Source organism: Argiope bruennichi, chromosome 9 (assembly GCF_947563725.1).
Source record: "Argiope bruennichi chromosome 9, qqArgBrue1.1, whole genome shotgun sequence".
Taxonomy (NCBI): domain Eukaryota; kingdom Metazoa; phylum Arthropoda; class Arachnida; order Araneae; family Araneidae; genus Argiope; species Argiope bruennichi.
Window position 1 is genome coordinate 58,778,544 of NC_079159.1, and position 288,358 is coordinate 59,066,901.

Here is a 288,358-nt window from a genome sequence, read left to right on the forward strand (position 1 = left end):
TTCTTTGAAAGTGCATTGAAGCAAAACTATGTTTGAGGGAAAAGAGGGGAAAAAAGAAGAAGAAGAAGAAGAAACAGATGCAAAGAAACTCCCTTTTGTAGTCACGACAAAGAGCATTTCGCAGCTTTTTCGCTCACACCATTGATCTTGAAATTGAAAAAGTCAATGAAGCATCACAGAATAAATGGTATTTGACTTATTCTAAAATGTGAAATCATTGAAATGGATAGAAGGAATAAATGATTTTCCTTTAATGTTTGTTAGCTCCTTTTCTTTGTAATTTATTCTTTTTATATTTCATATTGCATTTTAGATTTATTTTAAAAGTAATGAAGAAGAAAAATGTCCAAGAAAATGAAGTCACTAGTATTTCAAATAAAGTCGCGTTGATTGGGAAATGTTTCAAACAAGCTATTTAGATTTAATTTGGGATTCCAATAAAAATCTTTTAGGAAAAAAAAGTTTACGGCATCGCATCGCAAAAATAAGATTACTTGAATATTAGATGAAATGCGGAGTAGCACTTTGTCATGCCATGTGATATCACAGACTGAAAAAAAACAAGAAATTTATAACAATTTAATTTTTTGGATAATCGTTGTGAATACTCAGACATTTGATGGACCAAGTTTTCTATTTCTTTTTATCGTAGAACTTTGCCGCCAATGTTGTTAAATGGCCTTTAAAGTATCTTAGAAAATCGTCATTTGTCTAGAGACTTTTGAGTTTTCTCTTAAGAGAGAATTATGGACCAGAAATGTTTAAACATTTACCTTTCAAAGTTATAATTGTGGCACGATGGCCGACCAACGTTTTCTTTTCGAACCACCTGTTCAATTCGTTGAATGAGATCTTTTGTTGCCATTGACTTATATCCGTGTAATTCTCCATCGAAAATACCTCTTAGAAAAGAGTGACTTTCATTTATTTTCAGAATTAAAGAGTTGATCAGAAGGCGGAAGTTTTGAGGCTCATAAGAAGGCCTATTTTAAATCACAGCACCACAATATTCTCGGGAAAATGTGTCAGAAACTTCGTTCCATTGATATTACGAATACTTGCAGTTTCATGACTAAATAACTATATTTATACATAAATTTTGGTATTAAATTTAATTTCTTCGCTATTGTTTGTTTTTTATGGCCCATTGGAGGTTTGAAGAAATATCCAACCCTCGTACATTCAATATTTACCATTCTGAAAACAGTGTTGACTTTTTTGAAAAACAAAACGAGTATTTCCTGGGCACTAAATATGAAGAGATTCAAATCAAGACAGATACTGAAGTTTAGAATAACGAAGAATATATATATGTATATATATATTTTTCGTGAAATGGAATTACAATAAAATGTATTGATTTTTTAAAACCATTCTAAAAAAATTTCAGTTTATATTTTTTAATACAATTGTATTACTGACTTATAAGTAAACATTTTCAGGTTTTCAAAAATTAATATATGAGATTTTCGAGACATTAAAAAAATTAGTAAACCGTATTATACAATTGGCGTTTGGCAGTATTCCTATTTTCATACGTACTATTTGTTGCATTTAAATAATTTCAGAAATTTATAAATGAAATATATGTTTAATTAACTATATTTTTACATTAAAAATTTCCATTGCCTTTTCAATACGGAAGAAATACTCAGAAACAGATGTAATGAAAAATAAATTTTATTAAACTATTTATTTAATACACAAAATGTTTTGTCTTTTTTTCAATTCAATGTTGAATCATACATCTCAGTAGAAGTATTTGTAAACAGACAACTGCAATTATCATAGATATCATTTTATAGGTACAGAATATATCAACAATTATTCTTTTAAAATGGTCATAAAAATAAAAACAAATTATATTTTATTTTTGACGATACAAAGCATATTAACAGCATGTTTTTAAATCTAAAATCAAACAAAAAAATTAAAATGCGATATAGCTATATTTTTATTTACGTTTTTCAAACTGTTTTATTTTCTTGTCTTTCTTCATGATTGTATAGATGGATTTTTACACATGATTTTTCACCCTTTTCCTGATATCTTTAATACATTTGTACACTTGAATATTAATGATGACAATAATCATATCGTGTTATGCAATATTTACATTAATATTTTAATACCTTAATAATATTATCTATCAATATCTCAACATTTTCATCATTTAATATCAATTAAACGATTAATTTAATTATAATAATTGGTTTTCTTGATCGTCGAGCCCGCTAAATGTGAATTTGCAGGATAACATAATTTTTATAAAAATTCACATAGTTTAAAAACTAAATTGTTGAAAAATCAGAATAAAAACGATATTTGTTTTTAGTGCAATTATAAAATAGTGTTTCTGTAGGTATTTGTAGGTACTCATATTACATTTATTATGAAAATAACATTTTCATTCAAGAATGTTAACAATTACTTTTACAAATAATAATTTTACATGATAGTTGATGTAAAAATGTTAATTTTCAAGAGATTCAGTTTCCATTATAAGGGAGAAAATTTGACATTTTTTTAAAACGCAACCGAAAATATTATAACATGACATCATGAAGTTTATAATTATATGTTGCTAAATAGAATACTTTAATGAATAAAAATATAGTATACTCAGTCTTTTAATAAAAAAAATTGCATTATTTTGTACTATTTGTAGTTGAAATTGCAATAACAATGGACTGAATTTATAAATATCCTAAAGTGTGATTTTTTTATCCTTTCTGATTTTGGTAGAAGAACTGAATCTATGACAAAACATTTGAATAACTTATATCAAATATGCCAAACTGAACAAATCAATTTAATTCTGAATCGGAAATACTGATAAACAACAAAAATATAAATAACATCAAATTGTATTACTACAAAATTTTCTATTGCATTTTAAATGCAAATTTCAAATATTTTTATTCGTTTTGATACAAATATTTATATATATGTATTAAAAGATTAACAACACACTGTAATTACTGCTGAGTATCGGTATAAATCTCCGTAGGTAGATAACCGTAATTCTTCAGATGTGCTATTTTTCCTTCTTAAAAACTAAAAAATTTGTTAACTGTATGGTTTGATATAAATAACAAGTTAGCTAGATACATTAAACATATTCGTGGTTTTCAAGCAGTAAATTATTTTTATTCTTGATTTACAAATACAAAAATTTCTAAACATTTAACGCACTGGCATTGAGATATAAAAAGCAAATTTCTAAACACATACCTCGTAAACTAGACCATTCATTTAAGTAAAAATGAAATGAAATCAATATTATTATAAGTTTACAGTTATAATAGAAATAATGTAATTTTTTTAAGCAAATAGGTTATAGTTACAATTTTGTATTTACTTTTAATCAAAGGTGAATCGTTAACTCGGGTGTAAGCAATACTGCAAAAAATATCTGTATAGAGATTTCAATTTTTAAAAAAAGCTATTTTACTTATAAGTAAGGTAAAAGTTTTTATTTCAACACCAGGCATAAAGTTTTTGGCAGTCCAAAAATATTAAATAAAAGTCTCTGACAACTTATGTGAATAACAATGTATAACATTTATCCGCAATCCTTTTCGATTACAAAAAAGAAAATGACTATCTTATATTGCCAAAGCATGCAAATTACGGAAAAGTAACTAAAAGCTTAAAGCAACTTAAAAAATACTTTTCGGGAACACTGCAGCTCTCATAGACGATTATCTATTGCTTCTAATATAATTAATGTGAGGTAAGGAATCAAAACTCTTTACAGTGCAGTAATGAGTTTTAAATTACAGTTAGCGACGATTCGAAGTGACGGTAGGGAAAAAACGAAGAATAGTACTATTCTGCTCAATAAGATAGTCATAAAAAATTTAATTCATTCAAAAATAACAAATGTTTTCGAATGAGATCTAGTAGTAAGCATCAATAATAATTATTCCATTTAATCAAACTCTTCCATTTAAAATAAAATTTGTTTTATTTTTATCTAAAACTACTAGATGTATATTTAATCCAATTATTATGCGATTGGATGTAATTTTTCAAACACAGCCAAATGAAATTCTCACCGGAAATTAAGTATAGTATATTATAAGGGGTGTTCAAACGAAAATGTAAAAACATCGTAACAACGTTCCCTTAACATAATTGCCTATGCCGCTATGGGAGAACGTAGCGCTACATCTAGGGATGCGATTGGAGTCTCCAGCGCAGATCGGAGTATGCTCGGGCGCCCAAGGACCGTTACTTGTTGAATTCCTCGAGCACAGAAGAACCATTAACTCCGATGTATACTGTGCAACACTCCGAAGATTGCGCAGGTCCATCAAGAACAAAAGACCGGGGCTACTCACGGAAAGTGGGGTTTTGCTCCCTGATAACGCGCGTCCACCACACATCTCAAGGGTCACACACGAGGAACTGGACAAGTTTAAGTGGGAGTAGTTGTACCATCCGACCTACAGCTCGGACACGCCACCCTGCGATTTTCATGCGTTTGGTCCCCTGAAAAAACATCTGAAAGGGAAGCGTTTTATCTCGGACGCGAACTCAACGACGCTGTGAAGGACTGGGCCTCGTCACGGCCACAGGAATTCTGGGAACAAAGAATCCTTCGGCTCTTTAATCAATGAGATCGTTGTGGTCAGGCCTATGGTGTATACTTTGAATAAAGCTTTATTTATACCCACAGTATCGTTTCGTACCTTTTCATTTGAACACCCCTTGTATTTCATTGCAGTCCATGATTCATAATAACCATTAAGCAAAAGTTTCATGATGTCTATGCACTTATCAATTTTTGTGATGTAAAAAATACATTAACAATACATGAATATCTTATTCTGCAGAACTGGAATAAATTCTATAAGCTAAAATCGAATAGTTAACAGCAGCAGTAATTACTACTAGACTATTCTTATACAATTTTTGTACATTTTCTTTGTTTATTGAAGAAATTTATCTAAATGTTCAGAGGTTTAACTGTAATATCACATTTAAAAATACAAAATTATTTTTATTGATGAAAGCATCTTTACTAAAATATTCTTTTTCTAAAAAGCTATCTAGAATCAAAATAAAAATTCAACATCTTCTAAGGGATCTTTTGATGGTATTTGAATGACATTGTGTGAAATGCTGTAAAACTTTTTGCTTCTAATTTGAAAAATTCGTAAAAAAAAGCATTCAAAATATCTTATTAAATAAACTTATTGTGATCATAAAATCATGCATTTATATATGCCAAATAATCTACAGGAAAAAATGGTTTCTAATTCCGTAAAGGAAAACTACGGCAGTTTGTGATAAGCTTCAGGTACTAACCAGTCATTAACGTTGAAATAGATAACTGTTTATTCATCAAACGACGAATTTTCTCTAAACACTTATATTATTTTGGAAAAAAAATTGTTGCTTTGTTTTAATTTCTCAGTCCTGTTCTTTTTCAATTTTTTTTAAGTCTTTGTTTTCCTTTTACTGAGAATTGGCATTTAAAGTTTATTGAATACTAATAAATATATACAAAATATTTGGAATTCTATTAAATAGCTAAACAGAAATCATCTTTAGAATAAGAGTATGATACTAAGTTACACATTTACAATACTTGTAAGGAATAATTAAAAATTAGTCTTGTACATTCGTGTTTAGTTTTATCTAAATATATGATCAAGAAATTGTTTCACTTTGAATGATAACAGCCATTAAAGAAAAACCTTCTTAGGAAATATTGTCGCAGCGTAAAGAATTTGACTTTTCATTTCTTTCTCAGTTCTTCATAAATACAAGTTTGAAAAAAGTAAAAAAATATTAATTTTCTTCTTTTGTTCTTTCAACAATTCTTGGAAAAGCCTTCGAACATCTTTTCCATAGAATGGCGATGCTAAGAATACCTCGTGAAATTCTATAGCATATGCTTTCGAATTCATATGATTTTGATTTTTTTTTCAACGCATTACTCTTTTCTCTATCCTGTAAAAAAAAGAAAAGCAATAATTTATCAAGATGCCAATCTTTCCAAATGATTCTTTTCAAAATTGAAATAGGCTATAATATACTCAAAAATAGAAGTCAGATATTATTTTAAATAACAAGTAATTAAGGAAGATTCACGGGGGGAGGGCAAAAAAACCCACTTTTTCTGTTTAGAGAAACTTAACCTAAAACCATTTAAAGGAGTGAGACTAAATTTTATATAAAGCCTATGGAATATATGGAAAAATGAATTACGAGGCAAAAGTACAAGAACTTGTAGACACATTATCTTATAAAAAGGTTAGCACAATGAAAATTTTGTTAATCCAAAAGTTATAAAAAAAATAGTTTTATATAGCCTGTCATGCATTTCTGAATGTTTTACTTATCATCTGAACAGTAATGATATTTTGCTTGATAAGTGTTCTGCGTGTTCTTTGTAATTATTAATACGTTTTTGCTTCTACAGCACTAAAATCTCTTCTATTATTATTATTGTTCTATTATAATTTTTTGCGGTAATCATCTCTTTATGTTTTCTATAATCTCTATATGAAATTTTTTCGTTTCGGTCATTAGTAAAGTTGCAATTGCTTCCAAAAGGAAAAAATGCATTTTATAACCATCTTGCATGTCCCTACTAACAATCGAAAGGATTAGGTATGCATGTGTAGGTTGCCCTCTACAGGTCGTACCGTTCGACCTGGGGATTTCCAATTTCACTCTCTATATATAATTACAGGGTTAAAACGTGTACCTTGAAATTATTTAAAACTTTTTTTTATTGGAGCTTTAGATAATTAAAAAATAAATAAAAATTTTAAATTTTTTTTGTAAAATTTTTCGAAATATAACAGCAGAAAAATGACTTTTTTATCATCTGATAATTATCTTTTCAATAAATTGATTTTTCTGTATAATGTTTTATTTTTGATTCATTTATAAAAAATACTTTAAAAATAACAGCAACGTAAGCTTTTTCATTGCTGTTACTGTTTTTCTTGGATTTTCCGGTTGTTCTTGATCAAAATATGCAGATTCAACTAATATTACCATGATGAGTAGGTTTCCAGATATTTCCTGCTCTTAATAAAAGTTTTGAAATTTTGTCGGAAATTGTACTTACAATTAATTTAAACTTTCGAACAAAAAAAAGTTAAAATTTTAAAAGAATTTCCCTTTTTAAATATTGCTTCTCTTTCCTTTAATATTATTGAATATGTAAAGATACAGACGGAAAATTAGGGACAGCCTATAAAATGTCTCCTTAATATATCTAGTTATATATGAAAATTTGAAGTTTAAAACTAATTTACTGCGGAATTCAATTAGACAAAATTTCACAGAATACGTAATAGTAATCTTTAACAATCAAAAGAACTAATTAATCGTAATTTAACAGAGATAATTATAAATTATTTACTGATTTGACTGATTTTATTTCTATATTATAGGTTTCTTTCTCACCAAAATATGTAATTTTCCGTCTAATCTACCATTATCTTTGATAATTCCAATTCTTTTACATTTATTTGCCCAATATTCTCTCTCTCTGATGAACGCTGTTAATCATGTGACTTTCATTATCTATAAGGTCTTGTGTATTCCTGTCTTCCATTCGAACACAACCTACTTTGAAAATATTTAGTTTTCGTCTACTGAAATGATGGTAGTAAAATGAATTTTTATTCTAAAAATGATTGACTGTCATCTAAGTATTCCGATGATCGTGTAATTGAAATATAGATTTGAATTTTTACTCGTTTCTCTCTTTACTATATTGTAAATATTTGTTGAAACATAAGTATAAGTTAAAATTTTATGCTTATCAATGTTTTCATTTCATTGTTTAAATAATTTTTATCAGAAAAAAAGAATTTTCTATATTTAAAACATTGAAATGGAAATTTATTTTGAATTTGACATGCTTTTAAAATAAAAGATCAAAAAATTGTAAGAAATTCCTCTCCAAATTCAAAAGGAAATTTCACAAGCATTACATTTTAAAGATATTTCAGGATTTTACAGTTTCCAGAAAAGCAAGATTTATAATAAGGATTTCTAAATATTCTTACGTTATAATGATGCCAGTCTTTACAAACTAAACTTCTCAAAATTTCTGTAATTAATTTGTATATTGACATTTTCATTGTTCGAGCAACTCATTATGAAACAAGTTTGAACTAAACTGAATAGCTGAAAGCTTGTAAAAAATTATGTTTGAACACAATTCAAATGATGCTTCCTATCGATAATGCAACATCATTAACGCTTTGATACTTCACAGATTGCAGTCACTTTTCAAAAATATCCATTATTAAGTGGTTTATTTTTGGATCAGTTCACTACAGTATTATACAATTTTTCTGTGAATAATTCACTGAAATTGAAATCTCTCCAATAACATATTCCAATAATATATATCCAATTCTAAAGTATTTGACATCATATAGTGGACAATCGGTAAAATTATTAAGATTTATTAACAGGCAGATGTTAATGAAGAATCATTGGACCGTGAAAATAAAAAAGACTTAAAACATGTTGATTTAGGATAACGACAAATACAAAGGAATATATATGGCATATTAGCCTAGAATTGCATCAGCATGTTACCAGTTATCAAGGGGTGAGCATCTTAAAGAAGGTGATGAGATGCATCTAACATGGTGGTTGATTCTCGCTACTCTGGCGGATATAGAAATAGTGTGGATGGACTACTCACTACCGATGAAGGAAAGTGACTCCGAAGGGAGGGCTTTACCGTGTTGGTGATGGCCATTAAGATTCGATTATATTTCCCTCCAATGCTTTCCCGGCTTTCCGGTATTTCAGGTCTTCTCGTGTACCTCAGAGCTGGTAGTAACTGTCCTTTCTGATCAATGCTTTAGCAGAATTCTCTCTTCCCACCGTAGGGAATATAAAGTGGTGGTGGGATATATTTTATGTATCATAAATGATAATTTAGATGAAAATATTTTTGTTTCATGTTATTCCTTCATCAATGATTTAATTTTATAAAAAAAAGCCAATATCTAAATTTTGGAAGTGTTTTCTCTATTTTTTTTTGGTGGGGTCGGTCCTATTTTTTTCCTCTTTATGAGCGAAGTTTCGTTTAATTCGATTTATAAACAATGTCTTCTAAAACTTAAAGTGAATATTTGGTAAATTTTTGCCTTTAATTTTATCGAGTTGCCTTTTATTTTATCGAATAAATGCTTCCTAGATGAATGGAGGAAGAATTTTAATTTTGATGTCTAAAATGCGCTGTTCCTCCAAACTCTAACGTCGTTTGACAAAATTAGACTACATATAAAATCAAGTTACAGAATATTATTTATTGATTGAAAGTGTTTCAAAGCGGCTTAGTGGAACAATTTGGCTCTTGTTAAACGAGACTGTAATATTATGCACTCAAAAGGATATGAAATAGTATTACAGGATTATCTACGGAATCCTATTTCCACAACCTTTTAATTCGAAACATCTAAGCTGCCTGAGAAATCAAAGCACATCCTATTCCATATTTAACGGTGGAGGGAAAATTTAACAGTGGCCTTTAATGACTAAATTGATTATTGGTATAGAATTCCAAACAGAAAGTTTTCCTGATTCAATTTCGTATAATAAAATAGGGGGGATTACAAATTACAGATGAAACGATTCAAATTGAAAAGAGATCCAGGAGGAGAAGATAGATGATATCATTGATGTGATTCTATTTATCAAATCTTATAAGGAAAAAGGGTTTTATATTTGTCACTGTCTGTCACTTATGAAATTCATAGAATTTAGAACTTACCAAATATAAAGGATTGAACGAAATATAACTTCCCAACTTAAAGGTATTATATAAGGTCACAATAACATGTTACTTGAACACTTCATATCATATGATAGAGTTTTATTCGAAAATTTATAGGTAGATTATAAGGTTACAATGACATGAGATTTAAACACTTCATATGCTCGAGATTTATTCAGAAATTTATTCGAAATGTGAACATTTACAAACTGATTCTAATGAGATGTGATTTTGTCAAAATATATTAGAAATTTGTGTAGGCCTATCATAGTTTTATACCTCATTTTAAATTTAAGAATAGTGATTATTTTCTTTCTCAATATTGTAAATTTGCATTAATTGTATGAATATACCAAAGGTCATCTATAACAAAAAGGTTTATATATTGTCCTTGGCAACTCTAATCTTTTTATAATTTGCATAGCTTTAATAATAATTACTGAATCTTTCACAGAATATAAGAAAGTCCACGATTTTACATAAAACAATAATAACACAAAACACATGTGTCATTTAGAGACGTTGCAGCAACTCTAAGGGAATAACGTCACGAAAGATAGGACAATCAATCTGTTTTCCTGATATCTATTAACGTTGATGTTAATAGTTTTAGATATCAAGAGCAAAATTTCTAACCTATTGTACTTCAAATATTAAAGAAATTTTAAAAAATAATAAGGTCAAATCTTAAGCTACACAACAACTTAAATCGCTATCTATGCCATCAAAACAAAGACATTTAGTGAATTGTGCCGAGGTTTCCTAAGATCCAAATGGGACGAATAAACATATTTCTTTTTCAGATCCATCAAATATTTCATGAACCAAGAAAATCAGTTATCAGTGGCTTAAGACTATAATGAAAATGCTTGCCTAACTTTTATTTTATCACTCGGTAATTGATGAAGACTGTAGATTCTGTATAGATAAAAAAGAATTCAACGCATTACTTACTAAACACTGGAATACGGTATTTGATCCATACAAGTAATAGCTGACTTTAGCATTAATGTGAGAGTGTGTTGCGTGTTTCTTCCATGATTGCTGTAACTGCAGCTTCCACGCATGTACAGGTCACATATTTTTGCTCTTTCCCCATTGAAATTTTCAGTTGTTTCTTTCTTTCAAATCTTACAAGTATCTGATGCTGTTTCATTGTAATCGATATGGATAATTTTAAATAAAAAAAAATATTGTTTCTATTGGGTATAGAGAGCTATATAAAAGTTCTGACCATATAGAACACTGAAACCGCTAGAACTCGAAAGTAAGCGAATATCCTGAACTCACCTGGCCATGGGCTTCGTGTGCAGGAGCTCATAACTGGCGGCATGGACGCTGCAGTTGGGATCACTGGGATAGTAGAAGTGAGAGCTGGGGGGTCTACCTGAGTAGGAGGGACTGTGTTCCAGTTGACGCAGTTGCATGTTGAGGGACTGGGAGTGGGAGTTACGGATACTCCCGTGCCTCCTATAAAGGCAGAACCCGATCAGGAAACTCAATAGAAGAACTCCTCCTGCTGCACCGCAACCGGCTAGCAATGGGATATTGCCTATAATCGATAATAGATATCAGTACAAATTCCCATAGGATTCAATACGCTTTCCGAAAAAAATCATCAATATGCTTGTGATTTTTTCCATATTGTATACCTAATTACACAAAATCATTGGCAGTCATATTTTATGGTTAGACAAATTAATATTTGTTCACATCGTAATGTGAGCACATACAATAATCGTGTTCACTTATGAATAACAATGTTTTCAGTAAAATTAATAAAGTTTTATAAAACCTATTTAATTCGCCCTTTAAAGTACCAGGCCTTGCGAATAGTTAATATTGTGGAGATAGTGATTCAAAACTGACATTTCTTATATATTTATTGGAAATAGTTTATACCCTGAATCATTTGAGATAAATTACTTGCTTAAGTTCCCTAATTATTTGTACGAAAAGTTTGTAATATAGCAAAAAATATTTTCATTGGTACATTATATAATAAATATATTGCACAGCTTTAACTCCTAAATCCAGCTATTGAGTTCGCTAAATTTATTTATTTATTAAATTAATTGATTAAAAATTATTTTCAAAGCGAATCATTGCACAATCTTTATTAGAACTCATACTTTTAAGCAACATGTCTATCAATATTCAGTACAAATAATTTTTTTAGCATTCAAAAATTCTTCAGTGCAGCAAAACTGTTTTGCCAATAGATTGGCTTCCTAATTCAGAGATTGCCTCACAGAAGTAAGGAACTGGATCTTCAGATTTTTGTTTTTTTGTTTTTATTTGAATTTTTCCAACACAAAAAAATATAGCATTATATTTATTAATCGTTGCTAAAATCAGATTGCTTATATTTTCCATTTTAGGCTAATATCCCTTGAACCTATCTATCGTCTCATATGTGTAGAATTTTGAAATATCTTTATTTTAATTGTCCCAATATTTCTTCCAAGACATATCTCTATGTATTTCTTTTTTTAAGCATTTTTAAGCAATATTTCTTTTTTTAAGCATTAAATAGACTTCTACATACATATCTTTCATTGTCACTCAATTTTCAATGGAAATTTTTACCAATATGTGAGTATTGCAGCAGTAAGCGTTCTTTAATCTATTAACTTTGAAATAAACTCCTTCATTATTTATTGTTAATTTTTTAGATACTATTAGAAAGATAGCAGATAACTGCTTAAAACTAAATTAGATAGTATAAAATATTAAATATAGTAAAGCGAACATAATTTTATTTTAAAACATGATACCCATAGTTGTTGTTTAGGCAAGCTGGAATAAGATTACAATAAACCCATATGTCTCATGTCTTTTACTCTGTGTTCGCCCTCTTCTTTTTAGTATTTAACTTTAATTTGCGATAGAGATATTTTCTAATCCACAATTTAAGTTAATATATAAGTTTCACTTCATTGTAAAGTTTTTTTTCATCTTTCACGAAAACAAGCATGTAACGTCTGAAGAAATACTCACATTTATCTTCATCCGTATAATCCTCATTCCCGCAATTCGGGTGTCCGTTGCAGACGAGCGATTTGTCAATGCAGTAGTTCTTCATTTCAGCACAAGAATTCTCGAGGGAGCTGAAGCAGTACCGGCTCTCTTTGCAAATAAACTCTTGACATTGACCTATTGATAAAGATTCAATGCATGTTCAAAAATGGGGGAAGTGCATCGTTAAAATAACTGGCAATTTAGAGTTTAGATTCATTTCATACACATAAAATTCATACACATTCAATACATATGAATATACACATTCACTTATTTGATAAAAAAACTATTTTCCATAAAAAAGTTAAATATCGTTCTAAAAAATGAAAATAAATGTTATAAAAATTTCATAAAAGTAAGCGATAGAGGAAAATAAATGAACAGATTCAGTGTAAATATTCTCAAATATTGCCACATAAATATTCAAAAACAAGTGTGATGTGCCTTAATATAAATTGTAACTGATATTAACTGTAATATATTTAACAGTTGTCCTATATAAATATTAATAACCTTATATGACTTTATTAGTAATAACAACACTCAAATACAAATCTAATTATGGCACGAAATTTGAAAAAATTGGCAATTTTTATCAATCTGGTTTCTATCTTTTTTACGTTATTAGCTTTTTAAAATTATGTAATGCATAATATCTAGGAATATTGAAAATCATATGGCCATTTTTCTTATTCTTATGCAATATTTTATTATTAATCATTTTTTATTAGATCGATATATGTTTTTTTTTCTTTTTTTTTTTTTTTTTTTTCCTTTTCACTTTTTTCGATGATCTATAGATTTGAATCTTTGAACATAGTTCAGAACAAGATGAAAATGCAGCATTATCTCGCTTTCTTGTCTTTTTATTTGTTTGCATATTCGGAACAAATTTTGCAATCATTCAAAAAAAAAAAATATCGTTATTGACAGTCGGCAGTCTGCCAAATCATTAGCTCATTGGGAAGTTAGTTTAAAATCAATAGAAATTTCACACACACAAGACTAAAAAGCAGAAAATAATAAGAAACATTTTTACTATACAGCGTTTTTAAAAGGGACAAGGAGCAAAAAAAGAATAAAATAATTTCTCCTCGTCTTTTACAGATTTGTAATTCCATATAGACTTCTAACCCTAAACAAATTTTCCTAAGAATTTGTGATTTTGAATTTTAAAAATTCACATTCACAAAAATCATCACAAGTGGGGAAAAACGATGATGATTTACAAAGTTATATATTTCATTTTATTTGTTAAAAATTGTTCAATGATACCTAAAAATTAAATTGCTTAACATAGTGTAAAGTTCGTAAGTTTTATCCAATTTACAAAAGATTTTGTAATGAAGATGTTTAATTATTGAACTTAACTACTAAACTTAATGACATTATAATCCGAGTATCACAAAAAACAATTCAATCTTCATCTATATTCTAATTAGTGTTATATTTTTATAGATTTAATCGTATGTTGCTATTTTTGGATTTTTTTTTAATTCATTGGTTTACATTTTATTGCAAATATATTTCACTTCAATTATTTAATCTTTTTAAGTTATTTGAAAAATATTAATATGATTGAATTAATTTATTCCGAAATATTTACTTTGTAAGGTTTTTTCAGTAGCTATGAGTAACTGTAAGATTAATTAATAGAAAAAAAATTATTTATACCTCTTATAAAATACTATTTTAAATCTTTTTTTTCACTGGGCATAAATTATGTACCATCAGCACTTCCCACTCCAAATATGTAGCTTTAAAGAAATATTAGACTGGTTTTCCCTGATTATCTATTTTTTATCATTCATTTAGCACATCATACACCAGATTTGAACTAATTCCACAGAATATAACTAATTGCACAAGCGATTAATTGGGACCGCAGACCTTCGAATGACCTAGCAAAGGGTCAATACTTTCCGTTTCTTCGTCAAAAACTCTGTCCAAGGATATTTTTTTTTTAGATTTTATCTAGATCATAATTATAAGATTTGTTTAGCTATAACCAAATGCTTTATATTATTGAAAAGAAGAAATAAAATTCAGTGCTATTTAACGTTGTAAATTTCCGAAATTGTATATAAATATTTTTTTTAAAGAAAGGTTATTAAACCGAAAAAAGTTTTTAAAAAATCAAATGTTCGATTTCGGGTCAAGCACTCCGAAAGAATATTTTTCTCTAAAGTACCATAAATGCAGTTCTTTCTTCATGATAAAACTGAACAAAAATGGAATACAGAAAGGAAGTAATATTAGCCTGAAGGTATTTCGAAGTTTTAACGATGATTTATTTTTCTTTGCTAGTTTAAACTGCAGTCGAAGAGAAGAAAAAGAGGACAAACAAAATGAAACACGTAGTGCTATAGCATGTGTTCTTGGAGTGGCAATGGCTTGTTACAGCCACTGTAGAAATTTCGCTCGGCAGTAAAACCAGCAGTCTGCGTTTTTATGGATTGTAAAAGGCGATGTTCTGAACCGCATGTGAGTAGTTTCTGAAAGAAAAAATGACGGGGAAAGAGAAAGATTGCTAAAGGCTTGCAAAACTATCCGCAAATTTTTATGTTCCTGACATCTTTTCAGTCGCCTGTCGTAAATGCCGCTGTTAAAGTTTTTATAGAAGACAAGTTGCAAATCATTTGAAGTCAATCAAAATTTAACGAGCAGGGTTTATTTTTGCATGATTTTGTGATGAAAATAATGCAGCAATTTTTTTTTCTATCGACAAAAATGCTCATGCCAAACTTTTAACCTGACAAATGAGGATAAACACACTCCTTATGCTTAATGTTTAGAGGATTTAATTGTTTTTATATTTACAAGAAATTCACAATAATTTAACATAACATCTGTTCCAAGAATTAGATTTGAGAGACTATGTGGATGTTGTTAATTCAATCACAGCGTAAAAAAAATATCTTTATTTAAAAGAAACATTAAGAATAAGTTTTTGCTAGTTAATGGAATACATATAAATCTCGGAAGAAGAAAAGAAAATACAGTTACAGTTACTCGTGCATCGCATGATTAATACGCATGCGCAGCTTAAACTGCTAGTTATCCAGATGAAAGCAGGATCATCAAACGTATTTAGAAAAATAATTAAAATACAAATCTGATAGTGTGTGATATTTCAACATAGATTTAAATCTAATTCAAAATATCATTAAAAACGAATAAGAAAAATTAATATCATAAATTACTTACTGCTCTTTTTAACCAGATGGTTCACCATGATTAAAGACTGCTAAAAATTTCAATAAAATATTTCATGTGTCTTGTTCTTAATTGATTACTCTGCCAAGTATTTTCTGATTTCAAATTTTTGCATTCAATTATTCCTTAATAATATAGAAGTCTTATCTTTTTCTATTCAACGAACTATTATTCTCTAATTGTCTTGTCAACTCAATTAAAATTTTAATTTGAAACTTTAAGTTTTAAGTAATTAAAGTCAACTAACACATTAGTACTTTTGGGAGGACTAAATATATTTATTAAAATTTTTTGCTTCATTTAAATATTTTTTATATTTTGCTTTATTTAAAATTGAAATTTTTGCATTCTATTATTTGCTAACGAATTCTAAAACTTTTCACGCTTTTGCGCATGCGTTCGGTGGAGTTTAATTTCTCAAAATAGAGTGAGAGGAAAGATAAGATGAAATGAAAAGTTTACATTTAACAATAAACTCGGATTATTCGCTGACTTATGAGGCATAAACATTTCAGATAATTCGCAATATTGTCGGAAAAAGATAACGATTAACAATAAAATATTTCAGAGCAATTTTTATTTACTGTAAGAGGCATAGGCATTAAATTATAAAGAATAAAAGAAATATTTCTGTTTTTAAAATTTTAATTTTAAAATTAATAATTTTAAAAATTAATACTGATTTTGTTATGTTAAAAGACTTCTTTTTTCTGTATGTTATTGAATTTTGTGACAATATTTTGAGATTAACAACGGTGGATACTAAAAATTTTACTATATTTAAAATCTTTTTTTTTTATTTAAGAAGTTGCAGTAAATATGGAAAGTCTCAAAAATATTGTAAATATTATTTTTAAAATATACGGTATTTTTAAATATGTAATTTATATTTAAAAATATTAATAATAATGATTGTTTTCTTAAAAATACTATTTTAAATATAATGCTTGAAATAATTAGCAAAATTTGAACCAGCATTTGAATTTGTCATATACGAAAACAATACGCAATTTTGAATTAAAATAAAACTATGCAGTCAGTAACGACACTCATATACAAGTGGAAAAAAAATTGAATGAAAAAGTATTTAATAGGGCGGAAATCAAAGTAAAAAAAAGACGAAGAATTCAGGAAATGTGCTTATTCTTTCCGCGTCTCACCCCTTAATGAAATAGAATCGTCGGAAAGTGGTAGTCTCCGAATACTTAATCGAACAGTAAGAATAGGTTTACGTAAAATTTCAGAGCATTATTCAATAAATCTTTTTCTAACTGAACAAAAGTTAGCATATTGCAATAAAAAAGCAAATTCTAAGTCATAAGAGCTGTAAAATATTTTTATATATTCATTTAAAATGCAGCAAAGAGCAGATGTATTTAAAAATAAGAATACTTTAAAATCTTTTCATAATTGCTTACTTGCAATGAAAAAAAAACTTAATTGTAAACACAATAAAAACATCGTCAATTTATTAAAAACAAAGTTTAGAACATATTTTTATTAAAATAATATTTAAACATTTTGTAACATCTAACATCCAATATTTCTTACATCATATGACATAGCTAGATTGCCTACACACCAAACATATTCAACATTAACTTATTATAATTATAATTTTTGTTCAAATTAATTTATATTTTACCCGAGTTTTTGCACATTCTTCATGAAAGTTTTTAGGATAAAAATGGAATATTTCTTCAAAAACATTTCTAACAGATTATAGAAAATTGTGCTTTGATATTAAAATGTGCTCTCAATGTTTTTATGAATTTGTTTCATTACTATATTCTGTTTGTTAAAATACCTATTTTTTAAAGGAATAATTTTATATCATGTAGATTCCTCTCAAAATATCAAATAATTACTTTTTATCATTTATATTTTTAAAGCATATTTTAAATTTGAATAAAAATCCTTCCCTTCTAAAAATTTTTAAAAAATGAATAATTCGATTAACATGTCCTTCATATCTTAAAAGAACATGCATTTTATTTTATGAGTTCAAAGATTGTTTCCCTTTGTATAAATACTAGCCGCAATTTGCATATTACCCAATACCTTCCGCTGCTGCATTGACTGTCAAAAATGTCTCAACAATTCAGCATAAAATGCTATGTTTAAAATTTAATTTATTATTTGGCAGGTTCTGGTTTCTTCGTCCTCTTTCACCATTAATGCGAAAGAAGTTAGAATTAATGATGCGTGTTGAATGTTCTGGAAACTTTTAAAGAAATTTTGTCAAAGCCAAAGATGATCGATAAATAGTTCCGAAATATTTTTACAATGGTTGAGACTTGAATATATTTCTGAATTTCTAAAGTAAAAAGGTGGGAAATATTTCCTTCATTGTTGGTTGTGTTTCCAGGTACTAAACGAAACAAAAATGGAGAATTATGTTTTGAAAGATTAGTCCTTTGATTTCTATCTGATATTGCTAAACCGAATTATTTATCGTTTGCATTTCTTTTATCATAGATAATTTAAATGATCTTTTTAGTCATGTCTGAAAAAAAATGAAGAAGGAGAATCCACACATTGGATTCGAGAATCTTTATTTTATTCTCGAATCCAATGTGTTATTATTATTCTCGAATCCACACATTGGATTCGAGAATCTTTATTTTATGAACCAGGTAATCATATTTGCTTGAAATTCGTAAGAATAAATATCATGATCAATATTTTAATTTATTTTAAACCTTTAACTATGCGCACGTACTATTTTCATAGATTTCTGTAATTAACGACTTCATAATGTTTACATTTAGTCATATCAATGATATATTTGCTATAAATTAATATTTAGAGCTTAAAACGAATAACCTTTCAGATGAAAATGTTATCAATTTCTTAAATATATCTTATTATGAGTGCATAACACTTAATTTTATTCAAAATAATTTCAATAAAATATTGAGAATCTCGTATAATATCATACAGACTCAAGTCAATGATGTCGTACATGTATTGTTATTTTCAGTTCCAGTTCAGAATTATATTAAATACAAGATGAAATAAAATCTTGACCAAAGATTCCTTTATACAGAAACATAATTATAAACGACATAAATTTTGGAAGGTAAATAATTTTTTTTAATCAATAAAGCTCCAATCTACACCTCTTACATTGACGCATAAAGAAAAAATTGTGACATGAAGATACGCTAAAATATTCATCTCTTTTGAAATGATATTCTTTCATAAATTATCCACTTTAGTTTAGCACTTCTGTATTTTAGTTTACATTTGCGAATAAAAAGATAAAGACTAACGTACCTTCTTTTTTAAAATCCACAGCTGTCCACACTATTTTAAAGCCGACGGCATTTTTGTCTAAGTCTTCTCCTTTCATAACCTGAGCTGCAGAAGTTTTAAACCTGTGTGGAAAATATAAGATGAAAATTTCAACCTTTATTTCAGAAATATTTGTACATCTAAAATTCATGATTCATTTATAAAGGAAAGAGAAAGATGGGTATCAAAGTCTTTGCCAAATTAATAAAAAAACAATTTGGTTTAATTGATTTTATACGAGAAAATTTTTATTTTTTTATTTCTGCTAGTCCCACACATGCTCTTTAGAGGACAAGTTCGGGGAGTGAACCGGACAATTTTATTATTTATTAAATCTAAAATGACTTTTTTTTAAATTTTCTTATCCTCAACAATAATAAAAAAATAGAGATTAATTACTGTATTTTATTGAAAATGTTTATACCGCTGACTAAATTTTAATAGAAAAAGTAGTTAAATTTCCCGCTCATAATCATCTAAATTTTGGAAGCTTGATTTAATATGTGGACTTTAACAACTCTATTCTTGTTCAACGCCATTTTAGAGGTTTGAAATATTGAAGGAGTTGAAAGATTGAAACTAAAGAAACAAATATCTAAAACGTTTTAGTATCATTACAAGCATAATGCAATGGTGAGTTCCTTTACAGTCTACAAATGAAGAAATTTTATAATAAAACGTGAGAATTTTGTGAATTTATCATAGAGCCACCTTATGTTAGTTATGCTTACTTGTATTACTAACCATACATTGGTGAAATTCCCCAGATCCACATTTTGTGCACTGGCAGAAGAAAGATTGCCCTTTGAAAGTGTTTTTTTTGTCATAAAATGACTAGTACATACAAATTCAAATAGTAGGATTAAAAAAAGCTTACATTCAACATTAGCCATTCTTTGGAGAAATTCCCCATTTCACAAGATTGCACTTTCAAAAGTGCATTTTTATTTGTAAAACTGGGAACTACTACAAACACATTTGGATCCTAAGATTCGAAAATGCTTACTTCCAGCATTAACGAAAAATTCCCCATATTCACATTTATGGTACTGGTAGAAGAAAGATTGCCCTTTTAAAAGTGTATATTTATTCGTAAGATGCCTTATACATACACATTCGAATAGTAAGAGTCAAAAAGCTTACTTTCAACATTAACCATTTATTGGAAAAAATTCCTCATATTCACATTTAGAGCATTGGTAGAAGAAAAATTGCATTTTCAAAAGTTTATTTTTGTACATAAAATGCCTAGTACATATACAGTCAAATAGTAGGAGAATAAAAAAAAAATATTTACCTGAGTAAAAGCCTATTTCTGGAGGACAGCTGTGTCTGCTCTTCGACGTTCTTGTAGTACCGGAGGTCTCCGCAGTATTTCTGCAGTACTTTCGGGTTGAAGGATATGCTGGAGTAGCCGTCGTACAACGTCAGCTCCGCTTCCGCACAGTTGGCTTGAAATCAAAGGGCGCTTCAAAAGAACAGTTCTCTCACACACTCCCTAACATTGGCCAAACAAACACTCGCCAAATATGTCTATCTATATGGGCATGCTATTCAGTCAAAAGTATCATCAGATTTTTAAAAAACATGATTGAGCTATTTTTTTAGATGAAATGTCGGTTTCATATCAATTTTATGTTGTTGGCATAATATGGAAATTTCTGAGAAATGTCAAAAGCGAGAAACTTTTCGTATGATATGACATTTAATACAAGAAATCGATATGCAAATATTCAATTTGACAAACCCAAAGCGAAGGACTCGCCACAATAATTTTTTATTGTCTCTAGATAATGATTTCATTGATTTTTTTTTATTGCGTTTTTATTTTTGAAGACCTTTTATTTCCATTTATGGAGATGGTTTATACATTTTGAGATTGTATGTAAAATTGTCTTCCATAGATCAATAAATTTTAAGTATTTAACTTTTTGTAGAATTTTAGCTAGATTTTTGAATTGAAAAAACTTTCAATAAAACAGAGATAAGTTTTGAATTGTTTTAGCAACTTTAAAATGACCTTTTTCAGTAGTTTCTTCATATTTTGCAAAGCAAAATAATAATAATAATAATAATAAATAAATAAAAGAAGAAGTTTTTTTTAATGTTTATTTTTGGAATATTAAATTTTTTGGATATTTTTGTGCTTGGAATTCTTTAAATCAAATCCTAATGTTATATGTAAATTAAAATTCAACAATCGAAACATGTGTTCGAGTTCTGTGTGTTCCTCAACTAACACAAAAAGTTAATTCCCTCTGGAATAAATGAAAAAGGAATATAATTTAAACAATATTATGGTTTGCGGTAAACAATAAAAAAATCTGATGATACTCCTGAGTTTAGTTGCTAGTTCACGAAATGTACTTAAATGCAACTGACTACATTGAAGGCCATGATTGTAAAAATATAAAAAAACAAAAAATTAAGGAATTTATATAAGCATTTAATTAGATTTACATTTTCAGATTTTTTTTTTTCTTTTTCACTAAATGGAACATATTTTTCAGAATCTGAATCAATGAAATTCGCTTTTAACTTTTTCCCATTTTAATGTTTTAAGGTATGAGTAGTAATTGCTGCTCCTTACTTTGATATATATATATATAGCAATTTGTGCGTTTGCAACTTTAATAAGGATCTAACGATTAAAAGTTTAATTTAAAATTGCAATACATATTTTATTATTTAGAAAAAGATATGTGTTATTACTATAATTTAAAACTATTTTCACAATATGGAACCATATAAAATTTTAAAAGTAATTGTACAAGTATTAATGTTGTCTGTCATTAAAATTATTTTTTTATTAAAAACACTTTTTTGTTATTGAAGAAGTATGAAACAGCAGAATTTTTTATAAAAGCTATGATTTGCTACTTTTTAACCTTGATATTTATTATTTCTCATATTCACTACCAGATCAACTGTGAATTGAAATCAAATTTAATTAAATTAATATTGTATCGAGAATTAAATTCCGAATATATAAAATACCGATTTATCCTTGAGAATACACAAGAAACAAAATTTCTAATTTTTATCACGTCAGGAGTAACTGAAAAGTTGATTATAAAATCCATACTTATAAACATAAAACAAATTAAATAACGATGTTAAAAATAAGTTATTACTAAATTTTAAGCATGATATACCTCCCTCATAAGATGTCTGCAAATTACTTCCTATATAAGACTTTTCAATTTGCTCAAATTACTTTTCACATAAAACGCAGGTTGTGTTCAAATTGCAACTGGCCTGAATGTACAACAGATCTTCATTTTAATTTCTATATTTTGCTTATGGATTATAATTAGAATTTTGGCCCTTATTCGATGATTAAGGATATTGAATTTTAATTAATTATTTTTATTCTATGAAGTGATAATTTATAAATAAAATAAAAAATAAATTATAATAAATTCTGTTGGTTTATTGTGATGGTAAGCTAATTTCTGTTAAGTAAGATGATCATTTTTATGGCAAGCAATTTACACTTTCAGTTATTTGATTTCTGATTTTTATTTGTTTCAAAAATACATAAATATACTTTTATTATCGACATAAATAAGTAAAATGAGATACCTTGTCTTTTCTTTTAACTAAAGGATTATATTTAAATGACGTAAATTAACGTAAATATATCAAAATGTGCTGAATGAAGTATTTAGGGTCAGACAATATTTCATTCGTCTGAAAATATATTTTATCTCAGAGTATCTTTAAGTGAAAATTATCATATTTAAAACAGAATATTTTTAATGAATATACAGAACAGATACAGAATATTTTTTAATGAAAAAAAATATTCTGTAATTTTAGAGACGCAAAATTCTTTATTTGCATTTCTGTCGATTAAACAGTTTTCCAATAACAAAAATATTTTTACTCTAATATCCACAACCCAAACTGTTTTTAGCAGATAAAAAATGCACTTGTTTCTTTATGTAAAATCCATATCATAGCTTGAAGCTATTCATAAAATAATCTGAAAGTAGCATTTACATCTTCCCATTTAACATGTTTCTGCTCCAAAAAAAAAAAAAATGCTATTTTTAAACATTCCATTGCATTTACTTTTTATTCAAGTCAAGTTTCTTGCTTTTATCTTATTGTCGCTGGAATCCATTTGTCGTGATTTCTATTTTAAGCTAAAGTCAAGCAAAAAACTCCTTTTTTTATCCTTGATAATTAAGTAGAAAAAATAATAATTCGTTTAGTTATATTTTGGTTTGGGTGCTAATTGCCTTTTTAATACGTCTCTTGCTTTTCAAAAAAAAAATTATGTATGAAATTACAAATTCATATTCGGCTGTATTCTGTTTTTCTGTTAATGTAACATCAAATGCATAAAATATATGATTCAGGTTTTTATATTTTATTTAAAACTTTTTATCAGATTTTCATTCTTATTCAGTATGAAAATAATTTTATTCGATATTAAAATATCATTATCAAAACTGAAAAATACAGCATAATTATTAAAACATTTCATTAAAAAATGAAAGTCAAATTTAAAAGAAAATTTTAATGATGTTTATTTTTAGTATTTTTAATCTTTTCTTTTATGAAGATGTTTTTAATTTTTATATTATATATTTTATTTATTTTAAATTTTTATTTAAACTTTTTATACTCCCTCTTATAATATTTGTTTTTATTATTTGTTTAATTGTATGTTTTTATAATTTGTTTTAGTTAATAATGAATTCGTTTTTCCGGTACTTTTTAACTTTTTTTTTGAGTGGGGAGGATTTATTTCCTTTAATAAGTTTTATATTATGTATTTATTTATACAGATTATGGTAACTTCCTTAATATTTATCATTTATACTTTATTTAACGGCATGTCTATATAATTTCATTTTTTTCTTTAATGCTGCTTATGCTCTAAAAATAAAAATATTTTTCTCTTTTATCATTTAATTATGAATAATGCTTAAAAACTATGCATTATGGAAACGACAAATTTACATTAACTATCGTTGCGTCAGACGATATACAAAAAGATAAATCAAATTATTTTACTCTTTCAATCAATGCTAATTGGAAACTTTAATGTTTTTTAGGTACCGAAATTTTAAATATTTGTTTTTCGTATAATACCTTTTATAATTTATACAGTTTTAACATTACTGTTTAGGAATTTAAGATATATTGAATTTACAAGCTATGTTAAAATTTGCAATTCCATTAAATGACAAAATTCTGTGTAATATTATCACATAGGATATTATGTTCTTGGGTTTAATATATTAGATGACAGATTTTTTTAAGTTGATTGACTCTTTCTATCAATATTTTGTTTCCAAACAGATTTAATAATACATTTTGACTTAGAATTACGAATATCAATAATAAGTTGATTTTAAGTACATCAATCAATATTACTGAAGGCCTAATTATTGATTTCCTTTTCTTTAATATTATATTACTCTTTTTTAGAAAATTCGATAAGAGCGCTTAGAGGATGAAGATAATACAATACGAAAAGAAATAGATGAGGGAAATGAGATGCAAAAGACGAAAACCTAAACAAGAGAGGAAAAATTAGTGGAAGAATGTAGAGTCATGCTAATATACCCTCCTCAAGATCTATTGGTTCTTCGATATTCTTCAAGTTTTCTGATATATTCTGGTAAGTCACCTTAAATGTTATTTTAATTCGTCTTTATAATAGGTTTGCATTCTTTGTGTGTGTTTTTTAGTGCTTATCCTCTGTAGCACTTGAAAATCAATGTAGGAGACTCGACTTGACATAGAAATTTTAAGTTCTTGATGTTTCTACTAATTCGTGTTTTATTTTCTGGTATGTTTTGGATTTTCGACAGCCTTCACCAGTGTCATAGATATGTGTTCTCATATCTCTCATACCTGTGGAGGGGGTTAGTTAATTTTTTTTTGTTAATATTTTTGCAAAGTTCCTCTATTTTGTTGGTGGTGCCACTGTTTTGCTTCATATAATATGGTTGTAACTAGTTATCTTAAATATTTCTAACTAAGATCATCAGAAAACTCAAAATCCAGATGAATCAAGTAATCATGAGGATAATTTCTGTTACTTTAGAAATTATCCTTTTGATTGATGAATAGTGTTGTGAGGAAATAATGCTACCGTTTTGGAACTTTTCTTTATGCCAACGTCCAAACGTCTATTTTCAGAGTTCGACCATGTTTAATTTATTACGTCACATTCATTTTATTTTATATATACATTCTTGAGTGCCTGCGGCCATGCATAAGGGTACAGCGTGTCTTCCCCGTGATCTGGGCATCTCGGGTTCGAATCCCGGTCCGGGCATGGTAGTTCTTCTTCTGTATTCTATCTGTTCTACCCCCTTCACCCTGTAAAAAGCGGTTGTGCATGCGAATGTGACGCATGAAGTAGCTAAGTCACATTCTTGGCCCTAGTCGGTGCTACTGAAAACATAAGAGACGCTGACGCTCATTCGGCCTAAATCGCTAACAGATAACTGTCAGCAGGCTTGTAAAGTGTCATAAGTCACAACACACGCAACAAAATTCTTGAGTGTTATTAATATTACTCAGTTTAACCAACCACTCTCAAAATGTCATATTTCAAAATGATCTTAGAAAAACAAAACTATTCTCACCTATGCTCCCGTAGAGTTGCATCTTGAGTATGCGGACATAGATCTTCATGTGGTAATCAACTCTGATCAGCCAGATGCAGTCGACGTCTTTCGGGAAGTAGTAGGGGAAGCCAGGGGATGCGATGATTCCGCCCACCCCAGTCACAGTACCTCCGCAACTGCTCACGTTTCCCGTCGAGCGTGGAGGAGGGATTGTCTCTGCAAGAGACAGAACACTTTTCAAAACTCGGAAATTGATAGAAATTTTTTTTAAATGTATTAATTTTTCAAAGAATTTTTCACAACATACAGTTTATAAAATGCTAGAATAGCTGGGAAAAATTTCAAATTGGTATTCGCATTATTTTTCCGAAGAAATTTGAATGTGATGGAGAATACACAGAAGATTATAATAAACTAGTGAATCAATTCGTCAGTTCTAATTTTTTTTCCATGTAGTTAATGTAGTTAGAAATTACCATTGCTGATGGTGAAATTACGGTGAATTTATATAAAAAAATCAGGTAAGAAAAATAATTTAAAACGTAGCTCAGAAGTTATTTCTGAAATTCAATAATGTTATTTAGGTTTAGTAACATTATGAAATTCAGTAACATTATTATGAGTACTATTTTAAAAATGCAGACAAAACTTCATACTACTATTGAATGTTAGCGCTGCCGTCTGTTGTGTGTAAGGCATGATAGCAGATGTAGGAAGTTCTATCACACTCAATTTTTAATACATACAGGTAGATTGAAAATAGCAGACCAAGAAGACAGTATCGGATTGAAATGAAATTTAATACATACAAAGTAGAATTTTGTATCCAAAATCGGAGCAATTAAATAAAGTACTTTCGACAGTAAAAGTGGCAATAAACTTAGATATATACATTACTATTTGACAATGGCAAAAAATATGTGATATACACATATTCAGAACAGACAAAAAGGCAAAAAGGATTAAATAATCATCTTTTGGGAAATGTTTAGTAAATGATACATTTATAAAAATTATTTATATATTCAATTATTGCAAAACATGTAAAAACAAATTGTAAAAGCCGAACACAAAGGAATATTAATGGATGCAAATTAGAATTTCCTTACACTACTGAAGCTTATCTAAAAAGAAAATAAAGCAGTTATGATTTATTTTCTAATAACATGAAAAGTAAAATGAAACAGAGTATTTTATAATTTAAATAAAATTATTTGTTAATCTGTTATGCCATTGATTTTATGAAGTCTATAGGCACATGAGATTAATATATAGGCATGTATAATTTTGAAAAAAATGACATGAATTTTTGATATAAATAAATACGAAAATAAATAAAATACAAAATAAATAAATATTGTAAATACAAAAGCATTGTTTTAAGATTAAGGGATATTTTTTTGTTAATGAATTAATTATGATCATTTTATAATGTTTACAGTTCCGGTGGGTTATAATACAGCGCCTTTACTAAGAAAGTACGAAGCCAAATGTAACATCATTTTGTATAAATGCTATGTAAATCAGATTTATAAGAAAAAAAATGCCATACTTTCCTCATCCAAACCGAATTGAAACTACAGACTAAATTTGAGAATTAAAATATTGTCACATCGGGATCGGTTATAAAATATTGGTCATTTTAACAAATTAATAAAATTTGAGATATTATGTTTTATTTTTATAGTTTAACTGTAAAAAAAAATGCATAATTCACAATCATAGACTTTTTGCTACAAAGGAAAAACTGTAAATATTTAATTTAAAACAATAACAGATGTAACTGTTAAAATATTATGCTTTTAACTCTCCATCAACTAATAATCAATCATGTAAAGAGTGCCTTTTTCTTCCATTTTAACTACCTATTTTACAGACTAAATAATTTTACGAATCCACACTCGCATTTTGTGCATTTGCATAAACAAAAATGTGAGTTATATATTGTTTAGCTTATTAATATTTATCCATGGCTAAAGAATATGAATTAGACATTATTTGTCCCGCAGAGGAGGTACCCTGTATTTGAGGATGAGAAGATTCCGGTATGGTAGTTGGTTCTCGCTATCTTTGTGGGTACACTAAAAAGTGGAGGCTTGGCTCTTCCCATCGATGACGGGACATATTTCCTTAGGGAAGTGTTGTACCGTGGCCGGTGAAGGCCCTTAGGACTCAACCACAGTTCCAGCTAGTGTTGCTGTCACGGAGATCCGGTCATTCAAGTGTTTGCGTGTGTCTTCCGGCGGTTGGAGTAGTTAGTTTGTGATTTTAAATTTTTTATATCTAACTTATTACTTTTTTTTGTAACTGAGCACTTTTAATTATGGTCTTTTATCTAAACTCATGAAATATGGTTCAGGTATACTTAGAGTATGAGAAGAGTATGTAATTTAGAGCGCATTATATAAAATTTTATTTAGAACTTTAATTTATCTAAAATTACATGAGAGTTTGCAGTTTCTCCGTGGTAACTTCCAAACTATTATAGTACAGAAACAATTTTTGTACCATTTTTTTTTTAATTTTAAAATTATTACTTTGATGCTGTCATTTTATTTTTGATCTAATTTCTTCTTAAATTTTATATTATTTAATTGTTATTATAATATGCATCATAGTTTCGATAAAATTTGAATCGTTTTCAGTATTCCGTCACATAATTAATAGTGTTGCTTTTGTCTATTGTTGAAAGCTAATGAAAGATTTTGTTTGTAACATGTGCAATTTAAATTAAAAATAAGTAAGCAAAATTCAAGAATCGCGAAAAATACTTGCAATTTGACACGAATAAGTTATGTTTCTGTTGGCTCTTCATTCCGTTAGAAGAATTCATGTACACAGTAAACAGAACAGGTGTAAGATTTTAAAAAAATAATGCATTTTTAAGGTCTTTCACAATTTGAAGCTTAAAAATTACTTCCGTGAGAGAAGAATGAATACCGATTCATGCATAAAAGATTCAACTGAAATTGAACCTAATCAATATTCCTAGCAAACCTGGTATTGCTAAGGACGACCAGTTTAAAATAAGAAAGTGAAATTTCCTATCCCAAACATTTCTTAAATCCTTCAGTATCAAATATCTACCTTTATAAACAAGAAATTAGAATCTATCTTTCTCGTTATGATAACTAAAGGAGGACAAGAAGTCTACTTTAATAACACTGAAATGGTCTGCCACAACGTACTCGTAATGAACGTTCATTTGATGTGAAACGTAATTACTCCCTCCTAACTCAAGAAAACGTTTCTGCTATTGCAATGAGTCGGAAATATAAAAGAAGCGCCCGAAAAGAGAGACACTTAATGGCTTCCGACGGTCGTTGCAGAATGTCTTATTGTCTCTCCTTTGGATCTCTAAGATCGTTATTCTTGGGATATAAATATTCCTCATTCGAGAATTACTGCATTCCATAAAAGAGAGGTAGAAATATCTGAGGCATCACGATTGTGTCATTTGGTATTAATGGGATTCTGGAAATTAGAATTTAGGTAAAAATCCGAATTTCTGATGCTCTTTGATTTCGAATAAAAGAATTGGTTGGAACAATTGCTGGCTCAGTGAAATGTAGGACGACATTACCGAACATATTTTAGCTGATTTCTTTTTCTGTACCAAAAATTCTAGCAAACATTTACCACTTTCAAATATATTTCGGTGAGAAAAGGAAGATTATTTCAAGAACTCTTTTAACACTTATGTATCTGTGATTGTCATGAATATACTTGCAAAAGATGTCTTTTTTATTCGAAGAATTTGCTTTTTTGTCACTAAAATTGGGACCTATGAGTTATCACAAAAGCCAGAAATAACATGGGTTAAGGTCTAGTAATCGAGGTGACCGTGAAAAGGAAAAATGGGGAAAAACAACACTGCCGTCTGAGACATACTGTATAAGTAATTGCTAATTCATATACTCCAGATGAGATGACTTACAGTCTTTCATGAAACTTTTTCTACCTACCATCTTGTTGGAGACTAGAAATCACGAAACTTATCCAAAATAGTTCATAACGTAGTATATTATAGGACATTGTATCTTTCATCAGATTGTGAATGATAGAAGAGATGCCCAAAAATATAAGGGCCTTGAAATTGTCATGAAACTGTAAATTTAAATTGCCGTGGATATTAATAAAGTGATTTCGTGAACTTTATTTCTAAAGTTAAGCGTTGGTGGTTAAAAATCAAAAAGTTCGGTTTATTAACTTTAAAAGATAATTTTCAGACCTTAATTCAATAAAAATAAATAAATAAATAAATAACATAAAATAAAAGGGCGGAAAAACTGAACATGTAGAGAAAAGAATTTTACAATTGATAAAATATGAAATATACTTATTTTTTTAAAAATTTATTATTTTATTCTCATAATCTTGAAAAAGCACTCCTAGATTTTTCACTCAATATTACCCTCTTAAATATTCAATTTTTTTAGGTACATTTGCAGTACTGGAGTGTGTATTGTTTTTATTGTGCTGATATTAAGCAATAAATCATATTTTCGAGAAAAATTATGTTAGACAAATACAATAACAAATGATTTGCTAACATAAGAAATTTTCGATTTTGGTCCTCGCGATTTGAGGAATTGGATCTGTGCTTTTCTGACGATGAATCAGCAGTGTAAGAAGAATAACGCAAATAGTCTAAAAGATTATTTGATATCTTACTCTATAAAAATATGTAAAAAGATGCAAGCCTTCTATCAACTGAAGTGTTGTCAAGAAGAGATGATTGGTAGAAAGATTTACTGAGTTTGACAAATTAAGATAGGGAATTAGTTTAGTTTAGTTATACTAACGTCTTGCTTTAAAGCAACACTAGGGGTGTTTTGGAAAGTATCTGATAATTTTGAAAAGGGTTTAAATGACGGGGACGATATCTGAGCCAGCAACTCCCTCGTAAAAACTTCCTCACTTTATCAGCGGAAGGATGCTTGCCCCTGACTGATTAACGTGCATCAAACTCGTTACACAATGGTTTTTAGGTGGAATCGGGTATCGAACATGGGACCCACTGGACCCGAAGCTTTACCACCAAGCCATTGCGGCCTCAGTAAGACAGAGAATAAAACTGTTTTACAAAGTAAGAAGAAGACAGGCCGCTTTTCTCTCGGCACTGGTGAACGGGGATCCTAACGACTTATTCGTGCAGTATGTATATCAGTTTGTAATTAGAAGAAAAATTATATTAGTAAAGTACCTTCATTGCTCATAGTAAAAAAAAATGTTCTGAAAAAAATTCCCGAACTAAAATAAAACAATTGAAGTTATAACAAAGCAAGTCTAATACCCTGAATTTGATATAGAGATTGTCAGTTTCTGCAACACCTGTTTCGCACTTTCATGATATGAATAATATTTTGTGCTTATGCTAATTATATAAACATTTTCCTTTAATTAAAAGTAATAGCTTATTTTTCATCTGCTTTCAATTAATTCATGCAAACAATTTTCAGCTGGGAGATCTTGCAAGATGATGTTCAGTATTCTGTGAATAAAAAAGTTTTTATCAAGAAGTAGAATGAATGACTTTTTTAATTTTAATTTTGATAAGCAATTATTATGCATATTAGTTTCATTCTGACTTTCGTAATTAAAATTTTCCCTCGAGCATTAAAAGTTAGGATAATAAAAGGCTAAAAAATTACAACCACATCGAAAGTTATTTTTAAATGAACAACCAAATTCGTGGTCATAATTAAAAAAAAAAAAACAATGTTCCTTCTTCGAAAGTTAATTATAATTATCAGTAGATATCTATAAATATTTTCTTCGTTAATTTTTAAATGCTTTTCAGGAGAAAAATTAACGAATAGAAATATTTTCCTAGTATTTGTAGTTAAGTTTTAAAAACAATGCTTGCAATATTTTCATGGATATAAAAATCAAAGGCATTAAAGGAAAAATACAGTAAATTCATTTGAATAAATTGAGAAATATGCTTTTATAAAGATATACACAACCCCAAAAGAACACCATAATAATGCTTTCTAGGGTGGAGCTTTTATAGTTCACACTTTTAAGAGGGCATAGAGTAACTTTTCGAGTTCAAATCCCCATGAAGCGTCGTCTGGGAAGGTCCGTTTGGTTGATGTTTTATGCACATCATTTTACATAAAAGCAGTTTTCCTACTTCCAGTTTTTGTGATGGTTCATTTAAAAGTGCAGAATGCTCTGTGAATCTTTGTTCCATGCTCAGGAAAAATGCTAAAGAAACTGTCATGCTGTTGAACACGGCTTACAAGATCTTCCTATTGAAAAAAAAATCTCAAGTTTGCAAGTAGTTCTCTGATTTCAAAGGGAATTTTCATTTCTCAAGTTGATGACAAACCTCGTTCTAGTCGAAATTTAACTTCCGGAATGGACGAAAATATCAAAACAATTTATGCACTTGTTCTCGGAGACCAACGACGAATTATTAAGAAGACCGATGGAAGTTACCTGAAGCACCATGAATCTTGGTTTGATGAACTTTGATAAAATATTATTTGGGAAGGAGAAAAATGCCTGCGAACTTTATGCTTCAGGTTTATTTTGAGCAGCAAAAAGAACGTCGAAGAAAGCATGCGGTTCTTTGAGATACCAGTTTCGAAATGATACATGCTTTTTTTTCAAAGTCATTGACAAACAGAAAATAAAATTTTAATCGTGAATGATGTTTTTTTAAATGGAGCATTATAAAAGACGAGGAGTGAGCGAAATTTTTTAAAAGATAAATTCTCTAAAACCATACAGAACCATGAAGGAGTACTCCTGTTGGTCCGAGAGAGAATTGTTCTAGACTCTCTTATTAGAAAAAAGCGCATGCTATAATCCTTTGTTGCAGTATAAAGTTTTAAGGCCTTTATTTAATGTAGAAACTTCAATATAATTATTTTAAATCAAAGAGTGTCCTAAAACAGCCAATATACTTTTATCTTAGCCGTTTCTTGAATAATGTATAACATGCATCAAATTTCATTTCTTGAATTAAAGCTGATTTACGTATAATTTTCATTTAGATGATATATACTTTTATTATAGATACATAGTTATCCGCACACACCTTTGAAATAATCAGAAAGGGCAGAAATCTTTTATTGAAAAAGATAGCTTCAGATAAAAAGAGGTAAATAATAAAAAAAAGATATCGCGTATGGACGTCAGTAGGATTTCAAATGTTTTTATGGGGGGGGGACACAAGTGAGAACTTAAAAAAGGAATTTTTTTATCCCCCCTTCAAAAAAAAAAAAAAGAAAACTTCTTCGAAATTTCAAGGTGTTCCCAAAAGTTTTTAACTTCTAGAATTCCTGTTTTGTTTTTACTCATTAGTTTGTAACTTCAGAACACTTTTCGATGTCTAACCAATTTTTATTTTATCTGTGTGTTCCCTTGTTACAAGGAAAAATATTTCGGATAAGAAGGCAGAAAAAAAAATGCTTTTCAATTTTTTTATCTTTATTTCTGCACTAAGATATATATTTTTCTTAATCTCTTTTTAGAAATAAATGATCTTACACATATCATCTAAAAAAACCATAGCAAAAATTTCTCAATTTTAAAGAAATTATTATGAAAAGTGCAAGAAAAAGATTTACAAAATTTTAATTTATCTTTCACAACAATAATCCTTGTTGACAAAAACAGACACAGCTCGCAGAAATAGCTCACGCAAATTAAAATATTTATTCGAAATTCTTCATAATTTTATACATTTTCATTTAATTACATTAAGTTTCTGCTGATACGGCGGATTTCTGGTTACCAATACCTTTGAGGAGAAGGTGTATGTACACACTTGAAACTTCGAAAATCGTTCAAAATATCGAATATTTTTTATTGCTTAATAATGTTGTCTGATCCTTTAGCTTTCAAACGATACCAAGAAGTTGTCAATATTCGAAATGTTTCTCGAGTTATAATTATTTTTCTTGGGGAGCTTTCATTAAAAACTCTAGTTACGGTGTTTTTAAAACTCATTTTATGAAGAATGTTATTTTTCCTCTGTGTTGCTTCATTCAAACAATCATAACTCAACAAGAAGTGAACCAAATACAGTTATTTATATATCAAAATAATCTGTATGAAATAACGGATGTTTTGTGCCTCAATAAAAGTTATATTTATAGAAATAAATTTTTTATAGCGATTTGAGAGTTAAAATGACAGAAAAAATCTCGTTTTTTCTATTCATTGTTGATGAAAAAATTGTTTAAAAAAAACTACAAGTATATCAAGTTATAAAAAAAAACATTTTTATAACTTGATTGAGGCAGACAACATGAAGACTAATATTAGGAATAATTTACAACTAGAATTATGTGTCTGTGCAAATTAGAATTTAAGATATCATGTTTCAAAAAATAGGCTAATTAGCTCATTAAATATTAATTAATTAATTAATAATTTGTGTAATATGGATTTTTCTCACTGAAATGAGATTAAACATATATTAATGAACTAAAATGAAAAAACTGGACTTTTAAAGTTAAAATTTTTTTAAAAAATCTTCAAGTGTGTACGTACACCTTAACAATCGTGCCTTTATCATTTTAAAGAAAATCAGTGTCAAATAATTTTATGATATTAATACTTTTTAAATAGTATCAAACTTCATGTAGCATCTCATGAACATGTATTATCTCATCATTTCCTCATGTAACATCTTAATTCAAATTATTAATAAGAGCATTCTGTTGTTAATAATACTTTATATGTTAATTAATATTAATCTGTTGCTGTATACTCTCCAACTTTTAAAATAATACATTCCATCCCATTTAATTGTGGCACTACGAGATCAAAATCTTTGCACAACGAACCAGCTGCCTTAATGTCCATAGAAAATTAAGGCAATAAATATTTTTCTATTTTGCGTACGAAATATACGTATCATAATTTTCTTTTTAAAAAAATCTGATTTCAGTGCGAATTTCAATGTTTCAAACTTCCATGAATCCGGGAAACAAATTTTGGGCTTTATACTGTATGACTGTCAACATAATAACTGAAAAACGCTTTGAGAAGATTGGGGAAATTTTATACGTTGTTTTTGCAGAAAATTTGTATATATATACTAAGGAGATCTGTACTTCCGGCTGTAAGAATACAGGTGAACATGATAATTAGAAACATAAAATAAAAAATCTAAATGAAATTAGTGCACAGATTCAACTTTTAAAATGCATATCTGTATCGAAATTCCGTCAAAGGATTAGCTATTAGTTAGTCGTTACATTCTCGTACATGTGAAATAGACTACTTAAACAGGAAACAATTTAGATAAATGAAATTTGGTATGTGATTTTGTTACCAAAATTGAAAGTTCTAGGTCAAACTTTCACATCGCTCATTTATTTAAAAGGTCTTTATATTCCGTGCACAGTTTTTTTTTTATTAACTTACAAAGCACAAAGAGCTTTCGAATAGTTATCTGAAAATGGAAACTTGAGGTATTGTTGTTCAAATTTTGTCCAAGGTACAAAATTTTATGTGGAATTAAAGAATTATGTCTTTATTAAGAAGTATGCAAGAAAGCTTCTGTGGAACTGCTTTCTGTAGATACCATTATTTAAAAAAATTTTGAGCATTCATTTTTTGCCCACTGACTGTAAAAAAAGTCATTGGTATATAGTCTATTTGACTTCAAAATCCTTCCCATCACGTTACCTTTTCTCGTTCCGTCGCTCTTGATCGACTTTATTTAAAAATTTCCATTTCTCAAGTATCTGATTTTTTTTTATTAGATATACAGGGTGTTTATAAAGTCCTGGACCCATTTTGATGTTTAATAACTCATAAAATAATAAAGATAGATTTAAATTAATAACATAAATGGTTAAATAGACTCAAAAAGTTTCATGACCCTTGTCAATGAACTTCCACGTGTGCCCACTTCGTCGCACGGAGAATATCAAGTCGATAGTCAATTTCACGCCAGGTAGCGACAAGCATGTCGGCATCCACAGAGCCATTTGCGCACATTATGGCGATTAACAATGCCAGAAACATGAAAGGATGCTTCATCGGAGAACATTATGCTCTTCAGAAAATCAGCAGCATCTTCTATCCTTCTTAGCATATCTGTTGCAAAGTCCATCCTCCTAGGCCTATCGTTCGGTTCCAAAACTTGAACAATTTGAACTTTGTATGCATGCAGTCAATTTTTTCTTAATAACCTTGTACACCGTCGAAATTGGCATATCCAATTCTGTTGCCGCTGATCTCACAGATATTCTAGGATTGTGTAAAAATGTCTCTCTGACACGCTCAACATCAAAATCACTTGTGCAAGGACGTCTGGAACGTTTCTTATCTTCGATACTTCCAATTTCTAGAAAATTCTTTTTCCACCGCAAGATGCTGTTTTTGGATGGAGGATCTTTTTTTTAAATTCTTCTGAAATTTCTCTGTGCTTGCACTATCGATTTCGTTTCTATGAACCACCATAAAATCTGTGCTTTCTCTTGTGGTGTACGCATTCTCCTTAATATCCACTCGAATAAAACATCACATACAAAAATACTACATAGAACAAACACATCAAAAGTAAACATAACATTGCAATAGTTGCCAAAAACAAAAGAGAGAAAAATGCCATTAATAAGCAGACAATATTTAGAAAAGTACAGATATTTAGACTGGAAAATGAAATTATCTGAAATTAACCACACGCGCAGACGATATTTACAAAAGTAAAAATATTCAAACCTGAAAAGGAAAATATATGAGTTATTCCATCAATAAATGCCATAAGTTTGTTTATATCTTTATTATTTTATGAGTTATTAAACATCAAAATGGGTCCGGGACTTTATAAACACCCTGTATATTACAATACATTTTCACATACCATCTGTCTTATGAAACGACGATGGCTTGTGTGAAATTTTCGGTTTTAAAATTTGTCTAGAAATTGAAATTGAATCAAATGTTACGTTATAAAAAAACAAGTTTCGTCATATGTTCGATATGCAAAGCGATGTATGGTATCAGTAGACTAGGCTTATATTTAGTAGGACTTTAGGACTGAACTGACATTATTGTGCGTGATATTGTTCTCACTAAGCAAACCATTCATTCGTTTATTATTCTTGCTTTCGTTTAACTCTATTATCTCTTATATGTATCTAACATAATTATTTCTGAAAGTTCTCAAAATTACGAAATAAAATAACAAGGATAATAAATTTTCACTCGATTTTTTTATTTTAAATGAATGTAGAGAATTTTATTTATATTATTTTTATTATTATCTATCATTGAGAAAATTTTGTTCCATAGGAGATTGGAACCATCATTTTTGAACATTACTTTTATTTAACATTTTATATAACATCAGAATGACTTATCAATAACCCTATTTTAGGATCGTTACTACTAAAAATAATTTCCACAACAGGTTCAATGGATAAAATAATGGGTAAGGGTACGTTTATGAAAAAAATTGAATCTCTAGATAATTACAACTCATTTCCAAAATAAAAGAGAAAAAGATATTCTCTTATTCAATTTACATTATGTGGAGGATTGTAAAACAAATTCTCATAATAGAATTTTGTTACGTTTTCAAAAGTTTTTCCATTATTTCATGATGCAAAATCAAATTCATCTCACGTACTCGGAGATAGAATTTTTCTCATTTGAAGAAGAAGGAAGCGTCATTAAAATAAAACCTTTTTTTAGCTTCCTACTTTCAGGTCACGAATTTCCTCTCAAATTTAGTAGTGAAAGTTATTCCCCATTTTCAATGACTTGTTTTCGCCTTTCTGTAAACAAGTCTGTTTCAGATCACGTTAGAGTTCGTCTGGTGAAATCTCCAAAATTCATTTAAAACCGAATCCTTTGCTAGATGAAATTTAATTTTTAAAGCGTTTCAAAAATAATTGAGAGAGTTATTAGAATGTAATGTATAAAGATTCCTTTGTTGTGCTTAGTTATGTGGAATCGAGTTTAAATTGCAAAGAAAAAATAATTTTGGTTTATGCAAAATATTTTTAATATTAAGTTTAATAATTATATTGCTACATTATATTTTTTGGGATATTTATTTTTAAATTGAACATATAAAAGATAAAAGATATAAAATAATTTTTTTATTGCATAAAAGAAAAGTCAAATAAATGCAGCATAAGCGATTACAATTTAACATTATGATTAACTCTTAACTGGGGAGATGAAATTTTAGGACTTAACTGGGGAGGTGCGGTCTAAGAGACTGCATTTCATTTACACTCAAATTAAATTTTCTAATGAATATATAAGTATGAAAAACTGCTAATATATTTTGCAGATAGTTTTCTTGATCTATAGATATATTTAAAAAAAATTTCAAAATCTATTATCATTGAAAAAAGTAAATGCGTTGGAACATACATTTTCTTCTCAAATTACATGTTGCAATGAATTATATTCTTGAAAAAACATATTACTTTTTACTTTTTAAATAATATTTATTTTTTATGTATATGAAGGTATATAGAAGACAATATAATGTAAAATTTAACAATTATATGAAAAATAAAAAAAATGACAATGGTTAAAATTGGCCCTTTTTTTATCGACTTGTGTGACTTTCATAGCACGATTTTCTGAGGCATTTTGAATATACAGGTTAAGAACTAGTATAATACTCAACCTATAAATTCTGTATATATATCTTGGTATATTAATATATTTTATAAATTTTTTCAAAACACATTATCACTAGAAAAATTAATTATGTTTGAATATCCACATCAGAATCAGTTAAAAGAGAACTTTCATCGAAAAACTCTTCTGTAGAAGTATCCCTATCACTAAAATCACTTTCTGCTTCATTTAAAAGTGCCTGGAGCACTGCTTCACAATAGGATCAGTAAATTGGATGATACTTCGGGGCCAAGTTTTAGCGTTATCTCCTAAGCCTTGTTTATTACTGGGACACTAACAGGGAGGTGCGGTTTTAGAGACCGCGCTAAAAGAAATAACTGAATTATTTTAAAAAGCATCCTCTGAAATCGATTGAAAAAGTGCACGTGTATTGAAGGTCACAAAACCGGAAGCTATAGGGTCAGTCCATTCAATTGAGCTGAAAATAAAAAAGAGGTAACTGAAAATCCATCGCTAGCGGTCTCACAGACCGCACACCCCCAGTTAAAGGTTAAGGTTTGAGAAATATGGATTTCAGGAATTTCAGAAACAAAATAATCAGAAAAAATTAAAAGACTGTGATAGCTATCAGGTATTCTATGACGAAGTTTCTTTTGAATTACAAGTTTTATTTTGGTTCAGAAATGTAAAATATTCGAAAATGCACAGATGGAAAATCATGCTTAATAACAAACACAAATAACTGGACATGATACGGAAGTTTACTGTTATATAAACCCTGAATATTACAATTATGATATATTTGGTGAGTATGAATATAAATGAAATGAATTTATGAAATTATAAACTTTCGTTTGTTCTTCAGATGCCTTTAAGTGGTTTCTAGATACACTTTTATTTGATTTAAAGGTTTTATGTTGATAGAGGTAGAATTCCTTAATAGAATTTTTATTTATTCCCTCATGCGCTGATGTTTCATTGATATGTTATCGATGAAAATATATTATTTTAATATTTTCAGATCTAGTTTTTAAACTATATATCTTTAATTATTTGCCCAAAAAATCCAGTTCAGGGAAAAATTTGTTCTATGAAAATGATGCCACCTGGCAGAAAATTTGAGAAAACTTAAAATAAAATTTATAATAATCAATCGAATGATGTAAAAAATAAAATAAAATAAAGATAAATTTTACTTTTTTTGTATTTATAAAAATGCGTTGTTTAAAAGTTGTATTTAATTAAACATCAACATTGCGAAATACATTGATAAATCAGAGTAAGAGTCCTCGGAATTCTCTTGTACATTCTCTAATAAACCTTCCATGCCAGAGAACACCTTACAGGACAATGGCGTACAATAGTTGCGAAATATTAATCTTTGACTTGAATGCAGAATTTTGGACTTGCTGAATTTGCCTTCATATCATTGCGAATTAGTTGGCTATTAATCCCTGGATTGCGGTTAATTGAATTCAAAAAGCAAATTCTGGTTTTAAAAGTATTTTTCCCAATCTATTGAAACAAAAATTTGATACAAAACTACACTTGTCATCACAAAATCCCATATTTAATATTATTGCTTATTTTAATTAATACTTTATATTATTATAATTAATCTCATACATATTTTTAAGTAACTGTGTTTTTGAATTATTGAGTTAACACAGTTCTGAAAGTATAGACCGACAGACAGTTAATCCGTTGTTGGTTTTATCTCAAACTTTGATGTGTGTTTACATCACAGATATTGAATCTTTGTACTGAATCTTACCTATCTAGCTCCCTCTCCCTTCGTTTTGTAATTATTGCGTTAACTTATATTCACACAGCTGGACAGATGGACTTCCTCTGAACAGATTTTACTCCCAATTTTATAGAAATCTGCAAATTTGGTGTAATGGTGTTTGGTGTTTGGTTTGGCCAAATTTCTTTCGTCAAGCTCAAAGCATGTTTGAGTTATCTTTGTCTCAGACAGACAGACAAAAATTTTCCAAAAATGTATTTTTCGAACTCAGGTAGGTCTAAAAGATGGAGATTCGTCAAAATCTCGAGTTCGAATTTTTCGTCGATTACTATACTTTCTCTATACTAGGTATATCAGAATGAAAAAGAATATTTACTCTCATCCTGAAAGTGGTAGCTTCCGTGGAATCCCTTTCTGTGGATGACGAGATTCGTCTTGAAGATGATCTCCGCATGAGGGTTCATAAAGAGCATGGAGGCAGGTATATCATCGCCACAATATCGACCCACGAGGAACTTGCTCCCGATGATGGTGATAGTCGAAACATCGATATAGTCAGTCAAGCACCTGAAAAGCAATAATCTCATCATGATTTTCAAGTTTATTCCAGCCTTTTTTATTAGCAGAATGGGATGAAATAAATAAAGTCTTTTTCAGTTTTGTTAAAACTATTGACACCATGAGAATTAACATAATCATACATAACGCCATCCTGCTCCTCATGTTGTCTATAACACTGAGTTATCTAACCGGTTCAGTGAGAACAAGATGGAAGGAAAATGGGGGTGGGGGGTGGCATCTGATAAACTATCCATGGGATCCACACAGAGAATTTCATCGGAGTCACATTCTGGACAGCTACTTTAATGTTTCATCAAAGTAATAAATAAATGGAGGGAACAAAATATACCTGAAAACAAATGGTGGCAATACCTTGAACTTGCAGAGAAATATTGATATTTACACATGCAACCTTCCTATATTTTTGACACCATTAGCTATGGGTAAATTATATAGAGATTACTAACTGAAGAGAAAAAAATTGAAAGATGATAAGAATTGATAAATAAAATTATAAACATTTATATGATATATATAAACATAGTATATCGAATCAGAAAACTGTATCTATTGTCTAGGTCCTGTGGTTTTGATCTCTGTTTTCTTTTGTGAGAGCGTGGTTGGTTGGTTCTGTGGGGTATTGCAGTTACGAGGGAGTGATTTGACCAATTAACTGTTTCTGACCTGCATATTCGTTACGGAGAAGTACATCCTTTCACATTATGACGAGTTTATTCGTCAGTAGTAATAAGTAGTGACAATTTGAAGTTTGAATTACAATTTTAGTAAAACCTCAAGCATATTCATAAATTTCAAAATGTTTAGAATATTTTGAGACCATGCCGAAATCAAAGGAACAAATAAAAGATTATTGTGCTTTATACCATGCTTCTCTCAATACCATTATCTAACAACGAATTATTATAATAATAATTTTTTTATGTTTCTTTTCATTCATATGCAAAAAGTGTATGTTAGTTTAAGTAAATCAATAAATGTGGCTATTGAAATAAAAAAAGGTAATTTCATTGCAACATAATTTCATATTACATATACTCTGTGTTTGGCGAGAATACTCGCCATTAATAAATTTTTGCGACATAATTTAGATGCGCATTTTCCGAAGAGGTCGAAACAGTTAACTGTTAAGCTGATTTTGACGAATGGCATTTTGGTCTTATCAATCGAGTGGTCTTGATGAAGTCTTGGGATTTGGGAATATGACTTGTTACAGTGGGGAAATTGCAGCGAGAAAAGGTGTTACATCATACAAATTTTCAAGATACTACAGAATGCAGAAAATAGTTATTTCGTTACAGTATGAAAATCGGAAAAAATATCTGCAATGTATATGCTGTACCGTTTGCAATTTGTTCTGATATTCTCGGAAAGAGATCTTTGCTACAAATTCTTTAAGGTGCTTCTAAGTCAATGCATTGTTCTAATTAATATTTAATTAAAAATATGCATTTCGAATACTTGCATTGTAGTCATATGTTTCCTTAATTGAGGATCTTATATGAAATTGAGACATATATCAGGTGTTTAAATGTTTTATAAGTATGCTTAAAAAAGTGCCTGGTTAGCAATTTTGGCTGTATACATTTATGATGGCAGGCTACATTAAGTAACAATATATCATATTATTTTAATTTAGATTTGTCAAAAATGCTCTTACCCTTTTTTGAAGGGCGGTTCCAAGTCGAACTCGTGAAAAGTGAGCTTAAGTGTTTCATGTTCCTTACCCTGGAAGTTGTAGATGCATTCCAAAGATTCAGAGTAGTTTCCTGGAAATTGGGGGGAGGAAAAATTTCCCTGGGCAGTCTGCTGACTATGGAACTGGAAGATGCACTTCCCTGGAACATACAAATGCATAACAGAACAATTACTTCAAATTCAGCCAGAAATATACCAAATAACAATTGCACATTTTCACATTGTTCTTCACTTTGGAAATGATCTACATTGAAATTAGATGATAGAAATCTAAATAATGAATTATTTGATTTTTTTCCTTATTTCAAATATAAACTACTATATCTTGGGTTGGAATTTCTTGGAATGAAGCATCTTTATATTCTGATATAAAATAATGTTTTCTAAACTAAGCCCGTTTAAATAGATTTAATCATATTAAAGTGCATTTCTTTCATCTCGATTCCTGATTAACTTCAATTGATTAAAGATATTATTTTTCTTTTTTGAGAATTTTCACCTTTCAGAAATCTTCTCTTCATAAATCTTTTAAAAAGTTCTTAATTGTTTTAAAGATTCCAATTAACTTCATAATCGATGTCGCTGTACTGATAAATTAGAAACTAGTAACTAGAAGGATTTTTTTCTTTTGGAAGAAGGTGACACTTTTTACTAATGACTTAAAAGAAAAAGTTACCAACTCGTGCCAACAACTGATATTCATATTAAAACTGCACTTTTTAATAAAATTTACTATATAAAAATGAAACCATATATTAGACAAGGTGACTTATTTTTCACAACATTTACTACCTATCCGCTTTTAATTTGTCAAAAGTTGAGAGTAAATCCAAGCATTGAGTTCCCGACTTTCCAACAAAATAATTTCCATGTAATCTACATAGCATAATTAAAATATAAAAATTCCAACAGAAAAATGTTTAATTTATTTATTATACTCACGACTGTATGACAGTTGAAGATTTAAAGAAAAATATATTTCTTTATTTTTGCTAGAAATCACATTAAATTCAAAATATAATTTTTTTATCGGGAATATACAGAAAGGGGGAAGGATTTTCCATCATTTTCACGTTGTTGGAAGAAAGTATATGTTTCTACTTTTGTCTGTCTGTAAGTATATGTTTCAACTTATGCCTATATGTGTGTCTTCCGTATATGTCTGTTCACGGCTGTTAAACATAATCACAAATCTTCTGTGAAGAAATAAGTAACAAAAAGGAGATGTAGATCCTCGCTGCTTCATATTCCAATAATTTTCATGGATACTTTCTTATTTACTATCGATCATGAGAAATATGATTTCATATTTTGGAAACAAAAGACGATTTCTAAATTGAAATTTCACTTGCAAGATCTTACTCAATAGCCATATAATGTATTCCGAAATAAGCATAAATGCAGCTATTGAGAGATTCACAAAATTGCTTTATTTGAATAATATAAATACCCTTTCGTTTAACAAATCATATATCTTTCTAAATGCATCAGGAAACACATTTCTGCATACAACCCTTGTAGAAAACGCTTTTAACGTTCTATTATGGAAAGTGTTTGTTTTCAAAGTGGTGAAATTAAATCGATCTGTCTTTATTTAATTATCATGGAGTATTTGTGAATATATAACAAAAATTTCTTAGATATTTTCTTTTACTTATTTTTTTAATAAAAAAATATATATATTAAAACTTTATTTAGCTTTTATTTAAAGACAATTTTGTGAAAAATTTGTCATTTGTCATACGCAACTGATGGCAAATGATAAAATCATTCTTTTAATCATAGTTATCACTTATTATAAATTGTTTTGGTGTTTATTACCAAATGTTGCTCTTCAGGGACAACATTTCAATATTAACTCTTCCACCTCTATTTTTTAAATTTTTTTATTAATGAGAACACACCATTCTTCACGCATGAAGTGATGCAATAAGAAAGGGAAATATCAATAAATAGACCTCAGGATAATGGACAAATTTACGAAATCATTTGAATTTTCCTCGCATGAAATTTCATCGGAGAAATGAGATTTTAATGCATTATCACTATAATACCAAACGTACAATAAGCAAAGAATATTCTAAAGCAGGTTAAAAAAATATGCTGTAGGATCATAAATTTGCTATATTATGAACTTTTCCCTGTACGAATCACTTATCATAGCTTTTCTCAACACTTTCATCAAACATTATACATGACAAATAATCTGTAATTTGTTTCATGAAAAATTATACATGCGAAGCAAATTGCTAATTGATGAAAAACTTTATGTATTAAGGAATTTACAATTTGTTTCATTAAAAATGATACGTGCTAAGCCATTTGCAAATATATTTCCTCTGTAATGTTTCTAAACGAAAATAATCAAGCTTCTAGTTTAATTTTAGAACCTCAATATTTATTAATAATTTATTATTAATAGAGAATGTAGTTCAAAATTTTCGAAATAGAATTTCATTCAATTTTCATATAAGCTACTGTCAATTAATTACTTTTCTCATTATTCGCTTTCTGCATATTGGATTCCATTAAAAATTATTCTGTTCTAATTTTTAAAAAAGTAGACTTAGGATTAACATTTAAATGTATATTAATCTTTAATACTCCAGACGTAATTTTACTGATATAAATATTGGGTTCCAAGGTCATTTCAGGCTTAAAATACATATAACTCATTTTTTATTCAGACAATATATACAGAACAATTCTGTCCCCGCAGCTAATTTTATTTAATAATAACTGCGTTTTATTTTGAGGAATTTAACCATGGGTTCGACAGCAAATTATTATAAGTGTTATTATATCAGCAAAAGAAATTTAAAGATTTACCAACTGACTGTTTCGACTTCTTCGGAAAATGCGTACCTAAATTTTATCTCAAAATTTTAGCGATGACGAATATACTCTTCAAACACATAGTATGCATAATATGAAATTATGTTGTAATGAAATGACTTTTTTTATTTCAATAGCCCCCTTAATTTAGTTACTTAAACAAACAAATATTTTTTTGTATATTCAGTATTAGAAAAGAAATAAAAACAATAATTTATTATTTAATTTTGCTTTTAGAGAATGGTATTTTGCAAAGCATAGTACAACGCATAGTGGAACAATTCGTATTATATGTGGGAGTTTTGATAATAAATATTAATAATCATTTATTTGTTCCTTTGATTTCGACTTGACCTCAAAATATTTTAAACATCTTGAAATTTAAGAATATGTTTCATTTTTTACTAAAGTTGTAATTCAAATGGATTCCTGACGGATAAACTCATCATAACGGCAAAATGTTGTATTTTTTCCATGTCGAGTATACTCTTCAAAAACAGTAATTGGTTAACTCATCAATGAAATAAGACAATTAAACGAACATGACATTATTTCTCTTTATCTTATTAAAATTGCATTACCTATAATTTTTGCATTTCTTCTATGAAAATAACTATTACTTCTTTAACCCTTTCTAGGGCCTTGGGAAGTATGCTTTCCACCAAATTTATCAATCTTTGTATGAAATTATGTAGGTTCTCTTAAGTTCTGACAAATTTTTTTAGTAAGTCAGAAACTTAGATGCTTCAGTTCTTTATCTCAGACAAAATGATGCGTCTTGATTTGTTACTTAATTATTAATTAACCAAATTAATTAATTTATCAAATTAAATTTATCTAATAAGCTAAATGAATCCCTTTTCTTATTCTAATTTCAAGCCTAAAAATATTTTAACATAATATGACTAGAAAAAAATGGCCCTTTAAAGGGTGAATATAACTATATAAATATTCATAGGAATGATTTATTCTGCCATATGATTTTTTCTTGAATTGTTGCTTCTTATGATCGAGACCGCACGAAACAAAATAATTTAAGATCATATGTTAAGAAAAATTAATTAAGTTAATAGAAGAACTGAGTAAAAAAATTCAACTGAGTAGAACGAAGGATCGGTATTAGAACTTCCCAGCGCATTTGAAGCTCAAATACTTACTCACATCACTCGGATCCAATCAGAAGGGAGATTTGTTACTTTCTCTGATCCCTCTCGTCGTGAAAGAAAGCGAGGCACGTGCAGAAGAAGAGATAAAAAGGAATGATGATTGTGACCTGCTTCTTTTTTTGTTCTTACTGGGCATAAATGGTTTTCGTTTTCTTTCCTGAAATGTGCGCTTTCCTAATGAGAGAATAGATGAGCCCAAGACATGGTCTTGGCAAACAGTAGAAGAATAGGTTTCATTTTATGATATCGAAAGTTTCTATTGGAATTGCATAGTGCATCATTTGGTAGGCGAACATTCTTGCAGAGTACTTCCAAGTTAATCCCGAGACATCATCTGATTAAAAGTTTGCAAGACTTATCTTCCTTATTAACTAACATTTTATCAATCTTTTTTTACTTCAGAATAACATTTGGCGACGTTCCGCCAAATTATTCTTTATGTAGATATGCGCGTGTGCGCGCATGCGTTTATTGAAATAGAAGATTCATACATTAATATTAAAATCGAACTTTAAATATAAGTAAAATTAGAAATTTAAGTCAAATATGAATCTAAATTTGAAAATTAATAAAATTGCTAAAGTTAAGATATTTTGAAATTTTGTATAGTAAAATGATCACATAAAAATTGAATTGAATATTTGCAAGAAACAGCAATAATACAATTTGCTTGTAGCTTTCTCTTAATATGTATTATACGCGTATCATTCATTTTCAGGTTCTTCACCCAATGCCTGAATTATAAAACTGAGCTAACTTCCAGAAACCTATTCTTATATGCCTTCTGAGTCAAGTAGTTCAAGACATGTTCTCAGCAGCAGTCAAATAGTTCAAGACATGTTCTCAGTTGCAGTCAATTAGTTCATGACATGTTTAGGCATAAAGACGTCATTGATAATTTCCATCTTAGATCAGATATCTGAAAACTTTTGTGGATTATTGAGATGCTACCATATATTTCTAAACTAATCACAGATGAAGCCAGTCATTTGAAAATTTTTGTCTTTTTCTTAAATATTGGGAATCATAATTTTGAAAGGTTTACTTTACAAAAGAATTTTTTCTCCTATTTCTAAAAACTATCATTAACCCAGAATATTAAATTCATAATTTTAGGAAAATGTACATACAGTGTAAAAGTAGAATCATTGATTGTATTCCAAATATTTGATTAATTTGAAATTATTTCCGAAATATTTGATCACAATACATCAGTAATCATTCTTGATTTTTATGAAAGAAGCATTTTTTTCCTACGTATTTCAAATAAAGAAGCGTTTTCGTTACTGCTTCTAAAGATTTCAAATAATGAAGAGAAACAAGTTGCTTTCTATGGAATATTCTCGAAAGCATGGTAATTGTTCATTCAGTACCAGAATACCAGTTAATTCAGTACCAGAAGAAAATATACCAGAGAAAAATCTGTCTTGAAATTTTAAATAATAGAATAAGAAACATCGAATGCATTTAATAAAAAAATTAAATTTTAAATAATAGAATAAGAAACGTTGAATATATTTAATAGGAAACATTTTTTTTAATTTTAAATTTTAAATAATAGAATAAAAATTGTATATATTTAATAACATATATATTTTTTAAATTTTAAATAATAGAATAAAAATTGTATATATTTAATAACATATATATTTTTTAAATTTTAAATAACAGGATAAGAAACTTTGAATATATTTAATAAGAAGCATTGAATATATTCCAATCATTTGATTAGTTTGAAATTATTTCTAAAGCACCTGCTCATAAAATGTCAATAGTCATTTTTAACTATTGAAGTTTATCAAAGAAGCCCCTTTTTCAAGTATTTAAAATAATGAAGCGTTTTCGTTACGTTGTTCTAGGATTTCAATTAGCAAAAGGGAACAGGTTGCTTTATATGAGATAGATTCTCGACTGCCTAGTATAACTGTTTCCTTTAATACCGAAAGTATACCAGGGAAACAGTATGCTGAGATTTTAAACAAAAGTTGCAGATGTGGTTAAATCAAATATAAAAGAGAATATATGGGGCTGTACGTATAATGATTCTCTACAGGACAAACCATTTGACCTAGAACTACCTATCTTAGCTAAAATACACTTTCGTAGGTAGGAATTTGAATCTTGGAATGGACTTTTCATAATTTATTTAAAATTTAATGTAATTAAAAATTACTCTAGACTTTGAGGAGTTTCAACGATACCTTTAAAAATATTGTTTCACGAAATGTTCTTATAAAATTTCAATATTTAGTATATTATATTGTTTACGACGCCAATTCAGTTATCAATATTTTGTTCTAAATTTAAACATTTCTTTAAATATTTTCTTTTATTATCTCATTAAATATATGTAGTTGTTTGATTTTATCCGTTAAAATCTAAAGAAAAAAGGCTATACGTTGCTGAACAATCAAAAAGTGAACCAACGCAAAAGATAACGTGGGTTTTGCATTTGGTTAATAAAACAGTTATTAGCAGCATTGTGATGCCATGGGATTTGATTACTTTAAGATAATTCCTGAACAAAATTTTATAAAAATGCAATGTATTAAAATAAAGTTTCAACACCTGTCACAATTTGATATTTAAAAAATAATTTGTTGAGGGAACCATAAGTATCAAATTATGCAGAAGAGATTGAACTGAAACTCTACACCACCCATATTCTAGACTGGACAGTTGATCACAAAAGACGGCCAATATATCTAATCTTTTGAAAGCTTTTCTCAAAATCTCCTTCAAAATACTAAACATATGAATGATCATATATATTTAATTCTAGCTGGAAGATTAGTTTATTTTTAGAGTATTGGAGTGGTTTTGGAATACAGAAAAAAAAAATTCTTAATTTCCTAAAATATTCTTTCCATAAATTTCATAGAATATTTATTGCTATAAATATTATGTCTATACTCCACAGAAGGCTCCATACTATACTCCACAATAAGTTTCAATTTGAAAGGAACATTCATAAACTGCTTTTGAAAAAGTACAATCTTACTAACAAAAACTAACAAAAAAAAAACTCTGTTGCCTACTTTATCGTGCTTTTTTCTGTTTTTCAATTTGAGTGTTAAGATTTAAAACTTTACTTGTTAATATGGAGACAGCGAACTTTAGCCTGAGTTTCAACTTGAACAATATAGACAGCTTAGTTGGAAGGAAGTTTTATCACATTCTTGCAGCTGTAGGAGCTTAGAGAGAGGGTTCATCTCCCCAAAACGTTATTCTTGTATTAAAGAGTTAAATTTTATGACAGCACTTAAGTCCTGTTTCGATAAGACGTTACATCTAACAATGCTATAATATATTTAATAATTAATAAGCCTTATTGGTGAAAAATACTTGTCAATATTTTATTTATGACATTTGATATCTTAATAGGACAATACCTAAAATGTTTCCATCGATAGATAAGTAACATATGCTCCTTAAGAGAAATGTAAGACTGGGATCATATTCGCAGGATTGGTAGAAAATTCTTCAGCAAAAACTGCTCATTTCAACAAAAATTTGACCAGACACTCTGATTTCATTTTCAAATGCGTCCTTTTACTTATCATTTGCATTGTTTGCCAATTCTTAAATATAGATAATTTATATTATAGAGCAGAATTTTTGTATCTATTATTAAACTTTTATACTCAATATTATTTCTACTTACAGTTTTATTTTGTTTATATCTATGTCTTTTTTTACATTTGTCCCTCCTTTATTATTTTTTCACTCTGAATTTTGCTGTGCGTATTTTTTTTTTTTAATTTGTGTATATGTTTTCTTTTTTAAAATGTTACTTCCAAAATTTCAGTTTTGACTTTTTAATTCTTTGTGGAATACAGTTTGCAATGGTGTATGGCTTGTTGCATACTGGTATTTTTGTTTTGTTTTATGTTTCTTTTATATGTATCTTGCATTTATATTTTGCTATATTTTAGTTACTTTCATTAATCTTTTTTTTAAATCTTTCATTGCCTTTAAACTTGCGTTTAGGAACTGATTTGGAAAAGTTTTTTTTTTTTTTACTTCTGTAAGTTGCTTTTTGTATATTTGTGGCCCACGAAGAGTATTTGAGATTCACCTACAAATAAATAAATTAATCAAATTATTAAAAAGAAAAGAAAAAGACATGAAGCAATATGTTACGAAATTTCAGAAATTAAAGTCAAAAGTTTAATTTAAAACTAAGTCAATTATGAATTATAGTACCAAACATTTAACGCTAGCTATTTGAAATATTTCAACATATTTTACAGATAAATGAAAACCTAGATATATTTTCAATTAAATAGAAACGTAAAAGTTCCGTAGTAATTAAATTGTCTTAATATATACTTTTATATTTCCTATTTATAAAGGCGCGTTACGCGCGTTGTGCTTACGTGTCTTTATTTATTGCCCCCATTATTTACTTTGTCAATTTAATAAATTTTCTTTCATCAAAATTTCTTAAATAACTAATTTCCTTATAAGAAAATAATTTTTGACCTTGTTTATACAAATATATATGTCTTAAGGATATATGTATTTAAATAGAGACACATATAATACCGACACAAATACAAGGACATTTAATACACATTATCCAGCTTCTATAATATAAATGGAGAGCTATGATAATTTTTTGAGTTATTAATATTAAATGTTAAGTTACTACATATAGCATGAGCTAACTTTCGGCAACTTTATATTTGAATTTTGTTTTATTTTCAACAACAGTGATACAGTTAACTTATTTGACTTATTTGTAAATTCAGTATAAATAATAAATCCAGAAAGAATATTCAAGGCTTAAATTGTATTATATTCTAATAACACAATACAGGATTTCAGGATTCATTAATTTTTTTTATTTCGCTTTCTCTGAATAAATAGAAGTAATTATTTATTCCATTAATAGAAACCTTTAGAGCTTTATGTGAAAACTGTCATCTATAAACTTTCATCTTATCATCCTTAACATGCTTTTCTTTCTAGAAAAAGTATATGTATAAACTATGCATGATTATTTGATCTTTTCAATTAGATTCTGATTCACATCAAGAAATATTATAAATTCAATCTTGAATTTCATTATGAAATTAGTATGCAGAAATGAATGCAATTGGTTTTTTGAGAATTATTTTTAATTATTTTGAAATCTTGAGTGATGATGCATTACTTAATGCAAACAACATGGTTTTAGTCCTACATGCAAATGCATACACAATATTCTCGTTTTCTTTAATTGCTATATTACTTTGGTAATTGAATAATTTATTATGTTTCTCTAGCTATTTCAATTTCAATGGAATCGAAATTAAAAACTTTTGAAAACTATTCTCGATAAAAGTAAATCTCTTGATTCTTAAATCCGTAATTTCTTTATCACAAGCGAACAGGAACTTTCTTTCGCTAATTTTATTTTACTTAAATTCTCATAGAATAGTACGTGTTTCGAATGTATCTTAAGCCTGAATCTTCACATTTGATTTTGCAAAATCAAATTTGAATCTTCACATTTGATTTCTAAAGTATTTCAGAAAGTTTACCTAGCTTTTTGAAAAAGGAACCACTCTCGAAAGATCCTTCCTCGAGTATCGGTATTTACATTTCAAAACATGTCTTATCCTATGATAGATGACATGAGGAATTCAAAATTTATTCCGTTTTCGTTCAGTGAGATTTATTTGTTTGTATAAGAAATTGTTTTATTTTTGTTTAATACAAAAATATCCGTCATTTAATGTGCGAAATTATCGATAATAATTTTTATAGAGTTTATTTTACACAAAAATTAAAATTGCGTAATGGTTTTCAAGTAGTATCTAAGTGTTTATTTAAATTTTTCATTCTACAGTTGAGGTGGAAGAATTTCTACTTAAAATTAATTAGTATTTATTTTTAATACAAAGAACTACGTATTACTATTATAATTAAAAAAGAACTTTCGATTTTTGAATAGGAGAAGTATATTTAGCTAGATTTCGCAACTTTGTGAACAAATTCTGATCTCTGCATAAAGTAACTCCATGAAGAGCCCTCATAACCTCGGTATAAGGTAAATGCGTCTTTCTGATTGACCTTAAAGTCATTACTCATCATAAAATATGTTTTTTAATCTAAAGATAACTAATTTTATTATTTAAATTTCAATTTTTCAAATTCGGAGATAAAAATCTACAAATGATTTCGAATGATTTAAAAATTATCGAGGAAATCTAAAGGGATAATACTGTTATGCTAATAAATAAGGAACGTTAGTAAAAGAAGTAATAGCTACCTGTTATTGGTCAATGCGCACCTGGAATTGTAAAAATTAATTCTTATTTACAATTATGCTCTGGAAAACAAATTTATCCAATTATAATTTAAAGAATATTCTTAGATTTAATAATTGGGTATATGAATAAGAAAATGAAATAAAAAACGAATCACAATTTAATCTCTATTACTATTCGCAATGAAAATATTGAAGCCATAAAACAACTTTTCTTCCGACTATTCAGTTGTCAAAATTCATATTTAGATTTGAATGTGTAATTGGGAAACACGTAAAATTAAACTAATATTACGTATTAAAATGAACTAACTGTGATTGCACAACTCTGTTTATTTAAATACTTTTAATATGGTGTAAAAACAAGAATTAATAAATATATTGTATGGACTCCGTTTTTAAAGGCTTATATACAGTATAGCATATTTACAAAAAAGTTATCATTAATTAGATTTTCTTTTGTACTTTTTATTATTTATTTCAGCGTTCAGAATATCAAAACATTTTAGTCATTACGAATATAAAATTTCATCTTTTTGAATCTTTCTGCTAGTTTAATGAACCAATAAGAAATTTTAAATTTAATTCAAATGCATTCATTAATCATTATTTAACAAATAAAATTAATTACCATGAAAATTAAATACCTCTAGCTCATTTCATAATTTCATAAAAATATTTTTTCATTCATCTAAAATCCAGGAAATAATATCACAAAGGTAACAATCCCATCTCGCACTTGCTTCAGTTACTTACTACTTTAATTAATTGCGGAAGGAAGCTCTGGTGCAGGATATCATTAATTACAAAGATCTTGGAAACTGATAATTTCCAGAGCTGTAAAGAATGATTTATGCGCTTGCAATAACAAAAGAAGGGACGATTTAATTCCACCATTCCTTTAGCATAAAATTCACCAGAGGAAATCTATATAATTATATCTGCGTCAAAGCCTCTTGACCTTTTAATATGGGTATTTTAATAATTAATTTTATTGAATACGTTCTGTGTTAATATTATAAACAATCTATGTAGGAGGAAAATTTCTTTTTAATTCAATTATACTGAATCAATTTTAAGAGGATAGGTCATAAATTAATATAAAACTGTATTTATTCAAGCCCTTATGAATACATGCAACGTTACAAAAATATATATTTCTCTTGAAAAATAGATAATTGCGATTTCCTTAAGCATATAAATTAAATTTTGCAAGATATTATTACAAATTTAAATTCTGATTAAGGTGTACGTACACACTTGAAGATTTTTTTTTAAAATTTTAACTTTAAAAGTCCAGTTTTTTCATAGTAGGTCATTAATATATGTTTAAACTCATTTCAGTGAGAAAAAACCATACTACACTAATTATTAATTAATTAATTAATATTTAATGAGCTAATTAGTCTATTTTTTGAAACATAATATCTTAAATGCTAATTTGCACAGACACATAATTCTAATTGGAAATTATGCCTAATATTAATCTTCATGTTGTCTGCCTCAATCAAGTTATAAAAATGTATAGTTTTTTTTAAACAATTTTTTCATCAACGATGAATAGAAAAAACGAGATTTTTTCTGTAATTTTAACTTTCAAATAGCTATAAAAAATTTATTTCTATAAATATAACTTTGATTGAGGCACAAAACATCCACTATTTCATACAGATTATTTTGATATATAAATAGATGTATTTGGTTAATTTCTTGTTGAGTTATGATTGTTTGAATGAAGCAACATAGTGGGAAAATATCATTCTTCATAAAATGAGTTTTATAAACACCGTAACTAGGGTTTTTAATGAAAGCACCTCAAGAAAAATAATTATAACTCGAGAAATATTCCGAATATGGACAACATTTTAGTATCGTTTGAAAGCTAAAGGATCAGAAAACATTATTAAGGAATAAAAAAATATTCGATATTTTGAAGGATTTTCGAAGTTTCAAGTGTGTACATACACCTTAATGCCGTTTGTAAAGTTACTTACAGTTGCAATTTAAAATTTATCTTATTTTGCTTTCAAGAATTAAAGATATTTTTTTTTTAATTCGACGATGTGTAAAGTCCTTGTGTGCCAAAAAATATACTACAAGGCTTACAGATGTCAGTCAGTATACAATTGATAGCGGAAGAAATTTCAAATATAAGGGACGCAGGCAAAGAAAAATTGGGAGAACAAGAAAATGAACAAGTGCAAACCAAAAATAAAATTAAATTGCACACATACTAACAGAAGCAAATAGTAAATGTTTTTAATACAATTGGAGATTAATGATCAAATAAAAATAAAATATTTAAAATACAAAGCATAAGAGTGTAAATGCAAATATATGTAAGCAAACACACAGAAATAAAGTCTAAATAATACGAAGAAAATGCTATTAATATATGCACGAAAGGAAATGAAACATGATTTACTCCGTACAAAGGCAGATAAAGGAGGAAGATAAATTATATTGTTCTTTAAAAGGCAATTCCTAAGTTTACGTCTTTATGGAATAAAACTGATGCACTTTGGAACATTTTCTAATTCGTTAATTTCAATTTAAGGAAATGTCCCTTCTGTTTGAAGTTAAGGTGTTTCTAAAACCATTTTAGAAATAAAAATTTAAAAAAGGCATATTTTATCAAGAATTTGGAGATATTTAAATAAGTAAAAACATAATTTCATGTACAATGTTATTTGAAAAACTGGATAAAAGACAAATTCTACTTAATACGAACTGAAATTATCCAAAACTCTTTTATTTATTTAATATGATTTAGAAGAATCTTTACATAATTTGGTTTCAATTAGTTTGTTATAATTAAAACCAAATTATGGTGAAAAGTTTAAAAAGACTTTAAAAAAATCTCAAATAAAATTTTCAAATTATGTACCATAAATTTGATTTGTCTTTCCAGAAATAATATTAATTATGTAAAATTAGCTGCTAGCTTATTTATTACATCAAATTGAATGTGATACACTATATCCATATACATATTTATTAATTGTTTCAAGTTTGAGAACAGTATCCTAATATTGTAACTAAACTTAAATTTTGAATAAAAAAAACCTAGTATACTTTTATAGAAATTCGATATAGATATTTCGAATGAAAAATCTACGAAAGCTGAAAACCATGATTTCATTTTATGATGTTATATAAGCAGCTCAGTTAATACTTTGTTTAAACAATAAAATTTAGTTCATTTGGCTCAAAAAGAGAATCTTAAGAAACACTTTAAAATTATTTGATATTATAAGTGCATTTCTTTTTGTACAAACATAATAAAATGATAAATAAATAATTTATGTATTAATATTAATTTCGTAAGTTAAATATTCATTGAATTATAAGGGAAACAATCTTGTAAATAATCATTTCTTATGTGAAAAAATTTAGATTTTAGTATGTTTTTTAAAGCACATCTAAGCTTAAAATTTGATAGAATGTATCCCAATTTTGAATACTACTCAGGAATTTCTAATATGAAGAATATTAATAGATACAATGTCTTTATAGCTTATTACTTAAAATATAGAAAAACAAAATTAAGATTATTTAATGGTAAAAATTTTTTTTAATGTCCTTGAGAATCGCATAAATGTTGATTTCGATTTTACTTATTTATTCCGGACATCTAAGAATCAAATGTGTATTCTAATTCACATAACTACAACAAAAATAGTCAACAACAAAAACATCATCCGCTTTGGTGCTGACATAGCGAATTCACTATAAATCTTTATGCCACGATGTCGCCAATAAATAAAGTTTGTAATGTCAAGAATCAAAAAGTGCCTGTCCTAAAATGCTCTGTCAAAGTTTTCTTCATTTTTCTCGAATTTTTTTTTATTCCTCCTGTCAAAAGTTAGATAAGAAGATCGAGGTAAAATAAAGTTGGGTTAGGTTTGTTTTCTGGCCTTTTCTAGAAACATTTCAATGCCAAATCTTTACCATGACATGCTGGTATTTTTTGAGAGCAAGAAAAGAAACAGACAAGATCGGAAAGAGTGGTCTTGACAGCATTTCCTGATCAACGTTTGATTGGTCAGAGAAACAGACAAAACGAAAGATGTGAGTTAAGGAATTCTTCCAAAGACAGGTCATTGTTCTAATATATTAGAAAAGAGCAAAATTAAGCGCACTTTGTTTGTGGAACAAACAAACCTTGGTTTGTATTTTAGTTATATAGCTGACTGAAAGGTTTTGAGGTAGTACAACTGAAAAATTAATTTTTATGGAAAATTAATTAACTTTCAAAAAAAATAATTTAACCCTTTGCATTCGGATGGTGACTCGGATTTACCATTCAAGATGATGCATCATTTTGACGTTTTATTTATTTATTTAATTTTGATAGTTAAAGATACCTGCAGAGTAGTAATAAGATACAAATTAACTAAACGGGGGAATTCAATTTAAAACAATTATATATATTTTTCGGATCAATAAAGAAGCCTTTGTAATAGGTGAAATTATTATGCATCGAATTACTTCTCTAAGCTCAAAGGGTTAAATGTATTTTCAATTAGAAATCAGCTAGTATACAAACTGAAGAAGCCTAGTAATTTTAGAGTATAATATTTTCTATTTAAAATATGGTTTATAAAATAAGCCTTTTTGATTAAAGCCAAAATTGATTCACCGTTATAGAGAGAATAATAATAAGGAATCTGTTTTACTAAAAGCAATGATAGGAAAAAAAAAAATCATTTTATTACATTTAAATCTATCAAAATAGAGATGGGGTTACTATGCAAAAGCACGCCAAACAATTTTATTTTCAGTATTTGAAATACCCAGTTAAGTGTTTCAAAAGAAATTAATTTCCATGTTTTATTATATAAATCAATTTAGAAATAATTGAAAAAAAATATAAACATTAAATAAGCCTTATTTTCTCTAATGAAATTCATAATGAAGCATTTTACTCTTCATTATATATTAATTAATCATCGGAAATCTTAGAATTGTGTATATTTACTTTAAATACATAAATGGCTTGTTAAAATTTAGTAACAAAATATGGGATGAAAAAAAATAATTTTCTATCCTATAAAAACAAATGTTCATAATTTTAATAAAAAAGAAAATACAAATAAATTGTTTCTCAAGACTGATATTATTCGTTGAAAGAATTGAAAATATTAATTCTTTGAGATTGCAATTTCAAAAAAGAAAAAAAAAATATCCGCTTTCACTTTAATTTATTTTGATTATCACCAAACAAAATAAGAAATTCTTTCCTCCAGCAACTTTTAAATATTGCGGCGAAAATGCTTATCCTCTTTTCAATCTTAAGCTACAACAATTGTATCTGCATATGTTGCTGATGCATAAAGTTTTCAATGCATTTTGTTCAACGAATTTTTCTTTCGTATTTTCCCGCCAAATGTCTGCTAACAGAACAGAAAGAAAATAAACTTTGAGCTTTCTTTTCAATTTAACTTTCTAGAATCGTTTCGATGACAGAAATGTACAGTGATGGATAAATGTATAATAGAAATTTTCGAATAGATAAGGAATAAGAAGAGCAAAAGGGATTTTTCGCCAAGTAATTTCCCACCTTTTTCCTGATTGGTAAGCGCAATGAATAAAGAGATGGATTTAGATTAAGATATTCCTTTTAATGTAACTGATGTATAAAGTTTTCAATGCATTTTGTTCAAAGAATTTTTCTTTCGGATTTTCCCGCCAAATGTCTGCTAACAGAACAGAAAGAAAATAAACTTTGAGCTTTCTTTTCAATTTAACTTTCTAGAATCGTTTCGATGACAGAAATGTACAGTGATGGATAAATGTATAATAGAAATTTTCGAATAGATAAGGAATAAGAAGAGCAAAAGGGATTTTTCGCCAAGTAATTTCCCACCTTTTTCCTGATTGGTAAGCGCAATGAATAAAGAGATGGATTTAGATTAAGATATTCCTTTTAATGTAACTGATGTATAAAGTTTTCAATGCATTTTGTTCAAAGAATTTTTCTTTCGGATTTTCCCGCCAAATGTCTGCTAACAGAACAGAAAGAAAATAAACTTTGAGCTTTCTTTTCAATTTAACTTTCTAGAATCGTTTCGATGACAGAAATGTACAGTGATGGATAAATGTATAATAGAAATTTTCGAATAGATAAGGAATAAGAAGAGCAAAAGGGATTTTTCGCCAAGTAATTTCCCACCTTTTTCCTGATTGGTAAGCGCAATGAATAAAGAGATGGATTTAGATTAAGATATTCCTTTTAATGTAACTGATGTATAAAGTTTTCAATGCATTTTGTTCAAAGAATTTTTCTTTCGGATTTTCCCGCCAAATGTCTGCTAACAGAACAGAAAGAAAATAAACTTTGGGCTTTCTTTTCAATTTAACTTTCTAGAATCTTTTCGATGACAGAAATGTACAGTGATGGATGAATGTATAATAGAAATTTTCGAATAGATAAAGAAGAAGAAGAGTAAAAGGGATTTTTCGCCAAGTAATTTCCCAAATTGTATTATACTAAATTCGCAGTAATTTTTAATTGTATTATTCTAAAAGGAAAGAAGCACTAAATTAAATTAAATCATATTTCTAGAATACAAAAGAATAGATTATCTTTCATTTATATCATTGAGTGACATGCATAGCTAATATCTATTTGGGATGAGTTACTAAGGAAAAATTTCTATTCTTTCTTTTAAATTCGTTTCCTTTGGCTGGCCCAATAGTTCTTCATTAACATTGATTGTTTAAAATTTTTATTAAATCTCTTATGCATGTCTTGACATTTCTGTTCTTCTAGATAAAATATTTTTAAGCATCAAATTGTGATGTTTATAAAATCATGTAGCGGAATGGCTTATGTTTTGTTTATTGAGTACATGAAACTTTTTAATGGCATTGAGCTCCATAACAACATAGTGACATTAAAAATATTATTGCCCTGATAGCTAGCATTAAATTCAATCTTGTCTTTCGTGGTAAATGTTATTCTTCTTTCTTATTAATTACACAAATAGTGTGCTTAACCTTCTATTTTTAGCTTCTAACACTGAAAGAAACTAATGAGATTAAGTATATTAAGGAGCAATGAAAACAGTTTGGATTTCATTGTAACAACCGGAATTATCATTAACAACTAAGCACAAAAATACTCTTAAAATGATCAAAAGTTAGGAAAAAGATTGCACAATAATTAAACTGATATAATTTAAGAACCACTTTCTCTATTTCAAATTCTTCAAGATGCATTTTTGTGAATTAACATTCTTCCGCGCAAAAATGTCAAAATTGTGCAAAGTTTTAATTAATTAAAATTTTGAAAGCAATTTTCCCCAACGTACTTATTTGATTTCTCCGAAGTATGCATGTTCCAAACTTTGTAGATCTATAGTCTGTCTTGCAGAGTGTCATCAGACACACAAACATATTTATGTTCGAAAGCATACACGTACATCAACACTTATTGAAGGCACATTTCTGATGATTTCAGTATTTTTTTCTATTAAATATTCATTAGTCACAAACATATATTTGTCTTAATTACGTTATTGACGCCAAGCATTAAAATACCCTCCAAACATATACCATTCCGGACATCGATAAAAAAATTATCAAGTTAAGCTTGAGCAACGTTACATTTTTCTTTTGTCTTCTTTCCATAATTTTAATTTTGTGATCTATCAAATTTGGTGAGATATAACTCGAATAAATATAATTTGTTGATCGCGTCTTAGCACTGAATTGTTACGTAAAGCTGTTAAATAAGAATTAATATTTTACACATAAAGAAAGAAAACATCGTGAAAGTCGGAATGATTTTATTACATCTGACTTTTAATTACCTTTAAAATATCCGATAAAATTACCTTTTTTAAAATCATGAAATTATTTAAGTATATATTATAAGGGCTACGAAAACCAATAATATCAGCTGAAGGAAAATATTTCTTTTTTTTTTTCCTTCAAAATATTCATTTAAACATTTCAAAGGCGAAATTTTCATTTTGCTTAATTTGAGCTTTAATGGAACAAACAAGCAATATTCTTGAAATATTCACTATTTTTCGCTCGTAACGACAGTATGTTTTATACACTAACAAAAACATAAAGGTGTCCCGTTTCGTATGAAATTTATTAAGTGGCTTTTTTATAAAACTTATTTTTCGTATCGTAGGATCAAATGTTTACACTGTGTGTTTCATTTTAAAATGCGCATTTAAAACATTTTCATTTTCCTCACAAACATTTTCTCTGGAATCTTCCTGTCAAATATCAAGAAAGAAAAATGAAGTGCAGTTAGGATTTCTCTTTCGGGATTCCCTTTCTTCAATTATTTTCATGACATATTACTCCTCTGACTGATGGATTTTTTTTAAAGAAATCAACAAACGGACAAGGATAAAAAATGACATTCTTTATATTTATTTCTCACTTTTCGTCTGTTTGAACAGCATTATATATAAGAAATTTTTTTTCAGAAGGTTAAGTTCTGTGTGAAACTGAATCGGTGTATCTGCAATCATATTAGTATTGTTTTTGGGACAGACACAAATGTAATCTTATTCCTATTTTCATCAAAAATGGGAAAAAAAATGTCAAGTTCATTTGAGCATGATATCTATTTAGTAGTAGTATTGATGGTAAATTAATATATATTTTTATGGTGAATATGCTTCAATACTAGCGATATAGGAAATTCTCGAAAATTTTCGATTTCGGTAATTAATCAAAATATTAAAAAATGCTACTTACCAAATCTGAGTATAGGCTCAAAAATATACTCATTATTTAAGATAATTGTTTTATCACGTTTAAACGGAATTTTTGCCAATGCAATTGAGTTGAAAATAATGCCTAGTTATCGTTAAGATGATGAAGACATATTCTGATTTTCAAAATTGTCTACGTAGTAAAATTGTAAATGCAATCATTTATATAAAGCTAAGGAACACTAACAGATATTTCAATAATAACACAAACTAATCTTAAGGGTGAAATTGGGCTTTAGAGCACAAATGATATTTAACATTTTATTCTTTTTTTAACTTTTCATTAACTGGTCTTTTACACTGAAGTTGATTTATAATAGAAAGTTCACGAAAGTAACGATTTCTTAAGAAAGTGGCAAGAAATAAGAATATGAAATCAAGGATTCAAAATCAATATTTCACCAAACCAATTTGGGAGTTGTTAATATAAATATTAAACGATCTGAAACTTGAGGGTTATCTCTGCTTCAATAACTCCTTCAAAAAGCATGGAAGTTGACCATAATCGAAATTTAGAGATTCATCTCCTGTAGAATTTGCATGTCTCTGAAGTGGAATATCCATGTATCAAATCAATCAAATCTGGGTTAATATTATAAAATTCAATTTTCCACAATCAAAAGAGAATAACATTAAATATTTGAGATTCACAATTCATAGTAGAAGTCAATTAGAATTAACCCTTAACTGGGGACGTGCGGTCTGTGAGACCGCTAGCGATGGATTTTCTGTCACCCCTATTCTATTTTTAGCTCAATTGAATGGATTGACCCTGTAGCTTCCTATTTTGTGACCTTCAATACACGTGCACTTTTTCAATCGATTTCAGTAGATGCTTTTTAAAATAATTCAGTTATTTCTTCGAGCGCGGTCTCTAAGACCGCATCTCCCTGTTAGTGTCCCAGTGATAAACAAGGCTTAGCAGATGGCGCTAAAACTTGGACCGCGAAATATCATCCAATTTACTGATTCTATTATGAAGCAGTGCTCCAGACATTATTAAATGAAGTAGAAAGTGATTTCAGTGATAAGGATAATTGTACAGAAAAGTTTTTCGATGAAAGCTCGCTTTCAACCGATTTTTATATGTATGTTCCCACATAATTAATTTTTCTAGTGATAATCCATTTTGAAAAATTTATAAAATATATTAATATATCAAGAGAGATATATACAGAATTTATAGGTTGATTTTTATATTAGTTTTTAACTTGTATGTTTAAAATGCTCTAGAAAACCGTGCTATGAACGTCACACAAACCGATAAAAAAAAGGGCCAATTTTACCCATTGTCCTTTTTATTTTTATTTTTCATATAATTGTTGAATTTTGCATTATATTCTCTTCTATATACCTTCATATACTGTAAAAATAAATATGATTTAAAAAGTAAAAAGTAATATGCTTTTTCAAGAATATTATTTATTGTAACATGTAATTTGAGAAGAAAATGTATGTTCCAACGCATTTATTTTTTTCAATGATAATATATTTTGAAAAATTTCTAAAACATATCTATATATCAAGAAAAATCTCTGAAAAATATGCTGGCAGTTTTTCATACTAATACATTCATTAGAAAATTTAATTTGAGTGTAAATGAAATGCGGTCACGTAAACCGCACCTCCCCAGTTAAGTCCTAAAATTTCACCTCCCCAGTTAAGGGTTAAGATTCACAGAACAAGAAAAAACAAAAACAAAAAGAGTTTTTATAAAATTATGGGGAAGTATTTTAAATATTGAATTCAGAAAACTGTCTCAGCTAGTTTTATCAAAAGCAGCATAGGCTGACCTGCAGACATTCCAAAAGAGACCATAAAGTTCTAAGGTTTCTGAAGGCATGCGGAGACAGAATAAATAGTGGACTTTCAGGTCAATAGAGGAATTTATATGGGACCCTCTGGAGACCACTTATCGGACTTCACACTGAGAGAGGGAGATAGAGGCTTACCGACCAGGGAAAAGCTGTTTCCTCTACTTGTGAAACGTTTCCGATAAATTTTTCTTTCTCCTTTATCAGCACTGTGACAGAGACTCTTATCACGATGGTAGTGGGCTAGTTTTATTTGCTGAGAAAACTTCGTCTTTAGTATCATTGGGGGAAGCTCTTGTAGTTTTTTTGTTATTCTCTAACTTTATCGGTACCTGTAATGTCAGCTTCTGTTCTAATGTAGTGGACGGTTTTAATGTCAAATATGGAAATGCATAACTAGTTATGTACGAATAAAATTTAAATTGGTTTTTGATGCGTTATTTAATACCTGTAATATCAGCTTTTGTTCTAATGTAGTTGATGATTTCAATGACAAATATGGAAATGCATAAGTAGTTATGTTCAAATAAAATTGAAATTTGTTTCTGATGAATTATTTAATACCCGTAATATCAGCTTCTGCTCTAATGTAGTTGACGGTTTTAATGTCAAATATGGAAATGCATAACTAGTTATGTTAGAATAAAATTTAGATTTGTTTTTGAAGCGTTATTTAATACCTGTCATATCAGTTTTTGTTCTTATGTAGTTGATGATTTCGATGACAAATATGGAAATGTATAAATAGTTATGTTCAAATAAAATTGAAATTTGTTTCTGATGAATTATTTAATACCCGTAATATCAGCTTCTGTTCTAATGTAGTTGATGGTTTGAATATAAAATATGAGAAAATGCATAAGTAATGGTGTTCAGATAAAATTGAAATTGGTTTTTGATGCGTTATTTTTATAGTTCGAATTGTTTTGGAGAAATGAGTTTAAAAATTGAGCATATTTCATATCTCTAATTAAAATATTTTACGTTTTATGTTAATAGAAGATATAATTTATATCCTCCAATGATTCAATAGATCCACGCATGACATAAATTTTTAATTATATTTATTTAAAAAAATGGTAAATGTGAATGGTTTATTTAACTTGTATTCATCTGTTATGGTTGGGAGAGATGCCACAAGTTCTCTCCCAATCGAAATTAGAATTGTGTTTGCTTAAATCTGTGAATAAAATAACTCAAAATTTTCTTTGATCTAGACGAAAGAAAATAAAATGGCGATAGATATTTACTCCAACTTTGTATACTTCTATGAAACTTCGAACGAAATCATTGCAGTGAATTCTATCAATCTAAGCAAATGTGAAAGGGAAAAACTAAAAAAACCCCACTGTATAAATTAAATTCGATAAGCAGATTTATCCTCAAAATTGTAGAAGTGTAATATCCATCAAAGAGTTTACCATATGTCGGTTAGCTTATTCGTATACATTAAACACTATTATTTAAAAACTTACATAAATGAAATACAGTACAGTTACAGTTAATGCTAGTACAGTTCTGGGCTATGGCAAATTTTTGTTTCAATCTGTCGAAAAATATAAGTTTAAATTGCATATTAGATTTTCTTCACTATGCCATGAATCACAAAATCCTAATTTGTGGGGAATATTAATCTGAACATTCACGCGACTCACGGTCTTCTTAGAAAGTATGCGAGAAACGTTTGAAGAGACAAATTCCGTTTGTTTCATTTTGAGTTATGTCTTCTGACTCATACAGACAAATGTATCAAACTTCATCGGAAATTCGAATCATTTGTTAAGGTCATTAAGAACTATAATTAGTTATTAGTGAAACTCAATCACAAGACGATGTTTCCTTAATCTCTGTCAGCCAAAACATAATTAGAATTTTCATTTATTGGCTGCCAAATTTAAATAAATTGTAATAAATATTCTTTCATAACTCCTATCCGTTCAATGTTCTCAAATGATGTTTCTAGAATGACAATTCAAGGGACACTCTTGTAAGGAAAGACATTCAAACAAGCTTTGAATGAAATAAACCACGAAGGGGAGTGAACTTCTAATCATCATTTTGAGAGCGAACAAAGTGAGGCAGGAGTCGCACAACCTGTTTATTTGTTTCCTGTCGTTGGCAACCACTCCTGTCCCTGAAAGCTCATTATCGCCTACTGACAAGGCAGCTTCGCTGGAACAAACGATTTTCACTGAGTTAATTAGGGTCCCTGCCAAAATCGTCTGTCGATATTCATTTTCGCAGTAGGGAGCTCAAGAGGGAAAAAGTTTTGAAGAACGGAAATGGGATTTTAAAGAAAGGAAGTTCGTCTATCACAAACTTATTTCGCTTTGACGAAAAAGATTTTATTGAGTTAGCAAAAAGAAAAAAAAAAAACAACATTCAATAAAAACACATACATAAAATGGAATTTCCGTAGTTTTTATGAAGTTTGAAATCTCATTGCATGATTTTCACAAAATGGAGGTCGTTTCAATAAAATGCCGGTGAACTTGACTGTCAATAAAGGTGAAAAAAGAATTTCAGATATTTTATTAGATTAGAAATTAAAATCACAAAAATCAGCTAGAAGAATGTTTTATGTAAATGTTAAAAGAATTATTTTCGTCCAATTTTTTCCATCTAAAATTATACGTTGCTTGTTAAAAAATTCCTATTAAGTTTGATAGAAAATCTTATAATTTATGAAATATATCGATTTTTATGAATTTAAGATTATATTTTATTACGTTTTATTTCTCTGATTCTATCTAGATTGAAATGAATAAATGGACTTTATATTTTAGCTTCAAGACAGCAGCATTTTTAGCTCTACAATGCATCAAAGATTTGATATGTGAATGGACGTGGATTCTTGTACCTATCATTCATTTTATGGAATGGCATAGAAATTTGATTTGAGGGAGAGGGTACAGCCTCAATTGTTCAGCCAAAATTGTGATAGCGATTCCAAATTGTCCTTTATAAATAAAATAATTCTCCTTTATAAAGTAAAATAATTTCGACTGTTTCTATTTCAACAGTTAAAAAATGTATCTAAAGAATTTCATAAGCTGATAATTCAAAATAATTGTTGTTTGAAATCTAGTTCTAATAAATATTCCATGTATTTCTTTAGATCTACAGAGGCTAAATATTTTGGACAAAATTCCAATTGAAATTTAACTGACTTATAATTATAGAGATCTTATTACTATTACTGTAAGATTCATACTACCTACCCGTATTTAGAGCACCCATAATACGAATAACAACTCCACTCAACTGGAATGCGAGAAGACTTGAAAATAAAATGCTGTCGAAGTTTCTAGGCAAACGTATCTCAATAGCCATTTTTGTAGGGGAAAATACAGATTCTGAAAACCATACAAAGATTGAAATATCATTGGTTTCTAGTTTTTGTTTTGAATTTAATATTTTTTTAATATTCTTAGAAATGTTGTTGGCATTTTTATTCAAATTTGATACTATATGGTTCAATCATTTGCATATAATTCAATATCTCCAAAATCCATCAAGGAATATGATTTTCAGAGGATAGTAGAAAAGCATATTTGAATCAAAATCTACATCTTTCACAGTACGGCTTTTCTCATTACAATCTAGTTACATTGATTTTAAACTGATAGTAATGATCCATAATTGCCTTTGTTAATATGATCCATCATTCAATAATGATAATATATATCATTATAATTATAATGATATGATAATGATTTCGGAATTGGAATTGAGATTAGATTCCCTTAAATGAAATTCTGGCATGTGTATGGCCCGGATGTATTTTAATCAGCTACTGAAGATTATTTGTCTTCTGGATGTTGTGATACAGATGTTAAAAGATTGACTTTTTGCGTTGTCATATGTAGTATTTGACATTTTTCAACGGTTTAAAATGACCAATTCTTTCCTAAATAAATTTGTACGACATCAAAATGAGACATTTATCTAAGTTGAGTAGATTCAACTTTGTTCCATTTCAGGCTTCAGTCTCTTTTGTATAATATATATCATAATAGTCTTGAATAATGAATTCAATGTTCTATTTTCTAAATATTTTTTAAGTTAAGTTTTGATGTGTTTTTAGTCCTCAAATGCCATAAATCTTTATAATAACCGATGGAATGGTATAATAAAGCGTCTGCTACGGCCAAGAGACAAAAAATGGGGAAACTAAGCAATAAAATAAAATTAATATTTTCAAGCTTTTATTTTGAAAATATATTAATGTCATTCTATGTTTTTTTTCTATTGGGGTCCGTCAGTTTGATGATTGTGTACTCGGAAACAAATAAAAATGGGGAATGATTTATAGTTCAATTCGGTAATGCATTTGTTTTTGTGAAGGCTCCCACCCCCGCAACAAAAAAAGATACTAGATAAACATTAATTTAACGATTGAAGGATATTTCCATTCCTGTTTGTTATTAAAAAGCTTCCATCAAAGAAAAAAAAATCGTAAAAGCAATTTTTGAAATCAATATTCAAAAGTTCTGTTTCTAGAATCAGGATGAGTCCACTCCCTCCCAAAAAAATCCCCCAAAGTATTTATCATTTTGAGGAAGAGTAACATTTATAATTTATTTTATATTTGCGTTAAATAAATAAATGAGTTTAAATGAATTTTGGATTTTAAATTTTGAATGCTTACAAGGGCTTCAACATAGACGATGTAAAAAACGTTTGTAAATAGAAGTAAATAACATCAAACATATTACAATAAGCGACACTTGCTGATATAGTATTTTCAAATAAAAGTTTTACAAGCTATTGTTTTAATGACCTATTAAAGAAATTTTCAAGCTTATGAAAGCAATATAACTAACATGAGTATGCCAAATGTAGAAAAGAATTATATTAAATACAGATCAAGTCTATGATGTATCCACTAACATACAATAAGCCAAATAAGCAATTATTTTCGTTCTGTTTCTACAAGGAGTCAAAGAATGTAGTTAAAAGAGTATGAATTGCACTTCTACGAAAATTTTCTGCATTGATAGGATTATTTCGGATGTCTTGTAACTAATTATATATTTTTATTCTTTTATTTAATTTTTGTATTTATTCACTTATTTTGAGCGAAACATCGAACATGAGATTTGAATACATTTTCTAGCAAATATTTATATCTCTATCTGTAGGTACTCATAATAAAGAAAAATACGTAAACGCAGTATTGAAAATTTTTAAATTTTAATGAGGCAATACTCAGATAGGTCTCAGGTCCATTTAATTAGCAGCAAGAAATCTGGCTTCGTGTTCGAATGTTTTCATCCATGCACAATTTAAATAAAAATAATTTATTATTGTATCGTAATTAACTTAAACTTTGTCACAGGTTGAACAAAAATATGAACCAGGACAAAGGGTATTTAATTCAATCCAAAACTTTTCAATTGACAAAATGTCTTGCATAAAATCTCCTTTTCGTAAAATAGGAGGCTTCGTTATACGAATTAAATCATTTAGGCTTTTTATTTTCTTTCCTAATATTTAATTTAATGACTTTAAAATATTTTTTGTAAGCTAAAGTCTTCATTTTTGTGAAAACATTAAAGATCTTGAAATGAATTTAAAATTTTCTAAATTTATTAATGATTAATGGTAATGAATTGTTATGTAAGCTAATCTCCTCATTTCTGTGGAAACAAATTGCAGAAAACCTTAAAATGGAGTTCTAATTCTCTAAATTTACTAACGTTTAATGGTAATGTTAATAATTATAACAATGTTTGTAAGCTAAGCTAATAATTTGTAATTGTTAAGTAAGCTAATCTCTTTATTTTTGTGGAAGCAAATTGCAGAAAACATTAAAATGAATTTATAATTTTCTAAATGTATTAATGTTTTGTAGAAATTAATTATTATAAATCAAAATACTTTTCTTACCTTCGGTTACTGTATGAAGAATGGCAAAAAGAGAACACTGAATAAGCATTTTTGTTCGAAATGGCATCTGGAATAAAATAAAATAAGAAGAATTATTACTTCATTCAGAAAATTCCCCATTTAATCATGTTAAGTTACATAAACTACTTGAAACTTTAAGCTAGGAATATTTTGCATCTTAAGTTCTGTATATATGGATTCAAGTACCAGAAATATTGGGATAATGCATTATAATTAAATACCAAACAATGTCAATTACGAGACGACTTAGTATTTTGTGATGGCAATGTGTATATCAAATGTCAGACTCTCTTGCCGCTTATCAGAACTGTTTAAAACGTAATATCAAGTAAAGAAGATTTTAGATATTTTTCAAAACCTTTCATTTAGTAAATATTCGTGAGCCTTTCGGTGAGAAAAATAGTTTGAATTTGCATATTTATTATAAGAATGAATTTGAATGCAAGTATTCTGGGAACTTATCAACCTTTCAAAAGTGCGATAGCCAAAAGAGAGCTGAACATCACTATAGTCAGATGTCAAGTATTGTTACACCAAACACACATTCTAATAACTGCATATTCTAAAAACAAATTTCAAAGATGTAATTTAAGAGGTCTTCGTGTTCGACTAATGCAATGTAATCTAAGTGATGCGGCCTTTTATATTCGATGGAAAAGAAGTTCCCTTGTTGACAGCAGAATAAAGAACTGCACATCTGTCCAGAACAAAATAAGATCGGCAGTAGAAACTTGATGATGTATATAATTCGAGCTTCCTGCAATTGAATGAGGCTGCGTCAACAGAAAATCCATTAGTCAACATTGGTTCTTTCTAACCAATGGGATTGTGTATTCAAATCGAATTTGTTTAACTAGAAATTTTAAGGATCCTTTCTATATCTGCAGTTTTCTGTGATTAGCTGATAATATGTATATGAACTGAATGCACATGTTATCATACATATGATGAACTGAATCCATTCATGTCTTACATTCATACAGATTTATTGGACTGGTTCCATTGGGACAATAGGCCGCAAATCAGTTAAGACCCCATTGTGTTTAACGGAATACTCAACCAAGTGTTTTTATTGTTTTACCTATGTTGCTAGTTTTAAATGTAAAAGAAGATATCTGGAAGATTATAAGTACCTACTTTTGAAGAAATTCAAGTCCCTGAAATAAAATAGAATAGTAGAACAATCTACAATAAATACATAGCCGGCGTCCTGGCATAGGGGTAGCGCGTCTTCCCCGTGATCTGGGCGTCCCGGGTTTGAGTCCCTGTTTGGGCATGGTTGTTCTTCTGTTGTTCTATCTGTGAGATGTGTGAATGTGCCCTCCTGTAAAAAGGAGTTGTGCAAGCGAATGAGTGATGCGTGAGTGGCAAAGTCGTACTCTTGGCCCTAGTTGGCGCTGCTATAAAAAATAAGAGACGTTCCCCCTCAGGCTTAAATCGCTGTCTTCGTAACAGTGGGCTTGTCAGTGGCAAGTGCCATAAGAAACAAACAGACATTAAATATAATAAGTATTGCTTATATCATAATTAAAGATCGGGGAATCGGAATCCTATATTTGTAGTCTTATCTCCATGCAGAACCTATGAACTAGTATATCATTATTTCTGGCATTTCGATGCATATAATTTAGCTTTAGCTTTCTTAGTACACATCGAAAGAGGTCCAGAAGAATTGAACTCACGTGACGTCCTGCCAGGATTACGCGTTTTCTCTTCAACTTGCATGATACGCTCCACTTTTAAACTAGGGTAGAATGAGATTGGTACTGGGATTTATACCATTCGTTTGTGATACCTTTAGTTACGTATGTATCATAAATTTTATACACATATATTTGTCGCAGTAATAAAGATAAACTTCATAATCTCTTTTTTTTATATAAAAGTCAATCCTGATATTTAGCTAAAGCATTATCTACTCTAAGTCTTTCTACTTAAATGAAAGATTAGTCGAAAATGGTCAAGTACGTATATGGATCTTTAAGGCAGTTATATTTACTGTAGAAATAGCCACTCTTGCACAACTCATAATAATAGTTTGACTCAAATATAGTTTGGAAATAAAACTTTTTCACTATGTCCTATAATTCAATCATCAGTATATCAGGCGTTTCCATCTATATCTCCGAAAGATCCAAACAACAAAATTTCAACTTGAAGAATCAACTCTATTATATTATGGGTTAAGAAAAGAGTTCTGTTGCTTAATTGCATTGTGAAAAAAGTGTGTCGCTTGATTAAATGACCAAGAATCGAGCTCATGAATATTATGAATGATCCTAAGGTGACAATGAATTCTATACATTGCCATCATAAAGCAGACTTTAATTTACGTATGCTAACATTCGTTTTGAATTAACACAAGAGCAATTTTCAGGAGGACGTTATAAATTTGAACTGTAGTTAAAGAACGACAAAGAATCTTGATACAGTATCTCTCTACCAGAATGACTACGCAGTATTAGACAGATCGCATTTAAATCACAATTCCTGATTTAAGTTTAGTATATATGGTGGGTTTTCGGTGAAGTAATGTCTCGAACATGAACCGTAAACGCAATGAAGACAATCATCGGGGATCTGCAGCCACAACAAGAGATGGACAACGCACACGCATATTTAGGCTTTTGTTTGCATTTCGACTATCCTCTATTGCATGTTTTCGATAGCACATGAAATTAGGATAGAACAGTTTCTTTGAAAACAGTTTTGCTCATAGTCCTTATGTAATGGTGAATAATGTATATATTTATTTTTCCAGTATCAGATCCAGAAAAATAATCATGTGAAACTAATGTACTATGATAACCAAGGGGGGATTTTATGCAACGAATAGTTTTTTAGGTTTATGTGGGTGAAAAAAAGATGATTAATATGTATGAAAGGCTTTTCGGAGAAATAAAATTTCGTTAATAAATGAGTGTATTTTTTTTTGTACTAAAATGCTTTTTATCGAATCTACCACGTTTATTTGTATTTCCCATTTTTAACAGCCTTCGTCATCTTAGATATGGAGATAAGAAATCTCCGGCGTAGTGACTGATATTTACTTATCCTGGTATGTACAGAAATACCATGGGATTGGGTCCTACCAATGATGGGACTCGTCTTTCACGAGAGAGGTTGTACCGTTACTGTTGATGCCTTTTATGACTTGACCAGTTACAGCTTATATTGTCGCAGCGCCTCGATCATTCAATTTTTCCTCATGAATAAAGGCGGAATGGAGTAGTAATTTTTTATTTTAAATATATTTTTGTTCACAAAATAGTTAAAATATATCATTTTTTGATTTTGCTTAAAATCATTAAGATTTGGTAAGATGTAACTAATTTTTTGATTACTTTAATTAGAGAACAGATTTAAAATAAGTAAGGAATAATGCTACACAAAAATATAAATAATAAAACATTTTACATAAATGATACACTCTTGTGAACAATATGAAAATTTTCAAATACTTTTTATCAAAATTGATGTCTTAAACAATAGATTATTTTCTATTTATAAAAACAAGTTGTACGCAATTGAATAGTTGCATCCAAATCCCCGATTTCCATGCTTTAGTTTACATTAAGTTCTAATCTTCTTTTCTTAATAAAAATATAATTTTAAAGACAAAAATTAATCTGCTCTGAAAATATGTGCTATAATTCGAATACCTCTACCGAAATCCAAATGTCAAATCTTTCTATATATATTGAGGGAGAATTCGCTTAGCGAAATAATCTGACGCTGTGCCACATTCGATTTGCAGATAATATTCTCATAATGAGAAGATGTTCGATCGATGCGACAGTATTGCACACGATAAAATCTTTATTGAAACCCCAGAGATATACTGAAAACTGCAGAGGAGAGGTTAGTCAATAACAAATGATCGTTCATTATTACTAAATTTAGCTGGATTTCCTTAAAAAGCCATAACTTATTTTTATTGTTTATTAATCCGTTTTTAGAAAAATCTGACAATTCAATAGTGATGTATAAATTATAAAATTGAAACATTTTCCTCTAAATATCGCGTCCCATTGTTAAATAGACAAAGTAGACAACTCACTACAGCTTGTAAGTTTAGGAACACTTTAAGCGTTGAAAAATTTTTGTGGCATATGTTCAGAATAATCTTATTTTGTACTTTCATCAAATTTACAAAGGTTTACGCTCGAATTTATTAAAATTAAAGTATAGTGTTGTAGAAATTTTGAAATGTTATTCTAATAACATTTATAAGTGCTTAATTTTTGCAAGTTTTATATTATAATACTGCCTGCATCCTGGCATAGGGGGAGTGCTTCGTCCCCGTGACCTGGGCGTCGCGGGTTCGAGTCCTGATTTGGTCATGGTTGTGCTTCTTCCGTGTTCTATCTGTGAGGTGTGTGAAAGTGTCCCTCTGCAAAAAGGGATTGTGCAAGCGAATGTGACGCATGAAGTAGCTACGTCGTACTCTTGGCTGTAGTTGGCGTTACTGAAAAAACAAGAGACACTTACTCGGCTTAAATCGCTGACAGATAAGTGTCAGCGGGACTGTAAAAGTGCCATAAGTCACAACGCATAATACTTTAAAAATTGACAAAAATATATTAGCTAATAGTTTGAAAAAAATATTCAGTCCTATGATTAAATACCATTAAGATAGTGATAAAATTTTGTCTTTATTTTACTTTTTGTGCATAAAAATTATTTTTTAATTTAAATTATGCTTGTTTTATTCACAATATATTGAATTTGACACTCTTGAAAACGATCTGTAATTTAATGTTTTGCTATTTCAGTTTATTGAAATTTGCCACTTAAAAATTGTCCATGTGGCGATTGAATTAAAATCACCTAAAGAATCTTGTTTAGTCATTTGTTTAGGGACAAACGCGTCTCAGAAAACGTCCTTAGAATCTTTAGAGGTTTTAATCAGGCCTTACCAATTAACATATTTAAGAAAGGAAATAAGTATGGTCAAATTATTTGATTACTGGGTGATTTCATTAGCTTGCCATTTTCAAAATTATGCTAAGGCTGTATGGAACTGATTTTGTAAGATAGTTTCAACGAAACAATGTTTGTTTAGATTCCATTTAATCAGAAACATGAGCTTTGAGAAATTGAACTTGTACTACCCACGTGTATACAAAAACTGTTAAGTACAATCGGGACTATATTAAATGAATTTCCTGTTCCAAAGCGGCAACACTGTCAGCTAGTGAACACGACCTTAAAGTTGTGGGATCATAGAAAAATGGTACCACCATAATAATTTTTTAACTTTAATATAGTTTCTAAGATTCTAAATCATTCACAGATTGGTATGAAAATATATTAAATCATCGATTCAGTCAAATCTCTAAGAGCAAATGAAGAAAAGCAACTGTTTTCATGTTTCGAGTTAGAAGAAAGGCAACAGAACGAAAATATTATTTATGGTAATTAACGAAGACAGCAGTAATTTTTTTAAACGAATCATTCAAATTCTATGATTTAGCTCAATATCATTTAACATTATACTATATCTTTGAATAACAACTGTTAAAAATACTGTGCAGTATTATTCGCAATAAATTATCTAAATTATAGTACTTTATTTTCTTAGGATTCAAAGCTCTGCTTAGTAAGCTCTTCAAAAGATGACTGCCTTTAAAAGAGTGTTTTTAAATACGAACTTTTTCCTATCGTCTCCTTTTCCTTTACATTTATAAATTATTACACATTTTAATTTATTTTATTAAAAGATGTTGCTCAAAGAAAACAAATCTTGTCTATAAATTGTAGTCAGAAATGCATTATGACAACAAATGTTTTCAATTTAAGTTCCTTAATAGCCATTTAAATACATCTAAAAATTCTTTAAATATCATTCACAATTTTCTCTCCCTTTGACTTTTTTCCATTTTTTAATTGTAATATTTTGTTTTCCATTCATTTATAAGTTTCCAAGGAAAACGATTCTTGTACCATTTTAAAATTAAAAGGATCATCTGTCAAGTATGCTAGCTTTATAGCAAATATTTCATCGATATGTTTTTATATACATTTATATATTCTGTTATACGTATGTCGAAATATTAATTTTTAATTAATGCAATAATTCTGAACCTAAGAGAAGCGAAGTTTTAAGAAAACATTGAAACAAAATTCAAAGAAATGAATAATTATGAAAGTATAGCATTATTAAAATCAAAATAAGAAAAAGATATATATAATTATACACGTAAATAGCATATTAGCAACAGAATTCTTGACAGTTATCAAGGCTAATTAATACTCAAATTAGTTATCAAAATTAATAATCAATATATCGTACTTATAAGAATGAAAAAATTCTTAGAATCTTTAAAATCAGTTACATATAAATCTCCTACTATCATTCTCAAACTCAATAAAAATTTTCAACCATGAGCTTGACCAACTCTTAATTATCCACTGTCTGGTTCGCTGATCTAGGTTTCTGACCAGAGAAGTATTGAACCGAACGAGAAAACAAAACGTTACCAAAACCGGAAAAGGATAACACAGGAAAATGGCAACGTGTTGCAGCACAAGACCTTATTGTTGCTATCCGAAACATAATGACAAACAAGAAAATTGCTAAAATAATCGTAAATATTAAAAAAAAAAAAACTTGATACCGTAAATGAAAGACATAAGTTCATGCAAAACAAAAACAGCTGATGTTCTTTTAATTAAATTTCAAAGTAATACGCTTCCTATTAAAATCGTCTATTAAAATTCCTATTAAAATTTCGAATCCAATGAATAAACCACAGGGAAACAAAGGATCTCAACACAATACAGCTTTAAAACAATCTGTTGTGATGCGAGAAGTACGTATATAGTTTATAGCTGAATAACTGCGACATCTCTTAATTTTGTCTTTTTATCAGCCATCCACTTCACAACAAAAAGAGATTCTCTACGGTTTACAATGACCATATCTTACTGATTTTTTTCCTGATTAAGACACGCAAATTTGGTCTTTGGTTGATAATAATTAGACCTGACTATCCAAGAACCTAAGTTTATTTCATTTAATACTAAGCATCGAGACAAGTACAAGTGTGTTTATTATTCAAGCTGACTTAACTGAAAATATAAAAATGATACAGCTATTTGATCAATTCCATATAAGAAAAGATCTGAATTCAAATACTTTGTAGTTCTTCAAGAATTTTTTCCCAAGAATTTAAAATCAATTGCATATTATTTTATATTTGAACCTAGAGCCATTTGAAACCTTATATTCAAAAATTATATCTCTTCGCAAGAGATATATTCAGAAATTAAAATAAAATTATTTATGATTATAAATTATTTTATACGGAGGCAATTACTATGCTAAATTCGAAGCCACTTTCTCTTCGACTATGACGTATTGCGATTCAATTACCTGTCTTCCTTTAACAACCAGTAGTTATCCCGACGTAAACACTGCATTATATTTGAATAACTATTGAAATTTTGCAATGGAATATCCACCATTTGAGCTGAATAGAAATGCGAGCTTAAAATTTGAAATTATATTTTCGATTTATTTTATTTTTAAATCTGTTCTGATTATCGAATTGATGAGAATGATCTACGCTTTCCTGCAACTTTGAGTGGGATCGTACAAATTCTATACACTGACGTGCTGAAGAAATTGTGTAATTTGAAGATCAATTGTGGATATATTGACAAAAGATCTGTTCAAGAATATAAATAATCAGATTGTGACATTTTGTTTTATGAACTTTTGACTAAGGCAGAACTTTCACATTTCGAACTGTAGAAGAAATTTTGGTTTAAAAGATTTCCAAAAAAATGATGACCAGAAACGTTGTTTGTGATACGGTCATAGAAAAAAATAACATGTGGATGATTTTTGAAGAACTACTGGATACAAATGAAAGCTTGGAAGAGGCGTGCTTCATTTTGGATGAATTACAAGAACTGATTAGGAAGTTGCCTAATACAATGAGAACTAATACTAAACAAGATATTGCCATAATAAATTCTATTCAAATACTAGATGACACACTGGACAAGGTTATGGAAACTACAGGTGTTTACTTCGACGAAATCGAAATGAAACTCGACGACATACAAAAATATTTACTTCGCAATGATTCTGATATACATCGTTGCATGCAATTGGTATCTGAAGTGCGATGCAACCAAAGACATATAGACACTTTAATTTCAAATGCTGAAAAAGAGATTTATAAATTTTTGGAAACTGTTGATTTGTATATGCAAGATAGAAGGAAATGTGATGGCAGAAAAAAATGAACTCGTTTGAAGCTCATAAAGATGAATATCTACTGTAAATATGATCCTCATCATGATTGTGTCACTGACCTTCATTTGTTTCAATATGAGACGTGGCATGCTAATAGTATGGTGAATATTGAATAATATATGGCATTTATACAGGAAACATAGAGGCTTGTTAGATTTGAATAGCAGCTAGTTCCAATGTTTTTATGAAATATATTATTTTATATGTTATATATTATAAGTACATAAAACGAGTGCATAACCAGCAACCATTGAAAAGCTTACTTTCAAAGAAAAAGCTATTTAGAATGTAATATTGAAAAATTTTCAATAAATTTGTAAATTGCTATTATCAAGATTAGATAAAGAATATCAATTATGTAGCAGTTCAATTACTGAGCATGGTGTACATAAGTTTTCGAACGATGACAGTGTTGTGTCTAATTGTTTGTATATTTGTAATTCTATATGTTATAAAGATGTGCATTTTTAATAATGTAAATTGTTATCTAAGAAATCTGTATTTTAATGCTAATAGAGTAAATAAATATTTTAACTATCTTTATTAAGGAATTAAATTGGTGTTAATGATTTTTTAAATAAATATTTTATTTTCTATTTTAAGGAAAACCCATTTTAATATATGTGAACTTAGTTCTCTCAAAATGTTTGTGCAATTTCACAATTTTTTTCGGTATTTACCAAAAGCCATATTACAGTCATCAATTTACATTAATTTATTTTTATTACCGTTAATAAAACTTCAATTCAATTATTGTTATTAATCTAGACTTTAATATGGCTCCAAAAAAACTTAAGTTTTAATTTAATTCTAAAAGTTTTGCATAAAATATATATTATGTTGAAATAACTTTTTTAAAATTAGTTGTCCCTTTATTACCATTTTTTCTACTTCAGAACAAATAGTTGTCAAAATGCTTCACAAATGTCATTAATTTTGCATATTTGAGGTGACTTATTTCCGCCATAATGGGCATGTATGTTATAATATATGTCCATTAGGAGTCGGACTAAATTCCCTACTGGTTGAAAAAATCCTATTTTTATATATATTATCAAAGAAAAAAATTATTTGTACATTGAATTTTAAATTCTTTTTATGCAAAAGAATTGAAGAAGTGCAATTAATAGAAACGTCGAATAAATACTTCAAACATAAATTACTATTCTTATATTTATACTACACAGCTGCTTTAATTTTCCTAAATTTTGATTAAATCAAATCATTGTGCATTCATATATTTGGGCAACAACAAATATTAAGCTGGAATGTAAGCTTGAAATATTAAAACTTTCTGAGATTTGAATTGAAGGTTGTTTCGTAAATGGTAGTTCCTTAATTCATGGCAGAGCTAACAATTGATGGGTAAAAATATGTCTACAAATATTTAAGTGTGCCTTTATATTAGTTTTACCCACATAACTATCCCCAGAGAGGCTTCTTGTATAATGGATGGTTCTTACTTTTAGGTACGGAAATGCTATGAAGTCCTACATTTTTTACTGATGCTGGAATGTGCCTCCTACAGGTGGTTTGTATTGTGGCCAATGAAAGCTCTTCAGCATAGTTCCCACATATTCCGTCGAGGCGCACTGATCATTCAAATGCTCTGTATTTACAAGTGGGTCGAAATTGCCATTAATAGTTATCTACACTTCTGGAGTTCTAAAAAAGTACTTAGTAGATTAGAGAGATGATGATATTTTTATTTGCTCACTAATTGTCGGCCAACTGGCTTGCTAGGAATATAGCTATATTCAATTTCAGATAAATCATTCCGATACCATTTTTTGCACATGATTCCGCCAAATTGTCAAACATTAAAGCGTTGCAATTTTAATTGCTTCACTAAGTTTTGTTTAATGCTAATAAACAAAACTTAGTGTAGTAATTAATCTTATAAGTTAAGCTGCTTGCTAATTAAGTTTTGTTTATTGTGTTATTGTTGCATACATCATTCACTTGTAGAACAGTTTGTAACACAGTAGCGCTATTAAAAATGTAAATGTCCCACTCCGTTATCTTCTGAACTTCACCTTTTTATGACTTTACTTTTTCTTATTTCTCTTCTATTTTACACAGATATTAAGCAGAATCTTTACTTTTTAGCTTGCAAAGCTGGAAGAAAAATCAAATCAATAGATTAAATATTTGAAGAAACAATGAGATCGGTTTGAATTCATTAAGAACATTTTTTTTAAAAAATTATCAAAATTCAGGAAAACATATGTGGCTACTAAATTGGTATCGTTAAAAAGTATTTATATTTTAAATTTTGAGATGGTACAAAATCTACAGTAATGTTTTCGGAATTTATCCTGGCCAAAATTAGAGAGAAGATGCCAAAATTTAGTTTAATTTTTAAGAAATTCTACTTAAAATTCCTCATCCCCCCCAAAAAAAAAATCACATCTCCTCCCTTCAAGAAAATATATCAAATTTGATAGCTGTGGGTGAATGCTCTAATTCGTAGAGCGCCTGCAGACACACACATTCATTAATATTAGAAATATAGATTGTGAGCCAGATTATTGGATTAACTAAGTAGTTGGGTATTGATCTGCAAACGTGTTAATTATAGCTTAATCAAGGTAAATAGCTAAGCTGACACGTGGGATAACACAAACATTATTTAGGAAAACAATTTGGCGAGTAAAGTGTGCAAACCACGCCAAATTTTATTCTACTGATATAATATTACACTAAAATCGGAACAAATCTAAAAGACCTGTTTAATATAAAAGCATAGAAAATTTCTGAATCTAATCGATAAATTTGACAGAAGTAATTTTATTATAGCTCAATTTCTCAGATAATTGAGTCAGATAATAAGATTCTAAGATAATAATTTCATAAACATTTCGGGGAATTAGTGTCTGTTTGGAATTGAGGCTGTATGAATTTTGAATACTAATCTTGTTACTCACCTAAAAGTTGGAAATTTTCTTGACTGGTGCATTACCTTGATCAACATTTTAAATATGATTTTACTTTGATTTAAAGAAGTAGGATGCACTTAAGGATAGTCGATAAAATCTCTAATAATAGTAAAGATATATATATATATATATATATATATATATATATATATATATATATATATATATATATATTGATGTTTTTTTTCAGCATGGATCTTACAAACTTTTTAAATATAATTTTTGCTGAATCTCTCATTAATGAGTCTGAAATACTGGATTTATTAGAAAATATTACTTTTATTTTTTTATTAGCATGATTCATTCCAGATATTTTACAGTAATAAAACAATACTCATAAACCCATATGCTCGCAAATTCGTATATTACTCATAAATTACGCAACATCAAACCAGCTTTGAAACAAATTGAGCATTTTACCTGTCTAATAAGAAAGCGTTCAGCGTTACTTCACACCATAGCGTAGCTTAAATATATTTACTTCCTTTTGAAACAACATTGGGACCATTTTTGGATAGATTTCAATACTGAATTGTGAACAGATTACGAGGACGACACCTGAGTTGGTATCTCCTTCTCCAAATTTCATTGCCACACCAATAGGAGTGTATTAGACTTCGACAGATTTAACTTTCAACAAGTCCACTCATGCCTCGATTCTAGGTTGAAATACTGTTTCGAATCTAGAACTTTACGGTTCGAAGCAGACGCCTTGAAAAAGTTGCTCTTACTGCTCTATATAAGAACGTGTAGTTACATAATAAATGATGAGAATAGTTGAGTTTTTCTAGCGAATCTGATTTTATGAGGTTTGATTTATTACTGGAGGTTAATATACACAATTCTTAGTTCTGTTTCAGTTTAAATTTAAAACTAATTAATTATAAGAACGATTAATATTATGCAAATGATATTTAAATAAAAAAAATTAGCGCATTGAGCTTTCCCAAGTAACAAGTTGGACACCAAAACCAATGAGCATTATTTAATTAATATACATTCATTAAAATTACAAAAATTGTATACAAAATAGTTCTGAATGTCTGCAATCATTTATAAGTTTGACAAAAAAGAAAATAAGTTTACAATTCTGATAAAAAATTTCAAAGTCTGATTTGTAATTAGTTATTTCCAATTTAAAGCATGATTTCAAGTTTTTATCATTAATGTAACTCTTATTATTAAGGCTCTAAAACCGAAGTGTTCAACTACTCTAGGTGTTGATTGAATCTCTAAGATATTTATTTAATAACACCCATGTAAGAAAATTATGAATCTAAGTTAATTATATATGTTTTTTCTGAACGATGTCTACTAGTGTTGCTTCAAACGGGACGTTAATATAACCAAACCAAACCAAACCTGAACGATGTCTAATCTTCGAGAGCTGACTATACTTGCCAAAAATACATTTCGACGATAACTCCTAAAATTTAAATTTAAAATATGATTGGCGTATATGTTACTATAATGCTATACCGATATTTCTATATAAATGTAAACCAAATTAAGTATCACAAAATTTCTCCAGATATATAAATAAACAAAAAATAGCAATTCTATAAATGGCATTTATTTATAATGAAATTATAATCTGTTTATTTAAATTTGCAGTTTAGAGACACATTTTACGAACACAAAATAACCAGAATTTTCAACCTCAATTATTTTGATACTGCAAATAAATGCTTAACTATTTATCAATCCATTTTCTTTGAATAAACAATTTTGCCTTAAGAGAGCTATTTGCGAAAGATTTCTGCTTGTCTACGCATTAAAAAGATTAAATATTTGAAGTTAAAAATGAGAGGATAGTACGCCTATTGATTTATAAATCCTTTTTCTGCTAGAAGTGAGCTTTGTTACCTGAAGCTGTCAAGAAAAACGAATCATGATATCATATGTCTTTAAAGCGGGCTTACAGCTATAGAAACTGTAACCGTAATACCTGTACACGTATCAAGTAGGCTTTGGGTGCGGCATCTACCATTAATCTTGATTTATTAAGAAGCTCCTGCTCTTTTTCCAGTTCTTTTAGGTTTTTTTTTTTTCCATCCTAGATCATTCTGGAAAAGCCCCTTTTCCATAATGCATGGCAGTACAAAATCCAGGAGAGGGAAAAAAATTGTAAACATAGTTTTTCTGGTAGATCAAAGATTTTTACATTAATGGTCTTTTTTTTTAATTTATTTTTCTTTACCTATAGAGGCAGGGCTGAATTTCATTTTATATCATAGATGATATTCTCAACGGAACTTTGAAGATAACAAAATAAAGTAACTACAATTATAATTACACTTTGTGTTGAATTTCATATTACAAATTAATGCTCGTGAAAATTTTAATAATTAAATATTTTATGTCACTCCTATTTTAATAGCTTCTCCATCAAAATATTTTAAAGCTTCAAATTTTGATAGTCAGATAATTCATTCATAATATTATAAAGGCCTTCAGCCTTTGTATCTCTCATATTTTCTGTTACTCACGTAGAATTTATGCTTTAAATTAAAGTGGAAATGGTTAAATTGCAATTAATATAAGAATATCTTTTTACTGAAACGGAGCATTTTTTTTAAATATGAGTTATGAAAAGAGAGTCCCTGGGTATTTAAAACTTATGGGCACTAAAGAATATCTTTCTTAATTTATGTAATATCTCAAGAAGTTTTCTACAAACTTTTCTCAGATTCATCATGAACAGATCAATTAATTAACAATGTTTAGTTTCAAATGCATCAAACTCTAAGAAAATAAACAGAGTCGTTTGAAATAATCGGTCGGAAACATGTTAAGTCTTCATGAAAGTATCCGTTGAAAATAGTATCAGCAATCAGAACACAATGCGCATGCGTGAATTTTCAACGCCAATTATGGTAACGCAAATGCGTGAATTTTCTACACCAGTTGAGGTAATGCTACGCTAAGTAGAAATTTTTAATTTCTTTTATTCTGTTTTATTTTAATTCAAAAGTATTTCAGAATGAATCTGAAAGATCGATTAATTAACAATGTTTAATTTTAAATGCGTCAAAAACTAAGAAAATAAACAGAATCGTTTTAAATAATCGGCCGAAAAATGTTAAGCCTATCCTTATGAGCGTGGGAAATAAAACTGAAGCCTTACTCATTTGGCGGTGGGAAAATATTTTTTGAAGCGAAAGTTAGTTTTTAATTAATAATTGAAATTCTAATTAAAAATTAAATAAAAGGACCCCAGGTGCATATTCCCGACCTCCAAGGTATGCATGTGCCAAATTTGATAGCGGTAGGTCGAACGATCTGGCCTGTAGAGCGCCAACTCACACACACACACATTGAGCTTTATATATATATATATATATATATATATATATATATATATATATATATATATATATATATATATATATATATATATATATATATATATATATATATATATATATATATATTTGAAATTCAAAACCAGATGCCGATTTTCACACGGAATCGAAATATATTTGAAATTATTCAATCAATTGATAATTAAGTTCTGAAAATATTAAAATATTGAATTATCATCGAGAACACACAATTGCATATTGTTTTTCTCTCCTAGCACACAAAGAAGAAAGTGAAAAATTAATTTCGAAATGTCGTCTTTACAAATATGAAGAAATGAATACGGAGACATTTATTGATTAATGTAGCAGGCATAACCGAATTTGTTTAAAGTAATATAAACATTAAATATTGATCACTGGGAATGCTCTCACATCGACTTTCCGGAATATTAACACAATCTGACGCGTTTTGTGCTTCATAGTACGGTACAAATTTGAATTTTCGTATCTTCCTTTCCATCTATTTTCTCCAAATTCAGATACACGTCTACAATGTTAGTGATAAAACCACATTAGACTAAACAGTCATGTTTCATTTCATACATTTGCAAATATACAACCCTCTGTTGGGTAGAATCCAAAATTTGATACAATTACAATTCGAATGATAATTCTAAACACTTAATTTGAGTTATCTGCTTACCATGGACATCGACAGACGCACAGATAGATTTTTCATAAATGGATTTCTTCCAACGTCCGATAGAAATGTATAAATTTTATGATACAACCACATGCCAAATTTCATATTTGTAGCACTTTATATTTTTATTGTGTTCATATTATGTCAGAAATTATTCCAAAAACAAATTATTCAGAATGGCAGAGGTTTGAAGCGCGCAGATTCAACAAAATTTCGAAGTCAATTTTTTGATTAAAATATTTTCTCTTAGTACACTTCACATAAGTAAAAAAAATAATCATCTTGTGGAACACGGTGAGCTATAGTTAGGTGAGAATTAAAGTTAGGACACTCAGGAGTGTTCTGATATTAACTAATGTCAGTTATTAAATTAATCTAGATGCCAGAATATTTTAGAAGAATATCATGATTTTAAAAAATTTGATAACTAATTTAGTATGTACTATTGCATGAAAATTTTCTATTTGATACATTAATCTAACTTTCGCTCAATAGAACAGGAATTCAATGCAATTTGAAAATAACATTTCAAAAGTACATTTTTGATATCTGGAAATTGTGAATTCACAAGTTATTTTATGTAATATTATGCTACAATATGAATATGTTTCATAAAAGAAAGCTGACATATACATTTACAAAATAAAGCTATCGTATAACAAATATTTTTATTTCATCAAAAATCGCCATACGTGTTGATTAAGTGCATAGGTAAATATAATGTTGTCTTAAAAATGCAACACAATGACAATCATGTAAATATTGTTACAAAATTTTCTACAACAAATACCGCCAATCAATCGTAATAACGCAGCGCATTTAATTGCTAGTTCAGCAGCTTGCTTGCTGTCTAATCCTCTAGTTCTGTTACTTGTCGGCGACTCTGACAACTCTCACACGACTTCACTGAAGCTGAGATGGTAGAGTTTATGGAGCACCCGCCTTGCGTAGCAAGGCTATCTCCAAGATCCTGGTTAATAAGAAGCCTGGCGTCATATAATATCCTGAACTTTGATCATAACTGGAGAGCTGCATTTGAGAACTGGTCGAAGAGTCCGTCAGCATGGATGTGGAGAGAAGTGAGAAATGAGCAAAGTCCTCTGAAGAAATCATCGCATGGCAGGTGAGGGAGAGAGGGTGTGAAGTCTTGGCCAATAGGAAAGCAGCTGTGAGGAGAGTAGGAGTGGGTGATGCAGGAAGGTTTTCTGAGTTCGGTGAGGGATAAGCTATTGTTCGTAGGTGACCAATCAGGATGCAGGGTTATTGCAGAGGAATGTCTGAACTTTTGGTGGGACTTAGCCGATCAGAGCGTTGAGGATAATCATCTTTTTCTCTTCTTTGTTATCAGCTTTCCTTGCTAGCTTGGCTGCTTCCATTAATTTGGGGAATTCTTTAAGTATTTCTCTAAGTTCTCTTAGGATTTCCATGGTTTCTTGGAGAGAGGGGAATTCTTCATTAGCTGTCAAAGTAGGATCCGTGTTCTGTTTTCGAGGTGGGGAGATGGGTTGGGGGTCTTGATTTCCTTAGACTTTACTGCAGCTTCAGAGTGCCTGTCTTTTATAGTTCCAGGAGGCGGGGCTATAATCTTCCAGACCAATCAGGGTGTATCTCGGTCCATACTGGATGGATCGTGAAAATGTTCGAACTTTCCAGTTTTATCCCTTTTTTCGCCAAAGTCGCCAAATTTATCGCCAAATGATCGCAAAGTTAGTCGCCTAGCTCAGCACGCACAGGACAGATCTTACAACAGTTTTAATGGTTTTTCCCACGATGACACTATTCGTGCCGGGTAGCAAAATTGCAGATTTGTAACAATATTATATTATATAAACAACAGATAATTAGAATAATTGTATACAGAACATTTCACACAAAAAGGATTATTCTTTATAAATAATCGATCAAGCAACTTAAACTACAAAAGGTTGTCTCATCAGAATTAAATTATTTTTCTTAATTATAGCAAGTGTTAATTCATTTAGAATAAACACTTATTAAGACTTCTTTAACATGCATTGAGAAAATTGAATACACCAATTGTACTACAAATAAGAACTTTTTAATTCTAATTATTTTCTCTGGCCTCTAAAATTTCTATTAATTTAATACTAAAATATAATCTGTTATTCGCATTTATTTTATTGAATTCGAAACTGAAACTAGAAGTATGTTTTCGATCTTAATTTTTTGAATAATTTTTTTAGGATTCACTTCATTCGAAAACTTTACTTCTTTACAATATATTCAATAAGAAAAGACATTACATTTAAAAAAAATACATTGAACACATTAAATACAATGCACATACATCTAAAACTTAGACACAAAAAAAATTATTTCGAAGTTTTAAGGAACAACGAAGAATTCGAAATCGGTGTATTGTTAAAATTACTTATTTAATGAAATTAATTTTTGTAAAATTTATTCTTTAAAAATAAGCATCATTCCAATCCTCTATTTATAGAGATTTCACCATTCACTACATTTATCGTAATTTCTATTTATTTATTAATTACTTATTATTTTTTAAATAAATGTCAAAAAATAAATCTTTGACATAATGATTAGTTTAAAATTTATCGTTTTCCCTTGCTGTTCTTATTTCTAGGATCGTTTTTTCTTTGACAGGATTTTTGGATAATTTTACTGAAATTCTTTCAGGTTTGAACGAGTAATTTTTAGCTGTATTATTTAAATACAGCTATCCATGTATATAGAAAATGTCTGACACAAATGAGCAGATTAACAAATGTACAGTAACATTAAAATAGACTTACAAAAGGCAAAACATAAAACGTGAATATAAAAATATATACATTATTATAAAGTATCAATAATAATATCCAAATATTATCACAAGTGCGCAAGGACTTGAATAAGACAACTGATTTTAAATTCATTCAGTATCATATGAAAATTCAAATACACAGAACTCGGATAAGTTAGAGGGAAAAAACAAACATACAACAAAATTTAAATATTTTACAGAAAATAAAATATATAAATAAAGTTAAGGAATTGAACATAAGAAATTATTTGCACTTTTAAGTATTCTTTTGTGAATCAAAATTTACTTTAGCCTTTTGACTAATACAGAACATACATGTCTCGCCTGTAGTTATTAAATTAGTTGTCAAAAGATTAAGTACAGATTTCAAATGAAACCAGAAACTCTATTCATTTTCACAAGATCTTCTGAGTATTGGTCAAAAATATTTAATAAAGAATGCTGTCATAATAAGAGATCAAAATTAATACAAAACATAAAAGAACTAAATAATATATCACAGATATTTGCATGAGTTAAAGAGCAGCAGTTCCATATCTGCACTTCATAAACAAAAAAAGTAGGTAAAAAATAGTTGATCCGCATGATTTGATTTCGAAAACTCCTCAGGTCAATCTCTATCGTTATATTAAAATAATTGGGGGAGGTGGGTTATAATAATATTTAATTATTTTAGCTATGATCTGTGCTATCTACCATGGCTTTTATTATCATCTTCTCATCACAGTGGTTTCTTCATTTTATGTATTGGAACAAGGGTTCCAACTCTTGTTTTCTTATAAACTCACAGAAATGTTTTAAGGAGTCAATATTAATGGATTTGCAGCATCATAGCTAAAAGTGGCTCTTGGCCAAAAAAAAAAAAAAAAAAAAAAAAAAACTAACAAACCATTTTGAATATTCCATTTTTATAACAAATAGGCGTCTTTTTTTTAACATAAAAAAAGAATGGTTTCCCATTATCACATTTATGCTCCTAGTATACCTAAATATTAAAAAGTAATTTATTACTGCTGTATGAGAAATTATATTTGAAGTAACTAATATTTAAAAAAATATATACTTAATTTTACTCAGGACCTTACACTCAAGAGACCGAATATACCGAATTAACGGGGTCAGTATTTAATTTTGATGATTTGGAAATGTGATCTAAATGGGAGTAAAATCACGAAATATTTTGTATTTTACTTAATAGTGTTATATTTAAAAAAAAAATTGATTTCTGAGAAATGAGCTAAATAAAAAAGAGAAATTGAAAAAAAGTCTTATCATTTAGTTGTATTTGGTTGTGTTTATATTTATGTAATAAATTGAAATAATTTCGGAGCAAATAGATGTTGACATAATTTTTTTTAGTTTAAAAAATATTTTTAAAAATTTAGTGAAAATTACGGCATTCGTCTCAAAATAACCCTGATGTAGCTTTAAAAGTTGGGATTTTATTTCTAATTAAAATTCATCCATGATTAGCTGATTCGCCTATTAAAACGCAAAGGCCAGGCCATAGCTGTGACACAAAACTTTGATTATATGTATATTGCTCTAAACGAAAAAGAAACCATTGTAAATAGTTGAAAAATAAAGAAGATATTTATCCACTTTGTGTATAGTCTGTTTAAGTTTGCATAATATATTAAATGATGTTGAAATAGCCAGCTGGTGTAATATTTATAAAAAAACAGTTAAAGTAATTAAGGTAACCGACTACGTTCGAAGGAATATTTTTGAAAAATTGGATTTTTTAAAAACTATTTATGGTTTTTAGATGCATTGTCAATTATAAACACTATAAATACAAAAAAAATTATTTGGAAATATAATATATTTTGAGAAATAGGAAAATTCGTAGTAAATTTTAATGAAATTTAACCAAAACGGTTAACACTCTACACAACATTGTAATGCAGCAATCCTATATTTCTTTGTACGCAAGTTATAGAATATAATGATGAATGAAATGAACCAAAATCTCAGAAACATTTTGAGATGCAAAGAAATTATGGGTTAAAATATACGTATATATGCATTTTTTTCATAAAATTACAACTTAATTTTTCTAAAAACTCCTATAAATGAAAATCCCGCTGGTGTGGTGTGGTGAGGAGAGGGGGAGTGTCAGCTCAGGTGTCGTCCTCATCATCTGACCGTGGTTCAAAATTACGAGGTCCGTTCCAAAATAGCCCTAGTATTGCTTTAAAACGGGACGTTAATATAACTAAACTAACTAAACCTATAAATGAAAAAGTATTTCACCAACAATAAAACTTTTCGTTCATTTCATTGCACACAGTGTTTAAAAAACACGCTGAAATATTTATATAAATACCACTATTAGTTTTTGAGATATCATGTTAACGGTGGATAATTTTTATGAAAATTAAAGTTTGAGAAAATTGAAGTTAAAGAAAAATTTTAGCTAAAAAATTGTTTAAAATTATCCTGGATGATAGGTCAAACCTTCCTTTTCTAGAAAATACTATTTTGAAAAGAGGAAAGCCTGAACTACAAGAAATAATAATAATAAAAAAAAAAGAATTCGCCAATGTGGCCGATAACCAGTGTTTTTAACGTAGTCGGATACCAATATACCAAATGACGACTTTTATCACAAAATAACAATGGGGTAATTCGATTTGAGTCATTAAGTCAATTAAATCCATTCGTAATAATGGATATTAATCATAATTTGTACAATTGCTTTGAAAAAATATTTCAGAAATTTAAGTTTACAATTATTTTGGATTTTTTTAATGATCATTTAAAAAACGATTATGACATAATAAACAAACATACAGCAATGCTCAATAATTAAAATTTGTACTTTTAACAGCAAATGCAAATGTCTGTTACGATTTACATTATATGCAAACCTTATTGTTGGAATTCATAATTGTTAACCACAAAAAATGAGAAAGATTCTATTGTTTCCTGTCACAAGTGATTTTTTCTTTGCGATTGTGAAGTGAAATATTTTCTTAGCGATTAAAGTGTGAATTTCTTGATCTTATTCTTAAGAATTTGCATCGAATTTGTGTGCTGAACTGATAGTTTTAGATATGATGGGGATTAAGAAAAAATTGTAAGGGATTTCCATTTCTTTCTTTGCTATCTGAAAATAAATTCTGTTATGTTAAGAATCTATTTCTTACTAATTCGCTTTATTTTCGTAGATATTTTTTGACTTTATCGAAATATATATCAATCTCCTAGATACGTACCATATATATTAGAATACTTTTCAAGATTAGTTTCTAAAATATATTTTTGATGCTATTATATTCGCAGTTGCTGTGAATGAAAAATATTTTCATTTCTAAATCTTTTTCCATCTTTCGTATTTTTCAAATTTAAATCTTATTTTTTATTTTATTTTTTCTCAAAATGTGAGGTATTTATAATTTTACAAATATTTAGATTAAAATAATTAAAATAAATTTAATTAATATTTTTTATAATTTTAGCATGACCTACTTTATTAAGAATTAAAAATAGCGAATCACTTTGAAATTTTCTTACCTCTAAGAATAAAGCATCAAAATTCTGAGCTGTATTGAATAATTCGGTACATTTGTTAATAAAACTAGAAAAAAAATTGATTAATTAAGGACACTCAATAAATTAAGGCATAATACAGTTCTCATGAGAAAAGTATAGAGATTTCCATGAGAAATATTTTCTTTGAGTTCAATGAAGATAAAATTTATTTCATAGTAATATTTAAAATAATTTTAGCAATTCAGGACTTTGTTTTGCAGTAATATTAATATCATGCATTTAAGTAACTTACTTTTTCAACATTTGTTACGTCTACTCAATATCCGGATATTAGGTTAACACGTATAATCTTCCTAAAGTGTAAGATCAAGCTATGATCATTTCTTATAAAAAAAAATAAATTACATCATACTTGCAGTTAGAATGCAAATGAATGAAGGCGATAATAAACGATTATAATTTAAATGTTGTACTCTAAAAATTAATTATACTTATAAAAACCAATAAATTTTAGATTCGTAACTTGTAGCACTGGCAGTTACAATTACTATACGGGAAAACATTTCTTTGGATACTTAAAAATTGTCCTAAACAAAATTAAAGAGGAAGATAATTTTATTATCAATAGTAACAAAGATATTTTGGACTTTCTAAAAGATAACAATATTAATAAGCTTAATACTTATGATTTTGAAAATTTATACACTAATCTACCTCATGAAAAGTTAATAGATGTCTGTACTAACATATATGAAGAATATTTAAATAGAGATATTATTACAAAAACTAATTGGTTAGAGTTATGTAAATTTAATATTAAAGAAAACTATGTTTTTAACGGAATAAATTTTTATAAACAAGAAAAAGGAATTCCAATGGGAACAGTTTTTTCAAGTGCGTTAGCCAATATTTTCCTACATTATTATGAAAAAGAAATAATTAAACTTAACTTAATAATAGGCTGGAGATATATTGATGACTTAATTTTGTTAAATGTGGATAATCCTAATGATATTATTAATTGTTACCCAAAAGAATTAGTTTTAACTCAAACAAACGAAAATCAACTTAAAGCTAATTATTTAGATTTAAATATAGAAATTGATAATGGAAAAACTTTGATAGGTATTTATGATAAAAGGGATGAATTTAACTTTAAAATAATTAAACTTAGTAACTACCATTCTAATTTAAACTCTAAAATTTTCAAAAATTTGATATTTTCACAATTTAACAGAATTAAAAAAATTTGCAATAATAAAAGCTCTTATATCTTAGCAACAAACAATCTCATTAAAAATTTAACTATTAACGAATTTCCCCAAAACTTTTGCAATATAGAAGTTTTGATAAGAGAGGGTCTGTTTAATTTCTGACTTCCTCCTGTTTGTTAGCTTTGAGTTTTAATTCAATAGATGGCGCTTCAAGTTTGATGACGATACATTATGACGAAACGTGGGAGGCGGATATAGCTGTAAACGTGGAAAAATTAAATCTTAGTTTAGTTTAACGAAATACATCTACAATAGCACGTTTTAACCTCAAGTAGTTTTCTTCAGATTTGTACTTTCATTTTGTAAGTATTTTACCTTGTGTTTATATTACTTTTTTGGTTCTTTTTTCATGTATTTTGTGATTTGATTTGCTGTGGTCTTATTTGGTTTGTTTTTTTGCTAGTGTTTTTACTTGTTTTAATCTTGTGATACTAATTTATCTCTAAAACATCAATTTTCTGGGATTTTCGGGTCACGAGGGGTCAGTTTGTTGGACGAAAGTCAGACCCCTCACAGAAAAAATCCCTGGTTTGAATCCTTGCCTGAGGGTGACCCTTGAGAAAGTCTTCGGGCCGGATTCAGTTAATCTTTCTTTTTGATTCTTTGACTATTAACTTAATATTTATTTCTAATTTTGGTTAAGTTCATTTGTGTTTTAGTTGTAGCAGCATTAGAGCTTTCTAAATACAATGTATATTTTATATTTTATTATATAGATTCAGAAAAATTATATAGGTGTTTTTGCACATTGTTTATTTATGGATTGATAGTTTCTTACATTATTATAAAGTATCAATAATAATATCCAAATATTATCACAAGTGCGCAAGGACTTGAATAAGACAACTAACAGATTTTAAATTCATTCAGTATCATAAAAATTCAAATACACAGAACTCGGATAAGTTAGAGGGAAAAAACAAACACACAACAAAATTTAAATATTTTACAGAAAATAAAATATATAAATAAAGTTAAGGAATTGAACATAAGAAATTATTTGCACTTTTAAGTATTCTTTTGTGAATCAAAATTTACTTTAGCCTTTTGACTAATACAGAACATACATGTCTCGCCTGTAGTTATTAAATTAGTTGTCAAAAGATTAAGTACAGATTTCAAATGAAACCAGAAACTCTATTCATTTTCACAAGATCTTCTGAGTATTGGTCAAAAATATTTAATAAAGAATGCTGTCATAATAAGAGATCAAAATTAATACAAAACATAAAAGAACTAAATAATATATCACAGATATTTGCATGAGTTAAAGAGCAGCAGTTCCATATCTGCACTTCATAAACAAAAAAAGTAGGTAAAAAATAGTTGATCCGCATGATTTGATTTCGAAAACTCCTCAGGTCAATCTCTATCGTTATATTAAAATAATTGGGGGAGGTGGGTTATAATAATATTTAATTATTTTAGCTATGATCTGTGCTATCTACCATGGCTTTTATTATCATCTTCTCATCACAGTGGTTTCTTCATTTTATGTATTGGAACAAGGGTTCCAACTCTTGTTTTCTTATAAACTCACAGAAATGTTTTAAGGAGTCAATATTAATGGATTTGCAGCATCATAGCTAAAAGTGGCTCTTGGCCAAAAAGAAAAAAAAAAAAAAAAAAAAAAAAAAAAAAAAAACTAACAAACCATTTTGAATATTCCATTTTTATAACAAATAGGCGTCTTTTTTTTAACATAAAAAAAGAATGGTTTCCCATTATCACATTTATGCTCCTAGTATACCTAAATATTAAAAAGTAATTTATTACTGCTGTATGAGAAATTATATTTGAAGTAACTAATATTTAAAAAAATATATACTTAATTTTACTCAGGACCTTACACTCAAGAGACCGAATATACCGAATTAACGGGGTCAGTATTTAATTTTGATGATTTGGAAATGTGATCTAAATGGGAGTAAAATCACGAAATATTTTGTATTTTACTTAATAGTGTTATATTTAAAAAAAAAATTGATTTCTGAGAAATGAGCTAAATAAAAAAGAGAAATTGAAAAAAAGTCTTATCATTTAGTTGTATTTGGTTGTGTTTATATTTATGTAATAAATTGAAATAATTTCGGAGCAAATAGATGTTGACATAATTTTTTTTAGTTTAAAAAATATTTTTAAAAATTTAGTGAAAATTACGGCATTCGTCTCAAAATAACCCTGATGTAGCTTTAAAAGTTGGGATTTTATTTCTAATTAAAATTCATCCATGATTAGCTGATTCGCCTATTAAAACGCAAAGGCCAGGCCATAGCTGTGACACAAAACTTTGATTATATGTATATTGCTCTAAACGAAAAAGAAACCATTGTAAATAGTTGAAAAATAAAGAAGATATTTATCCACTTTGTGTATAGTCTGTTTAAGTTTGCATAATATATTAAATGATGTTGAAATAGCCAGCTGGTGTAATATTTATAAAAAAACAGTTAAAGTAATTAAGGTAACCGACTACGTTCGAAGGAATATTTTTGAAAAATTGGATTTTTTAAAAACTATTTATGGTTTTTAGATGCATTGTCAATTATAAACACTATAAATACAAAAAAAATTATTTGGAAATATAATATATTTTGAGAAATAGGAAAATTCGTAGTAAATTTTAATGAAATTTAACCAAAACGGTTAACACTCTACACAACATTGTAATGCAGCAATCCTATATTTCTTTGTACGCAAGTTATAGAATATAATGATGAATGAAATGAACCAAAATCTCAGAAACATTTTGAGATGCAAAGAAATTATGGGTTAAAATATACGTATATATGCATTTTTTTCATAAAATTACAACTTAATTTTTCTAAAAACTCCTATAAATGAAAATCCCGCTGGTGTGGTGTGGTGAGGAGAGGGGGAGTGTCAGCTCAGGTGTCGTCCTCATCATCTGACCGTGGTTCAAAATTACGAGGTCCGTTCCAAAATAGCCCTAGTATTGCTTTAAAACGGGACGTTAATATAACTAAACTAACTAAACCTATAAATGAAAAAGTATTTCACCAACAATAAAACTTTTCGTTCATTTCATTGCACACAGTGTTTAAAAAACACGCTGAAATATTTATATAAATACCACTATTAGTTTTTGAGATATCATGTTAACGGTGGATAATTTTTATGAAAATTAAAGTTTGAGAAAATTGAAGTTAAAGAAAAATTTTAGCTAAAAAATTGTTTAAAATTATCCTGGATGATAGGTCAAACCTTCCTTTTCTAGAAAATACTATTTTGAAAAGAGGAAAGCCTGAACTACAAGAAATAATAATAATAAAAAAAAAAGAATTCGCCAATGTGGCCGATAACCAGTGTTTTTAACGTAGTCGGATACCAATATACCAAATGACGACTTTTATCACAAAATAACAATGGGGTAATTCGATTTGAGTCATTAAGTCAATTAAATCCATTCGTAATAATGGATATTAATCATAATTTGTACAATTGCTTTGAAAAAATATTTCAGAAATTTAAGTTTACAATTATTTTGGATTTTTTTAATGATCATTTAAAAAACGATTATGACATAATAAACAAACATACAGCAATGCTCAATAATTAAAATTTGTACTTTTAACAGCAAATGCAAATGTCTGTTACGATTTACATTATATGCAAACCTTATTGTTGGAATTCATAATTGTTAACCACAAAAAATGAGAAAGATTCTATTGTTTCCTGTCACAAGTGATTTTTTCTTTGCGATTGTGAAGTGAAATATTTTCTTAGCGATTAAAGTGTGAATTTCTTGATCTTATTCTTAAGAATTTGCATCGAATTTGTGTGCTGAACTGATAGTTTTAGATATGATGGGGATTAAGAAAAAATTGTAAGGGATTTCCATTTCTTTCTTTGCTATCTGAAAATAAATTCTGTTATGTTAAGAATCTATTTCTTACTAATTCGCTTTATTTTCGTAGATATTTTTTGACTTTATCGAAATATATATCAATCTCCTAGATACGTACCATATATATTAGAATACTTTTCAAGATTAGTTTCTAAAATATATTTTTGATGCTATTATATTCGCAGTTGCTGTGAATGAAAAATATTTTCATTTCTAAATCTTTTTCCATCTTTCGTATTTTTCAAATTTAAATCTTATTTTTTATTTTATTTTTTCTCAAAATGTGAGGTATTTATAATTTTACAAATATTTAGATTAAAATAATTAAAATAAATTTAATTAATATTTTTTATAATTTTAGCATGACCTACTTTATTAAGAATTAAAAATAGCGAATCACTTTGAAATTTTCTTACCTCTAAGAATAAAGCATCAAAATTCTGAGCTGTATTGAATAATTCGGTACATTTGTTAATAAAACTAGAAAAAAAATTGATTAATTAAGGACACTCAATAAATTAAGGCATAATACAGTTCTCATGAGAAAAGTATAGAGATTTCCATGAGAAATATTTTCTTTGAGTTCAATGAAGATAAAATTTATTTCATAGTAATATTTAAAATAATTTTAGCAATTCAGGACTTTGTTTTGCAGTAATATTAATATCATGCATTTAAGTAACTTACTTTTTCAACATTTGTTACGTCTACTCAATATCCGGATATTAGGTTAACACGTATAATCTTCCTAAAGTGTAAGATCAAGCTATGATCATTTCTTATAAAAAAAAAAATTACATCATACTTGCAGTTAGAATGCAAATGAATGAAGGCGATAATAAACGATTATAATTTAAATGTTGTACTCTAAAAATTAATTATACTTATAAAAACCAATAAATTTTAGATTCGTAACTTGTAGCACTGGCAGTTACAATTACTATACGGGAAAACATTTCTTTGGATACTTAAAAATTGTCCTAAACAAAATTAAAGAGGAAGATAATTTTATTATCAATAGTAACAAAGATATTTTGGACTTTCTAAAAGATAACAATATTAATAAGCTTAATACTTATGATTTTGAAAATTTATACACTAATCTACCTCATGAAAAGTTAATAGATGTCTGTACTAACATATATGAAGAATATTTAAATAGAGATATTATTACAAAAACTAATTGGTTAGAGTTATGTAAATTTAATATTAAAGAAAACTATGTTTTTAACGGAATAAATTTTTATAAACAAGAAAAAGGAATTCCAATGGGAACAGTTTTTTCAAGTGCGTTAGCCAATATTTTCCTACATTATTATGAAAAAGAAATAATTAAACTTAACTTAATAATAGGCTGGAGATATATTGATGACTTAATTTTGTTAAATGTGGATAATCCTAATGATATTATTAATTGTTACCCAAAAGAATTAGTTTTAACTCAAACAAACGAAAATCAACTTAAAGCTAATTATTTAGATTTAAATATAGAAATTGATAATGGAAAAACTTTGATAGGTATTTATGATAAAAGGGATGAATTTAACTTTAAAATAATTAAACTTAGTAACTACCATTCTAATTTAAACTCTAAAATTTTCAAAAATTTGATATTTTCACAATTTAACAGAATTAAAAAAATTTGCAATAATAAAAGCTCTTATATCTTAGCAACAAACAATCTCATTAAAAATTTAACTATTAACGAATTTCCCCAAAACTTTTGCAATATAGAAGTTTTGATAAGAGAGGGTCTGTTTAATTTCTGACTTCCTCCTGTTTGTTAGCTTTGAGTTTTAATTCAATAGATGGCGCTTCAAGTTTGATGACGATACATTATGACGAAACGTGGGAGGCGGATATAGCTGTAAACGTGGAAAAATTAAATCTTAGTTTAGTTTAACGAAATACATCTACAATAGCACGTTTTAACCTCAAGTAGTTTTCTTCAGATTTGTACTTTCATTTTGTAAGTATTTTACCTTGTGTTTATATTACTTTTTTGGTTCTTTTTTCATGTATTTTGTGATTTGATTTGCTGTGGTCTTATTTGGTTTGTTTTTTTGCTAGTGTTTTTACTTGTTTTAATCTTGTGATACTAATTTATCTCTAAAACATCAATTTTCTGGGATTTTCGGGTCACGAGGGGTCAGTTTGTTGGACGAAAGTCAGACCCCTCACAGAAAAAATCCCTGGTTTGAATCCTTGCCTGAGGGTGACCCTTGAGAAAGTCTTCGGGCCGGATTCAGTTAATCTTTCTTTTTGATTCTTTGACTATTAACTTAATATTTATTTCTAATTTTGGTTAAGTTCATTTGTGTTTTAGTTGTAGCAGCATTAGAGCTTTCTAAATGCAATGTATATTTTATATTTCATTATATAGATTCAGAAAAATTATATAGGTGTTTTTGCACATTGTTTATTTATGGATTGATAGTTTCTTACATTATTATAAAGTATCAATAATAATATCCAAATATTATCACAAGTGCGCAAGGACTTGAATAAGACAACTAACAGATTTTAAATTCATTCAGTATCATAAAAATTCAAATACACAGAACTCGGATAAGTTAGAGGGAAAAAACAAACATACAACAAAATTTAAATATTTTACAGAAAATAAAATATATAAATTAAGTTAAGGAATTGAACATAAGAAATTATTTGCACTTTTAAGTATTCTTTTGTGAATCAAAATTTACTTTAGCCTTTTGACTAATACAGAACATACATGTCTCGCCTGTAGTTATTAAATTAGTTGTCAAAAGATTAAGTACAGATTTCAAATGAAACCAGAAACTCTATTCATTTTCACAAGATCTTCTGAGTATTGGTCAAAAATATTTAATAAAGAATGCTGTCATAATAAGAGATCAAAATTATTGCAAAACATAAAAGAACTAAATAATATATCACAGATATTTGCATGAGTTAAAGAGCAGCAGTTCCATATCTGCACTTCATAAACAAAAAAAGTAGGTAAAAAATAGTTGATCCGCATGATTTGATTTCGAAAACTTCTCAGGTCAATCTCTATCGTTATATTAAAATAATTGGGGGAGGTGGGTTATAATAATATTTAATTATTTTAGCTATGATCTGTGCTATCTACCATGGCTTTTATTATCATCTTCTCATCACAGTGGTTTCTTCATTTTATGTATTGGAACAAGGGTTCCAACTCTTGTTTTCTTATAAACTCACAGAAATGTTTTAAGGAGTCAATATTAATGGATTTGCAGCATCATAGCTAAAAGTGGCTCTTGGCCAAAAAAAAAAAAAAAAAAAAAAACTAACAAACCATTTTGAATATTCCATTTTTATAACAAATAGGCGTCTTTTTTTAACATAAAAAAAGAATGGTTTCCCATTATCACATTTATGCGCCTAGTATACCCAAATATTAAAAAGTAATTTATTACTGCTGTATGAGAAATTATATTTGAAGTAACTAATATTTAAAAAAATATATACTTAATTTTACTCAGGACCTTACACTCAAGAGACCGAAAATACCGAATTAACGGGGTCAGTATTTAATTTTGATAATTTGGAAATGTGATCTAAATGGGAGTAAAATCACGAAATATTTTGTATTTTACTTAATAGTGTTATATTTAAAAAAAATTGATTTCTGAGAAATGAGCTAAATAAAAAAGAGAAATTGAAAAAAAGTCTTATCATTTAGTTGTATTTGGTTGTGTTTATATTTATGTAATAAATTGAAATAATTTCGGAGCAAATAGATGTTGACATAATTTTTTTTAGTTTAAAAAATATTTTTAAAAATTTAGTGAAAATTACGGCATTCGTCTCAAAATAACCCTGATGTAGCTTTAAAAGTTGGGATTTTATTTCTAATTAAAATTCATCCATGATTAGCTGATTCGCCTATTAAAACGCAAAGGCCAGGCCATAGCTGTGACACAAAACTTTGATTATATGTATATTGCTCTAAACGAAAAAGAAACCATTGTAAATAGTTGAAAAATAAAGAAGATATTTATCCACTTTGTGTATAGTCTGTTTAAGTTTGCATAATATATTAAATGATGTTGAAATAGCCAGCTGGTGTAATATTTATAAAAAAACAGTTAAAGTAATTAAGGTAACCGACTACGTTCGAAGGAATATTTTTGAAAAATTGGATTTTTTAAAAACTATTTATGGTTTTTAGATGCATTGTCAATTATAAACACTATAAATACAAAAAAAATTATTTGGAAATATAATATATTTTGAGAAATAGGAAAATTCGTAGTAAATTTTAATGAAATTTAACTAAAACGGTTAACACTCTACACAACATTGTAATGCAGCAATCCTATATTTCTTTGTACGCAAGTTATAGAATATAATGATGAATGAAATGAACCAAAATCTCAGAAACATTTTGAGATGCAAAGAAATTATGGGTTAAAATATACGTATATATGCATTTTTTTTCATAAAATTACAACTTAATTTTTCTAAAAACTCCTATAAATGAAAATCCCGCTGGTGTGGTGTGGTGAGGAGAGGGGGAGTGTCAGCTCAGGTGTCGTCCTCATCATCTGACCGTGGTTCAAAATTACGAGGTCCGTTCCAAAATAGCCCTAGTATTGCTTTAAAACGGGACGTTAATATAACTAAACTAACTAAACCTATAAATGAAAAAGTATTTCACCAACAATAAAACTTTTCGTTCATTTCATTGCACACAGTGTTTAAAAAACACGCTGAAATATTTATATAAATACCACTATTAGTTTTTGAGATATCATGTTAACGGTGGATAATTTTTATGAAAATTAAAGTTTGAGAAAATTGAAGTTAAAGAAAAATTTTAGCTAAAAAATTGTTTAAAATTATCCTGGATGATAGGTCAAACCTTCCTTTTCTAGAAAATACTATTTTGAAAAGAGGAAAGCCTGAACTACAAGAAATAATAATAATAAAAAAAAAAGAATTCGCCAATGTGGCCGATAACCAGTGTTTTTAACGTAGTCGGATACCAATATACCAAATGACGACTTTTATCACAAAATAACAATGGGGTAATTCGATTTGAGTCATTAAGTCAATTAAATCCATTCGTAATAATGGATATTAATCATAATTTGTACAATTGCTTTGAAAAAATATTTCAGAAATTTAAGTTTACAATTATTTTGGATTTTTTTAATGATCATTTAAAAAACGATTATGACATAATAAACAAACATACAGCAATGCTCAATAATTAAAATTTGTACTTTTAACAGCAAATGCAAATGTCTGTTACGATTTACATTATATGCAAACCTTATTGTTGGAATTCATAATTGTTAACCACAAAAAATGAGAAAGATTCTATTGTTTCCTGTCACAAGTGATTTTTTCTTTGCGATTGTGAAGTGAAATATTTTCTTAGCGATTAAAGTGTGAATTTCTTGATCTTATTCTTAAGAATTTGCATCGAATTTGTGTGCTGAACTGATAGTTTTAGATATGATGGGGATTAAGAAAAAATTGTAAGGGATTTCCATTTCTTTCTTTGCTATCTGAAAATAAATTCTGTTATGTTAAGAATCTATTTCTTACTAATTCGCTTTATTTTCGTAGATATTTTTTGACTTTATCGAAATATATATCAATCTCCTAGATACGTACCATATATATTAGAATACTTTTCAAGATTAGTTTCTAAAATATATTTTTGATGCTATTATATTCGCAGTTGCTGTGAATGAAAAATATTTTCATTTCTAAATCTTTTTCCATCTTTCGTATTTTTCAAATTTAAATCTTATTTTTTATTTTATTTTTTCTCAAAATGTGAGGTATTTATAATTTTACAAATATTTAGATTAAAATAATTAAAATAAATTTAATTAATATTTTTTATAATTTTAGCATGACCTACTTTATTAAGAATTAAAAATAGCGAATCACTTTGAAATTTTCTTACCTCTAAGAATAAAGCATCAAAATTCTGAGCTGTATTGAATAATTCGGTACATTTGTTAATAAAACTAGAAAAAAAATTGATTAATTAAGGACACTCAATAAATTAAGGCATAATACAGTTCTCATGAGAAAAGTATAGAGATTTCCATGAGAAATATTTTCTTTGAGTTCAATGAAGATAAAATTTATTTCATAGTAATATTTAAAATAATTTTAGCAATTCAGGACTTTGTTTTGCAGTAATATTAATATCATGCATTTAAGTAACTTACTTTTTCAACATTTGTTACGTCTACTCAATATCCGGATATTAGGTTAACACGTATAATCTTCCTAAAGTGTAAGATCAAGCTATGATCATTTCTTATAAAAAAAAAAATTACATCATACTTGCAGTTAGAATGCAAATGAATGAAGGCGATAATAAACGATTATAATTTAAATGTTGTACTCTAAAAATTAATTATACTTATAAAAACCAATAAATTTTAGATTCGTAACTTGTAGCACTGGCAGTTACAATTACTATACGGGAAAACATTTCTTTGGATACTTAAAAATTGTCCTAAACAAAATTAAAGAGGAAGATAATTTTATTATCAATAGTAACAAAGATATTTTGGACTTTCTAAAAGATAACAATATTAATAAGCTTAATACTTATGATTTTGAAAATTTATACACTAATCTACCTCATGAAAAGTTAATAGATGTCTGTACTAACATATATGAAGAATATTTAAATAGAGATATTATTACAAAAACTAATTGGTTAGAGTTATGTAAATTTAATATTAAAGAAAACTATGTTTTTAACGGAATAAATTTTTATAAACAAGAAAAAGGAATTCCAATGGGAACAGTTTTTTCAAGTGCGTTAGCCAATATTTTCCTACATTATTATGAAAAAGAAATAATTAAACTTAACTTAATAATAGGCTGGAGATATATTGATGACTTAATTTTGTTAAATGTGGATAATCCTAATGATATTATTAATTGTTACCCAAAAGAATTAGTTTTAACTCAAACAAACGAAAATCAACTTAAAGCTAATTATTTAGATTTAAATATAGAAATTGATAATGGAAAAACTTTGATAGGTATTTATGATAAAAGGGATGAATTTAACTTTAAAATAATTAAACTTAGTAACTACCATTCTAATTTAAACTCTAAAATTTTCAAAAATTTGATATTTTCACAATTTAACAGAATTAAAAAAATTTGCAATAATAAAAGCTCTTATATCTTAGCAACAAACAATCTCATTAAAAATTTAACTATTAACGAATTTCCCCAAAACTTTTGCAATATAGAAGTTTTGATAAGAGAGGGTCTGTTTAATTTCTGACTTCCTCCTGTTTGTTAGCTTTGAGTTTTAATTCAATAGATGGCGCTTCAAGTTTGATGACGATACATTATGACGAAACGTGGGAGGCGGATATAGCTGTAAACGTGGAAAAATTAAATCTTAGTTTAGTTTAACGAAATACATCTACAATAGCACGTTTTAACCTCAAGTAGTTTTCTTCAGATTTGTACTTTCATTTTGTAAGTATTTTACCTTGTGTTTATATTACTTTTTTGGTTCTTTTTTCATGTATTTTGTGATTTGATTTGCTGTGGTCTTATTTGGTTTGTTTTTTTGCTAGTGTTTTTACTTGTTTTAATCTTGTGATACTAATTTATCTCTAAAACATCAATTTTCTGGGATTTTCGGGTCACGAGGGGTCAGTTTGTTGGACGAAAGTCAGACCCCTCACAGAAAAAATCCCTGGTTTGAATCCTTGCCTGAGGGTGACCCTTGAGAAAGTCTTCGGGCCGGATTCAGTTAATCTTTCTTTTTGATTCTTTGACTATTAACTTAATATTTATTTCTAATTTTGGTTAAGTTCATTTGTGTTTTAGTTGTAGCAGCATTAGAGCTTTCTAAATGCAATGTATATTTTATATTTCATTATATAGATTCAGAAAAATTATATAGGTGTTTTTGCACATTGTTTATTTATGGATTGATAGTTTCTTACATTATTATAAAGTATCAATAATAATATCCAAATATTATCACAAGTGCGCAAGGACTTGAATAAGACAACTAACAGATTTTAAATTCATTCAGTATCATAAAAATTCAAATACACAGAACTCGGATAAGTTAGAGGGAAAAAACAAACATACAACAAAATTTAAATATTTTACAGAAAATAAAATATATAAATTAAGTTAAGGAATTGAACATAAGAAATTATTTGCACTTTTAAGTATTCTTTTGTGAATCAAAATTTACTTTAGCCTTTTGACTAATACAGAACATACATGTCTCGCCTGTAGTTATTAAATTAGTTGTCAAAAGATTAAGTACAGATTTCAAATGAAACCAGAAACTCTATTCATTTTCACAAGATCTTCTGAGTATTGGTCAAAAATATTTAATAAAGAATGCTGTCATAATAAGAGATCAAAATTATTGCAAAACATAAAAGAACTAAATAATATATCACAGATATTTGCATGAGTTAAAGAGCAGCAGTTCCATATCTGCACTTCATAAACAAAAAAAGTAGGTAAAAAATAGTTGATCCGCATGATTTGATTTCGAAAACTTCTCAGGTCAATCTCTATCGTTATATTAAAATAATTGGGGGAGGTGGGTTATAATAATATTTAATTATTTTAGCTATGATCTGTGCTATCTACCATGGCTTTTATTATCATCTTCTCATCACAGTGGTTTCTTCATTTTATGTATTGGAACAAGGGTTCCAACTCTTGTTTTCTTATAAACTCACAGAAATGTTTTAAGGAGTCAATATTAATGGATTTGCAGCATCATAGCTAAAAGTGGCTCTTGGCCAAAAAAAAAAAAAAAAAAAAAAACTAACAAACCATTTTGAATATTCCATTTTTATAACAAATAGGCGTCTTTTTTTAACATAAAAAAAGAATGGTTTCCCATTATCACATTTATGCGCCTAGTATACCCAAATATTAAAAAGTAATTTATTACTGCTGTATGAGAAATTATATTTGAAGTAACTAATATTTAAAAAAATATATACTTAATTTTACTCAGGACCTTACACTCAAGAGACCGAAAATACCGAATTAACGGGGTCAGTATTTAATTTTGATAATTTGGAAATGTGATCTAAATGGGAGTAAAATCACGAAATATTTTGTATTTTACTTAATAGTGTTATATTTAAAAAAAAATTGATTTCTGAGAAATGAGCTAAATAAAAAAGAGAAATTGAAAAAAAGTCTTATCATTTAGTTGTATTTGGTTGTGTTTATATTTATGTAATAAATTGAAATAATTTCGGAGCAAATAGATGTTGACATAATTTTTTTTAGTTTAAAAAATATTTTTAAAAATTTAGTGAAAATTACGGCATTCGTCTCAAAATAACCCTGATGTAGCTTTAAAAGTTGGGATTTTATTTCTAATTAAAATTCATCCATGATTAGCTGATTCGCCTATTAAAACGCAAAGGCCAGGCCATAGCTGTGACACAAAACTTTGATTATATGTATATTGCTCTAAACGAAAAAGAAACCATTGTAAATAGTTGAAAAATAAAGAAGATATTTATCCACTTTGTGTATAGTCTGTTTAAGTTTGCATAATATATTAAATGATGTTGAAATAGCCAGCTGGTGTAATATTTATAAAAAAACAGTTAAAGTAATTAAGGTAACCGACTACGTTCGAAGGAATATTTTTGAAAAATTGGATTTTTTAAAAACTATTTATGGTTTTTAGATGCATTGTCAATTATAAACACTATAAATACAAAAAAAATTATTTGGAAATATAATATATTTTGAGAAATAGGAAAATTCGTAGTAAATTTTAATGAAATTTAACTAAAACGGTTAACACTCTACACAACATTGTAATGCAGCAATCCTATATTTCTTTGTACGCAAGTTATAGAATATAATGATGAATGAAATGAACCAAAATCTCAGAAACATTTTGAGATGCAAAGAAAGTATGGGTTAAAATATACGTATATATGCATTTTTTTTCATAAAATTACAACTTAATTTTTCTAAAAACTCCTATAAATGAAAATCCCGCTGGTGTGGTGTGGTGAGGAGAGGGGGAGTGTCAGCTCAGGTGTCGTCCTCATCATCTGACCGTGGTTCAAAATTACGAGGTCCGTTCCAAAATAGCCCTAGTATTGCTTTAAAACGGGACGTTAATATAACTAAACTAACTAAACCTATAAATGAAAAAGTATTTCACCAACAATAAAACTTTTCGTTCATTTCATTGCACACAGTGTTTAAAAAACACGCTGAAATATTTATATAAATACCACTATTAGTTTTTGAGATATCATGTTAACGGTGGATAATTTTTATGAAAATTAAAGTTTGAGAAAATTGAAGTTAAAGAAAAATTTTAGCTAAAAAATTGTTTAAAATTATCCTGGATGATAGGTCAAACCTTCCTTTTCTAGAAAATACTATTTTGAAAAGAGGAAAGCCTGAACTACAAGAAATAATAATAATAAAAAAAAGAATTCGCCAATGTGGCCGATAACCAGTGTTTTTAACGTAGTCGGATACCAATATACCAAATGACGACTTTTATCACAAAATAACAATGGGGTAATTCGATTTGAGTCATTAAGTCAATTAAATCCATTCGTAATAATGGATATTAATCATAATTTGTACAATGGCTTTGAAAAAATATTTCAGAAATTTAAGTTTACAATTATTTTGGATTTTTTTAATGATCATTTAAAAAACGATTATGACATAATAAACAAACATACAGCAATGCTCAATAATTAAAATTTGTACTTTTAACAGCAAATGCAAATGTCTGTTACGATTTACATTATATGCAAACCTTATTGTTGGAATTCATAATTGTTAACCACAAAAAAGGAGAAAGATTCTATTGTTTCCTGTCACAAGTGATTTTTTTTCTTTGCGATTGTGAAGTGAAATATTTTCTTAGCGATTAAAGTGTGAATTTCTTGATCTTATTCTTAAGAATTTGCATCGAATTTGTGTGCTGAACTGATAGATTCAGATATGATGGGGATTAAGAAAAAATTGTAAGGGATTTCTATTTCTTTCTTTGCTATCTGAAGATAAATTCTGTTATGTTAAGAATCTATTTCATACTAATTCGCTTTATTTTCGTAGATATTTTTTGACTTTATCGAAATATATATCAATCTCCTAGATACGTACCATATATATTAGAATACTTTTCAAGATTAGTTTCTAAAATATATTTTTGATGCTATTATATTCGCAGTTGCTGTGAATGAAAAATATTTTCATTTCTAAATCTTTTCCCATCTTTCGTATTTCTCAAATTTAAATCTTATTTTTTATTTTATTTTTTCTCAAAATTGGAGGTATTTATAATGTTACAAATATTTAGATGAAAATAATTAAAATAAATTTAATCAATACTTTTATAATTTAGCATGATTTTTTCCATTAAGAATTAAAAATAACGAATCACATTGAAATTTTCTCACCTCTAAGAATAAAGCATCAAAATTCTGAGCTGTATTGAATAATTCGGTACATTTGTTAATAAAACTAGAAAAAAAATTGATTAATTAAAGACACTTAATAGATTAAGACATAGTACAGTTCTCATGAGAAAAGTATAGAGATTTCCATGAGAAATATTTTCTTTGAGTTCAATGAAGATAAAATTTATTTCATAGTAATATTTAAAATAATTTTAGCGATTCAGGACTTTGTTTTGCAGTAATATTAATATCATGCATGTAAGTAACTTACTTTTTCAACATTTGTTACGTCTACTCAATATCCGGATATTAGGTTAACACCTATAATCTTCCTAAAGTGTAAGAGCAAGCTATGATCATTTCTTGTAAAAAAATAAATTACATCATGCTTGCAGTTAGAATGCAGGTTAATGAAGGCAATAATAAACGATTATAATTTAAATGTTGTACTCTAAAAATTAATTATACTTGTATGTTCATTTTTTATGAAACTTATATTCCATCATGCAATTAGAATGCAGGTGAATAATGGCTATGGTTAGCATTTATAATTTAAATGTATTCTAAAAATTAAATATGAAAAATATGCTAATGGAAAAAGTATTAAAATATAGTTATAATTATTTTGGCTCTTTGGAAATGCCAAACGTATGATAAATGGCCAAAATTTTCTCTTGTAGTGGGGCATTAAAATAATTTGGAAATGGATTTCTAAAAAAAAAATTCAACTTATGATCAAAATTAATTTGATTTGCTAATTTGATTGATCAATAACCACAAATTAAGAAATTTTCTTATTGTTTAAGGTTAAGTAAGCATATAATTTTATGTTTAATCGAGACTTTGGCAAAAACTTATGCCAACATTCTTTTAAGCGTCCCATGTGTGTGTTGACCCATTATAATTTAAAAATAAAATTAATAATGATTAATTTATAAATTGATAGTCAAAACTATATTATGAGTTTCAATTATTTATTTACATTTTTAAAGTTGCTGAAATTATTAATAACTAAGAATTTTCAACAGACGGCATGTCTTAATAGTTGAATTTGAATTCTTACCACCGAAATTGGTGAATTTGTGTTTGTCTATACTTCTCACGGCTTCGGAAGACACTTAAATGACAGGAAGAGAGAAATTCACCTATGAAAAACAATATTCAATCGCAACGTACGCCTAGCTCTGGCTAAAAGAAGAAAAAATAAATCACGTAAGCAGAGGATAATTGATAATGTATCATACTGTGATTGAACCCTTTTACAGAGGATTTTTATTGTCAGATCTCGAATACATCTTATGGTAAAAAAACACTTCATACGGGTTTAAAAAAAAAAAAAAAATTAGCAATATTACGAGTAAGATTGCCAGCGTCCTGGCAAAGGGGTAGAGCGTCTTCCCCGTGATCTGGGCGTCCTGGGTTCGAGTCCCGATTTGGGCATCGTTGTTCGATATGTGAATGTGCCCTCCTGTAAAAAGGGGTTGTGCAAGCGAATATGATGCGTGGTTAACTAAGTCGTACTCTTGGCCCTAGTTGGCGCTACTAAAAAAACGATAAACACTCCCCTACCAGCTGAAAATCGCTGTCTTCGTAACAGCGGGCTTGTCCTTGGCAAGTGCCATAAGAAACAACAACAACGCGTGTAAGATTGACAGAACTACATCTTACTACACTTGGTAAGAACCACCATTGAGCTAAACTAGCGAAAATTTTACTCGAAACAGTTGCTAGGAAGGATAATCGGTTTTCTATGCATATCATTAAAGAGTTCTTCTTGCGTACAGCCGACCACCCCGCCACCACTGAACATAGCAGTATCGACAGGATTTGTTATGGCCGACTGCTATCTTGAGTATTGTCCATCTTTGCATTGACCGATTTGTCAAACTGACATTCTCCTCGAGGTAATTGACCACAAAGTGGTCAATTACTGTCCTTCTTCCTTATCTACAAACTCTCAAATAGTTGGTAAAAAACTGATAATTTTTGACATCATGTCCTTCAGAGTCTTAAGATTACCTGGTACCATCAGTACTGTACTTAAGTCATTATTTATAATTTTCAGATTTTTTTCTTAACTCCGAAATTTTAATACATTCCTTTAAATAGTGGTAAACAGTGCTTATTCATCCACAAATGCATCATTAAAGAGTATCTGACACATGCAAGCTAAATCTTTTTTATGTTATAAAACCCATTTTTGCTAGATCTTTTAAAGCATTTAAAGTTTTAATTAAGAAAAAATTGATAAAATTACAGAGGCATAAAAAAATAGGTAGAGAAGAAATTTTTTGGAAGCGAAACAAGGCAAATAATATGCAGTATTAGGATAACATATAAATCAATGTAGTATAAAATTACTATTTAGTTCCAAAATAAATTCATCAATCTTTCGTAATAATCAACGGTTCATCAATAACTGGTTAATGAGCAATTTAGAAAATATTCATAGCATTTGAAAGATAATGCTCATAAACATATCCTTCGCATATGCAGTAAAAAAATAATAATAATTGCTTCCTTTTTTCCAGATGGCGGCTTTGCTGCATTACATATAGTGAGGAGGATATAATTGAACCTCCTTATGGTAAACACCCGTCTTTGGACTCTGATGAATGTCATAAAGAACCAGAGGTAAATGCTTTCAACAAATTCAAAATTTCTTCTGGTCACTATACAATAATTAGCTTTTCAAGAAGTTGCGTTTGAAAAAAAAAAAAAGGTGACATACTTCGGAAAGATGTGGTATAGACACGGTTGCGACTGAGGTGTTGGCGTAAAACATTCTAAAACCCCTTTTCCATTCACGTACCCAAAACATCTTCCTTTCTACCCAAAATCATAAAGCATCTAATCGAAATAGAGAGATAAAAAAAAGACTGAAAGGATATTAGCTTGAATTTTATTCCCAACTTCCAATCCACGCCATGCCAACTCCGAATAGTTCTCCTGATTGGTGTCTTATCCGAAAGGATCCCGAAATTTAGTGAGGTAGGAAAAGTTTCAAAAGTTAATGCAAAGGCCGAAAGTGGAACTGCCAACTCTTCTCACAAACCACCTTAAAAATATGTTAAGATAATATGATTCATTTTATAAAGCAACGGAGAACATCACGCATGAATTAAGGGCGAGGCTTTTTTTCGATTCATTTCCATCCATAAATAATATCGATCAACAGTTTTAATTAGGAATCATATACTTAATTTCATTGAATCGCATTACCATAACTGCAGATATAAAGACCAAGTGACAATTGACAGGGCACTCATTTCACTCCTCCTAATAGTCAAACTCTAAGTTGTTACAAACTTCACCAACTATCTGTGGATCAAGTGTCAGAACAGTTCCTAACTTATAGTCGTTAAATTAACATACTCTTTCTGCGCACCTGAGGTAGATTTTCTGTTCCTCACTAACCCTATCAGCATTCTCTAAAGTCAGAACTATTTGCACATATAAACACCAAGGTTGCAAATCTCGTCCAACATCCTTTATTGTTACAGCAGTTCAAAAATCTCCCTTTCTACCATTTCTTCACCAACTCGTACCCAAACTATAGCTAGCACCTATTTTACTTCTCCCAATATTCAAACTTCATTACAAACTTCACCAACTCTCTGTGCATCAGGTGCTAATATACTTCCTAACTTATAGTCGCTAAACTAACATACTCTTTTTGCGCACCTGAAGTATATTTTCTGTTCCTTACTACCCTATCAGCATTCTCTAAAGACAGAACTATCTGCACATATAAACACCAAGGTTGCAAATCTCGTCCAACATCCTTTACTGCCACAACAGTTCAAAAATCTCCCTTTCTACCACTTCTTCACCAACTCGTACCCAAACTATAGCTAGCACCTATTTTATTTCTCCCAATATTCAAACTTCAAGTTATTACAAACTTCACCAACTCTCTGTGCATCAGGTGCCAAAATACTTCCTAACTTATAGTCGTTCAGCTAACATACTTATCTGGCAACAAAGACTGTTCAGTTCCTTAGTATCACCAAAAGCGTTCCATTGAACCAGAAACATCTGCAACAGACTATCAACAAGTCTACATACCTCAACCAAAATCCTGTATTGCCACAGCGCTTCAAATGTCGCTCTATCTGCAGAATTATATGCCATACCAGCAGTAACTATCCACTCCACATCTCCACAGCAAGATTCTTATAAACCATTCTTTGGACACACAATTAAATACTTTCCGCGGATAATATAAATCTGTTCGACTTCCAATATCTCGAGGCTCAGAATTTCATTCTACTGGACAGTTCTTGTTCAAATCGACCAAAAGAACAGAAGATAAAGCATCCATGAGTATTTCGGGATTTTGACACTTATACTCATATGCAGGAGATGGGGCCCATTTAATTGAGAAACTCTTACATTTTTGATCACAAATCTTTGTATCACTTTATGCATCTAACTCTTCACGTTTTTTTTTCTATCGTGTTTATACACGCAATGAGAGACAAAAACGACAGACTTCTTTTGGATGAGTTTCGTATAGAAATTTAGTATAAAAGTTGCAAACCAAATTTCATTCGCCTGTATTTTTAGACAGGCAGAATTAAATTATTTTAAGAATACATTTCCCGATCTAAGGAAAATATAGCAATCTCAAAATCGAAATTTTGGACGTTTACAATAGTTTCCCATATCGTATATTACGTATGCGAAAGAACAATCTAAATATTAGGGATTATGATATCCTGTAAATTAAAGCCATTCTGTTGGCATATTAAAAATAAAATAAAATATAGTATTCCACTTGATAGGCAAAATATATTTTTACTTAAATTTTTCCTGTGTTCTTAAATAAATAAATCTTTTCCATTACTTAATGTTATAAAAAATAATCTTCTTTTTTAGGTTCTTGAACAAAAAATTGAAATTAAAAAAACTGATTATGTATTAGAAACCTTATTCAGATCCGATTGGCCAGATTACGAAAAGTAAGATAATTGATTTATATTGGGTTAACATTTTAAATTATAATTTTATAACATTATATTATTCAATATGTATATTAAACTAAAGTCGGGAATAGTTTAGGGTGCAATTTTTCATTGGCCTTCTTTTAAGCTCCACGGCACTGCAAGGAAAAATAATTTACAAACTAATCTAAAAATAAGTCATTTTATTCGAATTTTTTAAAATACATTTGTAAATTGGTGTATTTTATTCACCCGTTATTATCATTAATTCAAAATTGCTTTTTAAATCATAATTAAATTTAAGACAAATGCTTTTGATATTTGCAATATTTTTTTCTATTTGGTTTTAATAAATTCTTTTATTAGAATTTATTAAAATATTCTCTTATTATATTAGAACTTAAACTTTGTTGGATAAATTCAATTATCTATTTCTTTTTATATCCAAATGATTATTAATTCATAATTACTTTTTTAAATTGTAACAAAACTTTAAGACACACTTTTCTGTTATTTGCAATAATTGTTCTATATAGTTATCTAATTATTTTCTTAGAATTTTATTAAAATATTTTAATTATTAAATTAGAGCTTAAATGCTACTACTGGATAAATTTAATTATCTATTTCTTTTTACATCCAAACCGCTGTGTGCGTGCGTGTGTGTGTATTTTCCAAGGTAACTTAGGAAAATATTATTGGAAGAAAATTATGCATGATCCATTATAAAATTTATATTTATAATGATATCTATTTTGTTGTCCTCGTTTGTTTTTTCCTTCTTATTTCAATTCCAAAGCATTTTGTTGTTTTTAATCATTACAATTAGAATGTACCTTAGAATACCCTTTTTTTTAATTTTGACGACATAAGAAATTGTACAATTTTTTAAAACATTTAAAATATTTTGCTCATTTCAGACATGAATTTTTTGACAGAGGATGGCAACATGTTTCGGATGAGTCCACTTACTATCCTGATACCACCACAAATACGGCTACATCAGAAACTGAAGTAAGGAAAAAATAATGAATTTTAAATAGAAATATTAAATAATTAGTTTTTAATTACACAACGACATGCAAATACGTTCAAATATTTCAAAAAAAACATTTGTTAAAAAAAATTAATTTTATACCTTTGAATGCTTGGCAATGTGGACTGATTTCCTGCCTGCTTCAGTATTCAGCAAAATGAAAAAATTATTTCATATTTAGGAATCAAACATGTCAGCTATTAAAATCAAAGCAAAATTCAAAGTTACATTAAAAAAAAAATTACGCTTTTTAAAACAATGATTAGCCGGTTTCTTGTATATTTTCAATTTGTTTTTTTTTTCCTTGTTAATGTGTATATGTTTAAAAAAATCTGCTTGATGGAACTTTCCTTACATTAGCAGTATTACATTTCCAAAGTTTTAATAATCAAGTAGACTTAATAAATCATCTGACTCTTCAAGCTCATAAGCCAGACCATTAAACTCATGTTTACTGTCCCAAAATGTGCTGAAGCAAAATCATGTATATGAGTCTATTTAAAAAGAAAGATTCTTAAACATACCAGGTGCCATGAAATGATGTCGTATACTGTCGCTGCATCAATCTTAAAAAAAAAAAAATAACTTTCTAAAAAGTTACATCATATAAAATAATTTGATAAATGCAGTGATTTGAATTAATAGGAGTGACTCTAAAATATTTTTTATTAATGTAATTGTTTTTAAAAATGATGATTATTTTTAAAGCAATAGTGGCTTGCTGAGATCTCAGCCACAAAATAAGAAATAAATTCAAAATAAGAAGTTTTGAGACTCGTTTCCTCCTATTATTGGGCCGCAGTGGCCTGGTGGTAAGGTCTCGGCTTGTGAGCCGTAGGGTTTTAGGTTCGAGACACGATTCCACCGAAGAACCGTCGTGTAAGGGGGTTTGTTGCAGGTTAAATCCGTTATGCCAAACGTCCTCCCACTGATGTGGCGTGGAGATGGGAATGCCAGCTCAGGTGTCGTCCTCGTCATCTGACAATGGTTCAAAATTGCAAAGTCCGTCCCAAAATAGCCCTAGTGTTGCTTTACAACGTGACGTTAATATAACTAAACTAAACCTCCTATTATTGCAGTAGATAATAGGTCTTAACCAGTGTTAATATTTTTATTTAGGCTTCATATTACTTGAAAAAAAGAAAGATTAAAAAAATATTATATCCGATAATTTGTATGAAATATAAATAATGCTGTCAAAGTAGTTTTCAACAGAAACGATATATAATTTTCTGAAAAACTGATTGTGATTTTCAAAATAATAACATTTTTTTTTTTTTTTTCATTTCAGGCATCTGATACTGAGGCCTATGATCTATACCATAACTTAAAGGATATTTACCAAGATCTGACTGTTTTGTCAAAAAAATTAGACGAAATAACCGCCCTTCAAAAACTTCTGTAATGAACTATTTTATGGAAAAAAAATTTGATACAAACACTTTAAAAGAACTTACATGCAATTAAACAACTCCCATACAACGTCATGAAATATCTTCCACCGATCAATAGATGCTTGTCGTCAATCTCCAGTTTAAAAACTATGTGCGCTCTCGAAAGAAACTTTTAAAACAAGCATTAAGTGTTTCCAAGAAATTCCGAATTATGTCAATATCAAGGAATGAAACGTTGAAAAGATCCTTTCTAACTACAATCAGAACGGAACAACGGCGAGATAGGCTTTTCTTAAGATCGAGCATGCCGCCACCGTGTGTAAAAAAGGATGACTTAAGAATCATCAATGACCTGGATAAAGATTCTTCTAGCAACTTCCATTTTGCTTCTTAAACCATCTCTGGAGCTGCTGCTCATGCTGATTAACGCCAATCCAACTATGATCAATCAACTACATGGGTCATCAAGGGATTTTTAAGCAAATTTTGACATTTTTCGACTGCTCCGCTGCTTTACTAATGATACTAGGTAGTTGTATGTTTGACACATGAAAAAAATCGAATGTAAAGAAAACAGATTAATCTGAAAGATAAATCCTGAATTAGAAATTATTCCTTTGGATACATCGAATCGTTGAAAGACAATGGCGGAAAAGGGCAATAATGTCAACAGATTGATCAAGAAGTGGGATGCATTTCAAGCAATCTTGTATATCGATCTACACAGATCAGGAAAATATGGCAATCCTCGAACTTAACTCAGGATCCCAACAACAAAATGAAACGTATGAAAAAGCGTGAGAATGGTAAAATATTTTCGCCAACTGACAATTTCTGACATCTATTACCATGCTTAAACCACAATATACAAACCGATGTTCATGGATTTCGAAATGAATCTGGTTCGAACAAGTTTTTGCTCTGCTTTGATGCCAAGATGCAGCCAATGGTAAAAACACTCAGACATTTCTAACAGAAAAGGTTTTGTGATATATCGTCAGTGGAAAACTTTAAAAAAAGGTATACAGAATAAAGTAAAGTACATGGATATGAGTTGAAAACTTGTTCCAGAACCCCTCAATAATTGCAGCTCCTTATTTGAACACTCATTCTCAGCTAAACTACAAAATTTATGGAAATTTTTAAAAATTAATTTTTGAAATCCTAGAAAAAGTAACAGCCACGACATTATCTTTTAGTCAAATGTGGCATATACGAGTTGCATGGTTGCTAGACTCAATTCCTAAGTTAAGAGAAAAATCATTATCATATTTTCGTATTTAAAAAAATGAGCATTTTCTACTTGATGTCAACTCCCACCTCCCAGTTTCTAACAAGTAGTGAAAATGCTTTACAGGCAAGAAAATGAAACAGCAATCAAATATGTTAAACTTTTTATCAATGCTATGGAGTTTTTTGGAAAAGAAACCAAGTAGTTTCAGTATTCTGAAATGCAGAACCTACAACAAAATCCAAAGGTTCAACCATTAAAGATATACGAGTATTTGGTGGAAGAAAAAAATACTGCAATTGCATCAGAAATAAATTTTTACAAGATTCGAAAATAGATTCTTTTGTCCATATTATGAGATTTCTTCTGCTCTTAATATATATATATTTCTTAAATACATACAAACAAGTTTTCTTTTCATGTGCATTTTATATGAAACAATGGAACAAGTAACTTTATATCGTCACAAATTCCCTTCGACTGCGGAAAATTTTTCTTCAAAATGGTCATTTTCTGACCATACATTTCTGTTAGCTATCTCTACTTCAGTAGAAATTTCAGGTCTATGATCAATTTGTGCAAAAGTTAAATTGTGATGATCAATTTGTGCAAAGGAGCATAACGAGCTTCATCAATAAATTATGGCAGTTAATCTAATGAATCTTTGCAAATCGATACTATATGTAAGAGACAAACATGCCACCACAATATCTACGCAGGAAATGACATGCATCGTGCCATTTCCATTTTCTCACATGTTTAAACCACCAGTGTAGAAGTCAGAAAATTGGCACAGATGTTGATGAAGAAAGTCATCACAGGAAGATCAACCGATGGACTGATATGCCATATATGAAATTATATCACATCAACATCATAACTATTATATCTTAAAACAAAAACAGAATTTCCCAATGCATTGGACTATTCAAAGATTATTTGATGTACACATCGAAAAGAAAGAATATAGTAATGATTAGAGCAATTATGGCTTCCCTACATGATCAGAAATCGAGGCATAATTTTTAATTGAATATTCCCTCATATAATCCAAGTTGATCACGATTTTTCAATAAATGAAGACCATTCTTTAATGATTCTGGATAAAGGTAGTCACAGAATAATTCTAACTTGCCTATAGATTAATCGTACATTACGTGTATTCTACAAGCATAACATATGAGGGCAGGTTTTGAAATTCCTGACGATTCAATTTACCAAATAACTTTCATTCATCTGGGAAAGAATAGTTAACTAAAATGTCATCATCATGTTTATTTAATTCCAACGAAAGTATCAGTCTCCATTGGATCATAATTGCAAATAGGATCAACTTCTCGTATTTATCCCATGAAGACTTCTTACAGAGTTTCAGAACAATCGTGAAATATCAATAAATCAAATATAATGAGGAATATTTGTTAAATATTCTAAAAAAGATAATATTTTCATAAACAAAACAAATGTTTCATTCCAATGCATCGAAACCACTAGTAAGAATATGGACTTTCAATGATTCACAGAACTATTGAACTCATGACAGATATTCTATATTTCTTAAAGATATTCTGGGACTATCTGGAGTTTATTAATTCATCATGGGTTATGGATGGATAAAATCCTTATAAGGAATATTTTTTCATCGTCCAGTGGAAGCCATCTTTGAAAAATTCACTACAACTGAATACTTTTAATGCATTGAAACCCCCACAGAGAAAACTTAATCAATTTATTATGTGAAAAAGGTTTGGAAATTTGTTTTATCAACTCTGTAAACTTGATTACTTAAAAGTGTACAAAGAATATTCATCAAAAGACATCAGTCATTCATCAAATTTGAAGATATGAGTACTTAAATATACTATACGAGGACAAAATATTACTTTCTTGACTCTTTCTGCTTATGCGATTATTTATGACAAGCAAAGGGTTTGAAATATTCCTAATAAAGTTACTTTAACAAATATTTAAAAAAATTAAATCTATCATGGATTGCAATCTAAGAAGAATTGTTTATCAAATCTGTATTATAAAATCTGACTTTTAAGAATAAAACATTTTTTTTTGGCGTCATATTGTGTTGAATTTTATGGAGCCGTGTTTTTTTAAATAGTTATACTTATGTCGTTTTAATAGCTCACAAGCGAATCTTTCCAATGATTTCACTTTTAACATCAGTCTCATTGAAAACATAACTGTCCATATTGTTTGTCTTTTAATTACAATTTCCCTTTCGTGGTACCGTAGCTTCACATTCTTATTCCGCACGTAAATGACGCAGATAATACACATAATTTTTTTTGTCTTGTTTTGCAACACGAAAAAAAAATCTATTTAAAGAGAAAAAATGAAATTTTTATTTATTTGAGGTTCCAATTTAAAAGGTTTGAATTTCATATGACCAATTATATATACTGTTGAAAATGAAACAAAAAAAAGTATTTTTAAAAAATTGCTAAATTTTAAGAAAATTTTTAGATGACAATTAAATTGGTATCATCAAGAAGAAAATTTCGTATATTGGTGTAAATATAAGTTAAGTGCAGTAATATTTCTCTGTATTATCAAGGGAAAAATGCTAAAATCTATGCTTCAACTCTAATTAATTAATAATCTAATAAAAATTTTAAAAAAATAATTCCAGCTAGCTTATAAATGTACACAGAATTCTCCTTTATTTTCAGTAAAGCTAAATTTTTAAATGGGATGAATTAAAGTGATTTATTTTTCAACAGCATTATAGCCAAAAATTTAACTATGCTGAACTAAATTCATGATTAAATTTCAATTAGTTACAGAAATAAAATTAAATCTAAGTGCTTAGATAAGTTTAAAATTAATACGACATGTGAAGATCCATAGATTAAGACATTATTTATTATAAAACCATTATATTTAAAAATCGTGATATATAAACGTAAGACAAAATAAATTCTTACATATTTTAAAGGTTGGTTATGAAATTGTTAAAAGAATTATGCGCTTTTATTTCCGTACGAAAAAAAAAAAATGGAAAACGAATTCTTTTTTAATTGCGCTTTTTGTAAAAAGACAAAATTGTAAAAGCGTGTGGCAATGATATAATGCATTAAGTAAATTAGGATTTTAGTCATATTCATAAGATTTTTTTTTAATGCATCTTAAATGTGTACCTCATATGTCATCATTTTCATAATATTCATTATAACTTCAATTTCTTAATGTGTTTTTTTCAGTAGACTCATATCCTTTTATGATACTTGTTCTCAGGCTTCAAATGCTTTATTTAAAAACTTTTCTTCTTCTTAGTAAATTAATAAAACTATTGTGAGTTGTTATTTTTTAATCGTGAGTATACTTATAATTCAAATTTAGAATTATTATGACTTTTCTATATATATACTAGCCGCCTTTGGCGACCAGCCGGTTCGCGAATCTTAAATATTTGAATAATTTTACATGTAAAATGGTAAACCATATTTTAAAAAAATATGATTACCTAACAAGATTCATTTATCTGTTTTATATAACATTCTTAATAGGTGGCGAATAAATTAAATAAATTTGACAATTTTAAACTTTTTGTTATAATTTAAATTTTTAGTAAAAGTTAGTCTTATTAATTCTTTTTTTAACTGCCAGTTTCTTTACTTCCTTTATTTTGTGGCGAATTGAATTGAGTGAGGATAGAACATTGGACCTTGTGGCTCGTAGTCCAGTAACATGACCATGATACAAAAGCAATTGCTCGGGTAGCGTAGTTGTTAACTGCCTTATATGCTATTCACTACAGACTCTCCCTCCAGTTAGTCGGAGGTGAGCTGTTATATTATAGCTGTTGAGTCTAATGCGCCTGTGCCCATTTGAGTTGGCAAGCGTGTGTGTGAGTGGTTGCTGCGTCAAGTGAGCGATTAATGACCCATAATAGGCATAACCCAGTATCAAAACAAAAGAGAAAGTAATACATTTAGCAATGTTTGTTGGGAATATGTAAATTAAAAAATATCGCAGGGGAATTTGTGGCAAAAGTTATTTTTTTATCAAAATCAGATTGATTTTCACCATCCCAAAATTTGGGAAATTTATAGATAAAAGTAATTCTTAATCTTTGCTAAGTATCAAACAATTATTTTATAGGCAAAGTAATCTCTTAACAGTGGGATTTATTTATTCCTTTTATAAGAATTACTTTCTTCTCTTTCAGTTATATTTCTCTCCCTTGTTAAGCAATATTTTAACTACTATTTGAAAATATTCACTACATTTCATGAACAATTTCTGCACGATTATTCATTTAATTATCACATTATCCTCCTGCGGATAATTGCTAAAGGAGATTTCCCCTCTTTTGATGTATAAAATTAATATAAATATCTGAAAAGATGAATTCAGAGTAGCTGTTTTGATTTTGACCAATTTTGGTGTGTGTTGAAATTTATGGCTGGAATAATGCGTAAAATTCTCTTTATTAATTCCCGAACAATTATAATCTCGTCCAATTAAGTCCATGTTTTATTTTTATATAAAAAAGACATAAGACTTTTTTCATCTGGAAGTCAATATTCTAAAACATAAAAAAAGTTTTATTTTTGACTGCTAATGCACTCTTTTTGAAAAAATTTCTTCACAAAAACAGGGGAACTAAAGATATGAAAAAGAGCAAAGAATGAAAGTATCAAGAACTTTCAACTTAGTAATTTAAATTATATCTATAAAGACATTTTTTTAAAAAATTTAATCTATAAACAAACAGCAACTGTAAATTTCCCTTACCGTTCTAATTTTGTATAGGATTTTTTATAACATGTCTTAAATCTTAAAAAATGCACAGCTTTATTTTAATAGAAATATTTCATCTTAAATCTTAATCTGATTCATGTACAGTTGTTAAACTCTTTTTTTCCAAACTTGATCCAACTAAATATCATTGGCTTTCTTTTTACAAGACCAAATTGGAATGAGGTAAAATTGGTTCGAACTATATAATAAATCCAGTTTAAGTTTCCTTTGTTGTTTCGTGTCACAGCATCTGTTTGAGTACATGATCATTCTGTTTGAGTACAGAATTGCATCTACATCTCAAAGGTTATCCTCTGGCTTGTGGCCAATTCCATTCTGACAAATGTTGACAATGCATTCGAATTACCGGCGGTATAGGAGTACATACTAATTATGAGTGGGACATCAAATACAAATGTGAAAATTAAGATGGTAAATCAGATTCATGATAAATAATTATTCCGTCAGTTATTGTAAAAAGCTCTAGAAAGCTGCAGGAATATAGAACATTTCTTTTTCGCTTGTGCTTAAGTTGTAAATAGATTTTTTTCCTTATAGTAAATAAAAATATTGAAACAAAATTTAATCAAAATAATTTTATTTGTTGAAAATTCGTGTTGTTTTCTCCATTATTACTTTTTGAAATTTCATTCTGAAAATAAATTTTTATTTTAAATCTAATAAATAATTTGAATTGAAATATCTAAAAAGATTCATTCTGATGTAGCCAGTGAGCCAACTGGACAGTAGAAATGAGTAAGTATTTAATTACCTTAGATGATATCTTGCCGTAGTCATTCATAGAAACATAACATCATTAAAAAAAGTAGCGATAAAATTTTCATTTCTCATAAACATTCAAGAAATACTTTTATAAATTGAGAGGAAGATGATGAATGTAAGTGGGTCCTTTATTCAAATTTATTTTGCACTTTTAATACCATTTGCTTAATCTAAATTTCTTTCTAAAAATTTCAAATACTTTCCAAAACAGCTGAATTTATTTCCAATAGAATTTTTATGGACAAAAGAAAACTCGCGTTTTAAATTCAATAATTTCCAATAAGCACATTGGTTTCGAACATGCTTTACTTTGAATAATTGAATTTATAAGAACTTTAATCTGTGCTTCTGAAGCTTAACTTTTTAATATTTAAAAATTGACTTTCCATGCCATTTTTATGATCATACTTTTTCTCTTTCAGGGTTATTTAATAAGATTTGTGCTCATTTTCACTGAAACTGAAAAATTAAATAATTGATATCAAATAATATGTATGTTCTTTATACAAGTAAATTCAATCATCAGGGATTATTATTTTTTATATGAAAAGAACGCTTCGTTTCTTATTTTAAGTTTATCTATATTATTCTCAATTGTCATGTTTTTTCTATATGTTTTCGAATTTCCGGCTTTTAATGTGGCATTTTTTAATATAGCTCTCACAACGAAGTAAGTGTCATTGCAATCAATGTTGAACAACTCTTAATGCAAGTATGTTAATTGGATAAAGTTTCAAAAATTTCTTGTAGAAAACTATTTCATAGCAACAAAATTTCTGTGATATTCTAAATATCTTGTTCTTTAGAATCAAAATTCGATGTTTTGTTGGTAAGGCGTCTACCTCTCAGTGAACGGTTCCAAATAATGCAAACTAAATCGCCAACAAAACCATGTTAACCTGATGCACTTAATTATAATGTCGAAGATGAACAGCTGATCTGCTATTTGAAGAGGCGAAGAATATGTTTGGAATGGTGACTTGATTCTAAATTAAGAAGGTTCCAAGATGGTTTTGCTATTACATCAAAAAGGAAATTTATTATAACTACAAAAGAGTATAAACAAAAGAAACTGCTTATTTACTTGGATACCATAAAACAGCAAAATGCTTGTCAAGATTCCCTTAGAACAAAGGAAAATCTAACCGCAAAACACAATGAACATTGAAGAATGATGGCGCCTACTGTATTTAGAAAAGACTAAACCCTTCTTTCTGGAAAAACTTCATCGATCCAAATTAAGAAGCTTTCTTTTACGAGGGGTTGGAGTGTTTTCTTGCCCTCTTTTCAAATTAATGAGAAAGAGGAAGGTAGGTCGAGAGAATATCTTTTAAGTCCTCGATTGTGTGGGTGGTTAAGGGCTCTTATTTTGAAACTTTTAACTAAGTTTTTGGAAGAAAATTAAGCAGACACACGAAACAGTAGAAAGAGTTTTTAAGGTAAAATATAATTAGCAGACATTTTAAAATTATTTTTCACCTCTTTAAATTTTCTTTCTCACTTTGTTTAAAAGCTTAATAAAAATGAATAAAATGTTTGATGAAAATTGTGTTGACCTGAATGCTTCAAACCATCTAAAGCTGTTCTTTTCTTCTGTGTTATTATTAAAGTTCAAACATATCTCGCCATGCAACTTTAATTAAATACAACAATGATTTTGCCTTTTAACAATTTATTTCATTTTATATTCTATAATATATACTATCTACCAATAAGTATTTGGGCATCCATGGAAATGAGGGTATCAGTAGTCCTGATCTATGTCATGACTTATGTGCTTAAATATCTTGTAGGAACATTATTGGTATTAGTCGCATGCAAGATGCGACAAAATCCAGAACCGCCTGGCTTCGAGAAAGGCGTAATTGTTGGATATCATAGAAATGGCCTTCCTTAAGGGACCTTAGTGAGTTAAACATTCCAAAATCGACAGTGGCTTTTGTGATTAAGAAGTGAAAGGTGAGTGATGGTTGCCGGAATGGGATTCAATGCCGGCAGACCCACGGAACTAAGAAATAGTTGTGGAGAAGAAGAAAAGGGAGAAGAAATAGGTGTGTAATGAAGAAATGAAGCACTAAGAAATAGGAGTGTTGTCCAAAGAAATTCGGAAAACAGCAACAAACCAATCGCCCACATACTCCAGGAGTTCAAACAAGCATCCAGAGCTGTTCTTTTGATAAATAACATTCGCAATATTTGCTTTGTTTCCGAGGTCGTGTTCCCCCCATAAGTCTTTCATTACAAAATACAACCGCGCTGATCGATTGAGGTGGTGCAAGGCACTTCAAAATTGGACTGTAGATGAGTGGAAACAGTTTCTCTGGATGGCAGAGTCCGGCTTTTATGTATGCATGGGGAATGCCTTTCACCAGAATTCATTGTGCCTATAGTAAAATTTAGCTGAGTTGGAATTATGGTCTGGGGATATTTCTCATGGTATGAATTGGAACACTTTTCATTCACACAATTCATTGCAAACTCAGCTCCTACTCTACCCTACTTTCTAGATAACGATGTATTTCCTACGCTGATTCAATTTTACTGGTTGAATAATTGTTATTTCCTGGATGACAACGTCACTTGTCATGTTGCGAAGTCTGCTATGTATTCGTATGATTAAAATAGGGTGATCCGATTCTGGCCAACCATACAAGCCTGCACAGCGTCCAGACTCTAATCCTATAGAAAACCTCTGGAACAAGTTGGGTCGCCGAATTAAGGGGTGCAGCAACTGTCCGAAATCGGTGAAAGAACTTGCATGTTTTCTCCATGCCGAGTGGGATAAAATGCCATTGTTCATCATCCAAACACTTGTGGAAAGCCTATTCTGGACGGTTAAGGCTGTAATTGCCTGAAGAGGAGGCTCTATCAATTATTGAATATAAAGTGTGTTTATCTCTTTTATAACAGGTGTCCAATTACTTATTGGTATATAGCGTAGATTTCTTATATGTAAAGTTCTCATAAATTTTCTAACTGTTTCAGTTTATTATCATCACCGAGATATATAAGATTTAATGGTTTTCCTAAATGTTTTTGGCAAACGTTTTCCCATAGTAAATTGATAGCTTTGGGAATGGAGGATAACTAGGAATTTAATACAACGAAAAACCCTTAGTTTATGTGGACCTAGTGAGCCAAGATTTTGACGTGGTGGATTGGATAGAGGATTAGCAGTAGAAGTACTACTTGATTCCATTCAAAATATCAAAGCCTTCACATTTCAATGAAAGTATCAAAGCCTTCACAATGAAATAATAATGCCAAAAATGTCTGTAGGATTTTTTACATTAGTTATTGGGTGCCTTAATATTTTAATGAAGTCTGTATTCAAATACCTATTTCAGAAATTTCAATTCATTCATTCTTTTTAAACAAGAATTGTCTAAGCAATTACAAGACAATTTATTATAAAGACAAAGATAAATATTTTTGGACAAATTGCATTATCAGTGGAATTATTGAACAACAGTTATTATATTTAAAACTAGCTACATATAATCAATTTATAAAATTTCTCAATCAGTTAGACCTTTCAATTCTGAAACAATTTTATAATATCAATAATTAACATTATCTAAAATATTTTATACCCATATTAGGAATTTTTCTAGATACTCACTCGTCTCTCATTTCATTGAACATTGATGATGTACAAATGATTTCTCACATAAATAAACTTTTGCAAATATTTACCAAAGTACAACAAAGAACTTCGAACTGAATTAGTCTTTCATTGTTAGATGGAATAAACCTATTCTTCACTATTATATAACAGCAGGAGGCATCATTCAACGAAACTATTCTTGCCACATTTTCCCAGAGGACTTTGTAATCCTAACCGCAAGACAAGGTGAACTTAGAAGATCAGCGACGCCTGCTGCGCTGACATAAGATCAACTTATCTCTTCCGGTAAAATCCATCGATCCAAATTAAGGATGTTTCTTTTTCTTCGGGGGCTGAAAAATCCTCTGCTTCCCTGTCTCAAATTAATGAGAAGTTGAGGCGGGAAAAAGTCCTTGTGATCCACGAATGGGGTGAGTGGGTAGTTAAAGCCTTCTTTCGCAACTTTTTGCAACTTCCGACTAAGTTCTTGGGTCCACCGAGACAGAATTAAATTGAGAACGAAAAAAGAATTCTTTCTTAGCACTGAGGCATGTTTAGTAGACTTTTTTTCCTAAGGTCTCCTTTTCACTTTATTCCTTTCCCTTAGTTAAGGGCTTAATGAAAATGAATGGAAGTTTCAGAGGTAAGACTTGTTCTGAAAATTCCAGGGAATTTAAAATTATTTTTTTCTCTCCTCCAATATTTTTTTTATTGAAAATTAAGACTCATTAGCTTTATTCAAAGTTTAAATGAGTGGGAGAAATCGAACTGATGGCAATGATCTTTGCTCTTTCTTTCTAGTATTTACATTTAAATTTTTATCTTTTAAACTTTATTTTATTGTTTTTTTTACATCCAGTTTTATAATGATGACAAAGCACCTTTGATCATTCTGGAAATTCACCCCAAAAAATTAAGGGGCTATAAGACATTTAACAACTAAAACAGACCTCGAAAGTGTGACTCTCTCTAGCGTAAGAAAAATTTCTTAAGTTTAATAGATTTTTGCACAGTTTTATAAGATATTTAACCTTATAATTATGAATTTTTAAATCAGTGAAATAGTTTTCATATATGTGAAAAAATATATGTTCCGTATAAATTGTCGAAGATAGAATTTGCTTGAGCACCAAGTTTTTTTAGAAAATGTGTAATTGATATTAACAAACTTTACACCTGTTTTCATCCAAAGAACATGATAATCATGTAAAATGATAAATATTTTAAATTTACTAGTTATACTACTTTTTATATTGTTAAAACATAATAACATTTTTTTTTTACTTTTAGCATGTAGCAAATACTGAAAAAGAAAGTATACATCATAATGCTTTGATTTTGCATGATTTTCTGTATTATGTATGTGTAAACATACCTGGGGAATTTCATGCAGACACGATGAACTATTTTTGCTTATTCTTGCGAGCAAGTTCTGAAAATGTTGTATTGAGAAAAATGACTTTAAAGTAAAAAAATCATCTGTTAAACTTCTTTAATCAAAAATACCACTGCCTTCAACGTTTCTGAGGGAAAACAGTGATCTTCTCGTTTTTGACTATATCTTTCAAACTAATTACTGTACACACATGTGCAATATCTTAAAATGTTTAGAAAGGTTTCGGCTATCAAATGAAAGCATAAATATATTCGAAATATTAGAGTTTTAAAATTCTTTTTGCCCCTTAATTAAAATGTAAGTAATTATGCCTCTTGTTTCTCTTATTTACATTTAAATTTCATCTTTCATAACTATTTTGTTACGGAACAAATGATAAAAAAAAACAAACTGTGGCATATAGATAGAAAAATAACTGAATATAAAATTAACGTATTTAGCTGAATTAATATCTCGGATTTGAGTTTAGAAGGTCGATTAGTAACTATGATTTAACCAGATTACTCATTTGCAATTTTCTTTTATAAGTGACTGTATCCTAAACACTTTTCAATTTTGCAATATGGGCTGAATATGTCGAGCTGATAATGGGTATAAATATAGGGAACTAAACATTTATTTTTAAGAAATACGAAATAAATACGAGCATAAATTTAAATATTTCTTTTTTAAATCAAATTCCACCTTATATTTCTATATAGAGAATGTATTAATCAATGTTCCCTATTTTGGTATTTTCCAAGTCTTCGAATCTGGTAAATGTTTCGGGGGAAAATTTGAAACAGAGAGAGAGAGAAACTAGAATGTCAAATAAATTTGCTTCTAATGCATAATTTAAGCTTTTACATATTGCTTACAGTTGCTTTTGAAGTCAAAACCTATCATAATTTCAAAAAGGGATCTGCTTATTTTGAGGTATATGATAATCATATCAAAGTTTCAAATGCTTTTACAAATATTGGTGAAGATGTGAGGATTTAACTTGTGATTCTACGTTCTTAAGTAATCACTCTCTATTGTACGTCGAATGTGAAATTTTCCTGACATGTCATAGGAGAAATGATCGAATACACGAATACTGACAATCATGTAACTTCTAGAAATTGGTTCTCGTCATCCGTCTAGTTTGATATAAATGCTCATACATAACCTGCTTTCAGAATTCGTGATATATTTATTAGATTCCGGCATGCATCTATGACATAAGAATATCATTTATTACTTTCGATATGGAAAATGAAATTTCTAGTTATTCATAGAATATATTGTAGCTAGCAATATTGGTATTTTGGCAATTCAGGTAGTGGCAGGTCTCTTGTGTTCTGAAGTTCAAAGTCGTAAGCATTTTAAAATTCTCATTATAGGATTGATACTAAATCGAGGAAGTTATCATGCTTAAAAAATCAATTCCGATAAATATTTCTGCGATACTTCAAGATATTTTCATCAGTGTTTTGATAATTATTTACTTTTTCCCTATTTTTTAAATGCAATAAGTCATTATTCGATCTAGACTACTTAGTTTAAAAATCGTCTTTTAGATTTCAACCTGGAAAATCTTTAATAAAAATGATATTGAAATGAAAATTTAGATATATAAATTTGAAATAGTCTCTTTTTATTTTCAGATCATTGGAACTGATAGTATTTCATTTGTTTTTGTCCATTTACCTTCTGTCTGACTTAACCTGGATGTAAATAATCATATAAACATACAAATGGTAAAAATTGTTCGTTACACTTGCACTTCTACATAATAGTAACTAACGATTCGATATGGTACTATCAAATCGATATAGGCATGCATTTCAAGGCACTGACTAAAACTTGTTCCCATAATCTAGGATTTGGCTTGCGATCTTATCAAGGGATACACAGTCTATTAGAATTTAACAGGTGGTAACGTTTCCACCAGGTAGTAACGTTTTGTTGGGAACATTGTAATACCATCCACATCCTCATCCATCCATTGTACAACTATATGGATGATAATGCCGTATGTATTATCATCCGTTTGGATAACTTTTGATGTCACTTCATTTACTGGCATTTAAAAAGAAAGGCCAGATCATCCTAGGTTTTCGAGTGCCACTATGATATTGTCCCTCCTAAAATGAATTCAATGGCTAAATCCACCGTACTAAATCAAGGTAATAAGGATTAACAATAGCAGCACTAAAAATATGTTTTATTCATTAGTTGAAATTAGCAACTTTGCAAATAAATATGTTTGCTTTTACATCCTTGGTTTCTAAGTCAAAATATAAATACATTTCATAATAGAGCTCCTATAACGTAAATGTCACTCATCTATAACAATGATTCTTTCTTTTGTTAAAAAGGGACTTTGTATTCAGCACTTTATAACAAAAAACGTGATTTGTTGTATTGTGTAATTTATCTTGGAGTATGGAAGTATTGTGCAAAATGTATTTAATTGGAGTATTGTGCAAAAGGTATGCTTACTTTAAAAAGGACAGCATTACGTGCAGTTGTAACAAATAACTGTTGTTTATTTCAGTATAAAATTAATATTATGTTTGTCAACTTCTGTTCATTTTTAAATGCCCTTTTTCTGATCTACCATCTAAACAACTATATCGTTAAAGTTAATAAATTTATTTGCTAAATGCATCATTGTTGGGTTACTAGATAACTGATAATTAAAGGATGCTGACAATTATTTGAGAACAGCCAATATGCGAATCAACAAAGCAAAAGAAAACTACCTTCAAAGTGAATTTTTTAATGATTTCCTATTATTTCATCGTTACCAGTCTATTCGCAAATATCTAGAATGTTCCAGTACAATGCATGTATATAAAATAGTTTGGAAAATTTGATATTGTGTATGAGAGTACAAAAAAAAAAATGTATAGCAAAATTCCACTTCATTACAATCAAATATATATATATATATATATATATATATATATATATATATATATATATATATATATATATATATATATATATATATAGTTAGCAGTGAAATGAAGAAGTTAAAGATGATATGTAAATGAATTTTCAATTCCAAAAGAAAATTAATGGATATTTTACTTTCACACTTTCATTGTGTTTGCACTGATTAGGAAAGTCTGTGTTTTCTTACTATTGTTTTTCAAATCAGATTTCGCTTCTTTTTAATTGTCGCGATTGTTATGTTACTCAAGTACGTATGCTGTAAATTAGCACTAGATTTGACTCCAAAACCTCATATGTTTCGAGACATATAAAATACAGAGTCATTATGATTTAGAGATATAAAATTCAGAGACATATTAAGAGAGACATGTTAGAGACATAAAATCTAGAGATATTAAAATTTAGAAACATTAAATTTAGAAATGTATAAAATTTAGAGACATTTACATTTTCTTATGTGATATCTCATTGCCTGAAATAGTGTTGGTGTAAGATATAAACCTTCTGACTAATTTAGGCACTCTCTTCCGATTTCACTGACAAATTGCTATGCCAGTTCCCTTGTGTGCACTAAATTCATTTTATCGAATAACTTCCCACTTGGAAGTTTTGAGCAGTGTCGTCTTGGGTGTTGTTCTCGTCATATTAAACAGCGTTTAACATTACTAGTACAAAACAGCTCTCGTGTTACTTTAAAATGAAACTTAAAATAAAATAAATTAATTAATAATTTGTGCGATACCATAATTTTAACTGAGAACAATATCCTAAATGGTGATAAAGGAATCAAATTACATCTTTTTGACATACAATATTTTACATTTGAGTGACAAAGTAATCATAGCTCTTCAAAGATTCAAACATCAGATTTCATAAACAGTCCAAATTCAACTCGTAAAGTAAAAGAAAATCTATTTATTCAGAGGTAAAATAGAAAATACTTTAAAGTTATAAGCAGTTGATCTTTAACTATGGCAGTTTCATTGTGTTATTTATCGAAATAACATTATTACACTTTGGCATTGGCAATTGAATTGTAAAATGCTAGAAATGAATATCATCTATCATTAATTACAGATCATTGTTACACTGTAATTTTACTGATATAGAAAATTATTACTATATCAGTAATGTTTAAAGAGAGAAAAAATTAGAATCCTTAACCGATGTTCAAAACAGCATGGGGGCATGAAAACCATTTATTTCTGACACTCTGGTTAAAAATGAAAAATGATTTTTGAAACAACCATACGTTTAATTAGCTCCTATCAATGACAATCACTTTCCATAAATTTGCCGCTGATCTGCTATGTTAATGAATTCCTTTCCACCGAAGTAATGTATTCCAGATTTCAGCTTAAACCATTACCAGATTGTTGATACCTTTATTATGCCTTCTTGAATGAAAATTCATTTTATATTTGATTTTTGCAGATGTCAGTTAAATCTCTCATTATATCGAGAAATAAATGCCATGAAATAAAGTATCAGCTTATTCATTTCTTCAATGTTTGTGCAGTGTGCAAAATTATTGTTTATTATAAGAACGCCGTACACAAACAGTGATAGAGTTGAAGGTTCCCCTTGGCCAAAATAGCTTGTTAGTTCAATTGTGATGCTAATTTAGCCTTCTCCTCAGTGCTCATGTATCCCTGGTCTCAGATCTAATCATTTCCTGTTTGTGATTTCTTTATTACGGATTGTAGATAAAGAATTACTTTTGAATGATTTCTTCAGACTTCGTTTGAATCTCTCTATCGTTTTAAGAAATAGATTATATGAATAAAAATTTTAGTTTATTTTATTACTTTAGAATTATTTAGATTATTATTCTTTATTAGAATCTATTATTTATTATAAGAGCGCCATACTTAAAGGATGGTAAGGATCAAGGTTTTTTAAACTTTCTTCTGGAAATTTCAGTTTCTTTCAAATTCAAAAGCGTAAACAACTGAAGTATATTGGCGAAATAAATTTGTATTACACGTCCCTTTTCTCATGCCATCGTATGTATTTTGAAGGAAAATCTAGTTTGCAGAAATTAGCATGTAAAGGGTAATGATTCTAGCTCTGGTTGATATCTTATTTATTTCACAGCATAAAACGTTTTGCATTGAAAAGCTATTCTAAATAAAAAAAAATAGCTTCACATTCAAATTTGAGAATGTTTCTCTTCAGAATTTTGCTGTCATTTTCAGAATCACGCAAAATATTGATTACCACAAATAGCTATTGATTCTCTTTTCTAAATTTTGAATATCACAACAAATGTGAAAATATAAATGAATAAACATTCGAAAAAATATTCATTGATTCATGAATTAAAAACATATAAGTATTTTAAGTTAGTAAATGAATTACAACAATTTAGCTAACAATTCATTATTAGCAAGCCTTTGATATATAGGTAGCATTTTTTCCAGCACCAGTTCCGATAATTTTGTTTTCATTGTGGAATGGGATTTTGGCTCTTCATTGTTAGCTAAAGCCCTCTTATAAAAACACGATGAAGTAAAACCAGTAGGGAATTTACTTTGCTTAGGTGTTTTATCTGTCGATGAGCAGTGGAACAATGATGCAAATATTGCTGATTTCATTTTTTGCACATCGGGGACATTCTCCTTTATAGCTTTTCTATAATAGTTTGTTAACTTTAATATGGTGCTCTCTTTTAAACTTTTCATTTTACTGCCACCAAGTCTAATCCCTTTACTTTGACATTCTTTAACTTTTTACGAAGCCCCGTACTAAGTCTCTTTGCCACATGGTTTATACATTCGTCCTTGGTAATTTCTACACTTCACCATAGACATTACGATACATGTTGGTATGTCTTGGCATCATCATCTGACAAGACACTCACATATCGCATACCACAATTTTTTACCGTCCTTTTCCACAAAATTTCAGCAGCTTTGATCTCCATAGAATTTGAAGATCCCATATAGTTTTTACTGCATTCAGATTTGTGTGTTTTGTACCATATGGAAAATTCAGGACTTTTTCCTCCAAGGTCTTTTTTAGAAGTTGTGCATTCTGGACAATATTTCGAAATAATTTCATAATCAATAATAAGTCCCGTTAAAATATCTACAATGATACCGATTCCATACAGTGATGAATGCCCCCTCTTTTGCCATGTCCAATCATATGAGACTGTTATGTCAATCACATCATCTAAATTTTGATCAGCTGAAGATGATAACTCCTGATGCTTTTTGCGAGCAATCTTCCTACATACTTCTAAAATGCCATCTTTGTAGGTCTGTTTTTCATCGTACAACTGGTGCAAACAGTTTGAAAATGTCTTTTTGTCCATTGCGTGTATACCAATAGCCATAGAGAAAATTTCCAAAGCCGCATAACCTTTCCCAATTTTTAGAAAAGCTTCAACAAGCTTTTTATTTGCCTCGAAGAATTTACTGCCTTTTTCTCGAGGACTAGAAAAAATAGAGCTAAATATTTTATTGCAGTTTTTACATTTCAGTTTTATTTTTGTTGAAAAGCCATATTCACCATTTGATTCAACATCCAATGAGCACATGTCACATTCACTGCATTTTATATTTGATAAAAGAGAAGACCACATATCATTGTTCATCATAATATAGGAATTTTTTTCTGTAACATTACTAGTGGACGAAGAAGTTGATGGAAATAATTCTAATTTTTTAGCATTAACACTAAAAGATTTCTTATTTTTATCTATACATACTTCTTCAATAGTAACAGAATTTTCCACAGATTCTATATTTTCAGAATTCTCTGCTACATTTTGATTCCATCTCTTGCTAATATTAGCGGAACACATACGCTTTCTCTTAGAAGGTCTGCCTTTCAATTTTCGATAACGCCTGTTGATAATATACATTATCGAAATATGTAAATAAAACTGCAAACAGTTATTAATATCTTTTGCAAATCCGAAGTTCAAAAAACAACCTTGATTAGGTAAATAATATGGGAAAGCAAGCAGTAACTAACAAATAAAGTTGAAAAAATTTCGAAATTCAAAATAGTTGATTGGCAAAAATAACGTTATTCCCGCTCGGTAAAACACGAGACTGAAGTAAACAAAACAGTAGAATGTGCAGTTAACAGTTACAGCTAAGGCGAGCAGTGAAGAAAATGTAAAATTATTAATTCTAAAATAAAATAAAATGTAAAAAAAATCATGAGAGCTCTTTGTTTACATTTTGTGTCCCTTTAAATTTTACATTTAGGTCTCTTTAAATTTTTTTAAATGCTTATAACTTTTTAATAATTTAACTTAGAGATTAGCGGTTTTTTTATTAGATTCAGTAATATGAGTAAAATCTTAATATAAGGAAAATTTTTTTTCCATATTTTAGTCAATTTTTGTCAATTTCAAAGTCCACTGTCCCCTTAAACGAAGATGCTTCCGTTTGGTTTAGATTATTAGAACATAGAATATATTTTGTAATTACAAACTTTCCCAAAATGTAAAAGTTATTAGGAATCAAAGGCGAAAAGAGAAGAGAACGAATAGTTTGGTTAATTGCGTTTAAGTCATTAAATCTATTTATTCGAAGTAATTAAGAAAAAAATAATTTGTTGTTTCTGATCAATGCAATACAACACAAAATTCACGCTTTTAAGGTTCTATTTAGTTCATTCCTTTCAGTGTTACAACGAAGGCCAGAATTCGATAATACAAATATTACATTCTTTAACTCGAAAAGAATTCAACAATTTATGATTTGAATGAAAATGTGATAAAAAATATTTCAAAATTTATCTTCAACGCACTTTTGTTTTCTTTTATGCAATTATATATTTTCAATTATGAGGTCCATGTACAAATAACTTTCATGTTGTATTGTGAAAAGAATGTTAATATAACTAAACCATCCACATAAATGTGTCCTATTAATTAGCAACGTTGAGTGCCAAATGTATTCTTAAGCTAGTGAAGTTTGAGTAATATGAACATAAAATAAGCCATTCTTCATCTTGATCCGATCTATGTATGTATAAAAAATCACCCTACCTCAGAAACATGGTCGGAATTTATATATTGATCAAAACTTTGAGTCGATGATTCCATATCCCCTATATATTTGCTTTTCTGAATAATGGTTTCAACAAATGTTCGGAGAAACAGAAAGGAATTTAGAAACGAAAAAAGTCAATCCAAATTTTAGTTCTACAATTATTATACAGTTCCAGACGATTTCAGTACTTCCTCTATAATTATGACGAAAGAAAAACTAATCCTGGTGATATTCAGATCTCATTTTTCTATCTAATTGATTTGCGTAGTTTTAATAAATGGATGGTAGAGATAATAGGCGGTGCATTCTCATTACTTGAATATTATCAGAAAGTTATAAGCTACTAATCAATGAGCATGTGCAATTCCAAAATTAATTGCTCATCTTCAAAATGAAACCAACTCATCAAGTGTTTTTGCACTTCTTCTATATTTTATATTATAGTAGTGTTATATTTTATATTTACAGAAAATTAAAAACAAAGGAAAAAATTATAGTGTCTATAAAGAAATAGGATGCCGTCATATTCAATATGGAAATTTAGTTTAAATTAAACTACTGATACCTTTTTCATATTTCATTTAATACCTGGCAGATATTTTTTACTCATTTGAAATTGTAATGAAATTATAAACTTTATGACTGATTTAAGAATCAAAATAAGATACGATTTATTTTTCATGTAAAGGAGTGAGAAAATAATAATAAAAAAAGAATTCATAGAAAAATCCATTGTCTTATAAAGTAAGATTACTTCGCAATTTTTAATGAGATATAAAATCAATTCGAACATATTCTGTTAAAATATATAAACAGTGATTAGATTTTTTTTTAAATGAATGTCTTGGCCTCACTATGTAATTCTACGCAAATATTTATTCAAAATATTTTTCGTTTGCAAGACATTTATGATGTTCAGTAATTTATTCGTAGTGAAAAAAAATAGAAAAATAACAAATCATTTATTTTCATTATTAATAATTATGTCTTAAGAAGAAAAAAATATTTGCTTTCGAAAGAAAAATGCATTAAAAGCTGCGTTATCCGTTGTGAAGGAAGAGCATTTCTTTTTTTAGTTTTATTCTTTGCGGATGAAGGAATAGATGGAAAAAATGGCGCGGCATTTTCTTAATAATCTAGGAAGAAATTAAATGAACATCGCAGAAGTAAGATATATGACTTTTTTCCCGTTTCCTGAAGAATTGCGAAGATTTAATTCTGTGTTTAAAATTTATATTAAGTAAATAAATTGCAGATAGAAAATGTTAATTATCATTATAAGTTATAGCCAAAAAAAAAAAATACATTTCAAATTTCTTCTTTGGTAAAATCTTTATCTTGTTTTTTGTTAGGAAAAAATTCGGAAAGTTTATTATTCCAAAAGTAAGCACGTGTTTGAATGATTTTTACAATTATTTTTCTATATGAATTCGCTTCTAATGGTCTTTCAATTTAGATATTCATGGGATATTTATATCTGTGCAAAAAAATATGCAAAAAAAAAAGTCGAAAAGTTTTTTGTTTTTTTTAAAGTAAGCACATATTTGGATGATTTTTTTTGTACACAGTTCTTCTATATGCATTTGATTCTAATTATCTTTCAATGAAAATATTCATTTGATATTTTTTCATTAAGTTTTTCTTTTCTAAAGTAAGTTAGGCACATAAAATTTCACTTTTACATTACATTTATGGCATTGAAACAACTTTTGCTTTCTTAAAAAAACAAAATGCACATAGGGAAACTTTTAAAACCGTCAAAAAATATTCGACGTAGATTTTAAAGGAATTTTGGCATTCATTCTATAAACACACAGAAAATATCAATTTTACATGGGAATTTTATGCAATATTGCACAATGGCCATGCATGCATCTTTCTTCTAAAATTATAATATAATTGGATGATATTATATGTGATTGGGAAAGGATGAAACGATTGCACTAATCATGAAAAGCGTTGAAGTTTAGTGACTACTTTTATATATAAAAAAATTATACATTTATGAAATTTTAATTTTTTTATTAATGTTATTATTTGAAACAATGAAAATGGTTCTAAACAACTTTTTGATTATATCTTTCTTACTTTACTTATTACATCTAAATTACTTAAAATCTTCAAATCAATAAAATTGCAATTTTGGAATGTTTTTAAACAGAATAACGTTAACTTACAGTTGAATAATTTGGGAATCTAATCACCAGTATTCAAATATTTTTGGGTAAACTACAGACAGTGGCGAAAATGTAATAATGATGAAGATTCTTCTAAGACCAGTGGATTATTTTTTTTTTTGGTCTATGATTAAATACCTATTTAGGAGATAAATTAAAAACGTAAGGAAATAATTAACATGGTGCTTGATTAAAATACCTCATACCACTTATACATTTTATTTCTTCTGATAGATTAACTACATAATTTCTCTGTTTTACCATTAATATGTTACACTGAACACTATTGTTGTTTATTTCTGTATAGAATATTAGCTATAACTTTGCCATGTCGAACATTAGCTGTTATATAATCTTATTAAATTGATAATTCAAACCCTAATCAATATATAATTATGAATTGCTATTTATTCTACCCTGTGAAGTCATTTTTAGATTTGAGATAGCTCTTGAATGTTTGGAAAATAATTCCAGTTTAGATATTTTGTACTAAGAATGAGTAGAATCTTTTAAATTATAGAATAATTCTTTCAAGAATACGATTTTTAAGCAGTAGTATTTTCTTATTTTGATAACAATGCTTTTCAATAAATATACGAAATCTTTTACCTAATTAATGTAGATAATACAAATTGCATTCGCTAACAGCATCAATATATTCTTAAAGGTCCGCATTTTTCCCTTTTTAAATTCTTTCTGTGTGAATTTTTATATAAGTACTCACATTAGTGATTTGCCCTTTTCGCTTTATAAGATTTTTCCTTTACATTCATAAAGCAAGAAGAGTAAATCTATGCGTTTCTGTTTGCAGTATTTGAACATTTCGAATTTACGAAATCATTTTTATACGTACTCAGGTACAATGAGAAAAGAAAGTTGAATGTTCGAAAGTTTCCTACAGATTTACTTGTAAAAATAGGATTTTCGATAATGAAATGCGATAAAAATGGAAAATAAAAATTGTTGAAATAAAAATCACTCAAAAAATAATGTTAATGAAAAAAGAATAATATTAATTTAACAAAGAATAAACACAAGATACAAAAAAGTGATGAAACATAACTATAAAATTCAAATATATCAAATCTGTTTTACTAAATAACAATGCATTCGTTTAGATCGTTTATTTATAAGGGTATCATAAGTATAAAAAAACCCGTACCATTGTTTGAAAATCTGGATCATTGACAAATATGGTAATTTATATTACGGCTAAGCTCCATACAAACAAATTTATTGCATTAATTAAAAAAAACAGAGATAAAGCATAGAAGGATAGTTCCATCAATAAATCCAAATTTTTATATTCCCCAATTCTATTTACTAAATTTTTCTACGTTAAACAATGATATTAAACTAAAATATTCCAATCCATTAAAATCAATCGAGTTATGAAGCTTCGAATTTCAATATTTTCTAACAACAAATGCTCCTATGTAGAAATAAAATTCGTTTATTGAAGGATTTTCTTTGTCACAACCATTAAATAGTTTGAAACAGTATAAATAGCAATATTTAAAACTCCATGCTTCGTTGAATTTTTGGTCGTAAATGTGCATAACTTTTTTTTATTTAAAATTTCAGAACATCAAAAATATCTGATCAATAGCGCCAATTAAATATCGTAATTATTTCAGCTATACATTTAATGTATAATTATACATTAATTAATGTAATATATTATACATTAATTAATGTAATATATTATACATTATACATTATACAATTATACATTAATTAATATAATACATTAATTTAAATCATTTTTTTTCCTAAATTTGAAATTATATGCTAATTATGAACAGGTTTTTTTTAGAAATGTTGGATAGAAGTATCCCATACTTAAACAGTCCCATATGTAGGTTGTCTATTTGTCTCTTAGTAAAACTTTACAGCTCCAAAGAGCGCAAATTTAACTACTTGGCTCTGTCAAACATAGTTGGTCAGTATAGTGAGTGTCAATCCCTCCTTTGATTCTAGCATACATCTTTTTGAATTCAATATGGCTTTAGTTGATGTATTGTCAGAGTTATACAGTTTTATTTGACTTTTTTTTGTTTAAAATATCAATCAGATACTAAATTTTCTCACTTGTGTGGAGATCCATGCAAAATATGCTGGTAAACATACTGAACAAAAAAATATGACTATTTTTCAGAATGCAGATTACAACATTCGTGGAATTCTGAAACTCAGTATATATTTTCTTTACAAAAGCATGCCTAGGAATAACAATGAACCTATTTTTACATAAAAAAAGACAAAATACATTTATCATTGTAACATTTTATCTCTAAAATAGTTGGAAAAATGAAAGTGCAAGCAATAAATTATACTTTCATATTTTGTTTTCGAAAAGCTATTCAAATGAAGGCCCTCCACTGCACCGAATTTTTCTGCCCCATGGAATTTTTTTATGGCCCACAGTGAAAATAGGTGACCAGGGAAAAGTATCTCTTTCAAACATCCAAGAACGAATATATCTTCCGAGCACACGCAAATATATTCAGTCGTATTTCTTGGCGAAAAGTAAACACATGCATGTACGATTTTGCCAACACTGAGGCTCTCGTACCATAAATCCGATACCAAATCCTGTCGTATTTGCACACTTAAATGCTTACGAATCATATTTTATAAGGTGTTATAAAAGAAAGTCATTTCGATGTTAAATATAAAACATTGAGAATACATTTATTTTCGTTGGAATATGAAGTCTAAACATTTTATGAAGCGTTTTTATTAACTTCTGCTTTTAAATTTATTTTTAATATCGTTTACAAAGAATATAAATCTCTATTTTAAGTAGTTAATGCTTAAAAAGGAAAAAAGCAATTCATTTTGCAAAGGATTTTCTAAATTTCTGCTAATAATAAAGGTGTGTGTGTGTATGTGTGTGTGTGTGAATGTGTGTGTGTGTATGTGTGTGTGTGTGAATGTGTGTGTGTATGTGTGTGTGTTTGTATGTGTGTGTATGTGAATGTGTGTGTGTGTGTGTGCGTGTGCTTCTTTGTATGTGTGTGTGTGCGTGTGCTTCTTTGTATGTGTGTGTGTGCGTGTGCTTCTTTGTGTATATGTGTGTATTGGATATTATGATAAAGATTATTCAAGATTATTTCTCTGAAGAAAGGAAGGAAAGGTTTTTACGATTTGAAATTTTTATTATAATTTTAATTAATCAAAAATGAAGTCTAATTTTAGCCTTTTTCGCGATAACTTTCGAAAGTATTATTGCACTATTATAAATTTCACATCGTTCAAAATTTTATAAAATTGTTTTTTAAAAATATCAATTTAATAGTTGTAGAAATTTTTTCTGAATTTTGGTAATTCTTTAAAATTATTTTTTATTTTATTAAAATAGATAACATAATAGTCTTGAAAAACAGCAATTTTAATTGTTTCATCAAATATTTCCTCGTCTGGTTACTTTTACCATGTTGAAAGCTAAGGATGAAGAATTTTGCTAAATGTCTGTCAAATTTATAAGACGAATAGTAAAAATAAAGTTAGAATACCGCAAAATTCATATGACTGAGAAACCACACGTTTATCTTTTTAAAAGGACCGGTTTGAATCAGAAAGGTTAATGTAAAAAATAAATAAAACTTAAGTAAGACAAAGAAAATAATATAGGTTAATGTTAGACAATCTGACAGAATCATGGATATGAAGTAAAGCAATTTAATTGAAAATAAGCATCAACATTATGCTCGGCAAAGCAGGCGACTACTTTATAGTAAAAAAGAATATAAGCGATATTTATAAATATATAAATATGTGAATAATTCACTCTAATCATGATCTAATGCAATAATCTCGATGCATTGTTTTGTATTGTTCGGGTCAATAAATGAACATCTAAGAAAATTATGGAATCTAAATTTTTATACAGCATCTTGTGTTTCTCAATACTATAAAATTAAATATTCTTGACACACTATTATTTGGAATTAAAATAAGCCTGTCTCCTTTACAATCGAACCTGATCGTATCATGAAGCTTTGAATGTCATTATTTTAGATCTCAATGGCTACTGTATGGAAGATCATCTAAACAACGGGCTCCATTTTTATAAGACAGGTATTTTTTCGATCTAAAATATTATATTTAAAGTTTAAAGACGCTTTTTTAACGCCACTTTGATTGAAGTGGAGTGGAGCTTTTTAGTTTAAAATGTTAGCTTATTTAGAACATTTTACTAAATACAACTTAGAAAATTGTGTAAAAATCTTATTTTCATAATTTTTCTTGTAGTATATCTATTAACTGAAATAGCAAAAAAGGCATAATTATGTTCTAATTCAAAAATTTTTTTCTCTAATCTGGTAAAACATTCAATAGAAAAATTGCTAAGTATTCTAAAGCCAACTGAATTTTATTTATACATGGATTGCCGGTTCCAAACTAACTAATAAGTCAAGGTAATAAAACATTTATTATCCTGATTAAATAAATCTATATAATATATTTAACACAGTACTTCATGTGGTTCATATAACCCCAGCGTTCAAAAATTTTTTTCGAAACTGTGATTTATTTATAGATCATAATATTGTTAGTAAAACAATATTCTGTATATAAATTTCTTGGCTTCCAGTTAGGCCCATTTCAATTAAAACAACGCATCGTTTATTATTATCATTCGGAAGGATTGTAATAAATTGAAGTATACTTATCTTGGAAGCAAATGAAATGGATAATAAAATTTGCTAAAACGAATTGTGCTGTTGTTTTAACAAAATGAATTCTACGCTTGGTAATATTCTTATAACCCAGAACATACAGAAGGAAACAAAACATCTCACTTCTTTAAAATGCACACTCATGCCTTTTAGAATGACTTCAGTACTTTCAAATTTTCAAATATTATTTATTCATTTAATATAACAAGAAAAAAGAAACATATTCAATTTACTTTTAAAGAAGCACTGTAACTATTAATATTCTTACAGTTTAGGTTTTTTTCCCCAAAAACTTGTCTATACAGCAGAATTTGCACTTGTTTTTTAAAATTGCCTTCAATTTAACGCAGATCATTGCCAAGTATGATTGTAAGTTACTCTCTGGATCCCTGCAAGAGGCATGAGGTATACGATATCATCAGAGGAAATTTCTTCACCAATTTTCATGTTCATGATCATAATATGGCGTGTATTGTTCTTATTGTTCTTCGTAGCATAAAAGAGAACGAAAATCATTTTGAAAATCTTCCATTATCGAAATAAGTTCAGAATTTATCAGAAATTTGCACTTTGTGTCAGAAATTTTATAAATCAATGTGTATAGGTTTTTAAGTTGCTGCATTCATATACAGACGGATAGAAGATCAAGTCACTGGTTTTTGGCCAATCAACACACTGAAATTTGGTTCTTTGCGATAAAATCTACTGTTTTAATTATAAATTTAGTATTAAATTCAATTAAATATGTTCAGTTCTTTGGGTTTTCAATCGCGAGTTCACATTCACAAGAACAGATAAAAAAGCTAACGTCCAGCTAAAGAACTTTATCTACAATAGTATAGAAATCCATAATTTTGGTGACAAGATATCGTAAATATTTTTCTGATAGGTCCTTGTGTTTTGGAATTATTTTGTTCATAAACTTTTCGGCAGACATAATTTAAAAGTAAATTGTACGGACTCAGAAGATATATACAAAAAAAAAAATCTTTAAAATTATGCTAACAAATTCTTTGACAATTATAATAGTTTCTCTAAAAACACTATGCATTCTTAGAGAGAGAGAGAGAGAGAGCGTGTTTAAATATATTTTAACAGATCCTTGACCAAGAAGAAGAAACTTTTGAAATTCTAACTTCGATTTATTACATATCGGGAGACAGAATTCGTACAAAGAAAAAGTGGTAAAAAATGTATGTGTCTACATCGAGACACAAGGGCAAAAAAGAAATACATTTTTTTCCTTCAGTGATTTTGCTACGAGATTTGATAGGGGTTTCTTTGATACGTGCCTATTTAGGTAAGAGAATCTTAAGTATCTTTGAAGGAATGTTGTAAGCATTAGGGATTTTTTATCCCTTCACTCGAGCAGTGAAAAAAGGCTGAAATTATCAGTTTTCCAGAGCGAGTGTTAAAATTAATAAATAAAAAGTGGAAATTGGATCAGGAAATAAGAATGAAGTCTACATGAGGAAGTTTAAGATGAAAAAAAATTAGGAAGCTAATTAGGATTTAAACTAGATTAAGAGATAGCATTACACACAAACACGCCGGCGTCCTGGCATAGGGGTAGCGCGTCTTCCCCGTGATCTGGGTGTCCTAAGTTTGAGTCCCGGTTCGGATGCGGTTGTTCTATCTGTGAGATGTGTGAATGTGCTCTCCTGTAAAAAGGGGTTGTGCAAGCGAATGAGGGATGCGTGAGTAGCAAAGTCGTACTCTTAGCCCTAGTTGGCGCTACTAAAAAAAACAAGAGACGCTCTCCCACCGGCTTAAAGCGCCGTCTTCGTAACAGCAGGTTTGTCCATGGCAAGTGCCATAAGAAACAACAATACAAAAATACACACATCGGATGCTACGAGACAGAAGCGAATTGAGAGCAGCAAAATCAAAAATGTTGATGTAAAGATTACAAAGCAAAAAGCATCCGTCTAACTCAAGAATTTTTGAGTTGACAGACAGATATGGATAGTTCTAAAAATTTATTTTAGACTCCAAGAGCTATGAAAAATGATGATTCTTCGAAATTTTGAAATACATTGTCAGCTTGAACTGAACTTTTACAATCGGTCTAGCATACAGTGAACTGCGGGTCTCCCACTGAGGAAGTTCAACATCGCTTGAGTTAATACATAGAAATATGAGTGATCGTGAAGTGAAGTCCGGAGAAATTTCTCTGCTGCGGGGGAGGCTTCCTGAGGAAGCGTCCTCATCTCGGAACTTCCAACCCTCAGGAAGTTGGGAAATTGAAAAACCGAACAATCAATGAGGCTCCACATGTGGAAGGGAGAAAGTTCTTTCTGGAGAGAGAGGTGGAGGGAGGCGTTGAAGGATGGTCCATATTCTATTTCTGGACGCTCCTCCGATAATGACGGGGAGGGCCAATCGATGGAGCAGCAGAAGCGAGAATCTCGGAAATAGCGTCTCGAGGACCGCGGGAGGTGGCGACGTAGTGCTAGGGCTGGAAAGCCAATGTTTTAAATAGCTTTCTCCTTACTTACGACCGTGAGATTTACAGTTTTGAACAATGCTTCATTTATTTGGTATTATCGAAATTTATCTTTTAATTATGCGGGGGGGCCAGCTGATTTACCGAAAATATTGACTATGATTCATTTGAGTATACCTTTTTCACTTGGAAAATTACTCTATGCATAATTATTCACTTACTACATGGACTTGATAATAGCTCCGAGGGATAAATACATACAGCTGTTTAAAGTTGAATTCCCCTGAAAATTTACATCTATTTACCATTTTGCATGTATTTTTAACAATTAAAATTTAAAATAAATAAATAATATGTCAAAATGATGCATTGTCTGGAAAGGTGATAGAGAGAAGACATTTGAGTGTAAAGGGTTATATCTCTTAAGTATAGATTGATGTTCCTGATTTTTCTCAAAAAAAATTGTGGAAATCAAATTGTTTTAAGCGGGAAGACGGTACTATTCCAACAATCTTTACCTCTTCTCTATTTAATATGTACATTTTTATTCCTTATATAGTAAAATCGCTTGAGATTATAATGGCATTAAAAAGTACCTATTCGAGAAATGCATCTTGAAACTGCTCATTGTCTTTAGCAATAATATAATTTTATGTTCTAGTACCTCATAAAAGCACGGAAATAATAACCTAATTTTTCTTGGCTTTCAATAATGGAAGAAAATCACACGAATTAATATATAGTAAAACAAACAAAAAAGTTTGAATTATATTACAATAATGAAATCAATTTTTGGGAACTAAAAAAATATTTCTAACCTGAGGGAGTGGTGGTCCCAAAATTTTCTCGCATACTCTGTAATAAACATATAATAGCAGAGAACGCCTTGCACGACACTGGTGCACAATAGTGGAATATGAATTTTTGGTGTTAATTTGTTATTTTTTACTGAATTATGTTGTCATCCTTGTCAAGTGTTTTAGCAATTAATCCTTGACATGTGGTTAATAGAATGACTAGAAAACCAATGTTCTAAATAGTTATCTCCCTAGTTACGACAGGAAGATTTATTGTCTCCATTTATTTGGTATTATCGAAGTTTAACTTTTAATTATGTGGTTCATAATATTTAATTTATCTTTCAAGTTAACTGCTTCCATCGATCAGCTGTTTTATCGAATATATTGGCTATGTTAAATTTCAGTTAAATCTCTAAAGATTGATTTGATTTTTCTTTTCTTTCTTCTTGATTTTTCACAAAAAATAATTTTGAATATTAAATTGTGATAGACTTTAAGACTGTGTAATTCTAATAATCTTTATATCTTTCCTACTTAATATGTACATTCTTCTTCCTTATAGAGTGAACTAACATTACATTATGAAGCCATTAAAATTAGTTAAAAAATAGTTCGAGCGATCCATCTTGATATTGCTCATTGTTTTTAGCGGCAATGTAATTCTATGTTCTAGTTCCTAACATAAAGCACGGAAATAATAAGCAGAACTTTCAACAATGGTAGGAAATCACAAGATTAATATATGATTAAATTAATAATGAATTATATTGTTATAGAGAAATCTATTTTAATTGCAAACAAATTATTTTTTAAAAACTGTTGTAATTCAAGGGGTAAATTTAGAATTAACATAGTTAAATTTAAAGCATTTTGAAATTTTCAATGATAAAAAACTGATTTTTGTATTATAATAATTTCGACAGTTATGCGGAAAATACTGTAATTTTGTTTAACCTTCAATTAATTGGAATTCTCATCAATACTTTAAAATTATTAATAAGAGGTACATATTGAATTGTTGTTAGAAATACTTGATAGCTGTAGCTCTAAAATTTGGCCTGCAACATTAAATTATTTGAATTTAGATTGTTTACAAGAAAAAAAGAAACGAACTGAAAATGTTTCTCTTTCTGTCAAAGAGTCAGACCGTGTAACACTATCGGCGTTCCAGCTGATGGAACATCTAATTTTATTTGATGATTATAACTACGCTTTCTCTTTCAAAAAATTTTAAAACAAATATAAAGAAAAGTTTAATACACAGTCAATAAAATAACAATGGAATTTTTTGCTAACATTTTTTTTTTTTGGTATGGAAAAAAAGTCATCTATTAAGTCTTGATCATTTATCATTTAAAAAATAAAGTTAGAAGCGAATTTTAAATTTATAATTTAATTTAACGAATGAGAAGCAAATAAATTAGGTGTTCCATATAGTGGAACACTGCGAAGCAGCAAACTAAATAACTGCATTTTTTAAAAAAATTTGATTAATTTAACGTAAGTGCGAATTTGCATTTTTCCATGATAAACGTTCCAGCAAACGTAACTCCAAAAACAGATTTATTTTATATTTTTTCAAATTTTTAAAATAATACAATGTTACTAACATAATTGTCCTGAGTTTATTTCCCTGAAATTAAAAAAAAATACTTTTAGCAAAGTCTTCGAAACCAATTTTATTGCACAGTTTTGATTGATTGTTTTAATTGTTCATCGTTTTAATTCATTCTTTAAATATTCGGTGTCTTGAATTTTTATACATTGCTTAAGGTAAAGTTAAAGTAGGTAGTTTCTATTTAATGTCTGCATAATTTATATGACGGTTCAAAAAATAATATTACATTACCAAAAATGATAATTTAGAATTTGAAAAAAGCTTACCCCTTTAAGTTTATAATGGCTATGATACTATGAAACTTAGGAATGCCCATGTAGTATAGAAATAAAACGGGGATAAGGATATTAAGATTGCACGACAATGTTTTTCATCATTTGATGATCAAAAATACTTTGTTGCGACAATCCCAAAGATCGAGTATTATATAAGAATATTACTGAAATTAAACTTATTGTCCTGAAACACCATCTTGGCGAAATGCTATTATTTAAAATTAAATTGAGAGAAGAACGTAATGTAACTATCTAGAAATTCAATAAATAAATATTCTAAGTTTATTGTGATGTATGTATGATTTCAGTACAGAGTTTTGAATTATTTCTTTGCATAGCACATTATTGGCGCATTTTATTGTCTTCTTTTTATTTTGTGGGAAGTATATATGATATAAACTTACTTTTTTCCTTAATAATAATCGAATTTGTGGTATATCTTTAGAGTACTATAGACCATATAAAATAAAATTCCCCAATATCAAATAAATTCCTAACTATAAGATTATGAATAAGACAAAAAAAAACAACTTCTCTCCTTTATTTGTCCCCAAAAATTAAGCATATTCAAAAGCAATAAAAATCTTTACAAATAAGTAGGCCTTTAGAGAATCCATTAAAATATTTATCGAAAAGGAATTGGTGACGAAAGAAAAGTTGTTGAAAGCATTAATGCTCAAAATGAAATGATAAAGAAGCTCGAAGAAGAAGATCTAATGACTTTTAAACTGTTTAAGAAATGAAGGAGACGAAAAACATGAAGAAATAAAAAATTGTTACCGATGTTTTGTCAAAATGTGGTCGTTTCGAGATTGTTAGACTAGTAATGGATAAAAGATAATGAAACGTCCTTCCAAATCCATAACTTTTGAAGGAAGAAATATATTTAAAAAATAAAATCAGCACTGAAAAATTATTAATTCAACATCAAAATGTTTATAATTTTTGATTTCTTTACCAAGATTACTAAAAAGCAGGGGAATTAGTCGTTTTAAATAGAAACTCGTGAATTGAATTGAATTCTTGAAGTTTTGAAGCCAATTTTTTTTTATTTCTAATTTTTCAATAAAGTTCTCCAACGAGTTCCGAGTTATTCCAACGATTCCAGTGAGTTATTTAAGTAAATATTGCTTATTACTATTAAAGAAAAAAATTAGATATTTGAGATATATAATTTTATCATAACGATGATTCGTGATTTCTATATTTAGAATAAATTTTAAAAGATACTATCAATAATCTTATACTTTAATCTAATTCTTGTAATTGTAAAATTTTATTTCGTGTATCCCGCAAAAAAAAAAAACGATTTAGATCAAATTTATTATTTAGATAAGGTTTTGCTTTTTAAGTTTATCTATATAAGTGTCTTTCCTAAAAAAAACAATTTTATATTTTAAAAAAAAACATTTTTTATAACAAACTATTAGAGCCTTTATCTGCCTGCTCTCATGCTGACAATGTCATATAGCGTCATATCGTAAATATTTGTGGTATTTGAATTGTTGCCATAGGATGATAATCTACTGGTACCTCAAAACTTTATGAGATGTCGCTATATGACATTATCCGAATACGAATGCGTTAGGCTCACATCCAATAGCAACAATGCAATTATTGTGTTAACCAATTCGAATAGCATGTTAAACTAAATGCATTCAGGACTCTTTTTTATTTAAATGACCAGTTCATAGGTAGGTAAGATTGAAAAATATGTAAGTAGGTAAGATTGAACAATTTATGATTTGAATGAAAATGTGATAAAAAATATTTCAAAATTTATCTTCAAAGCACTTTTGTTTTCTTTTATGCAATTATATATTTTCAATTATGAGGTCCATGTACAAATAACTTTCATGTTGTATTGTGAAAAGAATGTTAATATAACTAAACCATCCACATAAATGTGTCCTATTAATTAGCAACGTTGAGTGCCAAATGTATTCTTAAGCTAGTGAAGTTTGAGTAATATGAACATAAAATAAGCCATTCTTCATCTTGATCCGATCTATGTATGTGTAAAAAATCACCCTACCTCAGAAACATGGTCGGAATTTATATATTGATCAAAACTTTGAGTCGATGATTCCATATCCCCTATATATTTGCTTTTCTGAATAATGGTTTCAACAAATGTTCGGAGAAACAGAAAGGAATTTAGAAACGAAAAAAGTCAATCCAAATTTTAGTTCTACAATTATTATACAGTTCCAGACGATTTCAGTACTTCCTCTATAATTATGACGAAAGAAAAACTAATCCTGGTGATATTCAGATCTCATTTTTCTATCTAATTGATTTGCGTAGTTTTAATAAATGGATGGTAGAGATAATAGGCGGTGCATTCTCATTACTTGAATATTTACAGAAAGTTATAAGCTACTAATCAATGAGCATGTGCAATTCCAAAATTAATTGCTCATCTTCAAAATGAAACCAACTCATCAAGTGTTTTTGCACTTCTTCTATATTTTATATTATAGTAGTGTTATATTTTATATTTACAGAAAATTAAAAACAAAGGAAAAAATTATAGTGTCTATAAAGAAATAGGATGCCGTCATATTCAATATGGAAATTTAGTTTAAATTAAACTACTGATACCTTTTTCATATTTCATTTAATACCTGGCAGATATTTTTTACTCATTTGAAATTGTAATGAAATTATAAACTTTATGACTGATTTAAGAATCAAAATAAGATACGATTTATTTTTCATGTAAAGGAGTGAGAAAATAATAATAAAAAAAGAATTCATAGAAAAATCCATTGTCTTATAAAGTAAGATTACTTCACAATTTTTAATGAGATATAAAATCAATTCGAACATATTCTGTTAAAATATATAAACAGTGATTAGATTTTTTTTAAATGAATGTCTTGGCCTCACTATGTAATTCTACGCAAATATTTATTCAAAATATTTTTCGTTTGCAAGACATTTATGATGTTCAGTAATTTATTCGTAGTGAAAAAAAATAGAAAAATAACAAATCATTTATTTTCATTATTAATAATTATGTCTTAAGAAGAAAAAAAATATTTGCTTTCGAAAGAAAAATGCATTAAAAGCTGCGTTATCCGTTGTGAAGGAAGAGCATTTCTTTTTTTAGTTTTATTCTTTGCGGATGAAGGAATAGATGGAAAAAATGGCGCGGCATTTTCTTAATAATCTAGGAAGAAATTAAATGAACATCGCAGAAGTAAGATATATGACTTTTTTCCCGTTTCCTGAAGAATTGCGAAGATTTAATTCTGTGTTTAAAATTTATATTAAGTAAATAAATTGCAGATAGAAAATGTTAATTATCATTATAAGTTATAGCCAAAAAAAAAAATACATTTCAAATTTCTTCTTTGGTAAAATCTTTATCTTGTTTTTGTTTTTTGTTAGGAAAAAATTCGGAAAGTTTATTATTCCAAAAGTAAGCACGTGTTTGAATGATTTTTACAATTATTTTTCTATATGAATTCGCTTCTAATGGTCTTTCAATTTAGATATTCATGGGATATTTATATCTGTGCAAAAAAATATGCAAAAAAAAAAAAGTCGAAAAGTTTTTTGTACCTCAAAACTTTATGAGATGTCGCTATATGACATTATCCGAATACGAATGCGTTAGGCTCACATCCAATAGCAACAATGCAATTATTGTGTTAACCAATTCGAATAGCATGTTAAACTAAATGCATTCAGGACTCTTTTTTATTTAAATGACCAGTTCATAGGTAGGTAAGATTGAAAAATATTCATATGTAATCAGTATGTGATTCGTATCTAAATATTTTCGAAAAAAATTACTGTTCTGCAAAAAATGAAAAAAAAAAAATATATGCCAAGCGAAGCTTTTTCATCCTGGTACTGTTAATTTTATTGTGATAAACTCACATCTTATAACTACGTACCAAACGAACTCTCAACTATGCATCTAAAACAGAGATTATGTTGAAGAATCTTAAAAGTAGTACATCGTTTTTTTAAGACTTCGAAAAAAAGAGAAAATAAATTAGAATACTATAAGAGTACAATTATCGTGTCAGTCCCTAATGGGAGGAATCCAATAAAATCCAATAAAAGTCCACATCATATCTTTTTACAATGATAAACTAAATATTAAATTTGGACTACATAAGACATAGCATTTAATAGAGCCAATAGCTGAGATACATACATAAGTTGATTACTTTGACTCACACGGAAGCGAACGGAAAAAATCTGAATAACCATACTGCCGAAACAGAATTGACGGAATTGAAGTTAAGATCTAAGGGAAAGTACTCATCTTGAAAACGTACTCATTATACTGTTTAATAAATAAAGGACGCTTAAATATGTTTTGATCAAAATTTTAACTGAATGATTCATTTGACGACCTACATTCCATATCCAACTGTGTTTGCAAAATTATACTATTTTCCTCTACCATACCAAGTTACTACTTTTCACAACAACAGAAGCATTTATATTTCTAGACAAACAACAAATATCTTCCCCGTTTCATCAAACAAAATATTTTTTTAAATTAAAAAAAAGGAGCGTCTCGGGATGTAAGCGATCACATAATGAATTTTCTCCACCAAGAGAAACTGGAGCTTTTGCTAATTTTATCGCTTTCCTTTTAATGAGGCGGCGCCAGTGTTTGTTTAAGGTCCGCTGCTTCAACAGATAAGGCCAACGCTCGTTTAAGCAGTGTTTTTGTTCGCTTCTGGGAGGTAATTAACCAATAGACGGTGTTCGTTTTGTTGTTGCCAAACCGAGATTGCTAATGCAGCGAAGAAAGTGAGGCTGATATCATCCGGAAAGCAATTAAGAAAGCGAATGAAACGATTTCGGTGAGAGCGGATCAACACGAATGGCGGGAGAAACTGTTTTAATACTTTGTTTTCACGAGATTTTAGCTTTATTGTACAACTGAGGAATTGGCACGGCAGTTTAACGATGAGATTGGGATCTTCTCTAATATAATAGGTTCCCCATCATCTGGAAAAATAATTGAATAAAATGCATCTCTCTCGTTGCCTCACTCTTTGTCTCCTCCTCTCTTTGTATGTATATGTGTGTGGTATACGCAGGAGTATGTATATATATGAAATAAATTTAATTTAACTGCACTCTCATAAGAAATTAGTTTCTGAGCACTTCATGCCTCTCATGTTTCTTATGGTCTAACTTCTGCAATTTTAACTCCTCAATATAAAACTGCGATATTTTATGAAAAATATTTATTTTAGTCTCATCTGATGACTGAAATAAATGCTTAATCAGCAAGATTTCAGTAACATTCCATTCTTCAAAATATATAAGCTCTAAATACTTTCTTTTGGTTCCCTTTTCCTTATTCTAAATAATTCTGATGAGCATGTCGCTTGAATTCTCTGCCATAGCGTTACCAAAACACGTTAAAAAAATATCCATAAATGAAATTTCTGTCTAATAAGGACAAAACAGTAAGTTGCAATTTAATGATATTCATCTCCTGCTTATTTGTCTGAAAGAATACATTTATATTAGTCTCTACAGAGCAGACATTTGAAGTTATAAACTTAATAAAATATTAATTTGCGGGTAGAGAAAGAAAAATCAACACAAAAGTATATCGAATCCTTACTGATTCAAATTGATTTCTTTTCTTGCTGTATCAATTTGCTCACATTATAAAGAATGTTTTTTTAATATACACTATTGTGTGTTAAAATATTGTGATCAACACGAAATAGGGTTTTGAAAGAAGAATTTTAATTCATCATTTCGAATCAATCATTGAATTCCTTCAGTTTCTTCTAGGAGTAAAATGCAGATATGACACAGATTAATGCAAAACATCGTATAACATGAATATGTAAGCACATTTTCTGGGTGAGCTTAACGTCATGCGAATTGATTCCTGACGTCATACGTTTGTGGATGTATTCATATATGTTCATCTGCATTTAAAGCATTATTTTAACCGCCTGTGGTGACAAGCTTGATCTGCGAAATTATTGATTTTCTAGGTTGTTAAACGATTAACATGGATTACATTTTTAAAAATGCCATCTGAAAAATAAGAAAATGCCATTTTAAAATGCCATCTGCCTGATTGGAGGGAGGTTTTGCTAACACAGCGAGCCCATATGTTATTAGCCATATTAGCGAACGAATATTAATAGCCATATTTCTAATATTATTTTGCAGTTCCATTAAGTAGCGAAGAGGTAAATAAAGTCCAACTGAAAAACGTTCAATGACGCAGTCTGAATAGTTCGTATAGCCATTTGTTTATATTTGTCTGTTGCCAGTTTCTTTGCTCATCTATGTTAGCGTTTCATACTTATAGATTAATTACATAATTCATTAAACATCTACTGTTTTAAACATAAATTCTTGAATGAAGCTTGTAAAAATAAAAGTGTAACTAAATAATATTATTTTGGGACTGTTGGATATTGGTAGTTTGATTTCTGGATGTCTTCATCAATGGTCCCTATTCAATTACTGTTATTTAAGAACGAATAATCTAGTCTAAAGAAAGTGTAGTAGTTTATAATTCACTTCTTTGATTGTGATTTATTGATTTCAGTGATTTCTTCAGAAAATAGATTGATATCCCTCATTTTTTTCAGATTTTATTCGGTTTTTGAAAATGTCGCACTAAAATTTTAATTTCTTTTCCCTTTATAAAAGGTAAAATATCTTAGAAAGGGAACTTTCTCTTTTCAATTACAGCTTAACTGCAATCAAACCAATCTTGACATTACTGAATTGTGAGGCACAAAGTTTCATTTTTCCTGAATGAATGACTTTCAATAAAAAGTAAAGTTACAGTTAATCTTTTCACGACTGTCAAGAAGAAATAATACTTGTGACAACGAATGGCAGTTGAAATTTCCGATTTGCTCAAGATCGGTCCAAATTCTTTGCGGTTGGTGTGACATGATTTTTCCATAAGAGAAAAATATTCCTTCAGTTCATTTTCTCCACTTTTCAGATTTGAGACAGGGTCATATTTTATAACGTCACTGCTAGTAATAAAGATTTTTTAGGTTATCTTAGGGCGATCTCTGTTATTTTCTCATTTAAAAATTTTTCGATGTTATTTAAAAGAGATAGGTTTTCAGCTAGAGGCAATGCATTTTAATGATAGATTAATACCATTTGAGAAATAAAAGAGAAAAAAAATAATGCCGTTTCTATTTAAGAGACCTAAATTTTATCTTTAGCTTTTAATATGTTTTAATTTGAATTAGGGTTTTTGGTGAACAATTAAATGTGATTTAAATAAATAATTCTTACATTTAATTCACTGGAATTATTAACGGGATGAATTACTCAGAAATTAAGCAAATACATTGATATTTCTTTCTTTTATGTTTATAAGTTATTTCTTAGATAGGATACAATATCAAGTTACATAACTTTTAAAGTATATTTTTTTACAAGAAAATTATGTTTAGTTATTATACGAAACGTTAACTAGATTTTTAAGCTTCATACTATACGTAATTATTTGTTAGAAGATTAACCACACTTTGGTATTAGTTCGTCCACTAAAAATATTGAATGTGTTTGATTTGAAAAAAATTATTTTATGCATAATTATTATTCTCTCAATAAACGATTTCTAAGCCTCAAATTGCGACATAATCCCATGTTGCTTTAATAAATTTATACTTATTCTGTTTATTATTCTCAAGAGCTCTTGTAATGTGGATCATGCAATCGATAATAATATTTCAAAATTGTTCTTTTTTAACTTTCAAAATTGAAAGTATGTCGCTCGGTTAAATATTTAATGAAACAATGAATAATCTTTGAATTTTGCGACAACAGAAATATTTTTAGTTAAAAATTACGCAAAGATTGTCAAAATTCAGGAAAAAATTTGCGCTGCAATTAATTCATATCATTAAAAAGATCTGATACATCTGAACAGAGTTATCAAAATTTTATTAAATAGTAAATGACGTATTTACATCTCAAAAAATGGATAATAAAAATGTCTATGTAATTCAATTCCTAAAGAAAGAAATACGGCAAATAGATGTTAATAAATAGTTATAAATAAAATATAACAAAAATACCAAACGATAAAAGATGTCTTAAATCATTTGTCAATATATTGTACTTAATAAACATCCAAAATTCGATACGATTTAATTTTTAATTTTCTTTTAATTTCTTTGGTCTTCTATTTCTCTGAAGAAGGAAGCACAAATCGTAAATTAATTGCTACTTTGAACTTTACGATTCTTTTTCTGAAATCTCGTTAAGAAATCCATTCTCATATTTTAACAAAGAAAGTGGATACTTTAAAGCGGAATGATTAATTAATGCTGAATTTCTCAACTTAGCAGATTTTTTTCATTTTAACTATACTTCGATCGACAATTAAATTCTGAGACATTAACATACGATTTCCATTTAGTCATTTTTTTAATGGCAAATAGAAGTAGCTTTCTATTCTGTCGTAATTTTAAAGGAACTTTTCCTAAAAATTCCTCTTCACTTCAAAGAATTGCATTGCACCTTTGAATTGTTCTAAAAGAGAATAAATTGCTTCTTTCAAAATAAACTTTCAACGCAATAATTCACCTGTCATTTTGTAATAAAAAAGAATAAAATAAAATGGTATTATTTAAAAAAAAATGTTTCTAGTGCATTTAAAAGGATTTATCCTGAATATTTATCCGGGCGCAGACGATAGTAAATAGTTATAAATGTGTTAAATATGGAGAATTTCACTTAATTAGTGTTCGAATTACTGTTTGATCGTAATGTCTAGTGTAATCACTCATTGATAATTAACGTAATTGTGCAATTAAATTAGAAAATTGAAAGAAATCTTATGAAGTATTGCGAACAAATATCATATTACTTCTTATTGGTATGTTCCTTTAAATTTTCAAATTATAGTTCTATATTCAATGAGCATAAGTAATCAGAATTACGAGTTATTTGGAAGTTTTGCAGTTTCAGACTGCGTTTGGATATCCGACAGACGATTTTTTCACAAAAGTAGAATCATAATCGTTACAGTTAATTCAATGAAAAAGTATTTTCGAGAATATGATATAGTTAATTAAACTTTATCATATGCTATGCTGACACTCTTTATAAAATTTTCCTTCTGCTTATTATGCAGCAGATTCAAAATTAAATAGGACCTCATCGTCTTGTTTGTATAGCCTATAAATGAATTGAATTCATTCCTAAATTTTGAATATTACTTGTGTAAGCAACAAAGCATGCTTGCGCCCATTTTTATTATTAAAAAATACAAATAATCTAGGATTTTGGTCTTTGATAATCCATATGAAACCATTGAATTCCCACTACATCCAACAAACAATATGTTGAACAAATGCTGATTATCTAATTATTCGTATTTTCTCAGTCACAAAGTATAGAACAGGAATACCATCATTTTCGACTTTATTTAGTTTTTATATCCTCTATCTTCCTCGAGAATAAACGTTCAAGATTTCTCATTGCACTTTTTACTGTTGAACAGATTATATGTAAGCAAATCCTGTTCAGTAAATAATAATTGCGATGAAATCAGAATTATCTCTGAAAAAATGCAGCTGAGAATTATGGGAAATCTCTAGCAACGAGTTAGAGCATATTTTTTATCAAAATAACAAGCATCTTCAAACGCCAATTATTATTTCTTTTAAAGCAAGAGAATGCAAGTTAAATTTAAAGTAAATTATGCTATAATCTTCATATATTAGAGCTCAAGTTATTGAATTATTTTAATGAAATTAGTTAAATTTATAATATTATGCTTCCTTAACTTCCTATTGAAACAGCATGAGGATCATAAGTCTAATTTTAAATGGCATTTCAGATTAAATGAAAAAAATTACTTCATCCAAGAATATTTTGATCTGTTTAAAAATATTTAATCCTAAATAAATTAAAGGCTTGCTAAATTCATACAGGACATAATATACTATTATTCTGCCTTGGATTAGATATTCCGTCTCTAGGTGGATCATATGACTATCTTCAATTCATTGTAACTTTCTTTCAAAATTTATTAGTTAAAAAATAATTTTGAAGTTGTTTTAAATAGTTGCTACTTTACTTTTGTAACTAGTTGTTTTTTCTCACAATTTAATTTTTCTGTGAAGAACAAACGATATTAATAAATTTCTAAAGATAGTTGAGGAGTTTTAAGAAAACATTTCATCCTTTACAATAAGATCATAATCAATCATTTACTGAATTTTTGCCACTGTTTTCTACAGATAACAAAAGAGCTTATCATTATTATATTACGATTTCCATTACATTCTTACTAATTTTTTTTTGCATTGCTTCTAATAAAACCAGTGGTATTTGTATTCTCTTATATTAATTGTTCTTATTTACAGGAGAAATCTCATCAAATATTACCGAAACTGTTATTAGTCTGAGGCATTTACTCGTGATATGGAGTTAGTTCCCCTCGGAAATTCATTTGTACTGATGGAACAGCAAATGGTCCTAATTATCGAAATTTTGTCAACAGGATAATAGTTATTCTTTTCTCGTAAGAGTGACTTTTAAGAAAAGATGCTGCTCTTCATGTGACTGACGAAAAAAATAGTTCAAAGTTTCTAATTCATTTCTGTGCTATAAAGGTTGTAATGTCATGGATATAAAAAGACAGTAGTATTAGTTCTAAATGTCAGTAGTAATTCTCAATTAGTTAGTTGTCGCCAGAAGAGCTATTTTTTCCTTGTTTCCTTGTGATTTTATTGTATAAAAGTATTTATTAATAGTAATTTTCATTATTAAAATACATAAGATTTTTAAAAATTTAAAGTATGATAAAATAACATGAAATAAGTTGAAAAATATCAAAAGAAAGGGAAGTTATCGAAGTTTGTCAAATAATTTGCTACGATTTTCTTAGTACTAGCAATTCAGAAATTCAGTAAACCGAAGTGTAATTTATTTCATTTGAATATAGCTACATTTGCATTAATAAAAGTTCGGAAACGCTGATTCAATTTCTTAATAGCTTTTATTAAGCAAATCAGACAGTTTCAAGCTTTTTATTCATAATAATGGATGATAATGAGTCACAATAAAAGTGTATCACTTTTCACTGGTTAAATGCTTTTGAGATAACTCAAAACCTTCACATCTGTGTTCGTTTTTAATCGCAATATTAGAATGAATTTCAAATGGGAATTTTATATAATTGGTTTTATTTTAAGAGTCATTAATCTACTTTCTTATTCCATGTAGATTAACAAGTGTGAGAAAATACCTTTCTCCGTGAAATATGTTCTATTTTTTATTAGAGTATTTGAGGTTGTTGTAGAAAGTTTCGTTTTCGATCCTTATAAATCTAAGGAAATTCGGGGGGGGGGGTTGTGCCTGATTTGATTATATAAAAATATTAACATTATATAATCATTTGATTTCTCAGTTGGATAATATGCTAATTCAAAAGCAATTGGAAATACAACGTTATTAAAGGGAAGATATAAATGCTGTCATTTGTTGTTGAATATATCAATCAAATAGAATTCATATGTTTGCAGTATCTTTTACGGCAAACCATCCAGTGGTTATAAAGCCCAACCAATCGATAGCTTAAAAGCAGCGCTTTATCCACAAATAAGCACGAAACATAGATGGCACAACACAGCAAAAGTGTACCCGATAGACAGCAGACAGACAAGCAGCAAATTTCTGATGAAATAAGAGTACAGCACAGCAGTGTTCAAAGAATTCGCTTTACGATTGTACTCCAAAAGAGAATCGAAAAATCTAGAAGAATTACTCATTCTCCAGTTCTAATAGAGATATCGTTAAAATAATAAATATCTTCTTGAGAACAATTTTTGGCGCTAAATTAGACCACAAGTGCTTCGCCAAGGCCGAATTGGCATCTATTCAGTACCAGTTAGAAATATCAGTAAATCATTCTCCCTTGCTATGCGACTAACTGCACAGGGAAGCAATATTACACGTTCATAGCAATATCGTATTTACTTATTTTCGCTTAGTATTATGTAATGTTGTTTTGGTGGTGAAATGGTTTTTTTGAAATGACTAACTAAAGATATTTTTATTTTATATATTTTAACCTTTAAATGGAGACCGTCATTCTACTTATCCTTAGCATTAATATCCATAATAACCGCATAGCGACATGTTAATTACTATTTTAACTATATCCTTAACCAGGTATCAATTTTAATGGTGCAATAAATGTTACAACTCCAGAAAACAACTTTATATTAAATAACAGTCTTTAAAGTAACGACATGAAAGGAGTCCATGAGTTATTTTATTGATCTGTTAGTTACCATCGAAAGAGGTGCTTATTAAGCTCCTTTAAACGGAAATTGCAATAGAAATGAGCAAAATGCGCTTTCTCCAATGTTAATGGTCGCTAAAATAGCAAACCATTAAATTTGGGTCGCACCTAGGAATAGTAATTGGTTGTTAGATGTCGGTATACTTTTTGGCAGGAATCTCTGAAGGAATAAATACATGGAAATACCCTCATCTAGCCATGTACTGGATTTTCGATGAAATCTGAAGGAGTATTGAGATTTTCCGAGTAGGAAAATTCACTTATTTGAAAGTGAAAGAGCAGTCAATCATATCTTGATTCATTGATAAATAAAATGCTAAAACTGCAGCAAATAGCTTTTGTTTATTCAAACAAGAAATAAATATATGTAAAATTGTTAATAAAAAGTTACACATTTAATAGCAGTCTATCTTAATTAATTTAATAATTTATTATAATTAGCTTTATTGTTTAATAATGAGTTATTATGTGAAGATTACATTTTGAAATTATCGCAAGAATAATTATTAAGTTCCATTGAAAGGATTGTTTTAAAACTCGCTCACAACAGTGCAAAAAACTAGCGAATGAAGTCTCCAGAAAGAGAGTTTCCTATTTTTACAAATTTTTCCTACAGAATTTTCGAATATTGATGCTACTATTCAAATACACATTTTGTAATACTTACTAATAATAAAGAGACTCAGTATTTGTGTGCGTCTATTGAATTTCTACAGACCAAACCGTCTGACATAATCAAATTTGAATAATCAAATTTTCTTGCAAATATGCATTGAAATGTAGGAATATGCACCCTGACGCAAATGTTTTTAATAAAATTATGTGTTATTCGATTGATTTGAAAGATCAAAAGCGTACATTGTGTTGTACTGTAGTTATTCGCTAAATTAAAAAGCACTATGTAAAGTGAAATAGCACCACCAGAATGTCTTCAACTGTTTTCATTAACAGACTAGAAACAAAATTTGAAACATATTTAGAATTCTAATTTCGAGCATTGATGTAATCAATAAAGAAAAGCAATAATCTACAGCTATTAAGCTTTTATATCCATTTCAAATTTATATAAAAACTGTTTTAGAAAGAAAAAAAGATGAATATAATCTGTTCTCTTCTTATACGAATACTTCCGTATAATTTGTATTTGTTAATTGAAAAAAATCATGTCTATATATTTTAATATTTTATTTACCAATTCAATGATAAGAACAGAGATTTCATAAACAGCTATAATTTTAATTTTGAAATATATATAAAAATTATGTCATTTAGCTCATTTATTTTCAATTCGCATTCATGTCGCAATATATTATCTTCTTCCCCTGTATTAATTTTCTGTTTCGCCTTCAATAACAGTACTTGTATTTATTTATCCGAACATTCTCTTTTATTTACTGGAAAGAACACACTGGTTTATTGGCTATTACTTCCGCATGCAGGTAATATCCAACGAAAATCTATTTGCTCCAAGGAACAACATTTCAGAGACTCCAATTTGAAAATCATGTCCACCGGAGAATCCTTTCGACGAGCGTGACTGGAATCAGAGACCCGTTCTTCACGTGATTGGAATGCGAGGAGGGAAAAACGAAACAGATAATACCTTGCCACTAATTCAGTTTCGTGTAGGCAAAGCTGTAATGGCATGGACAAGAGGAAGAAATGACAATGAATGTCTTAAGAGTTAATTAACTAGATGGTACCAGATGAAGAGTTGCTGTATTATTACTCTTGTAATTTCGGCACAAATGTTATTTTATATGTATAAGACATTAACATCTTTTAAATTTCTTTACCAGTATTGAGTAAAAACATTTAAAAAATAATCAAACAAAATAATATTTAAAAATGTATTCATAAAAACACTTAAATTTTATAGCTTCTATCTTCATGAATCTTCGATGAGTAAGGATCAACATAATTCCGATTTCAATCTCCCGTTACCAAAAGATGGGAACCATAATCTCTGTTTCTCAGATCGGCATATGCAAAATTACAGCTCAGAGTTCATTATAGTGGAGAAAAAAGTAACATATTTTAACCATCATATACGTAGGTACTAATTAAAACAAATTTTATTTTATTATTAAACCTTTAACCTATTTTAATAAGGAATAGTGATATTTAAAATATATAGAATTACGTTATTTAAATCATGAAAATCCATCCAAAGGACGAACAAATTAGTTGAATGAAAATACTAATCAAAAACATTCTTCAGTAAAATCTAACTATCTGAAAAGTCAATAATCGAGGAATTCATTCTGCAGTAATTTTAGTCAGTTTTGACAAGCTACACTCATGCATTTGTCTATTGCATTTTTTTTTAAATTTATAAATTGAAATTAGTATTTATTATTAATTGAGATCTCGAAATTCTCAAGGGCTCAATGAACTATTCGCAGAACCACAATGAGATATTCTCAAAATACAATATTTCACCTATGTCATTAAATGGGAATATAAGACTGCCAAAAGGGTCATTCCAAATCACCTTGAAGAAAATTATAAGAAATTCTTTTTTAATGACGATTTATTAGACTTTTCTCTGATTGATAACATATATCTGGTACCTTTATATAATCAGATATATAATTTTTAGCCAATATAAAGCTTCTAGGCAAAACCTTATCCTTATGCCGTTAATAGGCTCTAAACCAATAAAATGGATATCTCAAAGCATTAAATATCTCAAAGTATTTGCATTATTAGACTGCAGTTGAAGCGTGTTTCAGTATTTTTTTTCCATTTCCTTTCATTTATTTTCATTTCAAAACAAGAGACGCTCACTCGTCTAAACTCGCTGACAGATAACTATCAGCGTGCTTGTAAAGTGCCATAAATCACAACATACACAACACATTATTTCATTGCTCAGTTATTAGTTCAGTTATGTAGTTTGCTTTCATTTGATAAAAAAAATCAATGATGTAATTACTTGTTTGGTTACTATTACTTAAAGGCTTGCAGAAAACTCATTTGCTCTAATACAGCAATAGAGTTACTCGAATTCTTGCTCACTAAAGAACAGTTTCTCTTAGTGCCAAACGTGACTGGAATGAAAGATAATCTTATTCACGTGACTGGAATGCAAAATGAGAAGGGAAATGCCACTGATTCCCTTCCAAGCTAGGAAATCTGTGAAAGTATGAACACATAATGATTCGTCGAAAAAAGCAATAGAAGACAAGGAATGTTGATTAAAATAATTCACTGAAGTAGCTGTCACTTTTTTACTTTCACCCTTTCGCTATGAAATTGATGATAAGGAAATATGATGATATTCTAATGCTTCTTAATGGAAATATATTGGGTATTATAAAAATTAGCACATGTAAAAGGAAATCAATAAATTAATAATTATAATAATATGAAGAAAACATTAAAAAATTCTTGCAGTATATCAATTTACTTAATATGGTAATACTTTTAGGCTAGTATTCTTTCTACAATTGCGGAAGAAAGCGAGATTTAATATTAATATGATGCAAACGATTCAGACGAATATAGAACAGATAAATCAAGTTCTACTACATCATAATAGTACAAAGTTCAAGAACAGAAATTCGAATTTTAGTTATCGTTTTCATAATCAAAATTGACATTGTTTTAAAGCATAAAAACATTTTTAAATGCCCATTAATTCATGAAATCTGACCTGAATTAATGTAGGATTTAATAATTAATAATCTAATAACAATTAATGATCTTAGTCTTATTATAAATATAATAAAACAATTCTGAAAGAAATTTCAAGAACATTATTTTCTGCATAATTATTTCGCATATGATTGTTTTAGATATATTTATAAACAAATATGAGAGAAATCTTTTTAAAAAATTAAATATACTTCCATTACAGAATTTTCCTTATTATGTTTCTTTTATTCTAGCACAACATATTTGACCTACGGAATTCACGAAAAAAATTCAACAAAATACTGGGTTATTCAAAATAACTCCTACGATCACAAATTCTTATAACTTTTTTATAAACAAATATGGAAAACCATATCACTGACTCACTGACCCACCCGAAGGCGCACGAGTAATAGATACTAAATGACCAGACCGCCGCAACAGCAACTGTGGTGGGAACATTGGGTGAGTGCTAATGGCCATCACCAGCCACGGTACAACACTTCTTCCCTTAGGAAGTACGTCCCGTCGTCGATGGGAGGAGCCGAACCACCACCCTTTTGTGTACCCTCCTGGATGGTAAGATACGACCACCATACTGGAAGCATCTCATCCTCATTTCGAGGTGTCCCCCCTAGGGGGAAAACACATAAATATGGAAAGTAACTTTTATTTTGATTGAAGTAAAGACAGTGTATTACATTTCTATTTGTGTACGCAATTATTGCTTTATAGTGCCTAACCTTAGCAAAATGGGTACAGTCCATTTCAAGCTGGGAACTTCAAAACATTTTCGTATATGTTGATATGAGTTCGATTGTTGAGTGTGGATATCGAAATTCTCGATAAATTCTCTTTTATTGGTTTCTTTGCGATTCAGAATGAGCGATCACACAAATTATTGCCCTTATGACCAAGAAATACGGCATTTTTTATCTATCCACCCAAACACGATTATAAAATTTTTCTGTGTTGTATTCAAATTTGTTTTTTTTTTTTCCTTATAGTTGTTTACAAAAAAAAAGCTGTATCTATTTATGATCAGCGCAAATATATTGAATCATTTCGGTTCTTGTCCCTGAAATAAAATAAAAACCAATTTCGGCAGAAATTTCAGCAAACAGCATGCCATACTCAGAATAATAATATCGTATATTTCTCAAATACGGATATCATCCTTTCGTATGCACTGATATAGCTGTCCTCCGTGAGGTGTTCAATTTTTTTCTTCCTTATGCTGTTTCCAAAAAATATACAACAATTTATAATTGGCGCAAATATTTTGAACAGTTCTAAATAACAGTTTATTTGTGTGCATAAAATAAAATGAAAGACCATTCTTGTGGAAAATCCAAGCAAATAGAATGTTATACTGCAAATGATTATGTCGAGTCTCCCTCAGTTTTATATATCGTCTTTCCTCAAAAGCTGCAGAAAATGCTTTACTTTTCAAAAGATTTATTTCTTTGACATATTCCATTTTCAGTTTTGTTAAAATAAGAAATAAAAGAATAATTCCAATATTCAGGAAAAGGGAATATACTTCTAAAAATATATATAAAATTTAGTGGAACTTCTGAAACTGATGAAATTTTAGATGTGGATAAATTTTATTCCATTCGTCCAACCCTGCCATTTTTTATTACTTATTGAGAACTAGATTTTTTTGCAAGTCAAAAATGGAAATATAAGTCATAAAAGAACTAACAACAGGCGAAAATTAATTTATCGAATTGAAAGAAATAGTTTTTGCATTTCATCATTCATTTCTTTTTTCAGAGTATAATAATATAAATAATTTTTCCATCTCATCTCTCCAAAATTCGAATAAATTCTTTATTCATGGAATAATAGAGGAATATATGGCTTTTATATTCCCCTTCAAATTATCATTACAATTTTATTTGTTATATTTAGGATTGATTTCATGTATATAATAGGACAAAATTTCCTCAGAAAATGAACCTTGCTTGAAAAATTTTTAAAAACTAGCCCTTAGAGACTAGTTTGTTCACCAAGATTGTTGGGGTTTTACCCTGTTAATTATTAATATGGGATGCGTTTCTTTAAAAAAACATTTAACTTGTAATTTGATATGACAAAAATACATGAATTCAATTAAAACAGTTTACTGCAAATTAGTTACAAAGTGCAAATTACAAATATTACAAAACTTGCTAATTTACTGCAAATTACAACTTACAAATTACAACTTACAATTACAAATTACAACAACTGCAAATTACAAATATTACGAAATAAAAGAGGAAGTGAAATCCTACTATACATTGAATGATTGGCAAAATCGAATGCTTGAATGTTTTAAAATTGAATTCCATCCTATAATTTTAAAACATTGTTTCAGATAATATATAAAATTGAATTAAAAATATTATTGCAGCTAAATAAAGAATTGTACGGATATGAAATTTATATCATTAAAATAGGTAATTTTTTTAGTCTCAAGATAATACAAAAAGCGTTTTTATAAAATAATTGTTTTGAAAGATATGAGTATAATTGTAACAATTTTTGATTGCAACTTTGAAAGCCGTTTATTAGCCTTTCTGATATACACACAGGAATCCAGAGTTTCAGAGAGTTTTTGGACGATTTCACGATTTTGATGTGTTTGGCGAGAAACCATTCATTAATAATAAATCCTACCGCGATTACTTATCTGACAACAGTTAAGTCTACATTTGCGCTTGATTGGACTTTTTGTTTGAAGCTTATTCCTTGATTTCCTTTACTCTGTCTGAATGTCCTTTTGGTGACATGGCGAACTATCTTCAGTTCACTTCTAATAATATTTTGCAACCTCATTAATTAGTTAAGCGAAGCATTTGATTCAATACAGTTGTAAAAATGTTCAATGAATAAAGCAGTCTGAAATTCGAATAATGTTTTGTTTATATTTGGCTGTTGCCATTCGACAATAAGTAATAAACTCGATTTCTGTACCATGTCTCGCTACATAGATAGATGCATTGTGATCCGAAACATTCCATCTCTTCCATGAAAAAAAGTTTGCTTCAAAGGATGGATTAGGTCAGCTGAAATTTCTCTATACTTCTCCCCCTTGATCCTTCCTTTCAGGGTTACAATTGGTTCAGCAGAAAACCACGATATGGCTGCCCCATATCATGACAGATCCACTTCCACGCTTGACAGATGGAAGGAGACAATCACGATCATATGCTTCTGCTGGTGTCTTCCAAAAGTGCACCCGTCCTGTTGTAGGGAAAAGTGTGAAACACGATTCGTCAGACCATATTGCTTTCTTTCACTTATCAACCGATCAGGTTTTGTGGGTGCGACAAAACATTATCGATTGATGGTAGTTAGTCACAGATGTTAATGGTAGACGAAGTTTACCATTAGCATCTGAGACAAATGGCTTAGGAATTGCTGTTCTGCCATAAACGTTCGGTTTATGAAGGTGCTTTGTAACTGTAATACCGATACTGGAGAATCCAGATGTATTGAGCGCTGCGATCACTTTTGCTGCAGTTGTTATCTTTTTAGACATTACAATCCGCTTCTATACCCGACGGTCTGTTTCACTAAGCTTCTCCTGCTGCCCACTATTTTGCTTCGCCGAGCTTATCTTGCCGCGCTGTGTGTATGCTGTCACGACTTTAGACACCTTACCTTTAGAAACGCCTAAAAGTTTGGATGTTTCGGTCACACTTGCTCTAGCTAGACGGACTCCTACAATTTGACCTCTGAAAATCTGAGAGGTCCGACATTTTACGCTTTTGAAAAAAAAAATCCAATAATTACAGAACTTCAATAAAGTTAACACATACTACCAGAATACATACATTTCCATTAATAAAAAAACTGGTGGCTATTATTATATTTTAATGCTTATGAAGCACATTCAAAGATGTCAGTTTTATTCACAGTGTTTCCACTATTTTGATAAACACCTGTCTATAGACTATTTCAAAAATGTTAGCTGACTCGTGCTTCTCATGTACTGGAAGAATATCTTATGAAATAATTGAATGAGATATCTTATGACATAATTGAATGAGATATCTTATGACATAATTGAATGAGATATCTTATGACATAATTATGAAACTATAATTCACATTTGGAAAATCATGTCTATTCCAACAATGAGAAATTATTGACTTATTTTATCTTTTAGAGGATAAAGTAAGAATTTTAAAAAACACTATTCTGTTTAAGAAACTTTACTTGGTTATTTTTTAATTTTCATCTCGAAGCAAAATTTAGTAAAAAAATGCAGTTCATACGAAAGTGTTATAAATCCTTTCTTTAGTTACAGTAAGCTGGCAATATTTACCATTGAATTATGTGTTAAGCAGGAAAAAAATATAAAACGTTTCTTTATTCAATGAATAGCATAAAAAATAATTCACTTTTTTTTGGCAGTTTACATGAATAATATTGAAGTTGCTGGGGTGCTTTCTTCATGCTGAAACCTGGAAATTTGCCCACGAAGATTATACTAGCCGAAGAAAATGTTATTCTAATGTATACAGAAATTAATTTAATGCGATTTAGGAGGAAAAAAAGAAAAGGAATTAGAAAAAGGTATATTTTTTTTACGTGAGCTTAAAATAGAGGAGAAAAATGGTATGCTTTTTTGTTTTCTTTTTAATTTAGAAAAAATAGGATTATCTTAACTCCAGAAAAAAAATAATTTAATGATGTGCCGTATAAATATGAGTAAAATTCTTCAAATCTTCAAGCCAGTGAACTTAAATGAAGGCATAGTAATGATGCTAGAGATAAATGCTAATAGCATTGTGCGATAACTTTATTTTTGTAATTCTTTTAATAGAGGTAAAATAGTTTTTCAACCAAAGTAATCAAAATAGTCATTAAAAGACGCAAATTCCTTTTAAATACAAAATTATATTTAAACGATGTTATTTTCATACAATTTCTTATTAATGCTTTATTTATTCTTTATAACTTGTTATATAATGATTAAGGGTTATTTAAATAATTAGGATTGTTGAAAATAATTTAAAACAGAATGATAAAACTGTTCAGGGAATAACAACAAAGAACATACTATATGTACTTAATTGGAATAAAATAATTACTTTTTAATTATTGGCAAATATTTTTCTTTCTGAAGTTTAAAGTCTCTAATGAAAAGGGCAATTCATAACAAGTTCAAACTCTTATCTGCTTTTATTGCGTTTGGCGACATACTTCATTTTCCCAGATTACGTAAAGGAAAAAAATATACGTACGAATATGGATTCAAAAATTGACTTAAACATGCAGTAAAACAATCCAGAACATGGCGGATTAAATCTTTTAAAGATTTGCAAAAGTATATTTATGAAATTTCTACATAAAATTCCAAGGAAAAATTAAAAAGAAATATTTAAAATTTATGATGTATACTATATGCAAATAAACTAATTAGTTCCGATCGTTTATTGTTTCATCATCACGGTTAACAAGTTACAATTAGCATGAAAGGTTAAGTTACAATTTGCATGAAAAGATTGGCTGAATTTTAAATAACAAACTAGCTTAAAATGAGTTTTTTTAGGTTGATTCAAGCGAATAAACCAGCGGGAATAGATCCCCCCTAAACTTTCTCGCATACTCTAACAAACTTGTTATGTTTGTTACACCAATGTGTTATACAGCATTGGCGTGCAATAGTTACGAAACATTAACTTTTGGCGTAAATTTAGCATTTTTTGCTGAATCTATCGTGTAATCCTTGGCGAGTTATTTGTCGATTAATCCCTGGTATGCGTTGGTATACTATCTCAAAACAGAATTTGTATTTTATGCTCGTTTTTTGCAACCGATATGAACCAAAATTTGACACAAAAATGTCTGGTAGTCACAAAACCCCAAACCAGTTTTGATAAATTTGTGTCATTGTGTTTTTCAATTATCATGTTTATGTGTTTCTGAAAATACAGACAAATCGAGAGTCAGCCCGTTGTTGAATTTGCCTCAAAATGTGAGAATTTTCTACACTATTGATGATAAATCTGTGTGTCGAATTTTATTTATCTACTTCCTTCATTTTGTAATTACCGTGTTAACTTATAATAACACGGTAAGAGTAAAAGCCGTATACCAAATTCCAACCGTTTAGCTCAAAGCGTTGATGCGTTTTTGAATTATCGGGTTTGTATTCTTCTGAAAGTACTTACCGATAGAAAATCAACTCGTTGTTGGATTTAGCTCAAAATTGTACAGGTGTCTACACTATAGACGTTACGTCTGTGTATCGAATTTTATCTATCTAGCTCTCCTCATTTTGTAATTACCGTATGAACTTATATTCGAACAGCCGGACAGACGGACTTCCTCCCAACAAATTTCACTTAAACTCTGACAGAAATCTACAAACGTGACGTAAAGATCATATACCAAATTTCAACCGTCTAGCTCAAAGCATTTTTGTGTTATATTTGTCACAGACAGACACGTTTTCTAAGAATGTGTTTTTCGAACTCAGGGAGATCTAAAAGATGGACGTTCGTCAAAATCTCGACTTTGAATTTTTTGACGATTACTACATATTATCTATACTACGTATGCCAGAAAGTAAAAAAGGACAGATTTTTGGTTGTTTATTTTTAAAAAATAAATTTAAAAATTGGGAAAAAAATCTGCTTTATGCAAATATAAATCTAAAACACGGATAGTAAAACTTATACCAAAAAGCATTCAGCTATTTGTTTCATAGTATATCTTCAAAATTCACAAGGAACAGAAGTGAGAAAAGGAGAGAGTAGAGAAGCGGAGTTCATGACAAGGATATATAACGATGTCGTCAAATTGCGTTTGTTTTCTTTAAAATAAGAATGTTTTTAATGGTTATGTTCTTTCCACTCTGCACTTATGTTCTTATCCACTAACACTGCAAAAATAAAGCCACCAGATGTTGTCACATACTGGAATCACTGAACAGTTCTTCCTATGCTGATGGAACTTCTTCCATGTATATAGATTACTACTGATCACAGTTAACGCAAAAACATGCAGTATCGATTTTATATATCCTGTGCTAGTTCTTCGACCGGCGACATTACTGAAAAATATTTTAATTCCATAAGAATTATGAAGGAAGGTATATTGTATAATCACAAACTGACTACTTCGATCCGCCCTGAGGCAAACGGGAAAACTTGAATGACCGGAGCTTCGTAACAGCATTGGCGGGAACATTGTAATTTGTTTCTTATAAATGGAATATAAAACATCTGAACCCTTACAAAGAAACCTCAGAAACGTTTCGAAATTTCTAAACAATATTAATGAGCGAAAGCTCAAACGAAGAAAGAATTATATAATGTTTTTCCTTTGACTCTAATAAATACTGATGGGATAATATGGTATTTAAAATGATCAAACGGTATTGATTAAAATAATTTTAATTTTTAATCTCATTTATGTTTTATCATTTTATTATAGAAGTCATAATTTTCTGAGACAATATATATACTTTCAATAATATTCTCAAATAAAACGCATAATTTTAAGTAGCTAAACTTTATGTGAACTTAAGTAGTTTCCTTGGGGAAATTTTTATTGCATTGAAGCTGAAACTTACTTTATAGCTCATTTGAGAATTCTTTAAAAACTAAATAAGTCTCCATTTTTCATAATGGAGTGGAGAGGGACCCTTGTTCTAATCTTTTATAGCACATAGGAAAAATCCCATGGGAGTCGCAAAGCACAGATGGGGCAAATGGAGCAAAAAAAGACAATGTTTTTTATTGTAGTAGCGGAAATAAAGCTGAACTCTGATTCTCGTGGGAGATTTCAACTAATGGAATGTCCCATTGCGCATGATTAACACGAACGGACTTCTTTTATATTTTTTTTCTCTAGGAACTAAAGAAAGGAGGTATGAGTTTGAATATTTTTGTTATTTTCCTTCTTATTCTTCAGCTTCTAGAATGCAAATGAAACAATTTTCAATTTTAACTGCGAAAACATAGTTATGCATACAATTTTTTATATTTTATGAAAGGTTTAAAACATACTTCCGTTTCTGAAAACTCTATTTTTATATCTTTATTTCGTTTTTAATACAGAAAATATATAAATAAATTTGGCATAAGAAATTCTGAATGTGAGAGAAATTCAGAGTGATTATAATTGAATATTCCAATGTTTGCATATCTGTTAAATGAAAACGAAACAAACTTATAGAAATTTTAAATAAAAAATAACCGTTAAAACTTTAAATTCAACACAGTTATAAGTATTCAACACCCAGTTATAAGTGTGCGCCCGCTTCCAAAGGGAATCGAATAACTCACCACAGGATTTTTGCTATATGATTGGTATGTGGCTTTGAAAGAATGCACAGATGTTTGTGTGTGGCAATATTTGCTTTTTTTATTGGGCTACATCTTATATCTGGTGCTTGTTTCTCCGCTGCCAACTGACGTTGACAAACTTATGATGGGTATATCTGTTGACTTTCAAAATGTCACATCAAAGATGATGTAAAAGTGTGAGATGAAGTATCGTATCATTTTGTTATCGTTCGTGTTTTTGGTGGGGCTTACAATGAATTCTTATAACTGTGTTGAATTTAAACTTTCACCGGTTATTTGTAATTTACGGTAAACAACAATGTTGGACTCTGTTTTATTTTCTTTTAATAGCCTTGCAAAAATGGAATATTTATTTTTAATCACCATGTATATAAAGCTTCAAGAAGTCGTTGATTTCTTGGTTTTAAAACATTTTTATTCTAGTAAATCCATTCGGAATTTTTAAAAAAATATTCACTGCTCTCTGATGATGTGATACATGTATTCATACACCAGAAGGATCCTAATAAAGTAATACCTGATGGAACCAAATTTATCAAATTAGAAAGGAATGTACGTATTCACTTCATTATTTCTGTACGAAAGAATAAATAGTTGAAAATAACATTTTCTTATCTCATGTATTTTCATTTTTTTTGAGGCTTGAATATATTTTTCATGAATTGTGAATATGGAAAATTATGCATGGTAGTTAAATTCAAAATTATTTTCTGAAAAATATCTGTTATTGCTATAATTATAATATTTAAGAAACATTTGGTGTGAATATGAAAAAATAAAATTACTAAATAAATTAGTTTTTTATGCAGTATTTTATCTAATAAACGAATTCTTCAAAATCAAGTTTGTTGTGTTATCAGTTAAATTGTAAAAATAAATAAACCAAACGAAAATTTGACAATGGTATTTGCATAAATTTTAATGATGTCCGTAGAGTGAAATTTTGATTCACTTTCTTTCTTTGAAATCATATTATTTGATTCAATTTCAAAGTCAATAAAAGCTTTTACTAAACCAAACTCCGTCGCTGCATAATTTTTAGCCATATGGAAAACACAAAAATTCAAATGATTTGTGCTGAAATAAAGAAATTGAATTATTTTATTCCAGAATGATTTATAATGTATTTCTCAAAATTATAGAGCAGTGGACAATATTTAAAAAATGTATTGAAAGTATATTACCTTGACTTTCAAAGGGTGTTTGATACTTTTGACATTTGAATTTGCTAACAATTCTCTTGGAAGGGATAAATAGAACATAATTTTCTGGTTTTGATTAAAGCTCCTGCAAAAGGACTTCACTTATTTCCTTGCATGCGACTGTATAGAAGAAGTAGTGTAAATATTAAAAAAATTCAAACTCGAGATTTTGATGAATGACACACTTCAAATGTAATTGAACCGCAAACCTCAGTTTTTTGGTGTTTTGTCTGTATTTCTGGCTCTCTGTGAACCCGATAAATCAAAAACGCTTTAAGTTAGAAAGCTGAAATTTGGTATATGGAATTACGACAAAAAAATTCAAGCAAATTTTGAGAGAAATCTATTCATAAGAAGTCTGGCTCGCTGACTGTCTAAGCACAAGTATGCTGGATAACAACAAACTTTAGGGAGCTAGATTGATAAAATTTAATACATAGATTGAACATCTAAAATGTTGATACCTTTGAAATGTGAAATCTAATTCGTCCTACTGGTGACTATCTGTCGGTTTGTACTTTTGTATGCAAGCAAACGCAACTAATCATAAAAGCAATGAAGTAAGTAATTGAAATTCAGTTTGTCACATTATAATTACAACTGAATATTTGTGCCACATTTTGATGTTAATCGGCCAGCAAAAAAGCGTTGAAAATACATATATTCTGTAAAAATGATAGATTCACGTTAAATATCTACATTTCATAATTATAGTTCACCAATGCCGTGCAATAATGAACTACAGACAGCTTTGAAATTCGTTGCGTTCTCCAAGGTCCCCAATTTTATGCAAAGGAAGAAATGATAAGATTTTTATTGGAAAATATGCAAGAAAATTTCGGAAAAACCACTCCCACTGGTTTAATAATGATGAAAGAGGAGATAGTTCTTGCATATTTTTCTCCAACAATGACCAGAAAATGATATTTGGATCGGAATATTATGAAGGAAATGATAAGAGTAAATTTCCTCTAGATGCTCTGAAAACAAAACTTGAACAAAAAGCTGTGAAGGTAGAAACTTTTCAGGAATGACTAACGTTACCATAAAAGAAAATTTACATTGTATTTAAAGGAAGTTATAAGCAGCAAAAAATTGAATTGAGGAAGAAATGGAACTTTATTAATGGATCTTAATACTCAGATTACCCAAATTCTTTTGGATTAATTTCGATTTTAACTGTATGAATGACATCATAAGTTTCCAATTTTATAAAAATTCGGACAAATTTAACTAAAAAAACTGAACACTTTATTATTAGTGCATTAAGCAGTAGATATTTTAATATTAATTTCTATTTCTTCACTTTTTTCGAACTAACAACCAGATGGCTCTAATGGTTTGGTAATAAAAATTTAATTTAATTAATATGTAATGGCTAATTAAATTATTTATTTTAATCGTGAACACACATGTAAAACGTTTTAAAATTCTAACACATCAGTGAGAGATGAAAAAATTCGATTAGATAATCTTGCCTTAACAAACTTGAAATAAGCCAAGTTAAACAAAAGCGTCAAAAAACCGTGATAAAATAACAGATTCATATCTGATAATTCATTATAAAATCAAAAGTTATTTGGAAGTTATAAGCAACAATGCTGACATTATACATTTAAAAAATGCGTTTCTTTCTTTCAGTAGTCAGTCAAAATTGATTCAATTGATTTTCTAATAAATTTACCATTTGACCTTTAAAGTTGGTTATTATTTGCATTACTTTGAGACATTTAGCCTTTTTCAGTAAAAAGAAGTCATCAGATGTCACTGAAGAAATGAATCGTTTGTTTGCTATTACTTTCACCTGAAAAGCTCTCAGTGAAAATTTATTTGCTCCGACGGAATGGAGGACTGACTCCAATACCAAGATTTAGTTCTATAGAGAACCACTTTTCCAAGATCGTGACCCGAATCAGACAGTCTGCTCTTTTCCTGTCTGGATTACAAAGTGGAAGGTGAAATAGGTACTCGTTCTAATTAAGTTTTACGCAAGAAAGGCTATAAATGTACAATCAGAAAATTCAGTAATATTGCTATTGTAAGCAAGAAAGAATTAATTAATTACCTAGAGCTGCGAAACTTTTTATCTTATTTCTTTCACAAATAATAATTTTATAAGTTTAAAGTATATGTAAAATATTTGTCAATAAGAATATTGAGTATTTCTTAAAATGTGTTTGGAGAGCAGATTGATTTATGACTCACGCCGTCCCAGCTTAGTTGCGCAATTTATCATTTTTACAAATATTTATATGCCCTATATTTAAAATATCGTGGGATCCATTATGTACCAAATTCGAAATGAATGAAATAATTCAAAACTTATTACGCTTTCGTCCCATAGATTATTAAGCTATTACTCTTTTCATACATAAATACTTTTAGAAGTTTAGACAAATGTGAAATACATGTTAGACGATATGTTCGGTATTTCTTTAAATATATTAGGTGAGCTCATTGATTTAGCACTCACCTCGTACTAGTTCAGTAGTGCAATTTATCATTTTTTTCATTATAAGTATTTGAATGTTCTATTTTCAAAATATCTAGGAATCCATTATTGATTAAATTCGAAGTGTATGAAATAAATCAAAACATATTACGTTTCCCTTCTGCTGAATATTAAGCTATACAGCATAATTAAATATACAGGGGCCATATCTTGGCTTCGGGATTGATTGCCTAATATAATTTATTGTAATTGTCCTGTGGCTTTTACGTAAGAAACGTATTATTAGAGTAAATAAGAGTTTTTTTCCCATCATACTTCATCAGACCCTACCGAGACTAATCTTTCTTATTTTGAATCCTGATTTCGGAGGAAACCTATGTTATTTCACTACAGAGGAAAAAAGACTTTTGTTGGTTATATCGTGTTGTATACCAATTTTGAATTCCTCTTTGTTAATGTTCTTTTAATAGTGGCAAACTTTAAATGTGACTCTACCATTGCATGAGCCCTTCAAAGTATGCATAGAGGAAGTCAACCGCTGTTAAAAATGTACAGTATCTTGTGAGTATAAGAAAAATAATGCAAAACGGACTCTTTTCTTAACCTTTTGTTCCTGTTCATGATCTCTACTTTAGACTGAGCCAATGTATATATTTATTTTTTTTTCCTTTTTATCTTTTTTAAAAACATTTTCCCTTTTTTTATTTATATTTTTCTCTTTTCCACAAAATTCTTTTATTTTATATTTATTATTCTAAGTTGAAATTGCCTATCTTTAGCAAATTTTAGTCTTTACGAATTATTTTCAATGATGTTGTTACTGCGGAACAATTATTATGTAGGCTCTTGTGTTTGAGCTATTCAGACTTCTCCACTTTTTCATTTCATTGCTGCTCCTTTATTTTTTTTGTTTCGGCTTTTTTTATTTTCTTGGCTATCTTTAATTTCTTTTATGTATATTACACATGCGTACGAAAGATTTGTTTTGAATGGTTAGTCCTTTAACAGCTATTTAAATTCTAATTTTTATTATAATCATGAGTCTTTTTACTGGTGTAATACCATTTTTAGTACACACCTAATCATCATCAGAACAGAACCTCTCAGAATTGAAACTGATCGCTATTGCATGTGTATTTCTTGAAGAGGGATCAACATATTCATGATCTAAACAATATGCGGTAACGGACTCTAAACAATGTGCGGTAAATGTTCCTGATTAGTTTTAAATAAATCGATGATCTTTGAGATCAGCATTCCGCTTTGCCAGTAATCTCACCGATTCCATGTTGCTCCATTTTCATTGAATTTTTTTTATCTTTGTAACATTACTTCTAATAACATTCATTTCTTGTAGCTTAATATTTTCATTCATGGCAAAAAATCTGATTTATTCACAAAGAGAATAATTTGAATTATCCGTAAGTGTTTTTTACGAAATCGGACCACTGTTTATTAAATATAGCTTTATATCTTACGGTATTTAACTATTGCACAAAGTTCTCTGTGAATTAATTGAATAATTTAATTCATTCTTCATCATGTGGTGAAAACTTATAAACCATATAACAGCTACGCTATGTGGGCAATTGCTTTTATATAGTGGTCATGTTACTGGGTTGCGAACCACAAGGTTCCAGGTTCTATCCTCACTCATAACCATCCGCTACAATCATATTCAATTTATTCAATGGAGTAATTATTCTTATTTTTTGAAAAGAAGTATTTAGAAACTGTCAATCGACAATATGGATTTCATAAAGCATCCTCATTCCAATTTCTATCCTGATAAAATATAACAATTTTTTTAAAAAAACATCAGGTAGCTAATTAATTTAAGAAACTTTGCTCTAAATATTTACTTCATATAAAATTTCAAAATTAAAAATGGTGAAATAAATATGTCTAATAACCAAATAGTTTGCTGCATTTTTCATTGATGTATTTCTTACATTACCGTGGAGAATATGAAGATTTCTTTGCGAAATTTATTTCATTTGCATCACTCTCTATGATTCTAACATAATGAATTAAAACCACATTTAAATATAAATATATCTTTGTTCTGTAGCATATGATTTTTTCTATTGTTGTTATTAATTAATTTATTTAAGGTATATTAAAAAATTTAAATTGAGCTGCATGAATTAATCTTAGCTTGGCCCAGTTTATTTGACATTTTTCTTCTCTTGAAGATTCCGCAATAAATTTTTCTGTTATTAACATTGAAATAAGGAAAAAATATTAAATTTAAGACCATTCGTTGATTTTAGTTCATTACAGTTTTTTTCAAACACATTTTCCCATAATTACTTTGGATAAGAAAATATTCTGCTTTGTTTACCATAAATTTCTAAAAAAAATTAAACTACTGAAGTTAAAACTTTATAGAGGATGAAAATTCTTTAAAAACTAAAAAAAATTCCTTTGTTCTTCTTTCTAATATCCTTTTTTCTAGTGCAAAGGATAAAACCTTGGAAATTGCAAAATATAAACATTGTTAATAACAGTGGAGCAAAAAATTTCTTTTAATATTATTGTTCATAACAGAATAAACAACGAAACCAATGGGTATTTTCAATTCAAATAAAGTTACTTTGAGGTTGAAAAGCATGGGTTGTTCTCATACTTAAATTTTTATTTTCGCACGAATTGTAAAAAAGATGCTATATTGTGTTTTTATCTTCATTACTTCAAATAAAAAGCCAACACAGGAACAAGAACTATTTTGTCTAAAAATTCAAGGTTTTTTGTCATAACATCATATCTTTCAAGGCAGAAAAAAATACAAAGCATGCTCGATTGCAGAAATTCTATTTTCATGAATTTATTGCATTTATAGCTTTAAAGAACTCGTGCAAAAACAAAGTAGCATGTATGTAATAATAAAGGTGACTGCTGAAAAAATCCAGAGAAATATAATGAAGCTCTTGGGATTCTGGCATTTTAACCTAATGGACTCAGACTGCACCATTTTACATTTTTATTTTATATGAATTATTTATTATTGAAATGTGAGTAAGGCATCTTTAAATAAGGATTTATAAAAATAAATGCATTATCTTCGAATTGAAAGATGATGCTCGCAGCGACTCTGCATGATTTTATTTATTTGGTAAAAAAAAATTAACATGGTGGCCTTCATTTTATTTTATCATTTCTTTAACATTAATAAAATATTCATATTTCCAAATGATGCCAAAAAGTCTTCATTTGCATGTTCTCAAAAAGTTCTTCATTAAAATATTATTTATATTTATATTTATTTGCTGGGGAAAATGCGCAGTTGGTTTCGAAAATTCCATTTTCGTAAATTTATTCTAGCTCCAGTCTTATAAAAAATTTTCTGCCTGAGGAAAATAGCACGTTTATATGGAAAATACAGAATATTTTGTGAACCTACTGAAATCTAATGTAACTTTTGGGACTGGCGTATTTATAGAACGGACTCAGTCTGACTTTATTTCGTTCGAATTATTTACTGCTATCATGTAAATATCATCGATAATAAGTCCCACGTAGAAATAATGGCATGCGGAAATATATTCTTCGATTCGAAAGTTCACGTTATCATCATATTATGAATATTTTCACCGGTAAGAAAATAGATAGAAATTAATTAAAAAATTATTTTTTCATTTATATTCGTTATTTTTATTTTGTTAACATGAATAAAATATTCATGCTTCGAATGAAATACACGTGAAGTTTTTTTCAAAATGTTTTAAACATTATTTATGCTTTTTTTAAAATCTGAATAAATTGTTAATATAAGAACCATATAATCTTGTAGGAAATTAATTTTTCATTTACATTTTTTGATGCTAGATTTATGTAAAGAAAAAATTGAAATATATAGTTTTTGAATATATTACTATGAAAAATCTTTTCGGTGGGTGTACCATAAAATGTCCAGCACTTTCAGTACAGAATAATGCTGCTTTATTCTACTCGAAACACAAGTACAAAAACACAGATGTAAAAGTTCGAAACAAACTTGTAAAAAACATTGATCATAAGCAACTAATAGACACTAAACAATCGCAGTAATAAAAGGCGCACATAATTTTCTCAGGATTAACGCTTCAAAAAGAATATTCACTTCCATTATTCCTTGTCCCTACTCGGTTATCACTTGAATTTATCGGGATTCTTCTTGGAATTTTATAGTCTCTGTGACGGGGCAAAGAAGCTTCTAGAAGAATAAAGTATCTTTGAGCCTAATTGAAATATTACCGAAATTCCAGTAGATTATGGAACTTTTTGCCCCAAATTTGTTACCAAGAGGTAAATTATTGATTTGGCACCTATTAAATATCAATAAAACTCTCTTCCTTCACATTAAAAATAACTGCTCTGGAAAGCAAGGTTACAGATTCGTAATAATATTATTTATTATTAAGAATGAACCCAATAAAGATTAGTATTTATAAGATAATATACAGAAGTAACTAATTCATTGTAAACACTATAAAGCATTTACAGGAACTTTTATTTGAAAATGGCCTTTTATATTACTCCGATATTTAAAATTCGATGCGAGTATTTCCCTTTGAATTTTCTGGCAACAAAAGATTATAAATGTGTTGATTGTGGTTGATAATTATTAGAATTACAGGAACTTTTATTTAAAAATGGCCTTTTATATTACTCAGATACTTAAAATTCTATACGAGTATTTCCCGATGAATTTTCTGACAATAAAAGATTATAAAGACAATAAAAGATTGTTGTTAATAATTTTTAGAATTAATTTTCTTAAAAAATTTAATAATAATATTCATGTAAGCTACAAATATCAAAAACCACTTTATATTATTGACCTGCTACTTTGTTCAACGCAAAATCTTGTTTAATTGTATCATCAATATACAAATGAAAACCAACACAGGACTGTTTATGAAGTTATTTTATTAAATAATATAAAAAAAATAGACGCGTTTTAGGCATTAAGTAAAAAAAGGCTTACTAAATTTAGAATAGAATTCTGATTTTTTGTACATCCACTCTTTTAAATATTCAATAATCAATTTTGAAAAATTCAGCTTCATGTTAAACCTTGTGTTTTACTCGAAATAATTTAAAATATTAAAACAAACACTTTTATATTCACTTGGAAATCACTTTAAAAAGCCAAGCATCCTTGTAATTGAATTTTGTTGAAAAAAATATTATTGGAACAAACACGTTCCTTAATTTATTTGTGGAAATCCTTTAAAAAGCTAAGCACGTCTTCGTGTTTTTCAGAAGTAAAAAGAACATTCCTCCTTTAAATTTTTTTTAAAATTTTGTTTAGAAGAACGCCGAGTCTCGTGGGACTCGCGAAGTACAGATGCGGGAAGTAAAACAAAAACGTTATGTTTCCAAAACAAAACGAACACCGATTCCCGCGGGAGTTTTCTACTAATGGAATGTCCCATTGTGCGTGATTAGCACGGATCGTCTGCAGGTTTGAGTTTCGTTCCTTTTCACACGAACTGAAAAAGGCAGTATTCATTGTCCAAAAACCTTTCCACTGTGCTTCATACTTCCCCCTTTCAAATACGAAACCAAAGAAAAGGAGAAAATGTAATTTTAACTGGAGAAGAAGAAAAAAAAATCTTTGGATTCAAAAAACATTCCGTTTGAAAGGAAGAGAACAAAAAAGATAGAAACCGTACCTTTGGTTTTAGAAAATTCTATTTTCACAGCTTTATTGCATTTGCACTCTTTAAAAAAGCATCTCCCTCGAGGAAAAAGAATCACATAAATATTGAAAATACAGAAAATCCCTCAAAGCCAGCCACAGAAATTTAATTGAGCGCTTGGTCTTTGAAATACTTTTACGTAAGGCACGCATTCAGCTAGTATATTTTTTAAACATTTCTTTTATACGAATTTGTTACTCGAATGCCAGCTTTAAAATTCATATTTAAAAATAATGGCAGACGATATTAAATTGTAAGAATCGAAAGGTAACGTTTGCATTTCATTATCCACGGCATTCTACGTGCGAAAAAGAATTTATAATCTTTGCGTTTTATTCAACTGTTTCGCTCTGAAGAAGGCAAATAAATTATTCATGCATAGAACGAAGGGGAAGGGAGGTTTTGAAATTCTATTCGGAAGCATCATTTATATCTTTATTTACTTTTGGATGATTTCTTATGCATAGAAGAAATAAAATCCTGTAGACAATTGAAATGTTTCATTTTTTTTCAATACTATATTTCTTTTAGTAAGCAAAATAAATGTTACAGAACTAACTTTATTAGAGAATAATTTAAATTTAAATTCAAGAACTGTATCAATTTTGGCTCTAAGTAGTTTAAGAAATGCAATACAAAGTTTATCAAATTATTTTATTTCACAGGCACTGAATATATTGAAATAGAATCAATTAGACAGATACAAGAGAAAATTGTAACAGAAATTTTAATTACCGTACGCTAATTCTAATTCATTCAGAATGTGGGTAAATATCAATAAAAAAATTTATAAAATAATTATTTTACATACGCGCATTTAGTCTTTTAAATAAGGCTGAGGTCTCCGTCACGAAGTTGGAGGTTCCTAATTCGATACCCCAAGAAATCCGTTGTATATGCAGAACCGATGAACACTAATATCTTCTCTTTGGCTTGTGGAAATGTGGAAAGTAAGGCCAATTCTGGTAAGGTCCTTGTCATCTGACATGAGTTCAAAATTATGAACTCCTCTCCCACAAAAAAAAAACAAGTGTTGTTTTCACCCGGGATGTCAATGTAACTGAATTTAATTAAATCATCTTGATAATTAAAAAAAACATATACCTTTACGGCAATAGTTGGCGATGTACGATTTACGGTACAAAAAGCCTGGCATACATATTAACGTATAAAAATGTCTTACTTCATGAAATTACAAAGCACAGGAAGAGAAAACAATTTCTAGGTGTACGCAAAGAACAGTATTTGTCAGGTACAAATAACTCATAAGTCACTAAGTGTTAAACCGCAGAGAACGAACAGCTAGAGAGGTCGCTCTACGATCAATTCCCTCAAAAGTGAAATCACGTTGGCGACAAGCTCCAAATTCTAGCGTTTAAATAAATTTTCCAAAAAGCATAGAAATTTCTGTAAGAATCTCCGGATTGCATAAATACATCACCATAAACCAGAGGTCTCATTTTTGAGGCTCTAAAATTTTTTGTCAAATGTCCTCAAAATTCGGGGTTAATTGAATTAGACTTCCATTAAAATTGCTATAAATCTCTCGTTTCAGCAATGCTTTTGAAACTGAAGGAAAGTAGTTTTACCGATTTATAACGATATATTTTCACTCTTAAAATATGATTTCAGCTTAGCATTTCACCATTTTTTGTAAATTTTGAGAACAAAGTATTTTTAGCGAAGAAATGAGATAGAAAGCTTTGATGCAAACATTATATAACATGAAATAATTCATTAATAAAAAATTGTATTCCTTAAAAACACACCCGAGTTGTTTTATTTGTTGTTTTAAGAGAAAATTAAATATTATGTTAACGTTCAGTATCCTTTTTGTTGTTTCAAAGGATAAATATTATATTAATGCAAATATTGATGAAAGATTAACTATTCAATTTCTACACAAATTGATCTTACCTTTAAAAATAAGGGATTTAGAGCTTTCTCCTTGATTAAATGCTGAATGGTTTCGAATTGTTCCTTCTTATTTATACGCTTTCATTTTCTTGCACCGGCCTTAACTATTAATATTGAAATTTCATGAATATTTTAATCAACTCGATTAAAGTTTTATAATAATTAAAATACTTTTAATCAATTGATCAATATATGCTTTTTGGTTGTTACTTTTCAATGCAGGAATACTTAATATTTTAATCTACTTCTTAAATTTGTGCGCTATATTAAGTTTGAAATATATTACATCGCATTATTACGAGACCAAAAGGCCCGTTTTCATCCCTAATTCTTGTATATGACAGTATAAAGAGCATATGTTTAATTTTAATATAATAATGAAAAGAAGGAAGAATACGTTTTCGACCTGTTTTTGAATGATTTCAAAATTTCGAAACCATTCATTTCAAATGATTTCAAAAAAATCAAAACAATCTTTCAAATTTCCAATTTTTTAATATTATATATATATATATATATATATATATATATATATATATATATATTATATATATATATATATATATATATATATATATATATATATATATATATATATATATATATATATATATATATATATATATATATATATATATATATATATATATATATATATATATATATATATATATATATATATATATATATATATATATATATATATATATATATATATATATATATATATATATATATATGACACAATTGTTTTGTTTAAAAAATCTTAAAAATACAAAAAAATATAAAATTTGTGGAAACGGAAAGTGTAGGACATGTCCTTTGGCAGATAAGGAACAGATCAAAAATGAAAACTCAAAATTACAAACATTCTGTAAAAACAAAAATTTGATTTATCTCCTTAATTGTTCAGAATGTAATTTAAAATATATTGGCCAAACTAGCACCGAGCTTAATTTAAGAATTAACAATCACAGATCCGATATAAAAATCTTCATAAAAAATAGGACCACTGACTTCGAACTGGAGCATTTTCAAAACCATAACTTTAACAATATTAATATCTACATTCTAGAAGACAATATTAACGAATTAAACAAAAGATTAGATCTGGAAAACATTTATATTTACAACCTGAAAACTTTATTTCCTTATGGTCTCAATAGTAAATTAAATGGGGAAGGTTATGCAGATTTAAACAATAATTGCATTTATAACAAATTTAACATTTTTAAAAATTTTCTAAATAAAGATAACTTTTCTAAAAGATTTAAAAGAGGTAAAGGGAAAGGAGGCAATTTTCAAATTATATTTGAGGAATTTCAAAATTACTGTAATCTGGAACCCAATAGTGAAAACATTCACAGAATTAGGAAATACATTTTTGGTCTTAGAAATAATAAAATGAAATGGTTTTTAAATAATAAATTCGGGGAATTAGAGTTTAAAAATTCGTACACTAAATGTATTATTCTAGATCTTATTAAATGTAAACTTAACATTGGAAAAAACGATTTACTTTTTAATAATAAAAATAATGTTTACAAAGAATACTGTGTGATTAAATTCTTGGATATTTACTTCGAATATCTAAAATTACCCAAAATTATACATAATAATAATATTTTTTTTCCTCTTGCAGATAAAACTAATGTATCAATAGCGTTTAGTTACACTTCAACTTTAAAGAAAAAAATTTGTAATTATAATTACTATAGCAAAAATTTAGATAAAATAAATAAAACAGATTGTTACTGTAACAAGGAAAAATATAAAGATTTTATAGATATTGATAAAGGTCATATTATTACAGGTAATTTAAAAATTATTGAATCCAACTCTTTAAGAGATTTGATGGGAAGAGGAACAAAATTTAGATTAAGAGAAAAAATAAACCATAACAAAATTTTGATTTCTATTGGTAATGATTTGGATATTTTTATTGCCAAATTATCTAGAAAATACCACTGGCCTGCGGAAGGTTTCGGGGAATGGAAAGTGAGTATTTTAAAGGAAATTAAAATAAAATTGAATACTGATTTTGACAGATCTAAAGAACGTGGGATTTATTTTAGTAAAACATTAAAAAATGAAATAAAAAATTTTAAAGAAAAATTTGTTATTACAGTAATAGATAAATCAGCAAATAATTTCTGTTTAATTTGTAAATATTATTATAAAGAACTTTTAATTAATGAATATAACTCTAATGCAACTTATATGTTAAAGAACACCGGGAAAAAGGAATTAGATAAAAGAATGCTAGCTTTCGCAAAAAAAAACCAAAACTAAGACTTGCTCTCTTAACTATCCTTATTTATTCCCAACAGTTAAATTTCATAAAAATCCATTAAAATTCAGATTCGTAACCTGTAGCACTGGTAGTTATAATTACTATACGGGTAAACATTTCTTTAAATACTTAAAAATTATCCTGGACAAAATAAAAAATGAAGACAACTTTATTATTTCTAGTAACAAAGAAGTATTGGATTTTCTTAAAGATAACAACATTAATAAACTTAATACTTTTGATTTCGAAAATTTATACACTAATCTACCTCATGAAAAATTAATAAAGGTCTGCACTTTTATATATGATGAATATTTAAATGAAAATATCATTCCTAAAAATAACTGGCTTGAGTTATGTAATTTTAATATTACTGAAAATTACGTGTTTAATGGTATTAATTTTTATAAACAAGTCAAGGGCATTCCAATGGGGACAGCTTTCTCAAGTGCTTTAGCTAATATTTTCCTACATTACTATGAGAAAAAAATAATTAAATATAATTTAATAAACGGGTGGAGATATATTGATGACCTACTTTTGATTAACTTCGACAATACTAATATTATTACTAATTGCTATCCAAAAGATTTAATTCTAAAAGATACAAATATAAATCAACTTGAGGTTACCTTTCTGGATTTAAAAATCGAAATTGCTAATGATAAAACAATAGTTGGTATATACGATAAAAGGGATGATTTCAACTTTAAAATAACAAAACTTTGTAACTACCATTCAATCTAAACTCTAAAATTTTCAAAAATCTAATTTTCTCACAAGTTAACAGGATCAAAAGGGTTTGCAATATTAAAAATTCTTATATTGAAGCATCAAATATCCTCCTTAAAAATTTAATTAAAAATGATTTTCCTAGAAATTACTGTAATGTCAATTTTTTAATTAAACAAGGTATGGTTTGGGATTAATCTTTTGGCTTAAATAAAAATAGAAATTTACTTGCATATTGGATCACTCAATAGATGGCGCTGGGTGCCTACCTCTGTTTACATAATTTACCGTTAACTTTCAAAAACAGGAAATCACAATCGATTGTTTAAAGTTTCCTTCACTGTTGGATGGTATGTGCTGGCCTTTTCGTTTTTAATTTTAATTTTAATGCTGTTTTTGTTTTTATTGTTATTGTTTTTATTGTATTTTTACTTTGTGGTTTTTTTTTTCTAATTTGTTATTTTGTATTTCCTTTCTGTTAAAATGGTATATCTCTTGAGCATAATTTCGGGGGATTTTCGGGTCACGAGGAATCATTATTAGACTTAATGTCTGTATGTACTCACAGAAAAAATCCCTTTATTTGAATCCCTGCCTGAGGGTGACCCTTGAAAAAGTCTTCAGGCCGGATTCTTTTTTAAAATTTTTAATAATTTTTTTTGGTTTAATTTTTATTTGGTTTTTGTTTTTCCTATTAACTTGATTCTAATACTTTTGTATATATATATATATATATATATACTAAAAAAATGGCACGGCAGCCCATGTGGGCCAAGACCTATAATGTCCATATCGGTCACTTGACCGAAGGCCCTGAGGTGCAAGGCATATGTCCCGATTAGGTGGTCAGCCCAACGCGGAACTCTCAATGTTTAGTTTCCAAGTATGCTTGGTCCTCAGTTTTTCGACCCACTGAAGAGATGAAAGACTGAGTAGACACACACACACACACACATATATATATATATATATATATATGTTTGTGTGTGTGTGTGTGCATATATTTAAAATTTAGTTAGACGCCTGCGTATAAAATTTTCTTTATCTAATCGTTACACCTTTATTTTGTCATTTTTATATACAAATGAATAAATGGACCGACAGATGGTCAATTTGTTCTGAGATTTTATCCAAAATTTGATGCAGATCTGAAATTCTGGTAATAAAATTACATACTACATTTTATTAATTTAACACTTTCTTTTCGACGATTCTCTCGTCACGCAAATGGGCAAACATGCAGAAATATTTCCTGTGAATATATTCCGTTCGAAATTTAATAAGACATAATATTTGATGAAATATAATTTGGTTTTAAGATCATATACTAACTTTTCTTCGTCTAACTCGATACGTTTTAAATTATTGAAGTCACAGAGAAATAAATAAGTACAAAAAATGGTGTTTTCGGAATTAGAAAATAAAATTAAAAGCAGATTTGCCTTTTTTGTTAATAAGTATAAGAAATATGGTCACGCAAAAAAAAAGTTACATTAACTTTTTTCTTTTTAATGATATCAATTCATTAAAGTAAAATTTTATTTTCTTGAATTTTTGAAAATTTCTTAAACATAGTTTTATGCAATGTTTGAAATAATATTTTTTATTGTTGCAAAGAAATTTAAACCGTTTTCATGTTTTACAAAAATTTAAAAATTTATTTTTCTTCCATTACTGACGATATAATTTTGGGATGGTCTTTCTTGGAAATATTTTAATAAATTTTTTTTTCTCTTCATTTTTTTGCTCAATCTATAAATAACGCTCTCTGGGTTATTAAGCATTATATTTTGAGTGGTATTTGTTCATACTTAAATGCATTTAAAATGAATCTTCAAGTCATCTTGTGTGGCATAATGTGTACTTCTAAAATGAAAAATTTCAAATTAAATAGACACGCTATTTTAATTCTTAAACTTACTGATGATGTTTTTATTAATTAAAGGGAGTAAAATTAAATCACCGTTCACGAACAATGTTAAGTTCTTAATGTATTGGACAATAAGGACATGTGGCAGGAATTTCAGAAAATTTTACTTCCAAAAGAATTAAACAAGTAGAAATAAAGAAAACAGGTGCAAGGTTACGAGAATATAAAGGTTTTATATTTAATCCAAATTGAAGTTTAAGTCAGGAATAAGATAAATTTGATTTAAATGAAACTAATCCGATGTTTCTGATGAATCAGCCAATCATCATAGGCGGTTAATGTAGAATTAAATAAAAAGCACGTGCGATTTAACTTACGATTGCATGGAAAAATGAGATGAGCATTTAATTCAACTCCATTATAACTTGCTCCATAAACAGATGACCAAGTTTATCCTTTTTTTAAAAAAATGAGGAAAATAAATATATTATCACAAAAAATGTTAAAAAAAATACCTTCTAAATGTAATAAAAAAAGAGAAGAAAAATGCTTATATCCTGGTTTCAGATATAGGGATAACAATAAATATATTCACAAGAGTTAATCGAAGCTCAACATCATACAAAAATTTCAGGAACTTTCTAAAACGAATAATTTTTTACAGCATTGCTAATAAACTTTTAGTATATTAAAGAAAAATCGTTAAATAAAGTAGCAAAGAACTTCAGTCCGCGTGTTTCTAATTTCATTATTTCAAAGTCAGAAAACGAAGAAAGAAATGAAATTTTTTTTTTCTTTTAATTGCAGCATTATTGAAAATAAATTATACACACTTTTGAAATACTTTTTAAGAATAACAAGAAACATTTGAAGAGTAAATTATATGGAATAACAATGACAATGGAAAGTTAATAAACCTTCATATTTTTATGAACAGAAGTTATGTTAACTTTCACAGAAGAATGTTACAGAAATTTTGAGTTTATTTTGTTACATTAGCCAATCAGGTGACAAGAGCAATATTTGAAAAATAATGTTAAGATTATGAATTATCTCATTCTTCGAAATAATGAGATATCCGTTCATCAGAACAAACTCATTATTTTATTTTTCATTCCTCTTAAAGATATCCACATAAATTTTAAATAAATAAACAAATAAAATTCACATACCTTTTTCAAAGTTTTCTTTATCTTTCGCGTCTTGTAAGCAAAAACAAATCGAAACGTCAACAATCTTCCAACAATGAAAACGATTTTCTAGAAAACGGTCGATCCTCTTTTATACAAAACAAAACCACACGGCGGAGCGGGATCTCCGTAATTCCGTTAGAAGCCGCGTTGGCAGACGATTCCTGTCCACCCCTAAAATGTTCCGCAAACGATCTGAGGGGCGCGAGAGGGCGTGTGGGTCCGACCATTCCGGGAGCGGGGCGCAAAAGGTGGGAGATCCCCTCCCGCCAGCTGATTGACGTCGCCCTTCGCTGTTCCGTCATCCGAAAGCCGCCGGGGCTTTCGCTGTCCCGCCAGTTGCTAAGAATAAATATCTTCGCCTCGTCTGATAGTCTCCTTAAATGCTTCTTATTTTGCTCGCCTTTATTTAAATTGATTTTTGTGAGGTTTCTGAGAAGTTTCATAGTCGATTTTTTATTCATTTCCTAGTACGTTATAAATGTTGTGTATTTGTATATTTGTGATAATAATTCATTTCTTTAACATAATTATCAGTTAATTGATGAATTTAACAAAGTTTTGAACACAATTAACCATCTGTTAATCCATAACAGAGACACAATTTGATAGTGAAACATAGAAAATATTGAAAACAAACTAATATTTATTCTAACTATACATAAATTATACACTAAAAATTTAAAAAAATGATTTGTATTATTTTTAATACTTATTATCAAAAAATAATACCCATTTATTAATTACAATTATAGTATTATATTTGTTACTATGATATAATACTATAATATAATTAATTTAATTACAATATTATAGTATTTCAGAAAATAACAGTTTTTAAAAATGTCTCTTCCAATATGTTTCAAAAATAAAGAACCCCAGAAGCAAGAGTGGTCGTTAAATCACTGACCAATGATCGCAATGATCGGGTAAAACTCGTCCGTATCTCCGAGACATCGGCAATAAGCTGGTGTGATATCGGATTCTGCCAATATTTTTTTCTGCCGTCTCTTAAGGTCCCTTTTCATCGGGGCGAACTCCCAAGGTGTCTTTGGGCAAACGATAGATTATTTATTATAAATATTGATAAATTATACACTAAAAATGAAAATAATAATAGTGTATTAATAAGAGCATGTTTTGAAGAAATGTGTTATTAAATTTTCTACCTGCCTTTAGCAACGAGCTTATTTGACAGTTTGTGAAAAATTTAATCAACTCTTTTTTGAATAACTATGTTTAATTATTCCCCATCAATTTTTGATAACTTTTTTTATTTTTTTAGACATGTAAATTGCATTATTTTAGGAGTTTCATACTAGTTTTAGTCCTTTAACTATGTACCTTGTCAATTATTTTCGTCTGTCACAAAAAAATTCGCATTTTAATCCAAATAAGGATAAAATTTCAACTAATCAATAAATGTGCGTGTTGAATCGAACAAATAATAAAGAAAATTTTTTTTATTCACTTCCTACTTAGATCAATAAAGAAAATTTTTATTTCAGCTACTTTTTATTAAATAATTATCAAAAAGTAAGTATCAAAAAATTTCAGATTAAGTTGAAGGCATTATTTATTAGAATCCAGCGATTGTTTTTTTATTGTGACCTTAAAAGTTCTAGAACTTCGAAATGTGCACAAAATAAATACTTTGAGAAACTTTCAATTTACTTCGAAAAGTATTTTGGGATTATTCCGTAACCTTTCAACGCTCGTGACAATGCGCCAATCCCTTGGCGCCGTCTTAATGAAAAGTAATTTGTGGTTATTAGTGCAAAGCTACCTTTTGGTGATAATATCGGGTTTGGAAAAATGGTAGACGGAATTAATTAAATTTAATTAATGAATTAACATTTGAAAAAAAAGGCATTAACATCAAGTGTCATCCACTACAAATTTAAAAAATTGTATTTGAACTGTGAATGAATAAAAAGTATTTTAAGATTGAAAATTGGAACAAGATATATAAATAAATATATATAGGGAGAGAGGGAATTAATAGTAGGAATTGAAAAATATTCGTAAAATATATGAGAAAAAAAGTAAACATTCACTGTCCAATATTTTTTTTCTAAAATATATAAAATGTTTCGCAAATTTTATATTATTTTAGAGAGCTTCAGTTTTAAAAAATCTGCTCATTTTAAACTGTTTAAAACAATTAAAAAATCTATCAATTTCATAAAAATAATTTTAGTCATTTAATTATGCATCGTCCCAATTCTTTTCGTCTGTCATCTCACAAAAAAAATTTGTATTTTAATAAAAATTGGGATATAATTTCAACTAACAAAATAATTTGCTTGATGAATCGAAAAATATTCATTAAATATATAATGATAAAAAGTACACTCATTCATCATCTCACATTTTTTTTTGAAAAATTTAAAATGTTTTATTATTTTTATATTATTTTAGAGAGTTTTAGTTTTTAAAAAATATGCCTCCTTTTATTCGTTAAAAAAATTAAATTATATGTGAATTTAATAAAGCTTTGTTGCTTTTGTTAAGAATACAAAACTTCAACTGAAAAAAGTTAAAAGAGCGATAATATATTTTTATGCATTCTTTAAACTATATTATCGCATCTTACAGGACAGAGAAGCAATGGTTGAAATGGACGAACTATGAAAATAAATTCATTCCTGCTGATCTCCGAAGTCACACAAGAACTTTAATAATAACAAAGTTAAAATTATGTATTGAAACGATGCTTTAAAAAGTAATTTACTCTATATACAAATAACAAGTCAACGTTTCATACCCATGTTATCAAGAATAGAAAAGAATCATTTTAAAATCAGTGTAACAATATCATGAAAACAATTCTGTAAGATATATTTAAAAACATTCTCTAGAATTCGATAAAATTAGAGAAAAGTAGTATATGCAACAATTAACTGGCAACAGGAAAAAGATGCTTTATGAATTTTCAGACGATTTTAAACGTAGATGATTTTCAAATGTAACTAAGTCATCAAGAATGAAAGATTCACTTTAATAACAGTATTAAAACCATGAAAAGTAGTGCTGTAAGATGTATCTAGAAACATTTTCTAGAATTCTATAAAATTAGAGAAAAGTATATGCAGCAATTAACTGGCAGCAGGAAAAATATCCTTTATGAATTTTCAGACTGTTTTTGTTCTGAAGTATTTTTGATAGTTGTCATGAGAAAATACTAAAATTTTGATAATTTTTAATCAATGAAAAGTAAAAGAAGGTAATTCAGATTATCGCCCTTAAAATAAATTTTTGCAAAATTTTGTGACTTAAATCCAGCATTTTGTCGTGTAATTGGTGAAAATAAAAATACAAAATCAGTTTTATTACTTGGCGAGATCTCTTTTTAGTAGGAGCTTAATATGCAAATTGATAAGAAGGTTGAGATAGTTTGCAAAAGTTGATGACTCGGAAAGCAGTTAAGATAAAAACAACATGCCGATTTACATGAATTGAAAGTGACTATCATTTGTCATGAAGCCAGGATTTATAATTTAGTGTATGATTTATATCCCAGCCCTTTTCTGAAATTTCCCCTAAATTGGTGCTTTCCATAGAATAAAAAAAATAATTGCAGTAAAGAATAATTCAGACGGATTAATTTAGCATATAATTACATATTTGTAAGAAGTAAATAAACTGTTTTTAATGGCACAATAGAATGTGAGAAATATAAGTATTTATATCTGACTTAGTGTGTGATATCTCCTCTGATAGATATGTTCCCAAAGGGGAGACTGCATGTTGAGTATATGTTGTTACTTCTTTTTTTTTTGTCTTATTTTACATAAAGATTCACACCACAAGCATTGCATTATACTGCTCTCTATATTTCCAGGAATATACGGGTTTTTTTTTAATTCTCCTGTGAAATTCTTCTTCTCTTTTAACTAAATTAAAAAATAAAGATTATATAACAAATAACTAAATATCAATTAAGTATCAACTAAATCTAACGGATATCAATATAATTTTAAAATTACTAATGAAAACAAACTAATATGAATATCATCTATAAAAAAATAAAAAACCCGAAGAATTCATAAAAATTCAGAAAATCTTAATCAAAGTTCTAATGCAAGAAATATAATTCTATTTTTGAGGAAATTAGAAAAACTATTTACAGTTATGTTGTTATTTCAAACACCAAAAGAAGCAAAACAACCTTTCACTAAGTATTTTAAGAAGACAATATTTTCACTGGCTGTACTATTAGTACGTTAGGCACGAGTTGACTCCATTCCAAGAAACTTCATTGTATAATATTTTTAAAACATGTTTGTTGAGTGCAAAGAAGGGGAAAAAAGGCTCTTAATATATTATTATTATTATTCACTTCACATTGTCTGCTAAAATTTCTCTCTCTTTTATTGAGAGCTTTCTATTTATGCTACAAAAGAATGGTGATGTAAAAAAAGTACATATGCGAGTGAGTTCTTTGCCAATTTTTATCAGAAACATGAAAGAAAGATTAAGGTTTAAAAATAAATGATCTGGGATACCAAGATTTGCATTTCAGCGTTTCTTGTAATTGCTGTAAAATCATTTTTTTTTAAGAAACTGTTTAGTTGCTAATCACATACTGATTGCTTATAACTATTTTCAATCTGCTCTCATCTCGCATCCATCAGCGCCATTTCACAAAATGTTGAGGTACCAGTAGGTTTTCATCCTATGGCAATAAAGCAAATACCACAAAAATTTACAAGATGGCGCTATATGACATTGCCAGCATGAGTGCAGATAGAAAAAAGTTATAATAGTTAGTTAATTATAAAAATGCTTTTTTTTGTTTAAAATCTCGTTTTCTTAGGAAAGACACTTATATGGATAAACTTTAAAAGCAAAACCTTATCTGAATATAAGATCTTTACCAAATCTTTAAAGCAGTTTCAGAGATACACGAAATAAGAAATACTCAAAAAATACACTAAAAAGATACACGAACGAAGAAATATATATATATATATATATATTAGGGATTGCAATACCGGACCAAAATTTCAATACCGGTATTCGGTATTTTTTAAATCTTAATACCGGGATACCGGTTTTAATACCGGTATTAGAAATTTTAGAAAAAGAAAGAAAACAAAGGTGTTTCTTTGTTTTATTTGCCAGTTTTGTTAGAGAGTGTAAATATCACAAAAAATAATTTGTAACTTATAAATTATAACAGTATTTAATCACAAAAAAATAAAGAAACATCTTATTTATTTAAATCACAAAAAAGTTTAAATATCACTATTCAGTTTCGGGTACTATTACAACCGAATAGTACCCGAAATGAAATGTGATCTTAAAAAAACATAATGCATCCATTGTACTGTCATTAAGCCTGAAGAGTAATTTTGTGTAAAAATTACCATCTGTCGAAAACGCTCTTTCAGCATCTACGCTAGTGGGTGGTACTGTTAGCAATGCGCAATATACTTTTTCCAAGAATTTACCTCTAAATCTCTCATCTTCAAATAAATCGATTTCTCGTCGGATGGTTTTGGATATTGCTGATTTCTGTATTGTATTTTGGTTCGTTGAAATTTGTTTTATTTATCGCTAATTCTAATTTTTGTTCAAGAGACAATTCCTTTTCACTATCGACAGTAGTGACATCATAATCTTATATAATTGAACAGAATTCTTCTGAATGTGGATAGGGTTGTGGATAAAAAATTTTAAGAAAATTTACTCTAAACTTAATCAGATTTGAATTGGTTATTTTCTTTTCTTCTTTTTCATTTTCATTTTTAAAATCATTATAATTATGTAAATACCGTAAGACATTTTCTATTTCGGTATGCCTTTCTTCTGTGCGATTTTTCAATGTAATATATAATTCTTCAGATAGTGATGTATGCTGTTCTTTCAGTGACTGCAAGATGAAATTTATTGTTGCATTAGCTGTTAATAAATTAGAATCTCTCTGACATAATGCCTCAATAGTCAGTTTTATTGGAAGTAGAGCTGATATAGTTCTAGATATTAAGGCGAATTCACTATCTGAAAAATTAATTTAAAGGTTTAAGTCGATTATTGCTTTTTGGATTGGATTTCTCAGTTTCAAAAATCGTTCCATTATTAGGAGTAAACTATTCCAACATGTTTTAGAATCTAATATTAACATATATTCTGTTTTATTTTCAGTTAGTATATATTTTAGTAAAATATCCTTTTTATAGGGGAACGTTTAAATATCTTAACAATTTTTCGAACTTTATAAATTATAGGAAACAATTCTTGATGGGTTAATATTTCATCCTCATTAGCAATATCTTCTTCAACAATGACATTGTCATTATCTTCATTGTCAATATCACTCTCACTCTTACTCTTTTCAAAGTTGGAATCCGAAATTTCTATATCCACAGTATTTTATTCTTCTGTTCTTTATTTTTTGGGTATAATACATCTATTACTCCTAATTGAATTCCATGTGCATAGGACAACTCCTTATTTGCACCAATCAACTTTCCAACTTTTTTCATAATTGTTGCTCCATCAGTCGTTAAGGATACGTTATTTTCTTTCAGGGATAAACCATTTTTCGCTAATTTAGATTTAAGCAATTAATTAAGCCGTTAATTAGCTAATTAATTTCGCCCGTTATGGAGACATAAAGACAAAAACGTATACTATTTTGTTATGTTCGCGATCCCTGAACATATAGTGGAGAAATTTTAAAAATTTCTAGTAAATACCGAAAAACCGGTATTTAAACTTGTGAATACCGGTATTACAAAATTGTAAAGATGGCTCAAAATACCGGTATTCGGTATCCCGGTATACCGGTATTGCAATCCCTAATATATATATACTAAAGATACCAATCTTCTTCTGTAATATTAATGCATTTTCAATAAATTATTAATTATAGTTTATGACAGTAATCCCATTATTTTAATTACATTATTCATACTCAAGCGCTTTATAGCAATATTAACCTCTTCGTCGTCCGTAACTCGTCTAGCGCGTTTAAGTGAAACTTCTGCAGGGCATCAGTAATGCGCTTCAAGCGTTCTTCTACATTTTAAAACTTTTAAACCTTTAAACTACTTTGTAAATATTTACTTGTTTCAATTTTTATTTTTGTTTGTTCTGATGCGGCGAAAAATAGGAAAAACAGAAATTTTAGTGGACAGGAGAGGACGGCGAAAGGATTAATTATATGTAATCTAAATTTTCTGCGTGTTAATAGTTGCTGTGCAATTAAAATGAATTTTTAAAAATAAAATAAAGGCAGACGAATAAAACATTTACCAATATCACGTTGCAATGTTTTGGATTGGGATTCGAATCATTTTTTTTATTCCTCATCTTAAAGACACACAACAGAAATATATTACAAACGGAAGCAGATTTCATATATAACATGCTTCAAGATGAATGGATTTGACAGAATTAGATAGTACAAAGAAAGACAGAATTAGATAGTACAAAGAGGAGCACAGCAGCTTTCATGTTTAGGATGATCGACACATTTGTAATTGACAAACTCAAACTATCAAGTTGCGAGTCTATCCTGTCGAGGAACAATTCCCGATTTACTGTCACATCAACCAAGCCATTCTATTAATTCCCAGGATACGGACACTCGCTCGTTAAATCTTGACACAACATCTGCGACCTTCCGAGACGTCAGGCATTGCTATTGACTCACACTTAAGCTCAGCCAACGATCCATTACAGCAGCTTCAGATACAACTGACAGTCATAAGTACCTGCTGGTAAACCATGTAGAGTACTTGAGTTGTACTCTCCTACAAGTACATGGCAAAGTGGTTTAACTAAGTTTATCAGATATTCCGTACTTCAGAACATAAGCTCTAGATTGTCAGTGGTTAATCAAAGGCTCTAGCCATTCGAGGATGGATGTATGAGAGAAAATCTCGCAAATTAAAAAATTCAATAATGGAAGATAAAAAGAATTAGAAATTATGTGGCAGTTAGTTATTATAAAAATTTAACAAAACTGCGTCTATAACCTATATAAACGTTAACATATATAACGTATATAACGTATACATCAATAAATATTTTGCAAAACTATCTATTTATATTAATAATATAAGTAAATAATTTTTCTATAACTTTGTATGTCCTTTCTTATGAATTGATGCTTTCATGTAGGGGCGTATATGGATATTCATAGTTATTAGGATGGACTCTTAAAATATTATCCTTCATGTGAAATGTTTAAAAAATTTGATAATTTTTTGCCATTTTATAGCCATGATGTTCGAGTTTTATAGTCATTTTATAGTCAAGATATTGATCCATTTTATAGTCATGATATTTATCTCCTCCTATATAAATGCATAAGGCCGGGATAGCCTGGTTAGTAGAGAGTTAGATTCGCATCCCTTAGGTTGTGAGTACGAACCACGCAGGCTGAAGACTCTTCGTGTGTGTGTGGTGGCAGGCGCACGTATAAATCTGTCGTGGTCACAAAGACCTTCATGGGGGCACTACTAATACCACGGGGGAGTGTTGGTTCTGAGATGATCGTTCTCTGATTCAGGTCTAAATTATTATCTGTGGATGAATGAGTGAAATGCATGAATGAAGTTCGCCCCATAAAAGAGGGTTGTGATGCTTGAGTAATTAAGTCGCACTCTTGGCCCTACTTGGCGCTACTGAAGAAAACAAGAGACGCTCACTCTGCTTAAATCGCTGACAGAGAACTGTCAGCGGCCTGTAAAGTGCCATATGTCACTACAACAAAAATGCATAAGAATTTTAGTTATTATTTAAAATACAAGAATTCTTTGTTCAAAATTATTTGAATAATTGATGGCAAAAATTGTATTTAGTTAAATAAAAATTGGATCCGTTTCCATTTCACAAAATTAAAAAAAAATAATAGGTTAATTCATTTGGGTATTGGTTTGGTACTTCAAAATTGCTAGCTAATAGCAATGTCCAACAATTAAGAAATTTCTCCTTGTCTTCATTAGTTCATCAATGATCGTTGAAATCTCAGTCTCACATGAAAATATAAGGAAGAATATAGATGTCCAAATTCAAATTCCTATAGTCTGCACAAGAAATAAAAGATTCCAAGTATGTGCAATTCACCATCGAAAATAAGAGAGCCCAAGAGAAACAACAGAAAACACGGAAGGGTGATTGCTCAGAAGAAAAGCGATATATTGCCCAAAGGGATTGTTGAAGACTTTAAATTGAATGTGTCAGCTTGAGTAGTTCTCCACCAATTAAAGAACTCAATTGTGTTGCCATACATTTCGAAATAAAATATGGCAATGCGGTTGGACTTTACAGCAAAGTCTACTTTGAAGGATTCTGGAACAGTGTTTATTATTTCCTAAAAAAACAAGTTTAAGGAACCGAAGCAGGCAATGCAAAAAAACCGGAATTAGATTCCATTATCTATCAATAGTAGATCTTGAAAAAGAAATTCTTTTGAAGAGAGGAAGAGCAAATCTTTTTCCGAGATAATTAGATATAAATAACTTAACACTAACTTTGCGGCTACGTGGAAAGTGGCTAATAGCATAAAACAAAAAATAAAATTAAAGACTGAAGTAAAAAAAAAGTTCAGTTAAATATTATGTATTTATATTCGGTTTTAAGTTATTGCTACGCTTGATTTTAGTGTTTTAGTTTTTAATAATTCCGACTGATTTTGAAGAACAATAAATTCAGAATTACACAAAGATATTTCTATTTTCAATATAATGTATCAAAGTGCAAGTGATACCATTAGACTAAATTAATAAATGAATTACAATAGTATATCAGAATTGTGAATAAACAACTCATTTTATATAACAAAACATGTAAGAATTTTATTGCCATTCGTCTGGTTTTGAATAATACATTTACAACTGAGAAAAAAATATCTGTAGAGACTTACTCTCTTAAATTATAAATCTGCTAATTTTTTTTTATTACCTGTAATTTAATCTAATTTTTACAACATCCTGTTTAATCTCAATAAAATTTGAGTTAATCAGGAATACTTTACATTCAGAACGAAAAAGTTGAAACGTTGTTGTAACCTATGGCACTTTAAAGCCTGCAGAGCACTCTGTCAGCGATTTAAGTTACATGAATATCTCTTGTTTTTTCAGTAGCGCAAACTGAGGCAAATTACGACTTAGCTACGCACACGTCACAACCCTATGGACGGACGGACTTCTTTCCTGCACAAATCGTAATTCGACCACACATTGTAATTTAGATCTGAATCAGAGAACTATCTCCTCCGAGCCAATACACCCAGTGGTATTACTCTCGTCATGAAGGACTTTGCGACCACGACACATTTATATTCGCCCCAGCCACCACCACCACACACCGGCCCGAGGGATTCGAACTCGCAACCCAAGGGATGCGATTCCAACGTCCTACCGGCCAGGCTATCCCGGTCACTCTGAAACTTGTGAATACCAAATAAAGGCATCTGTCTATTGACCATCTAATTTATGGAACATTATTGATGTGAGCTAAAAAGCGCATTCCGATATTTCCTATATATTCCGTAATAAGGATAATATTAATTTTGCTAAAATAATCAATCTGCATATATCCCAATATGTTTAAATATGAAAATGCTGAAAAGTTGCGCTGAATTAAAAATGATGAAAAGCAGTTAAGTAAAAGCATCATTTCATAGAAAAATATCATAAAATTTGATTTTAATTCTTCAGTTAGATTTAACAATAAAGAATTGTGATATAGGCCAAAAGTCGTTCCACCTTTTTAAATATTTTTAAAGAAAAAGTATTTTCAAAAATCACATTCAATTACGGTTATGTATCTCACATATCTTTTTAATATTATATTGATTTATAATTATTAAAATATTCTAATCAATTATTAGTTTCCTAATTTCAAACATAAAATCCAAACTGGTCAAACTAGTACTAAAGATAGTTAGAGAAAAATACCTTTTGCAGTAAAAATGACATTAAAAGTTCTAAGAAAAAAAAGACAATTTTATAGTAAAACTGATTTTTAACATACTAAGAGAAAAAGATATTTTGCAGAAAATTGGCATTAAAAATATTAAGCGAAAGATATACTTTTATACTGGCAGAAAAGATTTTTTCAGATATTTAATCGAATTAATAAATAAAGGAAAAGTAATTTTAATTCATAAAGTTTTAATAATTTAAATATAGTTTTCAATAATTTTAAAATAATAATATAAGTAATGACGTAAATAATGTATGAAATAGTATTTATAGAGGGTTTAACGTCGCAAATGTATAATAAAGTTTCGAAATAAATATCACAACGCATTTTAAATTTTTTAAAAAAATTGATGTACATTTATTACATTGTTAATTTAAAACTCTTAATGAACAAATTGCCAGTGCAATAAAAGAATTAATTATTCTAACACGAAATACTAAATCTTCAAGAGAATAAAAGCATTTAAAGAATTATTCATTCAGATCACTGAACTAATAAAAATTATATATAGAACTAAATAATTGCAATTTTTTATTTTTATTTTTCATTTTTCATGGTAATATATATATATATATATATATATATATATATATATATATATATATATATATATATATATATATATATATATATATATATATATATATATATATATATATATATATATATATATATATATATATTTAGTTAAAAGGAAGGAGAAAACAAAAAAATGGGTTCTTTACAGTATTCATGACTTATTCAAAAACATTTGAATAAGCCCTGTTCACTTTTAATTTGAACTATATATTCCTAATTAAATAATTTACACTAAAGAGTTTCTTAATTTTTTATAAGAGTTTTTAATTCGTTACAGTAACTTTAATGTGAAGTTTCCCGTTTCCACATCGGTCGTATTAATTACACACACAAATATTTACATTCTAGAGAGCAAATTCCTGTCTTCAATAATTGTCATATGGTTAATTCTGCTGTAGATATTTTAACGGAATTCTCTAATTTTAATTCATATCTTTTGATACTTTTCATATCATCTGTTTCAAATCTTGAGGATATAGTGGTTGAAAGGCATTACTTTTAACTTGTTGACTTTCTCAAGGACATTGATTTCTTTCATTGCCTTTGAAATTTATCTTTCGTAAGGTTTTCTTTTGTTTGAAATGTAATTTTTTTATGAACTATAGAGCAATTTTTATACGTTTTTACTTTGCACGACTTCAATTTTGATATAGTTTTTTAACAACCCAGTCAATCTTATATTTGCCGCAGTATGTCTTACACGGAACCTTATGCCAAAATATCTGCTATACTTATCTTACAGTTATTGTATATGCATTAAAATTCTCCGAAATTGGAATATAATAAAATATATAAAAATAAAAATGGGTAGATAATATGGCTAAATGCGTTCTTTTTTCAACATTTGTTTAATAAGAGGTTTCAAATCCTTGGTACGTTTTCCCTTGAAGACGCATATCGAACCAATTAAAAATGATCGAAATTATGTAAGTAAAGGAGGAAAGTACAATGATATCAAAAATATATAATTTTATCTTCTTAAGCTTCTGTGAAAACTGAAATTGACACAGTTCAAAAGCCTATTCAAAACAACGGAAGAAATATCAGAACGCAATATTAAAGTAATAAAATATTTATAATTTTAATAGAATATATAACTTGTAGAAAAGGATGCATTTATCTTAATTATTTATCTTAATCATATATAAAACATGAAAATAATCATACTAGTCTTCATCTGAATCTAAATTTAGTCTGCAGCTCCATGGAACAAGGTATGAATAGAAATTATCTTCCATTTGAATAACTTACTACTACAATGAATTACCACGAGCTTCCGTTATAAATTAAAGCGAAATAATTTCAATATTGTTTTTATTTATTGAGATGGGAACAAATGCTATTATAAAATGGGCAATATAATATGATATGTTATCAGAATATAATTTGGGAAAAAGAAAATCTTCAAATGTTGTTTAGTCAAGTCGTTTGATTCTTACTAGTCCAAAACCTAACAATAAAGACTATTGATTAATTAAGTTAAATAAGGAGAGGTTACGACACTAATTAAGTTAATTAAGGAAAGAACACTAAAAAATCAAAAATCAAAGTTTGAGGCATATAAAAGGAAAAAAAAAGTTCGGAAACTATTGTTTTAATGAATAGCTTGCATGTAGGATGAAAAAACCTGACGCCATGCATTGTAAACGTGTTTTCTAGAATTTTAGATAGTTATAAAAGCAAATCCACATATAATATTTTTTATATAATAAAATACTCTTCAGAGTGTTATGAAATCTTTATAAAAGAAAAGGTATGCTCTAATAACAAAAGAGTTTTCTTTATATTGTAATGATTTGATAAATCCTGAATTCTACAGATATAATTGCAAACTAAGAGTGAACATAATATTTTGTGACAGTTTATGGTAGAAATTAAATCGGCATGAATAATACTGACACTTTAAAAGATTATGTAACATACTTGAGTCGTCATAGCTAACACTGGAGTTATTAGAAAATTCTAAAATATATTCCATTATTAGCATCGCTTGTAACCAGCAATTATAAGAAGATAAGGTTCATTAGAGGAGAAAGTATTTCATCAATAATCAGCACGAAAATATCATCATTAATTCTGATGCTGTTAAAAACAAAAACCTTAAGCTGCTCTTACACAAGAGTAATTGTTGATAGTAATAGATAATCACTTAAGTCTAGACCGATCACTTTAACTGTAGGAAATGTGATATCAAAGATACCTTGAGACCTTGATTTTTTTTATGTGAATAAAGATGGGATAGTGACTTATAACATTTTCTAGTGTTTACTCATTTTATCTGCTTAAGTATTCTTGCCGTCATCTGGTTGACGTCTTTATTACTTGTGGCTGACAGCCATAATTTTAGTGTGAATGTAGCTTTACGAATTTTGTGATAATTCATCCTGGGTTTTTTTTTCTATGGACCTTTTTTTTTGCGAGAATAAACATAACATTTCTTATTTTTAACTGGTGTTTAATTTGAAAGAAGGTTTAAAAACCCTGATAGATTCATAAAACAAATGCCATTTTTCCATGATTGAATTTTTATAAAGACACACATTAGCAAAAGTGACTCATATACAGAGAAATGGAAATTACTCTGAATTTGTACGGCAGAAAGGAAATTAAAAATACAATCCAATTTTGGTAAAATTCTGCATTAAAAAATCTACCTTTTATTTAAATTTGTAATTATTTGTCATGCGATTATCACTGCATAAAGAAAAATAAATTTATTTATAACTTTATGGAATGTAATTTGCTTAACTAAAAAACTACTCTATAGTCAAATTATCTTATGCAAAAACTTGACATTAACAATCAAAATTAACAATCTAAAAACTTCATATAATGAATTATGCATCTTTTTTGAATATTTATTTTGTTTTGTTTCATTTGTTTTATCGTTGATATTCTTTCGTTCAAAATATATTCAATTACTAATAGCTTTATCTTCTTCTTGGTCTACTATCACTCATTGTTGTCAACAATTTCTCATATCCGATCTGGTAGTCCAGATGGTCAGCATTCATTTTTCTCATCTCTGCTGGCAGGAAATATATTGCTTACGAAATATTCTCTCCATCAACTTTCTCTGACCTTCCGTTTCCATGGAAACGTAGATCCTGTCTTCTACATATCACAAGCAAATTCCAAAGAAATTTTGTTGTCCATTCGTCAGGAAAATTGAGATTAACTTTTCGAGGAATCCTCTGAATCTTAACTGATGTGCCTCAGATCAAATGGAACATTATATCAGTAGTTTGTTACTCGTGATCGTCAGTTGTATCAGTATGAGAAGTCTACGTAACTACTTTTGTAAATGATTTTATTATATAGAGAAAGAGAGCTTTAATAATGCAATGGACATTTGGTTCTATATATTTCCTCATGGGAAAAAATATTTATTCATTTATATTTTATAATTAGTAAGCTACATCAGATTATTTACTTTTAATTTATATCATTAGAAGGTTAATTACGATTTTGTAAGAATTCTTGTATTTTTGTTTATTTAATACAATTTGTTGAACTGAATACGATTTCGGAAACAAATTACTTTTCTATCAGTATTTAATTAAATAAGATTTTGCAAACTAATTTATTTATTCGTCAGCATCATGTTAAATATATCTTTTGAAATAAATTTTTTTTATCGATTAGCATTAAAGTATATATATTATTAGCAAACTAATTTATATATTTATTGACAGTAAATTTAATACGATTTTACAAACTAATTTATACATTCGATAAATTAAATACAATTTTGTAAGTTGATATATTTATTTATTAATATTATGCTAAATACTATTGAAAAAAAATTAATGAGTCGTTAAATATGAAAGATTTTAGTTGATGGAGTTATTTTATGAATCGAAAAGGTCAAAATTATGAAAACTGAGATGATAGATAATACATTACAATTCTCCTTGTTTGAAAAATGGTTTAAAACAAATATCAAATTTAGAAAGAATAAAAAACCTTTTTCATCATGAGATTAGACCAAACTATCTCTTTTTTCTTTTTTTAATTATAATAAATTTCACTACAGAAATATTTAGTAAGGCACACATCGTTTAAATGATATAATTTGTGTTGTTCGGGATATAAAAATATATCGTGTCTAAGCGCTTGTAACACTTAAAAAATAATAAAACTGTTATTTATTGTAACGTCTTTTGTTAATTTTTAGCTAGTTTTCAGAATAGATAGATCCCTTCACCCATTCAGAAGCGAAAACTTCCACGTTGAGCTTAATTTTACGAATTTAGCTATTCTTGAGATTCCATTTGTATCTTCTACATGATCCTCAAAGTGGCAATGGACGTTCTTTGACTCATGAGTTTTATTATCGTGATCAAAAATATCATTCTCTTGCATGTCTGATTGAAAAGCCACAATTTTGTTTCTTCTTCCCTCCCAGCCCCCAATTTATATCTTTGGTAGGAACGGAAATCAATAACCTTGAATGGCCTAATATATTCAACAAGGTCATTTAAATATCTGATGGAATTAAGCATAATACCGCATCGCAAGTTAAATTAACTATAATCATTAAATTGTTGCGCCTGCGTCTTTAAAAGTAGTAGATGGTGCGAATTAAAGAGAAGAAAAATTCTTTGTTTCTGTTAATAGATTAATACAAGTCATAGAAGGCAAAAGAAATACGTAAATAGACAAAAGAAATACGTAACTTTTCCAAATTATGTTTGAAATAAATTTGGAAAAATAATTAAATTTAATTAAATACTTACAGCTAATGAATTAGTATCAGTAAAATAATAATTGTTTTTTAAGCTGTTCGCTAAGCTAAATAGGTCTTTTTCTTGTAACAGCTGTCTCAGAAGTTATAGGTAAAAACCCCAAAGTTCGGCTTTAAATTTTCAATTAATATTTTAGGTATTAATTAATTCCAAATGCCGAAAATTGCCTACTTTACATTAAATAGGAGCCTAAATTAGCAAATTGGAAGATGCAAATTTTATGACCCTGCTTTTCATAGTACAGGAAAATTTCTGGTGGCAAGCATACAGTGAGACATACAATTTTCCAGATTTATATTATAGATATATGCTTGCTGCTAGTTGAAATATATTTGAATTAAAACAATTCCAACAGAATTGCTTTCTTACTATACGGTCAATATAGACAAAATATTTTCATTTTTGCCATCAGCTTAAAATTAAAGCTTTTACTATGAAGGATTACCCGGATTTTATTTCCAGTTCCTTTCAAATTTAATTTATATCGTTATTGTCGAACCAGTTCTTAACCCAGTTCTGATTAAATGAGCAGTAGTTATTTAGAAATATGGAGTCACTTGGCCAGTATTGACCCACGCACCGTAGAAAAATAATCATTATATATAACAATGTGTATTGATATATATTCTTTCACATATTCGCATGTTCTCTTCGAAATTAAAGAGAAACGTCGCTTTATTTCACCATCTCTTAATTAGTAAATTTTTAATACAAATATATTATTTATTTTTTAAAAATTATTTTTTAGATTTTTGATATTTCATGAAACGCAGCTGCATTTCAATAATTTAACAACTTAGGGAAAGCAGCAAAATACAATAATTTTATGTTCATGCCATGCTCTCCTAATGTGTGCCTCATTTTCAGTTTGGAATACAAAGCGCATCTTAGAGATGGAAAAGGGATTTGAAGTTACAAAATAACAGAATGAAAAGGACAAAATTATGTCATCTGTTAATTAATAACAATTTAATAAAAATAAAATATTTATTTTTTTTAAATTTATATGATGTGTTTTTTTTTATATTTCATGAAATAAATGAAGTGCAATAAAATTATTTCCGTTCGATGCGCGCCTCCATTTTCAATTTGGATTACAATATGCATCTTAGAAAGAAAAAAAAATGATTTGAAGTTACAAAATAACATTAAATGGCATTGAAAAACTGCATGCACGGTCATGTGATTATGGCTTCATTAGAACAATCTTCATTTTCTATCATTTTAGAGTACAAGTAGAGAGAGTATCCGTATTCTGTATAAAATCCTGCGCATATTTCGGTTTCTGATTAATTTCATTGAAAAATTTCCTCTTAATGTAGGGAAAAAATACGGGTTGCTGAAATGATCAACACGGAATTGGCGGGCGTAAAATACTCGACATATCCCACCGGATTAATCTATCGCATCGTGAGCAGATGTGGGTCCATTAATCACCTGGTGCAAGAGGATAATGGATAATTAGCAAGAGACATCGGATAGGACCTGTTTCGACGCCCTAATCGTGTTAAAAGGGTTTCATATTATTTGGGGTGGTTAAGTTGTGCTCAGAGCAAGGTCAGTGCTTTCCTTTAAAGATTTTTCTTTAATATTCTACAAATAAAAAATGCGATAAATTTTATAAATGATGATATAATAAATCTTATTTGTGCAAAGGACATTTTTGAAAAGAGTTTGAAACTTTAACAAGGGATATTTCTAAAAGTTTGAGCAGAGAAATTAAAAAGAAAAAAAACTTTTCTAAATTATTTTCATCATTTTTTTATAAATGTTTCGCTAGCCCAGTTGGTTACAAATTTTATAAGAAACACTTATGTGTTGTTGAATACACAAAACTCTATTAGAGATACATGGAAAACATTATATTGCAAAGGGACGAGACTCTTTATAACTTTAGTTATGAAGGGGATGAAAATAATTGACAAGTTTCAGGAACAGTTATTGAATTATTTTTCAAAGTTCCACATTTCACAAGACAAAACAAACACGAACACGAAAATACACTACACTCAGAATAAAATCTAATAATGACCTACAAGAAGGATCATAGGAAATATACCTTGATGTTAATAAGTTAGCGCCATCTGTGGTACCAAAAGAGAAGGTAGTAGAGTTATGCAACCACAATATTATTCATTTATCTGTTTTAATTATTGAGAAGTTTTCTAATTACTTGACAAATATGGGAAACAACATGATATTCCTTATTATTTCCTGTATGTTGTCATTAAGATATTAGCATATTATTTTGGAGAAATGTTTCAATTTCAGTCATATGTGAAAATTCGAATCGATCTCCGAATTCAAATTGGAATCTTTCATTCTTCTTTCATAAATTTTATTTAGGAAAAGTCATCAATATTTTAGAAATAACTAAACAAAAGGATTGTTTTTAAATTAAGTCATAGAATCTGATGATGAAGTGGGTTGAAAAAGTTCTTGATTTCAAAAATCTATCACATCATGATATTGCTATTTTTGAAGCAGTGTGAAAATTGCAAATACAATTTTTTATTTTATAAAACTTGCCCAGAGATCTTATGAGTGTCCTTGGCACAATAGAGCATCTGTACTTTATCCTGTACAGCAAACGTATAATTCCAGTGAGAAAAAAATAAATCGTACCTGAATAAAACTTATTACCACGACAAACAATTTTGGCTATTCAATATCAATAGGAAGTTAAAATTAACTTCTTCCGCATCTAAAAACAACAGGTGTGTAAATATATTCATTAATTATAGCACATCATCAAAAATATATCAGATTAAGTTAATTCATTTCTCTATATTCCGAATTTTATGATATAAGACTAATACAAAAACTAATGGACTATTTTCGATTAAATGAAACCCTTACATTTTATTTTGGTTGCAACTAGAAGGACGTAAGACAATAAAAATGCAGAATCGATTTTTATTTTATTTTATGCTTAAGAAAGACAGAAAAAATATCGTTTGTTATTAACTCCAAAGAATAAACTGAGGTACCTCCCTTGTCATTTAATGCTCATAAGTGAAAAAAAAAAACTAAAATCATGATATTAAATATTATGTAAAAACTTTTATTTAAACTTCCATTTGGAAAATCAGTTTCAAAGCATTATTAAATTAAAAATTATTAAAGCTCCCCAAAGGCAATATTAAAGTTCCGTTTAAATTATAAATATTAATACGTTAAACTACATTGGCTGAAACAAGAAGTAATTGAAGTAGAGCAAAGATGCTACATGCATCGTGTTTGTACCAATGCTGATAGTCATTGAATAAATAAGGAATGCTTTATTGATGAAGTGCCACTTAATTATTGCAACAGGGAAACAAATGGTTTTGGGATTTCTATTTTGTCTCCAAGGGTACGAAATTAGATAAATTTAGTTACATTGAGCTCTTTCTCGATTCATGTCTTTGATTCTTTTTCGTGTTTGCTGTTAATTTCATTCAATATAATTTGCTCCGTATAATTTTTGAACCTAAACTTATATTTTCTATTCTTTTACTGAGCGGAGAAGATCAAAATGTTATGAAACTTGTCATAAGAATGCTATCAAATAATTATGACTGTATTTTTATTAAAAAAATTAAGTATTGTTTATATTAAGCTCAGTATTTTTATTTCTAATCCTGAAAAATTTATTTAATATAATGTTTTTTGACTTTAGACCTGATTTTTTATTCTTTTTCTTTTATTAGGAGAAATTAATACGAGAAATACATATTCTTAATACGAGAAATTTGCTATAATGTCTTCTTTACTGCGCATATGATCATTGATTCTATTAAGGTTGGAAGAAATCTTAATATATTTTTTAACGAAAATTTTGGATAAGAATTTATGAACTGCTTATATTTTTATGATAATATTGCACAAGATCTAGCTTTTAGCTTCTTCATTTAGCCAACACTTACGTGACTATGATTTTTCAAGTGAAACATTTTGTAAAATGAATTGAAAGTTTCCCCTAATCGATTTTAGCGGCAGAAGAGCAGATATAAACAGTGTATATTTTATTAGAGCTGCAAAAATATAGCAGAATATATTTTTACAGCTTGTTTGCAAAAGTATATATCTGCTAGTACATAATTTCTACTTTCTTATTGAAAATGATTATGAATGTAATATTCTCACTTTTTCTGAGAATGTTAATGTTTCTCGGTTACTGTAACTTAACAAGCGCACTCACATAAAAAGTGACTCTAAGAAATTAAACGAACATTCAGAAAAAATGGACTTTTATTGCTTATTTTAATTTTATTATAAAAAAATATTGAATAAGTTTTTGAATAATGAAGCACAAACATGTTTAAATTCTACGTTTTGCTTTATTGATAAATGTACTAAAAATGTATTATTCAAGCATAAGTAGGAATAAAAATTATTAGTAATTGTTAAAGAGAAATAAAAAACATACACCGAATGTTTGATGTTTACCATATATCTGGTTTCTGCGAATGATAAAACGTATTCAAACAACTAGGGATCCAAAAATATTTATAAAAAGAAAACAAAGCACGAAAAAGTATATATTTTCTTTTCCTGACATTCATAAAAACTTATGTTTTTAAATAATTTGCAACAAAAATGTTGGCCTATTTTGAAAAATGCATTTTTTTTTTCCTCCAAATTTGCTTTATTTTTCTATGCTTCGACAAATGAAGGTATAAATGTAATAAAAAATACTTCAACGTTGATTGTTTAATGATGTTAAATACACGTTATAGGAAAGGGAAAGTTAATTATTATGGAATAGATTAGATGATTTCATTTTTAAGATGTAATATTACTTCCTTATATAATTACTCACCTTTGCGACCATCTTGTTGGTTGGCAATATTGGTTTTGTTTGATTTTAATGAAATCTATAAGGCGCAATTTCAAATTTTTGATTTTTTTTCAGGAAAATAATTTTAATTATCAAATTTTTATTGATATTTATACAATATTATTTTAATAACTTTAAACTTCGACTGTTTATTATGTAAAGAAAGCTACTTACAGTTCGAGTTCTGTAATGCCATGGAGTCATTGAAAGAGCAACTGTTTGGAGAATTTACATTCTAACTACATTTTATTTATTCATTTATTTGTAGTACTGTAAAATCCCTTTTCTCCCTTCATGTAAACTACTTATTAATTAACTTATTAATTAACTACTTAATACTAGATTATAAAGAGAATTTTTTAAAATTTTTATTAATGGGTGAAAAAAAGGGATTCCATATTTCATGGGAAAAGACAGAAAACGCTTTTGAATTTCATTGTAAGATTCAAACTTATTGCTGGAAGTATTTTTGAAATATCATCAATACTAAGCACAAAAAATTTACATTGAATAAATTTGAAAGATTTTTTTTTGGAAATTTAAAGAAATTTAAATTGTTTTTTTATAATAATATTTTCAGAAATCGAATAATTCCAAAATACTGAAAAATTTCAAAACTTTCCTTATTTTTAATTAATTAATATTGCCATTGAAATTTCAAAATAGTCACAACCAAAACACAACCATTTCACAACGAAAAGCTTTTCCTGTGAAATTCGGTAGATCAAAAGGTATGGTCTGTTGCACAGAACTTCATTACATTATACACCTTTCATTCTTTTTTTAAAGTCAAAACGACCTTTTGGTTAGGATGGTTGAAGATAATTTTATACTTTAAGGAATAACACACAACAAAGAAACAGCATAAAATGGAAGAAACATTCACAAAACAGATATTAAACAACTGAACAATACAGAAAGCAAAATAATAATAATATAAAAACCGTAAAGAAGTAAAAAATATTTAATGGATAATATAAAACATGGGAGAATTTCGGGTTGTCGGACATAAAATATTTATACTGGACATTGTTTGCCTTTTAGATAAACACACAAACTTTCATATTCTGTTGTAGTAGACACAAATATAAGCTTAAATAGGAATAAAAGCTGCAAATATAACACTTCGAGGGTTCATTTCTTGTCCTGATCTCTGAATTTCTTCTTTTTGCAGAAGGTAGAATTATTCTTCCACCGAAGAATAAACATGTTTTTTTTTCTCCTTTTCTATATGTAAAATTGAAGGAGCCCCATCCAAACACATTGCATTTCAAAGAAATGAAAGGCATTCAGTAAGCGTCATTTTGCAAAACAGAAATAAACAAGACTTCTGAAAGCCAATAAAAATGAAGAATTCTTTTTATTTAAATTTACTTGGTATCCTGTGGAAGAATCATTTTCAAAGATAATAACAGTTTGCTGAATTGTCCGAAACAAATTATTGAATTCGAATTGAGTTTTCTATCGAGTGTATTGCTTTTTAAATAAATCACTAAGGTCATATTTTGACATTCATTGCTGAAACCTATCAATTAAATACTAAATTTAAAAAATTCAATTATTCTGACTTATTTTACAATATTTCTAATTTTATTATTGCTATTTTCACAATTTACTTACATTTCCGAATCTGGTTTAAAAGTCAAAAACCAAATAAATATTTTAGTAGTTTTATTTAAATAATGAAAATACATCTTCTTGATTTAAATAGATTAAAGGTGCTCAACGCCGTTTTCATCTAGTAATTAAAAAAGCATTAAAATTTGTGCCAAATCGAAATTTATTACTGGTATTAAAAAATAACAGGATCGCTAGAAACAACATTTTGCTCTATCAATTAAATATCATTAAATTTTCTTAACGTTTATGCATAAAATCGAAATTTATTACTGGTATTAAAAAATAACAGGATCTCTGGAAACAACATTTTCCTCTATGAATTAAAAAGCATTAAATTTTCTTAACTTTAATGCATAAAATAGAAATGTATTACTGGTATTAAAAAATAATAGGTAACATTTTGAATGGCTTTCCTCACTTTCCTAATTATTTATTTCGTTTTCCTTTCCTCTATCAAGTTTAAAATTTGTGTCTCAGGGGACTTCGTATGCAGCTCTAAATAAAAGATCATCCTTTCATTCGATTGATAGATTAGTCAAAAATATTGTGGTTGTGTCCTAATGGAAAATTTTTCGATGGTCGTTTCGCTTCCTCTAAATTAGGTTAAGAACCGAAATGTCACGGAGAAATCCCATTAGCGTTGCTTTTAATTTCATTTTCGCTGCACGCTGACAGTTTGTGTCTTTGCACTGTATCAAAGCCCCTGACAAGGAGATAAATCTTTGTCTAAGAGCCTTTGCAAGAGCAAATGTACATCCTTCATGGACATCGCGTGCTTAATCTTTGAAGCTAGGAAGATGAAGACCACATCCTAATTTAATTCAATTATTTTCTAGAACTCCAAAAAATTTCGTCTTGAAAATAAAGTCTATAAATTACAGATTTCATTGATGCATGGAAAATAGTTTTTATTTCCTTGTAAATGAAGTATAGAAGAAATATTATGATCGTCAATAAATTCGAACTTCTGATTTTGGCGGATCTCCACTCAGCATTTCAGATCTCCATGAATCCCAAAACATATTTTTTGCAACATCTGTCTATCTATGAAAATGATAGCTCAAAGATTATTTATTGGCTTATGAAATATAATTCTTTACTTCATTTATACCATTTTTCCTTTTAGAAAGTATTTGTCCTATACTATCGGTTAAAATGTTATATCTTGGGCCGTGTTTGGAACAGACATCTGCATATGCAAATCATGTTTCTCTTAAATATTATAGAAATACTAAATTAATAATATAGATTGTTTCAGTGATCACACGAATTGTTTTCTTGTGCTAGAAAAATTCCTGTTTCATGTTTATTTCATTTCATATTGACATGTGCTAAAAATTTTCTATGTTTAGCTTGTAGTGTCAGTTACTTAAACTTTAATTTGGTTTTTGGTAACATGGCGGAAACGCGCTAGTAAAAGCAAATTTTTACCATGTACATATAATATGTGTTTACACGTTAATACTTAATTTTAAATCCAGTTTGGAAACTACATTGGATAAATTGTTAGAATTGGATCGTTAGTTTATGTCCATGATTCCTCCTAATTATCAAACATAAAAGCCGTGGTATTTTAAGAATTGGGTAAGCAACTTTTGTATTTATTGTGTACATGAACCTTCATATTGAAGACCAATCCCATAACATCACATCTCTATTAATGTCTTAAATGCTAGATTCATGTGTCTTCTAAATTTCGATGAAATGTGATTTCCCTGCTTTAATCGTTTTATAGTGTTGGAAATTACCAGAAATTAAAATTCTTCTTCTTTGGCATTCAACAAGGAAAGAAAATCGCGTGCTTAATTATTTGATGAAATAATGGAAAAGGTTAGAATTTGAGTACAGAAATGTACTCTATTGTTGAAAATCAGACATTAAATATTTTTAAAAATTGCCAATTTTAGGAAAAAATTGTACGTATGTACAACTAATTATTGGTATCATAAAAAAGGCAATATAATAAATTTTGAAACATTATAAAATTCATCTTTGTGCAATAATATTTTAGGAAGTTATAAAAACGTTGAAATTCTGTTCAGTTTTTTTTTTTAAATTAAAATTTCCTGCTTTCCTCTCAAATATATGTGGGACTATTTTAATCAATGTAGATTAAATGGTTTGGCCTGTAAAACACTAAAACACAACCATACAAACATACACACACACACACACACACAATCCCCTTTATTATTAATAGAGATTTAGAATATCCATTCATTCTTTTATATTGGAATGCTAATTCTGCTAATTTTGAAATAAAAAATCGAGTGATATTAGAAAAAAAAATATATTGAGATATATTAAACATTCTGGAATATATGTCCCCTTTTATTCTTAATTTTAACTTTTGAAACAGATTTTAGTTTCTTTTATTTTTAGAGGTTTTTATCGAAGTCGTCATCTTTAATTCAAAAATATTAATTAGTTGATTTTAAAGTTTCAATAAAGCTCCTTTATACATTATATAAAGGGAACTTGTCCTTATAGGTAAAAAGAAGTACAAATGATTTAGAAGAGGTTCCATTTCTTTTTTGTATCTCAAAAAGAAAGTTTGATGAAGATATCAAACCGCTCATCAAACAAAGATACTTTTCGGAAGTGGACTGCAAAAGAGATCTTACTATGCTCTTAAAGGTTCATGCAATCGTCTAGTTCGTAGTGTCAAAATGAATTCTTATCTCAAATACAATGAAAATGACGAAATTCCTCTTTTACCCTAAGAGAAATATTGGTGGAAGAGATAAACGGTTTGGAGTTTTTTTAAGGTATGATTCGGCTTCAGGGCAGAAAATGTGCGCCCTGGCATTTGTAAGAATAAACTTCTATCGATCGACGCCTTCTTTTTTATGCTCCACTTCTTCAAACCTTTGGAAAGGTAAACTTTTATCGCTACGAAATCTTGGATCAATTTATAAAAATGAATCTGCCCGCTGGTTTTGAAGGAATAAAAATGTGGAAGGGATAGAAATACCTTTTTAAATAAACAAAAATCTATCTGTCATTTCCATCTCAGGAACTGACTGAATCTTCGATATTCTTGTTAAAATGTATCAAAGTATTTCCTCGCATTTATTTGAATGGTATTGTCATTCAGAACGATAGTGTTTGCGATTCTCTTCAAAGGATCAGCACAATGGAAGATGTTGCAAAGGCTAAACTTTTCTTTTTCGAACACTGCAAAAAAGTAAGGTATATAAATAAAGCTAAATTTTGTAGTTGTTCTTTCAACAGAAGCAAACGGATGGGAAGGTTTTGTTGTACAACTGTAAGGAAGAGAAATTTATTTCTTCCAATAATAAAGATGAATATGTGAGTGTCTGAATTTATGTTTGTGCTTTACAGGCCAGATTATCTGACTTAAAGTTACCAAATTCAGTTCAGTTTTAGATAATCTTTAATATTTTTTGTTTTAATTTTATTACACTTATATTTACTATTGAACTTCAGAACTGACCATAGATGAAAATTTTTAAATACTGCACATTTTTAAACATTCTTATGTAGCTGTTTTTACTGCTCCTTCCTGTTATATATTTGTACGAAAAAAACTTTTGTTGAAAATTAACGAAATACATAATACCATGCATATAAAGAAGTAAGGTTTCTAAATTAAAATATTTAAAAATGGAAATTCAACAATCTATTACATGGAGACTAAGTTACACAAAATATTTAATAATAATTGCTAAAGACTATTTATCCCGGAGAACCAAATAAATCGCTAAAGGCAACTAGCATTTTATAAAATTATTGAAAAAATTTGAGTCATAAAATTTGAAGACTTTAATTTATCTTAATTTATTTCATGTTTGTAAAAAACGACTATTATAATTTATCTTTTTTTCCCATGTTAATGAGTTATATTTCTGAAATATCATAATCACGCGTTTGTTCTATTTCTTCTCTTCTTGGTAAGTATCCTTTTTATTGATTGAAAGATTTTTTACAATTGAAGATTTATTGATTGAAATTTCACTAAGCTTTCCGCCTGCAGTGTTAATGTGAGAAATAATAATGTAACAGAAAAAATTGAAATACATGACATAAATCTGTGTAACAGAGATAAACGGAGACAAGTAAAAACATTGAAAATTATATGTACAATGCATGATCGTGATGGTCCTTATCGTAAAAAAATATATCAGAATCGTGATGTTTTACAAAGAAAAATTGAAAATATATTTAAAAAAAATGCGGTATTGAATATTTACAGAAAAAATACACAGTCATCTTGCTTCTCGAAATACCGGATAGTCAGTAGATAATTATTTTATTTCCTTTCGATAAGTTGTGTACATTTACATCTATGTCAAGATTTTTCAAACTTTTGTAATAACAATGGAATAAACTTCCCAAAATTTCCAAGCATGATCTTTATTAAATGTGTCAACCCCTTACCACCGCAATAATTTGTGGATCTTGGGTGGGCAACGAATATGTTGCATGAGTTGGCGAATAGTAGTTACGAATTATAGAACTCCGGCGTGAATCTAGAATTTTTATCGAATGTGTAGTGCAAATTTCCGCGATTTTCTTTGATGTAAATCTATCATTTTCACTGAATCTGTTGTGCGAACTTGAGTGAGTTTCATTGTTGATTAACCCCAAGTGCACGCGGTTAATGCACAAGTACCCGAAAATCAAATAGGTAAACTTTGAACAAATTTTTCATAAAAGTTTTAAATAAAAATTTGACATAGAAATACAACTGCAGTCGTAAGATCACATACCGAATTCTATTTATTTAAATCTTTGCATCTCCGAGTCATAGAAGTTACATGCATGTGAAAGCACAACCCCTTGACCGGTATGGTTCAAAATGTGGCAAGAATTACATTTTAGATGTTAACCTTGCGATACTATATATTTAAATTTCCAGTTTTGAAATTTGAACAAGTAGAAAGACAGACTTTCTCTTAATAGATTTGGCTGAAAATTTCATTAAAGTCTGTTTAGCGCAAGGAACATATTCCAAATTTCATCCTACTAGCTCAAAGCATTCTTTTAAATGCTGAACTATTGTCTGAATCTATGTCTGAACTATGAGCAAATGAAATTTTGTTCTCAGTGACAGACATAATTCGAAATAAGTTTTTCGGAATTTAAAAGTTTCAGGAGTCCTAAAAATCACACGTTTCAATTTTTTTTAACAGTTACAATATTTTTTCCTTGAATACAATGTATATAGAAAATAAATATGCAATGCATAATTTTCCATGAAAGAAATTCAGTAAAATTGTAGATGCACATATAATCATTATTAATGAATTACTCATAGAACTTATAAGTGATAATTTAAATTGGTTTTTGAATAATTTAAAAGAAATGGTGATATATTATTGCGTTCTAACAAATTTTTGAAATTTTAGTAGTATTGAAATATATTTAGAGTTTCTAAATTTAAACAAAGAAAACTAGAGATGTGAAAGATATTTTTCTCTCTAGTAAATTATCGTATGCACTATTGTAGAATTTAATCTTAAAAGATATCTTGGAATTTATGGGTAATAGTTAAATGATTGGTATGTAAAAATATAAAGGGCCACTGATATACTAGAAAATGTATCCGAATAAATTAGAATACAGGATATCCTAATTTCCAAAATATTCGATGTTGTCAGAACTTTTCTACGGATGATTCCATAGCACTATAAATTTCAAATCGAATTCTATTAAGCTCGCAACTACACAAAGGGAATAATGATACTATGGCGTTAATGATGCTTATCGAAAAGAACAAGAAAATTTTCAGCAACGCTATTCCAAACTATTCCGAATTTTCGAGATATTCATGACTAGTCATTTTAGTTAGTTATGGTTGAAAAGTTTTCCTTCATTATCTTTTTAGACTGGAAACATTTAATATGGTGAGTGCGTCCTAAATAAAACTTCTTTGAACCCTGATTACTAAATTTTGGAAAAAAGATTACCAATTATTGAGGTAAAGTCGAATGATCACAACACATTTATTTTTGAGATTATATCCTAACACAAGTTATACGGATATCCAATGCGTAAATTTACTATATGTGATACTAGATTACAAAATTATTCAATGAAAATTGCTATCCGGCGTTCAAATATACTTTTTTTTTCTCCAACATCAACGAACTTATAAAACTGCTTCAAAGCATATAAACAAATAATATTTATGTCATACAGTTAAAATATAAAACAAGAAACAAGTTACCAAAAATATTAGACTAAAATAAAATGAGATTAAAATGAAACAATATCATATGCAGAAGTAGTTAGTAATATTTTGTCATCTGGGCCTCACATATCCTTATATTAATAAATCAAAATTCACAAAATTTGTAGGAAATAGCACTGCTTTGATTTGAAAACAATAAATAGTAATTCAACCACAAAAATCAACGGCAAGTTATTTACTTTTAATCACTTTTAGAAATCCCTTAGAAATTGAGTATTTTAACGAATGTAAAAATGTTTGTATAATATTCTTCATATGTAAATTCGACATTTTAAGTATGTATCCGTTAAAATGGAGATGTATAATTTGTAAATTTCGCTTTTTTCTTTATCATTAATTTAATATCAGTATGAAATCAGTAAACCATAAATAACTCCTTTTTTAACCATAAATAACTCCTTTCGAAAATATTTTAAATTTAATTTCTTAAAATAATTCTAATTTAAAAGAAAAACAATTATTGCTTATTAAAGCTTTAACAATGTTAAAGAATCTTAAAGATTTCTTTTATATTATGAATAACATTTAACACACAGGATCTCTTTCTTTTTCTTTTTCTAGTTTTCTAGCATTCATTTTATTTTTTCTTCATCAGTAGTCTGACAGCAGTCATCGTTGTCATCCATCTCTCAAATTATTTCTCGAAGTTCAGATGATTGACCTTCCTCGGTATTCTTCGCAGAAAATAAATTGCTTATGAGATATGCTCCTCTAATCTAAACAGGTCGGTGGTTTCCTAGGAGACGTAGACATTGTCCTTCACCTTTCGGAACCGAGGAGCTAAACAAGTTTTGTTGTTTTGCTGCTGATGTAATCAAAGAATGGAAGCAGGCTTTAAGAAGGATCATCTAAGAGCAAATGAAATCTAATAAGTTTGGGTATGGACACCAGGAAAGTCTGCTAAAATAGAATTAGGAATTAGTTACCAAGTTCGTAAATATTTATTAGTGTTCGCTTATATCGTGTAGATTAATTTATACGATATAATATATTTATTAATATAAAGAATATAATGTAAAATCTCATTAAAAATAATTTTTCTTTTCTTTATTTTACATGTCAATAAAGCTCTAGCAAGTTTTTTTTCAATAAGCTCATTCTGAATACGTTAAGCATTTTATTGCAAAATTTTTTATTTACTTATTTCCATCATATATTGTGTGACTATAATCAAACAACCCTATCTTAATGTTGTCTATTCATGGAACTAATTTTTAGAAGGACAACTGTGAGGATTTGTTTTTTCAATCATATTATGAATGAATAATTTTTCTATTAATTTACCAATTCTCTTTTGTTTCTAGAGGGGTGAATATTTCGAATTTGTTTACATTGCTGACGCAGCTTTTTACAGAATATGAGCAATTATTATTACTATAAATAACCCATTTTTTAACAATAATTTATATACATGTTTCAATTGCATCCTTGCCAATTAAATTTTCTGCATCACCTAACCAGGCATTCCTTAATCCGTTTTCGATGTAACTATGCTCAATTTTATAACTATTATATCGTTCTGAATATTTTGATTCGTGAGTACCTACATGCATATTCAATGCTAATCATGAATTTTTTATGACCTCCTTTCTATCTTTGTTTACAGAAATGTGTTAGTAAATTTAATTAAAAACATCTTATTTTCCGGAATTAAATGATTTTAAGGGGTTCTGGGAAATATTATGACATAAAAAATATAAATCTCTCTGAATATTGATAATCTTTACTACGTTTTTAGAAGTAAATCGTTTTTTCTATGAATCTCTTGAAAATAAACGAAGATAAATCTATGGAACATATTACTCTGAGTGACTTTATACAGTGAAATATTATTTCCTTATTACTTATTCATAACGAAACAAAGTATGAATTTTTATACATATATATCAATATCTCAAAGATAGATGATCATCTATATAATATTTTATTATTTGAAAAATTTTCATATTTAAAGTTAATTCCAAACGTATACCGATTTTTCAAGAATAAATATGAATATCATAGAAAATAAGAATAGCCAGGTAAATGTATATATACATATATATTTATATTCCTTTCCAAATTTCTACCTGGGCTTTTGATTTCTTAGATTTTAGATTAGAGAATTGAAAATTACGAATTTTAAGAGAACAGTATTTTGCAAATTCTTCTTCAGAAAATGAGTAAAAAAATGAGCGGAAAAAAATAAGTTTTGAGTTTATGGAAGAAACAATGTATTCTGCATTTCAGACTGTCAAAAGTTTTGCTTTAGTTAATTATTTATAAACAGAAGTGCATTATTTTATCCATTGTTAAAACACGATGCTAATTATTTATGTTCATTTAAAAATTTGGATTTGCGTTTATATTTAAATAAGACGGTATGAAATATTTTGTGATTCATAGATAGTTTCGTTCAAGAGCTCTGAAATGTGAATCATTTTTATTATTAGTTTTAATGCAGCAACATATCTGTAATTTATATAACAAAAGAATTCTGAAATGTGATTATTTATGATGATCTACTTTAATGGGAAATAATAATAATTTATAGAGTATCCTTTACAGTTCGGAATAAAAACCATGAAACCATTAAAATGTGATACTTCTTTTCCTTGTAAAAACAAAGGCAAAAAAATCCAATCAAAATATTATTGCTGATATATTCTTAGGCTGCTACTGATTTTATCATTAAGCGGAGAAAGGTTTTAATATGTGATATAGATATCATTTAATGTTTGCGCATCAGTTTTTTTTTTCTGCATCAACATAATACTTGAGAGACACAAGGAGGTAATACTTGAAAAGAGTTATTGATTTCAAAACAGGAGTTGGTAGCGAATGTAACAAATAAAACATGAATATAAAGAAGAACGTTGCATGGATTTCAGAACGTTGCAGGGATAATCATTAAATTATTTTTAAAGACTGATTTAATTAATTGTCGACTCGTAACTAGCATTAATTATGCTTTATTAATTATCATTATTTTTTCTTTTTCTATTCTATATTTAATTTTAGTGGCCAGTTAAAATTTTCTACAAGAATATCAAAATTGACTTTTTTTTTTTTTTGCATATGATTTACAAGGTAAATGATAGACAGGCTCCACTGACAGCCACACTCAGTCAGTGAACGAATCTTAGTGGTTAATTGATCTCCTATTCAAATGATCCTCTTACCATTATTTTATTCATAAGTATGAACTTTGGCATTATGAGGCGCTACTTTATAACTTTTACAATGCAATAATACTACAGTAATTTTTAAAAATATCTTACTCTATCTTTTTACATACATGAATAACTTTACGAATTTTCTAAAAATGGAATAGCATCATACACTTGAAAGATTTCATTTATCAGTTACTTCTGATGAGATAAAATAGAATGAAACTCTTTTTAGCATGCCATTATTTTTAACACGATTTTTATTTCTGAATTTAGCATCTAAAAATTGTGAAAGAATAAAATTGAATATACCAGGCATAGTGAGTATATTATGTAAAAGGATATTAAGCCCAAGAAATCAATTACATTTTAATGGATTTACCAGACTTTGTGTACTATCTATAAATAGCATCTTTTTCTAAAAGGAAAGGTTTCTCTAGGATTGGAAATGAAATAAACATGAATGGAACTTTCAAATCCGGCGGAATATATTTTATTTCATTTACTGAAAGAGAATTTTGGTACAAAATTAAAGCTTTCCTCCAGTTAAAATAGCATTTGTTTCTTTTCGTTGGTTTCGCATTCGAATAGATGTAGGAAAAAGGAAAAAGACATTTTTGAACACCGAAAATCGCCTTTTTCAACGTGTAAAAATAGAAAAGAAAAATGAGTCTGCAGAGGATTCATCTTCATGAAGCGCGATGGAGTATTCCATTAGCTGAAAATGTCAGCTAATGGAGTTTCAGTTGTTATATTGAACGGAAGCACAGATATTATTATGGGTTTTTTTGTTCCACTTCCTTTGTCTTCGCTTTTAGAGTCCCAAAGGATTTTGCATTTGTTCAGGAAACAAATTTGAACCGAGATCCCCATTGCTTAAAAAGGAAACAATGTAAGTATTTAAAATATTCTGACAAGTAGGATAAAATCATAGATCCATTAAATTTTTTTGTGATTTAATTGTTTGTAGTTCACAAAATGTCGAACTTCTTAAAATTATACGAAGTATTTAAATAAAGGAATCGTGAAAAACGAAAGGTAACAGTCATTCTTAATTCTGTGGTTGTTTCTTATTTTGTGTTATTTACGTAATATTAAAAACTGATGTTACGCATATATGTTACTAAAACAAAGATTATTGAGGCAATGTAAGATTTCTGTAATGTTGTTCAGTATCAAGCTTCAGTATTATACAGATTTTTGATCACATTGGACTTGTAGTCACCAGATATTGAAAACAATTAAACCCAGCTACTCATTAGAATATGACATTTATAATAACGCATAAAATAACTCGTTGACGGTTTAACGATATTTGTTATTTGTTTATCTTATTTTTTTATTATCCGATTTGTAACGTACCTTTAAATTCTGCCTTGGTCTTTTGATTAAATTATTCGTGTCTTATCCTTTAGGAAAGAGAGAAAGTGAAAATCAACCATAGATGAAGATAATATGTCTACATATGAATTGAGCTCCACGTAAATCATTGTGAATCTCTACATCTAATTTTAAACAGTTGATTTAATTTAATGAATTTTTTTATAACTTTAGGTTTCAGAAACAATTTAAAATTAAGGAGAGAACGCTTTTGTTCCTAACTAAGATATGCTAATGAAATGAAATTTTGGAAATTTGGTACATATGTAATTGCTTTCTAAAATTTTGATTGTTAAGAAAAGATCATTCTTTGAAATTGATTAAATTTATGAATAATAAAATTTCAATATTGCCACGTAGATACTTTAGTATAGAACTCAATGACACACACAAGACGTAGAGCTAAACCAATTGATTAACTCAACTCTGAACTGAGAACACAGTGACTGACAAATTTTCTGCTTTTATACCAGCAGAAAAAGTTTCAGAATACTTTTCTGGGGACAGTAAAAAAGTCCAGAACACTTGTCTGGTACACTAAAGAAATGTCCAGAATCTTCTGGAATATGAAATAAAGACAAACATAAAAATCAAGGAATTAAATATTTACACACACTGTGAACCGCATTGTCTCTAGCGGGATTCGAACTCCCAATCTATTGATTATGAGATCAGTGCTACGACCATTCGGCCATGGAGAGTCGACTGCCTGCTTCAATGTGGCAGTATTAAGAAAGTGATTGAAACAATTGTAAAATAAGCGTTGCTTATTACTAGTATCATGAGAACACAGCGATAATAAAAATGTGTGTTCTTTTTCACCATATAATAATGATACTTCTTTATTCTTCTTTTAAATGATACGGGTATTAAAAACGAATTCTTCTTCTTTGACTTCCAACAATCGGAGAAAATTGCGCCGTTAAAAATTTAATGAAAAATATAAAATAGGGCAACAATAATAAATAAATAAAAAGTAAAATTCAGGGCACCCCTGTGATTTATTGTTGGAAATGAAGTTAAAAAATATATTTTAAAAAATCGCAAAATTTCAAGAAAAATTCCCCGATTATTAAACTGTTATCATTAAAATGAATTATTTTAAAATTATAAATGATGTAAAATTCAATAATATTTTCGTAAATTATCGCGGAAAGATGCCAAAACTCAAATTAATTTTTAACTAATAAAATTTTCTATGGATGGCAAACATGTTCACTATCAGGGAATTGTGAACGGTTGGCCATTATTAATTACGACATTATTTGACTAGGAAGGCAGAGAAGTGTGCAAATCTGACATTTGATAGTGACAGATGCACTTACATTTTTTTGTAAGTGTTCCGATTTTTCTGTGTCTAAAATTTTCAGGAAGTATTTATTTTCCAGACTTATTTCTCTAGACATTGTCAAAGAATCTGACATCCAACATGTACTAGTTTTTATGGCTAATGATAAATTTCTTTAAAAAAAGTAACACAAAAGTTGATCGTCCCCCCCCCCTATTTGTCTAATGTCTTAATTCCTTCGAAAAATATTTTAAAACATTACTAACTAATTACTAAGCTCGAACAAATGACTCTAAATATAGTTTATTTTCAGTCTAATATCATAGAAAATCTTACTTTTCTTTAATTCACAAGTATACTTCATAAATAGAGGATACAGAGACAAATTACCGATGTTAGCAGTTAAAGATTCATATTAAATTCAGTTTCTGAGATCAACTGTGTTACTTTGCATATAGTATTAAAAGCGCCTCTTCTTGTTTCGTATTTAGTTGGTTAAATTTTCATTTTAATGTAATCAACTATTTTGCCATTTTAAATAGATAGTGCAAAAATGCGATCGTGCCCCAGAACCCAGGTGGCAAACATATCCTGCTGCACAATATTGTATAATATTGTGCGATATAATATAATGTTATTCAATATCCAAGAATAATATATTACATTGAAAATATTTTTGATGCCATATAATACTATACAATATATGCTTTCTATTGAGATATTGAGAACTGGTGATTTTGGCTTCTAAGCAAGATGATAATCCTGATGTAAGTTGAATATATTTTATTCCTAGGAGATATAAAATAGTAAACTAATTAATTCCACAGTATTAAGTCATTTGTCTTCAACAGTATGCAGTAAAAGATTTGTTGGATTTAGCTCATAGCAAATGAATAGAACTCAAAATCCCTTTTTAATCAAGCACAAATTTCCTTTATAAGTTTGAGCATCCCTTGTATCGTTTTCAATATTTCAATTTAATTTACTGATAGAGGGTCAAAATGAATGCTTTATATCAAAATCTCTTAATACGCAGTGACAGCACTTTCATAGCAAGCATTTGTCGTGCTTCTTAATTTTGTTTTAAAGGAAATATATATATATATATATATATATATATATATATATATATATATATATATATATATATATATATATATATATATATATATATATATATATATATATATATATATATATATATGAAACAACAGTTTTTTTTGGGGGGGGGCGGGTTTTTTGCCATTGTTGCTTCAAATGTTTTTATTCTACTTCATGTGCTTCATTTTGAGATAACCAATCTTCCGAAAGTGAGATGGTTAAAATATCATAAGCATGTGTAGGTGACTAACATTGGAAAAATTATGGAAAAATTTGTGGATCACGAAATTCAAAAGAATTAATCAAAACAAGTAATAAACATGCATAAAATTATCAAATTGAAAACAGATAGAAGTAGTTCGGTTAAAGCAACGAGGTCGTGAACTTATCTGAGCCATCTTGCCCAATTGGGAGCATTAAAAATACTGATTCTTTTGTTAGAATTAACAAGAATAAGATATATAAATTAACAGTTATTGTGAAAAGTGTATTTCTCATGAATAGTCATATACAGGAAAGAATAAGCAAATATCTTCCATGCTATTCAACGTGATATTACGCTGAAGATCTTGAAAATTACATGTCAGAAAAAAACATAGAAACAGCATCTAGCAATTGACGTATTGCCAACAATGGCTTCACTTTGCAAAAAGTTAGCTTCTAGCAATTTGGAGAACTAAAAGTACCAGTCAGATGTGAAATTTGAGAAATATAAAAATAAAATAATTCATTCTTTTTCTTCCTCCGATCTTCACTAAAGACAAAATATTTTATCTATTGACTTATAAAAGAGGAACAATTGGTCAGAGAGTATACAAAGTGCTAAAACTTCCTTACTAAAAGTTATTATTTTTCTTTAACTCTTGAGAACTATAGTCTATTGCAAACAATTTGAAGAACCCTTAATATCTGATGCATTATTGTAATAAAAAATACTAAATAAATTCAGAATATTTGACGGATTTTGCTCATTTCTTTTCCTTTAAATTACAAGGATTCGATTTTAAATTCATTAAATCACTTTTTTGTCATTTTATCTGAAAGGAAATACATCAAGAATAAATTTTTCTTGCAAAATTCATTTTAATATCTTTTATTGCAAAGCAATCACTGAAATGTCGTTCCTTCCATAAATGTATGCAAATGTAAATGCATTCAAGTGAAGAATTTTCGAAGAGTAAATTTGCGTTCTTTAGAAAATGGAAGATTATGTTCTATAGTCTTCTTTTTTAGAACAGAGATGTGTTTAATGCTATGCGAACCTTATCTTTAAATTCAATACATTTATTTTCACTTTCATTATTTTTAAGCACTGCTGTTATCGCTTACATTTGCATCCGAGTAGTAAAGGATTTCAATAAAATAAATGCTAAGAATCCTATCTAAGAAGGTATATTAAGCAAAGAAGCCTTGAAGACAATAGATTCCTTATATTTCACTGCATTCTGGAATTTTCAATAAATATGCATTTTTTTTCCCTCAAGAGAGGATTTTTGTAGGAATAGAAACGAAATAAGAGTATGAAAATTGTATTTCGAAACCGAAAGAAAGATTTCTTTAGTTTTTTTTCTTCCCAGAGAATAGCGTGCTCTTTGGACTTACATCTACATTTTCTGTGTGGGAAAATGCTGTTTTTACTTTATGCTGGTTTTCGCGTTGGATCCAATAAGTAAAAAATAAACCCCTCTCGGCATAAAATGGCTCTTTTTGCTGAGCATGTAAGATGAATAGAAATAAACTTTCAGAAGATCCCTATTTGCATGTAAAATAGGGATTAGATTATCTGAAAACTAACGTTGAAGTTGCCGATCTCTTTTTTGGGCAAAAGAAAAAAAAAATCATAACTACTTTGTCAAGTCTCCTGTCATTGCTTGACGTTGAAGAGATTAAAATTAGTTTAGCAGGAAAGCTTTATTTTTTCTTTGTAGCTTTATTTTTTTATAAATTCTTTTTTTTTCTAAACAAAAAAAAATGTTTACAAATAATTTACTGTATTTAAAACAGAATTTTAATTTTTTTTAATGAACAAAAATTAGGAAGATTTGTCAAGTATCCGAATTTATTTAGTATCATCGTTATTTTAATAATATACTGACATTAGCAGTTTTCTCAATTATTTAATAGATTGCAGTTCTTTAAGGCATTCTCTGAAATAGCCACATTAGCTTTACTTCATAAAAATAGTAATATTTAATGATTAATTTTTCTTCTGTGTGTATGATTTTTCTAATAAGATCATGTTTTTCCTAACCGTGACATAATAGATAATATCTAACTTGTCTAAGGTAGACATATAATTTCGATAGAAAAAATATTCTAAGTGACTTGAAAAATCCTATTTTAAGTTATTATAATTTTATATTTAATGATTTGCAATAAATATCTCACTGAAAAATCTGCAAAGTCTAAATTTGTATACGTTGTCATCTTATTTGCGATATTTAGTAAATTATTCTTGATATAAAAGAATGTTAAACAATAAAATTCTGGCTCATGCATATGACTAAGTTACGAAACTTTGAATTTCATTATTTTAAATCAATCATTGAAAAACGTTGAATTTTTTCCGCATTGAATAAATGAGGTTTGGGTTGACAGGCGGTTTTCCTATAGATTTCCAACAAAAGTCTAAAGCAATTAATCATATAAAAGAGCCAAATTTGAAGCTTCGCCACTCGGACAGTTTCGATTGCAGCGAAATCCAATATTTTTACATTCTCGAAAACGAAATATATAAAAAGAAAGTATTATAATTCTCCAAAAAATTCTACCTCCAGATTTTGATAAATCTCCACGTTTCATAACTCTTCAAAAAAAACAACATATTTTTGAATTTCGCCTTTATATAAGGGGATAATTAAAAAAAAAACTTTAAGCTAGTTAGATGTAAATTGGTACATGATCTTTTCTATGATAATTGTAGAATTCTATCAAATTTTGAGCGAAATCCTTTCAATGGAAGTCACTTGAGGTCAGGTGCCTGAATATGAGTATAAACACTAATATTATAAAATGAAGAATCAGATGAATAAAATTTGTACACTTATTTAATATCTAAAGTGAAGGTATGTATGAATTATGGAACAAAATCTGTCAAAGGGACTCGATTGTTTGCCGGTCTGTATTTTCACAACCGTGATAACTCAGAAATTCTATGACTCAAATATATGAAATTTAACACTTGATTTTGTGAAATATTAGGGTAATTTTGTGTCAAATTTTGGTTTCAAAAGGTTTTAAAAAGGGGCATCTAAAATATGCTTTCAGTTTCCTAGTACTTTCATTTTAATAGTGTAGGGATCTTTCTAATTATCTCGGAGAAAGCGCGTCAAAGTGTGACGTGTGTTTCGTCTCCGTTAATTATCCAATCGCATGAGGCGCAGCATGACTCAGCTTTCCTGCCACCCAGAGAGAGCGGAAGAAAACAATGAAAAGAGTAGCTCTCAGTGACAAAGCGCACGATGTTTTTGTGTGTGGAATAAATATATATTTTTGATAGTAAAATGTAGAGTGATTGCCTCTAAACCCTTACATGGAGTCATATAATGATAAATATTAGTATGGATTAATCAATCCTATTCAATGGCATCCCAGCCGTTAATCGTCAAAAAATTGCCCAAGAACGCATGCTAATAAGCTCTTTTCGACTATTACTCATTAATGACATGCAATTAATAATATATAAATATATTTATTAGAGAGTATGCGTTTGGCACAGTTTGGCCAGTATTGGCTCTTGCGTCATAAAAAAAAACCCAATCAAACCTAGAGAGTATGCGAAAATAGTTTTGGAACATCACTTATAACATAACATAACGCCATCCTGTGCCCCCGGTGCCTATAACACTAAGTTATCTAACCAGTTGGATGAGCACAAGATGGAAGGAAAAAAAAAAGAAAGAAAGAAAGAAAATGTTTGTAGAAAGAAAGAGACGACAGACCATCCAGGGTTCTCCAGAGAGAATCCCAACGGTGTCAAATCCTACACGACTGTATTTAATTTTTTGGTGACGTAATAACCGAATAGAGGGGACAAGGATACTTAAACAAATGGTCACTATAGGTTCAACTTACAGGGAAACTAGATTACTAACTGAAAAAACTGATAAATTACATTGAGAACATCTATATGATATGTATAAGCATATAAATTATCACTGAAAAGTCAGAAATCTGTAACGTCTTTCTGAGTTCTGTGGTTTTGATTTCCTTCGTCAGAACTGCACTTTTGAGGGACTTTTGAAGTTATAATTTCGGCTGATTTTGATAAGTGGCATTTTGGTCTCAGCTATTGTGTAGTCTTGAAGAGTTCTTGGTATTTATGAATATGGTTTACTATGGAGTGGATCTTGCCGCGTGAAAGGGTATTCGATGCAACTCTCCTGTACCATTCTTCCTCGAGACTTGTTTCTGGCGGAACACCACTTATACTGGTTTTGTTTAGAATATTAATGTATCATGAATATTTTAAGAAATATCACTAATATGGCTGGTTTTGTTTAGAATATTAGTGCGTCATGAATATTTTAAGAAATATCACTAATATGGCAGATAGATTGTATAAATATTTAGACTACGTCTTTTTTTTCAGCAACACTTATTTATCGATTCAAACAATATAAAAATAATTCCTTAATTTATTTAAAGCGCTTTTTTATAAGTTGAATGGTTATATGCTTGTATCTAAAGATTTAGAAGGTACCATTTCAGTGAGAATCAGTTTGGCCGATACCCTGTATATAAAAATGAAAGTACCCTGTTACCGTATCTCGTGTGAATTAAAATACGATTTCAATAATACAGAGGAAAAATACAATATTTTTTGGCACACTCACATTCGGCACAGCTGACGAATGTGTTAAATAATAATGACAATAAAATAGTCTTTGAATATCTTTGGTCTTTGGTTTCATATCTCCGAAATTGTTCATATGGTGTTGGCGTGCAAAAAAACAAAAATAATAGTTGAATTACGAAAATTTTCCATTTAGAACCCATTTACTTCAAATTCTGTGATTAATAATTGAAAACAATGATTTTTGTGGATAAATTAATTCAGTTTTTAAAACGAATAACTGCCTATTCGTGATCACTACGAAAGCGTAAGTAGGAAGACAGGATAGTTAAAGCATTACTGCATTTTTAACTAGTGTTTCCGTAAGAAATACATGAATAATAAGAACTCAATGGTAAATTGTACCATTCGATAGCGATGACGTTTCTGCACTCAGTGCAAATTAATTCTCTTGTTTATAAAACAAAGGATACAGTTTTATTTTGAAAATGCAATAGTTCTTCTGTTTCCAACATTTCTGACAAAGACAAAGACATGAAAAAGAAAAAATTCCTCTTTTTAAGCTTAGAATAGAAGCAATAAATGCATCTGAAATAAAAAATAAAAAGCTAAATGCCTAAAAAATATTTTAAGATAAGGAACATATACTTGAATTAAGAAAATTCCTTCTTTTAAGCTAGAAATAAACGCTATTTGTTCATCTTAAATAAAGAGCCAAATGGTATTAACTATACACAATGCCCGATAAACAATTTGATAAAAAAAAGTCAAAAATCCATACAAAAATATTAACAAGATGATATTACCATCAAGAAGAAATTGTTACGTTATGAGTAGTTAAAAACCGATAATATAGGAAAGACAATATTAATATGAATATGTTAACATTGGAAGCAGAATATCGATAAGATAATGTTTACACAAGATAGATATTGCTATTTGGGAACTATCCATTTGTGTTTAGATTATATTAAATAATGATTATTCATTACGAAATATCCCATAGAGCTTAATGGTTCCTAAATAGCACTTTTCAATCATAAATGATAGATAATTGCTTCCATTATTTGAACAAAGTGGATTTGATGGTACAACGATTAAATTATTCGAAAAGCGTGCAGCAAATTAATGATTAAGCTGTGTGAGGTTTATTGGTCAGTTTAAATCAATGTTTGAGTTTACATTAATTATAACCTAAATTTCGAAGTGCATATTCAGTATGGAACATTGAACAGAACCCTGCTTAAGATTTATGAAATATAAAGCAGTAGCTGTCCAATAATGTATTTTCGTTTTCAAGACCAGTATTTTTCTCATAAATAAATGACATCAATGAGGTTTATTAACAGTGAACAAGTGTGACATCTTATAAAATAAACGAAGGAATTACGCCTAAATAGGGCACATCTAATATTACATGAATTTTTATATATTTAAAATTGTAATTAGAACAAAACAATAATTTTCATTCACTTATAATAAACATTTTATAAATAGAATTCGTTTCAATTCAAAGTCAAATTTATTTTAATCAACTCTTGTATTTTAATATTTTAGAATTAGACATATTTTGCTCAAATAATACATTAGTGCTTAATATTATAACAAAAACTCTGGCATATTAGCACCTTGGTGCTTAGTATGATGAAGGAAACTGATACATAAATGTGGCATTTCGTTTAATTATCATAGCCCTATGAAAAGAGGAATGAATGTGGGAAATTGTTATGAATGTGGGACAATAAAAATTACACAAAAATTCTTATTCAATAAATACAATCTGATTTATAAACTGCAAAAAATGTGCGTGTTGCATAAATATATAAAGTATTATCCTATATTTAAAGACAACATACTTTTTTTGTTTGTGAAACAAAAAAATGGAAAATGTCAAATTATATTAATCAATGCAATGCAGTTTCATATAAAAAGTGCATATTCTTCCTGTAAAATTTAAATATAAATATAATTGAACCTGTATAATAAATATTTCCTACGACTTTAATGAATTTTTCACAAATTATAAGCTACTAAAAATAAAAAATCACGATTTTAGGTAAGAATAATGCTTCATTCTTCTCTTTCCATTTTCATAATTGTTGATTTCTTTTATTTACGAATATTTTATCCTATTCTAATTTCTAATAAAATCCTAAATATTTTAGATGCAATGTATAATATATACATAATATACATAACGGTACTAATATATAAAACTTCCTGAAGCAAAGACTAATAATAAAAAATTCAATTCCCGAGGTAACAGCTGAAACTTAAAGCCTCTCTGAGTTTCATTACCATTATTTGCACTTCTTTTTGCCTACGCCTTCACACTTTTTTCTGCATCATAGTTTAATTAGTTATATTACAGTATCTATGTTCTCTGTTTTCCAGTCACATGAAGAGCAATATATCTGATTCGAACAACGAGTGACAAAAGAAGAAGTTATTCTCGAATGGATTGGATTTTGCAAAGTCACTTTCTTGCTCCATTGGAGCAAATTATTCCCATGGAGTCCTTCCATGGTGGAAGTAATTGCTCAGAAAAGAGGCACCGCTTCAACGATATAAGATACGCTTTGTTCAGTAAACTAAAATAAATAATGCAGCTTTTGTATAAGACTAGCATTACAAATCTAACAAAGGTAAATAAAGAATATCATGTAAGCTAGTTTCACTAATATGCTAGAGTGAGCTAATATATACATATATATTAGCTCACACTAGCATAAAACACTGATGAATATATATATATATAAAATGATTACTGATGAGTCATGATCATGACCTGATTTCCTTAACGTTTAACAATAAAAAATCGTACATTTGTAATTATTGATGAAAGAATGAAAACAATACGATTTTTATTGTACCTATAATAAATATTATCGAAAATTTAAAAAAAAATATTTTATTTATTGCCGAAATTCAAAAAAAATTCCATTACGAATAAATAGGTATTGTCAAAAAAGACCATTCCTTCAATGTCAAGTGATCTGAAAATCATTTTGAAGTAAAAACGTTTCATCAAATATAAAAAAAACATCAAAATCATGCTAAATATTTAAAAGCAACCTTATTACAAGCAGCACCATTGTTTCCGCTACTTAAAAGATAATCTTAATTACTCTTTAAGAAGAAAGTGTAAAGTTTATGAAATTGCTCCTATTTTTTTCGGAAAATAATTTCAGAATTTATTTTAAAGAATATTCAGTCTACATTCTAGTTTGAATAATTAATTTCATTACTATAAGTTAACACTCTAAAAATGTATATAGTTTATATTAATAAGGGCTCAAAAGCATATGAAATAAAAAAGATAATAAAATATTAAGGTATTTAAAAGTTACAGAAAAAGAAAATAGTTTCTTCAAAAATTATTCTTCTAAATTCCTATTGAATCGTTCATCTTCTACAATACGGAAAATATCTTTCTTTTATAAGAAAACCCATATCCTATAAACAAGAGTTTCAAAAATTTAAAATGAGAAAATATCACGAATAGGGAAAATATTTCTGAATCCCCATAGAGAATCTTTATTGCTATCGGTAACAGTAAAAATACGACCCTACCTTAAAAATAAAAATAAAAAATGAACTGGATTTATATCTTTCTCTTATGGGAAAACCATGTCACGCCACCTGTGACGAATCATGATCAGAGTTCAAGTAAATCGTAACTTATGGATGCCATTTGTCGTTAAAAGCTTTGCGTTTTTCATCATAAAACCCTCACTGTAACTGTGCTTCTGACTAACAGTGTTTGAGAAAAATGAATTTTCCTTTTTCCATTGGTCCAATAATGTTGATATTGTTTGGAAGACAGTTCAATTAAATCGAAGATGTAACCTAGGATATGCATATTTATTGATTTTGAAAAAACCGGAGGATAAAATTTGAAAAACATATGCAAAAAAAAAAATGAATCTTAAAAATAGATCTGGCCATGTGCATGAAATCTATTTTCAGGTTTTCCTTTAATTGAATTTTCATTAGAATATTTGTGAATAAAACAGATTAACTGTTCATTTACGAATTAAAGAAATAATAATTCGTATTATAGTTATAAAAAAGTAATTCGTCTAAATTTAATCTTATAAAAGTATGGTTTATAAACCATTACTCTAGTTTCTGGTTTCTCTTGTATCTATTATTCAGATGCTGTCAAAATTCTCAAATTTCAATTCGCAAAGTTTACATTTTCCTAATCCAGTTACTTGGAAATGCTGTATACGGTTTTTTAAATCAATAGTATTTTTATTATCTTTTCCAAACATTATTCGGTTTTAAATGAAACTTTCACACCAGCTTTTACTTTATTATAAAATATACAATTCAATAAAATTGGTGGTACTATTTTTACAATTTAGTCTGACATATTATCGAGACTTTAGCACAAAAAAACTGATCAATATTTTTTTTCCAGTGTTCCAGTGTTTAATATAGTGTGTTCACACTTTTTTCATTGTCTTTATCCTATTAGCCAATGTTTATCGCTCTAGTTGTTTTAGCAATCGAATATCCGTACTTCCAAATTGCTCAATTTTGGATAAATTGATCAATTTGCTACCAAAATGTTATCAAGAAGCAATAATACTTATGAAAATTGTTTCTGATTTTTTTTTCCAAAATGTGAATATAACTAAGATTCTCGCAGATTCCTCAATGCGGAAATGTCAATTTTTAAAATGATAAAATCGTTTTTTTCCTAAAAAATGTTCCAAGGAAATAATGAAAGTAAAGACAGAAATATGAATTGGTGACGAAAAATTTTTGCTTCCATTAGCATTTAATATAAAATAAATAAATGAGAAAAAAAAGTTCTAAATGCAAAAATGCAGTGACTTTTAGGTTCTATTAAGAAAGCTTGTTCAGAAACATTTAAATTATATCTCCAAATGTTAAACTTAAAAGAAGTTCGAGGTTCCAGGTTCGAGTCCTGGTTAGGATATGGTTGTTCTTTGCCTTTTGTTCTATCGGTGAAGTGTGTGAAAGAGTCCTTCTGTAAAAAGGTGTTGTGTAAGAAAGTGTGTGAATGTCATCTTCATATGAGCTAGAAATCAGACTTCTGCCCTCGGGTTTTCAGGCGCCCTTACCCTTAGAAGCTAGTACTCAAATTCGATATAAGTCGCTGACTTTGTCCGCAGGCTTGTCTGTGACAAGTGCATAAGTAACAAAACAAACAAAAAAAAACACAAATGAATTGAAAAAAAAAACTATGAGTCAACTAAACTACGAACTAAACAATGTGAGTTATATAGATTAAAATTAAGTAAAGACGTCTTATATTATAATTTAAAAAAATAATATCACTTATTTATTCAAACAAAATCATAATTTGTCCAAAAAATAGTCCTTTAGTTATTATGTTATTTTCAATTTCCTTTACGATAAATGGTTTATTTACGTTTAGATAATATTTTATTTCTTTTAGTAAAAGCTTATCTCTTTTTTCCCTTTAACAATGGAATAAGCATGATTTGAATTTGCTTTCTAGAAACGAACACAAATATAAACATCCTATTATATTCCGTAAATGAAAGTGTGACTAAATTGTTTTTTATATTCCAATGAGGAAAAATCAATTTCAAAAACGATATTAACAAGAATCTGAAAACAAGGAACAAACACGGAATCCATTAAGCGATGATAGAAATCTGAATTGAAGGTGAAGAAATTGCTATTTCTATTAGCATTTAGTATAAAATAAACAAATTAGATAAAAAGTATTATAATCAAAAATGTAATGATTTTTGAATTCTATTAAAAAAAGCGAACAGCGAGGCATTTAAATTCTGCCTCATTTGTTCAACTAGATTTATTTCTCAATTTATTAATGGATGAAATATAATAAAAGAGTCTCTTTCAGATTCTGAATTACTTCTTTTTATTAAGCCATAATCAATTTTTCTTTGTAATGATTTCATAGGCTTATCTTTTGAAACAAGATTATTGAGAAACAAAATATGCTACCTTTATAATATATTTATGGAATTTACTTTAATGAAAGAAATAGGCAGCCATTTTTTTATTCCTATCATTTATAAAAGAGTTTTAAATTTTCAAATGATGCTCAGAAATTGATTTTCCATATTGCTCAAATGTATTTTGAAATTGTTATACTGTATTTGAAAGATAGAAATAACAAAACGCTGATGTTCTGTTAGATTCTAAATCCTTCTCGATTGAGTCGTCTTTTGATGCAATAAGAATGCATTGTGCAGTCCCATGTTCAGTGACAAATTTCGCATCATCTAAGGACAAAGAGCAATAATTCCTGTTATGTTTAGCTTTTAAAATATAGGAAATGAGTTGCCTAAGTGACCAAATAGTTGAAAAAGCGTAGCTAAGAATATCTCTACTAATAATAGAGGGGAAAATGTGTGTGTTGGTGTTCTACACGTCCGACCATTAGACATAGAACTATCAAAATTGGAAAAAAAAATATTAATTAGGGTGCAAGAAGGTTGAATACGGAACGAAATTTTAATTACCAATTTATTTAATTAAAAAGAAAGCGAAATTTTGATTGTTTTCTGTATTAAATTCTAAAAATATTACAACGCATAAACGATTTTTAAACCACATTAAAATTCAAAAAAAATTATTTTTATGATGCCAAAGTAATGCAAATTTTTCTTGAATCCTAATGTTTTTTTTTTAAATTTTTATTTAAGGGGACAGTGGACTTTGAAATAAGCAAAAATGGACGAAAACGTGCAATTATATTTTTATCGTTTAATTATCAAAATATATGCTTACATTCAACTAAAATAGTGCTATATAACGTATTGTTCAATAAAATAAAGATTAGAAGGGTTAAGAGGGGAAAAAAGTGCATTTTAATGACTTTTCACAGAACAATGTTGTAATTAGATTTAAATATCTTTGAAATGTTCCAGGTATCTTAATTTTTGAAGGAATTAAATAGAATTGAAAATAAAGACTTCGGTCAGACATTAAAAGAAAATGGCTTTTTCATTTTATGTTTCGAGATATTTTAGCTCGTTAAAAGTTATTTTTAGTTCAGAAAAAAACACAGAATTCCTATGAAAAATCATAAAGTGTGCATAAAAAATATTTCTAAAAAATTAGCATTTTATTGGAATTACAAAATCGTACGTCATTTTATTTCAAAGAAATTTACATTGGCTAATAAGAAAAAAATAATTGGAAAAATTAAAAATTAAGGAATATTTTGAAATTTTTAAAAATTATATATTTTATGTTTTTTTCAAATAGTATATTTAGTTTTAAAATGTCTTTAAAGAAATTTGAAGTATTTATATTTTAATACACATACATAAAAATTTTTTCTGAGTAATTCCCAAAAGTTTTTAATAGTCCCCTGAATTTTGAACAATAAGCCCCATTGCTGCTATGAAATTCAAGTGTTTTTATTTTCTCATCAAACATTTAATCTCGGGATTATTTCCTATTATTCAAGGATAAGGAAAAGGAGATATGTGTGATATGTATGTAATTTATATGACAAATATGAATGTGAAATTATAATACTGGAGGATTTAGAAAGTAGATGAACCGGATAGTTAAGATAGTAAACGTAGGACGTCTTGGAGTGTAATTCTATTTGGGTGATTCATATACATTTTGTACAGAATAGGTGTTATTCTATTAAATAACACAAGTTTAATTTTTCTCACAATTTGTTTCTTTAAAATAAATTCCTGTGTGAATCATTTACTTAAATTTATGCATACGGAATTTAATTTAAAGTAAACAGAACTGAAATTCTTGGCGAGATGTCTAATATATAATAGATGCTTATTTACCTATTAGGTATAAGTGAACTTACAAATATATATCAGTGGATATCCAGGCACGGTTTTTTTTATAATGCTTAGATTTTCTGTTATTTCAAAACCATAACTTTAAGATAATGGAAAAATAATTTTCTTGCTATAATTTGTATTGTTATGGTTAACAATAATTTGTATTGTTATGGTATTGTTAGGTAAGTTATTGTTAAACTTTGAGGATCTACAATATTCATTGGGATAGCGTTTGTGTATACATTGACGTTGTACAAGCAAGATCTTTAAAGTTCTTGTGTTGGCACAGTACAGAGTAGAATTACCACACAAAAATGCATATTATTACAAAATATTTTTAAAGGATTCGAATTTACATATCTGAGAAAGTTTTTTTTTCTTTTTGGAAATTTTAATTAACCAAAAAACTAATGAAGGATTTGGATTTCTTCGCAGGATCTTTTAAATATATTATTGCACAAATATCATTTTTAAATGCACAACCATACCTAGAAAATGGTTCTAGTTTGATTTTACGAGAATGTATTTCTCATTTTTGAAAACTATTAAAAATATCTTTTGCATTAATTTTCATTCTTTATTCATTTCATTTCGTGATACTAAATGAAAATTCAGTATCACGAAAATCATCCTGGAAACTAGAACAAATGATTCTTATAGTTACGTTTGTATAAAAAGTTGGAAGTTCTATCTTTATTAGAAACATCCATGCACAGGATAAATAGAACAGGTGTAAGGCTATTAAAAAAAGAAAACTTCAACATGCGTCGCTAAGTGATGGTTAAAAAATAATCTTGACAGAATCATGACTATCAGTTATGCATAAAAGATTTAATTAAAACTAAGCCAAATCAATATTCCCCTGAAATAAGAATAATCCTTTAAAAATATTCTTTAAAATTACACTTGGCTAGTATAATTCTTTAAAAAATATTTACATTTCAATAAAAATCATGATACTGATATATATTTATTTGACAAATTTATATATATCAGTATCATGATATATATAAATTAGATAGAACTTTCTGTCCTATTAGGTACCGTGAGACATACGGATACAAACACGACTTAACTATTTTTCAAACTGATAGGAAGCACATACAGCTAAAGAAAGTATCGGTTTTACCATTAAAAGAACTACTCCTGTTCCTCGATTGTGCAATAAAATTAAAAACCCATGAAACCAAAGTATAAAAACTATCTCACTTACCATTCCTGTTAATTCGTTTTTAACGAAATCGTTTTATCCGTGTACCTAATTGAGTTCCAGATAATATCAGTTTCGTTTTTTCATGCTGCATCAGAAATCTAAGCTCTACAGAAATTAACTGAGTACAACCTGTTGGTTAATTACCTCCACGAAAAGAACAAAACTACTGGCTTTAACGAGTGCCGGCCTTATCTGTGAAGCACCGGAGCTTAAATAAATGCTGGTATCTGCTGATTAAAGGGACAGTCGTAAAATTGTGTAGAAACCCTTGTTCCATTGGTGTGAAACTTTCGCTAGAAGGTCACACAGGCCCAGCATATCTTTTTTCTTTTGAAGCCAAATATTCGTCGGTAATATATGTTATGATTCATTTCTATTAAATATCCAATGCATAACTTGAAGTTCATTATTCGCCCAACAAAAGATTTTTAAGTATTCATTTGTAATTGACATTAGTATTATACCTGTTCTGTTTATTGAATGTTCTAATATTCCGAAAGGAATCGAGTCACATGACAACGTATTACTAATCAAATACCAGTTATCTTTCAAGGTACTACAGTAACAATTTCTTGTAGCTCAAACTGTGAGGATAATAGAATAAAGAATAGAGATAATCCTTACTTTGGGGAAAAAAACCAAGAGTTGATGAGATATTACAAACGGCTTGAATTTATTTATAAATATGAAATCTATTGTTGAAAATCATGTGTTATTACGTTTGAATAAATGGACCAACAAGCAGTCAGTATGTAAACGCATTTCATCTAAATTTTTATACAGTTCCACTTGACCAAATATGATCACCAAATTCCATACATCTAGCATTCATAATGTATGGGGAGAAGAAGTCTTTTTGCCCCCGAATTCGCTTAAATTCGATGCAGGCTTAACATTTTGATGTTAAAATCAAATGCTAAATCTTACCATTGCATATTAATCTATTTGTGAGTTATTTTTTGTGCATGTAGATAGAAGAGATCTTAAGACTTTTTTTTTCTGGGGAGTCAGTAATACAGCAATTAATAAAATTCTTATGTAGTTAACGTTTATTTTTCTTTGTGTACTTCGTTAACAAAGAAAGTAAATTTAGAAAAGAAATGGAAAAGAAATTGCTGAAGCATGAAAATTGTCATTTCTCTTCATGCAAACGCTCTAATTGATAAATATTATTGTTAAATTAACTCAATTCGAACAATGTATCTCGAATTAAATAATGTTTTAGTTTTTATTTTATTGTACATTGAAAATATTTCTATTTAAAACTTTTAACCGCAAATTCTCCTGAGAACAGAAAAAAAAATAATAATAACTTTGGAACGAAAGCATTTATGGAGTAATTGCAGTAACTTAAAAAAGAAGGAAGAGTTTTAATTGATTACAAATTTGTTTTATTTCTTTATTTTGTAAAAAAAAAATTTAATGCATGGTGTCTTATGCATGGCATTAAGTTGGCTGATAAGTACAAACTTTGTAATTTACACTAATCCTTGTTGATCTTTTATTTTATTATAAGATGCAATAGCATATCTTTTGTTCAGCTACTGGCTTAATCAGAAATTTAATGTTTCTTGACAAAAAAAAAAAAAAAAAAAATGGCTTCTTTTTTAAAATTTCTAAACCTCCTTATCTGCTGAATTCATTGCTTTACTATTGACGGTAAGAAAAAAGAATTAACATATCAAATACTTAATATTTTATTTTTTATTAAAATTGCAAATTTTATGCAATAAAAAAATTGTTTCTTTCTACTTATTAATAGAAATTTTTTTCAACATTTTTTTTTTGATGTTTCTACATATACATACATTTGTAGAAGAAAAGTCAAAACCTCTGCCCTCACTTTGTATGTCTTTTCTAAATCGCGCTATAAATTTGAACCATACAATATTAAAAAAATTATTACACGTTCTTATTTCGATATCCATTTGTCATTATTAAAACAGTAATTGACACTCTTTTTTAATGATGTTTAAATTTTCTTAATATATTAATACAATTGCATTCTTGCAACTTTTCCTTTGAGTATGACCTGTTTTAACAATTTCACCTCAAAGAAAATAGATTCTCTTTTCCCTCTTGTGAATTATCTGTTAGATCTCTAATTGTCTTGCAGATAGATTTTTGATTGCAACTCTACGATTCAAACAAAGATACCATAAGTACTTTAAATTTGGTTATTTTTATTAGAATTTTGTAGCTCATTCTCATTCTAATTTCAACATCTTTTTTTGAAAAAAAAATGAATTTATACGCGAATTAGAAAAATACGGAGGCTACTTTGGAAAAGTGTAAGAAAGGAATTTATGTTTAATTTAAATGTCTTATTTGACTTACTTCTGTAGTGCCACCAAGTAGTGTACTGATACATTCAAATTCATTATCATTTTTGAAGTGTTTGATACAAATAACCAATCTCGTAGATGGTTAAAATATTTTCTAAGCATTTTTTGAAATCGTTGTTTTATTAGATCTGCATCGTTGAAAAATTTAAAAACTTCTTCATTTTTAATAATAGGAGGTTTTTACACAGCTTACTGACGTAATTGTAATATTTGAGGAATGGAAACTTTTAAAACTTTTAAATACTTTTTAATATTTCTATAACGAATGTCTTAAAAGTGTTATAATATTTTTATAAAATTATGTTATAATTTCCTCGTATTTAATAACAGTATCATATATTAAAAATAAAGCTATTCCTTCTAAACTTTAGGTAGTTTTTTATTTTCTTTATGGTTATTTGAAAAGTAAAGTATTTTCTGCAAAAATATAAAAAAATATATTTAAAATATTAAGAATCCATGCAAAAAAATTTTCTTCTTGAAAAGTCAAAAGAATACATAACAAACAAATACTTTATATCATTGAAAAAGGAATTTTAAGTTTAAGTTTTTTAATTAAATTAAAAGATGAAAATATATGAAATATAAGCCTTTACCTTTTGTAATGATTTGTTTCGAGATAATTTAAGTGGAAATACTACATGATAAATATCATTTATCTAGCCCTTTTATTAACCTTTTTTTTTATTTTTGAATTATTTTGTTCATATAATTCAAATAGACAGTGATGCACATATATAAATATAATTTGGATCTTTCCCCCCCCCTTGGAATCAAAATTGTCTTCAATGTTGAAAGTGACTGGAATTCCTATGTCATTTTTTTACTATTATAATGAATTTTTCATTTCTATGTCGTTTACAAAAAATGTAAAGGCGGGAAACCAAACAAAATAAACAAAACGTTCTTAATAGATTGACTTTCTTCCATAAGAAAGAAAGAAAAAGATCGTTGTATCCAATTCATCATTTTTATAAAGAAAATAAAATATTGTTATATCCAATTCATCATTTTTATAAAGAAAATAAAATATTGTTATATCCAATTGAATGTAGAGAGATAATCCCAAAATACATTCGGAGATACTTTTATAATTCCAAACTTAATTCCCCTGTTTTCATTTTTTTAACAAAATACGCGATATAGAAAGTAATTATAAAATATGATAACTTTTTTTTTTCATTTGGATTCCAGTTTTTCTCATTATCCAAACGCTTACAACGCTTAGTAAAAGGGAAAAAATTCTTTACCTTCCTTCTGTGAAGTTCATTTAATTTCGTAATTTTTCAGGAAGTTGTCAGACATTTTTTTCCCAAACAACCACTCATCCAAAGAGAGTAAAATAAAGAAAATAACATTTTTCTCTTTCTAAATTCAAAACGCTATTTTGAATGCTTATCTATTTAATTATCATCGTTACAAATATTTTTGATGAACTTATCATTAAGAAAAATATTAACAAATGAACCGTTTTTTATCCCATACTGTTTATAATTGAATTAGTATCAAAAAGAGTTTATGGTTAAAAGATATTTCTACCTAATTTCATCTAATATTCGTTTCTACATATCAATATTATTAACCTAATTAATATTATTATAAACCAGTGAGAATGACGTCTCAAACACTTTCCCATATGCTGTTATTGAAGACATGTTGCCTTTCGGCTTGTGGTAAATTTTGGGTCTTGCCAATTCCATAAATTCTGTGAGTGCTCATATTTTAACTTTCAAAGTACACATGATCTTTCTAAGCTCTGTCATGGGAAAAAAATACATCTACCATAGCAAAAAAATTTGTATTTTAGATATCTCTTTTTCTATTCATCGAAACCGAAATTTGACACAGAATAACAATTTTAGGGCTAAACTCACATACGAAATTCCATTTATTTAGATTATTGCTTTGATGAGTTATCGTAGATACATGTATGCTTACGTTATTAAGAAGATATCACGTCAAATTTCATTTCTCAAAGTTATTGAGCTTTTGAATTATGGTGCACACATAAGAAATTCATTTGTTCATAAAAATATTAAGTTCTCATAAAGAAATTCAGACAGACGGTTAACATTTTGACAGATTTGGTCGAAAATTTGGAAAAAAAAATATATATGTGCTTCAGAATTCGTTTCTCTAAGCCGCTGCATTTTTGAGTTACCGTGTTTCACAGACATGTGAAAGTAAAGACTAACTTCAAAAACGTCAAAGAATTCGGTTCAATATTTATAATGGATCTACATCCTAGACTGTGTTCTAAATCTTATTTATCAAATGTTTTGTAGCTATTGTGTTTACTTGAACCCAAACAGCTAGAAAGATATGCTTCTTGCGAATGGTTTTTTTTCTTTCAAAGTTTGATTTAAAAAATAAAAAAATTGACATAAGAATCATATACCAAATTTCATCCTTCCAGCTTAAAGCGTTTCGCTTATAAATTACAATGTTCATGAACAGATTGACAAATGGAAGTAATTCAAATATATATTCTTCAAATTCAAAGAGATTTAAAAGGTAAAAATGTAAAAAAAAAATCAATTCGATTTCTTTTATTCATTATTATATTTTTTTCGTTATATACTTTGGATATTAGAAAGAAACAGACACTTCCTAGTTAAATCTAGAAATAAAAGAAATGGACACACACATATTCATCTTTATTATAAATACTTGCTTATGTATTTGTATGGAAAAGTATTGTCTAAGGATGCAACGAAGTAAATGGATGAATCGTAGCATGCGTTCCCATATGACATTCATACTAAAGTAGAAAGATAAAACTTTTCTGTCAAAAGATATTCATGTTTAAGATTTTTGCATGTGGTTATTATGAGGTGTGGTCTTTCTTCTTCGTTAGAATTTTTAATTTTAAAACAGCTTGCAATTTTCTGTCTTCTGTTTGTAATTTAATATTACCAGAATAACTACATGAAATAAACGAATAATTGAAAAGAAATGTAGTTTTGAACAATTATTATGCATTTATAACTGCGCCAGTTAAAAGATACCCAGATGCACAAAAATAAAATTTACCACTGAATATTTTTATACGGAGACAACCATAAAAATCGAGAATAGAAAAATTATCACTTTTTAACTGTATAATTTTTAAAAGCCGGGTATAATATCGACATATTACCTGAGGCATAATGCAACAAAAAAATGTTCCAAACGTTCTATGAAGCAGATCCTTTAACGTAGAAATAAAAAAAAATGAATAACAGTGATACCGATTAATGTAGCTATCCTGCATATATTAAAACAGGTTTGACTTAAGTAACATAAAATTATTGAATCAATAATATAGGTATTTTAAATGATCACAGAAACCTTCCTCTTGCATTTATTTTTCAAGAGATTGTCATGGTTCATAGTTACCTTACTCCATATAGACATATGCTAAAATTTGTACATTTCTAAAATTAAGCTGTAGTGAGCGTTAATTTGATCTTTTAATTTGTATTGTTGTCAATATGATCCCAAAAAGGAGAAAAAAAATTTTTATGCAAGCATAATCTGCTCATAAGGTTGAATTTTATTTTGTGTATACAATATTGTTGAAAATTATTCTTAATTTTTTATTAAATATCTTTATACGTTTAATTTTACCTTTTTTTAAATTCTGATATGATGTAAAAATAATTTTTATGCTACTATATTCTGGAAAGTTATCTGTGAAAAATGCCAAAATCTCGTTTAATTTTTAATTAATTGAAAGTTAAAAAAAACATTCCAAGATGAATATTCCCACCCTTCAATACACCCACACACACAGATATATATATATATATATATATATATATATATATATATATATATATATATATATATGTATGTATGTATGTATGTATGTATGTGTGTGTGTGTGTTTGTGTGTGTGTGTGTGTGTGTGTTTGTGTGTGTGTGTGTGTGTTTGTGTGTGTGTGTGTGTAGTTGTTGCGAAACGATTGCCATAAACTATGCAGAATTAAAAAAATAATATTGTTTTAAACTCATTTGCTGTTACTTTGATGTAATTTTAAACTTTAATTCACCGTATCTGCCTCCATATCACTATCAAATGTAATATAAATATTTAATACGACGTAATAAAAAATTTCACTAAATATTTCATACAATACTGACAAAACAAACCTCCAACATGATCGGTCCGGTAACTCGCTATATACTAATCATACTGCGAATAAAACGCACTGTTTACACACACAAAAAAATTATATAATAGATAAATATCAGCTACTTCTCAAAAAATGAGATTCAATCAAATTTTTAGAAAATTATTTAAAAGTAGTTATTGATCGCAAACCGTAATAATGTGATCAGCAACCTGTTAAGAGTTACTGTCAAAAACAGAGAGGGCTTCATTAGCATCCCAAATGAGCTTAAAAGAGAACGGTTATCTTAAAGATAATTAGTCGAAGGAACATCACTAGCAGCTAATTAAGCACGTGCAACCTTGTTTACTCGTCGCCATTTTTCACTCTGGAGTATCAGACACAATGTTTAGAATTTCTTTAAAGTTTGTAGTATTTCTCCTTGAACCATCGAGATCGGAAACTATTTATAGAGAAAATTTCTTGTTTCATTCTATAAGATTATTTCTTCGTATTAACCTTTCTTCACTGGCGCTGTTTTATTATAAATTGTTTGTTTCATCTGTGTACAGATTAGCTAACATATAAGGAAATCAGAAAAAATTTCGGATTCAGTGATGGAATAATATTACTCTCTCTGATCTTGAGAGTGAGTAGAAGTAGCATCATAGGGTACAAATGGTATTTATAGTACTTTGCTCACTCGCTAACTTATTTCAGCGGAGTGTTAGGGATATGACTTTATAATTCCTTTAAAGTTCAAACTTTTTTAAAAAACATCGGGCAATGCTTGTGTAAATCTGTAAAGTTAAAAAAAGCAGTTGTCTGAATTTGCTGATAAAACCAGTGGGTGTGCCCCCCCCAAAGTTTGTCGCATACTGCTGCATAAAGTTGTCATCTCTGAGAACGCCTTAAATGCCACTGGCGTTTAATAGTTAAAGAATATAAATTTTGGCGTGAATTCAGCATTTTTACTGAATCTATCGCGTCCCCCTTACCGAGTTATTTGGCGATAAATCCCTGGCATAAAGTAAATGGCAACCAATAATCAAATTTGTGTTTTAAACATTTTGTCAACAGATTGAAACGAAAATTTGATACCAAACTGCACTTGAAGTCACTAAATCCCATACCAAATTCATAAATTTTAGTAATTGCGCTTTTGAATTATCGAGATTGCATGCTTCTAAAAGTACAGACGACAGACAGTCAGCTCGCAGTTGGATTTGTCTCAAATTTTGATAGGTGTCTGCTTTATAGATGTTATATTTATGTACCGAATTTCATCTATCTAGCTCTCTTTATTTTGTAATTGTCGTGTTAACTTATATTCGAACAGCTGCACAAACGAACTTCATCGGAACAGATTTTACTCAACATTTGTTAGTAATCAGCAAATTTGGTTCAAAGACCGTATATCAAATTTTTACAGTCTAGCTCAAATCGTCTAAAATGTGGACTCGTCTGAAATGTCTCAGGAAGTCTAAAAAGTAGAGATTAGTCAAAATGTCGAGTTCGAATTTTCTGACGATTACTATACTTTCTCTATACTACGTGTACGAAAAAGGAAAAAAAGCAATCTGCGATTTATGTACTAATGGTTATGAGCAGACGACCATTTATGACATACATAGGGAGACAAGAGTTTATAAAAATAAAATAAAAATTGGTTTATTTAGACCATTTTTCGAGGTATTTTTACTAATAAATTCTTTATAAAGACGCTATTAATGCACTTTTCTCTTTATAAAATGTATTTAGGATCATTTTTCTAATTTTCGAATTTTAATTCATCTTAAATTGATACATCATGGAATAGTACGTATTTCATCGTATGGTATTTTTTAAATAACTCATTTTTTTAAATCAAAGTCTACCTATTTAATAAATATTTACCAAATTAAAAATCGTGATGATTTTTTCACTTTAAGACTTCTTTTCAAATTTTGTTACTTTCGCTCAATACCTTGTAATAAATAAGGTAGAGGATAAATTTCCAATTATAGTTACCTTTAATTTGTAATTAATAAATTTTCAACAGTTAAAAAAAGCCTTATGTGAAGGCTTTTGAAAAATTAGAGAAATACTACTTTGAACATAATATAACAGCTGATTAGATTATAATTTTTTTTTAAATATTTCCCCTTAGTTTTTGTCCATGTTTTTTTATTAATCTATTGTTGACCGCTTACGATTTGTCATCGTGCTAAAACTTTACTGTTCGGCCACAATTCATAATCGATGTGTTTTTGCTGTGCGTTAGCGTCTTTGAGTTAGCACGTTTTTAGAGATAATCGTTTTAAGGAAAAATCCAATATCAGTTGGGTGTATATAGCGTGAAATGTTCAATAAGCTTAAAAAGAATAACAATACTTACTTCATATAAAAATACAAAACATAGCACAAACGTAGTATACAGAAAACATTAATTTCAACAGAAGAGCACTAGAGAAGAACAATTCGGTGAAAAATAACAACGATGTCACGAATCACTGAGAACTCGCAGGAGCTTTCAAGAGTTCAAATGACTGCTCGTCTGTCCAACACTCCACATGACAGTAGATTTCAATTAGAGCTGCGTAGTACGTGATAATTCCTCTATTTCTGTAACGGCTCCATATAATGATAAAACCTCCAGGTTTCAGAAACAGTAGTTACTGGTAGGAAAACTTTCAAACTGAAAGTGTATAGTATCCTCTTCCAAAGGAAAACACAGGAAATAAAGATTATTTCAAAAAGTTTCGTGTAGCATTACATATAGCTGATTGTTACGACATTAATCATGCTAAAAAATATTAAAATATTAAAGAAAACTTATTTATACTAAATCATCATACAAAGCTTATTTATATTGTTTCAGTTTGACATCCAATTGCGAAATAATAGTCAGGGTTATGAGAAAAGTTCTGAGTAAAATTGTCTTTCAAGAATATCCTAATGCCATTCATTTGCTTGTGTAAATTATTTATAACTTTTGGTTTACTTATCCTCTAAATTAATTATTTTGTGTCTTTGTTTTAAAGCAACACAATGGTTGTCTTGAATAGTTTCTCGCAATTTTAAGCCATAGTCAGATAAGGACGAAGCTTTAATTCGCAATCTCGTCAAACTTCTGAACTAATGGGAAAATGTTTGATTTTTAATGTCACTTTTAATACGCTCCTACTTTTACACACTTGCAGATCTTCACTAATGTAACATTTAAAAACAAGAACCCTGAGGTTCAAAAAGACCTGGCTACCATGTTATTGCAATGAATGTCCGTACGGAAATCTACTAGAATTGCATAGTTTCAGTTTTAATGCGAAACAAAGGCAGGATAACTTTTTTAGCTGCGATAAAATGAATTTGAGATAGTGTAGATGATAACAACTTTGAAAAAACGACGACAATATCATGTATGTCATTATATATCATTTTATTAATTTTTGTATGCTCAACAATATTTCAACTTGGCCAAATTTTACAATTTTCTACAAAAAATAAAAAAAGGTAAAGAAATCAGCTGAAAAATGATGATACCTTTTAAATAATAGATAGATACCTACATAGATAATGATACCTTTTAAAATGCTCTAAGCGTTGCCGTCATTCCCATAAGAATGCAATGCAAAATAATACTAAGTTGTAAAAATTAATTTTAAAAAAGTCAGCTATTTATATTCGATATTCTTTGTTTTCTTTCTTTTATCCAAAGTTTAAATCTATCCCAAGAGGCCAAAAAATTTAGTTGGAAGTTGCAAAAAGTTTTAGCTGAAAGCATTTCTCCACCTCCGCATTGAAGAGGATTTGGAGGAATTACTTCCGCCTTGTCATTCTCCATTTTGTTAATTCGAGAAGCGGGGAAAAAATGTTGAAGCCCCACTTCAATTTTAACCAACTAATTTGGATCGATAATATTTTACCAGAAGGCATGAAGTAATCTTTTAAGCCGTTGTCAGTCTTCTAATTTACCTTGTTTTTGGGTAAGGATTTTTCAGTCCTAATGGTTTGCTGCTTGACGTTGTCATTTTTGTAAAACAACAAAGAATATTTTGGTTTATGGGAAAAGAGGTTAAGAGAATTTAAAGCAAGTGTCCCTCTAACTCATATGTAATTTTATGACATGGACTATATAGAAAAATAAATATCAGTATTTCTGTTCTTCTGAATATAGAGGGTGATTATAATTATACTTCCCTTATAAACAGCATCATACAACGCAAACGGGTGAAAAGATTGCAACAAAATTTGAAATAGAGATTGTACACGAGATGCGCTCACGGAATTTCGAAAAAACAATTAGTTACAAAATGTACACCAGTGGTCCCTTTTCAAGAAAAACATTAATTTTAACACAATAAACTACCAAAACGGAAAAGAGAAACAATGTTAATATTTATTGACTAGTTTCTGATCATTTTGTCATGGAACCACATTAAGAAAAGGTAAGGGAAAAATAACAGTACGCTATTTGAGAAAAGTAGTTCACTTTGCAGAAACCTAAACAGATTAGGACAAAATTGCACAAGAGGAGCAGTTGTTAATCATGTCCAGGATGATGGAGGGAAAGGTGCTCCATGTGACCACCCTCATATCACCTGCAAAATTTCAAGTCGATGGACAGTGTGTTCAACTGCAGATCGTAACTGATCAGTTGTGATGCTCCGCACATGAAGCATATGGAGTTCTTTAAGTCATTCAATGCCGCAATAAGATACCGTCATCATTACAGCCGGAAACATCGGCATAAAACCTGACAACGACTGCAAATGTTTCTTATACTAATCAGTTTTAAATAAAGCTTCCTCTTTGCAAAAGCGTCCAAATCTCGACATTTTTTTCCTAGAACTGACACCTTTTCCAGGTTTTTCACTTTATTACTCATAATTCTTGTTCTGGATTGTTAATATTGTTTCTATATTCCGTTTTGGTCGTTTATTGTATTAAATTTAATGTCTTTTTCTGATAAGGCGCCCTCTGGGGGACATTTTGAAACTTTTTTTTTCGAAATTCCGTGAACGCGTCTCGTGTATAGTCTATATATCAAATTTCGAGTCAATCCGTTTGTCCGTTTACGTTATAGGCTACTGTTTATAGGAGAAGTTTAATTATAACCACCCTGTATTCAGCAGCAAGTAATTTCGAAACATTTATTATAATGATTATCTTATACAATGTGCTTCTATAAAAATGATCAAATAAACAAAAATAAAAGTCGAAAACGAAATGGAATAATATGTAATCGAGAATGTTATGGGTTGACAACAAAATAACAAAGAATATTTTAGTTTATGGGAAACTTATATTTATTATATTAAAGGAAATGGATATTTTTATAACATGATAGAAAGGAATATGTACTTTCAAAAGTCAATATGTATTTGAAAAAAGAATACAATTTTTACAGCAAGTATTTAAAAAATCTTTAATTCTTTCAATTCGACATTAGTTATAAATTTCGATACTATTTACGATTTGACAGGCACAAATTTCGACAGACACCATCAACAACAACAAAAAAATTGAGATTAAAAATGCTGATTGTTGTAAATGTCGAATGAATGTTGAAAATGCTGAATGTTGATTTCAAACTACCAAAACTTTCTGCTGAATTGATTTGATAGTATTATATATTTAAAGAGGAAATGTAGTAGTACAAATTCATGGAATAATTCTAGGTCGCTGAGGGACTATATGCTTTTCATTTAGTATGTACCTAGGAATTGAGGAATATTTTGTGTTATGGTAACGATTTAAATTTTTAATTTTAGGAATTAATTTTTTTTATTCCTCTTTTTATTAATTTATTAATTCTCAAACACTTAAAAAATCTATGAACAATATTTGGGATACAAGTGTCTTTAACATATTTATTATCTGGTTATCTGTTTCAAACTTCTGCACTTTCTAAAATCAAAATTTAAATTAAATAAGTTGTTTATTAAATTAGTAGATAAAATTAAAACTGTTACATCAATTGAACTTTCATTTAGCACTGATTAAGGTCAAATGCTTATAAAATAATTGTTTTTATTCCTTTATAGCCATTTTCTTGTTGTAGGCCTTTTCTTTTTGGAATTTTGGGCTTTGTACTATCAATCAAATATGAAATCATCTAAAAACTTAACTCTAAACTAAATTTATGCAGATCTTATTGTTACATTATTTTATTATTTTGAAAAACATCATCAGAGTATGGTATTTGAGCTCTGCTACTTAAGGTAAACAAAAACGTAACCATTAACGTAAATCTTATACCGACTTCAAGAAGTTTTACACTGTTTTTCCCTGTCCTGGATTAGAGCTGCCATATATTATGGATAAGCGGCTTTTCCAGATAGATGCGAAAGGTAAAAAATCCGGAGCTCTTGGAAAAGAAGTCCCCTCTAAATAAATCAAGATTAATAACATGTCTATCTCCAGACGCTTGCCTCATGCGTGTCGAAGTATTACCGTTACAGTTTCTCTATCTGTAAGCCGTCTTTGAAAAAGGATCAAATCAAAGGCCATTCTTTTACCTAGACAGCTCCTGGTAAGATTGCCCGTATCTAATAGAAATCTTCGTTATAAGTCAGTGTTCTGAGATATCTTCTTCAACAACTGTCTCTTAATCTGTTCAATAAATAGAAAAAGTGCGAAGTCATGATGGATGTCTGACATAAACAACTCTGAGAATGCCAATTTGTTTATTTAAGCGAACTAGATTCAACACTGTCTAAAATAATACAATACAACGCCTTGTTCTGATTTATCAAATGCTTTACTATAAAGCTATTGAGTGAGAATATTATCTTATAAGCTTTCATATGCACTTATTTTTCATAAAAATTTAAATATCTTATTAATAATGGTGCTTTTGATCTTCTTTATGGTTCAGACTAAGTTTTAAAGTGTTAATTTTTACAGTGTCAAAGATTTGTTAAAATTATAAATTATAACACCGCTTTTCCCCTTCAACCATAAAAAGCAACAATAATGTAGTTTCTTTCCAGTAATATATTGTTTGGAAGCAGCAGAAAAGGAATTTTGGAGGACCCCTGTATTTTTGAACTCCTGTTAGATTACCTGTAATTCCAGCCTCTAATTTCCAAAACTACTACATACTAAAAGGAGAAGACATCTATCCAAAGCAAATTTTTTATTAGATCAGAATGTATCAGATTCAGTTATTTTAAGGATCTTTGAAAAATACTGTTATCCTCTGCTTGTGCAGGAAGGATACTGCCACCAAATCGCTACGATCCTCCTAACTAGAAATAATATTTAAATTGGAATTCCCTGTGAATAATAAAATTAATTTCGGAAGACCACATACATAATAAAACTCATAATGTGTACTATAAATACAAAAGAAAATAAACCAAACGCTTCTTTTGAGTGTGAGAACTAAAATTTACGAAATAAATCTCACTCTTTGAATAAAAAATTCCCAGCCATTTATAAATCCATTTATTCACTACCATACCAGAAATTTTATTTAAAATATAGAAATTCCATTTTATATATGAGCTAACATAATAAACTGCTCTGCACCAAAGATAAAAAAAATAATAAGCTTGCGGTAGACGAATCTCTACTATTCTTTAAAATTCCATTTCCTTTCTTAAAAGCTTATTCCCCTCTCCCTTTTTGTATTCCCTGCGGCGAAAACGAGCGCCGGCAGATGACTTTGGCAGGGACCGCTAATTAACTCAGTGAAAATCATTTGTTCTAGACAGAGCTGCCTGTCAGCAGCCGATAATGAACCTCCAGAACAGAAGCTGCTGCCAGCGACAGGGAACAAATAAACAGGTTGAGCGACCCCTGCTGCCGCTTTGTTCGCTCTCCAAACGTTCTTTAAAAGCTCGATTCCTTTCGTAATTTCATTCACTTGGGGACTTGTAGGAATAAAACTACGGAATAAAGGCCTTCTTTGGCTGAGGTCTGCAATGAATTACAATTATATTTTAAATCATTTGAAAACTAACGGATCATGTAAATACAACTCTTTTCTGATAAATGAAGTTTAGAGGACATATGTCTAAAATTAACTGCTAATACTGAATAATTCAATGATATTTATTCTGTAAATGCTCGAGTAAATATTCTTTTGTTTTTGAAAGCTTATTGTAGTTTGTTAAGATTCTACATTTGATTTCAATTTCAACTTAAAATAAGTAAATAATTGCTTTTCTGAAAAATCAGTGAAAACTAATGTATGATTAAAAGAGTTAACACAACTTATGAAGCGAAAAAAAAGTTCCCCGAGTAAAGTATTTTTAGTTCTTTACTCAACTTCATTTTTGAATGCAAATAAATAATGGTACTTTCACGATACATGTTATATCAACTTAATTAAAATGTTATATTATTTTTTCATCTCGTAATCGTTAGTTATAATTTAAAGGACTTTTTCTGAATGAAATTTTACTTTATATTTTCTATGGTAATAAATGTATAGTTTTGCTGTTTGAATTAGAATTGTGCATTTCATTCCTTTTTTTACAGATCGTTAAACTTTCTTTAAATTTTAACGATCGCTGATATTTTAAAAATCGCATAGTTATTTTGATTAATGAGATTTAAACTTTAAATTTAATCGATTAGAACCAGACTTTTGTTATTTTCTTTACAGATTTTTTTTATCTTCTTTAAAATATGATTTAAAGAAAGCATATAATAATGCAAGCTCTGTATCTCTATTAGTAAATCTAAACTTTTTTGGGGGGGCGGGGGGGTTATGGTATAATTATTTAGTTTTATTTAATTTATTAGATTTCTTTACTATTTTTCTTTAAGTACTAATAAATCAACACGTGTATTAAAGAACTTTTATGCTCTATAAAGCAGTGTTCTCAATACTCAGTCATGCTTGCTTTCGTTTCGAATTTTTTAGGGCATGAAAATAATTATGTGCAATTTTATGGGAAATTTAGAAAAAAATGTTTTTGTACAATATTCTCTTTTTTTTTTCTCTTTGGTATCATAATAATCTAATTAAAAAAAGTGTCCTAAAATTAGGAACACCGGATGATAGACAATGCAAATCATGCCATATAATAATTGATATTTAAAAAACATGTACAGTTATATTTCTTAGTTAACTTTATTGTGATCAATAACTTCATTATTTAAAAAATGTTTTTCATACGATATATTTTGTCAAATATTTGTGATAAAATTATTAAATTTTAATTCACATTCTTGTGAGCTATTGGCGACTGAGAATAAATGATAAATAGTCACTTAAGGTAGGTGACTATGTTGAAAATCAATTTTTTTTTGTGAAATTATAATTTTTTATTTCATATTTTTAAAGTTTGAGCAAGTTTCTTTATAAAACCCGTTAGAATTTTGTTTGTAATTTTTTGGAAGTTACACTGATTTTTATATTTGTATTTACGTACATTTTAATGCTATTTTACATCTTTAGATCTTATTTTAATTTCACATTTTAATCTTTGATGGTATTTTCTTATAAAAACAATCAAAAATTAAAATATAACATATATTTTTTGTTCCAATTTGTTAAAATAATTTGTCAATATGTTCTGTAATTTCTAAACTATAGAATATGTAATATATTCATTTAGAGAGATGTTATAGATTTTTTAGTATTTCACAATGTGAAAAAAATTGAAAATTTCGTGATGTTTAAAAATCGAACTCCAATATTTATGGAATTGATAGGAATACATTTGTTTTTCAGTTCATAAACTAGATAAAAATTTTCTTACTCTATATACAAAATTTTAAGCAGATCATTTGATAAAGCTCTAAACTAGAAGATTTTTGCTTTACACCTCTTTTTAGCTCAAAAATAGCCCTTTTTCCATTTTTAAAAAAACACTTTTGCCCTTTTAATAGTATATTTTGGTTTCATAGATATTTTTCACTCTTTTTTATGCAAATATTCAATAATGTAACTAGTTTTGAAAGTTTTTCAAAAATATCATCCCGAACGCAGTCGCATACTTTAAATAATATATATTGATAATTAGTATTTGAAGTTTAAATTAAATTTATTTTGTCAAATAAATCTTGATCGTAATCACGCAAGCAATGTATGTAATATTATAAATTAAAAATTCGTGAATACGAAGTACGAAATAAAAAATTGAGCCCCTTACAAAAGTGTTGTTTGTTATACCTATATTGTTATAGATTATCTTAACTCTTACTTAACATTAACTGTAGTGTTAAAGATAGTTTGTACTAGTAATCTTATATTAATCCTCTTGATAAGATTCATAATGAAAAAGAAAATACAACAGCATCTTTGATGACAAAGATGAACAGATATGCCATTGTCAAAACCAACCACTTGCCATTGTAGATCACATATGCCAATAAAGAGGAAAGAAAAATCTATAAGAAAATATTTCATATCTAGAGGAAACAGGTTTTTCTCTGGTCTGCAAACCTGTATCAGCCTACCAAAGTGTATCGGCTGCTAAGTTGTTTTCTGAAAGCTCCTTACAAATTTCGTTTCAACCTGAAACTCCACTAATTATTCTTTTTTCGTATATATCGGGAAATCATAAAATAGAAAAATTTCTTTAAGAATTATTTTTTAGATCAGGTTTGACGATTCATGATAAAACTAGATGAAAATATTTTTTAGAATCTATTATAAATGCATCTAAGTTATCGTTTTTTCGTTCTGCGTGTTCTAAATTTACGTTTGATGTATGGTGTTAATATTTTTATTTTAAGATGCGAGTTTTATGTATTAAATTATTTGGAATCACCATATTAAAGAATTTGATATTGATCTATGTTATTAAATCAAAATAGGAATTAATTAATTTCAAAGATAAAGAAATTTAGAAAAATAAGCTCTGTCTTTTTTTTAATACTTTCTCCTATATGAAGCATACAAATAAAAGTTATTGCAATTGTCAGAAATATTAGAACTCTTGATTTTTACGTATCTGAACTTTCCAGGCATCAATGAATCCGAAAAATAGATTTTTAAAATGACATCTGTTTATCTGGAAACACGATAATTCAAAATATATTTTGAGTATATTGATTAGGTTTAATATATGGTCTTAATATCAAATTTTGAGATTTTTTTATCAAATTTTCAAAGACATTCAACAGAGGAAGTTTGTCTGCCTGAGTAGATAAAAGCCCTATTATCACAAAACATACGGATTTAAATCAATAATATTTAATACACAGTATAAGCCTTTAAAATGAAGATCCGCAAAAAATGTTGAATCAGATTTATCAAGGTATTGACCAATTGTCTGTTTACACATTCCTATGCATGTAAACCCAATAACTGAAAAACGCAATGGTTTAGGGAGGGAAACGAAATTTGTTATGTAATATTTTTACTAAAATTGTAATTATCGGTGAAATTTTAGTACTTGAACCATCCGAATGGACTCAAGTCCCATGATACAATCGCTCTTAAAACGGTGATTGTTCATTTAATCGAATGTCTAGTTCATATTCCGTTACCTGCAGTAAACGCAATCTTCCCACTCATCTACAACTTCACTTTATTATTCGTCTTGTAAATTACATAGATATCAAGCAGAATTATTTTTACTTTGCTTTGAAATATGGAAGAAAAAGCAATTAAATACTTGACGAAACAATGGAAAATGTTTGAATTTCAGAGCAATAACGTAATCTATCGCTGAAAATTAGGCAAGTTACTATTTCTAAAAAAATGACAAAATTCAAGGAAAATTTACATGTTTAACGGTATCATTCAAAAGATAATTGTTTTGAATTACAAAGTGATTAAAAAATTAATTTTTTGTTAGAAATAGAAACACACCAAAATTTAATTAAATTAATTGATATTCTAATTAAAGTTTTGAAAAAATCTCACCTAGGTACATATTATGATTTTCTACAGTGTATCGTTGCCAAATTTGACAGCTCTACGTCTACTAGTCTACCCTGTAGATCATCAAAACCCGTACACATTCATCTGTATTATTAGTAGAAATAATTATGCGTTACTCCTATTATTATTTGTTATAATTGAAAATTTATTGAGCTTGATTAAATATATTTTAGGGACCAGCTACCATGCTGAACAATTGAAATTAAATATAGCTCAATTAAATACAGTTAAACAACTGAAATTAAATAAAGCTAAAATTCCAGTGAATGCCTACGTGGGATGCATTTCACAAAACCTTTAATTTCGGATATTTAAATATATCTTCATGTCTATAAAGTTGTCAAATTGTCAGGCATTATTAAAACCGTTTTATTTTAATTGTCTTATATATGTCCTCTTCATTATAAAAAAAAACCTTTGAAATGGATACTGATTCCAAAACATCATAGAAATATTTAAAATGTAAATTTTCACAACATTTGTTTCTAAATCTCGTTGTATTGCAATATTTTTTAATTAGTAGAGATTTATCTTAAGCATAGAATTGGAAGGGTTTTTTCCTTTGAATAGCCAAATGAATTAACTGTATTTTAGTACTTTATATCTTTAGAAGGTATAGATCTTGAAAACGTATTTAACTTCTTATAGCTTCTTATACAACTACTTGATATTTTTCCTTGCTAAATGTTTTTTAAGGCAAACTTTCAACAAATGATACAAATCAGTAAAACACAATGTAATAAGGCTTCCAGAAACAAACTTATACTCAAATCTTGTTTAGGTTTCCCTTTTTTTCCATTCTACAATGACAATCCAGATATTGTTTTCACGGAATCCGACAATATGCATCTTCTCGCTAGTCTAGAATTTCGTCCAATCAAACAATGGGCGGGAAAGAACTATCATCATTTTCATTCCTATTCATTCTTTTGTAGAATTCCAAAAGATGTCTGCCATTCGAAAACAGTTTTATTACACCATTGAAATGATTCAACTAAAAAAAAAAACACTCCTAAGAAAAGCCTTAACTTTGTTTTCTCCTCACTCTTCCTTCTGATATTTGGCAGGGAAAATTTGAAAGAAAACTTTTTTAAGGAAAATGAAAAGAATGTTATTGAGTATTTCAAAATAAACACGGTGAAAACTTATGGTCTTTTGTTCCTACACGTACTGTCTGTAGAAAGAGTGATACAATAACTCATCGCAGAAAAAATGTAACAAAACCAGAGCTGAAAGCGTTTATGTTCTTGACACATAAATATGAAAAGTTTTATTACCACAAAAAAAGAACACTGGGAAAAAAAGGTAAACAACAACATTGCCTTTTATGTGTGAATAAATAAAGTGAAATAAAATGAAGACTGTTGGTTTAAAACTGGATTTTGAAAGGAATAGTTATTTATATTCATCAAAATACTGAGATTTCAAGATCCGTTTTTATATAAAACTTTATATCATAACTTTTTTGACAGATCGAATGAATGTTTTGGCCAGATATGAAATCGTATATTCCTTCACAAGTTCTTCTTTCAATGCGCACAAAATGTACATTGAGAAAATATTGCAACCGTCGGGAATTCATGCTTGATATACTGGCCTCCGGAATTTGATGTATGTTCGGATGTAGATATCCTAGAGACTAAATGCACATTTTTGGAACTATATTTGCACGCCTGTTTTTCTCTCTTAGAACAAATGTTGTGCACATTTTTGGAACTACATTTGCACGCCTGTTTTTCTCTCTTTGTGCAAATGTTGAGATTTGAAATTGCAAGAATTAAGTTGTCTAAAGATGCAGATGCAATTGGTTGGGCCAAATTTGTTCCTCACTGTCTTATGAAAAAAAAAATACAGAACGGAGACAAATTTCAAAATTAACTGTAGCATACATTTTTTTATTGAAGTTCTATGAAAATATTACATACATTATAAATATAGAATTAATATACCTGCTTGCTGGGATTCATATCCAGTAAAAAATATTTAATTAACTTTACATTTTTTTGTTTATTCAGTTTGTTCACTTGCTTGTTGCGGCTTCAGATGAAGAAATATTAAACATATATTAATAGAGATGTACATGTATATCTCTACCTGTGTACTGACGCTCTATAAGCCAGGCCATTTGAACTAGAGTTACTTAACTTGGAAAATATACACTCTGGAGAGATAGATCGTGCGTCTCGAACCGATTATTTTTTTTAAAGTTAAGTACAAATTTCAATAATTAAAAATTTAAATGTTTTCTTTAATTACTTAAGAATATACTATTTCACAAAAATTGTTCTTACCCAATTTTAAAATTCAAAAATTTATTTTTTTAGTGACACTATATAAATGAATTGTTATCTGAATTTTTATGCTAAATTTTCATTAATATTCATTGGTAAAATGAAATTCAAACTGTTTTCATTATTTCATCAACAATTTACTTGGGGTACAATTCTCCTACCGATGAATTCTAGAAAAAAAAATTGTTTCTTTTCCATACAGTTACGATAAGATATAAGAAAGGGAAGTTAGAATGTCGTGAAAGATAAAAAGCAAGTAAAAATATATTAGTCACTCTATTATGTTTTTAATGACCCTGTATTGTCATGAGAAGGACTCCATCAGCAAGGCCCATAATCACAATAAATAGAACAGGTTATAACGATAAAAGTCTAATGTCTCTCTCAATTCGATGTATGAAAATATTTTGTTGTGAGAATCATGCAAAATTTTGCATAAAAGGTTTATTTGATATTTGTTTTTACCAATATTGACAGTGTACTATTTGACAGATAAATATTGACAAAGATAAATTTGACAAATATATATATATATATATATATATATATATATATATATATATATATATATAGCAGTGTCAATATTGTAGATAATATTTAACGTAGTTATTTTCTATAGTATGTTTTATAGATAAGTATTTTTCTAGAAAGTTTTTTCTAGGTCAGTAGGAAATATTTTAGCTACATATCATCTACATAATTTTATTTGTCACCCCTTGACACATGACAATTTTTTTCTTGATTCGTCATGAATGAATTAAATATATTTTCATGTTGAAATACGCAGTCCTAAATTGAACTAAGACAAAGTAAATCAGGTGAATCTTATTTTTATTTATATAAAATAAAAAAGTAAAAAGAAATAAATTTTAAATAATTTTAGCGAAAAGTGCACAATAGTTTAATTTTATTTAAACATGCAAACCGTCTTGTATATGAAATAACAATTATTTTAAATAAACTGTTAGAAAAATGATGATAAATATGCTTAATTTGTATGTTTATTTCAAAAAGTTAAAAAATACAAATATTATTTATATCATACGAAAGATTAACTGGTAATAAAATTGAAACATATATTATTTAAAACTTTATATATATACAATAATCAATATATTGCACAAATATATTGAGTTTCTTCAATATATTTTACAAACTTGAAAACATGAATTCTTCTAAAGGAATCTCTACAAGATTTTTCTGAAATGCAAAAGTAAGGAGTTTTTTAATCAGATTTAATAATAAAATTTAGTTTTGAAATAATATCTTATGAAATTTAATCCGTAGAAACAAATCATGATTAACTGTATTCTGAATATAGTAAAAATTATATAATGCTTCTTTTTACTTGTAGAATAGTATAATAAAAAATTCATTCAATACATAACCCGAAATAACTGTTCTAATTTAATTTTGAATTAAAGGAATCTTATTTATTTTATCATGATATCTATTCATTTCATAATATTTAATGTAATCAATAATTTATTTGAGTTCAGTATGGAGTTGAGATACCCTAACAGAATTATGATTGTATCGATTTCTTACGGGACATTTTAGTACATAATTCTGCTTGATTTTATGGAAGATGGCATGGCAAGCCTCTATTTATCGCTACACCTTCATAACTCACATTTTACAGCGTTGGGAATTGTCTGTATTTTAGAACTTTATAATTAATGATATCCTACTCTAGTATCTTCAGAAGTTAAATAGATTACTTTGGTTCTGACGTAAACACAAGATATTCTTGTTACATTTAATACAGAAATATTGTTTCGTATATTTTATTTAAATATAAGTTTTCTCTTTTAAAAAATTAAATAATGAGATGCATATATCCAGTTTTGATAGCATTTAGTTATTTTGAATAAATTTCACTAATTAATCCATATAATTAGCTTTGATCTAAAACTTCTTGCAATTATTGTTAATCATATAACAAAATAAAATCAAGCACACTTATTTTAATAAAATCTTTTTATTATTTATAAGACCGATTGTTGGAAAAATTTATATTTTAAAAATTATAACTAAAACACAGAATTTATTAAAATACAAACTTTGCATCATTATATTTAAAAAAGATTTGTAGAGGGACTCATTATAACTTTATTATGAGGTAGATGATGATAATAGAAGTTTCAGGAAAGGCTATTTAATTATTTTCTGAATTCCACATCTCACAAGACAGAACAAACATGAACACAAAAAATACGACAATCTCTAGTATACAATATAATAATGACCCCCAAGCTGGATCATGGGAAATATACCTTGATGTTAATAAGGTAACGCCATCTGTTGTTTCAAAGAGAAGGTAATAGTGTTTATGCAACCGCTACAGATTATGATTTTGTAAAGATTTTGATTGATATTTGTTTATGTTCACTTGTTTCAAAAAATCATATACAATAAGCTGTAGAGCCCTTTTTTTAAGATATTCTTTAAGAAATTATTAAAAGTTATGAAAAAGATCATGAATTGATATTATGAAAATAAATGTTTCTTAGCAATGAAACATTTCTTTGCAAATACTGTCTCATTTAATAAAATAAATTGATTCTATTGTAAAAAAAATGAAATTCCTTTCCTAAAATTGCAGATACTTGAAAACAATATTAATAATCATCCCTTTCTGATATCTGAAATGTTGTTATTATATCTAAAAGAAATTTTTTACTTTACTCGTTAATGTAAAATGACGTGGAGCATAAGAAATAGGATTATCATTACCTGATTGTATAAGAAATCTAATATAATTTGGATTGCCATATTTAAATCAATTTGAAAATTCTCTCTTAAGGATATTGCTGTTTTAGGTTTCTTTCTTTTTAGAATACTTGCCAAAAATCATTTTATTTTCCTCTGCTTAAAGAATCAGAAACTATATGAATTACAATTTCTCTGTGTTTGCTTTGTTATTAAGAAAATAATTTTGCTTGCCCCTTTCTGAATTTACTCCCCCTCCCCGAATTACCGATTTTTAACAAGCATAACTAGAGAGAGAAAAAATGGAATAATTATAAATGTAATGCTAATTACTTCAGACAAGTCAAAGACTTTTAAGATTCATCAAGATTGCAAAGTCTAAGTGGCTTATGTTAATAATATTTTTATAATATTTACTTCATAGAGAATAAAGTATATGCTTTTCGATATTGATTTAATCTAATGATAAGACTTGAAACTGCACAAAATATAAGATTAACACATTAAATTTTCGTTGTAACATCATCCTAAAAAATTAGAGATACATTTTACATTTGTTTGATTTAATTAATTTATTTAAACATTAAAAACATAAAAGCATACATATTAATAATAATGATGAATTATATTCGATTATAAAACCTGAATTATATAATGAAAGTGTAAATTACTCTACGGTTCAAGAATCCATCATGTCATGCAAAAATGATTATTATTTCCTCTAACACTCATAAATCTAGTAATTAATAGGAAAATTGTACACAGCTTCAAATTCCTTAAATATATATTTGTCTTCTTATATGGCAATAAGATTCTAAAGACGACTTTATTAATAGAAATGTTATACTATATCGGCAATTATTTAAAATATTCATATTAAATTATGAACACTAAAGAGGTGCAATTGAATCATTTATTCATGTCTTAATGGAATGCAGTTTGAAAGGTCCCACATGAGAAATACACGCAATGGTAAACAACCGTTAAATTTTGAATGGTTGTATAATTAAATGGATGAAGTATTTCCATTTAATCAAATGTATGAAGTAATTCTGCAAGCACTTGTACAAAAATATTTCATTTCAGGAATTTCAGAAGTACCTAATGGACAACATGATGCATTAACACTTTTATCTAAAGTGATTACTTTAAAATATAGTTACCTTAATTTACTTGAAATACTTAGAAATTATTAACAATAGTTCATCCAAGAAATCATTAGCCGAGCTCAAATATCATAACTGCTAAATTGTCCCAAAATTTGACATGAAAGGTTTTTGGTCAAAAATTACATGATTTGGTTAGATTTCGATAAATAAAAAAATGAACTAGAGAACTTTGATTAATGAAAAAGTGATAACATCAATATCTAGATAGCCTCTTTCTAATTTTAGTGCATATTTATTTTAATATGTGATATTTCTTCTGAAACTTTTCAAAGGATGAAATGACCATTCAGTTTCGAAAAACAATTCAATAACTTCAATTCCCCGAAAGTCAAAGTCATTCCACGGCAAAAGCAATATTTGTCATTTAAGAACTAATGGAACATCGTCTAATGTTGTAGTACAGTATTATGTATTTTGCCCTATCACGAGATTCATAATAGGTACAAACCATCATAAGATATATAATACTGTGTTATTAGTTTCATGGCAAGGAAGACAGTTTTACAGATAGTTCTGATTGAATGGCGACTTTAGCAACAAGTATAAGACACAGTATATTGAAGAATTTGGTTGATAACATTATTAGGATTTGAATTCCAGCGTTTGTTCTAGAATATTTGGCACCCTGTAACGAGAGCTATGAAAAAAGAGCCACGTAGAAGAGTCAATAATCAATAGTCGAGATAAAAGAAATGTATCCAATGAGTTCTTACTGCACCTTCTGTGCAGTTGTGACAGTTTAATAAGGATTTGCTGTTGGTTTGTTGTTGATTTCTGCAAGTGCTATTTTGTATATTCCTTGTCAATATTTTATTAATATGCATTCGATTTTTTTGTATCGGATAAAGAATTTTTATTTGTTTCTAAACCTATTTGATTTTTCATCGTACTCACTCTGGATGTTGCGTTTCTTTACTAATATATATCATATATTAAATAATTGACTCCAAAGCCTTCCAAAACTTATTCACATGATTGGGTTGACTACTCAATTTTAGAAAAATAAAATAATAGAAAATCCAGTTTCTTTTATCTTATTTCATTCATTATTTATTTCTCAAGTCAAACATGTTCTTCGCCTTATTTATAAATATAGAATGCATTAAATTACCTTTGTTTGGCCTTACGATTAGTCTTCTTTATATAAACATATCAGGTAAACTCAGTGCAATTTTTCTATTTTAATCTAAAATTCATAATTAGTAACCTATATTTCGGAATAATATGTATAATTTTAAAAACTATTTTTAATAAATTAAAAAACCTTTTTGATCTAGTTCGTTTTTTTTAATTACTGATATATTCGAAAGAAAATTTTATCGGCGTTGAACTAAAATTATATTCGATCATACTTCATGCACTATTCTCTAATCCATTTACACCAAAAGTTTTCCATGATTACAGAGAACGCAGAAAATAAAATTCTAAAGCCTTTAGAAATATTGGTTCAACATTGAATTAAGTTCCGAAGTAACAAATTAATGAACAAAGATAAAAAAAAAGAGTATTCTAAGAAGAGAAAAACTTCTTGGTGGGGAATAAACTGTAAATTAAAATTTTCTTTATATATTAAATTTTGAAAAAGTTGTTACGTCCTATATTCTTTCTGTTTGATCTCTTTCATTTTATACTTAGATGCATTAAAGAAAGGAACACATTTCCAACAAATTTTACTTTACTGATTTTCTTATATAATTTCCTTTTTGCTTTTTTTTTCCATTTCTTCTAAAACTATCTTGTTCATAAAAGGTACTTGTTCCATTATATTAAACCAGGACACTTTATATCTTGCCATAGTTATCAAATTTTGGGAAATAGTGGGCAAAATTTCGACCACATTTATCAATGTCAAATTTTCATAATCGGTCACCATATTGAGCTATGAAAATTAATTTGGATTTTAATTAGTTTGGGATATTCTTAAATTGAAAGATTAATTATTCATTCAACAGTTATTAAAAGTATGGATATCTTTTGTGGGTATTGTTACGAAATTTCCGGGGTTCTTTTGGATAGTGGGGGTTATATGGTGTGAAGAACGCTCAATCAGCAGGCGGCAATAGAAAATAAAACAAAGACATTTATTTACACGAAGACACACAGGACAGCACTAAAACGACAACTATATACAGCACAAAAGACGATTATCTTCAGCCGAGACGTGCAGCATACAACAGTATACACAGCAGCATACAACAGCAGCTTGACTCCGTCGCTGCTCCGCTAGTCCCTGGAAGACGAGTTCTTCACCGTCGATCCCGACAACTACTCAATTCACGATCACTCTCTCCGATCTGGTTCACGACCACTCAATCCACCATCGGTTCATGACGACTCTTCAACTCCACTGGTCCACGACCACTCTTCTCTGTCGCTTGCAACTACTCAATTCCCCACTGGTTCACCACTACGACTACTCTTTCGCTTCCGACTACTCTTCGACTCCACTGGTTCGCGACTCAATTCACCGTCACTCCCCGACAGCTGCTGCTCCTTTTATAGGTCTTAGGAGGTGGAGCTAGAAGCCTTTCAACCAATCAGGAACGTTCGAGGCTTATCTCCGTTCCTACTGGACGGACGGATCGGGGAAATTCTCGATGTTTCGGGTATAATCTATTTTGGCACCAAGTCGCCAAATTCGTCGCCAAATGGTCGCCAAGCTCTGGGACCTCCTATGGAACTGACTATGCTGGGAAGCCGCCTCACCGGAATTGGAACAGTATATTGTGTAGTAATATTCAAACTAAAAACTATTAAAGGAAAAAATTCAAATAAGCAATACAATAAGAATACAAGTGCAACTTTTAATATAAACTGCAAACCGTAAATATGTGATCACAAATATAGGTGAAATGAAAGATGATGCGATTTTTCATGCAATGAATTAGATTATCTAGGAATCCCCGAAGAATCAAATTGAATTTAGCATCGATAGCATTCAGAGAAATCTATTTTTTGAGTTTACAGAGATGCAAGAGAGGTACTTCCTTATCTATCGTTAAAAAAATCCTAATTAAATATACAATTTGTCTACTAGATTTAAATCTGTACAACATGGGATCTAATTTATTTGACGGCTTCTTCACTTTAAATAGATAATCGTACATTGCTCTGATATCATGTATTATCATCTATTCCTAAAAAGTAATTGTCAGATGCATTTTTGAACAAAAGGAAAATCCAAACCATCATCTCTATATATTTCATAACTGTGTTGACAAATAAAGTAGGTCAGGACAAGTAATCAATGAAATTTCATCTTCTATTGCACCAATTCTTTTCAGAAATATTTTTATCATCCTTTTCACTCTTTTCAGGTTGTAACAGTTCATACTCACTCTTTAAACGAAAGAAGGTTAGCCTCCAATTTATGGTATTCCATTTACGTGATACCAGAACTCCTTCGATTGCAAATATCTTCAGCCCGCGTCAGTAGAGACAATCATACATTTTCGTATTATCAGCCTTCTTTTATGCAATATTTTATTTACTGTATATGAATTGCATAGTCTAGTTCCGAATGCTGCATTTAACTACAATATTGACGATATTGTTTATTTTTTGTAGGTCCATTTCCAAACGGCAGTTCTGAACTTCTGTTGTAGAATACTTATTGTCTTAATTTGGATGCCTTGGCATCACAATCGCTTTTAACAGCTTCCAGAACCATGCCAAATTTATCTGTTTAAATTCAGGTCTATGTGCATTTCTGCCGCCATATTTCATATTCCCATTTTCTCAGTAATTCTCCATTTGTTACAATACTTCATATACCTTCATTATGATATATTTCACCTCCCATAATAGATAATATTTCAGAACTACTTAACCAATCTGTTCAATTAGAATTTGAAAATTGTTTCCTTTATAGATTTAAGAAAATTTTATTTAATTTTAATTTTTTACATTCAGATAAAAGCGACAGAATATATATTCTGTTGTATCGAGAAGGAATGACCGTTCGCAGAAATGATAACGTTGATCTTCAAATACCAGCTATTTGTTTTCAGTGGGATTATAAAATAAAACTTTTTTATTTGATTGTTCCTTTAATTTTTAAGTGTAGTGTATTTACATTTAAAATTCTTTTCAAATTTAACACGTTATTTTATACTTACATTTTTATTTTATCTATTTTGTATAGTTGAGGTTTTCTTCTTTTATGTCTTTTTTTCTATTTTACCTTTATATTATTAATTTTTTTGAAATTATTAATTACAAATTTATTATTTTTTTTTATTTTTTGTTAAACTTAATTAATTTTTTTTTTGAAAATCTTATTTAAAAATATATATAATTACATCGTTAAAATTCTCATTAAGATTAACAGAAGCTACGATCTCATATGACACAGTTTAATTATTTTAATTTAAATTCGAAATTGTAGTACTGTTTTTAACGGGAACTTATATTCATACATTTGGGTATTTGCCTAAAAATAACTTTCGCAAAGCATATTGCTATTTTAGAAGTCTTATTAACCTATGACACTCCCGATGCTCCAGGGAAAATTTTAATTACAAAAGCTAGAAAGAATCTTTCGTGAATATTAATTTTCCTTTAAGTTATGAAAAATTAAAGATTTTAACAGGAGAGAGTTTATACATGTTTTTTGGAAGTGAGCTGATGAGATCACCCAGCTGAGATATAAATGTGAGAATTATGATGGGTGAAATGAAAAGAATTATTTACTGTTTTTACTTTTAGCACCTTGAATAGAAAATTAGCATATAAAAAAGCATAAATAATACTTCGTAATGCATTTGTATTAAAACAACTGCTGAAAATTCTGCAATTTATTGCCTTATTCTTATTTAACTAACATTTTGTCACAGTCATATTCTATTAAATGTCTTAAGTTCTCTAACTTTTCTAGAACAGAAATAATTTTCAACAAGATTTTTATCCTAATTACTGGCTATTTATTATATTTTGTCATCTCTATAACTCAGTAATATCTTTAAGTAAAGTTATGAAAAAATACAGAAACTAGCATAGTATGTCGTTCAATCCTTCTGTTAAGAAGATGTATATTATCTGTAGAATTTGTTGTTGCATGTCCACATTGTCTTTATATTTTGAAGGCCATTTCTTGTTATGAGTTGACAAGATCTTTGCTTAATAATTGCAAATTTTATTCTATACCGGTGAAACCATAACGATCTTAAAATGATTTCGAACAGGAGGCAGTCTTTTTGCCGAGCTTCATGAAATCATTTTTAGGCATAAATATGAATCCAACTGGGTTAAAAATGAATTCTTTTCCATTAGGATTGAAAACTCACACCTAAATACACACTCACCCTATCCTAAAGTATGTAAAGTGACTGGGGTAGGGGGACACAGAATTGTTGTATTAGTAATCAAAGAAGAAACCATAGAAAACAAACGCAGAATCAAAAATGCATATTTGCTTTTTATCAGATTCGATTTAAAAGGGAATAAGTATTTTCTTAAATTCTTTCATAAGTTGCTGCTGTATTATTGTTACAAATTGAGATGATAAATTTCACCTTATTAATCCTGACGCAATTGTATTTTGTATTGATTTTAATTTGAATTAATCATAAAATAGCTAAATACTTTAAATTTTTAAATGATATATGAAAAAGTTGTAAAAGATCTTCATTTCGAAGGTGCATAATAAGGTTCATCATTGAAACCGATTATAAGATTTGTGTTTAGAATTGCTTCTCATATAACTGATGTAACTGTTTGGCTCAGATATATGTATATGTTCACAAGTAGGAATTGCAATACCGGACCAAAATTTCAATACCGGTATTCGGTATTTTTTAGATCTTAATACCGGGATACCAGTTTTAATACCGGTATTAGAAATTTTAGAAAAAGAAAGAAAATACAGGTGTCTCTTTGTTTTATTTGCCAGTTTTAATAGAGAGTATAAATATCACAAAAAATAATATGTAACTTATAAATTAAAACAGTATAGAAAGAATCACAAAAAAGTAAAGGAACTTATTTATTTAAATCACAAAAAAGTGTAAATATCACTATTAGGGATTGCAATACCGGTATACCGGGATACCGAATACCGGTATTTTGAGCTATTTGTACGATTTTGTAATACCGGTATTCACAAGTTTAAATACCGGTTTTTCGGTATTTACTAGAAATTTTTAAAATTGTCTCCACTAAATGTTCAGAAATCGCCAACATAGCAAAATAGTATACGTTTTTGCTTTTATATCTCCCTAACTGACGAAATTAATGGCTTAATTGCTTAAATCTAAATTAGCGATACGGATTATCCCTGAAAGAAAATATTGTATCAATAACGACTGATGGAGCAACAGTTATGAACGAAGTTAGAAAGTTGATTGGTGCAAATCAGCAATTGTGTTATGCTGATGGAATTCAATTAGGAGTAATAGATATAAAAAAATAAAGAACAGAAGAATCCAAATACTGTGGATATAGAAACTTCGGATTCCAATTTCGAAGAGAGTAAGAGCGAGAGTGAGTGATATTGACAATGAAAATAATGACAATCTCATTGCTGAAGAAGATATTTCTAATCAGGATGAAATATTAACCAATCACGAATTGCTTCCTATAGTTTATAAAGTTCAAAAAATTGTTAAGATATTTAAACGTTCCCTATAAAAAAAATGACATATTACTAAAATATATACTAACTGAAAATAAAACAATATATGTTAATATTAGATTCTAAAACACGTTGAAACAGTTTACTCCTAATGATGGAACGATTTTTGAAACTGAGAAATCCATTTCAAGAAGCAATAATCGACTTCAACTCGTAAATTAATTTTTCAGATAGTGAATTCGACTCAATATCCAGAACTGCAACAGCTCTACTTCCAATAAAACTGACTGTGGAGGCATTATGTCAGAGAGATTCTAATTTATTAACAGCTAATGCAACAATAAATTTCATGTTGCAGTCACTGAAAGAACAGCACACATCACTATCTGAAGAATTATATATTACATTGAAAAATCACACAGAAGAAAGGCATACCGAAATAGAAAATGTCTTATGGTATTTACTTAATTATAATGATTTTAAAAATAAAAATGAAAAAGAAAAAAAAGAACCAATTCAAATCTGATTAAGTTTATAGTAAATTTTCTTAAATGTTTTTACCCACAAACCTATACACATTCAGAAGAATACGGTTCACTTATCGAAGATTATGATGACACTAATGTCGATAGTGAAAATGAATTGTCTCTTGAACAAAAACTAGAATTAGCGATAGATAAAAATTTCAAAGAACCAAATTACAATACAGAAATCAGCTATATCAAAAACCACCCGACGAGAAATTGATTTAGTTGAAGATGAGGGATATTTAGGTAAATACTTGGAAAAAGTATATCGCTCATTCCTAACAGTAGATGCAGTAAACACCAACTAGCGTAGATGCAGAATTAGCGTTTTTGACAGCTGGTAATTTTTGCACAAAATTACTTTTCAGGCTTAATGATAGTACAATGGATGCATTATGTTTTTTATTATCAAATTGCAAAAAATTTTAATAGTACCACAGACTGAATAGTGATATTTACACTTTTTTTTATTTAAATAAATAAGATGTTCCTTTACTTTTTTGCGACTCTTTATATACTGTTATATTTTATAAGTTAAATTATTTTTGTAACATTTACACTCTCTAATGAAACTGGCAAATAAAACAAAGAAACACCTGTGTTTTCTTTATTTTTCTAAAATTTCTAATACCGGTATTAAAACCGGTATCCCGGTATTAAGATCTGAAAAATACCGAATACCGGTATTGAAATTTTGGTCCGGTATTGCAATCCCTAATCACTATTCAGTCTGTGGTAATATTACAAATTTTTGAAATGTGATCTTAAAAAACATAATGCATGAATTGTACTGTCATTAAGCCTGAAAAGTAATCTTTTGTAAAGTTACCAGCTGTCGAAAACGCTCTTTCGGCATCTACGCTAGTTGGTGATACTGTTAGCAATGTGCGATATACTTTTTCCAAGTATTTACCTCTGAATCCCTCATCTTCAAATAAATCCAATTTCTCGTCGGATGGTTTTGGATATAGCTAATTTCTGTATTGCATTTTGGTTCGTTGATTTTTTTTTATTTATCGCTAATTCTAATTTTTGTTCAATTGACAATTCCTTTTCACTATCGACAGTAGTGACATCATAATCTTATATAATTGAACAGAATTCTTCTGAATGTGGATAGGGTTGTGGATAAAAAATTTTAAGAAAATTTACTCTAAACTTAATCAGATTTGAATTGGTTATTTTCTTTTCTTCTTTTTCATTTTCATTTTTAAAATCATTATAATTATGTAAATACCGTAAGACATTTTCTATTTCGGTATGCCTTTCTTCTGTGCGATTTTTCAATGTAATATATAATTCTTCAGATAGTGATGTATGCTTTTCTTTCAGTGACTGCAAGACGAAATTTATTGTTGCATTAGCTGTTAATAAATTAGAATCTCTCTGACATAATGCCTCAATAGTCAGTTTTATTGGAAGTAGAGCTGATATAGTTCTGGATATTAAGGCGAATTCACTATCTGAAAAATTAATTTAAAGGTTTAAGTCGATTATTGCTTTTTGGATTGGATTTCTCAGTTTCAAAAATCGTTCCATTATTAGGAGTAAACTATTCCAACATGTTTTAGAATCTAATATTAACATATATTCTGTTTTATTTTCAGTTAGTATATATTTTAGTAAAATATCCTTTTTATAGGGGAACGTTTAAATATCTTAACAATTTTTCGAACTTTATAAATTATAGGAAACAATTCTTGATGGGTTAATATTTCATCCTCATTAGCAATATCTTCTTCAACAATGACATTGTCATTATCTTCATTGTCAATATCACTCTCACTCTTACTCTTTTCAAAGTTGGAATCCGAAATTTCTATATCCACAGTATTTTATTCTTCTGTTCTTTATTTTTTGGGTATAATACATCTATTACTCCTAATTGAATTCCATGTGCATAGGACAACTCCTTATTTGCACCAATCAACTTTCCAACTAATCTTCGATAACTGAACCAAATTCTTCTGAATGTGGATAGGTTTGTGGGTAAAAAATTTTAAGAAAATTTACTATAAATTTAATCAGATTTGAATTGCTTATTTTCTTTTCTTTTTCATTTTCATTTTTAAAAACATTATAATTATGTAAATACCATAAAACATTTTATATTTCGGTATGCCTTTCTTCTGTGCGATTTTTCAACGTAATATATAATTAATTCTTCAGATAGTGATGTGTTCTGTTCTTTCAGTGACTGCAACATGAAATTTGTTGTTGCATTAGCTGTTAATAAATTAAAATCTCTCCGACATAATGCCTCTGTAGTCAGTTTTATTGCAAGCAGAGATTATATAGTTCTGGATATTAAGTCGAATTCACTATCTGAAAAAGTAATTTACAGATTTATGTCGATTATTGCTTTTTGAATTGGAATTCTAAATTTCAAAAATCGTTCCATCATTAGGAATAAACTTTTCCAACGTGTCTTAGAATCTATTATTAACATATATTCTGTTTTATTTTCCATATTACATAAAATGCCATATTATATATTTTTATAATATGGCATTTTTTGTAGGAGAACGTTTAAATATCTTAACAATTTTTCGAACTTTATAAATTATAGGAAGCAATTCTTGATGGGTTAATATTTCATCCTCATTAGCAATATCTTCTTCAACAATTACATTGCCATTATCTTCATTATCAATATCACTCTCACTCTTACTCTCTTCAATGTCGGAATTCGAAGTTTCTATATTCACAGTATTTGGATTCTTCTGTTCTTTATTTTTTTTGTATAATACATCTATTACTCCTAATTGAATTCCATGTGCATAGCACAACTGCTGATATGCACCAATCAACTTTACAACTTTTTTCCTAACTGCTGCTCCATTAGTCGTTATGGATACAACAGCTTCTTTCAGGGATGATCCTTGTTTCGCTAATTTAGATTTAAGCAATTAATTAAGTCATTAATTAGCTAATTAATTTCGCCCATTAGGGAGACATAAAAACAAAACGTATACTGTTTTGCTATGTTGGCAATCCCTGAACATATAGTGGAGACAATTTAAAAAATTTCTAGCAAATACCGAAAAACCGGTATTTAAACTTGTGAATACCGGTATTACAAAATTGTACAAATAGCTCAAAATACCGGTATTCGGTATCCCGGTATACCGGTATTGCAATCCCTATTCACAAGTATAATGATATTATTTAAATAAATACCAAAGAAAATTTATTACGCTTATTTTAAGCGTATTGTAGTATTAAGATTAATTTATTGTTGAGGAAAGCATAAATTGTTTTGCAGTCAACTTGCAAGATAACTGAAAATGCTGAATGTTCTATTTGAAAATATAAAATATAATGGCCTGCCAGTTAAAACACATCTTCTTCAAATGAGTAGGGGACCCTATTCGAATTTTTTATCTTCGCTTTTTAGTTTTTATTTCAGAACATATAACAGAAGTAAGTTTTACTTTCTAAACTCAATGGTAACTCAAAATAAAAGATCTTTTGCGATTTGAATACAAATTGTTATATATGCAGGTGTACATAAATTTTCTGCGACATCTGTTTTTATAGAAATGTCAATAGAGTGTAATATCTATTTCCATGATGAGTGTTATTAAGTTTTGTGGGACTGGGGATTCAAAAATGTGTGTCTTTCATATATTTTCATCGAAAGTGGGTGTGTGAAATGATTAGTTAGACAACATCTAATATATAAAAATCTCGTGTCACGGTGTTTGTGTTCGTACTCCTCCGAAACTCCGAAACTGATTTTTATGAAATTTTTTATGTGTATTTGGTAGGTATGAAAATAGGTCGTAAAGTATATTTTATAATGCTAGGTAATTTAGGATGTCGCTATCCACGTTCAACGTTCTCTGATGAGATCAACGCTTGCTTGAAATCATCGCCACTATGGCGTAATTTTGAAAAAAGTCCAGCTAAAAGTAAACATACTCGTCCAAATGGTACAAGATCCCTCTGCTGACACATTCTTGTACCAACTATTAGATATGGGCGATTTAAAAATTGATGTATATGAAAATACTGGATGCATAATATTTCCCACTAATTTTTGCACTATCGTTGATTCGCAAAATGCTCTCATTGACCGCATATTTCCCGAGGTATGCACACAATACATAAATTATGCGTGGCTGGGAGAAAGAGCCATTTTGGCAGCAAAAAATGTGGACGTCGACGATTTACACTTCAAGATACAGCAGTCGTCTCCAGGCGACTTGGTATCATACAAATCGATCGATACAGTTTGCGATGCTAACAGAGTTTCTGAACTCATTGGATTTGCCAGGCATGTCATCACACCTTCTTCGACTGAAAGTTGGATCTACGGTTATTTTACTTCGTAATTTGAATCCACCACGGCTGTGCAATGGCACGCGATTGGTCATTAAAAAATGGATGAAAAACGTTATCGAAGCTACCATTTTGAATGGTAAACTCCTAGCCGAAAATGTTTTGCTGCCACAATTCCAATGATTCTCACAGACGAGCCAATTAAATTCAAACGCGTTCAATTTCCTATTAGATTGGCATTCGCAATGACAATCAATAAGTCACAAGGCCAAACGATGTCTGTTTGCGGCTTAGATTTGGGCACACCATGTTTTCACACGGACAATTATACGTGGCATGTTCTAGCGTGAGCAGACTATCGAGCTTATTTGTGTTGGCTAAAGACGGACTGACAAAAAATATCGTACACTCAATTGCTCTTCGAAATGAATATCGATTTTCTTTATTTCATTTTTATACTTTAGGATAAAAAATATATTACTTTTTTCACTTTAGGTTTAATTTTTAACAGATCAAACAATCTATATGTTCGTTACGTTAATGAAATACATTGAATTGAGAAAATAAATGGTTGATGTGTTTTTTTTTGTTTTTGTTTTTTATCGGCGATTATCGTCTAGAGCGCTCCATTCCTCTTTTTGTCATAGATCCCATCCCTACACACTTACAATACATTCGTTATTTCTTTAATTAACAACCAAAATATTCACTAGAAATAATTTATATGGCAGAACAACGTTTGCCGTGTCAGCTAGTTTTATTGATAAAAGAGATATTAGTCACAGAGTTTAAGCTAAATAATTTAAAAATCACATAATACAATTAGACATTAAAACATATGAATTTTACATTTTCTGACAAATATTATTATAAACAGATCGGAAATTTAGGTCTTAAAAATGCTATTTAATGACGATTGCATAACATTCATAGACGTATTAAAGTTACAATAAATTACTAAAATTAGAAAAAAAAAAAATCTCTTTTTTTTTCCCTTTCAGTAGGACCTTGAAAGCGAGAAATGCTTTCAATTCATTTTTGGCTCTACTTTTCTAAAATTCTCTGACTAATATCTCTTTTATCAATAAAACTAGATTAAATCTACTTTTTGCCAATTTTCCAAATTTTGTAAATTGGTTTTATTCAGATATCAATAATTTCTGATAAATCAGATAATTGAATGTCAAATATTCAGATACTTCTCCTAAATTCTGATTTCCCGAATGCCATAGAAACGAAAGGTCACAATCCTACTGTGCAAGATATTTCTATCTCTCTTTTATTAATAGGAATGTTCTTGAAACTAGAATATTCATGCCCAAAAATAACGAATTCGAACATCCGAAGTACAGTGAAAAAGACGGAACATAGTGGGCGTCGGAAGTCATTAAGTGCTTCTATTTCGGGTTCTTCTTTTATATTTCAGACTCATAATAACCATTACGCGCGCTGGTTAACTCATGGTAATTACATTTCATTTAGAATATTTTCACTACGAGTAAACTGCGGCAGACCATTTCAGTGTTATGAAATTGCATGCCTCATTTGCCTTTGGTTATCATTACGTGAAAAGTAACTCCAATTTCATGTTTATAAAAGCGGTTACTAAATGCGAAGTGACTTCATAAATGTGTAGGAAAGTAATTTGCTCGACACATTCCGCCATTTTTATTTTGCACTAGTACATTTCCTACACATTGTCTAGCTATTGAGTAAAATATAAAATGTTTTTCTATCTTGATTTTTTAAAAATAATTGAGAAAACTAAATAGAAAATATATACACTGTATCTCCCAAGTTAGCAATAACTGTTTGCTATGATAATTTCGCCCAATGAAGCACACGTCTGCAAGATAGCACAAAAATAGAAGTAGCAAACCACAACCGAAACATACATAGAAAGAGCACTTTAAAAAAAAACAGTAACACACAAACAGAAATTATCTTTATTAAATAACTGAAATATTTTTTAATAAAAATTGTGATGTGGGTCGTATGTGTGACTCCAGTTTAATAACGCCCGTGGAGGGTTCTGGAAGATTCTACAGATCTCTATTCTTAAATAGAGATATCATTAGATTCCTACATATTCGAGATACTCTCTTTTTGTCACCAAAGTTACCAAATTCATCAAAAAATGTTCTCCAGTGTTGGATATTATTGATTTGCGAACAATTTAACATTCATTATATTTATCTATAAAAATCGTTTCTTTATTGAGAAAGTAACTGCTCAGGAAATCAATATTACAGATTCGTAACAGTATTTATAAATTTTATAAGCTTTATTTTCAAATCAATGTTATCTTATTTTCAATCAAGGTTTTCTCTTTAAATCTAAACTCACGGAAAATATTTAATTTTTTGTCAACCTTCAAATATTTAAAAACAGCTGATTTTAATAATCTGTAAAAAAATGATATGTGCATTAATCTAAAAATTAAAAATAAAGGGCATAGATTTGCAAACACTGATATTTAAAATATAATTTTCTTTGTGTGGCATTTATATTTTGAAGCACATATCATTTTTCTGCATCAAAAGGAATGTTTGATTTTCTTTTTTTAGATATTTCACAACATTAAATGACTTTTATTTAACAAAGAGCTTCCCCACCTGGCCATGACAACTAGAGACGATATAGGCAGAAACTTACTGTGAATACTTAACAGTCATGACAAAAATATCATATCAAGATAAAAACTCTCAATATATATGTATATTTATCATCGGAGTGTAAGTAACTCGATCCTTCACCTTTGCTTTGTTCATCAGGAGAGCCAAGAGGTTCTTAAATTATACTGTCATCTCTATGACAGGAGAAGACCTATTTAATGCTAAGAGATTTACATTTAATAATTATGCCAGTGGCTTTATTAGAGCAAAGAAACATTTTCCATGCATTCATTTCGATAGCTAAGAACTGTACTCTAATTTTTAATTTTAATATCACATCACTTTTTTTAAAGAATACTTTTAAATTTTATATTTAAAAGCAAAATAAATAAATAATACTCGTAAAAGTAAACGGGATTTTAAATTATTTTTAGAAATAAACATGATTAACTGCAGCACAAAACAGAAAATCTAAGATACATTATGTGAATTTGTCAGCTACACGTTTTATTAGACATAATAAATAATCTTTTAAAAAGTGAACGGTGCAAGATATTAATAATAATTACTTTCATTTATTTTTAAAAAACAATAGATTTCGAAACTGAAATAAAAGATAAAAATTTTAGAAATTAGTTTGCCATTTCTATAATATTTATACTTTTTTTAACTCCAGACAACACAACGAACGATAATACAGAATGCATTGTGAATGAAAATAAATACCTAGGGGAAAGTTTAAAACTTTAGAAACTTACCTAAGCTATTCCATTATGAATATGCTTCAGAATCATTTATTGATTTTTCTTTAACTTTCACAAAAGTTTCTTTAAAATATCTTGAATGCTTTCTCCCTCCATTAATTCTGACTTTCTTCGCATCAGCAGAGGAAAAGAAGCAAGAAAATAAAAAGGCTGTAGACCACTAATTAAATTTTAGAAGTATTTATTTTATACTTGAGGGATTTTTTTTTTCTTAGATCATTGCAGTTCTGGAAGGTGATGAGATGTAAATAAATTTCAAAATAATGACAAAGATGATGTAAGAGATGAAATTGTTTTAACGCACCAATTAAAATTTATGGTGCTTTTAAAATAAAATTAATCGAATTATTTATTTTTTAAACCTATCAAGCAAAGAGGATATTATTTAAATTGAAAATTTTAATCAAGGTAATAATTTATAATAATTTTTGTAGTTTAATGTTCAAAGAGGGATTAAAGAGATTCAGAAATTTTTTCCTTAAATTATTTTAGTAAATAAAATTCCATATGCATAAAAATTGTAGAAGTGAAAGAAGTTCATGAAAATAAAATAACGTTTTATAATTTAAGAAATATGAAGCATATGTTTTAAAACAATTATTTGTTATTTAAATGGGAATATCGTCATACCTTGTAAGAAAAATAAAATAAAAAACCATTTACTGGATGCAAAATGGGAGAATTATCTAATATGGAAATTTGAGAATACTCTTTTATTGGACATAATTTTATTATTATATACTAATCATAAAAGAAGTCACTTGTCTGCTGTAATAAATTTTGAAGTAATAGCGGAAAATCATCAAAATTCTGTTTAATTTTTAACTGATATTTTTTTAAAAAAAATTCAAGCCGTGGGGTACATTTTCCAAGCCATAGCTGTACTAAATGTAGTATTTCAAATTTTATTAGTCTGTTCTAATGATCACAAACGCAATCATATTCATACCCTTATAATAAAGATAACATGACATAAAATGACACACCTAGAGATAAAAAATATGCCATTATATTGGACTGTGGAAATGTACACCTTGGTGTCATTCTTTTAAATGTCAATTGATTAAAAATTATGCGATTCAAATTAATTATTACACCTTCACATTATTAAACATTCAAATTAATTTTTTTCGATATTTCGAAGCATTTTTCGCCTTAACTTCCGAAAATATCTCAGTATAAAAGTAATTTATATATCTTCTGCAAATTATAAAAATAATTTTTATCAATAATGCTAATTTTTCATGTGGTATATTTTTCCTTCCTCTTCTATATTTTAAAACACGCTTGATAAATACTATTCAGTTGGCTATGTTTTTGCACGTTGAATTGATTTGTTTTATTTTTCTAAGAATGATAATCATTCAAGTTGTCTTTTTAATTTCTCTTTGTAAATTTCTTTCATTTCTCCCTTTAAATTGGCTTCTCTTCTGTGAAAGGTTTTGAATTGCCGAACCTCCAGTTCACTAAAAGACTTTTAATTAGAGCGTCTGCTCTAATCATATCCCAAAAGTTTTTTTTTTTCATTTAAAATTATTTTTTCGAAAAGTATATTATAAAATATGACTCATGAACAAGATATAAAAATTTAGAATTTTTAATTCATCAGAAGTATCGGATGTGCAAAAAAATCCGTAAAAACATTAAAAATTCACAAAACCTGTAAAATTAAGCAAAATTACAAAACGGTTTGCAGATTTAGCATCGATAAGTCACAGGAATTTTTTTAGCTAAAAAAAAATGATAATTCAAAAAACAGCCGATAGGTGGCGCTTCGCACATAAGTGAAAGAAAAGACAGACAGAAAACAAAAATAATATTACCAAACCATTTATAATAGCAATATAGGTTCCATATGTCCACCACCACAGGTGATAGCACATTGCAGACATTTCATAAATCCAGCAACGGCAAGGTCCAATGTCCGTCTGTATGCAAGACAGCTCTCGGCGCATTGCATTTTTTATTGAAACAGATTGGATGGACGGGATCGATACACCCTGTATTTTTAATTTCCCTCAGCCAAAAGTCTGCTGGTATCAGATCAGGAGACCGAGGAGGCAATTGGAACTTGGCTTCTACCCTTGTACTCTAGCCCTTGCAGCCAATTCTGACTCTAATGTTTCCATTTCGGCTGCAACGTGTGCCGAACGTGTCGGCCTTAGATTTCTTCATCTGATCCTCCTTACCTTACCTTAGGCTGGAGATCTTACATGATCCTCCAGCCAACCAGTTTCTTCAAATCTCAGAACAAGCTTTATGAGGCCTGTCACTGTTAAAGGTCTTTTCTCCTTATTCACATTTTTCTGAAGTTGGAATTAAGTAGTGAAACAGTCGTTGATTCCTGGTTCAGATAAAACAGCTTCACAAACAAAGTTTTACCTTATACACATAGCATTCTTTTTTACTTCCATAGCATGCAACGTAGAACTGATTTTGCATCAAGAGCGTAAATATTTATAATCGTTTGTCTCATTTGCATATTTCCAACTAAGTCGTGCAGGCCAGTGCCACCTATCGGCTGTTTTTCAATTTTTTTTTCTCTCTTACCTAAAAATAATTCCGTGACTTATCGATGCTAAATCTGCAAACCGTTTTTTATTTTGCTTAATTTTAAGGGTTTTATGAGTTTTTAAAATTTTTACTGACTTTTCGCCCACCCAGTACATATAACTTTTTACTTCATTTAGACTATTTATCCTATTTGATGTATAAACCTATTGCTACCGATTTAGACCGATATATTTTTTGGGGCCAGATTAGAGGGTAAATACTGTATATATTAACTATGTCTGCCTTAAATAATGCAGTATTCAATTAATAATATAGATATTTTAAAAATTTCAGAAAACTTTTTAGTACGTTTATTTTTATACAAAATATCAGATTTCACATTTATTTGTTTCTAGACATTTGTTGAAAAGCATAACTTTTTAGTTTTAATTTGAAATAAGAGCTAACTTAATCTTTGAATTTGATGTTTTGACAACGTGATGGCAACACGTTGGAAAAATTAATTTTTTCTCATATTGGTGTAATGTGCTAATTCAGGTTGAATTTTAATTTTAATTTATGAGAAAAAAATTTTGTTTGGTAAATATTCTAAAAATAGTTTCTCAGAATTAATTATAAATAATAAAATTTCATGCTAAAAAAATTGGTATAATTGAAATGAAGCATTTTCAATTTTAAAATAATGTAAAAAATCAATTCTGTGCTGCAATATTTTTGGAAATTATCTAATGAAAGCATTAGAATTTTGTTTGGGTTTTAATTAATTAAAATTTCAAGAAATTTGCACCGATGTATACACTTCCCCACCCCCTTTAAAAGTATATATATATATATATATATATATATATATATATATATATATATATATATATATATGCCAAATATGGAAACATAATGTTCATCTTTATTATAAGTAGAAAGCTGTATAAAATTATTAAAATTTTAAAATTCGATTTATCTGACATATTTTGCAATTACTATGATAAATATGTCCCACTTAAGGACTCTTCAGGTCATTATTTTCATGAAGAATTTAAATTGTGATCAGCCAAAACATTCAGGTTACTATTTACCATCTGGATTTTTATCAAAATCTCCTGGATCTTTGGAATATAAAAAACGACCCATTTTTCTAAATACGAAGTATTAAGAGATATTGTATTCATTTTTATGGAAGTAACAGTTTAGTATGTGCGTTTTGCCAGTATGGAAAATACTCTTATTATATTTCATCTTAAAATCATTCAAAAAGTGAACAGCAAGTGGTTCTAAAGAACTCGTTAATTTTTATTCGATTTCAAATCATTTGCAGATTGTCTTCTATAAAAATCGTAATAGTGGCATTTATAACTGTCAGTACGTTGAGAAAAACATAAAAAAATTGTGGACAGTGTTGCAAGGCTTTAGTTTTTCTCTCTTTCTACCTTTTTCTTCTTTTCTATTTTTTTTATTATTATTATTTCAAAAGAGGTCACATGTGGTTCGGAATATCATATTTTACAATCCATAAAAACACTAGTCTTAAAACACAGCCATAAAAACCCACGAGCGGTTCCATCACGTCATTTCCTATACGAAAGTACACGTTCTAACATTTTTTTTGTCTGACTTTGTTTGTTTACGCTTGCCTTTAGAGAGTCATTGAGACCAGAAAAGAAAAATAAATACGCCCTTAGAATATGGAAATATCTTCGATTTCTTTTATTTTTCCTATTTTTTTTATTTCAGTTATCATCCTATTTTGTCTAAGAGAATGCTGTGCATTTATGGATGCTTAGAGAAAAAAATTTCAGTAGTTCTTGCCCTAAATTTTAACGTTTTATAAACATGTTTTTATTTCCTTCACATTTAATTGTTTTCCCATAATTATCATTATTATATGTATATTATATGTATATCATATTATATGTAGGTGTTCATGAAATGACTCCTCCTTGCACTTTTAATAATGCAAAATAAAATGAATGTGATTTAAGATTAGCATCTAAATGACATGTCAAATAAAATTTTAAAATTAAGATATGGATAAAAAGATGTCACTTTTTCACAACTTGCGAAGATTTTTGGATGAAGATGATTGCATAGTGAACTATCTGTTTTGTTCTTGAACATTACTAAACCTACTTATTACATATGTGGTGATACAACCGAACAAGCGGCAGAAACTATCTGCAGTGTGATTATTGACTGCAAATGGTTGCAACGTTAGTTGATTGCAACTTAACAACACCAGAAATTGTTAAGATACTTAAGATATATATTTGCTGATATAGTATCCGTTGTGCCAATAAGCGTAGATTGATGCATTAATTGTCAAGTACGAGATCATTCCTTGTTAACAGTATTGTCCAAGACTAGGAGATATACAGCAGAAAGTTTACTAGATTTTATCGAAGATCTAAGGATAGCATAATAAATCAAGATTGATTCTGATTGTCTTAAGGAAATAGAATTCTGCAATTTTCTTTGGCTTAGGACAAGAAGTATATTTATGCACATAAATTTCTATAAATATAAATATCTATTTTCCAGCATTTCTTCATTTTTAATTCATATTTCTTGTTCCACCCTTTAAAAGGCCGTTTTTTCTAATCATGGTATATTAAAATATTTTTAGAATTGAAACTGGTTTAAGAAAAGTGATTAGTTTAGTTTATAAGATACATTTAAACTGAATAAATAATTAATTTATTTAATTAATTATTAAGTAACAAATCCATATCTGTTACTCTGTACTGTATATATATATATATATATATATACTGTATACTGTAATAGCTGGGATATCTATCTATCTATCTGTATATATATATATATATATATATATATATATATATATATTGGTTGATTCATTGATGAATACTATGTATTTTTATACGTGAGAAAACTTTTATTGGATGTTTACAGAAATTTTGCATGCATATTTACATTCGAAAAACAGTACAAAAAACTCTTAACTGAGTTCTTCTATGGTGAATTGAGTTATAACTATGTAACTAGTATGAAGCAAACATTACTGCTTCTTATACATTTTTTTTGTATAATTTTATAGAGAAAATATACTTTGTCTGGGTTTACATAAGATAAAAGTTTGCCGTAATACCAAAAGGGCAAGAGAGAGAGAGATTTTTTATTCAGATTTTGAAAACAAAATTACTTCAGCTGATCTAATGCTTTCAATTTTCTTCCCGAATAATATTTCCCGGATATTTTTAAGGAGCACACGTGCAAATGAGAAAAAAAAGCCAGATTCCTTATTTACAAACCGGAAATCATGTATCATTCTCAGTGAACGAGTATCTAGAAATGTTAAAGTATGAATTATTCTGAGTCTGGATTTTAATTCTTTTGGACGAAAATGGTCCGTTTTGAGAAGACACCGTAACTTCAGGTGACATGACCCAAATAACACTTTAAAATATATTTTCTAAGATTTATTATGGTAGAGTGATTAATCTTTTCTTACAAAAAAGGGAACTAAGTTACAAATAAATAGAATTCGAAATCATATGCTTTTACAAAATGTCAAAAGGGACATTAACGGTTAACAAAATATCGCATAAGTTCTGATATTGATAAAACTTTCCTCTTAAAATAATTCAGCGTTGAAATCAATACAGAAAAGAAAAACAGAATATTTTTATTGTTCTTTCAATATACAAACATGCGTTTCAAATTTTTATACCATCAAACACTAATCACAATTTGATTCGTTAATCTATAAGCTTAGAACATAGGGTTCATTAAATTCTTTTAAACTATTTCAAAAACTTCCAAAAAATAAGATTACAATGAAGACAAATTTATTTTTGTATTTTTGCCTACTTTTTAAAGAAAATCAATAAAAAAACTGGTAAAATATCTTTAAAAAAATGTTTTGATGTATATATACAGAAAATTAATTCCCTTCGTCTTTCAAATTTGATTAAGGGATGATATATATTAGTTTAAAATAGTTTAAAAATCCGAAAATTTATATTGCTTTCTTATGTAAAATATTAAAGAACAGGCTTTGATTTCGGGTAATCTTAGAAGTAAATAAAACATTTCTTTTAAGCTAGACTCCTGGATATATCAAATCCAATTTCAGATTCAGTGCTGTAACATATTTTTTTTTCTGTAGCCGCAGCTGAACCATCTTTAATCTTCTGTTCAACAGTCTACTTACAATGGCATGTTTTATTTTGAATAACATTTAAAAAATATTAAAATATATTTTGGTTGATTTTCAAAAAAAGTCGTATTTTTGAGTGTTTATTGCATCCGAAAGATGCGCAAATTTTCATAATATTTTAAAGTTCAAACATATTTATTTTTCAAAATTGAATCCTAAAATGTGTGGAATTTAGCTGAAAGAACTGATTAACTTTGCAAATAATGTCAAATCTGGCTTAATAAACACCTTTCATGACATATTATTCTCATAATGAGCAAAATGACATGCGAAAAAGTGACTCGATTAACGAAGGATATTTTGCATAAAGAGTGGCATGAAATCACGGCGACATCATATACTAGATTGGGTTATATGAAATTGTGTTGATCTCTTAGTTATATAGAAACCTTACATTACATGAAAGGACGAATAGTTATGAAACATATAGCAATTTGTTGTTAATATAAATCCGTTCTTTGGATTGAATTTAAACATAATTGTAATCCATATGTAAACACTTTTTAATGTCATTTTGTTTCTTAGGTGTACGTACACACTTGAAGATTCCTTTTTAATTTTAACTTTCAAAATAAAGTTTTTTCACAGTAGGTTATTAATGTATGTTTAAACTCATTTCAGTGAGAAAAAACATATTACACTAATTATTAATTAATTAAATACTATTTAATGAGCTAATTAGCCTATTTTTTTAAACATGATATCTTAAATTCTAATTTGTACAGACAGACAATTCTAGTTGTAAATGATGCCTAATATTAGTCTTCATGTTGTCTGCCTCAAACAATTTATAAAAATGCATAGTTTTTTTAAAACAATTTTTTCATCAACGATGAATAGAAAAAGCGAGATTTTTTCTGTAATTTTAACATTCAAACAGCTATTAAACATTTATTTCTATAAAAATAACTTTGATTGAGGCACAAAACATCCGCTATTTCATACAGATTATTTTGATGTATAAATAACTGTATTTTGTTAATTTCTTGTTGAGTTATAATTGCTTGAATGAAGCCACATAGTGGAAAAATATCATTCTTCATAAAATGAGTTTTAAAATCACCGTAACTAGAGTTTTTAATGAAAGCACCTCAAGAAAAATAATTATAACTCGAGAAATATTTCGAATATTGACAACATTTTGGTATCGTTTGAAAGCTAAAGGATCAGAGAACGTTATTAAGGAATAAAAAAAATTCGATATTTTCAACGATTTTCGAAGTTTCAAGTGTGTACATACACTTTAAACAGTTTTAAGTTCTTCATGTTTTTCAATATAATTTTGTAGAAATCTTCACTCATATTCTTGTGTGCTTGCATTTCCAAATTTTAAATCAAAATTAAAAATATATATTTTAAAACTATCAGAGTTTAATTGGAGGTAAATTAATTATTTTTATTAAATTATTTCTCCGTGCAATGAGTTTCGTTAGATGATCAACTTTAAAAACCATTTTAACACCCTCTGTTAATGTTTGAATAATATATTTAAATGTATTAATATAACATAAACTTAGGCGTAAGTTTAAAATAAACGTAATTCTTATTTTTAAATGATTCACTGTAAAAGCTCCAATTAATAAAGGTATTTTGAAATATATCAGATTTTAATAATTGAAATAAATTTTTAATTATTTGAATTAATTTTAATTATTAAAATCATTAATTTATGCATTATTAAATAAATTAGAAATAAATCAAATGTAAAAATTTCCTTCTGTAATATTTCAAGAAAATTTCTCATTCCTTCGTGTGATTTGTATTATTTCGAAGACATTTTTCTTTACAAAAATGTGATCAGAAATAAAAAGATTAATAAATTATTGGAAAATTAATAATAAATTATTAATTAAATCATTATTTGATATTAATATATCAAAATAAGAAAGATACCAAACTGATACTTTCTTATCTTATTAGATTATTATAATATTCTAGAAAATTATGCCCATTTTAGAGAAAAAAGAAGAAAAAGATTCTAAATTATTTGCTTTATGAAACTTTTCTGATAACACTCATTTTGAAACTAAAGTACATAAAATTATGACTTTTATGTTTCATTTCACATAAATAGCTTAAACAGTCAAAATTCTTGACACAAGGAAAAATTGCCGATAATTTCTTGCTTTCTAATTATTATAACGAAATGCATATCTTCGTTACTATCATTAAATTTCATGTCGAAATTCCAATTACAAAAGCGAGTATTTGATTATATGAATTATTCTCCAAAAATGTTTGATTTCTTTATTGATAAAAAGCTCCTAATCAACAGTTAAAACGATCAATCAAGTTTACCAGATTAATCTCAATGCATTATTTTCCAGAGAACTATAAATACAGGAATTTATGGATTATGAAATTTCTATTCAAGGAACTAACTTCTTTTATTAAATTTCAGAAAATATAATTTCTTTCAAAACAGCGTTTAACTTTTTCTGTTACTCTATTTATGGATAGAAATACAACTCGAAACATTCTTAAATAGTTTTCTAATTTAAGTCTTTGTTAATCAATGAAGATAAATCTACCGAAGTGTTCAAAAGGAAATGCAATCTGTTTGAAAGTACACATTAGAAAGATAACGGAGGAGGTGTTTATCGCTTCAGAGATGGGGAGAAACTAGATCATTAGCTAGCCTCCCATCACCAAAAATATCGATATTCAAGATTTCAGTAGATTTTATCTTCTAAGAAAAATTATCTAATTAATTGCGAAATGGTGCAGTTTTCCAATATCAGTGAATTATCAGCAAATATGGAGATGCTAATAGAAATTCATTTGGGCAGAAAATTATGGAAGGTCCTAATCAACGTTTGAAGCAGGAAAATTGACAAAAAAATGTATCGTTTGCTTATCTCTGCAGCAATGTTTTTGAATTTGAAGAGTTTAAATTTTTATTATTATAAAAAACAAGAGATGCTCACTTGGCTTAAATCGCTTGAGCGATATGTCAGCGGGTTTGCATAGTTCCATAAGTAATAACAAAACATATATGTGAAAGTTTTTATGTCTTCTCAATTAATTTGCACAGCATTGTGTGTATTTTTATTATCATAACCACAATACTGTGCAAATTAATTGAGAAAGACATAAAAACTTTGAAAACATCTCTTGTTTTTTCAATAGCGCCAACTAGGGCCAAGAGTACGACTTAGCTCCTTCATGTGTCACATTCGCTTGCACAACCCCTTTTTACATATTTGCACATTCACACATCTCACAGACAGAACACAGACGTAGATCAACCATGCCTGAACCGGGACTCAAACCAGTGACTTTCAGATCCCGGGGAAGACTCGCTACCCTTATGCCAGAACGCCTGCAGATGTATGTTTTAAATATCATAAGTTCATTTATATGTATGGCATTAACTTTAGAGAAAAATATGTTCTTCTTTAACTATAACTATAATAATAACTTTAACTATAATAATAACTACTACTAATTTTAAACATAAATGTCGAAACACTAAACTTTTATGACCTAATCAAAGATTTTTTATCTTGAAAATTCAATTCATCTCACATGCCTCTTCTTCGTTCTTCACTAATTTTATAAAGGATATACATCTGGAAGAGTAAAACTGTTAACTTATTTTCTTCAGAAATATTTTTACCAGCTTAACATTATGGTACGGAGCAAGATCTTGTTGCAATACATTAACATTATCAGCGAACGTTTACATTAAAGGCAGAATCCGGTCTTTTAGTTGCTTATTTTGGAACGCATAATTCCTGTAACTAGTACTGAGTTATCAAGTCCCCCAGTTGTCAAATGGTTACAATACATCTGACCTAGAGGTTCATCTTGAGGTTCTTGCGAGTATTTTACTATTTCGTACAAAATAGTACAAAAGAGTTATCAGCTCGCGGTTTTGTCTTACATTTACGTTCACATTTGGCTATTTCGTTTTGTGTGTGTGTCAATAGTGAGGTGAAAGGAAGAAAGTCTAAAACATATTTAGTTAATTGATTATCCGGTGAAAACGGAATTTTTCCAACCTTAACTGCTGTAACAACATCCCTCACAACTAATGACATCCACAAATTTAGAATAACAGTTCTTGATCTATTTTTTTTAATAAATTGAGAATCAAATAGCTCACATAGTTGACTACTTCTGACAATTTCAATAACAGCTCATGAGATGCATATGTGTGTGTGTGTGTGTGTGTGTGTGTGTGTGTGTGTGTGTGTGTGTGTGTGTGTGTGTGTGTGTGTGTGTGTGTGTGTGTGTGTGTGTGTGTGTGTCTGCAAGAAAAGTAATAAAGTAATCAAAAAATTATTTTAAGATGAAGAATTACTTGAATTGTAAATGTAAAAGCAATTTGTTGATCTATTATATTCACGTACCGTCTTGAAACGATTTTAAGGAGGTAAGAAACGTATATACTTATTTTGTGTTATGATAAAATATTGAAAATAATTGAGGAGAAGGCTATTCTAAACCATAGTTGTTTTCCGTAAGTATTTGTCCTTTACGAATTTTGAACAAATGTTCATAGAAAAAACACGATCGCGGTAATTTTCTAGTGGGTTGATGATAAAAGATGCCCGAACACGCTAACTAGGAAAGGTGATGCTTTACTCCACAAATATTGAGATATACACGGCTCATATTTCATGAAATGCAATCCGATTATGCACAACGAATAGTTTTTGCAGAAATTAAGAACACTTAAGCAGACAATTAATTGACATTTTTATAGTCTAAATACCATGAAACATATTAAATTAGTAAGAACAACAAAATCAAGATATATAAGCCAGGATTTAGAATTACTTTTCCATGAAAATGATTTT

The 288,358-nt window shown here is 28.5% G+C and overlaps 1 protein-coding gene and 1 long non-coding RNA gene across 2 annotated transcripts; one reads left to right on the plus strand and one right to left on the minus strand.

The window, feature by feature from the left end:
* Positions 1–5,580: 5,580 nt before the first annotated feature.
* Positions 5,581–188,177, minus strand: LOC129985354 (CUB domain-containing protein 2-like). Its single transcript, XM_056095356.1, has 10 exons — positions 187,997–188,177; positions 69,210–69,276; positions 42,465–42,642; positions 40,602–40,792; positions 25,921–26,118; positions 20,604–20,757; positions 19,289–19,389; positions 12,773–12,928; positions 11,063–11,324; positions 5,581–5,964 (listed from the first exon to the last, which is right to left on the minus strand). Exons 2-10 carry the CDS (start codon positions 69,274–69,276, stop codon positions 5,940–5,942), a joined length of 1,332 nt encoding a protein of 443 aa, XP_055951331.1. The 5' UTR covers positions 187,997–188,177; the 3' UTR covers positions 5,581–5,939.
* Positions 109,860–113,282, plus strand: LOC129985356 (uncharacterized). Its single transcript, XR_008785554.1, has 3 exons — positions 109,860–109,955; positions 112,203–112,285; positions 113,188–113,282. It is a non-coding gene; the product is annotated as an uncharacterized LOC129985356 (long non-coding RNA).
* Positions 188,178–288,358: the final 100,181 nt, after the last annotated feature.

Coding starts and splice junctions, on each gene's coding strand:
- LOC129985354 (XM_056095356.1), bottom strand. CDS start 69,276: ATGCCATTTCGAACAAAAATGCTTATTCAGTGTTCTCTTTTTGCCATT. Junction 42,643..69,209: donor TCTTCATACAGTAACCGAAG/GTAAGAAAAGTA, acceptor TGTATGTTCCAG/GGAAGTGCATCTTCCAGTTC. Junction 5,965..11,062: donor CACACGAAGCCCATGGCCAG/GTGAGTTCAGGA, acceptor TTTTTTTTACAG/GATAGAGAAAAGAGTAATGC.